The sequence below is a fragment of the Lathamus discolor genome, chromosome W, assembly GCF_037157495.1.
Source record: "Lathamus discolor isolate bLatDis1 chromosome W, bLatDis1.hap1, whole genome shotgun sequence".
Classification (NCBI taxonomy): Eukaryota; Metazoa; Chordata; class Aves; order Psittaciformes; family Psittacidae; genus Lathamus; species Lathamus discolor.
Window position 1 is genome coordinate 3446951 of NC_088908.1, and position 288358 is coordinate 3735308.

A 288358-nucleotide genomic window follows, 5' to 3' on the forward strand; every position below is an offset into this window, starting at 1 on the left:
ATTTGAGCTTTATTTGTCTTCATCTAGGAAGTATAAGAGCTAATCTGGTGTTGGATTTTTGTTTTCTTTGGTTTCAGGCTGGCTTTTCTGTTCACTTTTGAATAATAGCCTCTCTGCTCCAATACAGTGTGCAGTTTACTGACCTTTTGCAGTCCTAACAGTAGCCTAGAGTTAAAATGCTGTCTGTTCTGAGAGTACTGCAACAGCTCTTACAGTATTTTTAATGACCTAGCTTGCCTCAGGCAGAGAAAGAGCCAGTGCTTTTCCCTTGTCCAGTTCCTAGGCAGGAGACCAAATGTTGTATTTGAGCCCTGCTTATTCTTTCTGTTCCTTTTAGAGATTAAGGACTGAATGCTAGATTGCTGCAAATATAGTTATGTAGTAAGATGAAGGCTTAGGCAGGCTCTGTAACCAGCATGGAAGAACATACATACCTTGTACATAGAAGGAGAACATTGACTGTTGTTACAGATAAGACTGAAGTAGATTATGCTGGGTATTTAACACTGTAGAATAATCAAATCAGTATTAAACTGTCAAAATGTTTGTAAATGTCTGTATGGGTTTTCTCAGGACAATGTGATCTTTGTCCTAGGGTATGTCCTTGAATTTGGAGCCTGACAATGTTGGTGTTGTCGTATTTGGTAATGACAGACTGATCAAGGAAGGAGATGTTGTGAAGAGGACTGGTGCCATTGTGGATGTTCCAGTTGGGGAAGAGCTGCTGGGCCGGGGAAGAGCTGCTGGGCCGTGTTGTAGATGCCCTGGGCAATCCAATTGATGGGAAGGTAGGTGTAACTAGTTGTTTACTGCCTCTGCTTATATCTATGTGATAGACTGCAACAGTGATTTTCTTGTCTTTTAAGGGTCCTGTTACATCCAAGACACGTAGAAGAGTTGGGTTAAAGGCCCCTGGGATCATTCCCAGAATCTCTGTGCGTGAACCTATGCAGACCAGTATTAAGGCTGTGGACAGCTTGGTGCCAATTGGTCGTGGCCAGTGTGAGCTGATCATTGGTGACAGGCAGACTGGGTAAGTTAAATGCCTGAGCTAAAAATGTTTCCTTAAACAGAGACTAGAATACAGTGTGTGCTGATGTACAAAGCTGAACACAGAAGGTCATAGAGGTTGGGAGAACTGTAGGCAGCTTAACTTACCAACCTCTGTGTTACACAGGAAAACTTCAATTGCAATTGACACAATAATCAACCAGAAACAATTTAATGATGGAACAGATGAGAAAAAGAAGCTGTACTGTATCTATGTTGCAATTGGCCAGAAGAGATCTACTGTTGCTCAGCTGGTGAAGAGGCTCACTGATACAGGTACAGATTTTTGAAGATGGTTGAGCCTGGCAACTAGTGACATCCTGTTTTCTTTATTATGTTTAATACTACTATGACCTCTTCTAGCTGCAAGTATAGACAGAATTATTTCCTTATGAGTGAGATATTTGCTTTTGTGGACAAGAAATCTTCTAGATATCTTGGGAAAAGAAAACCCTTTTTGCTTTTTTTTGTTTGTTTTGTTTTGGGGTTTTGTTGTTGGTTTGTTGTGGGTTGGAGTTTTTTTGTTTGTTTGTTTGTTTTAGCAGAGTTGAGAGCTTCCTCTTGGCAGTCAGGCAGGCCTGATGACAAGCTGTGGCCTACAAGTACTTCTGGATTTGGCATTTCTTTTATATGTATGCAGGACAGTGTGAATGTCAGTTACAAATCTGGTAGAGAGATTTTACTGCCCAAATGTAAGGGACTAAATGATAGCATCTTTTCAGAACAGCTATCTCATTGATCAAGGCCGCATATGTAACAGAGCTTGCAAGAGATCAGGCACCTTACCTCTTGCTTGCTGGTCAAGCAGATTCATACCTCGCAGGGAAAGAAAAACAGCAAAACACTCAACATAATTTGTTTGGGACTATGAAAAAAAGGGTAGTATCACCTTGCAACAGCCAGGAAACCATGGATTTCTAGGCCAAGTTACTTCTAAACTAAAGTGTGTCTTAGTGAAAGTTTAAACTTGATTTTAAATGGGAAAGTCTGCAAGTGTTAGACATTAGCACATCTGTCAGCACAACTAATCTAGTACAGTGGTCTTTCCTGTAATAGTGTAGTGATGCTGCCTGGGCTTGCTTCAGCAGCTAGTATTTCACATGCATGTTGTGTTTGCTGATTACAGGCATGATGAGGTAATATACTCCATGTGTCTCAAACTCTTTCCAGATGCCATGAAGTACACTATTGTGGTGTCTGCCACAGCATCTGATGCAGCACCCCTGCAGTATCTGGCTCCTTATTCAGGCTGCTCCATGGGGGAATACTTCAGAGACAATGGAAAACATGCATTAATCATCTATGATGACTTATCCAAACAGGTCAGGAAACATTTTTTGTAGGCCTCATAGTCTAGTATGTGCATTTGTAGCTTTAAGAACACCTCTAGGTTTAGAAATTCAAAAATTTAAATGAGCTGAAGTCTGAAATCTTTCTTTATACCACACAGGCTGTTGCCTATCGTCAGATGTCTCTGCTGCTGCGTCGCCCACCCGGTCGGGAAGCCTACCCAGGTGATGTGTTCTACCTGCACTCCCGCCTGCTGGAGAGAGCAGCCAAGATGAATGATTCCTTTGGAGGTGGCTCTCTGACCGCCTTGCCTGTCATTGAAACTCAGGCTGGTGATGTGTCTGCTTACATTCCAACTAATGTCATCTCTATCACTGATGGACAGGTAGGACTTCTTCACATTCCAGTACTTCTGTGTAATTTACTGGCAGGTCTCTAAGGAGGTTTCCAGGGTTCTGACCAAGATAATAGAACAATTTTCTCCTACAGATTTTCTTGGAAACAGAATTGTTCTACAAAGGTGTCCGTCCAGCCATCAATGTTGGTCTATCTGTGTCCCGTGTAGGTTCTGCTGCTCAGACCAGGGCTATGAAGCAGGTAAGCATGAAACTGCTGCTCCTCTTAAGAGACAAGTTGTGTGTAGACTTTCCAACCCATTTCACTCTAAATAGCTGTGAATAGAGAGGGAATAAAGCTTTTAATTCCTTAGTGTTATGAAATTATAGAAGAGCAAACTTTGGGGATCTCTGATATTTCTGTTGCTTGCTGGGGGGGAGGAGAGAAGGAAAATAATATCTGCATAATGATGTAGGACTGTTAAGTTTCAGTATGGTAAACTGGGTACTGATCTAACTAGAAATGGCGAATGCTCTCCTAATCCCATGCTTTTAGTCTAGATATGGAATTAGGTTTAATATCAACTGTAACTATTTCAGGGAGGAATAGCATGTTTGCATTAAAAGGCCAAGCAGACGGTGGGATTTTTTAGAAATGCATATAATTGTCAGAATCTTGGGATTCATTTGACTGGTATGCCAAGCAAAGCTGACTTGTGACAGCTGTCAGCCAAAGATAACCTACAAACTACTAGACAAATTTAAAAGGTGGTCAAACTTAGCCTGATCTGTATCTTGTGTGGTAGGTGGCAGGTACCATGAAGCTGGAATTGGCTCAGTATTGTGAAGTAGCTGCTTTTGCTCAGTTTGGGTCTGATCTGGATGTTGCCACACAGCAGCTGCTGAACCGTGGTGTACGTCTGACAGAGCTTCTCAAACAAGGACAATACGGTGGGTGTTTTGGACATAACAAGTCTGCATTTCCTGTTAGTCTTGTGTTAACAAGGTTGTTTTTTGTGGCAGCATTGTGTCCATTCTGTGAATGCATGAATGCAGACTGTATTGAACCGTGTTGTAGATGTGCAGTTGATCTTCACAGAAGGACTCTATGTAGCACTGATGTGTCCTGATGTCAGTTACCAGTGGCATGAATGCTTTCTCTTCTGCAGTTCCCATGGCTACTGAAGAACAGGTTGCAGTCATTTATGCTGGTGTAAGAGGCCACTTGGACAAGCTTGAGCCCAGCAAGATCACTAAATTTGAGAGTGCTTTCCTAGCTCACATACTGAGCCAGCATCAGGTCCTCCTCTACACAATCAGGTATGATGATTTATTTTATGTCATTCCAAGTATATTAATGGTCACAGAACTGTTAATTTAGTGTCTCCTAGAACATCAGGCCTTGAGCTGCCTGTACCACAACTGGAAGTCAAATCAGCCTTTTTCTATTGTCCTTGCACTGCTGTAGCTCAGCTTCATGGCTCCAGCTTTTACTTAAGAAATCCAGCTGGTGTTTAAAATTGAACCTACTTGCATACCTGAAAACACTTAATTTAATCTAGTTAGTTCCTGTATTTTTGACTGCTTTAAACTGTTAGGGTGGTGTGGATTAAGTGCTGCTTGTTGCCTTCCCTGCTGCTGAGTGGACTGCTGTGGATTTTTTCTGTAGTCCTGTCCTAGTCCTAGCTTGTCTTGTCATGAGTCAAATCATGTGCCTTCCATCTCCAAGGCACTACTCTGTAGAAGGCAGAGCCTTGTGGCAGGGCCTTGTTGAACTATGTACAGCTGTTTTGAAAGTATTTGTAACAAACCTCAGTTCTTTAAACAGAGCTGGTTTAGGAGAAAGGGGTGTTAGTTTCAGTGGTATAGCTTTATGCATCAAACAAAAAGGTGTTAATTTATCTGCTAATGTTCTTAGAAGATTCATTGTAGGGTTTTTTCTTCATCTTAGTTAGGGATTGATTGTTATCTATTTCTGTCAGAAGTTTAACTCTTTCCACAGGACTGAAGGGAAGATCTCTGACCAGACAGAAACAAAGTTGAAGGAAGTAGTCACAAATTTTCTAGCTATTTTTGAGGCATAAACTCTTAAAACTGTTCAGACCAAGCTGTTGTGATCCTGTGCTCCAGCTCCATCAAAGACTTAAAAGTATGTGTGTCTTGAATGTACAGATCTCAGCGAGAATAAAAGATCCCATGTAAAAAGGCTTGTATGTTCTGTTCTGAATTACTGCCTTTCTGGCTGGCTGTGTGCACCACACATTCCTTTAAAACCACAGGGTTAAATTCCCCTGGACACATGGTTGTGAAAGGAACTCTGAAAATTCAAAACAGGGGGTTCAAATTTGGGTGGATCATACTCCTGTAGAAGATTGAATAGGAGTAGTGGCTGGATTCTATGGCCAAGACTGACAGAGCCGAGGTTTCTCTTGCAGGTTTCATCCTGTTTGCTGGGCAGCTGATCTCTGAGGAGAGCATACAGCTGGGGAAGTTGCTTTGCTGTCTTGTCATGGGTGGTAACTAATTGGACCCCACCTTATTCTTTGAGTTTGATGCTGTAATAGTATTTCTTAGACTTGCTGCCTTACCTCTCCTGGTGCCTGGCTTTTGGAAGGTGGGCTCTTTTAGAACTGACTGCTGAGGTTGCATGGGTACACTGGAGCTCAGTTCTTCATCCTTGGTGAGCCTCTGCACCGAAGTTGCTGGTGATCAGGACTTCCACTGAGGATATCTGCACTGTCCCCAGTTAACATCCTTCCCAGGAGCACCCTTACCTACAAGTTAAAACCCTGTATCACAGGCAGCTGGAAATGTTTCATCTAAACCTCTCTCATGGTTCCAGCCTAATAAGCTTCTCTATTAATAGAGTGCTTGGAGAGCATGAGCTCTTGCTTCTGCAGAACAGGGAAAAATAAACACTTTTAGTCCAAGAGTGTTAGGCATTTTTCTAAGAAGAGTTGGTGTGTTGGAATAGTGCAATGCTCTTGGAGGTTGGCATCCTTTTGCCTTTCAGAGTCTTGTTCCTTGCACCCATAGCTCCAGAACAGGTGGCTGAGTGGCTTCCCAGCCCTGAAGGAATGCTGTGGTGCAGCCTTTTTTTTTTGCTCTGCCTTCCTGACATTGCTTGTCCCCTCTAGGGCAGCTTTTACTTTGTTCTTGCACAGTGACTAAACCCCAGTTACTTGGTGTTGCTGTGTCATGTTTTACTTGCATCCTGCTGTAGTTAGGAAGCACTAAGTTTATGGGTGTCTTAATCCAAAATTGCAGAGGTATTCATTTCTAGTAATGTAAGAGATAAATATTCCAAAGTTTTGATTTCTGTCCTGTTGCTGCTGTTACTTGGGAAAATAATTTTCTCATTAACTTAATGCACTGTGTGGTGAATACCTCTGGTCTGGTTAGACAAGAGGGATGGTAGGACTGGTTTTGGAGGGTTGGTTGGCAGCCCTCAGATGTGCTGTGGGCTGCTGCCAGAAAGCTGAGAAGTAGTAAGTGGGTGGTGGCAGCATGGGTTTGCAGGGAAGGTCTGTGCCCTCTTCAGAGTGTGTGCAGGGTCTCTCTGAATCTGCTGAAGAGCTGATTTAGAAAATTGCAGAAAGATCCCAGAAATGCACTGTTAAAGCATGGTGTCCTGTGACAAATAACTGCCATTGCTACCATAACACCTACTTGTTGCTGCAGGGCTGATGATGCCCCTTGTGCCCACTGACCTCAGCTGCTTTGCCTTCATCTGTGCTGCTTCTGGCCTTGACCCCACTTGGGATTACTTGCCTTTCCTAAAGCCTGCCTTTCCAGTGCAGCCAGATCAGATGGAGAAAATGAGGAAATTTATTCCAGAATTCACTTTGGAGGTTTTTGCGTGTGCTTGCAGCTGGACAGGTTGTACCTCAGCTGATTGGTGTTCAAATGAGGTTGCTGAAACCTTTTCAGAGCTTTGACTGAAACATTTCAGATCTGAAACAGATGTGGCGTAACCTGCAGCTATGAACACTGGAAATGAAATCCATGCAAACTTGCTTTTGTTGGTATAAACTTTAGTAGTGGGTGATTTTTGGGTTTGTTTTTGGGTTTTTTTGGTGGGTTCTTTTTTTATTTGTTTTTTTTGGGGGTGTGTTTTTTGTTTGTTTTGGGTTTTTTTGTTTGGGTTTGTTGTTGTTGTTGTTGTTTGTGTGCTTTTGTTGTTTTGCTCTGTTTTTTTTTTTACGGTACTGGACTGTTGTATCTCTCCTTGTGTTAAAGCTCTCATAGCTTTGAAGAACGGCTCAGAAGTTGCTTGCCCAGGGCCTCATCCTAGGTGGTGACATGGGAACAGGGCATGTACTGTGAAACTTTCCCAAAACGAAGGTCATGCCAGGCAGGGAAGGTGCTGTGGGTTGCTGTGTAGCTGCCATGCTCACCCTCTGCTCTGTTTCCTTTGTGAAACTGTGTGAATCAATTGACTGCTGTCAGTAGTGGGATTCTCCCCAAGGCATGCCGATGTTGTGCCTTGCATCCCTGCCCACCTGCCACCCCCAACCCAGTCATCCACAGAGAAGCAGGAGTAAGTGGGGTAGATGTGACTGTGTTTCTTTGGGGGGACTGGGTAGGGACACAATGCCACAGGGTGGGGCCAGCAGGACAAAGTGGCAGTGGAGTGTGGTGGTGGTTGCAGTATGTGGGAGATACAGTTGAACCACTTATGGGTGAGTAAGGACAGGGCTGGACAGAGGGCAGTGGGGTAGGACCCAGCTGGAGCTAGGGGGGTGTCCTGGGTTTCCCAGGAGCCGTTTTGCTCCTTCTTAGTAACTGGTGCAAGCTCTGTGTTTTGACTTCCAGCCTGGGCAGAGAGCTGATAACACCGATTGTTTTTAATTGTTGTTAAGTAATGTTTATTCGGGCCAAGGACTTTGTGAGTCTCATGCTCTGCTGGGGACGAGGGGAGGCTGGGAGGAAGCAGAGACAGGACACCTGACCCAAAATAGCCAAAGAGGTATTCCATACCACAGCACGTCATGCACAGGGAGATAACTGGGAGTTACCCGGAAGGGCACACTCGCTCTTCGGGGGGGTCGAACTCGTTCGGCAGTGGTATCGTATTCTCTTGTTATTTTCTCTTATCATTATTATCATTGGTAGTAGCAGTAGTGATTTGTGTTATACCTTAGTTACTTCTTATCTAAACCCATGGGAGTTACATTCTCTTGATTGTCCTCCCCATCCCTCTGGGAGCGGGGAGGGTCGGGGGGGGTGGGGTGAGTGGACGAGCTGTGTGGGTCGGTTTAAACCACGACAGGGGGTGTCCTGATTCAGCTGTAATAGTTATTTTTCTCCTTCCTAGTGCAGTGCTGTGTTTCGGCTTTAATTTGAGGAAAAATGCTGATTAACGCACCAGTGTCTTAATTGTTGCTTAAGTAATGCTTATTCAAACCATGAGACTGAAAAGGCCTTGATCAGCCAGTGAGGAGGGGCACAAGAAGCCAGAAGTAAGGAGAGATAGGACACCTGACCTAAACTGGCCAAAAGGATATTCTATATCAAAGCAGGTCATGCCCAGTATATAAACTGGGGGCAGTCACCCAGAAGGGACTGTTAATTATAAAACCTGCGGGTTTTACGTTCTTTCAATTCTCCCCATCCTGCCTTGGGGGTGGGGGGTGAGGGAGCAACTACATGGTGCTGAGCTACCAGCTAGGTTGGGAAGGTGACCCCATTCTGGTCAGAGTTGGCTCCAAAGCTGCCTTCGTCAGCCTGGGGTGCTGTTGCTGAAGGCTTTGAGCATCTCTCAGCAAGTGCTGCCCCATCCATGTGTGTCCTCAGAGTTGAGGCTTTGCAACCTGCTCTGTCCAACCAAAATGTATCCCAGAAAGCTGCTACTGCTGTTCTGGAGGAAGTTGGTGCTGGGCTGAGGGTTTGATAACAATTGGGCCACTGGTGAACTACTTGGCCATGGTGTCTCCAAAACAGATTCTTTGATGTGAGCTAATCTCTGATTAGGAATAAGTCCTTCTGTCCTGCTGCCAAACTGCATAGGAAAAGCCACAGTTCAGGGAAAACTGGAATTTATTTTGAGTCTGAACTGTGCTTTTAGAAATGGAGAAGTGCTGAATCTTCACTTAGCTGTTGCAGAGCATTGGTGCTGTAGCTGCTTGGCTCCTCTTGGGGTGCAGGCCTTTTTTCCAGGTACTGGCAACCAGAAAATTAATTGCAAAATTTTGTCATTGGGGGCTGAAAATCCCCATCTGTGAATGGCCCTCAGCGGTTCCCAGATGATGCCTGGGAAACAGCTCCCATCTTAGAGTACAAGGGGGAAAGTACATGGGCCCTGGCAGGAGTGGGTGCTGAGGGTTGTGGGATGAGAGGGATAAGTGCAGACCACTGGACTTGAGAAGCATCATTAGTGTTACCTGCCACAGTGCTGTCAAATATGCGTAATGATACCCACATCACTATCAAACCTAGCTTGGAATTTAAAGCAAGCTTTGTACCTGGCAACATTTCTCAGCTATTTGTTGCCAAGATGTTTAAATAGTGCTTCTTTGCTTTGCAAATGTGCAGGAAGGGAGGGATGCAAGAGTGGTGGCAGCATCCACGGTGTGTGTGTGTGTGTGTGCAATAAGTGTGATGCCAAGAGTGCCAAGTAGAGGTGGTGGGCTTGTGATTTGGTGGTGCAGTGAATGAGGTCATTGCTGCAGGGCTGGCTTCTGTTTGTTCCTCTTCCACCGGGGTGTGATGCTTCTTAAAGGAGGATGTTGGAGGAGGGGTGTAATTGTTTAAGCCCAGCCGGTAACTCAGAACAACACAGCTGCTTGCTCACTCCACCCCTTTCCTCCCCCTGCTGCCAGAGGGACGGGGAGGAGAATCAAAAGAATGTAACTCCTAAGGGCTGAGATAAGAACAGTCCAGTAACTAAGGTATAACAAAACCACTACTACTACCACCAATGCTAATAATGATAAGGCAAATAACAAGGGGAGAGAATACAATTGCTCACCACCTGCTGACCCCTACCCAGCCGGACCCGAGCAGGGATCTGAGCCTTCCACTTAACTGCCCCCAGTTTCTATACTGGGCATGACGTATTGTGGTATAGAATCACCTTTTGGCTAGTTGGGGTCAGGAGTCCTGCTTCTGCTTCCTCCCAACTTCTTGTGTCCCTCCTCACTGGCAGAGCATGAGACTGAAAAGTCCTTGATCAGAGTAAACATTACTTAGCAACAACTAAACGCACCAATGTTTTATGAACATTATTCTCAGAAGTCAAAAACACAGCACTGCATTAGCTACTGTAGAGAAAAATGACTGCTACAGCTGAACCCAGGATGAAGGGGTGTGGTGTGAAAAAATACCAAGAAGGAGCTGGAACATTGCATGGGGTACTTCTGCCCCACCCCCTGTATTGCAAACAAACACAGCTATTTACTGAATAATCTCCAGTTCTTGCTGAGCCCAAAACCTGGTGCTGGCAGGGCTTTTGCTTGGCTTTTTCATTTCTGAATGCTGTGTGCCTCAACTCCACACCCTCACCAAGGAAATGTGCCTGGGCCAGGGAGCTGGGGCAGAGGTTGGATAAAAACATTTCTTTTCCCATACTAGAGCCTGGTTCAGGGCATGATGCTCATGATGCACTGTGTAAGCAAAGCACCTAGAGTCACAGAAGAGTTAGGGTTGGAAAGGACCTTAAGATCATCTAGTTCCAACCCTTGTGCCATGGGTAGAGATGCCTCCCACTAGACCAAGATGCCTAAAGCTCTGTCCAACCTGTCCTTGAACACTGCCAGGGATGGAGCATTTAGCAAGGCCTTGGGAAACCCATTCCAGTGCCTCACCACCCTCACAGTAAAGAACTTCTTTATATCCAACCTGGACTTCCCCTGTTTTAGTCTGAACCCATTACCCCTTGGTCCTACTGCTACAGTCCCTGATGGAGTCCCTCTCGGGCATCTTCATAGGCCCCCTTCAGATACTGGAAGGCTGCTATGAGGTCACTATGCAACCTTCTCCAAGCTGAACAGTCCCAATTTTCTTAGCCTGTCTTTGTACAGGAGGTGGTCTAGCCCCCTTATCATTGTGGTCTTCTCTGGACTTGTTCCAACAGCTCCATGTCCTCCTTACATTGAGGACACCAGAAGTGCACACTGTACAAGTGGGGCCTCATGAGAGCAGAGGGGCAGGATCACCTTCAACCTGCTGGTCAAGCTTCTTTTGATGCAGCCCAGTCTACAGTTGGCTTTTTTTTGGGCTGTGAGTGTATACTGTTGGCTCATGTTCAGTTTCTCATCAACCAGCACCCCAAAATCCTTCTCCATAGTGCTGCTCTGAATCATTTCTCTGCCCAACCTGTAGCTGTGCCTAGGATTGCCCTGACACAGGTGTAGGACCTTGCACTTGGCATGGTTAAACTTCATGAGGTTGGCATTGGCTCATCTCTCAAGTGGGTCAAGGTCCCTCTGGATGGCACCCCTTCCCTCCAGCATATCAACCGTGTGGGTGACCAGACAGAAATAGTTAACGAAATGGATCCAGGCATTATCGCCCTGGTCATGCTTAAGCCTTGGGAATGGTAAAGAGACAAGTATCAAGATCGGTTAGCAAAACAAAGCAGGCGGTTTGCAAGATAAAGCAGGATGTGCAACTTAAAGACAGACCAAACGATGTAAATATTTCTAACCCTTAGTAGTTTTGCTGAATCAGGATGACAAGAAGTAAGAGAGTGGAAAGTTACTGCTTAGCACTTAGTGGACTATAAAAGGGATGTGAGATGTGCAATAAAGATCTTCAGATTTCACCAGAACTGGAGTCCATCTTTGATACGCCACACAACTGAACCACACAGCTTGGCATCATCAGCAAATTTGCTGAGGGTGCACTCACTCCCACTGTCCATGTCACCAACAAAGATGTTGAACAGTGCCAGTCCCAATACCAACCCCTGAGGGACATCGCTCATTACTGGTCTCCAGCCAGACATTGATCCGTTGACCACAACTCTGCATGCAGCCATCCAGCCAGTTCTTTATGCATTGGGTGATTCATCAAATTGATGTCTTTCCAATTTAGAGAGAAGGATGTCATGTGGGACAGTGTCGAGCACTTTGCACAAGTCCAGGTAGATATCAATTGCTTTTCCCCTATCAGTTCTGTAGCCCCATCATAGAAGGCCACCAAGTTGGTCAGGCAGGATTTCCCCTTAGTGAAGCCATGCTGGCTGTCACCAACCACCTCGTTGTTTTTCATGTGCCTTAGCATGCCTTCCAGGAGAATCTGCTCCAAGATTTTGCCAGGCACAGAGATGAGACTGACTGGTCTGTAATTCCCTGGGTCCTCCATTTTCCCCTTCTTGAAAATGGGGGTTATATTTCCCTTTTTCAGTCATCGGGAACTTCACCTGACTGCCATGATTTTTCAAATATGATGGCCAGTGGCTTAGCAACTTCATTCGCCAGCTCCTTCAGGATCTGCAGATGGATTTCATCAGGTTCCATGGACTTGTGCACATCCATGTTCTTAAGATGATCTTGAACCTGATCCTCTCCTATAGCACTTCATTCTCACATTTCATGCATGTTTTTTGTAACTTGAGTGGCATGGTCAGAGCACTTGCCAGTAAAGACTTAGGCAAAGAAGTCATTGAGAACCTCAGCCTTCTCCAAATGCAGGATAGTCAGTTTTCCCATTTCCTTTCAGAGAGGGCCCACATTATCCTTAATCTGTCCTTTGCCACATACTTACAGAAGCTTTTCCTGTTATCCTTGACAGCCCTAACTGGACTCAATTTGAACTAGGCCTTAGCTTTCTTGGCCCAATCCCTAGCTTCCTGGACCATGTCCCTGTATTCCTCCCAGGCTGATCCAGTCTAATCCATTATGCTTTGCCTTTTATGGCTTGTGGTAAGGAATAAAAGTACAAAAATTAAATTAAAGGCATGTTTAAAACTAAGAATGAGATTCTCTTCAACAGTTATGATTGCATCTTATCGGTAATGGCCTGGTGGAGATGAATGCCATTTCAGTATCTTTACTGCCTCATATGTTCAGGTTACTCCTGCTGCGGAGCCCAATTTCTTGATTCCAATAAATTCATCTGACATTATTTTGTTGTTCTATTCTGAACATTTCTGGCCCTCTGACACCGTGGGTACCATTCACTGCAGGTAGAGACTCAAGACTTGAAAAACATCTGGAAAAAAACCTAGTTTTAACAGCTGAATTCTTTCAGATTGTAATATAGGGAAGAAGAACAGGCAGAAACAATCTTTCACCATTTTATCACAGTTTGGCACAATCAAGATCTAAGCAACCGGCACAGAAGGTTTTCTGTGAAGTATTGATATATGGATCAGTCAAAACCGCAAAGTTAAATGTAAGCTCATGGCCTTCTAATCAGTCTGCTATAAGCAATTGATCAATCAGAAGGTTAGACACTTCCTAAAAGCTAAGGCACCTGAAACCCTGTCATAAGAGCAGGGCAGGCAATTCAAAAAGGAGGTTGGCAAGGAGAACGTGCAGTCAGGCTTTTCATTTCTTCCCCCAAATCAAGTTTTCTGGTGTGGATGAAGCATAACTGAGCTGCTGGTTAATAAGCTTCTCTAGGGATGTCATCAGAAGCCTCAAATGAAAGTGCTCCTCAAGAACATGAAGCCTGCTTTTAGGACAAACTAGATCATTAGGAGAGTGTTGTGGTTTAAGCCCAGCCGGTAACTCAGAATTACATTCACTCCCCCTCCCAGAGGGATGGGAAGAAGAATCGAAAGAATGTAACTCACACGGGATGAGCTAAGAACAGTCCAGTAACTAAGGTAGCATACAAAACCATTACTACTACCACCAGTAATAATAATGATAGGGGAAATAACAAGGGGAGAGAATATAAAACTAAAAGGGGAAAAGCAAAAGAAAACAATGAACACAAGTGATGCACAATACAACTGCTCACCACCTGCTGATCAATACGCAGCCCAACCCGAGTAGCGATCTGGGCCTTCTGGGTAACTCCCCCCAGTTTACATACTGGGCATGACATGTTGTGGTATGGAATACCCCTTTGGCTAGTTTGAGTCAGGTGTCCCGTCTCTGCTTCCTCCTGGCTTCCCATGCCCCTCCTCACTGGCAGAGCATGAGAGACTGAAAAGTCCTTGATCAGGGTAAGCAATAATTAGCAACAGCTGAAAATATTGGTGTGTTATGAGCATTGTTCTCAGACTAAAGTCAAAAACACAGCACTGCACAAGCTACTAAGGAGAAAAACTGCTGAACTGAGGACAAAGGAAAATGAAAAAGGTTTTAAGCTAAAGGCCTTGAGATAAGCAAACACTATTTTTCCAAACATCAGGAAGTTGCCACATGAAAGGGGGGGGGGGGGGGGGGGAGTAATCTCATTAGGAGTTAGTCTGAGGAAGGCAACACTGTTAATGGAAATATAAAGAAAACTCATCCATCATTCTGGCCATCACCCTTAAGTCATCCAATCTTCCATGCCTAAGACGGAAACAGTGACTGCTGACTTCTTTCCTAAGAATGTCAGTGCATGGGGGGAAGCAACATCTAAGCACTTTGTGTCACAGCTCTCTGCAGATTCCTGAAGCTATACAAGAAACTTGGCAAAAGCTTCTGAATAATCTCTTTTAAGACTTCTACTTATGTTAACCACTACAGCTATGGTGCCAGGTCAGCTCAGAACAGCATGGTAGGCAGACCAAAGTGGCAGTGCTTGAAAGACTTAAGCTGGAGTCTACGTACTTCTAAGCCTGCTTAACTAAGCTTCAACTCCCTACACACATGCAGAAAAATAAGGAATTCCTGCTCCCCTCCTCATACCCCATCAAACAGCCAAAAGAGATATCCTCAGGACATGCATTTATGGAGAAACAGTGAAAGTAAGAAAAATTGGACTTGTTTCTTGGCAAGTTGAAAGCAACAGAAATTCCTACCCCTATTGGCTGTTGCTGTTGGTCTTGCAAAGGAATTTAATCCATTGCTCAAGATCAATGATTTCAAGGTGCAGAATTACATAACAGAAGCAAACTAAATTTATAAACAACAGGGTTTTCATAATTTTATTTATACTACTAACTAGAAAGAAAGCATACATATATTGTATCTGTCATACAGTCAACACATTTGAGGGCTTGTTTGGTTTTTTTTCTACTATAAATTCTCTATGCAAAGTCATTGCCAATTGATATGGTCATTGATGGCATAGAGCTTAAAATAACCACGAGGTATAAAAACAAGTTTGCCATCTTGCCCTGAGTGGAAATGGTGAACAGATACAAAAAAAAAAACCCTGGATCCTAAATATTCATGTAGTATCATACATGATTTAATGGTATAAGCAAACAAAAAGTCATGCAACTTTTTAAAATACCTGCCAAGTTTTACTTGAGTAAAACCATAGAAGTCAGTAGTAGTTATGAAAATATGTTCCTGCCATTCTTGCCTCATTATGCAATTTCAGTGGCAACCTTGCAGACTGGGTATTTCATGTTATATTTGAGTGCCAACACTGAAAGTATCCATTTCCTTTAATGTTTTAAAACTCATGTGTCTATATAAACAAAAATGTAAGTTATCTTTTTTAAAAAGCCACCTTTCCTTTTCTCACTATTTTAGATAAATGCCAACAACATGCCTCATCCCTCACTGTTTGGCAACTCCTTCTACATTTTAATCTGGAAAAATCATAAGATAGTCAACAAAATAAGTCTTTTATTAACTATTGTTGCCTAAAAAGATCATCACAAATCAGTTGGAATTGTAAAGTTGCTATAAGGTAAGAGTCTGTAACTATTAGAAGGAACTTTCAGATCTAAATATATATATATATAATATATATTCTACATACAAAAGGCTCTTGTGAGGCTTACCACCAAGATGCCATAATAGAGAAGGAAAGTTTCAAAGGGAACAAACCAAATACTGTAAAGTCTCCATAAGGCATTTACCTTTCACTTTAAGCCCTGCATTATGACAATTAAGTTCTAAAAGTAACTGAAATACAAATTCTGCATGTTCAGTTTCTTTCTGCTAAGAGCAAGGCAGCAAACACATTTTTAAAATCTGGTTTTAGAAGATTAAGCAGAACAGAAGTAAAATATATCTTCAGGTTATAAACAGAAATGTATTTTACAATCCACCATCCTCACAATGGTCCACAGCAGTGCAGCAGAGGGATCTTAGTCTAAAGGTTGTGGGTCTGCAATAGGCATGGTATGAAGTACTTCATCTAGAAGCTGGAGGGCACGGTGTAAGTGAATTTCAATCCAGCACGGTGTCTCTTTGATGCTCTGTCTTGGATAATCAGGTCCCCAACCTTTTACAAAACTCATCCTGAGTATGCATAAGCGGCGAAGGTCATCTACACCAATTCCAGCAGCAGCTGACAAACCTAAACAGGAGAGGTTTCAAGTAAGTGTTCACAGATGTGTTCTTTTATCTTTGTTTAGCCACTTCCATTTACTTGTCTCTTTCTTCCTATACAGTGCCCTCTACCACAGACAAAGCCAATCCACATTTCTAGATCTCTATTATTTTGTATTTCTTCCAATTAATTTTTTTTTGTCATCATTCTGCAATCTGGAAAGGCTGCTGAAATAGAAAACTCCATATAATAAAGCAGACATGATGAAACACAATGTCTTATGTGATACAAGGCATGTAAACATTATTTAGGAAATGCAGTCAGAAAATACTTAATCTTGAGGTTTGCAAATGCTGCATTTTCACCATAAGAATTCAGACTGACCACCTGCAGGAAGCTTGATTTACAAATGACACTACTTACGTGTAATAAAATTAAAATACTAACACAGCTAGCAAACTTCAAACACAAGTATGGTCAAGACAAACGTTAAATAGAAAAAGCAATTTGTAGGATAGCTGGAAAGAGCCACGAGGAATCCAGGAAACACTATAGCACATAAAGCAGCCCGAGATACGCAAGTACTTAAGCTTTTAAAAGTATTTAGGTACAATCTAGAATTTATTAACTATGAAAACTCTAGCCCAGAATGACTTAAAAAAAGAGAGAGAAGAGAAAGAGAAAAATAATCTCTTCTTCACACTCTGTTCTTCTTCTTCTCAAGAATCTTAATATTATGTTTTCCTAAACCTAGTCAAGGACTTTCTCACCCACTAATCCCATTGTTTTGAGTGACATTTTATGAGCTTAGATTTCAAAGATAATTTTTCAGGCTTGGGTCTAAGCAGCCAAAAGTATCTTTGTTTAAAGGAATAGGGTATGCTATTTGACCTTGTAAGTAATGTGCTTTCTGTGGTAGTGCAACGCTTCTTGCAGTACAGTAAGCAGCCAGTTCCCTATCTAATATTCCCTGAAGACTACAGAGTGAAAACTGATGTGAAACGGGTACAGAGTGAATTAATACAGTGACCAGGATGTGACCCATCCCAATACTGCTACCTGACTCCCAGTTTATTTGTACTGTTGCAAGGGCAGTGGGTGGGGATGTACGCTGTTATGAGAGATTGCTCTGTTATTTATTTTCAGGTAAAGAAAAAAAGGAGACCAAGCAGTTAATGTACTTACTAATGGCTGGGGCTATTCCACCTACTGATCCTGGTCCAGGGATGTTTCCTGCTACTGCTGCAGCTTGAGCAGCAGCAGCAGCTTGGGCAGTGGCAGCCTGCTGTTGCATCTGACGATGACACTGGCGTAAGTCAAACACCTTAAAAAAAAAAAAACAAACAAAAAACAAAACCAACCAACCAAACACCACAAAAAAAACCCAAAACCCAAACCAACCAAACCAACAAACAAAAAAAACCACAAACAAACACACACACACACACACCCCCGCCAAAAAAAAATTAACTATGTAGACTTACCAAAATCAATGAAGGAAAGAATCCCTCAACTCCCACCCCCAGTAATCTGAACCTCTCTGCTTTCCCAAAACAGACTTCTACAGTCTCACTATATACCTGGGTAAAAGCAAACCTGCCCTGACTACTTGAATTTCTAACAGAAATAATCCATTAAAGCTTTTTCTTAGAAACTCTTCTCATACAACATTACCACCACCGGCAAGTCCAGAACCTGGCTGAGCTGAGCAGGCTAAAGCAGTACCCTATGCGGGACTGACTACAGGATCAAAGCCTGAAGGATACTACAAGTTGATAAAATCCCAACTTTTTAGCTAAATTCCAAGATTTCCACAAAATAGGCATATAAATAAAAAGAAGCCAACAAATCCTGCTTAAATTTGTCAGACTATGTTCTTCTTTACTGCCTTACTGAAATGTGTTAGTCTATTTAGAAGAAGTACCAATTGATAGGCCTGAAGTTTCATTTCAGCAGCTAGGTTTGAGTTTGATGGCATTTTATATCTTTGTGATCAGGCTTGGCACTAATATATAAAGGAACACTGTTCTCATACTAGAAAGCTTGTGTGTAGAGGCTGTTGGGGTCTCTTTCACTTTCATTACATAACCTGCCTGCAAAACTGAAGATAAAAAACCTCAACCAACCAACCAAAAAAAAGAAAAAACCCACCCCAAAAAAGCAAAAAAACCCCCACCACCCACAAAATAAAACAACAAACTCCAAACAACAAAATAACCCAACACAAAACCCCCAAAACCCAAAAACGTAAAAAATGCCACACACTTCAAGCAGCTTCTCTCTAATCCAAGAATGATTTTTTTTTTTTTTTTTAACAAGTGTGACTTGTCTTAAAGTCCAACAGAGGCACGTCCAAATAAGATCTCCTGAAAATAATTTGTTTCCATGCAACTTGGTGCCCTCTGGATCACTTCAGGTTTGTAACACTTTAAAACACGCTTTATGTTTCTGCACTTATACAGACTTTCCCAACTTCTCTTGTTTTGGAGAGAGAGTAAAGTGATAATCTATGCTAAAAAAATTTAGTAGTAGTAGTTAATTTAAAACTGTAAGGTTAAAAGTATAAAAACTGATATCAAGACTGATGAAATACAAAATTAGTTACTTTTGTAGTAGCTAGATGATAGAATTTAGAATAATTTTAAAAAGTCATCTTAAGTGACTTGTAAATAAATTCTCCTTTTAAAAACCCTAAAAATTTCCATTTGACATTTATTTCAGTGTCTCATAGCTTCCCTAATGTTTACAAGAACCAAATGTATGCAATTTCCCCCACAATTTTCATCTAGGAAGATCAAACCAACCTTTATATATGCACTTGGGTAAATCTTGTGAACAGCATCCCCTGGTGCACGCCCTGCTTCTCTATCCAGGTAGTAACTCTGAACGAAGACTGCATGGTCACTGAGGCATCTAACCCACACATCACCTTCGCCTTTGCACTCCAGCTGCACGCCTTTACCTATGTGCAACCTTAAAAAGAAAAACAGTTCCAATACATCTCTGTATACATACTACATAACTCAGACCTTTACTAAATAAACATAAGTCTCCAGCACTTGGTCATCTGTGGTGCCTTAATTTATACTCCACTCACTCAAGGATTTCAAATTGTAGTTATTATCTTAAGTGCAAGTTAGTAGATAGTTACACAAAACCGTAAAGTAAAAAACCAACTGTAATATCACACAAAGATCTACATGAAACACTGAATGCAGAAGTAGTGATATTCGAGTAGCAACTACTGCACTCATTGACAGTACAGAAGTACAAAGCTGCAATACCAAACAACTTCAGTTCTGTTCAGAAGTGTAAAATCCCACAAGTACTCCAGTATAGAAAGTCACTCAAGTACATACACAAAGCCACATTTTAATGCAGTGTAGGCTTAAATTGTAGGTTTAAACTAACAATAGTGTGTGTGTAGCTTTAAGCTAACGTAGTAGAATAGAGCAAACTGTTCTAACTTGCTAACACATAGAGAGAAAGGAATGTGTGGCTGATGGGGGAAGGAACATCACGGGACTGATAACAAGGAAGGGAACAGTAAACAAGATCAAGGATGCCAGCCTTCAAGATAGCAGAGTGGTGCCCAACGTGGAGTGAGACTGGAACAGAACAGAAGCAAAGACATACCAACTGCCAACTCAGCACTAGGACTTTGCGAGCATGTGCATTGAGGTCATTCAGTAAACACAGTGAGGAAGACTATCAGTGACCACCAGAAACCCCCACTCAGCAAGGAAGTGCAAGCATAAATGGAATGCAGATATTATAATTAGTTCCTGGAAATCTCACGAATATGTAAATAATTTCCTGGAAAAGCTGTAAATATGCATGAGTATGCTAAATATATAGCTGCTGCAGGCAAGCAACAGGCGTGCTCACCTTTGTGAAACAATTTGTGTGTGTGCCCAGCGCTGCAATAAAGAATGCCTGCTTTCTAAAACTCCAAATTGAGTCTTAGAAAGTTTCTCTGACCAACTTTTACGGTAACAGAATAACTGTATGTTTGTTTGTATCACATTACAGCAATATAGCATTTTGCTTGTCACAGTGCAATGTTTCTGAAGATATGGAATAATTTTCTTCCTTTTTATTTCAAAGAGGAAAAAAAAAGTTGCAAGATTGCTCTGGTTCTCTGTGCTTCCACAAAGCCCAGCACATGCACAATGAGAATGAATGAAAATCCAACTAGCTCTCAATCAACCTTCCTTTGCTCCTTTGACAAATCTATATATTGCAGTTATTCTCACATTACTCTAGCATGGAGAGCTAATATTCATCTGCAGGGAATGCGCATTCCGCAGCAGAGCAGGGGTGGACAGATGGGTTTTCCTGAGCCAGGGAAACCCCAGGGGAGCACAAAGACCTGCCAGCAGCTTGCACCAGAGCAGCTTACGTGATGTGGGCAGGGCCAGAAGTAACGGTGGCCCATCCCCATCCTCCATGGGCAATTCTAGGGAGCACTGTGAACAGAGTGCGATAAGGGCATGTAGGGAGAGCATCTCTTCGAAGTAGAGATTCCACAGGCCACCTGTACAAGTTGTGGCATTCGTCCTACCTGACTCTCAAGGCAGAACGGTGGGCACTCATCGGAAAGCAAAGGCTGCAGGTCCAGCAGGGGGCTCTGCACCGTCTAGCAGGTGGAGACTAATGCCTTCACTCAGACGGAGTCCTCGAAGGGAGCAGCTGCAGTGCAGACCTCGGGCTACAGGACCTACAAGACCCTTCTCTTGGGGCAGGGACAGGCAGCAGACCTGCCCGCAGACGGTGTGCCCAGGTGGAGGACTTCCTGAAGAAGGTGGCTGAGCTGCAGGAGGCAGTGAGGAGGCTGAGAAGCATCAGGGAGGCTGAGGAGAAGTTAGACACTTGGTTCCAAGTGCAGTCAATAGTCAAGCTGCCGCCTGCTGCCAAGCAGCCAAAACCTCTCCCAGCAGCACACATAGAAGAAAGGGGGGCCAATAATGAAGGGGAATGGAAGCTTGCAACGGCAAGGACCTGAAGGAGGAAGAGACTTCCCCTGATGCCAGTGGTGCCCTTGCAGAAGCAATTCACTGCTCTGCTGGTCAATGATGAAAGACCCATCGCAGCAGGACAGACACTGGAGGTAAGTATGGCAGCCCAGTCTGCGCCACAGATAACAGGCACAATGAGAAAGGAAAAGGTGAAGGGTGATAGTAGTAGGTGACTCACTTCTGAGGGGTAGAGAGGCACCCATTTGTCAGCCTGATGCTGCTTACTGGGGGTTCACATCAGGGATGTCACAGAGAGACTACCAAGCCTCATACAGCCCACTATTACCCGCTGCTGCTGTTTCACATAGACGCCGCAGATAGAGCCAGGAGTAGTGTGAGGACTATCAAAGATTACAGAGCACTGGGAGCGGTGGCAAGGGATGCTGGAGCACAGGCAGTTTGTTGTTCTGTTGTTGGTTGTTTGTTGGGTTTTTTTTTTTTCATCAATCCCCCCAGTCAAAGGGAAGTGGCTCCAAAGGGTCAATTGAATCTGGCAATTGCCTGGGAGAAGGGTGTGAGGAGCTGAACAGTGTCTCCACCATCCATTGCCCCAGAGATGAGTGAGAAAGAACTGAGATAAGTCTCTTCTGTCCATTATCTCGGGGATTGGTGTGAGGAATTGCTGCCCATTATCCCAAGAATTGCTGCAGACAGGTGCAGCTGAAGAGCTGGCTGCAAGACCAGCAAAACTGGTCCACCAGTAATGTGCAATATGTCACATTAAGAACAGAGGTGCTCCCCCCCCCCCCACCCCAGCTCATTATAAAGGGGGAGGAAAGGTAATCATCAAAAGAAGAGATCACCACGAGGACAACTTCAGAAGTGCACCTTCAAAGAGACATCGCCATGTGGGCAACTCCATCAGGGCAACCACAGGAGCGTACCTTCAAGGGGACAACTCCAGAAGGACACCTCCTCGAGGACACCCACCTCCAACAACTACTACAGACTCTTGGAGACACTCTGCTCTGACACTGACTATGGACCCTGGAGGACTCCCACCACCTCAGATGACGATGGATCCCCAGGACACCGCTGGATCCACAGTGGTGACTACCTCCCTCTCTCTCTGCACCCTGAATCCTAGCTTCTTTTCTCTTTTTTTTCCCCAATCTGTCCTATTGCTATCCCCTTTATTACAATAATTTCCCTTTTTTATAATAATTGTCTTTTTGTAATAAACCAACTGATCAATTATGGTACTTGACCTCATTTGTGTCTTAATTTCACTCTTAGGATTATGAACAAAACAGGGTCCGACACTGGGGTTTTCTCCAGGGCTCAACACGGAACAGAACAGAAGCAAGGACATACCAATTGCTCAGTACTAGGACCTTCCGAGCATGCGCAAGCACTGAGGTCATTCAGTAAGCACAAGGAGGAAGACTATCAGCGACCACCAGAGACCCCCACTCAGCAAGAAAATGCACGTGTAATTAGAATGCATATATTATAATTAGTTCCCGGAAGTCTCATGAATATGTAAATATTTTCCATAGAAAAGCTGTAAATATGCATGAGTATGATAAATATATAGCTGCTGCTGGCTAGTAACGGGTGAACTCACCTTTGCAAAATGATTCATGTGTGCACCCAGAGCTGCAATAAAGAATGCTGCTTTCTAAAACTCCCAGTTGAGTCTTAGAGAGTTTCTCTGAATAACTTTTATGGTAACAGCACGACACCCTTGTCTCTAAACTGGAGAGACAAATTTGATGGATAGACCATCCCACGCACAAAGAACTGGCTGGATGGCCACATGTAGAAAGTTTTGGTCAACGACTCAATGTCCAAATGGAGACCAATTAACAAGTGATGTCCCTCAGGGACATCAGTATTGGGACTGGTGCTGTTCAACATCTTTGTCGGCAACATGGGCAGTGCGATTGAGTGCACCCTCAGCAAGTTTACTGATGACACCAAGCTGTGTGGTGCAGTCAACAAACTGGAGGGATGCCATCCAGAGGGACCTTGACAGGCTGGAGAGGTGGGCCAGTGCAAACGAAGTTCAAGAAGGCCAAATGCAAGGTCCTGCACCTGGGTCGGGACAATCCCAAGCACAGCTGCAGGCTGGGCAGAGACTGGATTGAGAGCAGCCCTGAGGAGAAGGACTTGGGGGTGTTGATTGACAAGCAGCTCAACATGAGCTAGCAGTGTGCACTTGCAGCCCAGAAAGCCAACTGCATTCAGGGCTGCTTCAAAAGGAGCATGGCCGGCAGGTCGAGGGAGGTGATTCTTCCCCTCTGCTCTCGTGAGACCCCAGCTCTGGGGCCCCCACAAGAGATATGTGGACCTGCTTCAGTGAGTACAGAGGAGGGCCATGAAGATGCTCTGAGGGCTGGAGAACCTCTCCTATGAAGACAGGCTGAGAGTTGGGCTTCCTCAGCCTGGAGAAGGCTGCATGGAGACCTTATAACATTCTTCCAATAGCTAAAGGGGGCCTATAAGAAATCTGGCGAGGGGCTTTTTATAAGGGCCAGTAGTGACAGGACAATGGGAAATGGCTTTTAACTGAAAGAGGGTAAATTTATATTAGACATTAGGAAGAAATTATTCCCTGTGAGGGTGGTGAGACACTGGCACAGGTTTCCCAGAGAAGCTGTGGCTGCCCCAACTCTGGCAGTGTTCAAGGCTGGGTTGGATGGGGCTTTGAGCAACCTGGTCTAGAGGAAGGTGCCCCTGCTCAGGACAGGAGGGTTGAATCTGGATGATCATTAAGGTCCCTTCCAACCCTAACTATTCTAGGATTCTATAATAATGGCACAAGTTGCTAATTTTTCCTGGGTGGCACAACCTTTGAGAGCAATGAAAAGCAACATGCTACGACAAAGCACTGAAGGTCTTTGTCACACAGGTCACATTTTGAATGTATTACAGTAGTGGCTTAAAAAGATATACTCTGTATAGCAGACTATACAGAGTATGTCTCTTTTTTATATCTATTAACTATTGGTTAATTCAGTTAAAAGAAACATACCAAATTCTAATTTTCAAAGGGAGGCACACACTGAAGGGAAAACAAGATGTTATCAAATACCACAGACAGCTGGAGCTTTTGGGCTCTGCAGTATACCTTGCTCTCTCAATAGCTTCTGTTCTATGCACGTTGGAAAGCTGGCCCAGGCAAAAACGGTCTCCTCCAGAAGGATCCACATATCCATCAACAGTAACAATTGGACAGCTTGAAGGGACCTTAAATGTTTCTCCAACTTGCACATCCATTTCGAAATATGCGACTGAACACCAATATTCTGGAGCTAAAGAATATATACTATTAACTCACTGAAAGGCAGAAAAAAACCCTGTAAACCCATTCCAGACAATCAATTAAGCCCTCTGCAACTGCATTTGTCATTCAGAGTAAGAGTGCACATTCACATAAGCAAATTCAGATAGACAAAGACATGTCTGCTAGCACAGAAAAACACAACATTCTACAACGAACACAGACTTATTGCTTTTATTTGAGCACATACCAATAAAAGAGGGTTTTGTAGTTATGACCTTATAGGTCTTTGTACAGTTTATTATTCCAGTTAGATTTTGCAAGTCATCTGCATTCCTACACCTTATGACTATTGCTTGATTTTGCCCTCCTTTAGTATAAGTAATACATATACAGGGTGCCCAAAGAAGCTGTGGCTTCCCCATCCCTGGAAGTGTTCAAGGACGGGTTGGATGGGGCTTTGAGCAACCTGGTCTAGTGGAAGGCATCCCTGCATATAGCAGGGGGTTGGAACTAGATGAGCTTTAAGGTCACTTCCAACCCAAATCATTAAATGATTCTACGGGTCTATTCATGGCCAGGCTGACAGATACGAACTCTGAAACAGACGCGGTTTAAGATGTAAGAGAAACTACCTTCTAGGTGAAGTCAGTTTTCTCTCTCACAAAATGGTTCCTTCTCCTTCCTTTCTCCCCTTCTGAATATGTATCTCACAAATTTCAGAGTACTTGATACAAAAAAAACAAAACAACAAAACCAACCAACCAAAATGACACAAAAAACCCCACCCCTCCAAAAAAAAGCAAACCCAAAACCAAAACCTACAAAAAAATAAACAACACCAAACCAACAAAAACACCCCAACCCAGACTTAAACCAGAAAGTTAGCAGTTTCCACAATATTGGCATTACATGCTAGATTCTACTTACCAGGATGATTTGATATAGGAGGCTGGAATGCAAGTTCATTGTGAACTGGCCCTTTAAAAGAAAAGGTGCAATTTGTTTTACATGAGGAATAATAAGGTTTTCTTTCTTGTTTTCCTACAAAAAAAAGACTTGTGAGGATGCCACATGTTAGAAAACTCATCAATTTCTGAATCACTTGGCAAAATCTGACGGGGAGAAAAACACTCACAGAAAATTACACTCATTAAGGTTTCCTAAAACCTCAAAAGTCAAGTAGAGCAAAGAGCTCTATTAGTATCCCAGAAAGAAAGGCTGCATGCTGCTCAAGCCAGACCCAGCACCAGGAGAGAGCAGAAACCAGATGTAGCAGAGACGTAACAGAAATAGGACTTAAACTTCACATCTGCCCCCAAATTGGGCAAGGAAAGAATCATTCTTGTCCTGGGTTCAGCTGTAACAGTTATTTTTCTCCTTAGTTACTAGTGCAGCGCTGTGGTTTTGACTTCAGTCTGACAACAACGCTGATAACACACCAGTGTTCTTAGTTGTTGCTAAGTAACTCTTACTCCAATCAAGGACATTTTCAGTCTCATGCTCTGCCAGTGAGGAGGGGCGCAAGAAGCTGGGAGGGAGCAGAGACAGGACACCTGACTCAAAATAGCCAAAGGGGTATTCCATACCACAGCACATCATGCCCAGTATATAAAGTGGGGGGAGTTACCAAGGAGGCCCAGATCACTGCTTGGGTCGGGCTGAGTATCAGTCAGCAGGTGGTGAGCAATTGCATTGTGCATCACTTGTGTTCATTGTTTTCTTTTCCTATTTCCCTTTTAGTTTTATATTCTCTCCCCTTGTTATTTCCCTTATTGTTATTATTATTGGTGGTAGCAGTAGTAGTTTTGTATTATACCTTAGTTACTGGACTGCTCTTAGCTCAACCCATGGGATTTACATTCTTTCGATTCTCCTCCCCATCACTCTGGGACCAGGGGGGGAAGAAGGCAGGAGTGATCGAGCAGCTGTGTGGTTCTGAGTTACTGGCTGAGCTTAAACCACAACACTAAAGCAGTGTTGTGTTTTGGCTTTCGCCTGAGAACAATGCTGTTAACACACCAACGTTTTAGTTGTTGCTAAGTAATGCTTACTCTGATCAAGGACTTTTCTGTCTTGTGCTCTGCCAGTGAGGAGAGGCACAAGAAGTCGTGAGGGAACAGAGACAGGACACCTGTCCCACACTAGCCAAAGGGGTATTCCACACCACAGCACATCATGCCCAGTATATAAAGTGGGGGGAGTTACCTGGAAGGGACCAATCGCTGTTTGGGTCAGGCTGGGTATTGGTGGGTGTATGGATTATGCATCACTTGTGTTTATTGGGTTTTTCCCCCCCTTTTTTATATTCTCTCCCCCTGTTACTTCCCTTATAATTATAATTATTAGTAGTTTTATATTATACTTTAGTTATTGGACTGTTTTCATCTCAACCCATAGGTTTTACCATCTTTCAATTCTCCTCCCTATCCCGCTGAGGGACTTGGGGTGGTGGGGGGAAGTGAGCAAGCAGCTTCGTGGTTCTTCCAAGTTACCGGCTGGGCTTAAAGCATGACAACTGTATGGAGGCATGTGATATACATCTGTCAGAAACCACACTTCATTTATTAATCACACAGTAAGTTGCCCAGCATGCTATGGACTTGACCATGAGAAACACTCCCTGAAGACTGAAAAAAGCCCTAGAGAACGCATTTTCTAAAAAAACCAAAACAAAAACAACCACAGAAAAACAACCAACCAAAAAACAAACAAACAAACAAACAAGCAAACAACAAAAACCACCCACAAGCAAACAAAAAAAAAAAACCCCAAAAACCAAAACTGAATACTGTCTTGGTATCAGTCAGCTTATCCTCTCCACTTTCATAAACTAACTAGGTCCTTTACAGACAGCAGAGAACAAAAACGTAAGATCTGAACACTGTATTATAACAGCGGCTTTTGCAATAAGATGTCCAAACAGGCACAACGTTGGTAGGTGTCAAAACATGCAACTATCTGAAGTGAAAAATGGCAGCAGCCAAGATAAGCTCTTTGTGGTATCACCAGGCAGTTACAAACATTAATTATGGAGACACATGCACTCAGAAGCATGTATAGAATATCTACAACACCACTAAAGTTTTACATCTTGGTACTTCCAAAATGTAAGATAAATTAAGTGGGATCCTAACAGAACAAAACAATGTAACTTAATAACCATATCTAAACTACAATTTTCTTGTGAAGAGACAAGGTGAAAAGTCATTCTAACATTAACTCACAGTGCGTTCTCCCCTCCGCTAACAAAGGTGGCTGCAAACAGGTGATCTGGTTAAATACTATATTAGGAAATAAAGAACTGTTTAGCCTTTTGCCACAAAATTTAGAAAAGCTTGTATTTGGGTGGGAGTTTTTTGCATAATACTCTTACTTAAAAGAAAAATATCCAAACAACATATTCTGAATCAACTTCATTTGCCACAAAGGAAATACAAGAAGATTGCAAAGCTTTAAAAACAGGTTTAGAAGGGAAATTATAATTTTGTTAGATAGTAAGACATCTATAATGTAGATGGTATCACTATAGCTACCTGGATTTCTAATCTCTGCTGCTTTAACAGAGGAAAGTAGTCTATTAAGCTCTGATATTTATTTGTCAGAATATACTAAACACAGTAATGGTAGTTCTGTAACAAAAAAGTATTTGGGGTTAAAGAATCATCACAAGGGATAATTCAACAAAATTGAAAACAAAGTAAGCGATGTGAAAATCTGTACTACTTACAGTAATGTCCAGGATGCATAGGTGGATGATGCTGAAGATGGCCATTCTGGTGGTGAGGCATGGTAGGTGTGTAGGCTGCCGTCCGACTCCCAGTCCAAGTTGTAGTACTATCTAGAAAGAGAAAGGAGCAGTTGGTTAAGGGAGTTTTTCCACTTCTCACTTCTAATCCTCTATTTCTCCTGAACATTTGGAAACTGGTTTTAGAAAACTAAGAGTGCACATATGTATATACTCACTGTGATGGTAAGTAGCTGGCTGAGCTGTAAACCCATTCTGCGGAGTTCCTGGCTGAGGCCCTGAAGCAATCTGTAAGAGTCCATCACTATGGCTACCTGTCAATATACTGATAGGTTGACCTGGTAAAAGAAGACTACCTATTTGTGAACATTCAACAATTTCAATTAAGAAGAGTGAGCTCAGCACTACTGGGTAGTAAAATGCACCCAACTAAGGGTGCTGCATGACACAGTTCCTACAAGTTCGGTTTCAGTATTTTTTTCCATCTACCAGAGTGTCTTAGGAAACTTGAAGCAACATGCTCTGCATCAGCTAATTTTGACTCTGACATCCTTAATATTTTACAAGTGTGCAGAGAACTCTGTTCATCAACCACATCTTTGTGTCATTCACATCTCTTTTCAGTTTAAAAGGAAAGAGATGTCACAGGTTTTATTGAATAACATAGCTGGAGTAGATTTGGTATGAATCCAAACAGGCCAACAGTAGGTCCATTACTTAATTGCTTATTTTCAGCATGTTGTAACTACTGTTCCTAAGGAAGACACTCACTTAAATTTACATTCCTTAAAATTATACTGAACGGTATTTTAAAATAGTGCTTGAACAGGGCTGCACACATCATTGGACTCCTTCCTGAGAAAGTTGCTGGGCTGTTAGGTTTTTTTTTCCTCCCAAATAAATATTTCAAGAATTGTCTAAGCTTTAAAGTAAAAGTACAGATATTTCAGAAAAGGTTAGCAGAATTTGATTTTCAAAGGCTTCAACTCAGCCATTAACACTAAACTGATCAGGAGTTTCACAAATACATTTGCACTCTCAGGCTGGTGTAGCTAGCAGAACTTCACACATTGAAAACTTGAACTAAAACCTAAAATCCAAGCTTTTTTTCCTGTCCACTGGGCTCCAACAATTATAGCACTGATGAGAAAAAGTTACTGACTATAAACTGTTGTACAAAGGCAATAAAATTAAAACACCTATCCTGTTCTCTCTGCTGGAGAGAGACGTCATATCTTAGCTTGGTGTCCTGGGTTCAGCTGTGGCAGGCATTTTTCTCCTTCTTAGTAGCTGGTGCAGTGCTGTGGTTTTGACTTTAGTCTGAGACCATTAGCGTATTATCACATTGGTGTATTATCATGTATTTTCAGTTGTTGCTAAGTAATGTTTACTTCGATCAAGGACTTTTTCAGTCTCGTGCTCCGCCAGTGAGGAGGGGAAGCCTTGAGGAAGCAGAGACAGGACACCTGACCCAAAATAGCCAAAGGGGTATTCCATACCACAGCAAATCATGCCCAGTATAGAAACTGGGGGGAGTTACCTGGAAGGCTCAGATCGCTGCTCCGGTCGGGCTGGGTATCAGTCAGGTGGTGAGCAACTGTATTCTCTCCCCTTGTTATTTCCCTTATCATTATTATTATTATTGGTGGTAGCAGTAGTAGTTTTGCATTATACCTTAGTTACTGGACCGTTCTTATCTCAGCCTGTGGGATTCACGTTCTTGTGATTCTCCTCCCCATCCCTCTGGGAGCAGGGAGGAAGAAGGGGGGGAGTGAAAGAGCAGCTGAGTTCTGAGTTACAGGATGGGCTTAAACCACAACACTTAGCAAAACCATCATTAGTTTCAGCAAAATAGTCAGCTAAACTTTAATAACATTCTCAAAACACCATGCTACCATAATTCAAATTTGCTAAGATGAAATCCATTATATTCACACATCTTCGACATTAAAGTAACAAAGTGTGTGTGAAACCCCTCTCCAAACTTCTTGGCTTCCCTACATTAGGGCTGCAGGACACTGTGTACGTAACTGCTTTAATGTCCTGCTGGAATGAAGAGTGAGGTTTGTTGTTGGTAAACCAGACTCTTCCACTTGTACCAAATACACACAGAAAATATTAATTAGAGCTGTCACTCTGGTAGTACAGTGGGCCATTATAAAAATCAAAGAATCACAGATTCATGAGTCTTGGAAGGGACCTCTGGAGATCATCTAGTGCAACCCCCTGGCCAAGGCAGGGCCACCTAGAACAGGTTACACAGGAAAGCATCCAAGCGGGTTTGGAATGCCTCCAGAGAGGGAGACTCCATGACCCTCCTGGGCAGCCTGTTCCAGTGCTCTGCCACCCTCAGTATAAAGAAGTTCTTCATGTTGAGGTGAAACTTCTTGTGTTTTAGTTCATGGCACTAATGAGATCCCCTCTGAGTCTTCTCTAGACTCAACAGGCCTAGCTCCCACAATTTCTCATCATAAGAGAGATGCTCCAAACCCCTAATCATCCTTGTGGCCTTCTACTGGACCCTCTCCAGTAGCTCCTTCTCTTTCTTGCACTGAAGAGCCCAGAAATGAACACAGTCCTCCAGATGTGACCTCACCAGGACTGAGTAGAGGGGGAGGATCACCTCCCTCGACCTGCTGGCCACACTTCTCCCAATGCACCCCAGGATACTATTGGCCCTCCTGGCCACAAGGCCACACTTACAGCTCTTAAGTCATCTTGTCATCTACCAATACTTCCAGGTCCTTCTCATCTGAACTGCTCTCTAGTAGGTCAGCCCCCAACCTGTACTGGTACTTGGGGCTCTTCCTCCCCAGGTGCAGTACCCTACGCTTGCCCTTGTTGAACCTCATTAGGTTTCTCTCTGCCAATTCTCCAGCCTATCAAGGTCCCACTAAAAGATAACACAGCCTTCAGGTTTATCAGCTACTCCCCCAGCTTCATGTCAGCATCAAGCTTGCTGAGGGTACACTCTAGCCCTTCATCCAGGTCACTGATAAACAAGTTGAATAAGACCAGACCCAATACTGATCCCTGGGGAACACCACTGACTACAGGCCTCCAACTGGATTCTACTCCATTGATCATGACCCACTGAACTCTGCCATTCAGCCAGTACTCAATCCACCTCACTGTCTATTCATCTAACCCACATTTCCTAAGCTTACCTAGGAGGATGTTATGGGAGACAGTGTCAAAAGCCTTGCTGAAGTCAAGGTAGATAATATCCACTGCTCTCCCCTCATCAACCTATCCTGCCACGTCATCATAAAAGGCTATTAGATTGTTCAAGCAAGATTTCCCCTTGGTGAACCCATGCTGACTACTACTGATGGCCACCGCCTTCTTCATGCTTGGTGATGACCTCCAGAATGACCTGTTTCATCACCTTTCCAGGGATGGAGGTGAAGCTCACTGGACGGTAGCTTCCCAGATCCTCCCCTTCTTACCATTTTTGAAGATGGGAGTGACACTGGCATTCCTCCAATCATTGGGCACCTCTCCCATTCTCCATGATTTTTCAAAGATGATGGAGAGAGGCAGAGCGACAACATCTGCCATCTCCCTCAACACCCGTGGGTGCATCCCATCAGGGCCCATGGATTTATGGGTGTTAAGTCTGTCTAGTCTCTCCCTAACCCAACTCTGTACAACCAGGGGGAAGTCTTCCAGGGGAAATTCTTCCTTTCTCTGGCCTCCATCTCTAACCTCCAAGGTCTGGGACTCCTGACGGCCGTTCTTAGCGGTGAAGACTGAGCCAAAGAAGGCATTCAGCAATTCCACCTGCTCCTTGTCTTCTGTTACCAGGACACCCACCTGATTCAGCAGCGGCCCCACATTTTCCCTTATCTTCCTTTTGCTGCTGATATTCTTGTAGAAGCCCTTAAAGTTAATACTCAAAGACTGATTTTGTTAGCTCTGGAACACTAAAGATTTGTCTGAAAACCTCTCGATACTGCCACCTAACAGTATACATGTTTGTTGTCCTGGTTGCTGTTGTAATAGAATAATAATTTTTTTTCCATTCCTACAGCAGTTGTTCAAATAATAGCCATAATGTTATGTCAGCAGTCAGTTGTTTTAACATGGCATCACTCAATCTTTGGCATATCTAAATAGGCTTGTAACACTCGTGCAGCGTCAGTCTCATTAAAAAAAGACCGGGTCACCAGGAAAAATTACTCAAATTTTGCTCCAAGACAAAACCTTATGTTAATGCTTACGAGACTGCCCAGATCATACTGACATACACTTTCTCTTTGATCCATCACATTTTCAGTTTACTACCTCATATAATCTTGACAGTCTTACTTGTTGAAGCCACAGGAATGTTGGGATAATTCGTGGTGCTGGTAGTGCTAGCCTCAGCAGGAGCTAACATGGCTGGGGCGCTATAAGGCTCAGCAGATGCCCTGTTACTTGGTGGATGCTGGATGGTTTGGACTGAATGGCTTTCGGCAGAAGACAGTGACAGCTGCCCCTCATAGTCATTAACGTATTCATCTTTCACCAGCATGCTTGATGGAGCTGTGAAGAAGCAAATGGTTAAACATGCGAGGCAAATCTATTTTCAGGATTTAACTACAAGTCGCACTACTACTTTTAAGGAACAGCAATGCTATTAAAACTATTGGGGGAGTATTTAACCTACCTAAACATTGCTACAGCACTCCTCTAAATTACAAATAAACACTTCAAGTCAGCAGCAAGAAATTTTGAAGTGTAACTGGATGGAAAAGCTAACTGTTTATTTTGCTGATTGCTATCAAACAAGCAGTTTAGACCCACAGTAGTAGACTCCAACCACATTTTGTTTTTCAGTCCATCATTCAGTGATTAGACATGGTTAATAAAAGGGAAAAACATGCTTTTCATCAAGCACCTAAATATATGTTAATGAAGTAGCTAACAAGCCAACTTCTAGTATAAGAGTAATAAAATAAAGCTCCTATGAAAAATGTAATTCATGGGCACAACACAAAAAACTTCATGCATTCCTTCAGTAATTTTAAGCAGCTCCCAAATTGACTAGAATAATCAAATTCACAAAGACACTATAACACTACCTTATATTTAACAGCGTAGCCATGCAGAATTACAATAGCAATTACAGAATTTCTATTATTTTCTTGTTAAACTACTTATTAAAACATAAGCATCTATTATTCCCAATCCAATTAATTAGTATATCATACAGGTGCACATATTATCATGTGTTTGTTAAATGCTGCTTATTAAATAAAAGAGTGAGGGTTTTGTTTTCCTTTTTTCTTGGTGTTTTTAAGTAGCAGGCAATGAAAAGAGAACATACCTACAAGCTAAGCTGAAGCCTCAATTTAAAGAATTTATCAATACTTGCCTCTCATATGCTACTTTTCTGGTTTTCCAAAACCAAAAAGACAAATGTATTTCCATCTGCTCTCTATACTCCCTCCCAAGGAGATACACAGGAGTAAACTGTATACATACTGAAGAGTTTAACGCAGTTTGTGCCCAGAGAAATGCAACAGTAAGCAGAACTACTTACCAGAACTCTGTAGTGTCAGTCCCGAGAGATCTTGAAAAAGAAAAAGAAAAGGGGGTGTGGAGGACTATATACACAGAGATCTTCAAATGTGTTTGAATATTAAGTTTATCAGCCTTTACAAATTAGTAATACAGACTCTACGTATTATACCCCTTCCATCACAAATCTCGATGCCAAGTTATTCCCAAGGTACACATTAACCGCAAGAACTGTGTGCAAACCAACAGGAAGGCTTAAACAAAAGCCACAAACTGTTCTTTCAAATTTAGAATAAAGGCAAAAGAAAAATTCCATTAAGAAGATGGACAAGAGCATGAGAGAGTAAATTATTATTAGATCATAAAAAAATTAATGTTTCTAATTTAGGCCTGCCTGTATTCTCTACACTCAAAAGGAAAACATTTTACAGTTTAGTCCCACCGTTCCATTTTAAATCAAGAGTCTACTTACCAATGCCAGGTGATACTACACGCTCATAATGGTAAGGATTTACACAGACACTGTCACATTTTAAGTCAAAAGCATATTGACAATATTTAACATGCTTGAGTTCATTTTTATGAAGATCAGGCCACCTCCAAAGACGAGCGTAAATCACATGAGGGAATCCCTTGCGACCAGCCACCTAAAGAGTTAGACACAGAAGTTGATTGGGACAGTTGAAAGGTATTTTACTTTTTTTAGTAAGGAGCAAAGCTGTAAGAAGCACATTTTACTTTATTTAGTAAGGAGCAAAGCTGTAAGAGGATAAACACCACCACAACCTTTCTCCATCAAAATATGGAGAGGAAAAAAAAAAAAAAAAAGGCATACAGTTTACCCAAGTTCTGTACTCAAGAGAAAAATTTCTATTACGATTTTGCTACAGTTAAGTCAACACTGTGATTCTTAAGAAAAAATACTGGATACAAAATGTCAGAAGCAGTATTTGTGCTTAATATAGTATGTAGGGTCACCTACCCCACTATGGATTATGATGGAGCTTTGCCCCAGAAGAGAAGGAACAAGGCAGTAAGCTACACTATAAGAAATTTACAAGTATAAGAACATCAATCCATTATACCGAAAATAAAAAATAATGCTTCTAGGGTAGACAGCTATCCAGCAAAAATGACATCTGTCATAGAACAAGGAAATTGCAAGCCAAGCTATACAGGTACTGAGTACCTATGATGCAAGGCTAACAAACCCTTAGTGCAGACTCCTTGGAGTACCTTAGCAAGGGATCATAGGTCTGTCTTCACGCTACTGACCAACACAGAGCTAACAGAAACTTGTAGTGAAAACACCAGAATAAGCAGACGAATTTGTTAAGTGACGCTGCATTTTACTTCCCCACACACACTTGTTTAGAACAGCTGATCCAACACCTTCTGCTCCTTTTGCGAATCCAGAGCTCCAGGCACAAAACATGCCTATGAATGGGGACAAAGGGAGAGGTAAGCGAAGAGCTGCTCTTCCTTAATACTCCAGAACCCTGTGTCACTTCTGCTCCATCTTCGCTAGGAGAAAAACATCTCATTTTCACTTGTACTAACCTGAAGCCTCCCATCCAGTGTTCTCTGTATTGTAACACACTTGCTGGGATGAGCTCCATTTGTGGTTATAGCTGTAATCAAAGAATCCAGTTCATCTTTTTTCTCCTTTAGCTTTTTAACTAAACTTTCAATTGCACGTTTCGCAAAAGTTTCACTCTCTCCACCTTGTCGATGGCACATCAAGCTGTGAACAATGCTCAGACAAGCATCATTACTTGTTGGTGTGTTAGTAATAGACATATTGTCCATTTGTCACAGCTTTTTCTTTCAGATCAAATGTCAGTTTTGAGGGCTGTTATGATTTTCAAGCTGACGAACAAGAGATGATCCAAGTTAAGTATTAGAGGTATTGTCTCTTGGTAAAACCTAGGAGGAAAAAATATCTACATCAGAATTGTTTTTAATAACTTGCAGATCATGTTTCTAAAGGAAGTCTGTGGCTTCTTCTTTTATTTTCAAGCTAAGTGTAGGATATTAAAAGCACATAAAAAAAACAAAACCAAACAAAACCACACAATCCTGCATTGCTTGTCCCATGATAGATAAAGCACATTTAAGACACTGCTTGCACAGTTTTAGATATGATTGGGGTTTCCCCCTAGTAAAAATATTTAAATAAAGATTATAGTTTATATACATGTACACATAGTATGTACATATAGAAAGGTAAAGATTATTAGAAGAACAGGCTCTAAATCAGGAAAAGGAGAATGGTGACAATGATTTCCTATGATTTATACTGGCAGGATGAAAACAAGTGAAAATACTGACTGGGTGTTGTGGTTTAAACCGATCCACACAGCTCGTCCACTCACACACACCCCCCACACCCCCCGGAGCCTCCCCACTCCCGGAGGGATGGGGAGGAGAATCAAGAGAATGTAACTCCCACGGGTTGAGATAAGAACAGCCCAGTAACTAAGGTATAACACAAATCACTACTGCTACCACCAATGATAATATTGATAAGAGAAAATAACAAGAGAATACGATACCACTGCCGAACGAGTTTGACGCCCCCCCGAAGAGAGACCGTGCCCTTCCGGGTAACTCCCAGTTACCTCCCTGGGCATGACGTGCTGTGATATGGAATAACTCTTTGGCTAGTTTGGGTTAGGTGTCCTGTCTCTGCTTCCTCCCAGCCTCCCCTCGTCCCCAGCAGAGCATGAGACTCACAAAGTCCTTGGCAAGAATAAACATTACTTAACAACAATTAAGAACAATCAGTGTTATCAGCTCTCTGCCCAGGCTGGAAGTCAAAACACAGAGCTTGCACCAGTTACTAAGAAGGAGCAAAACAGCTCCTGGGAAACCCAGGACTGTATCCACCCCTTATTCCATACCATTCATGTCACGCTCAGATCACACATTTTCAATATACCATCTCTCTTACATATATATATATATATATACACACACATCCACACACACACAGACAAAGAAATCATTTCTTAGTGCATGGACCAATCCCTATAATGCTGTCGGGTCCATTCGGTCCATGATGTCAGGTTCCATCCCTTGTAACAGTCTTTCAGGGCAGGAAAGGCTGTGTGCAGTGTTGGATCGTTGCCTGCTGATGCTGATTGTTCCTTCACTGCAGAACTTGTCTGGTTCTATCAGAATTCATTCTCTGTTGGGATGATGGTTGGAGGGAAGTCAGGGCCAGTCGCTGGTGACCTGAAGACATCTAATTGATGGGCTATAAAAGTATTACACAGCAGGCAACAGTATACAATTAAGTTCATTGACTGTTTTCCCCTAAAATCAAATCCCCTTGAGGTATAGATTGGACTTCCCCATCTTCCCACATTACCCACCAAGTATATCTGGGTCCCTGAGCAAAAGCAATCCCATGAGTGGGTTTGCCTTTACCTGAAGCAGGAATAACCCAAACGGTCTTCCCCAGCAAATTCTTCATGTGTACCACAGGAACTTTGTCCTCCTCTACAATATGTAAAAGTTCTGACTGGGCTGGGCCAGCTCTATTGCCCGATCCTCTAGTGTTAACCAAACAGGTGGCCTTTGTTAAGTGTTTATCCCAATGCTTGAAAGTTCCAACACCCATTGCTCTCAGTGTGGTTTTTAACAGCCCACTGTACCGTTCAATTTTCCCAGAGGCTGGTGCATGGTATGGGATGTGATATACCCACTCAATGCCATGCTCTTTGGCCCAAATGTCTATAAGGTTATTCCAGAAATGAGTCCCACTGTCTGACTCAATTCTCTCTAGGGTGCCGTGTCACCACAAAATCTGTTTCTCAAGGCCGAGGATAGTGTTCCGGGCAGTGGCGTGGGGCACGGTGTATGTTTCAAGCCATCCTGTGGTTGCTTCCACCATGGTAAGCACATGGCGCTTGCCTTGGCGGGTTGGTGGGAGTGTGATATAATCTATCTGCCAGGCCTCCCTGTATTTGTACTTCAGCCATCGTCCTCCATGCCAAAGAGGCTTTAACCATTTGGCTTGTTTAATTGCAGCACATGTTTCACACTCATGAATAACCTGGGCAATAGTGTCCATTGTTAAGTCCACCCCTCGGTCACGGGCCCATCTATATGTTGCATCTCTGCCTTGATGGCCTGAAGTGTCATGGGCCCACCGGGCCCAAAATAATTCACCCTTATGTTGCCAATCTAAGTCCATCTGAGCCACTTCAATCTTAGCAGCTTTATCCACTTGTTGGTTGTTCTGGTGTTCCTCAGTGGCCTGACTCTTGTGTACATGTGCATCTACATGGCGTACCTTCACCACCAGGTTCTGCACCCAGGCAGTGATATCTTGCCACAGTACAGCAGCCCAGATGGGTTTACCTCTGCGCTGCCAGTTGCTTCACTTCCATTGCTGCAACCACCCTCACAGGGCATTTGCCACCATCCATGAGTCAGTGTAGAGATGAAGTACTGGCCACTTTTCTCGTTCAGCAATGTCCAGGGCCATCTGGATGGCTTTCACCTCCACAAACTAATGACTCGATACACCCACTCCTTCAGCAGTTCCTGCAACTTGTCGTCGAGGACTCCATACGGCTGCCTTCCACAACCAATGCTTTCCCACAATACGGCAGGACCCATCAGTAAACAAGGCATACTGTTTTTCACTTTCTGACAGTTTGTTATATGGTCGGGCCTCTTCAGCATGCATCACCTCCTCCTCTGGTGACATTCCAAAATCTTTGCCCTCTGGCCAGTCCATGATGACTTCTAGAATGCCTGGATGACTGGGATTTCCTATTCGAGCTCGTTGTGTAATTAGTGCAGCCCATTTACTCCATGTAGCATCAGTTGCATGATGTGTAGAGGAGACCCTGCCTTTGAACATCCAGCCCAGTACGGGCAACCGGGGTGCCAGGAGGAGCTGTGCTTCAGTGCCAATCACTTCCGAAGCAGCTCGAACCCCTTCATAGGCTGCCAGGATCTCTTTCTCAGTTGGGGTATAGCTGGCCTCAGATCCTTTGTACCCCCGAGTCCAAAGGCCGAGGGGTCAACCTCGAGTCTCCCCTGGAGCTTTCTGCCAGAGGCTCCAGGTAGGACCATTTTCCCCAGCTGCGGTGTACAGTACATTTTTGACATCTGGCCAGGTCCAGACTGGTCCGAGGGCTACTGCATGAACTATCTCGCGTTTAATTTGCTCAAAGGCTTGTTGTTGCTCAGGACCCCATTTAAAATCATTCTTCTTCCGGGTCACATGATAGAGAGGGCTTACAATCAAACTGTAATTTGCGATGTGCATTCTCCAGAACCCCACAGCACCCAAGAAAGCTTGTGTTTCTTTCTTATTAGTTGGTAGAGACATTGCTGTTATCTTGTTGATCACATCTGTGGGGATCTGGCGACGTCCATCTTGCCACTTTATTCCCAAAAATTGAATCTCCTCCGCAGGTCCCTTGACCTTACTCCGTTTTATAGCAAAACCGTCTTTCAGCAGGATTTGGATTATTTTCCTCCCTTTCTCAAAGACTTCTTCTGCTGTATCGCCCCACACGATAATGTCATCAATGTATTGCAGGTGTTCTGGAGCTTGCCCCTGTTCCAGTGCAGTCTGGATCAATCCATGGCAAATGGTAGGGCTGTGTATCCACCCCAGTCGGTTCCAAGTGAACTGGACGCCCCTCCAAGTAAAAGCAAACTGCGGCCTGCACTCTGCTGCCAAAGGAATTGAGAAAAATGCATTGGCAATATCAAACATGACATACCACTTGGCTGCCTTTGACTCCAAATCATACTGAAGTTCTAGCATGTCTGGTACGGCAGCACTCAATGGCGGTGTGACTTCATTCAGGCCACGATAGTCTACTGTTAGTCTCCACTCTCCGTTAGACTTTCGCACTGGCCATATGGGGCTATTAAAGGGTGAGCGGGTCCTGCTGATCACTCCCTGACTCTCCAGTCTACGAATCAGCTCATGGATAGGAATCAGGGAGTCTCGGTTGGTGCGATATTGCCACCGGTGCACTGTTGTGGCCGCAATTGGCACTTGTTGTTCTTCGACTTTCAGCAACCCCACAACAGAAGGACCAGGCAAAGCGGACAGCTGCTCAATTTCCTCAGTCTCCAAAGCAGCAATATCAAAAGCCCATCGGCACCCTTTTGGGTCTTAGAAGCATCCTCTCCTGAGGTAGTCTATGCCGAGGATGCATGGAGCCTCTGGACCAGTCACAATGGCGTGTTTTTGCCATTTCCTCCCACTTAGGCTGATTTCAGCCTCCAGTACAGTCAACTCTTGGGATCCTCCTGTCACTCCAGAAATATAGACAGGTTCCACCCCTTGACAGCTTGACGGCATCAGGGTACACTGTGCACCGGTATCTATTAAAGCCTTATACTTCTGTGGGACTGATGTGCCAGGCCATCTGATCCACACAGTCCAGTAAATCAGATTATCCCCTACCTCCACCTGGCTGGAGGTGGGGCCCCTCTAATAGTTATCACAACTTTGAACACTTAAGTCATATTGAAAGGGATTATTCTTCGTTATCACAGGAGCTGGAGTAAAGTCAGATCTTCCACTCCATCTGGAGGCCTGCTCACCAGAGACTGAAGCTGCAGCTCTCATGGGATGATCAGTCTTGGCCCTTGCTCCCCTCTTCAATTCGCCCACCCGTTCCTCACAAGCTGAAGTAGGTTTTTCATCCCACTTCGTCATGTCTTCTCCATGATACCACAGATAAAACCATAGGGTGGCCCGTGGCGTATACCTCCTGTATCTTCTCTCTCAAAGAATAGGACGCCTTTTGTTAATAGCTGAGATGTGTGTTGGATCAAGTAGTGAGGTGGATCGAGAACTGGTTGAAAGGAAGAAGGCAGAGAGTTGTGGTCAATGGCGCAGAATCTAGCTGGAGGTCTGTGACTAGTGGAGTTCCTCAGGGGTCGGTGCTGGGACCGGTGCTGTTTAATATTTTCATCAATGACCTGGATGAGGGAACTGAGTGCACCCTCAGCAAGTTTGCTGATGACACAAAACTGGGAGGAGTGGCTGACACACCAGAGGACTGTGCTGCCATTCAGCGAGACCTGGACAGGCTGGAGAGTTGGGCGGGGAGAAACTTGATGACATTTAACAAGGGCAAGTGTAGAGTCTTGCATCTGGGGAAGAACAACCCCATGTACCAGTACAGGTTGGGGGTTGACCTGCTGGAAAGTAGCGAAGGGGAAAGGGACCTGGGGGTCCTGGTGGATAGGAGGATGACCATGAGCCAGCAATGTGCTCTTGTGGCCAAGAAGGCAAATGGCATCTTAGGGTGCATTAGAAAGGGAGTGGTTAGTAGGTCAAGAGAGGTTCTCCTCCCCCTCTACTCAGCCTTGGTGAGGCCGCATCTGGAATATTGCGTCCAGTTCTGGGCCCCTCTGTTCAAGAAGGACAGGGAATTGCTTGAAGGAGTCCAGCGCAGAGCCACAAAGATGATTAAGGGAGTGGAACATCTCCCTTATGAGGAGAGGCTGAGGGAGCTGGGTCTCTTTAGCTTGGAGAAGAGGAGACTGAGGGGTGACCTCATCAATGTTTACAAATATGTAAAGGGTAGGTGTCAGGATGATGGAGCTAGGCTTTTTTCAGTGATATCCAGTGATAGGACAAGGGGCAATGGGTGTAAACTGGAACATAGGAAGTTCCACGTTAACATCAGGAAGAACTTCTTTACTGTAAGAGTGACAGAGCACTGGAACAGGTTGCCCAGGGGGGTTGTGGAGTCTCCTACACTGGAGATATTCAAGGCCCGCCTGGACAAGTTCCTGTGTGATGTACTGTAGGTTACCCTGCTCTTGCAGGGGGGTTGGACTAGATGATCTTTTTAGGTCCCTTCCAACCCTTGGGATTCTGTGATTCTGTACACATGAGGAGCTGGATAAATCAGATAGATCATCCCTCAATTGTTTGAGATCCTGGGACAGTTTTTCCACAGCTGAGATGATGGAAGGGGTGAGGTTGTCTTCGAACTCTCGGAGTTTGTGAATCATTTCATCCACTGTTAGTGGTACTATATCATTCCAGGTTACTGTTGCCAATGAATGGCCATATGATGACGGTGCATTCCGTGTTAGTTTTCGCCACATGGGTCGTGTACATTCGACTTCATCTGGGTCTATGGGTACATCCCCATTATTTGGCTTGACGTGATAGATCATCTCTACAATGGCTGATTCTGTCAGAGACTGGATGCCTTTGCCTAAAGTAGTCCACTTGGCCGAACGACTCATAACATCGTCCTTGTATGGAAACCTTTCTTTCACAGCTGCCAAGAGCCGCCTCAAAGACTGAGGGACTTTTTCTCTCTTGCAATTGCTTTGTCAATTCCCCCTTCTCTAGCAAGTGATCCCAGCTGCTTGGCTTCACTACCTTCTAGTTTGTGACCATCGTCCCAGCATCGGAGCAACCAGGTGATGATGTGCTCCCCTGGTTGACGGGTAAAATCTTTTTGCATATTCCGCAGCTCGGTTGAGGTCCGAGGTTGAGAAGTCACCTCTTCTTCTTCGTCGTCATGTGATGATGACTCCTCCTCAGATACTGGACCAGGTGGTGAATACATTGTTTCTTCATCTTGCTTCACCCTTCTTGCATCCTTTTTGCTTTTTCTCTTGCGTACAGGGGCAACCGATATTGGTACAAATTGGTCCTCTGGTTTAGCTGCAGTGATTATCACTGTGGTTTGAGTAGCAATTGTACTTGTCACTGGGGGTGGTGTAGCTGCTGTGCTTGGAGCTGGGATAGCCATGCTGTCTGTTGCAGCCAAAGTTTGGGTAGCGACTGTACTTGTGGCTGGGGGTGGTGTAGCTGCTGTGCTTGGAGCTGGAGTAGCTGCACTGACTGTTGCTTTGCCCTCAGATGCAGGGGCATTTTTTTCCTTTTGAAGGTGCTGGATAGTGTTGAACAAGGCCCTGTAAGCATAGGCCAAGCCCCAGCACATTGCCATGATTTGCCCGTCTCTGCTAAGGCCAGACTGACCACACACCTCATTTAAGTGTCTTACTAATTGTTCTGGATTTTGCACTTGTTCGGTGGTGAAATTCCAAAGTACTGGAGGAGCCCACTGACCTAAATACTTGCCCATACTATCCCACACACCCTGCCACTCATGACTGTCCAGCCTCGGGGAAAATCTCTTGGTCCTCCTATATCGTCGTTTAACCCCAGACAAGGCCCAAAACTGACTCTGCTTAACTCTTGAAATCAGAAGAAATGGCCGTGGGCAAAACACACTCTGTATGTGTGCCAACAGTGTGATCCCCATCACAATCAGCAAACAGGTCTCAACAATATTAAAAGGCCATTCAAGAACTTCAAAACTCTCAAATGATGCTGTAAATGGTCTGAGAGGGGGGCTAGGAGGGTAAAAGAATGTCTCCTTCACAGGTTGACCACCCGAGAAGGAGAAAAAAGATGTGAAATTGCTAAGCACCTTTATTATATACCTCCCAAAGTATAAAGGTGGTGACCACACTGGGAACATAAGACCGATCAGTTTCATGATCAGTGATTCTATTGTATTACAAGTCATTATAATAAAGTACAACGAGACAAAAACCTTAGCCCAAGCCCCACACTTGAAAAACACCAACACAGCAAATACCGGCTGTATGTAATGTACAGAGTTCTGAACCTGTGAGATCAAGAGGAACAGCTCTGAGAGCCAATAAACCAGCATTGTGACGAGTGACTATTAATCCAGTGAGATCTGTCGTTATGTCAACACTTCGCACCCCACGTTGGGGGCCAAAAAGAACAGTCGTGGTTTAAACCGATCCACACAGCTCGTCCTCTCACCCCCCGCCCCTGACCCTCCCCACTCCCGGAGGGATGGGAAGGAGAATCAAGAGAATGTAACTCCCACGGGTTGAGATAAGAACAGCCCAGTAACTAAGGTATAACACAAATCACTACTGCTACCACCAATGATAATATTGATAAGAGAAAATAACAAGAGGATACGATACCACCGCCGAACGAGTTCGAATCCCCGAAGAGAGCCTGTGCCCTTCCGGGTAACTCCCAGTTCCCTCTCCGGGCATGACGTGCTGTGGTATGGAATACCTCTTTGGCTATTTTGGGTCAGGTGTCCTGTCTCTGCTTCCTCCCGGCTTCCTCCCGGCCTCCCCTCGTCCCCAGCAGAGCATGAGACTCACAAAGTCCTTAGCCAGAATAAACATTACTGAACAACAACTAAAAACAATCGGTGTTATCAGCTCTCTGCCCAGGCTGGAAGTCAAAACACAGAGCTTGCACCAGTTACTAAGAAGGAACAAAACGGCTCCTGGTAAACCCAGGACACTGGGAATCAAAGGGCATCGATTTAAATAAAATTTGAATAGTGAAGAAGCATGAACACACACCAAATCATCTGTCATCATTATTTAATAAACCTGTACAAATAGTTCAGCTACACTCTGACCTCAGACTAACTCTATCAGAATCATAGAATCATAGAATAGTTACGGTTGGAAAGGACCTCAAGATCATCTAGTGCCAACCCCCCTGCCATGGGCAGGGACACCTCACACTAAACCATCCCACCCAAGGCTTCATCCAACCTGGCCTTGAACGCTGCCAGGGATGGAGCACTCACAACCTCCCTGGGCAACCGATCCCAGTGCCTTACCACCCTAACAGGAAAGAATTTCCTCCTTATCTCCAATCTAAACTTCCCCTGTTTAAGTTTTAACCCATTACCCCTTGTCCTGTCACTACAGTCCCTGACAAAGAGTCCCTCCCCAGCATCCCTATAGGCCCCCTTCAGGTATTGGAAGGCTGCTATGAGGTCTCCACGCAGCCTTCTCTTCTCCAGGCTGAACAGCCCCAACTTTCTCAGCCTGTCTTCATACAGGAGGTGCTCCAGTCCCCTGATCATACTCGTGTTCCTCCTCTGGACTTGTTCCAGCAGTTCCATGTCCTTTTTATGTTGAGGACACCAGAACTGCACACAGTACTCCAGGTGAGGTCTCACAAGAGCAGAGCAGAGGGGCAGGATCACCTCCTTCGACCTGTTGGTCACGCTCCTTTTGATGCAGCCCAGGATATGGTTGGCTTTCTGGGCTGAGAGCACACACTGCCGGCCCATGTTCGTTTTCTCATCGACCAGCACCCCCAAGTCCTTCTTCACAGGGCCGCTCTGAATCTCTTCTTTGCCCAGTCTGTAGCTGTGCCTGGGATTGCTCCGACCCAGGTGTAGGACCTTGCACTTGGCATGGTTGAACTTTATGAGGTTGGCATCAGCCCACCTCACAAGACTGTCAAGGTCCCTCTGGATGGCATCCCTTCCCTCCAGCATATCAACCAGACCACACAGCTTGGTGTCATCAGCAAACTTGCTGAGGGCACACTCAATCCCACTCTCCATGTCAGTGATGAAGATGTTTAACAAGACCTGTCCCAACACCGATCCCTGAGGGACACCACTCGTTACTGGTCTCCAGCCGGACATCGAGCCATTGACCACAACTCTTTGTCTGCGGCCGTCCAGCCAGTTCTTTATCCACCGAGTGGTCCATCCATCAAATTGATATCACTCCAATTTAGAGAGAAGGATGTGGTGTGGGACAGTGTCAAACGCTTTGCACAAGTCCAGGTAGATGACATCAACTGCTTTACCCTTGTCCATCAATTCTGTAGCCCCATCAGAGAAGGCCACCAAATTGGTCAGGCAGGATTTCCCCTTAGTGAAGCCATGCTGGCTGTCACCAAGCACCTTGTTGTTTTTCATGTGCCTTAGCATGCCTTCCAGGAGAATGTGCTCCAAGATTTTACCAGGCACAGAGGTGAGACTGACTGGTCTGTAATTCCCCGGGTCTTCCATTTTCCCCTTCTTGAAAATTGGGGTTATAATTCCCTTTTTCCAGTCATCGGGAAGTTCACCTGACTGCCATGATTTTTCAAATATGATAGACAACGGCTTAGCAACTTCATTCGCCAGCTCCTTCAGGACCCGCGGATCGATTTTATCAGGTCCCATGGACTTGTGTATGTTCAGGTTTTTAAGATGGTCTCAAACCAGATCTTCTCCTGCAGTGGGCCTAGGGTCATCATTCTCACAGTCCCTGCGTCTGCCTTCCAAGACTTGGGTGGTGCGGTCAGAGCCTTTGCCAGTGAAGACTGAGGCAAAGTAGTCATTAACAACCTCAGCCTTCTCCAAATCCAGGGTAGGCAGTTCTGATAGCTTCCAGAGGGGGCCTACATTGTCCCTAGTCTGTGTTTTACTCCCTACATACCTATAGAATCCCTTTCTGTTATCCTTAACATCCCTGGCTAGGTTTAATTCTAACTGGGCCATAGGCTTCCTAACCTGGTCCCTAGCTTCCCGGGCAACATCCCTGTACTCTACCCAGGCCGCCTGTCCTTGCTTCCATTTTTTAGAAGCCTCTTTTTTTCCTTTGAATTTTCCTCAGCAGCTCCTTATCCATCCAGGGAGGTCTCCTGGCCCTCCTGCTGCACTTCCTTCTAGTTGGGATGCAAGACTTCTGAGCTTGCGGTAGGTGATCCTTGAATATCAACCAACAGTCTTGGGCCCCCCTGCCCTCCAGGGCTATATCCCATGGAACCTTACTAAGCAGGTTCCTGAAGAGGCCAAAGTCTGCTCTCTTGAAGTCCAGTGCAGTGAGCTTGCTGCACGCTCTTCTCGCTGTCTGACGGTAAACAGGTAATTGAGCAAAATAAACCTAGGTACTCTAAAGAATATATGAAACTAATTGAAGACTTGGAAAGACAGGAAAATGAAAAGGATTGGAGAAAAATACCTGATGGGCGAGCAGTGATCCCCTGTAATCAATTATGGAAGCTGATACAAGAAGAACATAACATAACTCATTGGGGAAGTAATGCCTTGTATAAACATTTAAACAAACATATCATAGGAAGAAATTTCTATACCATAGTGCAATTAGTGACAAAACAATGTCAACTATGTCTGAAAAATAACCCTAAGACTGAAAACAGGAATCAGGTAGGGACAATTGGAAAAGGGAATTATCCGGGATAACAGTGTCAAATAGATTTTTCTGAATTGCCTAGAAAAGGAGGTGATCGATATTTGTTGGTATTGACAGATACTTTTTCAGGGTGGCCAGAAGCATTCCCTTGCAGGGCAAATAATGCAAAACAAGTGATTAAGGTGCTACTAAATAAAATAATACCTCGTTTTGGGGTACCAGCAACTATCTCCTCTGACCACGGTACACATTTCAGTGCAAAATTATTACAAGAAATCGGCAAGAAATTGGAAATAGATTCGCAATTTCATGTTCCATACAGGCCTCAGGCCAGTGGGCAAGTGGAAAAAAATGAATCGGGTAATTAAACAACAGCTTGGGAAGATTTATCAAGAGACTAAGTTATATTGGTATCAAGCATTACCATTGGTCTTACTGAGAATCAGAACAAAACCTCGGTGAAAGGAAGGAATTAGCCCATTTGAGATTCTATATGGAAGGCCATATCAATCTCAATTTAAAGGAGCGAGCCTTCAAGAAGTAGGAGAAGGATATCTTCAACAGTTCTTGGTAAACTTGGGAAAACAGTTAGAAATAAATGTCAGAGTGTAAGGGACCAGGGCCAGAGGTTTAGATTATCCTATTCATCCTTTTAAGCCAGGAGACTGGGTTTTTATTAAGAATTTTACAGGTGATCCCCTAGAAGAGAAGTGGAGCGGACCGTACCAGGTATTACTGACTACCTTTACAGCAGTGAAGATAAAGGAACAGCCTGCTTGGATACATTACTCAAGAATCAAGAAGGTGCCAGAACCAGAAAAATATCAGAACCGAGAAAAAAGTATGGTGCGCCAAGTCTTCAGGACCCACACATGAGACTACATCGATCATAGTTTGGACTTTTATAATAATAGGTGTAGAAGCATGGAATCAAAATCTGTATCTGAAATTGATATAAAATGTTACTAGTGTCTTAAACAAGAGTGACTGTTGGATCTGTACTCAGCTACCTAAATCAGGAGAGAGACTGGGTATTTCTTTAATTGGCCTCCCTATCCCATTTAAGACATACTGGAATAGATTATGGAGAGATACCATTTATACCGACAAGAGCCATACAAATTTACAGGTTTTAAGGATACAAGCCTCAAATATGCCAGAAGTTACATGTGTAATCACTAACAAAACTCTTAATCAAGGCAACATGTCAGTAGGAAATTACCCATATTGCAGCTAGGCAATGCAACTTCACCTTCGAAAACCTTTAACTGGTTATTGGAATGTTCCTGAAGGGAAAGTGTGGTACTGGTTATGTGGAGAAAATGCCTATAAGGCTTTGCCTCCTGACTGGAAAGGGACATGCACACTAGGAGTAGTGGTTCCCAACTTTCAAGGACCTTAGGCTTTGTTAGCAACTATAGAGAAAAGGAAATTACTAAGATAAGCTTTGCCAGAACCCCCTGGTGGTTACTGATATGTTTGATATGACAACAATCCCAAAACAAAGTGATGAAGAAATAACCACCAGGGGTCCCAAAGCCCACTACCACATTTTTGTGCACATATGGGAGGCATTCTCTAAAAGTATGATGTAAGGTATGTAATCTAATGAATATGTATGTTCAAGGACAATATAATCACAGTCTGGTTGATGCCTGGAGGAGAGACACTAGGAGGAGCAATCCCTCGTGTCTCCCAGCGCCGCAATAAAGAATACCTGCTTGTCAACTTCAAAATTTGTTGGCGAGTTCCTGGAGATTTCTCCTAATCACAACATAAATCCAACACAATTCTAAAAGGAAACAACATCTTCCTTATTAAATATTTTCTCCAATTTCAACTTGAATACAGCATGCTTTGGTATACTTGGAAGATAAAAAAAAACACGAACAAAAACATCCAACACATTGCTAATCCTTCCTACCTCCTCTATTTTCAGTAGTTTTCTTCTTTTGTAAGGACACTTCTGGACCTAATTTCTCCCAAAAGAACCTTATTTCTCCCAAAGGAAAACAGTTACCTAAAAGCTTGAGAAAGATTTTACCTAGCTATTAAAGTTTCTCCCTCAGTGCTAGGTTTTTTTGCATTTCAACTTAATAAGACTCTTAAAAAAAAAAAACTAATAAAAAAAATAAAAAAATAAATCAAGCTTAACCTGCCAATCATTCTCCATGGCAACTCACACTCACATAAATCCGTAAAAACCTTGCCAACTAAAACAGAACATAATTTTCCTTATATATAAAACAGCATTCCAGGTAGATATACTTAACTAATCACAAATAAGTGACTTGATAAAGATATTAGTGAAAAGAGCTTTAAATAAAGAGATGTTTAAAATTAGACATGCAGCTCTCTCTCTTATACTCCTAAAACCACAAATAAGAATTTTGCTTGCTGACTTTCAGAAGACTAAGATCAAACAAATAAACCCTTATTTAAGTGGAATGATCTTCAGAAATGTTGAGTCACCCCTCAGCTGCCACTGTGCTCAATAGGAGCTTCTGACTGTTCAGCACTTTTGAAAGCTAGGCCACTTGTTTAGGAGTTTGAACGCTGTTACATGCTGCTGATGCATAACTGCACAGTAATTCAGAAGCCTCCCCCCTACAGAATTCCTGGATTTCATCTTGCAATTTTAATCCCCAGAAGGAGGGGGTGAGGTCAGTGGCTATCAATGTGGCACATACGGATAAATGCTGTGGCATATTTCTTCTGAAGCACCAGAAGCATTAGTCTATTTTGCAGACAAGTCAATTATTCACATTCCACAAATTTAGTTTCTCACGAAATAGCTCTATGAGCATATATTTGACTGAGTCACACATTCAAGAGGTGCTTTAACACCTTATTATATTACTTTCATGTGTGCAAATAAAAGCAAAATGCAGTCTTAATGTGCTACATATTTTTAGAAGCCAGCCTTTGAAGATAAGGTTCCACCATATCCTCAGACACAGAGTGTTAGATGCTCTGCAAAACAACAGCATGCATGTGCAATTTAACATTTATTTGGCGCGAGCATGAAACCTCAAATTCATTCCTTAGCAGGCCCCTTCCCCAAGTAGGCAATCCCACACTACAGCTCAATCTTAGATTTACAGGAATTTAATGGAAATGGCCAAAAAAGTGCTTTGGGGGAAAAGGGGCAGAGAGAAGAGACAGGGAACACAAGAAAAACAGCATCAGGAGACAGTTCTTGTAATGAAGCTCTCAGCTTTGCCTACTAAACAAGGTGTTTCTCTCCCTTTTGCTAGTGTGATGTGAGCAGAACACAGAAGGGTTAAAAAAAGAAAAAAAAAAAAGACAAGCTAATGTAAAATGATAAAAAGTTAGAGATGTACCTCCTTATAACTGTTAACAACTATGCTACAAAACAAGTGGACAATAACTAGTGTTCTGTGATAGTCTAATATTGGAACAAGACTAAGATCCCCTGAAGGGGAGTTAAATCTGAAAAACAAAAGAAGATTGCCAGGTAATTTAAAATACCTTTGATGATCTGTCACAAACACACTGCTATCTCGGAGAACTGATAAGTAGCAATTTAACTGAAGCTCTTCCTACAAGACCGATGCAGACTGGAACAAATACCGTAATTCTTCCCTTCATCTTACATCACCCTTCAGCAAGGCAGCCATGGGGGAAGTATCTTTTTAGCTTGTGCAGCGATATTCAAAACATGAAGCAGCTGTCTAGAAATGCAACACTGGTGCCACATGCCTCATTTTTATGTCTCTGGATAATTCTGACAGAAATGGTTACCTGAACAATATAAACAGATTCTAAAAACACAGGCATCTATAATAGTATGCTACCTCGTGTAACAAAAAACCAAATATATTATTGACTTATCTATGTGGAAGTAACATTACTAAGCTCCTGCACTAGTGCCCTCATTGCACTTACATTTATCTTATGGGCAGGAAAGCAAAAAAAAATTGTACCCGACTCAAACTATTCCAGTGTTCTCAGATCAACTGCTACATTCTCTCTTTCAAAACAGTGATCATTTTACTAGCATGACTAGAAAAGGAAGACCAGGTTTAATATTCAGCATCTTCTGCAAAAGCTAGCTCAGAGCTCCAGGAGAGCATTCCTGTTTGTGGAAGCAAGGTGCTCCTGATCAAAAAGCAAAAAAGCAGATGAGATCTCACCCAAAGGGATAATCAATGCATTTATGGAACAGAAAATTAATATTCTACCTTGTTTGCCAGTATCTCTTCAGCTCCACCAGCAAGACAATACTATAAGCTAGCACACCTTAAGAACAACACGCCAAAGCTCAAGTGTAACAAAAACATTGTGAGCCATGACTTCAAAATATTTGCAGCAGCTCTTCAGGCAGCATACTAGGTATTTAAGAAATAAGATCATTTGGACAGCCTCACACAAGGCCCAAGAGTTGCTGAGGTATATTTCAGTTTTAAATTCTTCACCCAAAAAAAGCATGCAGATGCATACAGATGTAGGCAGACACACACATAGTCTGAAGAAGGTACAAGAGGTTTTAGAAAGAAAAAAGTTTTTCTGCTTTTCATGATTAGGGGAAAAAAAACCAAAACAAAAAAAAACCAAAAACCAAACACAAAACACAAAACACACACATGGACTTGATTTCCTTGCTTTTACAGAGGAGTCACTGCAGCTGTACAGAAGCTCAACTGAGACATAAGGGCAGGGGCTGTTAAAAAAAAAAAAAAAATAAAAAATTAAGACTTCACCTAAACCACTGTCAATGTTCCCTAGCCATTCAGCCAAGCAAATTTTGAAACTTATCTGAAAAATCCCTTCCTCCAAACAATTCCCATTTCCAATACACTAATCTGGTTGCAATTTGCTGAGAAGTTAAAAATCCAGATTTCTTAAAAAGAACTCGTGTTCCCTTCTACATACTAACAACCACCTTAAATGAAGGCTTTTCATGCTCACAAGTTGCTTATCTTCCCTTTCTCCCACAAAAGCAACACTCTGAAATTTGTGGAGAACAGTCAACCCCAAACAAGAAAAGGAAATAATACGCTTACGCAAAACAGGCAGTTACAGATGAAGCTAGAAGTCAGGGATGTCACCCAAAGGACTATGATCCAGGAATCAGCACTCCAGCAGCTTGGGCAAGATAGTTAATCCAGGCCCAACGCTGATATGATACACGACCCTATTCATTTACAGTAGGGTTTAAGGCAATCCCAGCTGCAGAGGGATCAAACACACCAAGAAACTCAGTCTAAAATGCAACAGTCCAAATGCCACTGGATAATTACTTTAAGATATAAGCAAAAAGCCAAAACCCCCTCCATGTCCCTTTCTTAGCACATATTTTATTCATTAAAAATTTTAACATAAAAAGATAACATATGTTACCTAATATACATTATATATCGTAACATCAATTTTAACATAAAAAATACAGCTTGCAATTCTAGGGAGTCATATACTGGGGCAAGGAGGGAAATGAATTCATGCAAAAAATAACCTAATGACCAAAGAAAATGCATTTCCAAGTTGCTAATCTAAATGCTATTTTTGGAAAAACATATCTAAGAAAAAAATAAGAATTGTTTGCTTGAAGCTGCCACTGCTGCACTGGGAGCACAATTTACCAGTTACAGTCATCCCAGTACCAGACTTCCAGCATCTTGATACCAGGCGGTATGCCCTGGTTTCAGCAGTAGCAGTTGTTTTTTCTCCTTCTTAGAGGCTGGTGCAATGCTGTGTTTTTGAGTTTTGTGCTGGGAACAGTGCTGATAACACCGATGTTCTTAGTTGCTGCTCAAATGCTTGGTCTGGCCAAGGACTTTCTGAGCCTCATGCTCTGCCAGGGAGGAGGGGAAGCTGGGAGGAAGCAGAGACAGGACACCCGACCCAAACTAGCCAAAGAGGTATTCCATACCACAGCACATCATGCCCAGGATGTACTGGGAGTTACCCGGAAGGGTTAGTTGACTGCAGGGTTGGATAAGGTATCGGTCGGTGCTCGGCTGGGGGGAGTGGGGCGAGTTATCAGTCGGCTGGTGCTGAGGTGTATTTCCTTTAGCACTATTATTATTGGTGGTAGCAGTAGTGATTTGTGTTATACCTTAGTTACTAAACTGTTCTTATCTCAACCCGTGGGAGTTGCATTCTTTCCGATTCTCCTCTCCGTCCCTCCAGGAGCAGGGGGAGGACAAGAAGGTGGGGAGTGAGTGAATGAGGTTTGTGGTTGGGTTTAAACCACGACACAGTAACACAACACTAACTGGCTAGTTAGAATAGCATACAAACTGACATCGTGCTAGAACATTTCACATAAAGGACAAGAAAGGCTCTTCCATAAGCTCAGAAAGAAAGGCTGCTGCCTCCAAAATTAGACAAACACAAAGATGTCAGAAAAAGCAGTATGCACATTTGACAGCTTTTAACCACCAAAACATTACCACAGTTTTGCTGTTTAATAATGCAGTGGTAGAAGTTTTATGATAAACATGATAAAGTAAAATCCATAAACCAATAAAACAAAAGGTAGTTCACGATTTGACGAAGAAGTTATTAAACTGCAAATACTTCCCAGCACATTATTATTTACTTGCCCAAAGGGTGAGCAGGAACAAAATGTTTGTAGAACGAAGAACAATTAGCACTAAAGAGCAAGAGAAAGTGTACTAAGGAGGTACTGCACTCACACTGTTCCGTACAATAAGAGCTAACATTCCCGAGAATACTATTTTGTGCTCATATCAGAATCCTAAGTTTTAATTCTGCTCATCTCACTGTGAATAGCTACAAGTTTAAAACACACAGCAGCATAAAAGGAACTGGAGAAGAATTTAGAGACAGCTCTGAATGGCAACTCTTTCACCTCAGCATAAACACACAGTTAAAAAGTATGAGCAGCCATTTCTTTGTGGAAGAAACTGATCTAATGTAGCTGCCCAAGTGCAGCTCTCAGCATCTTCCCTCCCCTCAGCTTCTACCTGCGCACTCAAACGGCTTTCAAAAGCCCTTTACAAATGCAACAGACTGATCTTGTAAATGAAGCAAACATTTCTGCTGCACATGGTTCTATGTTTTATAATCTTGTTCAAGGAACTAGTACAACAGTAAAAAAAACACATTCAAATCCTTACCTTGTCTTTGGGGGGGGGGGGGGGGGGGGGGGGGGGGCAGCAAGACACAATGAAAAACATAGCCCTATGATGCTGATGTGACTACATAGAGACATTTTAAATCCTAGAAAGTTGCATTTTTCATTCTGGTCCCACCTCTCTCTCTCCCTCTCTACTTATTTTTGGCAAAACACATAGCTGAAAAAAACCCTCCTCTTTTCAATGTAGGCATCTGTACAGTCAGAGAAGGAAGACCACAGCAAGTTGCACCACCAGAGTGGGAAGGGCAGCAAACTCCTCTACAACTGGATCTATTGCCACAGCACAGATATAGGCATCCCACACCACCTCCAAGAGGGCACCCTTGGTGTCTTGACGAGGAAGAAGCCACCCCCAGGTGCTAGGATGAGGAGGGGATAAGAATAGGATGAAAAACCTAGGAACAGCAGGAGAGTCCACATTCAGAAAGCAGGTGGTAGAACTCCTTGCCTTAGAATGACAGAGTAAACCTGAACTGAATTCCTCAGAGTATCCTGCAAGACCCATCTTCTTGCACAAAGCTTCCTTCAACAAGGACAAATAGTAATTTGTCAAAACCTCACAGAGGAAACAATTGTGGCTATGCCAAGCAATAAAAAGGAAGAGTCAAACCTTGTTCAGGCAGAAGTGGTGTTGATTTTTCACTTGTACGTAATGTTTCACTACCCTAAAATAGGTGTATTAGAACATCTGTTCTTTATTGTAATCTGCATGGGGATAATGCTCTCTGCATTCACTTCAGCTTAAAAAAAAAAAAGAAAAAGAAAAAAAAAGAAAACAATCACCTCTGAGCAAAGCAAGCACGGAAAATTCAAGCCTCAACCAAAAGTAAAATATTTCCACAAGGATAGCAAAATAGGAAAAGAGAGTCCTAAAAATTCCAGCAGAGCTTTAACAATAGCATGACAAAGGCTGCTCCTCACCAGGATCCACAGATCTACTCTCAGCACCTTTGTTCTCCACTAAGTCTGTTGATACCTCTCAAAACTCATATCCCCTTATGTAAAGGGCTTAAAAAATATGTACCTACTTAAAAAAAAAAAAAAAAAAAAAAGGAATTTAATCAGCTTAATACATTGCTTCTCTTTAGGCTTCAGCTCTTTTGAAATAGTTTCTATATCAATATTAAACATGCATGCTTATGCAACAAGCAAATCAAAATAGGTTCATGAATGCAAAGCAGGGATAAACTCCTTCCAGTAACAATTTGGCCAACGAGGAGGGCCAAAAGGACAAGTTGCCTACGCTGGAGTACAAAAACATGCTTTATAGGGTAGTACAGCTATTTCAGCAACCTTGCATGGAATTACCTACATTAATGAATAAAAAAGCAAGAGTACAAGAGTCTTACGGTGTAGAAGATGACAGCTATCACAGGGTCTAAAATCACTCTTGCCTGTTGACAGTGGCATGCTGTTCTTAACCAAGATGTGGTTAAGAACAGTGGTAAAAGACACCACAATCCTACTCTGCCCATAAGCGTTCGAAAAGAATTGGTTTGCAGTGGTACAATTTGGGTTCTAAGTAATAACACACCTAACCCACAACTAGATTACACCATAAATTAACCAGCCTTCCGTGGTAAGAACCCAACTACACACTAAGTTACAAATCCCCCCAAAACCTCACCCGCCCCCCCCCCCCCCGAAACAAGAATGGGGAAGAAAAACAATAAAGAAGGAATCATTTTTAAGTAATATCCCTTGTACTGAGCAGTCCTGAGCTGCCTGAAAATCAGCTAAAAAGCACCGTTCTCTGGTATTGCAAAGAAGAGGGCAGATTTCAAAGAACTAAACGACAAGCCGCTCACGCAAAACCATCCAGGGCATTTTCCAGCGTGCGGGAAAAGGCACGAAGAGAGAGGCCTACACGAACGGCACCAGAGAAAAGTTCATCTGGAGCCGGGCCACCGGGAGAACCCTTCCGAGAGAGCACTAAGATTAAAAAAAAAAAAAAAACAAAAAAAAAACAACACCCCCCCCCCCCCCCCCAAAAAAAAAAAGAAAGCCAAAACCAAAAAAGCAACAAACTACTAAAAGTCCGGGGGCGGGCATCATATTTTTTTTCTCGCTCAGAGAAACACAGCCGGACGAAATGGAGCCCGAAGGCCCGAGGCGACGTGAGAAGCGGGCGGGAGTAGGATACACGCTGCGGGGGACCTCGATGGATGGGCAGGAACCGAGACCGGATGTTACCTGAGCTGTGGGCAGCGACGGCGGTGCAGCCCCTCTCTGAACACAGCCTATGGCTGTGGCGCGGCCAAAAAGACGGCTGAGAGGCGAGGAGAGCGGGGGGGGGCGAGGACGAGGAGGGAAAGAGAAAGTGGAAGCTTCCTTCTCCTTAGAAGGTCCCGGTACGGTGAGGCAGAGCGGGTAGGCCTCCACCCTACCCGGAGAGCGACCAAGTCAGCACTCACAAGCCCGAACCACGGGAGAAGAAAAGACCCAGGCGCACACGCTCCGCGACAGCGCCGAACACATCAAACCACTACTGCGCATGCGCGACATCCGGGTAAGCCGCATCTCTCCCTTTGTCGCTACTGTACTTGCTCGCTCGCCGCCTCGCGGTTACTGCGCCGCTGTCAGCCGAAGAGCAGGAGAGGGGTGGGCGCGGGTGCGTTGGAGGTTTCTTTTTCGTGTTTGGCGTCCACACGAGTTGAAAACTCTGCAAATGCAACTCTGTCAAATACACAGTCCTGCATGGTGCATAGCCCCACAAATCCAACCCCAACAAATGCACTGTTCCGCAAATGCAATTGCTTTCCCATTCTTCATCACCTCATCCAGCAAAGGCAAACTCTATAAAGGAATTCAGCTAAAAAGGAAAAGTTTTGTTAGGTCTTTTGTTTATTTGTTAGTTTGTTTTCTTTTTAAACTAGAAGCTGTGGAATACAAACTCACTCCTCTAAACAAGATAACAAGGTTTTATTGAGGGACAAAGTCAATAAAGCAAAAGCAACAGCGCTGGGCGCATGACTGTAGCCAGAGGCGCAAGTGATTAGTATTTGTTACAGGTTTATATACTTTCACTATTGCATTAGTCACATACATATTCATAATTCCCACGTATAGGTGGGGAATAGTATAACTAGCTCCAGGAACTTATTATCATAATTCTCCTCTTGGCATCTGCACACTTCTCTCAGGTAATTGTGGGCAGGGGTCTTGAGGATGAAGTAAGCAGTCTTCCTCTTGTGAGTAGGGGTCTTCAAGATGAAGTAAGCAGTCCTCCTCACAGTGTACTTTTCACCTTTGGCACAGTTAGACGCCCCAGTAATCACACAACTAGCTGAAACCAGCCATATCTGTAATTATTTTGATAACTAGCAAAGATTTAAAACAGTGTGACCTTCCTGCAAAATTTATTGCAGAACAGGCAGAAAAGGAGAATCCCAAGCTACCAGATGTTTGGGAGGCTCTGTTTCTAAACTAACTGATAAGTAGAAGGATGGTGTGAAATAATTCATTCATGTTTAGTGGGGTCACTAAATCCTGTTATCTCACCACAGACTTACAACACAAATATTGTTCTTTAAAGCTAAAGATACTTTAGAAGACGAGTGTGAAACAATTAACTCATGTTTAGTGGGGCCACTAAATTCCACAGACTTACAACATAAACATTGTTCTCTTTCTACAACCTAAGTTAAGCTAAAAGGTACTTTATATTTTCCAGGCACTAGCTTTTCTTATATCAAGCTCCCCCCCCCCCCCCCTTTCCTTTACCTTTACAGATTCTTTTACTATGTGACTCCGTTTCGCTCAAGAGTTATGCCCCTTTTTAACTTGTTGGCTAATCTTGTGTCTTTAGGGAGCTTTGTTTCTGTTACTGTAAACTCATACAGTTATATCCACATAACCACACCTATGATTTGCGAAAGCCAATACATTTATGTGTTTATCACAAAGCTGACATCTTTCTACCTTTGTAGTGTTGGGCCACCGTTAGAATCATAGAATAGTTAGGGTTGGAAAGGACCTTTCATCTAGTTCCAACCCCCCTGCCATGGGCAGAGACACTTCACACTGAGACAAGGGGGGCACAAAATCCTGGATTAGAAGTTTTGCTAAACGGATTAAGCGAAGGTTTAACCCTATTATTGAATGGCACACTGCATTTCATAGTTCTGTAACAGGGCTAATTCCATCTTTGGGAGTAAGTGAATTAAAGAAAGCAATTGTAAATATCTCAGCAACCATAGAGGAAATGGAAAGTAAAAACATTGATATAATCCAGGCAGAAAGGTGGTATTACAAAACCGAATGGCTCTAGATATGTTATTGGCATAACAAGGAGGGGTTTGTTCCATAATCAATGAAAGTTGTTTTTCCTATTGTCGTGGTTTAAACCGATCCACACAGGTCATCCACTCACCACACACACACCCCCCCCCCCAACCCTCCCCGCTCCCGGAGGGATGGGGAGGACAATCAAGAGAATGTAACTCCCACAGGTTGAGATAAGAACAGCCCAGTAACTAAGGTATAACTCAAATCATTACTGCTACCACCAATGATAATATTGATAAGAGAAAATAACAAGAGAATACGATACCACCGCTGAACGAGTTCGACCCCCCTGAAGAGCGAGTGTGCCCTTCCGGGTAACTCCCAGTTACCTCCCTGTGCATGACGTGCTGTGGTATGGAATACCTCTTTGGCTAGTTTGGGTCAGGTGTCCTGTCTCTGCTTCCTCCCGGCCTCCCCTCGTCCCCAGCAGAGCATGAGACTCACAAAGTCCTTGGTCAGAATAAACATTACTTAACAACAATTAAAAACAATCGGTGTTATCAGCTCTCTGCCCAGGCTGGAAGTCAAAACACAGAGCTTGCACCAGTTACTAAGAAGGAGCAAAACGGCTCCTGGGAAACCCAGGACACCTATATAGACCAAAGTGGCAGAATTGAAACAGATCTGGAGGAAATTTGGAAACAAACTAAGATATTTCATGTAATGGCCATGGATGTCACCTCCTGGGGTTTTGAAGAAATATGGAAAAAGTTAACTTCATGGTTACCTAATCTCTCCTGGTTGAGGCAACTGGTTGCAGGTATATTGGTGTTAATTATTTTAATATTGATTACTTGTGGTATGATACAATGTTCCCTCTGGTGTTGTAAATGACCTATGATAAATCATGAAGATTGGAAGAGGAATGAAATTAAGCACCAAGTAGAAACGGGAAATTATTTCAAAAAGACTTTTGATGGTAAGGGTAATACATAAAATGTTGCAAAAGAATTTGCAAAAGGACAGATTCTAAAGGTTTATATATTCCATTTTGTGATTTTGTGTCCCCCTTGTCTCAAACCCCCCCTTTTTCTGTCCTATGAAATAAAGTGTGCTGTTCAATAATAGGGTTAAACCCTTGCTTAATCTGTTTAGCAAAACTTCTAATTGAGGTCCCGGAAGGATACCTGTCGATAATAGTAAAATTGGGTATTACAGCACCTAAGGTGCATGCCCCCTTCTAGTTGGGGGCTAGAGTCTTATAAGCATTTTCTCCACATAACCAATAACATCCTTTCCCTTTAGGAATGGGCCACCACTGAACTATGATACGATCTATATTAATAGTATGATTGCAATTTGAATGGTGACCTACATCTGTGGCATTTAAACAAGCATGATTTCCTACCCTGGTCCTTGGTGTAATACATCTTTGTGCACAGGTGTAATATTTATTACCTGGATTAGGATTAACTACTCCAAATTTTAACCTTTCCTTCGAATACAGATTGCAAGTGTTCACCCACAAATTTGTCCATGAGACAGTGTTAGGAATTGGAACTCCAATTAATGGGAGATCCAGGCTTTCTCCTGATTTAGGCAACTGTGCACACACCCAACAGTCACTACGATTAAAAACCTTAGTGACATTCTGCACTAATTTCAGGTATAAGTTCTGGTCCCAAGCTTGTGCGCCAGTTATCATATGAGTCCAAATTATGAGATTTCATACGCAAGGGTCCTGAAGGTTTGACCTGCCATGTCTTCTCTGGCTCTGGTGCTTTCTTTATTCTTGGTCCTTTACAGACAGCAGAGAACAAAAACGTAAGATCTGAACATTGTATTATAACAGCGGCTTTTGCAATAAGATGTCCAAACAGGCACAACGTTGGTAGGTGTCAAAACATGCAACTATCTGAAGTGAAAAATGGCAGCAGCCAAGATAAGCTCTTTGTGGTATCACCAGGCAGTTACAAACATTAATTATGGAGACACATGCACTCAGAAGCATGTATAGAATATCTACAACACCACTAAAGTTTTACATCTTGGTACTTCCAAAATGTAAGATAAATTAAGTGGGATCCTAACAGAACAAAACAATGTAACTTAATAACCATATCTAAACTACAATTTTCTTGTGAAGAGACAAGGTGAAAAGTCATTCTAACATTAACTCACAGTGCGTTCTCCCCTCCGCTAACAAAGGTGGCTGCAAACAGGTGATCTGGTTAAATACTATATTAGGAAATAAAGAACTGTTTAGCCTTTTGCCACAAAATTTAGAAAAGCTTGTATTTGGGTGGGAGTTTTTTGCATAATACTCTTACTTAAAAGAAAAATATCCAAACAACATATTCTGAATCAACTTCATTTGCCACAAAGGAAATACAAGAAGATTGCAAAGCTTTAAAAACAGGTTTAGAAGGGAAATTATAATTTTGTTAGATAGTAAGACATCTATAATGTAGATGGTATCACTATAGCTACCTGGATTTCTAATCTCTGCTGCTTTAACAGAGGAAAGTAGTCTATTAAGCTCTGATATTTATTTGTCAGAATATACTAAACACAGTAATGGTAGTTCTGTAACAAAAAAGTATTTGGGGTTAAAGAATCATCACAAGGGATAATTCAACAAAATTGAAAACAAAGTAAGCGATGTGAAAATCTGTACTACTTACAGTAATGTCCAGGATGCATAGGTGGATGATGCTGAAGATGGCCATTCTGGTGGTGAGGCATGGTAGGTGTGTAGGCTGCCGTCCGACTCCCAGTCCAAGTTGTAGTACTATCTAGAAAGAGAAAGGAGCAGTTGGTTAAGGGAGTTTTTCCACTTCTCACTTCTAATCCTCTATTTCTCCTGAACATTTGGAAACTGGTTTTAGAAAACTAAGAGTGCACATATGTATATACTCACTGTGATGGTAAGTAGCTGGCTGAGCTGTAAACCCATTCTGCGGAGTTCCTGGCTGAGGCCCTGAAGCAATCTGTAAGAGTCCATCACTATGGCTACCTGTCAATATACTGATAGGTTGACCTGGTAAAAGAAGACTACCTATTTGTGAACATTCAACAATTTCAATTAAGAAGAGTGAGCTCAGCACTACTGGGTAGTAAAATGCACCCAACTAAGGGTGCTGCATGACACAGTTCCTACAAGTTCGGTTTCAGTATTTTTTTCCATCTACCAGAGTGTCTTAGGAAACTTGAAGCAACATGCTCTGCATCAGCTAATTTTGACTCTGACATCCTTAATATTTTACAAGTGTGCAGAGAACTCTGTTCATCAACCACATCTTTGTGTCATTCACATCTCTTTTCAGTTTAAAAGGAAAGAGATGTCACAGGTTTTATTGAATAACATAGCTGGAGTAGATTTGGTATGAATCCAAACAGGCCAACAGTAGGTCCATTACTTAATTGCTTATTTTCAGCATGTTGTAACTACTGTTCCTAAGGAAGACACTCACTTAAATTTACATTCCTTAAAATTATACTGAACGGTATTTTAAAATAGTGCTTGAACAGGGCTGCACACATCATTGGACTCCTTCCTGAGAAAGTTGCTGGGCTGTTAGGTTTTTTTTTCCTCCCAAATAAATATTTCAAGAATTGTCTAAGCTTTAAAGTAAAAGTACAGATATTTCAGAAAAGGTTAGCAGAATTTGATTTTCAAAGGCTTCAACTCAGCCATTAACACTAAACTGATCAGGAGTTTCACAAATACATTTGCACTCTCAGGCTGGTGTAGCTAGCAGAACTTCACACATTGAAAACTTGAACTAAAACCTAAAATCCAAGCTTTTTTTCCTGTCCACTGGGCTCCAACAATTATAGCACTGATGAGAAAAAGTTACTGACTATAAACTGTTGTACAAAGGCAATAAAATTAAAACACCTATCCTGTTCTCTCTGCTGGAGAGAGACGTCATATCTTAGCTTGGTGTCCTGGGTTCAGCTGTGGCAGGCATTTTTCTCCTTCTTAGTAGCTGGTGCAGTGCTGTGGTTTTGACTTTAGTCTGAGACCATTAGCGTATTATCACATTGGTGTATTATCATGTATTTTCAGTTGTTGCTAAGTAATGTTTACTTCGATCAAGGACTTTTTCAGTCTCGTGCTCCGCCAGTGAGGAGGGGAAGCCTTGAGGAAGCAGAGACAGGACACCTGACCCAAAATAGCCAAAGGGGTATTCCATACCACAGCAAATCATGCCCAGTATAGAAACTGGGGGGAGTTACCTGGAAGGCTCAGATCGCTGCTCCGGTCGGGCTGGGTATCAGTCAGGTGGTGAGCAACTGTATTCTCTCCCCTTGTTATTTCCCTTATCATTATTATTATTATTGGTGGTAGCAGTAGTAGTTTTGCATTATACCTTAGTTACTGGACCGTTCTTATCTCAGCCTGTGGGATTCACGTTCTTGTGATTCTCCTCCCCATCCCTCTGGGAGCAGGGAGGAAGAAGGGGGGGAGTGAAAGAGCAGCTGAGTTCTGAGTTACAGGATGGGCTTAAACCACAACACTTAGCAAAACCATCATTAGTTTCAGCAAAATAGTCAGCTAAACTTTAATAACATTCTCAAAACACCATGCTACCATAATTCAAATTTGCTAAGATGAAATCCATTATATTCACACATCTTCGACATTAAAGTAACAAAGTGTGTGTGAAACCCCTCTCCAAACTTCTTGGCTTCCCTACATTAGGGCTGCAGGACACTGTGTACGTAACTGCTTTAATGTCCTGCTGGAATGAAGAGTGAGGTTTGTTGTTGGTAAACCAGACTCTTCCACTTGTACCAAATACACACAGAAAATATTAATTAGAGCTGTCACTCTGGTAGTACAGTGGGCCATTATAAAAATCAAAGAATCACAGATTCATGAGTCTTGGAAGGGACCTCTGGAGATCATCTAGTGCAACCCCCTGGCCAAGGCAGGGCCACCTAGAACAGGTTACACAGGAAAGCATCCAAGCGGGTTTGGAATGCCTCCAGAGAGGGAGACTCCATGACCCTCCTGGGCAGCCTGTTCCAGTGCTCTGCCACCCTCAGTATAAAGAAGTTCTTCATGTTGAGGTGAAACTTCTTGTGTTTTAGTTCATGGCACTAATGAGATCCCCTCTGAGTCTTCTCTAGACTCAACAGGCCTAGCTCCCACAATTTCTCATCATAAGAGAGATGCTCCAAACCCCTAATCATCCTTGTGGCCTTCTACTGGACCCTCTCCAGTAGCTCCTTCTCTTTCTTGCACTGAAGAGCCCAGAAATGAACACAGTCCTCCAGATGTGACCTCACCAGGACTGAGTAGAGGGGGAGGATCACCTCCCTCGACCTGCTGGCCACACTTCTCCCAATGCACCCCAGGATACTATTGGCCCTCCTGGCCACAAGGCCACACTTACAGCTCTTAAGTCATCTTGTCATCTACCAATACTTCCAGGTCCTTCTCATCTGAACTGCTCTCTAGTAGGTCAGCCCCCAACCTGTACTGGTACTTGGGGCTCTTCCTCCCCAGGTGCAGTACCCTACGCTTGCCCTTGTTGAACCTCATTAGGTTTCTCTCTGCCAATTCTCCAGCCTATCAAGGTCCCACTAAAAGATAACACAGCCTTCAGGTTTATCAGCTACTCCCCCAGCTTCATGTCAGCATCAAGCTTGCTGAGGGTACACTCTAGCCCTTCATCCAGGTCACTGATAAACAAGTTGAATAAGACCAGACCCAATACTGATCCCTGGGGAACACCACTGACTACAGGCCTCCAACTGGATTCTACTCCATTGATCATGACCCACTGAACTCTGCCATTCAGCCAGTACTCAATCCACCTCACTGTCTATTCATCTAACCCACATTTCCTAAGCTTACCTAGGAGGATGTTATGGGAGACAGTGTCAAAAGCCTTGCTGAAGTCAAGGTAGATAATATCCACTGCTCTCCCCTCATCAACCTATCCTGCCACGTCATCATAAAAGGCTATTAGATTGTTCAAGCAAGATTTCCCCTTGGTGAACCCATGCTGACTACTACTGATGGCCACCGCCTTCTTCATGCTTGGTGATGACCTCCAGAATGACCTGTTTCATCACCTTTCCAGGGATGGAGGTGAAGCTCACTGGACGGTAGCTTCCCAGATCCTCCCCTTCTTACCATTTTTGAAGATGGGAGTGACACTGGCATTCCTCCAATCATTGGGCACCTCTCCCATTCTCCATGATTTTTCAAAGATGATGGAGAGAGGCAGAGCGACAACATCTGCCATCTCCCTCAACACCCGTGGGTGCATCCCATCAGGGCCCATGGATTTATGGGTGTTAAGTCTGTCTAGTCTCTCCCTAACCCAACTCTGTACAACCAGGGGGAAGTCTTCCAGGGGAAATTCTTCCTTTCTCTGGCCTCCATCTCTAACCTCCAAGGTCTGGGACTCCTGACGGCCGTTCTTAGCGGTGAAGACTGAGCCAAAGAAGGCATTCAGCAATTCCACCTGCTCCTTGTCTTCTGTTACCAGGACACCCACCTGATTCAGCAGCGGCCCCACATTTTCCCTTATCTTCCTTTTGCTGCTGATATTCTTGTAGAAGCCCTTAAAGTTAATACTCAAAGACTGATTTTGTTAGCTCTGGAACACTAAAGATTTGTCTGAAAACCTCTCGATACTGCCACCTAACAGTATACATGTTTGTTGTCCTGGTTGCTGTTGTAATAGAATAATAATTTTTTTTCCATTCCTACAGCAGTTGTTCAAATAATAGCCATAATGTTATGTCAGCAGTCAGTTGTTTTAACATGGCATCACTCAATCTTTGGCATATCTAAATAGGCTTGTAACACTCGTGCAGCGTCAGTCTCATTAAAAAAAGACCGGGTCACCAGGAAAAATTACTCAAATTTTGCTCCAAGACAAAACCTTATGTTAATGCTTACGAGACTGCCCAGATCATACTGACATACACTTTCTCTTTGATCCATCACATTTTCAGTTTACTACCTCATATAATCTTGACAGTCTTACTTGTTGAAGCCACAGGAATGTTGGGATAATTCGTGGTGCTGGTAGTGCTAGCCTCAGCAGGAGCTAACATGGCTGGGGCGCTATAAGGCTCAGCAGATGCCCTGTTACTTGGTGGATGCTGGATGGTTTGGACTGAATGGCTTTCGGCAGAAGACAGTGACAGCTGCCCCTCATAGTCATTAACGTATTCATCTTTCACCAGCATGCTTGATGGAGCTGTGAAGAAGCAAATGGTTAAACATGCGAGGCAAATCTATTTTCAGGATTTAACTACAAGTCGCACTACTACTTTTAAGGAACAGCAATGCTATTAAAACTATTGGGGGAGTATTTAACCTACCTAAACATTGCTACAGCACTCCTCTAAATTACAAATAAACACTTCAAGTCAGCAGCAAGAAATTTTGAAGTGTAACTGGATGGAAAAGCTAACTGTTTATTTTGCTGATTGCTATCAAACAAGCAGTTTAGACCCACAGTAGTAGACTCCAACCACATTTTGTTTTTCAGTCCATCATTCAGTGATTAGACATGGTTAATAAAAGGGAAAAACATGCTTTTCATCAAGCACCTAAATATATGTTAATGAAGTAGCTAACAAGCCAACTTCTAGTATAAGAGTAATAAAATAAAGCTCCTATGAAAAATGTAATTCATGGGCACAACACAAAAAACTTCATGCATTCCTTCAGTAATTTTAAGCAGCTCCCAAATTGACTAGAATAATCAAATTCACAAAGACACTATAACACTACCTTATATTTAACAGCGTAGCCATGCAGAATTACAATAGCAATTACAGAATTTCTATTATTTTCTTGTTAAACTACTTATTAAAACATAAGCATCTATTATTCCCAATCCAATTAATTAGTATATCATACAGGTGCACATATTATCATGTGTTTGTTAAATGCTGCTTATTAAATAAAAGAGTGAGGGTTTTGTTTTCCTTTTTTCTTGGTGTTTTTAAGTAGCAGGCAATGAAAAGAGAACATACCTACAAGCTAAGCTGAAGCCTCAATTTAAAGAATTTATCAATACTTGCCTCTCATATGCTACTTTTCTGGTTTTCCAAAACCAAAAAGACAAATGTATTTCCATCTGCTCTCTATACTCCCTCCCAAGGAGATACACAGGAGTAAACTGTATACATACTGAAGAGTTTAACGCAGTTTGTGCCCAGAGAAATGCAACAGTAAGCAGAACTACTTACCAGAACTCTGTAGTGTCAGTCCCGAGAGATCTTGAAAAAGAAAAAGAAAAGGGGGTGTGGAGGACTATATACACAGAGATCTTCAAATGTGTTTGAATATTAAGTTTATCAGCCTTTACAAATTAGTAATACAGACTCTACGTATTATACCCCTTCCATCACAAATCTCGATGCCAAGTTATTCCCAAGGTACACATTAACCGCAAGAACTGTGTGCAAACCAACAGGAAGGCTTAAACAAAAGCCACAAACTGTTCTTTCAAATTTAGAATAAAGGCAAAAGAAAAATTCCATTAAGAAGATGGACAAGAGCATGAGAGAGTAAATTATTATTAGATCATAAAAAAATTAATGTTTCTAATTTAGGCCTGCCTGTATTCTCTACACTCAAAAGGAAAACATTTTACAGTTTAGTCCCACCGTTCCATTTTAAATCAAGAGTCTACTTACCAATGCCAGGTGATACTACACGCTCATAATGGTAAGGATTTACACAGACACTGTCACATTTTAAGTCAAAAGCATATTGACAATATTTAACATGCTTGAGTTCATTTTTATGAAGATCAGGCCACCTCCAAAGACGAGCGTAAATCACATGAGGGAATCCCTTGCGACCAGCCACCTAAAGAGTTAGACACAGAAGTTGATTGGGACAGTTGAAAGGTATTTTACTTTTTTTAGTAAGGAGCAAAGCTGTAAGAAGCACATTTTACTTTATTTAGTAAGGAGCAAAGCTGTAAGAGGATAAACACCACCACAACCTTTCTCCATCAAAATATGGAGAGGAAAAAAAAAAAAAAAAGGCATACAGTTTACCCAAGTTCTGTACTCAAGAGAAAAATTTCTATTACGATTTTGCTACAGTTAAGTCAACACTGTGATTCTTAAGAAAAAATACTGGATACAAAATGTCAGAAGCAGTATTTGTGCTTAATATAGTATGTAGGGTCACCTACCCCACTATGGATTATGATGGAGCTTTGCCCCAGAAGAGAAGGAACAAGGCAGTAAGCTACACTATAAGAAATTTACAAGTATAAGAACATCAATCCATTATACCGAAAATAAAAAATAATGCTTCTAGGGTAGACAGCTAGCCCATGGATTTATGTGTATTAAGTCTGTCTAGCCCATCCCTAACCTAACCCTCTACAACCAGATGGAAGTCTTCCTTTCTATTGTGTTCATCTCTAACCTCTGAGGTTTGGGACTCCTGAGGGCCATTCTTAGCAATAAAGACTGAGGCAAAGAAGACATTCAGTAATTCTGCCTTCTCTATGTGTTGTTACCAGGACACTCATCTGATTCAGCAGCAGCCCCACACTTTCCCTTATCTTTCTTTTGCTGCTGATATACTTGTAGAAGCCGTTCCTGTTGTCCTTGATGCCCTTTGCCAGACTCAGCTCTAAGCAGGCCTTGGCCTTCCTCATCCGCATTCCTGCATACCCTGACAATATTCCTATTGTCCTCCCACTTGGCCTGTCCTGTTTTCTAACTCCCATAAATTTCCTTCTTGAGTTTAAGGTTTACTAGGAGCTCCCTTCTCAACCGTGTAGGTCTCCTGCCTGCTTTGCCTAATTTCTTCATCATGGGGATATACTGGTTTGGGGCTTGGAGGAAGTGGTACTTAAAAAATGACCAGCTTTCCTGTACTCCCTTGTCTTCTAGAGCCCTATCCCATGGGATTCCTTTAAGTAGGTCTTTGAAGAGGCTGAATTTAGCTCTCCAGATGTCCAGAGTTCTAGTCCTGCTTACTGTTTTGCTGCCCCCACGCAGGATCCTGAATTCTACCCTCTCATGATCGCTACAGCCAAGGCTGTCCCCCAATCTTTAGGTCATCAACCAGTCCTTCCTGGTTTGTTAGTACAAAGTCCAGCAACACACCTTTCTTCATTAGCTCCTCCACCACTTGTAACAAAAAGCTATTTATTTTCAGCGATCTGCAGGAGATGCCTGGACTGTGTGTGCTGGGCCCTGTTATCCCTCCAACAAATAACTGGGTGGTTGAAGTCCCCCAGGAGAACCAGACCCTGTGACCGCGAGGCTATTTCCATCTGCCCATAGAAGGCCTCATCAACTTCCTCCTCCTGATCAGGTGGCCTATAGTGAACACCCACAACAGTGTTCCCTATATTAGCCTGTCCCTTAATTCTCACCCATAAACTCTCAACTCATTCATCTGTCCCCAGGTAGAGCTTGATACATTCCAGTTGATCTTTCACATAAAGAGCAACTCCACCACCTCGTCTCCCTAACCTGTCCTTTCTAAGAAGTACATTGCCGTCCTTGAGAATTTCATTGTGTATAGAGACATAGTCATAGACAAGGCTACAAGGATTCTCAAGGTAATGACGGCATGCAACAAGAGGACCAGATGTCTTCTTTCAAATCGATGTGGGCCTTCCTCCTGTTGATAAGTCCTGAGAAATAGGTAAACAGCTGCAAAAGGAAACAGCTAGAGGAGCCTCTCAGGGGTGTTAATTAGCCCCCAGCTCTTTCAGCCTGTCTTCATTGGATACACTGCAAACCATGGCAGTTGAATATACTGTACTGCATCCTTACAACTAAAACTTCTATGCTGCTCTGATGCCTGCTTTCCCATGCTGTGAAAGACTAATAAAAGCCTTTTTCTATGTGAAATAGAAAAAAAAAAAAGGCATATTTGTCACCTGATACCAGATTAGCGAAGTGAAAAAAAATGCAGATTAGAAATATCTACACTCCCTGAATAATAACAGCCAAAGGAAAGACCAGTATCTCCAAGAAAAAAATAAAAACATGCCATGGAGAACAGAAGAGGCAAGAGGCATGGGAATGAACAGAAATTACATGAGGGGATCGAGCTGTGTTCTGTGCAAGGTAACAAAGCAAAAACCAATCTGACTTATGACATTGTAAAGTGGATTTTTCATAATCTTTGATCATATTAGAAATGAAGATTATAAAAGGTGATTGCTTTTAAGATGAGTTTGAAATATTATGGAAATTACTACCTGAAATTAGTGAGACAAGGGAGACACAAAATCACAAAATGGAATATATAAAGCTTTAGAATCAGTTTTAAGTAATGTTAAGTTTGATGGCTTTGTAACAGTAGCAATGGAAAATTACTAAAGTGCATGATACATAGAAAAAAATTAGAATGCAGCTAGAGAACACACTGAGCATTCTTGTACAAGATAAATTGTTATAGTTGACACAGTTTTAAGAAAAACAGTCTAGAAGAACAGGACACAGGGATAAGGAGTATCTGGGAATGGCAGGTGTCCAGGATGGGCTACAGTTAAACTAACTGATAAGTAGGAGGATAGGAGGATTATTATGCCTCTGGTGCTAACGAACCAATTAAAGTGGTATAAGCATCTACTGTGCGTGCTCCAAAGGCTGCCAGAAGTGATGAAGATTGTTGGAAGAAGTAAACGACCCTCAGAGACCACCACCACCACATTTCTGTAGGCATGCAGGGAACTTTCTGGAAAATGACGTAATGTATGTATGCCCAGGGACTGTATAAGGACGGCTTGTGTAGCAACAGGGAGACACACGTTAGGAGGAGCTATCCCTCGTGTTTTCCGGCGCCTCAATAAAGAATACCTGCTTGTCAGCTTGAAAACTTTGTTGTCAAGTTTGTTCCTGGAGTTTTCTCCGAATCATTAAGAAGAGCACTGTCAGCAGGTTGAGGGAGATGATCCCCTCTACTCAGCACTGGTAGGACACATCTGTAGTGCTGAGCCTAGTTCTGGGCTCTCCAGTACAAGAGAAAAGAAAGCTGGGGTATCATGGTTTAAACCCAGCCAACAACTAAGTACCATGCAGCTGCTTGCTCACTCCCCCCATACCGCCCCACACCCTCCCTGGGCAGGATGGGGAGGAAATTCGGAAGAAAGTAAAGCAGTTTAAAAATTGAAATAAAGTAAAATATAGTGATAATACAAAGAAGAGAGAGGACGCCTTTAACACCGGAGCGGGGGAGAGATCAGCGTCCAGGAGCCTCAACTCAGAGCAGCCAGAGCTACCGAGGGAGCTTCAAGTCCTCGACAGGACCTGCCCAGGAGCCGGCAGCTCCGCGGACGCGAGCCGCTGACTCAACAGGGGGCGGAGCCAGGAGCAGCAGCACCAACCCTGAGTGGTTAAAAACCTGCCCCAGGGAGCGCGAGCGACTAGGAGCGGGACGAGGCAGTTTGCGCGGCAGTTCATGCGGGTAGGCTGAGCGGGATGGTGAGCACCCGTCGTATGGCCAGGGCCCGCTCTGGGAGCTCTGCTCTGGCTGCCCCGGCGGTGGCCAGCGTAGGCACCCAGACAGAGCAGATGACAGGGGAGGCTGCAGTGCAGAGCTCGGAGTGTAGAGGGTGCCTGCACTGGTCTTGTGAGGGAAAGGTGCACGACGGGCAGGGCTGCACTCGGTGCTCCCTGGTGGAGGTCCTCCTGCAGCAGGTGGCAGAGCTGCGGAATGCTATTAGCGGGCTTCAAGATATCAGGGTAGCTGAGAGGAAGCAGAGCTGCTTGCTCCAGCCCCATACTGTGCGGGGGCCTCAAGCTTCCCCTCCAGCTCATGAAGGAAAGAAGGAGGCCACCAACCTGGGAAACTGGGAATTGGTGACAAAGAAAAATAACAAAAGAAGGAGGAAAAGGACAATTAAAAGCAAGGAGCTTCCTCCTAAATCTGTTGTCCCCACACAGAACCGCTTTGCTGTCCTGCAGGAGACTAACAAGGAAACGTACTTGCACCACAAACAGCCGGATTATGCACGGATAAAGATCTCTACTGGCGCTACAAAGAAAAAGTGGCGGGTCATAGTAATAGGGGACTCTACTTTGAAAGAGACAGAAGCACTCGTCTGTCGGCCTGACCCCGTCTCGAGGGAGGTGTGCTGCCTACCAGGGGCACGGATCAGGGATGGTACAGAGAGGCTACCTGCTCTAGTAAGTTCCACGGACTATTACCCGCTTCTGGTGATCCATGTGGGTGCTAGGGATATAGGTAGTAGTAGACTGGGGACCATAAAGAAAGACTACAGAGCCCTGGGAGAGGTGGTTAGGGGCTCCGGTGCTCAGATAGTCTTTTTGTCAATTCTCCAGGACACAAGGGAGGACCAAGAAAAAGCTAGGAGGATTGGCTAGGTCAATAAATGGTTAAAAGGGTGGTGTCATAGTCAGGGGTTTGGGTGTCTTGAACATAAGACTGAAGTTAGTAGGCCAGATCTACTGGGGACTGGTGGAGCTGCTCTGGTAAAGAAGGGGAAGAACAGTTTTGGTAGGAGGCTTGCCAGACTGGTCAAGGAGGCTTTAAACTAGATGTGTTGGGGGAGGGGGGCATCATTCCATCCCAACACACCCAGTCAGTTGCCAGCACCTATAATAAATGCTCGGAATAATGTAGATATATTCCAGCTGCTCCAGCCAACAAGCCGGCTTCAATTGGAGCTTGTCTCAGATACCTCTATACAAACGCCCGTAGCATGGGGAACAAACAAGAGGAATTAGAAATGTGTAAACATCTACGGGGGTATGATATAATAGGCATCACAGAAACATGGTGTGATGGCTCCTATGACTGGAGTGTTGGAATGGAAGGTTACAGGCTCTTTAGAAAGGACGGGCCTGGCAGGTGGGGAGGTGGAGTTGCCCTTTATGTTAGGGATAGGCTGGAGGGTATGGAACTCTGTCTGGGGGCAGGTGAGCAGTTTACAGAGAGTTTGTGGGTCAGGGTTAAAGGGAAAACAGCCATGGGAGACATTACTGTGGGAATCTGTTACAGGCCGCCTGATCAAGGAGAACCTGTGGATGAAGCACTCTACAGACAGATAGGAAAAGCCTCACGCTCGCAGGCCCTTGTTCTCATGGGGGATTTCAACCACCCTGACATCTGTTGGAACGATGGCACTGCACGGCACAAGCAATCCAGGAGGTTCCTCGATTGTGTGGAAGACAACTTCCTTCTGCAATTAATAGAGGAGCCGACAAGGAGAGGTGCCATGCTTGACCTTGTGCTCACCAACAGGGAAGGGCTTGTTGAGAATGTGGTACTCCAGGGCAGCCTTGGATGCAGCGATCACGAGATGGTCGAATTTGAGATCCCCAGGAGAGTGAGAAGAGCGTGTAGCAAGCTCACTGCCCTGGACTTCAAAAGAGCAGACTTTGGCCTCTTCAGGAGCCTGCTTAGTAAGGTTCCATGGGATATAGCCCTGGAGGGCAGGGGTGGCCAAGACTGTTGGTTGATATTCAAGGATCACCTGCTACAAGCTCAGGAGTGCTGCATCCCAACTAGAAGGAAGTGCAGCAGGAGGGCCAGGAGACCTCCTTGGATGGATAAGGAGCTGCTGAGGAAAATTCAAAGGAAAAAAGAGGCTTCTAAAAAATGGAAGCAAGGACAGGCGGCCTGGGTAGAGTACAGGGATGTTGTCCGGGAAGCTAGGGACCAGGTTAGGAAGGCTAAGGCCCAGTTACAATTAAACCTAGCCAGGGATGTTAAGGATAACAGGAAGGGGTTCTACAGGTACGTAGCAAACAAAAAACAGACTAGGGACAAAATAGGCGCCCTGAGGAAGCTTTCGGGAGAACTGGCTACACAGGATTTGGAGAAGGCTGAGGTTCTGAATGACTTCTTCACCTTGGTCTTCACTGGCAAAGGCTCGGACTGCACCACCCAGTTCTTAGAAGGTAGATGCATGGACTGTGAGAATGAAGACCTTGGGCCCACTGTAGGAGAGGATCTGGTTCGAGACCATCTTAAAAATCTGAACGCACACAAGTCCGTGGGACCTGATGGAATCCATCCACGGGTCCTGAAGGAGCTGGCGAATGAAGTTGCTAAGCCACTGGCCATCATATTTGAAAAATCATGGCAGTCAGGTGATGTTCCCGACTACTGGAAAAAGGGAATTATAACCCCCATTTTCAAGAAGGGGAAAATGGAAGACCTGGGGAATTACAGACCAGTCAGTCTCACCTCTGTGCCTGGCAAAATCTTGGAGCACATTCTCCTGGAAGGCATGCTAAGGCACATGAAAAACAACAAGGTGCTTGGTGACAGCCAGCATGGCTTCACTAAGGGGAAATCCTGACTGACCAATTTGGTGGCCTTCTCTGATGGGGCTACAGAATTGATGGACAAGGGTAAAGCAGTTGATGTCATCTACCTGGACTTGTGCAAAGCGTTTGACACTGTCCCACACCACATCCTTCTCTCTAAATTGGAGAGATATCAATTTGATGGATGGACCACTCGGTGGATAAAGAACTGGCTGGACGGCCGCAGACAAAGAGTTGTGGTCAATGGCTCGATGTCCGGCTGGAGACCGGTAACAAGTGGTGTCCCTCAGGGATCGGTGTTGGGACCTGTCTTGTTTAACATCTTCGTCGCTGACATGGACAGTGGGATTGAGTGTGCCCTCAGCAAGTTTGCCGATGACACCAAGCTGTGTGGTCTGGTTGATATGCTGGAGGGAAGGGATGCCATCCAGAGGGACCTTGACACGCTTGTAAGGTGGGCTGATGCCAACCTTATGAAGTTCAACCATGACAAGTGCGAGGTCCTACACCTGGGTCGGAGCAATCCCAGGCACAGCTACAGACTGGGCAAAGAAGAGATTCAGAGCAGCCCTGCAGAGAAGGACTTGGCGGTGCTGGTCGATGAGAAAATGAACATGAGCCGGCAGTGTGTGCTCACAGCCCAGAAAGCCAACTGTATCCTGGGCTGCATCAAAAGGAGCGTGACCAACAGGTCGAAGGAGGTGATCCTGCCCCTCTACTCTGCTCTTGTGAGACCTCGCCTGGAGTATTGTGTGCAGTTCTGGTGTCCTCAACATAAAAAGGAGATGGAACTGCTGGAACAAGTCCAGAGGAGGGACACGAGGATGATCAGGGGACTGGAGCACCTCCTGTATGAAGACAGGCTGAGGAAGTTGGGGCTGTTCAGCCTGGAGAATTGAAGGCTGCGTGGGGATCTAATAGCAGCCTTCCAGTACCTGAAGGGGGCCTATAGGGATGCTGGGGAGGGACTCTTTGTCAGGGACTGTAGTGACAGGACAAGGGGTGACGGGTTAAAACTTAAGCAGGGGAAGTTTAGATTGGATATAAGAAGGAAATTCTTTCCTGTTAGGGTGGTGAGACCCTGGAATAGGTTGCCCAGGGAGGTTGTGAGTGCTCCATTCCTGGCGGTGTTCAAGGCCAGGTTGGATGAAGCCTTGTGTGGGATGGTTTAGTGTGAGGTGTCCCTGTCCATGGCAGGGGGGTTGGAACTAGATGATCTTGAGGTCCTTTCCAACCCTAACTATTCTATGATTCTATGATTCTATAATAACAATACTGATAATTATAGGGAGGAAAAAAAAAGAGTAACAAAAATTCATTAAACCCAAGTGATGCACAATCCAATTGCTCACCCCCAGCCGAACAATACCCAGCCCGATCTGAGCAGTGATTGGTCCCCTCTGGTAACTCCCCCCAGTTTATATACTGGGCATGATGTGCTATGGTATGGAATATCCCTTTGGCTAGTTTGGGTCAGGTGTCCTGTCTCTTCTCCCTCCCAGCTTCTTGTGCCCCTCCTCACTGGCAGAGCATGAGAGACTGAAAAGTTCTTGTTCAGGGTAAGTGCTACTGAGCAACAACTAAAACATTGGTGTGTTATCAGCTTTGTTCTCAGACTAAAGACAAAACACAGCACTGCACCAGCTACTAAGATGAAGAAAAATGACTGCTACAGCTGAACCCAGGACAGTATCCACCCCTTATTCCATGCCATTCATGTCATGCTCAGATCCCTTTTTTTTTCAGTATAACATTTCTTCTTGTCTTATATATAAACCCCCCCACACACAAAGAGAGAGATCATTCCTTAGTCCATGGACCATCCCTATAAACACTGTACCAGCCACTAGGAAGAAAAATAACTGTCCCAGCCCACTGCTCGGGTTGGGCTGGGTATTGGTCAGCAGGTGGTGAAGAATTGTATTGTGCATCACTGCTGTTTATTGTTGTGTTGTTTTGTTGTTTCTCTTTTTTTTTTTTTCATTTAGCTTTATATTCTCCTCCCTTGTTATTTCCCTTACCATTAGTAGCAGTATTAGTATTGCATTGTACTTTTAATTATTGAACTGTTCTTATCTCAACCCACAGGTTTTACATTCTTTTAATTCTTCTTCCCATCCTGCCTGGGGAGGGAAAAAGGGTTGGGGTGAGCAAATGGCTGTATGGTACTTAGTTGCTGGATACATTTAAACGACAACAGCTACCCATTCTCTTTAGTCTGAGGACTACAAGTGTGAGAATAGTGACTTTCCATTTGTGGACACTGAAATTGTAGGAGACCAGTTGTATCAGCTAAATTTTCACAAGTCCATGGGGTCTGATGGGATTCATCCCAGAGCACTAAAGGAGCTAGCGGATGTTACGGGAAGACCCCTTTCGATCATCTACAAAAGGTCTTGCGAGTCTGGCTAGCTTCCAGTCAGCAAGGGCCTCCCCAATGTTATTCTGACTTACATGAAGGGTGTGAGGGTAGACCCAGGGCACTACAGGCCTGTTAGTCTAACTTCAGTTCCTGGAAAAATTATGGAGAAAATTATACTGGGTACTTGTCCTGGGTTCAGCAGTAGCAGTCATTTTTCTCCTTCTTAGTAGGTGGTGCAGTGCTGTGTTTTTGACTTTAGCCTGAGAACAACGCTGATAACACACCAATGTTTTGAGTCATTGCTAAGTAATCCTTACTCTGATCAAGGACTGAAAAGTCTCTCCTGCTCTGCCAGTGAGGAGGGGCATGGGAAGCCAGGAGGAAGCAGACAGGACACCTGACCCAAACTAGCCAATGGGGTATTCCATACCACAGCACATCATAGAATCATAGAATAGTTAGGGTTGGAAAGGACCTTAAGATCATCTAGTTCCAACCCCCCTGCCATGGGCAGGGACACCTCACACTAAACCATGTACACCCAAGATTTTGTCCAACCTGGACTTGAACACTGCCAGGGATGGAGCATTCACAACTTCCTTGGGCAACCTGTTCCAGTGCTTCACTACCCTCACAGTAAAGAACATCCTCCTTATACCTAACCTAACCTTCCCCTGTTTAAGTCTGAACCTGTTACCCCTTGTCCTATCACTACTGTCCCTAATGAAGAGTCCATCTCCAGCACCCTTATAGGCCCCCTTCAGATACTGGAAGGCTGCTATGAGGTCTCCACGCAGCCTTCTCTTCTCCAGGCTGAACAGCCCCAACTTCCTCAGCCTGTCTTCATACGGGAGGTGCTCCAGTCCCCTGGTCATCCTCGTGGCCCTTCTCTGGACTTGTTCCAACAGTTCCATGTCCTTTTTATGTTGAGGACACCAGAACATGCCCAGTATGTAAACTGGGGGGAGTTATGCAGAAGGCCCGGGTCGCTGCTTGGGTCAGGCTGGGTGAGAACATTTTTGAACCTCTGTGCCTGCTGGAATTGGAGGAAATAAAATGAGTATTTCTCTACGATAAATGTTTACTAGAACTCTGAGGCCAACAAGTCTGAAGAAGAGGTTGCCACACTAAAAACGTATTCAGGAAGGCTCAAATTTAAAAACCAAGACATGAAATTACATTCACTTAAAATTGGTTGATGGGTCTAGAAGAGCTTTTTAGTCACTGAGACATACTGACTTCCTTCCTCTATATCCTTATCTTTGTATCCATATATAATATGAATGCACATTAACTTGTTAAACATGGCATACACTTTTTCTAGATTGAAGAGGAAGCAAATGGAGATTTGCTTGATATGGAAGTCAATGTACCAGACTCAGAGAAAGTTGGTAAATTACTTGAACCTAATAAATCATATGTTACACTGTCTTACCTCTTAGAGACTATTTTGAGATTTTAGCATAATTCCTTATTCAGTTATCTTTTGATGGGTTTTAGTATGTAAATAAAAAGCTATTTATTGTATATTAAAAAAATGTGTGGAGGGATTAAGGGATTAAAGTAACTTGCCTTAGGATAAGTATTTTAATTTTCTCACAGGGGATGGCATGAATGCTTATATGGCATACAGAATAACAACAAAGGTAACTAGTGCAACAAATATATCTGTAAATAAATCATAGCTGAGTAGATGCATCAGTAGTCTTAACTAAAATGACTTTTTGATATACATATTCATCATAATTCCCACTACTCATTGCATATGGTAATTTGGGTAGATAAGGCCATGGCACAGGTGCTGTGAATTTGAGGAGTGGTCTCTGGGGGTCATGGTGTTCGTTTGGGGAGAAAAATATCTTTTTATGGAAATCCATTAGTTAAAGACATTGGAATGTGTGTTTAGTCTTGCCAATTAAGTACATGTTCTTGTTTGGGCTAATTTACATCCCTGCGAGGCTCCTTGAGTTGTTATTTTTTGCAGTTGTTTGCCTGTTTCTCAGGACTTATCCACAGGAGGAAGGCCCACATTGATTTGAGGGAAGACATCTGGTTCTCTTGTTGCATGTCTTCCTTATCTTGAGAGTCCTTGTAGCCTTGTGTCACATTAAAAAGGCAAGACAACTTGGCAGAAAATAAACCCCCTTGCGTTCCAGCTGGTCCTCAGATATTAGAGGGGCTGGGTGCAGCTAGGCTTAGATTCTGAGTGATGCCCAATTTACCACTATCAGTCCAGTCGCTTTTGATATATTGAACAATCACGATTCTGGATGCACTAATAGTGCACTGCACCTTCAGTCTAATCGTGATCATGAACTAACATGGCCACACTGAAGGATTTGGTCATGTGCAATGAGAAAACTATTATGATTAGCTACTTAAACAGTGCAGTTTATTAAAGCAACAGGTAGAGGTTTGTAAGGATTGCCGGTGATAAATACGCTGTCTGCAAAAGCACATTCAAATAATAGGCTATACAAAAATGCAATAAAGTTATGAATAACACAGCCTGGCTTTAAAATATAAAAGTAAAAAGTGAAAAGTAACTCTATATAGAGATTCCTGATTTTCCCTGGGAAGCACTTAATACAGTGCAAGTCTTACCCAAAGGTGTCCTGGGGGGGGGGGGGGGGGGGGGGGGGGGGAAGAAAGATCCAGCCCATCAACCGGTCCCAGGAGTCAAGGGTAATCTGCTGATGGAATTTTCCTCGACTCGTCCACAATTATGTCTTCCCTAATATTCCCCCTTTGCTGGGCCATTTTATACTATTTTTCACCTTCAAGGTGGAGCTTGAGTGACTCTAGTCATACATACCTTTATTATTATTGGTGTAAAATTCTCTCACTTTGCTTTTAAAGGTATATACCACAAAGAATTCAAAGAGCATGCTCAAAGAGGGGTGATCTCACTTTGAAGGTGGGTAGCATTAGAGATGGAGGTGTGTTTTTGTATTATAATGTATTAAAATGCATTATTATGAAGCAAAGTTTGAACAAAGGACAGCAGTTTGTCAGAAGATGACAGACTGTTGGCTCAAGGTAGCAATTATGCAGCTTATCAGTTTCTAGTACCACCTAGTTCCCATGTCTGCTGGTGTTAGGACAGATCATGACAGCAGAATCTCCACTCTGCTCCATACTCCGTCAATGTTGCCATGGGAACCGCTGTGGAGTGCACATTCCTGGCAGACCAGGTATAGCTGCATCTTCCCCTGAAAGTCCATTTTTCCTTTATGTGTGAACAATGCTACATTTCAAATATAAGTTTAATTTATAATTATTCCACACCTTGTCCATGAGTATGTCTTTATACACAATGAAATACTTGCTAATTTGGTTTCAGTAGGAGATGCCCAGAGACTGGAGAGGGATCACAGGTCAGCAAGGGTGCATCTGATGAGCAGCACAAAGGATGTCAGCATATGCAGGGATGTGATGAGGAAGGCCAAGGCCCACTTAGAGCTGAGTCTGGCAAAGGACATCAAGGATAACAGGAAGGGCTTCTACAAGTATTTCAGCAGCAAAAGGAAGATAAGGGAAAATGCAGGGCTGCTGCTGAATCAGATGGGTGTCCTGGTAACAGAAGACACAGAGACAGCATAATTACTTATTGTCTTCTTTGCCTCAGTCTTTATCGCTCACAACAGCCCTTGGGTGTCCCAGACCTTGGAGGTAAAAGAAAGCCAGAGAAAGGAAGACATCCCCCCTGGTTGTAGAGGGTTGGGTTAGTGATTGGCTAGACAGACTTAACACCCATAAATCCATGGGCCCTGATGGGATACACCCACGGGTGCTGAGGGAGCTGGCACATGTTTTTGCTCTGCCTCTCTTCATCATGTTCAAAAAATCATGGAGAACAGGTGAGGTGCCCAATGACTGGAGGAAGGCCAGTGTCACTCCCATCTACAAAAATGGTAAGAAGGAACACCCAAAAAACTACCATCCAGTCAGCCTAACCTCTATCCCTGGAAAGGTGATGGAACAGGCCTTTCTGGAGATCATCACCAAGCATGAAAAGAATGTCATCAGAAGTAGTCAGCACAAACTTACCAAAGGTTAAATCTTGCTTGAACAATCTGACAGCCTTTTATGATGACATGGCAAGATGGGTTGATGAGGGGAGAGGAGTGGATGTTATCTACCTTGACTTCAGCAAGACTTCTGACACTGTCTCCCATAGCATCCTCCTAGGTAAGCTTAGGAAGCATGGGTTAGAAAAATGGACAGTAAGGTTGGGGGAAAATGGGGTAAATTAGAGACCACCTCCCCCTAGTCCCCCAAAGTTATAATATAACACTAAGGAAAACTTAGGATAAAATGCAGCTGCTACTCCCAGGATGGGATGCAGTTGGATGCACGGAATCTACGCGGTGATAGTTCCCCAGACAACCCTTCAACCTTGGCATATGCTAATGTAGGCTTAAATTTTAAACTAACAATAGTGTGTGTGCCTTTAACATAGAAGAATAGACCAAACTGCTCTAACTTACTAACAGATAGAGAGATAGGAATGTTTGGCTGATGGGGGAAGGAACATCACAGGACGGATAACAACTAAAGAGACAGTAAATAAGACCAAGGATGCCAGCCTTTCAAGATAGCAGAGTGGTGCCCAATGTGGAGTGAGACTGGAAGAGAACAAAAGACCCTAAGCCCACTGTAGGAGAGGATCTGGTTCGAGACCATATTAAGAACCTGAATGTACACAAGTCCATGGGACCTGATGAAATCTATCCGCGGGTGCTGAAGGAGCTGGTGAATGAAGTTGCTAAGGCACTGTCCATTATATTTGAAAAATTATGGCAGACGGACGAAGTTCCCAACAACTGGAAAAAGGGAAATATAACCCCATTTTCAAGAAGGGGAAAATGTATGATCCAGGGAATTACAGACCAGTTAGTCTCACCTTTGAGCCTGGCAAAATCTTGGAGCAGATTCTCCTGGAAAGCATGCTAAGGCACATGAAAAACAGCAAGGTGCTTGGTGACAGCCAGCATGGCTTCACTAAGGGAAAATCCTGCCTGACCAATTTGGTGGCTTTCTATGATGGGGCTACAGAATTGATGGACAGGTGTAGAGCAGTTGATGTCATCTACCTGGACTTGTGCAAAGTGTTCAACACTGTCCCGCATGACATCCTTGTCTCTAAATTGGAGAGATTTAGTTTGACAGATGGACCACTCGGTGGATAAAGAACTGGCTGGATGGCCGCATGCAAAGAGTCGTGGTCAATGTCTCAGTGTCCAGCTGGAGACCAGTAACTAGTGGTGTCCCTCAGGGATCGGTGTTGGGACCGGTCTTGTTCAAGATCTTTGTTGGTGACATGGACAGTGGGATTGAGTGTGCCCTCAGCAAGTTTGCTGATGACACCAAGCTGTGTGGTTCAGTCGAAATGCTGGAGGGAAGGGATGCCATCCAGAGGGACCTTGACACGCTTGTGAGGTGGGCAGTTGCCAACCTTATGGAGTTTAACCATGCCAAGTGCAAGGTCCTACAACTGGGTTGGAGCAATCCCAGGCACAGCTACAGGTTGGGCAGAGAAGAGATTCAGAGCAGCCCTGTGGAGAAGGACTTGAGTTTGTTGGTAAATGAGAAAGTTAACATGAGCCGGCAGTGTGTGCTCATAGCCCAGAAAGCCAACCGTATCCTGGGCTGCATCAAAAGGAACGTGACCAGCAGGTTGAAGGAGGTGATTCTGCCCCTCTGCTCTTGTGAGACCTTACTTGGAGTACTGTGTACAGTTGTGGTGTCCTGAACATAAAAAGGACATGGGACTGTTGGAACAAGCCCAGAGGAGGGCCATGAGGATGACCAGGGGACTGGAGCACCTCCCATATGAAGACAGGCTGAGAAAGTTGGGGCTGTTCAGCCTGGAGAAGGCTGCGTGGAGACCTCATAGCAGCCTTCCAGTATCTGAAGGGGGCCTATAAGGATGCTGGGGAGGGACTCTTCACTAGGGACTATAGTGATAGGACAAGGGGTGACGGGTTAAAACTTAAACAGGGGAAGTTTAGATTGGATATAAGGAAGAAGTTCTTTCCTGTTAGGGTGGTGAGGCACTGGAATGGGTTGCCCAGGGAGGTTGTGAATGCTCCACCCCTGGCTGTTGCTTTTGCTTTATTGACTTTGTCCCTCAATAAAACTTTGTTATCTTGTTTAGAGGAGTGAGTTCGTATTTTACAGGGGGGTGGTGTAGATACAAACATACGCTTTTATACTATCAACTCTATAACCGATTCCATGCCACAAGCAGTGACTGTGGAGGAGTGGGATCCTCCGGGGTGCCTCTGCTCTGTTATGCACGTCAAACACTTGAATTTCGCAGGCATCTGTAGGCCCTGATCAGGATTTAGGGACTACACTGATTCTACTACCTGAAAGGAGCTTGTATCGAGGTGGGGATCAGTCTCTTCTCCTGCGGGTGTGTGCTCGTCACGGGGCGGCTCTCCCGCGGGTGTGTGCGCCTCACAGGGGGGCACACCTGGAGCGTGTGGGGGTGCGTGCCACCCGCAATGTGAAGGGATACATGTGTGACCGCTAGCCGCTCCGTTTAGGGGAGCGGGGAGACAGAGAGGATAGAACCTGCCGGCCCGGCACTGGCCCGCGCTGCGGGGTGACGCTGGTGGATGCGACGGCCACTCTTCCTGGCGCTCTGTTCTTCCGGCGGCAGAAGGAGGAAGTGACGTTGCGCAGCGGAACACTGCAGCCTTGGTGACATTCTCTCTTTCTAGTTTCCCATGGCCCAGCTGCTGACCTCAGGCTAGAGGCCAGGAGGGCTCCTGTGCTATCCAGGTGAGTGGGGTTGGGGCGGCTGGGGCTTGGCCGCCGGTGGGGCCAGGCCGCGCTGCCTCGCCGCAGCCGCGCTGGGCGGGCGGCAGAACCGTGGCTGTCAGCCTTGCTGTGTGCAGGCGGCGGGGCGCCACCGGGGTGTGGCTAACGGCCTCCCCTCTATTCCCCCTTCCCCGGGGCCGAAGGTGGCGGGAGCGTGCCCGCCCGGTCTCACCAGGGCTGGGGAGGTAGCCTTGCCTGTGCCGCGCATCCTCCGCGCCGGCCGAAGGGCTTCAGGAACGCGTGGGTGCCCGGTGGGGCTTAATCAGGTAAAATAAGATTGGATGAATAAAGAGTAGATATGGAGAATCATGAGGGGTTTGAAGGCTTAAGCATCAGAGATAAGCTGGTGTAACTTGGTCCGTGCAACAAGAAGTAATTGCCTTGGTTGTCCTGACCCTCCGTTTCCATGCTGTATATTTACCTTTAAAAAGCTTGCTTCTTTGCCTTGCCTTGCCTTTGTTCACTTTCTTTGCTTTCCCTTGTATGTTACGTCAACTCCCTGCTCCACCAAGGATGTATGTACCATCTATGACCCACCTGTATATCAACATCTCACTTAAACTTTTATTTGTTAATGAGATGGGGGTTTGTACCACATTACAAAAGCGACTGCAGACTGAGCATACACAACTGTCAGGTTACCCTCTGACCAAAATGTCACCACTGGATATGTTAAAGCTTTGGAAACTTTTCAAATGAGTAAATAGTCTCAAGCAACCTTCCTTTAATTTTCTATAACATTTCAAAGTTAGTGTGGTTGATGGTACTTTTTAACAGAATTGGGTCTATGGTCAATCTCAGCTTCTGTGGTTTTATCTGCAGTTGACTAAATGACTTAGAAAACTGTAAACATTGACAGAAACTGAGCAGCAGATTTCATAACACCTTTACTAGATCAGAGTGAAAAATTTAAATACCATAGTTGCAAGCATTTAACTCCCTCCTCTGAGCAAACGCTCTGGAAAAGAAATATTAAAACTTGAAATCCTTTGCTGGTTTGAATGCATTGTTACCAATAACGGTAGCAATGGGGAACCAAAAATGAATCTGCAGTGGGACAGGACAGGTGTAGTGCTGGGAGAGACCTCTGGGATAAAGCATGGTACAGTGAGAGTTGCTGCGCAGTTCCAGCTCTGAGATAACTTGAGGCTTGCATGGCAAGAAAACCACTTTTGTCTCATTTTTCCAGTACATTAATCAAATTTTAGCAGAGAAACGACACTTGTGCCTTTAACTTTAGTTCTGTAACTGGGGAGCAGCTAAACTATTATGACACCGGAATCTATGGCCACAAATATTATTGCAAGGAACAGTATAATTTTTCTGGTGATTTGTGTTGTCTTTCTGTTACATCTTTGTTCCAGGTTTTTAATGCATAATACAGTGCTGAGTCTGGGACTTGACGTATGGAATGCAACATCTACAAATGTGCAATTCTGAGTAAAAAGAAAACTGGTTGAAAGAGACTATAAATGAAAATGTGCATATAGTGTAAATACTAGTCTCTGCAGTTGCTTTCTCATAACATCTCTCAGACTGGAGTCATTGATGCCTTGTCACTTATCAGTGTTGCTGCTAAGCATTAGAATTTAAATTTGTGGTTGCCTATTCCCACTTGTTAGTGTTCCCTCTTCATGTGTCTGATCAGCATGAATAGAGCCTGTACAGTATAGCAATTTCTCCACGGATATGACTGCCTTTGTTCAGTTTGGGCACACACTGATTACTCATTCAGGACTGAAAATGGGATGCTGGTCAGACACCGAGGCTTTGCTGTTATACCATATCAGATATATTACATTATGTCAAGTAAATTGTCTGTGGTCATGGGGTGAGTCAGCTCTAGACTCGGAATCACAGAATCACAGAATCACAGAATCCCAAGGGTTGGAAGGGACCTAAAAAGATCATCTAGTCCAACCCCCCTGCAAGAGCAGGGTAACCTACAGTACATCACACAGGAACTTGTCCAGGCGGGCCTTGAATATCTCCAGTGTAGGAGACTCCACAACCCCCCTGGGCAACCTGTTCCAGTGCTCTGTCACTCTTACAGTAAAGAAGTTCTTCCTGATGTTAACGTGGAACTTCCTATGTTCCAGTTTACACCCATTGCCCCTTGTCCTATCACTGGATATCACTGAAAAAAGCCTAGCTCCATCATCCTGACACCTACCCTTTACATATTTGTAAACATTGATGAGGTCACCCCTCAGTCTCCTCTTCTCCAAGCTAAAGAGACCCAGCTCCCTCAGCCTCTCCTCATAAGGGAGATGTTCCACTCCCTTAATCATCTTTGTGGCTCTGCGCTGGACTCCTTCAAGCAATTCCCTGTCCTTCTTGAACAGAGGGGCCCAGAACTGGACGCAATATTCCAGATGCGGCCTCACCAAGGCTGAGTAGAGGGGGAGGAGAACCTCTCTTGACCTACTAACCACTCCCTTTCTAATGCACCCTAAGATGCCATTTGCCTTCTTGGCCACAAGAGCACATTGCTGGCTCATGGTCATCCTCCTATCCACCAGGACCCCCAGGTCCCTTTCCCCTTCACTACTTTCCAGCAGGTCAACCCCCAACCTGTACTGGTACATGGGGTTGTTCTTCCCCAGATGCAAGACTCTACACTTGCCCTTGTTAAATTTCATCAAGTTTCTCCCCGCCCAACTCTCCAGCCTGTCCAGGTCTCGCTGAATGGCAGCACAGTCCTCTGGTGTGAATGATCCAACATAATATCCCTTTTTATTTACGAAGGAATTTAGAGTTGTATATCAATTTGACCATGTAGTCTGTCTCTTGAATGCTCAGAAATTGATTTAAGTATCAAATAGTGTATAGGCTTCATCCAAGTTCTGCCTTGTGATATTTGGTCTCCAAGAATCATAGAATAGTCAGGGTTGGAAAGGACCTTAAGATCATACAGTTCTAACCCCCTGCCAGGGGTAAGGACACCTCACACTAAACCATGTACACCCAAGATTTTGTCCAACATGGACTTGAACACTGCCAGGGATGGAGCATTCACAACTTCCTTGGGCAACCTGTTCCAGTGCTTCACTACCCTCACAGTAAAGAACATCCTCCTTATATCTAACCTAACCTTCCCCTGTTTAAGTCTGAACCTGTTACCCCTTGTCCTATCACTACTGTCCCTAATGAAGAGTCCATCTCCAGCACCCTTATAGGCCCCCTTCAGATACTGGAAGGCTGCTATGAGGTCTCCACGCAGCCTTCTCTTCTCCAGGCTGAACAGCCCCAACTTCCTCAGCCTGTCTTCATACGGGAGGTGCTCCAGTCCCCTGATCATCCTTGTGGCCCTTCTCTGGACTTGTTCCAACAGTTCCATGCCCTTTTTATGTTGAGGACAGCAGAACTGTATGCAGTACTCCAAGTCAGGTCTCATGAGAGCAGAGTAGAGGGGCAGGATCACCTTCTTTGACCTGCTGGTCACGCTCCTTTTGATGCAGCCCAGGATGCGGTTGGCTTTCTGGGCTATGAGCACACACTGCTGGCTCATGTTGAGTTTCTCATCAACCAACACCCCCAAGTCCTTCTCCGCAGGGCTGCACTGGATCTCTTCTCTGCCCAACCTGTAGCTGTGCCTGGGATTGCCCTGACCCAGGTGTAGGACCTTGCACTTGGCTTGGTTGAACTTTATGAGGTTGGCATGGGCCCACCTCTCAAACGCATCAAGATCCCTCTGGATGGATCCCTTCCCTCCAGAGTGTCAACCGAACCATGTAACAGTGTCACTGGCAAATTTGCTGAGGGCTTATTCAATCCCACTGTCAATGTCACGGACAAAGATGTTGAACAATATCAGTCCCAACACCGACTCCTGAGGGACACCACTTGTTACTGGTTCTCATGATTTAAACCCAGCCGGTAACTCGGAACCATGCAACCACTTAAGTCCTGCCCCCCTTCCTTCTTCCTCCCCCTTCTCCTGAAGGTATGGGGAGGAGAATCAAAAGAATGTAACTCCCATGGGCTGAGATAAGAACAGTCCAGTAACTAAGGTACAACACAAAACCACTACTGCTACCACCAATAATGATAAGGGAAATAACAAGGGAAGAGAATACAACCGCTCACCACCCGCCAAGCGATACCCAGCCCGACCCGAGCAGAGTTCTCGTCCTTCCGGGTAACTGCCCCCAGTTTATATACTGGGCATGCCGTGATGTGGTATAGCATACTCCTTTGATTAGTTTGGGTCAGGTGTCCTGTCTCTGCTTCCTTCCGGCTTCTCCTCCTCCCTGGCAGAGCATGAGACTCAGAAAGTCCTTGATTGAAGTAAACATTACTTAGGAACAACTAAAAGCATTGGTGTTATCAGTGTTGTTCTCAGGCTGAAAGTCAAAACCGTAGCACTGCACCAGCTACTAAGAAGGAGAAAAATGGCTGCTACTGCTGAACCCAGGACAGTATCCACCCCTTATTCCATACTATTCACGTCATTCTCAGATCCCACTTTTTTCAATATACCATCACTCTTGTCCTATATATATATGTATATATATGCGTATCAACACGAACAACGAGAGATACCATTCCTTAGTGCATGGACCAATCCCTATAAAGCTGCTGAGTTCATCTGGTCCATGATGTTGGGCTCCATCTCTTGTAAGTCTTTCAGAGCAGGAGAGAGAGTGTGCAGTGTTAGATTGTTGCCTGCTGATAACACCACAGAACTCGTCTGGTCACTGCTGAGCTCGTCTGGTTTTTATCAAAGTTCATTCTTTATTGGGATGAACATCTCATGGAAGTCAGGGCTAGTGGCTGGTGACCCGAAAACATCTAGTTGGTGGGCTATAAAAGTGCTACATAGCAGGCAACAGCATACAATTGAGTTCATTGGCTGTTTTCCCCTAAAATCAAATCCCCTTGAGGTACACACCTGATTCGGAGAAAACTCCAGGAACAAACTTGCCAACAAAGTTTTCAAGCTGACAAGCAGGTATTCTTTATTGCGGCGCCAAGAGACATGGGGGATAGCTCCTTCTAACGTGTGTCTCTCTGTTGCTACACAAGCCGTCCTTTTATAGTCACTGGGCATAAATACATATTCATGAGGCTACGTATTGATTACATAATTTTCCAGAAAGCTCCCCGCATGCGTACAGAATTGTGGTGGTGGTCTCTGAGGGTCGTTTACTTCTTCCAACAATCTTCATCACTTCTGGCAGCCTTTGAAGCATGCACAGTAGATGCTCATACCAGTTTAATTGGTTCGTTAGCACCAGAGACTCCTATCCTCCTACTTATCAGTTAGTTTAACTGTAGCCCATCCTGGACACCTGCCGTTCCCAGATACTCCTTATCCCTGTGTCCTGTTCTTCTAGACTGTTTTTCTTAAAACTATGTCAACTATAACAATTTATCTCGTGTGAGAATTCTCAGTATGTTCTCTAGCTGTACTCTATTTCTTCTCTATGTATCCTTCACTTCAGTAATTTTCCACTGCTACTGTTACAAAGCCATCAAACTTAACATTACTTAAAACTAATTCTAAAGGTTTATATATTCCATTTTGTGATTTTGTGCCCCCCTTGTCTCATACTGGACTTCCCCATCTTCCCGCATTGCCCACTAATTATGTCCGGGTCCTTGAGCAAAAAGCAATCCCACGAGTGGGTTTGCCTTTACCTGAAGCAGGAATAACCCAGACTGTCTTCCCCAGCAAATTCTTCATGTGCACCACAGGAACTTTCTCTCCTTCTACAGTATATAAAAGTTCTGATTGGGCTGGGACAGCCCTGTTGGCAGATCCTCTTGTGTTGACCAACCGGGTGGCTTTTGGTAAATGTGTATCCCAATGTTTGAAAGTCCCACCACCCATTGCTCTCAGTGTAGTTTTTAACAGCCCATTGTACCGTTCGATTTTCCCAGGGGCTGGTGCATGGTAGGGGATGTGATATACCCACTCAATGCCATGCTCTTTGGCCCAAGTGTCTGTAAGGTTGTTCCAGAAAGTAATCCAGACGTCTGACTCAATTCTCTCTGGGGTGCTGTGTCGCCACAAAATCTGTTTCTCAAGGCCCAGGATAGTGTTCCGGGCAGTGGTGTGGGGCACAGCGTGGTGTGGGGCTTTAAATGCTTTAATGCTTGGCTTGTGTCGTAGTTTAAGCTCAGTCGTAAATTAGCCACGCAGTCTCACTCGCTCACTCCCCCCCTTCCGCCCCCCCTCTCCCGGAGGGATGAGGAGGAGAATCGAAAGAATGTAACTCCCAGTGGTTGAGATAAGAACAGCCCAGTAACTAAGGTATAACACAAATCACTACTGCTACCACCAATAATAATAATGATAAGGGAAATAACAAGGGAAGAGAATACAATACAACCCGCCAACCGATACCCAGCCCGACCCAAGCAGTGATCTAGCCCTTCTGGATAACTGCCCCTAGTTTACATCCTGAGCATGCTGTGGTATGAAATACCTCTTTGGCTAGTTTGGGTCAGGTGTCCTGTCTGTGCTTCCTCCCGGCTTCCCCTCCTCTGTGGCAGAGCATGTGACTGAGAATGTCCTTGGTCAGACGAAACATTTGAGCAGTATCTAAAAACATCGGTGTTATCACTGTTATTCCCAGGCCGAAAGTCAAAAACACAGCGCTGCACCAGCTACTAAGGAGAAAAAATGACTGCTACTGCTGAACCCAGGACAGCTTGCTTAATTGCAGCATATGTTTCACAGTCGTGAATAACCTGGGCAAAAGTGTCCATTGTTAAATCCACACCTCAGTCACAAGCCCATCTGTATGTTGCATCTCTGCCCTGGTGGCCTTAAGTGTCATGAGCCTAATGGTCCAAAAGTAATTCACCCTTATGTTGCCAACCTAAGTCCATCTGAGCCACTTCAATCTTAGCAGCTTGATGACTTGTTGGTCATTCTGGTGATCCTCAGTGGCCCAACTCTTGGGTTCATGAGCATCTACAGGATGTACCTTCACCACCAGGTTCTGCACCCAGGCAGCAATATCTTGCCACAGTGCACCAGCCCAGATGGGTTTCTCTCTGCATTGCCAGTTGCTCTGCTTCCATTGCTGCAACCACCCTCACAGGGCATTTGCCACCATCCATGAGTCAGTATAGAGATAAAGCACTGGCCACTTTTCTCGTTCAGCAATGTCCAAGGCCATCTGGATGGCTTTCACCTCGGCAAACTGACTCGATTCGCCCTCTCCTTCAGCAGTTTCTGCAACTTGTCATTGGGGACTCCATAGAGCTGCCTTCCATCTCCGATGCTTTCCCACAGTACAGCAGGACCCATCAGGAAACAAGGCATATTGCTTTTCACTTTCTGACAGTTTATTATATGGTGGGGCATCACCTCCTCCTCTGGTGACATTCCAAAGTCTTTGCCCTCTGGCCAGTCCATGATGACTTCTAGAATGCCCGTACGACTGGGATTTCCTATTCAAGCTCGTTGTGTAATTAGTGCGGCCCTCTTACTCCATGTATCATTGGTTGCATGATGTGTAGAGGAGACCCTGCCTTTGAACATCCAGCCCAGCATGGGCAACCATGGTGCCAGGAGGATCTGTGCTTCAGTGCCAGTAATTCTGAAGCAGCTTGACCCCCTTCATAGGCTGCCAATATCTCTTTCTCAGTTGGGGTATAGCTGGCCTCAGATCCTCTGTATCCCCGACTCCAAAAGCTGAGGGGTCAACCTCGAGTCTCCCCTGGAGCTTTCTGACAGAGGCTCCAGGTAGGACCATTTTCCCCGGCTGCAATGTTCATTTTTTACATCTGGCCCTGTCCGGACTGGTCCAAGGGCTACTGCATGAACTATCTCTTGTTTAATTTGTTCAAAGGCTTGTTGTTGCTCAGGACCCCATTTAAAATCATTCTTCTTCCGGGTCACATGATAGAGAGGGCTTACAATCAAACTGTAATTTGGGATGTGCATTCTCCAGACCTCCACAACACCTAAGAAAGCTTGTGTTTCTTTCTTATTAGTTGGTGGAGACATTGCTGTTATCTTGTTGATCACATCTGTAGGGATCTGGAAACGCTGATCTTGCCATTTCATTCCCAAAAATTGAATCTCCTGTGCAGGTCCCTTGAGCTTACTCCGTTTTATGGCAAAACCGGCTTTCAGCAAGATTTGGATTATTTTCCTCAATTTCTCAAAAACTTCTTCCACTGTATCACCCCACACGATAATGTCATCAATGTATTGCAGGTGTTCTGGAGCTTGCCCCTGTTCCAGTGCAGTCTGGATCAGTCCATGGCAGATGGTAGGGCTGTGTTTCCACCCCTGGGGCAGTCGGTTCCAAGTGTACTGGATGCCCCTCCAAGTAAAAGGTGTCTGTGGCCTGCACTCTGCTGCCAAAGGAATTTGGAAAAATGTATTGGCAATATCAATTGTAGCATCCCACTTGGCTGCTTTGACTTCAGTTCATACTGAAGTGCTGGCATGTCTGGTACGGCAGCACTCAATGGTGGTGTGTCTTCAGTTAGGCCACAATAGTCTACTGTTAGTCTCCACTCTCCATTAGACTTTCGCATTGGCCATATGGGGCTATTAAAGGGTGAGCGGGTCCTGCTGATCACTCCTTGGCTGTCCAGTCTACGGATCAGCCTATGGTTGGGAATCAGGGAGTTTTGGTTGTTGCGATATTGCCACTAGTGCACTGCTGTGGTCACAATTGGCACTTGTTGTTTTTCAACCTTCAGCAACCTCACAACAGAAGGATCTTCTGAGAGACCAGGCAAGGTGGACAGCTGCTCAATTTCCTCTATCTCCAAAGCAGCAATACCAAAAGCTCATTGGTACCCTTTTGGGTCTTTGAAGTACCCTCTCCTGAGGTAGTCTATGCCGAGGATGCATGGGGCCTCTGGACCAGTCACAGTGGTGTGCTTTTGCCACTTCCTCCTAGTCAGGCTGATTTCAGCCTCCAGTACAGTCAACACTTGGGATTTTCCTGTCACTCCAGAAATATAGATGGGTTCCACCCTGTCGTGAAAGGAAGACTTGGACGACTCAATATGAGTTAACAGCAAGCTTCGTTTATTGGGCTTCTACCTTCGGTTAATATAACAGTGAATATGCAAATACTAGGCACTTGATTGGTTCTGGCACAAATAAGGCATTGTGTAAGCTCTATATTTTTGCAGCTACACCGTGCACCCCCCCACCATCCTCCTTCTCATGCACTTATCACTTAGTGGCCTTGGCTGTGATTGGTCATAGTATGTTGCTGTTTGCCGGTGTCCTTCATTTCCTCATTATCTGGCGTGAGAGGTTTGCACCATGTTCTACACAGATGTCTTGTTTCAGCTCGTTGATGGGAACGTAACCTTTTGACCTTTTTTGACAAGCCAATCCTCCACACCACCCCTTGACAGCTTGACGGCATCAGGGTACACTGTGCACTGATATCTACTAGAGCCTTATACTTCTGTGGGACTGATGTGCCAGGCCATCTGATCCACACAGTCTAGTAAATCTAATTGTCCCTTACCTCCACCTGGCTGGAGGCAGGGCCCCTCCAATAGTCATCACTACGTTGGACACTTAAGTTGTGTTGAGAGGGATTATTCTTCGTTATCACGGGAGTTGGAGTAAAATCAGCTCTTCCACTCCCTCTGGGAACCTGCTCACCGAAGACTGAAGCCGCAGCTCTCATGGGATGATCAGTCTTGGCCCTTGGTCCCCTCTTCAATTCACGCACCCGTTCCTCCCACGCTGAGGTATGTTTTCCATCCCACTTCGTCATGTCTTCTCCGTGATCCTGCAGGTAAAAACATAGGGTGGCCCGTGGTATGTACCTCCTATATCTTCTCTCTCGAACAGTAGGACACCTTTTGTTAATAGCTGAGACGTGGATTGGTACACGTGGGAAGCTGGTTAGATTGGATAGATCATATCTCAATTGTTTGAACTCCTGGGACATTTTTTTCCACAGCTCAACTGATGGAAGGGGTAAGATTGTCTTCAAATTCTCGGAGTTGATGAATCACTTCATCCATTGTTGGTGGTGTGACGTTATGCCAGGTTACTGATGCCAGTGAGTGGGCATATGATGATGGTGCACTCCGTGTAAATTTCCGCCACATGGGTCATGTACATTCAATTTTATCTGGATCTACAGATGCATTCCCAGCATCCGGCTTGCGATAGACCATCTCTGCAATGGCTGATTCCCTCAGATACTGGATGCCTTTCTCTTGCGTAGTCCACTTGGCCCAGCGGCTCATGATATCATTCTTGTAGGGAAACCTTTCTTTCACAGCTGCCAAGAGCCACCTCCAAAGGTTAAGGGACTGTTTCTCTTTTGCAATTGCTTTGTCAATTCCCCCTTCCCTAGCAAGTGATCCCAGCTGCTTAGCTTCCCTACCTTTCTAGTTCATGACTAGTCCATTGTCCCAGCATCGGAGCAACCAGGTGATGATGTGCTCCCCTGGATGACAGGTAAAATCTTTTTGCATATTCCATAGCTTGGTTGAGGTACGGGGATGAGAAGTCACCTCTTCTTCTTCTTCTTCCTCTGGTCTACATAATAATAACAACTCTTGTTCAGATGCTGTCCCATTTAGTAAGTTCATTGGTAGTTCATCTTTCTTCACTGTACGGGTTGCTTTTTCTACCTTGTTTGCTTTTCCCGTTGTGTACAGAGGCAACCAGTATTGGCAAGAATTGGTCCTTTGGTTGAGCTGCAGTGATTATCACTGTGGCTGGAGTGTCTGCAGTATCTGTTGTTTGGGTTGGTGCAGCCGCTGTGCTTGGGGTTTGAGTAGCACCAGCAGCTGCACTGTCTGTTGTAGTCAGTTTGAGTAGCTGCTGTACTTGTCACTGGGGTACGTGTAGCTGGTGTTTTTGGAGTTGGATTAGCTATGTTGTCTGTGGTTGTCAGTTTTAGTAGCTGCTGTACTTGTCACTGGGGTTTGTTGTAGCTGCTGTATTTGAAGTTGGAGTAGCTGCGTTGTCTGTTGCTTTGCCATCAGATCCAGAGACATCTTTCTTTCTTTGAAGGTCCTGGACAGTGTTGAACAGGTCTCTGTAAGCATAGGCCAAGCCCCAGCACATTGCCATGATTTGTCTCTCTCTGGTATGACCAGGAAGACAACACACCTCATTTAAGTGTTTTACTAATTTTTCTGGATTTTGCACTTGTTCAGTGGTGAAGTTCCAAAGCACTGGAGGGGCCCACTGGCCTAGATACTTGCCAATACTATCCCACACACCCTGCCACTCATGACTGTCCAGCCTCGGGGAAAATCTCTTGGTCCTCCTATATTGTTGTCTAACCTGGGACAAGACCCAAACCCGACTCTGCTTAACTTTAGAGATCAGACAAAATGGTTGTGGGTAAAACACACTCTATATGTGTGCCAACATGCTGATCCCAATCACATTCAGCAGGCAGGTCTCAAGTGTACCAAAAGCTCACTGAAAACCTTCAGAACTCTCAAATGATGCTGTAAATAGCCTGGTGGGGCAGCTGGGAGCCTAAGGGAATGTCTCCTTCACAGGTTGACCACCTGAGGAGGGAAAAAAAGACCTGTAGTTGCTAAACACTTTTATTGTATACGTCCCAAAGGATAGAGGTGGTAACCACACTGAGAACAGAAGCCAGATCAGCTTCATGACCAATGAGTCTGTTGTATTAGAAGACATTGCCATAAAGTACACTGAAACAAGAACCTTATCGCAAGGCCCCCAGCTGATAAACACTACAACAGGAAATACTGGTTGTAAGTAATGTACAACTTGCTGAAACTCTGAGATCAAGAGCAGCAATTTTGAGAGCCAATAAATCAGCATTGTGACAAGTGACTATTAATCCAAAACAATAAATGCTCATCATAAATACGATTAGACACACAACTGTTTTTATCTCAACCCTTCGAACCCCACGTTGGACACCAAAAAGAACTGTTGTGGCTTAAACCCAGCTGGTAACTCAGAACTGCGCAGCTGCTCGCTCACTTCCCCCCCCCCATTCTTCCATTCTTCCTTCTCCCGTTTCCGAAGGGATGGGGAGGAGAATCAAAAGAATGTAACTACCATGGGTTGATATAAGAACAGTCCAGTAACTGAGGTATAATAAGAAACCACTATTGCTACCACCAATAATAATAATGATAAGGGAAATAACAAGGGAAGAGAATACAACTGCTCACCGCACACCAACCGATACCCAGCCCGACCCGAGCAGCGATCCAGCCCTTCTGGGTAACTGCCCCCACTTTATATCCTGGGCATGACATGCTGTGGTGTGGAATACCTCTTTGGTTAGTATGGATCAGGTATCCTGTTTCTTATTCCTTCCTTCTTCCCCTCCTCCCTGGCAGAGCATGAGACTGAAAATCCTTGGACGGAGTAAACATTACTTAGTAACAAGTAAAAACATCGGTGTTATCAGCACTGTTCCCAGGCTGAAAGTCAAAAACACAGCACTGCACCAGGTACTAAGAAGGAGAAAAATGACTGCTACTGCTGAACCCAGGACACTGGTCTCCAATTTTGTATTGAGCCACTGACAACAACTCTGAATGCTGCCATCCAGCTAGTTCTTTATTCACCAAGTGGTCCATCCATCATATTGATGTCTCTCCAATTTAGAGACAAGGATGTCATGTGGTACAGTGTCGAAAGCTTTGCGCAAGTCCTCGTAGATGAGGTCAACTGCTCTGCCCTATCTGTCAGTTCTGTAGCCCCATCATAAAAGGCCACCAAACAGGTCAGACAGGATTTCCCCTAAGTGAAGCCATGTTGTCTGTTACCAACCACCTCATTGTTTTTCATGTGCCTCAGCATGCTTTCCAGGAGAATCTCTTCCAAGATTTTGACAGGCACAGAGGTGAGAGTGACTGGTTTGTAGTTCCCAGGGTCATCCATTTTCCCCTTCTTGATAATGGGGGTTATAGTACCCTTTTTCCAGTCATCAGGAACTTCACCTGACTGCCGTGATTTCTCGAATATGACAGACAATGGCTTAGCAACTTCATTCTCCAGCTCCTTCAGGACCCACAAATGGATTTCATCAGGTCCCATGGACTTGCGTGTGTTCAGATTCTTAAGATGGTCTCAAACCTGATCCTCTGCTACAGTGGGCCTAAGGTCTTCATTCTTGCAGTCCCTGCGTCTGCCTTCCAAGACTTGGGTGGTGTGGTCAGAGCATTTGCCAGTGAAGACTGAGGCAAAGAAGTCATTAAGAACCTCAGCCTTCTCCAAATCCAGGGTAGCCAGTTCTCCCGATAGCTTCCAGAGAGGCCCCATGTTGTCCCTAGTCTGTCTTTTATTTGCTACCTGCCCATAGAATTCCTTCCTGTTATCTTTCACATCCCTTGCCAGATTTAATTCTAACTGGGCATTAGCTTTCCTGACCTGGTCTCTAATTTGCCGTACAATGTCCCAGTATATTTCCCAGGCCGCCTGTCCTTGATTCCACCTTTTATTAGCCTTTTTTTCCCCTCAAAGTTTCCTCAGCAGCTCCTTATCCATCCATGGATGTCTCCTGGCTATTCGGTCGGGACGCAGCACTCCTGAGCTTGTTGGAGGTGATCCTTGAATATCAGCCAGCAGTCTTGGGCCCCCTTGCCTTCTAGTGCGGAAGATCAGCGGACAGCATGCTGATTAATGTAATCAGAAGCTGACCTTTATTCACTTCAGAGCACTGCCTTTTATAGCTTTCAAGCTTGGTCGTGCACTTACGCTTTACAATGATTGGTTTCTACACATAATGCAAAGACAGCTGATTGGTTCCTTCTTCAGCATCCGGGAGCAACAATAACTGATTGGTTCCTTCTTCAGCATCTGGGAGTTGTTTCCATCCTGCAGAACTTCTGCATACATGGCCACAACTTTGCCCTGAAGTAACCTGTGAACTAGGCCATTAATACTTACTACAAACTCTAACCAATGGCAAGAGTCCTGGATCGCTCACATGCCCATTGTTTGTTAAAAAGCTCTCAACACTCTAGGGCTTTTTTCCATGGAACTTTACTAAGCAGGTTCCTGAAGAGGCCAAAGTCTGCTCCCTTGAAGTCCAGGGCAGTGAGCTTGCTGCACGCTCTTCTCACTGTCCTGAGGATCTCAAACTCCACCATCTCATGATCGCTACAGCCAAGGCTGGCCTGAAGCATCACATTTCCAACCAGCCCCTACCTGTTGGTGAATATGAGGTCAAGCATGGCACCTTTCCTTGTCTGCTCCTCTATTACTTGCAGAAGGTAGTTGTCTTCCATACAATTGAGGAACCTCCTGGATTGCTTGTGGCGAGCCTTACTGTCTCCACAACATATATCATGATGGTTTAAGTCCCCCATGAAGACAGGGGCCTGCGAGTGTGTGGCTGCTCCTATCTGTCTACGGAGCGGTTCATCCAGAGTCCTCTTGATCAGGTGGTCTCTAAGAGTTCCCCACAGTAATGTCCCCCATAGCTGTTCTCCCTTTGACCCTGACCCACAAACTCTCTGTTAACTGATCACCTGTCCCTAGAGTTCCATACTCTCCAGGCTACATAAGTAACAACTCCCCCTCTTTGTCTGCCAGGCCTGTCTTTTCTAAAGAGCCTGTAGCCTTCCATTCCAACACTCCAGTCATAGGAGTCACCCCACAATGTTTCTGTGATAACAGTTATCTCATATCCCCATAGACATGCACACATCTCTAATTCCTCTTGTTTATTCCCCATACTATGGGCGTTTGTATAGAATCTTCTGAGCCAAGCTCCAAATGAAGCTGGCTCATTGGCTTGAGCGGCTGAAATATCTCTGCATCACTCCAAGCATTTATTATAGGTGCTGGCAACTGACTGGGTGTGTTGGGATGGAATGATGCCCCCCTCCCCTAATTCATCTAGTTTAAATCTGCCTTAACTAGACTGGCAAGCCTCCTACCAAAGCAGCTCTTCCCGTTCTTTGTCAGACCAGCTCCACCAGCCTCCAGTAGAACTGGACTCCGAAATTGATCCCATGTTCTAAATACTCAAACCCCTGACTATGGCACCACTGTTCTAACCATTTATTAATATGCCAAATCTGCCTAGCCTTTTTAAGGTCCTCCCCTTTATCCTGGAGAATTGATGAAAAGACTCTCTGAGCTCCAGAGCCCCTAAACACCTCTCCCAGGGCTCTGTAGTTCTTCTTAATGTTCTCTGGGCTACTGCTATCTATATCACTAGCACCTACATGAACCACTAGAAGTGGGTAATAGTGGGACTTACTAGACCAGGCAGCCTCTCTACAACATCCCTGATCCAAGCCCCTGGTAGGCAACACACCTCCCTTGAGACTGGATCAGGCCCACAGATGGGTGCCTCTGTGCCTTTCAAAGTAGAGTCATCTACTACTATGACCCTCTGTTTTTTCCTGGTGGCACCACTAGTGATCCTCTTTACTGGTGTATCAGCAGGTTGTTCATGTGATGAGGTGCATGTTTCCTCGTTAGCCCCCTGCAGAACTGTGAAGTGGTTCTGGGTGGAGATGTCAGATTTAGGAGGAAGCCCCTTGCTGTTAATTGCCCTCTTCCTCCTTTTTTTTTTATTGGGTTTTTTTTTTATTTTGTTACTAATTCCCAGCTTCCTGGGTTAATGCCCTCCTTCTTTCCTGTATGCGCTATGATAGATGCTTGAGGGCCCTGCACAGTTTGGGCCTGGAGCAAGCAGTCCATCTTCGTCTCAGCTTCCCTGACATCTTTTAGCCTAACTATTGTATGATTCTATGATTGTCATTGTCTCGCAGCTCAGCCACCTGCTGCAGGAGGACCTCCACCAGGGTGCACTGAGTGCAGCCCTGCCCATTGTACACCATCTCCTCAAGAGAACAGTGGATGCACTTTCTGCACTCTGAGGTCTGCGCTGTAGCCTCCCCTCTCATTGGCTCTGTCTGGGTGCTTACACTGGCCACTGCCAGGGCAGCCAGAGCAGAGCTCCCAGACCGGGCCTTGGTCTTGAGGCGAGTGCTCACCATCCAGCTCGCTGCCTGCGGAAACTGCCGGGCCATGCACTGTTTGCCCACCCTGCTCCCTGTGCTCCTGGGCACTCCGGCTCTCTGGGGCAGGGTGTTACCCAGTCAGGGATTAAGCTGTTCCTCCTGGAGCCACCCCCTGTGAGTCAGCTGCTCATGTCAGCTGAGCTGCCGGCTCCTAGGCAACTCTTGTTTGAGGTCTTGAGGCTCCTGGACACTCAGCTTCCCCCTGCTCCGGTGCTGAAGGCTTCCTCTCTCAAGTTACTCACCTCAGCAATTCAAAAATCTTGCCAGAGTTAGCTAACTATTGAGGGCTTAGGAAGTTAGTGACCTCACCTCAAAGTAAAGTTGGTTTGATTACAGACACATGATTTCTCTTGTTTGTTTTACAACTGTATTTTTCTCCTCCTTCTTAGTAGCTGGTGCAGTGCTGCGTTTTCAACTTCAGTCTGAGAACAATGCTGATAATACACCAATGTTTTTAGTTATTGTTAAGTAATGCTTACTCCGGTTAAGGACTTTTCAGTCTCATGCTCTGCTAGTGAGGAGGGGCACAGGAAGCCAGGAGGAAGCAGAGACAGAACACCTGACCCAAACTAGCCAAAGGAGTATTCCATACCACAGCATGTCATGCCCAGTATATAAAGTGGGGGGAGTTACCTGGAAGGCCCAGATCGCTGCTTGGGTTGGGCTGGGCATCCATTGGCAGGTGGTAAGCAATTGTATTGTGCATCACTTGTGTTTATTGTTTTCTTTCCCTTTTCTCCTTTTAGTTTTATATTCTCTCCCCTTGTTATTTCCCTTATTGTTATTATCATTGGTGGTATCAGTAGTAGTTTTGTATTATACCTTAGTTAGTGGACTTATCTCAACCTGTGACATTTACATTCTTTTGATTCTCCTCCCTATCCCTCTGGGAGTGGGGGGAGGAAAAAGAGGGGGAGTAAGCAAGGGGCTGCATGGTTCTGAATTACCGACTGGCTTCAACAACAACAACATCAAAATGTTTTTTGCACTTTTTAACATCTGTAGTGGATTTCGCTGTTTGTATGGAACTTATCAAGCTACAGCAAGAATAAGTGTGTTGAATGAGGAGAATGGGAGAAAGGGTTTGAATTAATACTCCAGACTTGATGCTTTTTTCTGGTCTCCTCTTTTGCTGGGGAAGTTGTATATATTTTTTATGTCTCCTGTTTATAACCATTTATTTTATTCTTAAGGAGGCTCTGCCAGCTGAGACTCTTTTTCCTAAATCAAGATAAAATAATTTTGAGGTAAATGGTGCTTTGCATATTTTTTTTTTTGGGGGGGTGGGGTGGTGGTGGTGTGTGTTCGGTTTGGGTTTTTATTTTTGTTGGGGTTTTTTTGCTTTTTTGAGGGGTGGGGGTTTGTTTGTTGGTTGTTTTTTTTTCCCTCCTGTCAGTACTTGCACAGTACTGATGAAAATTGCCTTTTAATTTTCTTTTGCTCTTTTTATAGCTGGTAACTTGGTGTCTTCTTATATGGTGTTATTTAACTTCTGTAGTCAAATATATAAAAAGTCTTCTGTATGTTGTGGGAGAGAAATGTGTTTCCTGGTCTATTACTCTCTCAAAGTAGAGGTCAAATTTCTTCACCTCTGCCAACTGGGAGTAAATACTGTAGGAACTATCTGACAGTAAACCCCAAGTTAGAGGCATTTTATTCATTACACATATGTAACTGGCTTTTGACCCAGTCAGTTCTGTTTTTTCAAAATACTCAAAATAGCTTTTAATAATTTGTAGAGGCAACTTGTGTTTACTTCATACTGGTTTTTCTTCTGTTGTTTGTCAAAAGCATATTCTCAATTAATCCTCTCCTGCACTGTAATTTTTTTTATGTTTTCCTTCCATAACAGGCCATGCACAGTCCCTCTAGTTTTGCCAGTGTTCACAGACTTTGTCTATGGCTGTGATGTCCTACAAGAATTTACCTTTTTTGTTGCATTGGTTTCTTAGGAAAGCTCAACTGAGGAGGAGGGTGTTAGGATTTGTGAAGATAGATACAGACTTAAAGGTTAGTTATCTTGAGTTAGGTGAGCTCTTGAGAATGGTTCAGTGGCATGAGTGAGCTTTCTTGGTGAGAAGGTGGTGGGTTTTTTCTAGTGAAGCTATCTATGCATGTTTGCCTACTGAGTCCTTGTTAGGTCATGACAGACCAGTGTCACAAGTGCTTTCTTCTTCAGGTGCACTTAGCACATGAAAAGACTATGGTATCAATTGTTAGCAATATGGTGGATGTTGAAATCAATTGGCACCTCTTATTACTGGTCAAAAGTGGTGAAGGGTTTGGTGTCAAATGTCTTGGTTTCTGCTGGGATAGAGTTAATTTTCTTCGTAGTAGCTGATGCAGTGCTGTGTTTTGGCTTTAGTCTGAGAACAATGCTGATAACACACCGATGTTTTAGATGTTGCTCAGTATCACTGCATCAGGGACAATAGATAATGGTTGGTGGTGAAATACACAAAGATAGAAAAGTACTGTTTGTCCACTTTGGCTCCTCCCCGGAAGGTCCCGCTTTGGTTCCTTCCCAGAGAGTCCTGCTTTGGCTGCTCCCCGGAAAGTCCAGCTTTGGTTCCTTCCCAGAAAGTTCCACTTCAGAACTCCCCGGAAAAGTCCCGACCCTTGGAGACCTTTCTAGATATTGCTGGCCAATTCTTCTGACGTAGGCTGGCCCCCTTGGTCAGAATGAGCGTACATTTTTGTCAGTATAAAAGCCTGAGCCTCATGTGATGCAGGGAGGCAGAACCTCATGCCACCCAGGTCAACGTTGCCTCCACGGGGGCGCCCGCTAAGGTTGAACCTGCCATCTCGCACTGTGATGATGTTTCTCAGAGCTGGTTTCCTGATCGTCATTACATGGTCTTTGGGGTTGGTAAGATAACAAACCTCAGAAGTATCCTTTACTGTATCTGTTAGTATCTCTATATTTTCCTATATTAATAAACTAGGTGTGAGTTCTCTATTTGTGTCTCGTTTCTCTCACCTGGAATCCTCGAACTCTTGAACAAGCACTTACTCTTATCAAGGATTTTTCAGTCTCTCATGCCCTGCCAGTTAGGAGGGGCACAGGAAGCCAGGAGGAAGAGGAGACAGGACACCGGACCCAAACTAGCCAAAGGGGTATTCCATACCACAACATGTCATGCCCGGTATATAAAGTGGGGGGAGTTACCTGGAAGGCCCAGATCTCTGCTTGGTTGGGCTGGGTATCGGTCAGTGGGTGGTGAACAATTGTATTCTCTCCCCTTGTTATTTCCCTTATTGTTATTATTAGTGGTGTTAGCAGTAGTATTGTATTATACCTTATTTACTGGACTGTTCCCTTGTGAGTTACGTTGTTTCAGTTCTCCTCCCCATCCCTCTGGGAGCGGGGGGAGAAAGAAGAGGGGGGAGGAAGAAGAGGAGGGAGTGAGCGACCGGCTGTGTGGTTCTGAGTTACCAGCTGGGCTTAAGCCACGACACATTTTTCAGTATGTACCTACTGCTAATTCATGTTGCTATATTTAGATTTTTTGCTGATAGCTTAATAGCTAAGGAAGCAAATTAATATTATTTGCTTGTGGATGAGAAATAATTTGAGATTAGGGTTTGTTTGGTTTGCAGCTCCTTTCCAGCCTGTCTATAGAATTTGGGCATGTCACCTGATTTCTCATCTTCAGTTGGTCAGACCTTAAAATGGGTATGTTACTACCTTGTGCCAGGAAGGTACTGGCTTAAAGCAAAGACATACTACTGCTGTTGGCTTCAAGTATTTTAAGCTTTAAAGTTCTTGAGTGTAGGTTTTATTTATTTCCTGTGGCAAAGTTGTATGAAAACTTCTGATCATAAAATACATAGAAACTGTAGTCACTTAACATCCCTTAATTCATCTTTGTTAAATGGCTGTCATAAATCTATACCATTTGTAGTTCAGTGATGTGAGCTCATGATTGCTTTCAGGGTATTTCAGATAAATATTTTTAATAGAAAGAAAAGCTGTGTTCTGAAAATCAGGATTAATTTGTTGATGTTATGCTCAAGCAATTTGAAATGTAGCTTTTCTGTTAGCATTACTTTATTGACCATGGTAGAGCAATAGACTTATGTGAGGAGAGGGTACAAAATGAACAGGGCTGCATTCAGCGTGCCCTGGTGGAGGTCCTCCTGCAGCAGGTGGCTGAGCTGCGGGACACTGACAATAGTCAGGGAAGTCACTGACTGTCAGGGAAGCTGAGACGAAGGAAGACTGCTTGCTCCAGGCCCAAACTGTGCAGGGGCCTCAAGCATCTATCATAGCGCATACAGGAAAGAAGGAGGGCATTAACCCAGGAAGCTGGGAATTAGTAACAAAATAAAAAAAAAAACCAATTAAAAAAAAAGGAGGAAGAGGGCAATTAACAGCAAGGGGCTTCCTCCTAAATCTGACATCTCCACCCAGAACCACTTCACAGTTCTGCAGGGGGCTAACGAGGAAACATGCACCTCATCACATGAACAACCTGCTGATATACCAGTAAAGAGGATCACTAGTGGTGCCACCAGGAAAAAACAGAGGGTCATAGTAGTAGATGACTCTACTTTGAAAGGCACAGAGGCACCCATCTGTGGGCCTGATCCAGTCTCAAGGGAGGTGTGTTGCCTACCAGGGGCTTGGATCAGGGATGTTGTAGAGAGGCTGCCTGGTCTAGTGAGTCCCACTGACTATTACCCACTTCTAGTGGTTCATGAATTAAACCTGGCTAGGGATGTTAAGGATAACAGGAAGGGATTCTACAGGTATGTAGCAAACAAAAAACAGACTAGGGACAACATAGGCCCCCTGAGGAAGCTTTCGGGAGAACTGGCAACACAGGATTTGGAGAAGGCTGAGGTTCTGAATGACTTCTTTGTCTCAGTCTTCACTGGCAAAGGCTCTGACTGCACCACCCAAGTCTTAGAAGGTAGACGCAGGGACTGCGAGAATGAAGACCTTGGGCGCACTGTAGGAGAGGATCTGGTTCGAGACCATCTTAAAAATCTGAACGTGCACAAGTCCATGGGACCTGATGAAATCTATTTGCGGGTCCTGAAGGAGCTGGCGAATGAAGTTGCTAAGCCACTGGCCATCATATTTGAAAAATCATGGCAGTCAGGTGAAGTTCCTGATGACTGGGAAAGGGAAATATAACCCCCATTTTCAAGAAGGGGAAAATGGAAGACCCAGAGAATTACAGACCAGTCAGTCTCACCTCTGTGCCTGGCAAAATCTTGTGCCCTCGGCAAGTTTGCCCATGACACCAAGCTGTGTGGTCCGGTTGATATGCTGGAGGGGATGGATGCCATTCAGAGGGACCTCGACACGCTTGTGAGGTGGGCTGATGCCAACCTCATGAAGTTCAACCATGACAAATGCAAGGTCCTACACCTGGGTCGGAGCAATCCCAGGCACAGCTACAGATTGGGCAAAGAGGAGATTCAGAGCAGCCCTGCGGAGAAGGACTTGGGGGTGCTGGTCGATGAGAAAATGAACATGAGCCGGCAGTGTGCGCTCACAGCCCAGAAAGCCAACCGTATCCTGGGCTGCAGCAAAAGGAGTGTGACCAGCAGGTCAAAGGAGGTGATCCTGCCCCTCTGCTCTCATGAGACCTCACTTGGAGTACTGTGTACAGTTGTGGTGTCCTCAACATAAAAAGGACATGGAACTGCTGGAACAAGTCCAGAGGAGGGACACGAGGATGATAAGGGGACACCTCCAGTATGAAGACAGGCTGAGAGAGTTGGGGCTGTTCAGCTTGGAGGAAAGAAGGCTACGTGGAGACCTCAGCATCCTCCTTGTATCTGAAGGGGGCCTAGAGGGATGCTGGGGAGGGACTCTTCATCCGAGACTATAGTGATAGGGCAAGGGGTTATGTGTTAAAACTTAAACAGGGGAATTTTAGATTAGATATAAGGTGGAAGTTCTTTACTGTGAGGGTGCTGAGACGTTGGAATGGGTTGGCCAAGGAAGTGGAATGCTCCATCCCTGGCAGTGTTCAAGACCAGGTTGGATGAAGCCTTGGGTGATATCTTTGCTCGCAGCTCTGAAAGCCAACCGTACCCTGGGTTGCATCAAGAGGAGCATGACCAGGAGGTCGAAGGAGGTGATCCTGTCCCTGTACTCTGCTCTTGTGAGACGTCACTTAGAGTGTTGTGTGCAGTTCTTGTGTCCTCAACATAAATAGGTCATGGAACTGTTGGAACAAGTCCAGAAGAGGGCCACGAGGATGATCGGGGACTGGAGCACCTCCCGTATGAAGACAGGCTGAGAAAGTTGGGGCTGTTCAGCCTGGAGAAGAGAAGGCTGTGTGGAGACCTCATAGCAGCCTTCCAGTATCTGAAGGGGGTCTATAGGAATGCTGGGCATGGATTCTTCATTAGGAACTGTAGTGACAGGACAAGGTTTAATGGGTTAAAACTTAAACAGGGGAAGTTTAGACTGGATATAAGGAAGAAGTTCTTTACTGTTAGGGTGGTGAGGCACTGGAATGGGTTGCCCAGGGAGGTTGTGAATGCTCCATCCCTGGCAGTGTTCAAGGCTAGGTTGGACGAAGCCTTGTGTGGCATGGTTTAGTGTGAGGTGTCCCTGCCCATGGCAGGGGGGTTGGAACTAGATGATCTTGAGGTCCTTTCCAACCCTGACTATGCTATGATTCTTTGATTCTTGAGGAGGTATGTTTATATAGAATTGTACAGAATACGTTTCCTCTGAGTTATAGAAATATGTAGGTAAAGTGGGAGAATTTGTTAAACTCAAAATCTTAGAAAAACATGGTACATCCATATGACTATCCTCAGTAGGGTGATCTTCTGCAAGCTAATCTATGGTTGAGGGGAAAAAGAAATGAAGCATGAATATCCTATAATTTTTTTGTTCCACTGGTTATGTTGAAAGAATAATGAAAAGTCTGAGTGAGTCACTTAAATTATTAGGAACAGACAGTAACAAAAATATGCCTCCTCTAATTTTTAAATAGAGTTGTAGACTTTAAATTGTTGCACACTTAAGAAAAATGCTTTCTCTGTGAGAAAAAGATTTTTTTCTGTTTTGTAGAAGGCTAAGTGCAGCCAACTCTGTGTGCCTTTATCTGTATGATAATGAATTTATTTTTGAGGACTGTGATGATTTTGTGTGTGTGTGATTCCAGTGCAGCTGGTGAATGTTTCTAGAAGCCTGTGTGATGGCTTATGAACTAACCCATAGTTGGTACTTACCTTTCATTTGAAAGAGGCAGAATATATGCATTAAGAATTACAATGCAAAAACCTGTATTTAAATGTCAAGTCTTGCTTCTTATTTACAGTGAAAAAATGTTGCTTTTCTTATTGCAAAGGATATTTTGCAATCCTTTATCTTAATACATATACTTGTAAATTTTATTCAGTTATGGATAATTGTGTATGCAGCCTGTTGAGCACTAGGAACAGCCTATGTTTAACCATTGTTTGTTTATGCAAAACCTCTGAAACACAGCATTAGTTTAATCCTTTCTTTTGTTTCACACCAGTTCTCTTACCATGTTGGTTTTGAAGGGTCCTATTCTTTAGGATTGTTATCAGGCCTGATTTATGTATAATCTGATAAAGAGCCAGCTCCACTCCCAGAAATGTGCCTTAGGTAGATTTGTATGCCAGTGAGTGGTGAGGCACTGGAACAGGTTGCCTGAAGAAGTGTCAAATGCTCCATCCCTGGAAGTGTTCAAGGCCAGATTGCACAGGACCTTGAGCAACCTGATCTAGTGGGAGGCATCCCTGCCCATGTCAGGATATTTGGAACTAGATGATCTTAAGGTCCTTTCCAACCCAAACCATTGTATGATTCTATGTAATAGGGTGAGTTCACTAGGAAAAAGTAAATGAAGAAAACCATTAGAATCATAGAATAGTTAGGGTTGGAAAGGACCTTAAGATCATCTAGTTCCAACCCTCCTGCCATGGGCAGGGACACCTCCCACTACACCGTGTCACCCAAGGCTCTATCCAACCTGGCCTTGAACACCGCTAGGGTTCATTAAGATACTGAAACATACTGTCTGTCATTGAAAGCTTTGAGTTGTTTAGGTAATACTGTGAAGACCAGGATTGAGTGAGTTATTTGGGTAAATTATTCTTACTGTTCTCGTGCAGGCTGCTGTATTGCTGAAGTTCGTATATAGTTCACCCAGTCTTCCAGAAAGTGTGCTCCATACTTTGAGACCAGAAAGACCGTGGTGTTCTGAAATGAAGATGGAAGCAGTGGGAAAAGCAGAACAACTTGATTCAGAAGTTCCACCAAAGACTTCTGAAAAGCAGGAGACTGCTTCTGATGAAGACAGACCTATAGAACTCAAGACACAAACTCGGAAAGACAACATGCCCACTGCAGCAGGCTCTGTGGTGCTCTCTTCGATGCCTTGCTTACTGATGGAACTGAGGCGAGACTCCTTGGAGTCTCAGCTAGCATTTATGGAGAGCCATAAGCCAACGGATGGTCAAGTTTACGAGAGTGACTCTTCTATTCACTGCATGCTTTCTCCTTCTTCCAGCGGGCATTTGGCTGACTCGGATACGTTGTCTTCCACAGAAGAGAATGAGCACTGTCAGGCTGAAGCTGCTGTAGAGGGAGACTCTTCTGTGGTGTCTGGGGCTGCAGTTGGGAGGAAATCCAGGCGATCCAGGTCTGAAAGTGAAACTTCAACAATGGCTGCCAAGAAAAACCGACAGTCCAGTGATAAGCAGAATGGTCAAGTTACCAAGGTAAAAGGTTATCGAAGCAAAAAGCACAAAGAAAGAATCCGGCTCTTAAGACAGAAACGGGAGGCAGCTGCTCGCAGGAAGTACAACCTGCTGCAGGACAGCAGTACCAGTGATAGTGACCTGACGTGTGACTCGAGCATGAGCTCGTCAGATGATGATGAAGTTTCAGGGAGCAGCAAGACAATCACTGCAGAGATATCAGGTAGAGGATGTTTTTTAAACTGAACTGTAACACATCTGATGTTGTTTCTTGGCTGTCGTGCTAAATTAGATGAGTGACACTTGAGAAAGAACTGCAGCTCTGTAAATGTGAAGACTGCAGTATATTAACAAGACATGGGCAAATTTTAAAATCTGTTCTGAGATTTCAGTGCACTTTTGCACACCAACAAAGCATAGAAATGGTAAATTGGAGGAAGGGCTATCTTTGAATTCTGGAATTTTCAGATCTTTTCCTTTGTAAGCTTCTATGAAATCCTGTCAGTACTGTCAAATCCCATTAGAGTGTGATAATCTAGTAAATACATTCTTAAGATAAGTGGCAAGCTTTGCTTTAATACATTAAGACAACAGCTCAGCAGCTGTGTTAGAAATAACATGGCATATCTTTTGTTGTGTCACAGTAAGGCCCTGTTGATTATTGCACTTGCCATGTGCTTTCAGCTATACATTTCAGTGCATGACAAAGCTACTTAGCCTTATTGTAAGGTCTTGCAGATTGCAGCTGGTCACCTGTTTTAGGACTTAAATATGAGTTTGTTTACACAGGTGCCCAAGCTATATCCACCCCTAAATTTTCAGCATCTTAGACAAAGTTGTTACCATTTTCCTATATCATAAGGATCTATTATTTCTATACTTTTAATTTTCTGACACATCCATGTTAAGATTGGAGGCAGCAAATTAGAGGCCTTCTCATGATTTTATTAGCAAAAGAAAGATGAATTCAAGTTTTTTTTCTGCTGAGTCTGTTATTTTATTAGCTCAAGTGTCATGGACAGAATTTTGTGTGAATTATTCTTGCAGCATATTATTACATGGCAATCAAAAATAAAGTCACATAAAAATAAACTTTTTGGCTTGCCAATTTTTACTGGGTTATGTGGCTTTCTGCCTTTTGTGCTAGAAGGTTGGGGTTTTTTTGAGATATCAGCTTACATAGGGCAAGAACATTTAAAGGAAAACTGCAATAATTAGTCTTAAGTTGCTGAACTTTTTGCTAGATGAATTATTTAAAATATTTGCAGCAGATTTTACAAATAACTTTTAACTAACTTCATTATGGTGAATAATTCTGGCACCATGAGAAGTGGCATTTTCCCTACATTGCTAGAAAAGAAGTTAATGTGTATTATTAGTAAGTCTGGGAAAAACATAGTCCTGCTGTAATTATTGTGTAGTAAACTTTTAATAGAGATCTAAATTTATTTTTTTTTTTTTTTTTTACCAATTTAGTAGTTAGTCAAAGTTCTAGCTTTTGTAGTTTTGTGCCTTTCTATTTACTATATTTACACTTTGCTGGGCAATTAAAGCCTGATTTAAAGCCTGTCAAAGAAGACTTATTGAGTTCTGGGACAGGTTCCTCAGACCTTGAAAAACCCAAAACACACAATAAATCCCCCAGGTTATATTCTTTAAGTCATGAAATACCTTGTGACCCAGAAAGGCACCACATGGTATTTTCAGATCTTCTTAGATTTCTGACTTCCATTCTAGAGATCTGAAGCCACTCTAGGGTGCATTTTCTGTATCACTAGGCTTTTCTGTGTTTGAGCTCTTGGTCTTAACAGTGAGATGCTTGCAGTGAAAAGGTCCTATTGCAGTGTAGTGATGATTACACCAAGGCCCAATTTTACCTGTGATGGAGTGAAAAAAGCATCCTGAGGAACAATTACATTTATTCTTATTTCATAGCGCATATCATCTGCTTGATACTAAACTGCATTTAAAACATTAAAACTTTTGAGCTGTCCTTTTGGAATTAGGGGTAATATGTAACTGCCACATTGTCTTTTTCCTTTAAGTAAAAACGACTGTGGTTTGTGGGAAACAGTCTACAAGTAAAAAAGTAATCTCCATAGAGATAAGGACAAGGCTGGCCAAAAATGCATCCTGTGCTACTAGTGGGTTAATGAAATGTTGTGGTCTTAACAGATGCAGGGGAGCTGTGAATCTGAGTAAGACTCCCAGCTCTCTGTCACAGTGGTAGATTCACATACCGTCTGCGATCCCTCTTCTTGGAACTTGCAAAGTGCTTAACTTTTTTTTTTTTTTTTTTTATTACTAGAAAGCCATTTTAGAGCATAGAGCACTTAGCATTACACTATGAATATCCTCAAAATTTAGGGAATGAACACATAGTTAGGAAATAATACAGGGTATCAGAAAGCAAGAAGACTGTTGAGGTTTAAGCCCAGCTGATAACTCAGAACCACACAGCTGCTCACTCTCTCCCCCCCTTCTTCCCTCCCCCCACTCCCAGAGGGATGGGGAGGAGAATTGAAAGTATGTAAACCCCACGGGCTGAGATAAGAACAGCCCAATAAGTAAGGTACCATACAAAACTATTGCTACTACCACTAATAATAATATTTAAAAAGGAAATAACAAGGGGAGAGAATATAAAACTAAAAGAGGAAAAGAAAACAATAAACATATATGATGCACAATATAATTACTCACCACCTGCTGACAGATACCTATCCTGACCTGAGCAGCGAACTGGGCCTTGTGGGTGACTCCCCCCAGTTTATATACTGGGCATGATGTGCTGTCGTGTGAAATACCCCTTTGGCTAGTCTGGGTCAGGTGTCCTGTCTTTGCTTCCTCCTGGCTTCTTGTGCTTCTCCTCAGTGGCAGAGCATGAGACTGAAAAGTCCTTGATTGGGGTACACACTACTGAGCAACAACTAAAACATTGGTGTGTTATTAGTGTTGTTCTCAGGCTAAAGTCAAAATCACAGCACTGCACCAGCTACTAAGAAGGAGAAAAATGACTGCTACAGCTGAACCCAGGACATGATCCCTTTGCAAATTTCTTCACCCTTTAACTTGACATAACTTCCAAAACTATTGAGCTGTGAGTTTACAGATAAAGAGACAAATTAGGTAAATGCTAACATTTTTAGGCTTGATTTTCTTTTTAACCCTGAAGGCCACCAATAAAGATTGAATAAGGCTTGTTTTAAAAACTGCAAGGGAAACATTTGAAGCACTGATTTGCTGCTACTGTAAATTGTAAATATGCTATGAATGATGCCTTTTAAAAATAGTATTGCATGGTAACATATATTTCAATACACAGTTTCTTCAGTTTACAAAATTTGGTCAACTTTGAACATGCTAGTTCATTCTTAACTTTGAAAGCTTAGTTAGCTATCAGCATCAATAGTTTTTATTTAAATTGCAATTAAAGCTTACTCATTATTATAGAATCATAGAATAATTAGAGTTGGAATGGACCTTAAGATCATCTAGTTCCAACCCCCCTGCCATGGGCAGGGACACCTTGCACTAAACCATGTCACCAAAGGCTCCGTCCAACCTGGCTTTGAACACTGCTAGAGATGGAGCATTCACCACTTCCTTGGGCAGCCTGTTCCAGTGCCTCATCACCCTCACAGTTATTACTTAAAGGTGTTTGATTGTAAGCCTGTGGAAATCAGAAAGACTGTCATTTAAGTTACTTGATCTTAGGATAAGATCCCTGAATAAAGACAAATAAGCAGAATCATTGGATGTTCAGCACTAGGAGTATATGAACAGAAGAATTTTTTTTTTTTTTTCCAGGAAGGAAAATAGATTGAATATACAAAAGGAATCGCATTGTAGGAAAAAAGGTACAATTTTACTTAATTAATTTTAGTTAAAATGCCACTGGATATAAATTAGTTGCTGTAAAGTAATTTATTTTTGAGCAGAGGACCTGAATGCTGAATTTTTAGCCTGTCTCATAAGTAAACAGATGGGAGAGAAGACTTAAAAAGTAGGAGGTTTAATACAATGGTTTTAGCCCCTGACAGGCAGCATTGCTACTTCTCAGAAATAAGAGAATAACCCTGGACTTTGTTTAGCTGCTACTGAGGTATATGTATACCTCATTTAAATAGCTCCTACGAAGAATGTATTTTTTAATACTGTAATTTCATGTACACAGTGAGATCCCAATAAAGGTTTAGTGACTTATGGTTTTTATTAGTAAATATTTGCTTAGGATGTGCAATGATTTTTTCTCATTCTCAAGATAGTTTCTATTATTCTTAAACTAGAGGTTCCCACAGGTTTCACATTTATATATTAAATTGTCAGGTTCTGCAGTTGCTTTGTGTAGTTTAATGTGGTGCTTGTCTTGTTTCAGAATTGCTATAGGTAAAATTTGTGTGTTTGGACAGCATGCATATATTGTTTATTGCTCCTCAAATAGGTATAGAGCCTCTTTTTCTCGTTTTTTTTATTGCTTCCTAGAGGATTCCTGAGTGAACTCTAAACTTAAAAATATAGACACCGCTGCCTTTTCTTATTGATATGCAGAGTAAGAAAATGAGGATTTCCTTCTCTTCTTCCTGCTGAAGTTCTTCCTGATAATCCCAAAGCTGGTCATTTTAACTGTCTTTTTTTGATTGATAGAAGGAAGGAGAACAATTTCCTTCCAACTATATCCTGTTTTCTGCCTTGCCTAGAATTAGTGCTAGAAATGCTGCACAGCTGGTGGCTCATGCAATGAAGGGCATGCTTCCAGTTGGTGTGAGGTTGATCACTCCTATATGTCTTGTGGGCATCACCCGTGATGCAGCTGTGTCCATCACTCCTAGCAGAGGTTGCTTTCACCTTGTATACTAGGATAGCATTTGCATATCTTTTCATGTTCATGCATATGTTTGTGTTGTTTATTCTCTTCATTGGTGTTTAGTGTGTTTTCCAAAACTAGACCAAGAGCTTTGGGCTTGGCTACTTTAGATGCTGCAATCACTATATCAGCCTTTATCTCTCTTATATTATGTACAATTTTGTGTTTAACAGTCCATTATAAAAGGGTTCAAGTATGTAAGTAAAATAAGCATAATTATTAAGGTTTATTAGTTAAACAGTATTTTGTATCTCAGCGTAACAGAACTAAACATGTTATTGTGTAATGGTTTTGACACCTTCAGTTGAATTCAGAACAGAAATTTTAAGGGAATTGGACTAATTTGGTTTATTGGGGAAAAAAACACCCTACCTTTGTGACAGAATTGTCTGAGAATTCTAGAATAAAAATATTTTTGAAGTCAAAATTCCCATTATAACCTCAGTGAGTGTAATTTTTTTTCTTTTCTTTTATGATAATACTGTTGGTTAATATTTGCTAATTCCGTGACCCCCCCGTCATATCCAGGGGAAACAATTAGAAAAGTTGCTTTCCCGAGTTAACATGCCTTAATAAACATTATTATGTTCTTACTTAATGACGTTTTATCAAATGGCCTCAATGTCTTTAAAGCTGGCGTCAGTCGTGCTGGAGGAGCGACCAGGGAAATTCCAGGATCGCTCAACAGGGGTACCGTGTGGGATAGGAACTGCATAGGCAATGTCCTGGAAGAGGCCATGAACTGCTTTGCCAAGATGCAGAGGCAGAGGAGAAATTTCGCATGTGGATAGAAAAGCTAACTCGACTTGAAACGAACGAAGAAAGCAAGCAACAACTGGAGCTCAGGGAACCTAAAATTCAACTAGTTGACCAAAAAATCCCCCCTACCACAGTCAGGGGCTTTCATACAGAAGTCTGATAGCCAAGTACTTCCACAGCAGACATTTAATTCTTATGTGGGCTATCAAAATGTCGATGCTATGCTAGAGTTTCCAGTGACTTTTAATAACAGTTTTTCACCTATCTTTCCAGAGAATGGGAATATTGCAGAGCCTGATTTGAATCAATTATAAGCTTTAAAAAAAAAAATCATCTTTGCAATCCTGATGTTACTTCAGATTATGATAAAAACAAGGTTTGCTTTTATCTGTATTTGTTTTGTTTTTCTCTTTTGGGTTTTATTACCATGGTATTGTTTTGTTTACTTTATAGAGACTATATATGTAGTTAACCCTCCCCCCCAGTATACCCACATACATGTGCCAACACACACATGCCTTTAAGGGGGGGGGGAACAACCACCCTAAGCTTTCATCACCAAACTTGGGAAAACATAACTTAAAATCCTTGATTAGCTACCTCAAAATCAGTAGAGCTATGTTTGCTACAATAGGAGCATTCAGAGTATTCATCCAAATGCTCTTTTTGCATGTTAAAACATTTATATAAGGAAATAAGCTTTATATTTAGAGATGTAAAGTACCCTAGAGAACCAGACTAGATACAGACCTTGACTAGATACAGACATTTACTTAACTATCTGTTTACTCCCACGTTTTGCTGCTTGAACATGTCACGCATTAGTTTTTTCTTCTTCCTTTATAGGCAGAAGTAATAAATAAGCTCACCCTTAACTATATATAAAAAATGTGCACAACTGATTTTTGTCTCCCACTTAGTAGTTCATTTTCTGTCCAGAGTTTTTATTAATGTCATTGCTGTGTCACACGTGGCATATTTATGGAACTAGCTGTCTTATATTGTGAGTGCAAATATGGACATATATATGTGTTCAGTATGGATGGAAGTCATCTCTAATTTTAGGTGTCTAGTTTGCTGTTCTGTGGATCTCCTTCTGAGTCAATGGGAAGAAGTAAGCACCTAGAGAGGATACCTCCAGCAGTGTCTTTCTTTTCCGTTATTTGTCTAAACCTCGCTTACAGTTTAGGATAGATAACTTTTGGCTGAAGTGAGATGAATCACACCCAACTACATGTGCATGGATGAGCTGAGCACACAAGGCATAAAAATAGTCATGTCAGTCCTAAAATAAGCAGCTGTCGGTGGATGGATTGAGCCTTGGCACAGGAATTTAAAGTAAGGCTTGACAGTCGGATTAGTAAACACTGTGGTGGTCCAAAGGGATGGGTTGCTGTCATGGTTTAAGCCCAGCCAGTAACTCAGAACCACACAGGTGTCTTGTCTCTTGTTTCCTCTGGGCTTCCCATGCCACTCCTCACTGGCAGAGCATGAGAGAGTGGAAAGTCCTTGATCGGAGTAAACATTACTTAGCAATAACTAAAAACAAAGGTGTTATCAGTGTTCTCAGGCTAAAGTCAGAACCACAGCACTGCACCAGCTACTAAGAAGGAGAAAAATGACTGCTACAGCTGAACCCAGGACAGTTGCTGGTCTGGATCAGACAGCATGAACTTGTTCTGAACTATGTTTGAATGCCACTGAAACCATTATTTACTTGTGATGGGGAATGTCAGAACACTAGTTTCATTTAAATAATATTATTATTGTGTGGATTTTATTTTTTTTTTATATTGATTGGTGTTCTTAATAGGCCGACTTGAAACTGTGATGTTTAAAGTAGGATTAATTTAAAATGTATATCAGAAATCTCTATTTAATTCTTACTATTATCAGTACAAATGGATTTTTTTGGTCACTTCATTAAGGCCTTTCTTCATCAGCAGTTACAACTTGCTAAAAGTTTCTAATGCAAATGAAATAAAAATTCTAATAAAGTCAACTAAAATTCTGCATAGACATAATTTAAGTAGAGAGAACACCGTAGGTCTCTCTTAGCTCTGTTATTTTACTATTTAAACCACAGTCACATTTTCCCCCTGATTATTTTAGTGTAATTCCTTTTCTTCCTGTTGGAAGTAACCACTGTATGTTCTATACATCTGGGTTTGGGTTTTTTTTTGGGGGGGAGGGTTGTGTGTGTGTGGTTTGGGTTTTTTTGCTAGGTGGGCTTTGTTTGGGCTTTGTTTTTTTCTTTCTTTTGTGTTATTTTCCCCTCCCCCTTCCCTAAAGTTAGTGGGAGTTTTTCCATCAATTTATATGGGCGATTGGGTCAAACCTGTAACAGGAACTCAAGAAATGTTTTTTGTTATCAGTATAATACTAACACTGGTGTGTTAACATTATTCTTGGCCCAGACTTTTTTTTTTTAAGTATGTGATGTGGAAAAAAACAAACTGAAACAAAACAACAACAACAAAAAGCCCCAAACCAAACCAAAAAACCCTATGAGGTTAGAGAGCTGTTTTAATTTCAGAGTAACTGTTTGAAAGACTATGCAGGAGATAACTTTTAAGTACTGGAATAAATTCTTTACAGATTTTGATACAAAGATTTTGATATGAACTTGTAAGAAAACTTCCTCATCTGAAACTGAGCATTTCAGGTAAAAGTTAAATGAGTTATTTTATGTTCAATTGCAATTTAATAAACTTGTCCTCATATGTTTAAAATTTAAGATCCTTTAGGGAAGATTATGTGCTGATATTGAAAAATATTTGGATCCTTCTGGTGTTTATAGATTTATACACACACACACACACACACCTTTATGCCAATAGTAAGAACAGCATATTTTAAAGCATGACGATTTTACAATTCTTCCCATGCATGCAGAAGCAACTTTTTGCAGTGACTGGTTTCTTTTAATGTGTAAGAGTCACTGATCTCAGTATGTAAAATTATTCCAAGGCACCCAGAAGACTGAGGGAATAGTTCATATTACGTATAATTTTAATTTAATTTCCCCACAAAAGCTACCTAGTGTTAAGAACACCTGTGCAAGACCAATGGTTGGAAATGGTTTTGTAAATGGTAAATATTACTCTGTTGGGTTGCTCTTTTCACTTGCCTGAAAACTGGAGCCAGATCTTCAGCTGTCATAAATCACCTCCTTTGAAATGAAAATTGTGTGTTGATTTACACAACAAAGGTGGAACCCCACCTTTCTGTTATTCAGGTGTAGTATGACCTACTGGATGAAGGATTTGGCAGGCTGCACAATTAAACAGGAGCATCTCTCTTGCTTTGTAATGTGAATTTGAAAGATGCAGAGCATTGAAGAAACAAGCCTTCATATACCAATCCTAGTGCTGAATGTATTTTAAACCTGTGTGGCCACAGGCTTTGGCATCTCTGAGAAAACAGATTCCCAATATGTAATTTCAGATTTATTTTTTTTTCTGGAAATATTTTTGTTATATTATATGGCTGCAGTTAAGTTTGTCATGATTTCTATTATAAGCTCTTATTTTCAAAGGGCTTTGACTAGAAACTTTCAGGGAGTTAAAATTTCTTCAGCTGAAATTTTGAGATAAATTATAATGTCATCCATTCTGTATTTCATTAAAGTAGTCTGGCCTTATTTAAGACTATTTTTTGGTTATCAGAAGGAAACACTTCAAATTTCCAAACAAGAGTTACATTTTGAATGTATGCTCACATCTCAACAAGTTACTTCAATACCAGCAAATTTAACGAGTAGAGAAGAATACAGTAGGAGTTTTGCCACAGATGTGGAGAATCACAGATGATAATTTAGAGTTTCTCTAATTGTCCTAGCTTTTATACTTAAGGGTGGAGTACAGAAACTAGAAGGTTTTTTTAAAGGATTTCTCTTACTGCTTGAAGAAGTAAATGCCTCAAGTCAGATCATCTGGTGCAGGCTGGAAGATGGTGCCAGTTTAAACCCAACTGGCCTATCCAAGTTCATATATATATTGCTATTTTTAATATTGAATTATGTTTTCCATGCAGCAGCTGTTTTTGCATGGGGCAATTGAACACCCATATAACTGTGGAGTCAGGATTTAGTAGCAGGTAAAGCACAGCTACTTTGTTAGCTTTTCTTTTTTTTTGCAAATGCAAAAGAAATGTCTTCAAATATCAATAAATACAAACTGGCAATTCACTAAATGAAAAATTAAAGGATATGCTCCTAGAATTGGACCATATGTAGGAGTCCTTGGCAGTTCCAGGGGCTTTAGTGTGCAGTGTTTTTGCAGGCTTAGGCTGCAAGTTCTTCCTCAGGGATTTGTGCTGCTTCCCTCCCTCAAATGGGGTCTGCAGGAAATCCCACCCTTCACACATTGTTTTATCTGAAACATTTGAATTTTCAGGTTTTATGGGGGGGGGGGGGGGGAAGGTAACATACAACACATTCAAACAAAGGCAGTTAAACTTTATTTGGTGTTTCTATTGAAAAAAGAAAAAAAAAGATGGGGGGAGGAAAGGAAAAAATTCTTAAAACTTTAAGGTGTACTGCTCTTTGGTGTTATTTTTAACAGTATTAGGACAAAATAATTTGGTCAGAAATATACATCTCTTTTTAAGTCAACAGAATCTTTTAGTGTTTTTGTTGGATTGTTATGTTATTTTTTCTGAGCTGCTAGAGTTAAGACTGGAGAACCAATCTTCACTTCAATGAAACGGGATTATATTTGGCAGTTATTTTACAAATTGAAATATATTTATTATCACTGACTTCTCTTGTTAATATATTTTGTCTCTTCCTGTATCCACATACTGTAAATATTTTTTATTAAAAAAAAATATTTCAAGTGTATTAAGAAATTCAATCCTAGCTCCATTAAAACCAGTAGAAAATTTCTACTAATTTCAGTGGGCTTATCATTTCAACTCATTAGAATTTGAATTTATTCTGCAGGTTTTGGTTAGAGAATCCTTCAGCTGATTTTAAGGGGAGTCTGCCTCATGAGTGTGTGTAAATCAGGCCAGTTAAGTAGATGTTTTTAAAATAACTGAGGCCTGCACTGTGACTACTGCAGTCACATTTGGAAGTATTAGAACAAATGCACTGTGTAATTTGTACTGTAGAAGCTAAAATATTCAGGCTGATTGATAGAGATGGACAGTAGCTTGAAAAGCATAAAGCTAGAAATCAGTCTCACAAATTTTATTAGTCTCATAGTATTAGATCAGCAAAATGAAGACACATGGAAAATAGGCTTATTAAGTTATAAGTGAATTGATGTGCTTTGTGAAATCTCACAGACTGACCAAGCAAGGGGTTAGTCTGGACCATCACAAGTTTTGCATCAAAACTGTATTACTCATTCCATGAGAAGAGATGAAGTTCATACATGCAAAAACGTAATGCTTTCTGGAAGGGTGCACGTTTGCCTGCCTTTTCCTAATGTAAGCTGTATTTACATAGGAAATTGTTTTGGGGTTTTTTTGACTGTCATATATCTATGTCAGAGTAGGGTGTGATGGTTTCCAAAACCCTCCTGATACACTTTTGCAAGTAAAACTGTGGAAGAGATCTGGCTAATCTATCTGCTTCCATAATCAATAAATCATTAGGTGGCATCAGGGAAAATAAATCTTATCATGAGATATAAAGTGTATGCCACTTCCTGATATTTTCAATACACAGCCATGTTCCACATACCTTTGCTTAATGCACAATAAAACATACTTTATTATGTCTTTATATATAGTTAAAACAAATCCAAGATATTTTCCATCTAGCCATCAAAAAGCCTGAAAGAATGAATGTTGATCAGCAAGACTTGAATTTTTGAGATCTTTTTTGATGCAATAGATTAAAAATGATCCCATCTGAGAACAGATACTCATTTGATCATGTTGTTTTGATTTTATTATTATGATAAAAAAACAAGCACAAAAGCTTTACTGTATGAAATGAAGGAAAATGTGAGGAAAGTGGATTCATTGATAAAGTTCACTTTATGATTTTAGAGAGCATGTTGTTGCATTGCTATTGTTTTTATTGTATTTACAATGTATTCTTTGTCTAACCCTGTAAATTTTGAAATGTAACTACTGTAACTTGAAATAAATAAATATAAATAGTAATGAAGTGTTTCATGTTGCTAAACAGCATAAAAAAGCACAGATCTCTTTCACCCCCACCCACCTTTGAGAATTGTTTTAGGGTTCAGCTAGTTTATTCTGTTTGAACTGCACATACTTTATGAAACCGCAGCAGCTCTAGATCATGTTTTAACATCAGGTTTGTGGTGCTTATCTAAAAGAAAAAGACTGACACTTCAGCCTGGAGTCTTATATATGATGAAGCCTTTCTATTTGGATCAAAAGTTACTCAAGTGTCTACTGTAAAACTACTTTGGCAAGTCACTTAAGATGAATCATATTTTGTGTGCCAAAACCTAGAAATTATTTCAATTACTGTAGTGATCATCTGATTTTAAAATTGATATAGGTATTAAAGTGCATTCTATATTTTCTTAATTGTGAAGTAAATGGAGTTATCATATCTTAAATTTAAATGTCAGGTGTAATTGAGGGCATTCTTAGATCTTTTATTATTTTAAAATGTCTCAGTATTCTCTTTTGCTACATAAAAAATAATTGTTATTTAGTTTAGAGTACTGAGATTGAGACAAAGCAGTGCCTACATTCACAGTAAAGATGTAGAAGTGAGGCTGGAAGCAGTCATGTCTCCTTGGGCTTCCCAGGTGGCCTCAGTGCATTATCTTTTTAGCTTTTTCACGTTTCACAAAAGCGTTCCTAAACACTATTTCTAAACTCAATAATTTACCAGTTAAAAATAGCTCAGTAATTTGAGGGGAATATTGTTTTCAGCAAAGCTGAATTCCTTTGCTTGTTAGCGCTGAGCAAGCTGCAAATCTCTGCTTGCCTCAGTTTCCCCCATAGGCAAATCATAGAATAGTTAGAAATGGAGGTTAATAACTACCTTGGAGCTCTTTGAGATTCCCTAATGGAAAACTTTTTGTAAGAATAAAGTGCTTTAATTATTATTGTTATTATTATTATACCTGTTTTGTATATTTTAAAGCTTAGCTTATTCACACCTAAATAAAGCTCCACATCTCCTCATTACAAAGACACTGATGACCATCAAAGTTAGACTTTTAATTTGGAAATTTTTTCAATCAGGATAATTCTCTGGAGATTTTTCTACTGCTTGTAGAGAAAATATAGTGAAGTTTAAATCCCATCCTAGAATTCATCTTGCTGTACTTCAGCAGTGTAAAAGTCAGGTGCCTTGTCAGAAGTGGTTGTCTGAATTCTTTCTGTTTACTGGGGAAGGAGGAGAGATGATGATGCTCCAGGCTGCAGTTTCCAGGCTGGGATTACTTAACCCTGAAGTGCCTCTTTGGCTACAGTGGGAGGGAGTTTAAGTGATGAGCTTTGCACTACATGCCTAAATTTAAGAAAGCTAAAGAGAAATAATGACTTAACAGACTAGAATCCCCATTCAGGCTCTGCTAGCTAATATCTTTTTTTTTTCCTATGATAAAGTACTGCTGTGCATTGATACACAGCTGTTGCAGTGCAAAGGTATGGTGCTGGATCACTGCTTTTAACCTATAGCTGCAATTTTACAGTTGATTCCCCCTTTTTGCTTGTGCTGCCATTATAATGAATAAGGGTTAATAGGAGTGTGCATCTTACAACAGTTTAGACTGCTGAATATTGAGATGTGGCTCTATGAAAAGAATGAGAGTGGCTACCAGATAAGAAATAATTTAATTTTCTATGTTGCAAGCTTAAAATGAAAGTTGGTATGCGTAGACCTGGGGTTTTGTGCATGTGGCTTCTGATACAGTTGTCCTGAGAGGAATTAGTTTTGATGATCTGTGTAAATTAAGGGAGAATTGGAATTGGACACTTGGAAACACTGTCCCCATGATGACTTATGCCTCTGAATTATTAAAAAAAAAAAAAAGGCAAGCAAAGAAAGCAGTCTTTCTCTCCCCCTGTTAAAGCTGTATTTTGCTGATGATACTTATTAACTTTCAGCCTTGCATTTTCCAAGAATTTATTGTTTTAGGAATGAATTAAAGCTTATCACCAGGGAAATGTAAGCCTTCCAGCTACCTTGGCTTCTCAAAAGATGCAATTTTTCTTACATTGATTGTTTAAATTACTGACTAGAGAACCTCTTAATTTTGTTACATTAAATTTGGATTCTGGCATGGTTTGTTTTGTGTCTGTATTTTTTTTATCTGTTGAAATCATGTTAGTCAGTAATTATGAGGAGTGGCTCTATTGTAAAGAAAAGCTGATAAATTACAACTATGATCATAGTTAATCCATTAAACTTTTCAACCTGAAAGCATTTTTTCACTTATTTCCTAGCTGAATCCAGTTTTCCTTATTTCATGGTATCACACATTCACTTTGTATCACATCACATAGTTGGCTGGGGAAGTATTATTTATTTCCAAATTTAACCCCTCCTGTCCCATCCTTGTAGCAATGAAAAGGAAACAGGCTTTGGGGAATGGAGGAACTTAGAGGAGTTTTTAAAATATGCCTTCACTGTAACTTTCATCTAGTTGTAGTTGTCTACAACTTAATTATTGTTTATTTACCTTTTTTTTTAAGCATATGTAAGCATTTATTATTTCTTCTTTGATACATGCTGGAAATCCTAGGATTTGTTGCAGTGTTCTAGCCATTATCTTGGCCTCAGTCATTTACTGGTGACAGGTATGGATAACCCTGGTGTCGGGGGCCCTTCACTTCCAAATCTGTTCCTGAATGGCAAGGCTGAGAAAAGCAAAAATAGATCTCTGCTGTGATTGCTTTGTAAATAGGCAGCTTGTTTTTTCCAGATTGTTAAATTGGTGGCTATTACACTGATAAATATAAGTATAGTATGTAAATTATATTGAAAATATTTTAGTCTGATGTATACTATATTTAAGCTAAGTTATAAGGTGTGCTGTTTGGAAGTGTGGAAGATACAAGAGTGGAACTACAGATAACAAGTTTATGCTTGTATTTCCTACTGATGAAGATTTCCACACAAGTTATTGCTATGGGTAGGTGATGAGAATATCACTCTGCATGTATATACATTTATTAGATATTTTTGCATGATTATACATGTAGAAGTGGTACAATTTTGACTTGAGACTCTTGGTGCCTTTTGTCCAATTATAATTTTACTCGTGTAGACATTTCTGGAATCAAATTTCACTTCTGCTTTTGGAGATCTTGGTAAGAAGTGAGAGAAGCAAAGACCTGAAGGAACAGTGCATAGCTCCTGAAATTTTAGATAACCTACTGAAAAAATGGTCAAATAGTCAATATTGTACTTGACCCTCGTATCTTCTGCACTCAACTGTTTATTTTTATAGATCACATTATATGTTCATGCTGAACTCTGATGATAAGAATGAAAGAAAACATGCCTCTTGTGATTCATTCTAGTTGTAACTTCTGCATGTAATTTAATTATCAGCTGTCACACATGACACAAACTGAACTTCAGCCAGCTGAATTTTGAACTTGGTATTCCATTATTTTGTCTTTTAAAAAGACAAGGATTGCCTTTCAGTTAATTATCAGGACTTCTTTTTCAGTCATAATCATGTGTTTCATGTTGTGAACAGTTTGGTCTTTAATACATTGGCTTTTACCCATTTATTTTTGTTGGGTCTGGTTTAAGTTTGTAATATAACATTGGTTTGTGAAATTGTTTTGGAGGCAGGTCTGATGAGAAATATTTTGTGAATTTCTTCATACCTTTTTGCAAAACTGATCTTTAGTATGACTTAAGCAATATGCCCTAACATGATTTCACCAGGGTAATCTCAAGGGAACAACCTATTAGGGAAACACTGTAATGTTGCTCCATTTCTCTTTTGGTAAGGAAGACAGGTGTATAAGTCTAAATATTCTTTAGAAAGTTAAATTTCAATGTATCTTCTAGTAATTTAGTTTTCTTCTTCAGCCAGATTTGGCATACAAGGTTTTACTTAACTCAAAAAACTTAAAGCTAACGAAGTGCAGGCTCTGTGGTACCTTGGGCTCAAGCTATTTCATACTCTCCTGGAGCATGTGAATACATATGTCAAGGCAAATTTCACTTATCCCTAATAAAGCAAAGGTAATAAGGTAGAAAGACAGCTTGTATAACTACTCAATCAGTTGTTACCAAGTCTGTGGGATTATGGAATTAAAATTGCATTTCACAGGTATAAACCTATTTATCTTTCTAAAGACATACTTCAGAAGTTGAATTTTACTGTTTGAAAAAATGTAACTGAACCACCATCTCTGCAAGACTTTCAACCATTAATAGCAGCATTAATCTGTCACTGTTTAAAAATGTAGTTCTGGAAAGACAGCTTTCCATCTTTTTTTTTTTTTTTTGTGGAATACAAAAGGAACAGGAGAGAATTTTTTATCTGATAGTTTGAACAAGCAGGGCTTTGCAAGAAAAGAATTCTAAAGACCAAGAAGTCTTTTCATTTTATTCTTTGTGACTTTTAAATACTTCTTTAGTCATTCTGAAACTCTGAAGGTCCTATCTTACTAAGTGCGTTATTAGTTTATGATTATTTTATATTATCCCATGCAAATTATACCCTCTATGTATCATACCCATAACAATAATGTCCTGCAAACCCTCAACTGCCAGAACTTTCTTGGAGTTAAAGAATTGCAGTAGCAAAGATGTTTATCTATTTCATACTCATTTTTGTGGATGAAGTCTTGGCCCAAAGGAAGTTTTGATTCTCTCATATGGGGAGTGGAAACTCCGACCACTTTCATCCACCCTTAATTGGTAAGCTGTAGCTGAGACAAAGCATTTGAGTTAAAATATGCATTCTTTCAGAATTGCAATGTTTATCTGTTCTCTCTGCTGCTTTGTCTTGATTTTTTACTTTTTTCTGAGTCTTTTCTGTTTCTAGAATGCTTTCCAGTTAGAATTTTCATTCCTCACAAAGAAAATAGTCTGCCCTAACAAAATAGACCAAAAATATCTTTTTGTTATTCTTCAAGAATAGATTTCATGTAAGGCATTCTCTCCCTCTTTCCACCTTCACTTTGGTGGCCAAAAATGCATATGGTAATCATATAAAATTAAAAGCATATTTATCACTGCACATTATAGTTTTAGTTCTTGCTACTCTTGATCTTTAAAAAAACAACACCAAACAATGTTTCATCTTTAAAAATTCCCCTGCCCTTGATGGGTAAATGTTATGAAAGGGAAGTGGCCTGATGATAACTTAAACAGGGGAAGTTCAGGTTAGGTATAAGGAAGAAGTTCTTTATTGTGAGGGTGGTGAGGCACTGGAACAGGTTTTCCAAAGAAGTGGTAAATGCTCCATCCTTGGCAGCGTTCAAGGCCAGGTTGGACAGAGTCTTGGGCAACATGATCTAGTGTGAGGTGTCACTGCCCATAGCAGGGAGGTTGGAACTAGGTGATCTTCAGTTAGTTTCCAACCCTAACTATTCTATGATTCTATGTTAAATTTATTGTCACTGGATCAATTATATAAAAAAGTTTTATTCAGTCAACCACAATGTAAGATATCACTTGAGTTTTGTAAATTTTTCTAGATGTCTTGCCAAATTTTATGTCCTGTAACTTATTATTTTTTATTTTAAACTGAAGGTTTTATCCTTTTAAGATTGTAATTGTAACATTGTCAGATATGGAGATGTTTATGTGTTAATGCAAAAGATAATACACAAATAACTGATACATTGATAAACATGTTTTTCTTATATTTGTGTTTTCTGTGTATGCAAACGTTAAAATGTCTCTAATCTCAGACTATGTTCATTAACTGAAGTTTAAGAATTCATATAATTTATAGTTCTTTAAGGGCTTCGCATAGGAGATAGATAGTATTAATCCTTAAACAAATTATTTGTACTTATAAAGATGTCTTTCACAGTATGCTGACTTCTAATCCATGTTGCTTTACTCTCCTTCTGCAGATGGACCTCCAGTTGTAGCTCATTATGATATATCAGACACAAATTCAGACCCAGAAGTGGTAAATGTGGACAATCTGTTGGCTGCTGCAGTAGTTCAAAAGCACAGTAATTCTTTAGGAAATCAAGACTCGGGATCTGCCTGGAGAACCAGAGGGCTGCTAGATGAACTGGGCACTGATACAGGTTTGCTTAAATTCACTTCCTCTAACATTTGTTCCAGCATCTCAGCTGGTGTCTCTCCCTTTCTTCCTTTCAGCATTTTTGTAGTTTACACAGCTTGAAATGCTCCCTGTGTGGATTTTGCAATAAAACAGTACAGGTGCTTATTAAAAAGGCCTGACATTTATTCCAAGTTACAACTGATAAAAACTGACAAAGATTCCTGCAATGTATTTTTAACTCCAGTTTTCTTAATTATTTTTTTCTCCTTCTTTTCCCTCTAATTACTACTTGGAACTTAGGTCTGGGGTTTTGGTGGTGGGTTTTTTTTTAAATTAAAGTGAGATAAGCTTGTTACTGAATTGTTGATTATGACAACACATGCCACCAGCTAGTAAACCATTCATAATCTCATTTTAAGTAATGCAATTGTCTATTTCTTTTAAAAAGCATTAATTATTCCCGTATTCTATCTGCATTTTTAACATATCTTAGAAAATTGGACCATCAGATAAAGATGAAGGGTGAAAAGGTGATAAGGGTGGTAAGTAGGCTTAGCATCAGGAGACAGCAAAAAAAAATCCTTCAAGAAAGCAAGAACATGAATACTGTGGAAGAATTCAGAGTTCATGTAGCTTGTAAACGCTGTTCAGCTTCACTAAGTGCTTGCAACTCTTCAGTAACAAAAGAGTTAAACCACAATATGAAATGCTACTGTGTTCTGGATGCAGAGTTAACAGGGAATGTTTCCTATCAACTTCATCTCATAGCCTTCTATGCCAACATACTGCCTTCCTTTCCACTAATTTTTTTAATACCCATGTTAAGAATTTTAGCTCTGTAAAACAAGGAGTCTTGCCTTGCACAGCAGTTTTTTGTTTCATGTTGTGTTTTCCAAATGTAAGCCTGCCAAAGGCACCTGCATTGGAAGTGTCCTGGTGGCTCTGAGCTACTTTTCAATGTCTATAAAGCTTAAAGAAATGCAAATATGTGGCTGATTTTGAAAAAGGTGTTCCATTATTATAGAGTGGTGTCGTGGTTTAAACAAAGTCACCCATAAATCACGCAGTCGCTCTTTCACTCCCCCCCCTTTTTGCCCTCCCCCTACTCCCGGAGGGACGGAGAGGAGAATCAAAAAGAATGCAACTCCCACGGGTTGAGATAAGAACAGTTTAGTAACTAAGGTATAACACAAATCACTACTGCTACCACCAATAATAATAATGATGAAGGAAATAACAAGGGAAGAGAATACAACACCTAAGCACCAGCCGACCGATAACTCCCCCAACCCCACCCAACCGAGCACCGAACAATACCTACTCCAACCCCGCAGTGCCTTAGCCCTTCTGGGTAACTCCCCGTTGCCTCCTGGGCATGATGTGCTGTGGTATGGAATACTTCTTTGGCTAGTTTGGGTCAGGTGTCCTGTCTCTGCTTCCTCCCGGCTTTCCCTTCTCCCTGGCAGAGCATGAGGCTCAGAAAGTCCTTGGTCAGACTAAAACATTTGTGTTATCAGCTCTGTTCCCAGGCTGAAAGTCAAAACTACAGCGCTGCACCAGCTACTAAGAAGGAGAAAAATGACTGCTACTGCTGAACCCAGGACAAGTGGACAGGTCCATTTTGTTTGAATATGAGAATCTCTGTTGCATTATTTTCACAGTGGTCTATGGCTGGATGTTCTTCCAGCCTTTTTGAAGCTAGCCGGTATTTTCCAAGCTCACTGGGACTGTTTGCAGGAGATCAGCTGACTGATAGTTAGCTGTTTGACTTATAACAAGCCCAATCCTTTACTAAGTGATTTATTAAATTATTAGAACAGTTGAAATTGACTTTATTATATATATATAATGGATTGGTACTTCAAAGTAGTGTAAGGAAATAAAAAGTAATGTTTCTTGCCAAGCTTTCTTCCACTTTCTGCTTACGATTACATCATGCTTCAAGCCCACCCGGTGACTCAGAACCATGCAGCCACTCACTCACTCCCCCCCCTTCTTCCCTTCTGCTCCCGGAGGGATGGGGAGGAGAATCAAAAGAATGTAAATCCCATGGTGTCCTGGGTTCAGCAATAGCAGTCAAATGCTCTGGGTTGAGATAAGAACAGTCCAGTAACTAAGGTATAACACAAACCTACTACTACTACCACCAATAATAAAAATAGTAAGGGAAATAACAAGGGGAGAGAATATAAAACTAAAACGGAAAAAAAAAAGAAAACAATAAACACAAGTGATGTGCAATATAATTCACTCACTGAATACCTATATTCAGTATATACCTATATATACCTATACCATACCTAGCCCGACTACACTATACAAGTTGTTTTTCGTGCCTTTCATTTGCTTTTCTTCTTGCATATATGGGTGACTGATACCGGCATGGACTGATCTTTTAGTTCAGTTATATCTTTCACTGGAGTTGGAATGTCTGCAGTGTCTGTCACTGGGGTTGGTGCTGCTGCAGTGTCATTGGAGTTGTACTGGCTGCAGTGTCTTTCACTAGGGTTGAAGTGGCTGCAATGTCTGTTGCTGAGGTTTGAGTAGCTGCTTACTTGTCGCTAGAGTTGGGGTAAGTACTGTGCTTGGAGATGGAGTATCTGCAGTCTGTTGCTGTCAGGGTTTGAGTAGCTGCTGTTCTTGTAACTGGAGTTGGGGGAACTGCTGTGCTTAGGGTTTGAGTAGTTGTGTTGTCTGTTGCTTTGCCATGAGATCCAGAGGCATCTTTTTCCTGCTCTTTACAGAACAGGGCTCTGTAGGCGTAGGCCAAACCCCAGCACATTGCTGTAAGTTGTCCCTCTCTGATATTGCCAGGACAACAGCACACCTTGTCTAAGTGTTCTGCTAATTTTTCCAGATTCTGCATTTGCTTAGGAGTGAAATTCCAAAGCACTGGCCTAGGAGCTTGCCCATATGATCCCATACACTCTGCCACTCATGACTGTACAGCCTCAGGGAAGATCTCTTGGTGGTATTCTTAAATAGTTATTTATCCTTAGACAAGACCCAACCCAGACCCTGCTTAGCTTCTGAGACTGGTGAAGCTCAGGAGTAGCTGGTAACTCAAAACCACACAGACACTTGCTCACTCCCACACTTCTTCCTCCCCCCGCTCCTTCCTTCCTCCCCCTGCTCCCAGGCAGATGGGGAGGAGAACCGAAAGAATCTAAATCCCACGGGTTGATCTAAGAACAGTCCAGTAACTAAAGTATAATACAAAACTACTACTACTACCACCAATAATAATAATGATAAAGGAAATAACAAGGGGAGAGAATATAAAACCAAAAGGGGAAAAGGAAAAGAAAACAATAAACACAAGTGATGTACAATGCAATTGCTCACCACCTGCCAACTGATACCCAGCCCGACCCGAGCAGTGATCTGGGCTTTCCGGGAAACTCCCCCCAGTTTATATACTGGGCATAACATGCTGTGGTATGGAATACCCATTTGGCTAGTTTGGGTCAGGTGACCTGTCTCTGCTTCCTCCTGGCTTCCTGTGTCCCTCTTCACTGGCAGATCATGAGACTGAAAAGTCCTTAACCGGAGTAAGCATTACTTAACAATAACTAAAAACATTGGTGTATTATCAGCATTGTTCTCAGACTGAAGTTGAAAACACAGCACTGCACCAGCTACTAAGAAGGAGAAAAAATAACTGTTACAGCTGAACACAGGATAGAGTACAATGCTGCACTGCAGGTAGAAATTTGTGTTCTTTCTTCCGCCTTTATCCAAGGGGACTTGCAAGGAGGAGGTTGTCAAGTAAAAGAAAATTTCAGTAAGTTTCTTCATCCCTGATACTATGGGAACACGTCCATATGAACTTGATCCTGGTGATATAGCCATGTCACAATCTAAAAGGTTGAATCTCTCTTTCTTCCTGCATGCACCTTTCCCAGAGCCCTGCAGCCTTGGTACACTTCTGACTGCATGTTTGTCAGTACTGGCCTTTTCTGACAATGTGCAGGATTGCGCATTTGGAAAACATAGTTTTCAAATCTTGCATCTTATTCACAAATATAATATTCAGCTATTATCTATTTTAACAGACATTAACTGATGTGTTTCCATGGTAAAATAACAACATAAGCTAAGTGAAAAATCTTATTAGGACAAACTATCAAATCTTTGTGCATGGACAAATATTTTGGGCTTTTTTGCAAGCACTGTTGTAGGGCAACCAAAATATTTCCTTTGGGCATCATCCTAATGTTTGTGCAAAGAAATTAAAAGCAAAGGCATGTTATTAGGCATGAAATTTGTATTGCCAGAGTCTGTAAATCTATCTGTATGCTGTAATCCTGATATACACTCAGCTACTATTGCAGTATTTGCTCTGCTAATCATGGCTTCTCTACTGCTAATTATCTTTTTGTTCATAGAATCATAGAATCATAGAATAGTTAAGGTTGGAAAGGACCTTTAGATTGTCTAGTTCCAACCCCCCTGCCATGGGCAGGGACACCTCACACTAAACCATGTCACTCTGTCCAACCTGACCGCCAGGGGTGGAGCATTCACAACTTCCCTGGGCAACCCATTCCAGTCCATCACCACCCTCACAGTAAAGAACTTCTTCCATATATCTAATCTAAGCTTCACCTGTTTAAGTTTTAACCTATTATCCCGTGTCCTATTACTACAGTCCCTAGTGAAGAGTCCATCCACAGCATCCTTATAGCCCCCCTTCAGATACTGGAAGGCTGCTCTGAGGTCTCCACACAGCCTTCTCTTCTCCAGGCTGAACACCCCCAACTTTCTCAGCCTATCCTCATACGGGAGGTGCTCCAGCCCCCGATCATCCTCATGGCCCTCCTCTGGACTTGTTCCAGCAGTTCCATGTCCTTTTTATGTTGAGGACACCAGAACTGCACACAATACTCCAGGTGATGTCTCACAAGAGCAGAGTAGAGGGGCAGGATCACCTCCTTCAACCTGCTGGTCACGCTCCTCTTGGTGCAGCCCAGGATAAGGTTGGCTTTCTGGGCTACGAGCGCACACTGCTGGCCCATGTTCATTTTCTCATCGACCAGCACCCCCAAGTCCTTCTCTGCAGGGCCGCTCTGAATCTCTTCTTTGCCCAGTCTGTAGCTGTGCCTGGGATTGCTCTGACCCAGGTGTAGGACCTTGCACTTGTCGTGGTTGAACTTCATAAGGTTGGCATCAACCCACCTCACAAGCGTGTTGAGGCCCCTCTGGATGGCATTCCTTCTCTCCAGCATATCAACCAAACCACACAGCTTGGTGACATTGGCAAACTTGCTGAGGGCGCACTCAATCCCACTGTCCATGTCAGCGACGAAGATGTTAAACAAGACAGGTCCCAACACCGATCCCTGAGGGACACCATTCGTTACTGGTCTCCAGCCGGACACTGAGCCATTGATCACAACTGTTTGTGTGCGGCCATCCAGCCAGTTCCTTATCCACCGGGTGGTCCACCTATCAAAATGATGTCTCTCCAATTCAGAGAGAAGGATGTTGTGTGGGACAGTGTCGAATGCTTTCCACAAGTCCAGGTAGATGACATCAACTGCTCTACCCCGGTCCATCCGTTCTGTTCTCCATCATAGAAGGCCACCAAATTGGTCAGGCAGGATTTCCCCTTAGTGAAGCCATGCTGGCTGTCACCAAGCACCTTATTGTTATTCATGTGCCTTAGCATGCTGTCCAGGAGAATCTGCTCCAATATTTTGCCAAAGGTGAGACTGACTGGTCTGTAATTCCCCGGGTCATACATTTTTCCCTTCTTGAAAATGGGGTTATATTTCCCTTTTTCCAGTCGTAGGGAACTTCACCTGACTGCCGTGATCTTTCAAATGTGATGGCCAGTGGCTTAGCATCTTCATTTGCCAGCTCCTTCAGGACCCATGGATGGATTTCATCAGGTCCCATGGGCTTGTGTACGTTCAGGTTCTTAAGATGGTCTCGAGCCAAATCCTCTCCTACAGTGGGCCTAGGGCCTTCATTCTCACAGTCCCTGCATCTGCCTTCCAAGACTTGGGTGGTGGGGTCAGAGCCTTTGCCAGTAAAGACCAAGGTGAAGAAGTCATTCAGAACCTCAGCCTTCTCCAAATCCTGTGTAGCCAGTTCTCCCGATAGCTTCCTCAGCGGGGCCTACGTTGTCCCTAGTCTGTGTTTTATTTTCTTCGTACCTGTAAAATCTCTTCCTATTATCCTTAATATCTCTAGCCAAGTTTAATTCTAACTGGTCCTTATCTTTCTTAACCTGGTCCCTAGCTTCCCAGAGAACATCCCTGTATTCTTCCCGGGCTGCCTGTCCTTGCTTCTACCTTTTATAAGCCTCTTTTTTCCTTCAAATTTTCCTCAGCAGCTCCTTATCCATCCAAGGAGGTCTCCTGGCCCTCCTGCTGTATTTCCTTCTTGGGATGCAACACTCCTGAGCTTGTACCAGGTGATCCTTGAATATCATCCAAGAGTCTTGGCCCCCCCTGCCCTCCAGGGCTATATCCCATGGAACCTTACTAAGCAGGTTCCTGAAGAGGCCAAAGTCTGCTCTCCTGAAGTCCAGGGCAGTGAGCTTGCTGCACGGTCTTCTCACTATCTTGAGGATCTCAAATTCGAGCATCTCATGATCGCTGCAACCAAGGCTGCCCTGGAGCATCACATTTCCAACAGTCCCTTCCCTGTGGGTGAGCACGAGGTCAAGCATGGCACCTCTCCTTATCAGCTCCTCTATTACTTGCAGAAGGAAGTTGTCTTCCACACAATCGAACCTCCTGGATTGCTTGTGCTAGGCCGTACCGTCCCTCCAACAGATATCAGGGTGGTAAGTTCACTGAACTTAAAGCTATGGTAATATATGAAAGCTCTTTTGGGGCTTCCATTTATACCTCTGGGTATTTATTTTGGGGCTATTTCAGAGCTGGTCTTCTTTGCTCCTCTGTCAGACATTATCCTGTCTAGCAAAGCATGCAGAATTGTGGTATGTCATTAATACAGCATATTAAGGTAGGATGTTATCCATACCAGTTTGCATGAAACAGTGACCAAGGGCTGTTCTACTCTTCTGCTGCCTGTACTCTAGCAGGAGTGGCATTCAGGAGCAGTGCAATGTGAATCACTGGGGCAGTGATCACATAAAGAATGCTCCCTGTTTGCATCACTACCACATGAATCAAAGCCTCTGAGTGCTTCCATTTCATATTTCACAGTGTGCCCAGCCACTTCTATTAAAGAATTATCTGTGACCCATTTTGGGACTTTCTGGCAGTCAGTGATATTTGCCAAGAAATGTTCATCCAAACTGTAACATTAGAAAAAGTCAGACTGGGCTATTAATTCATTTTAAGTCCAGCTTACTGTCGTGGTATAAACCCAGTCAGCCACACGGTTTCTACCCCCCCCCCTTTCTTCCCTCCCCCCCCCCACCGGTTCCCAGAGGGATGAGGAGGAGAATCGAAAGAATGTAACTCCCACCGGCTGAGGTAAGAACAGTCCAGTAACTAAGGTATAACACAAATCACTACTGCTACCCTGTGATCCCACAGGTAACACCATAGGGTGGCCCATGGCGTATACCTTCCATATCTTCTCTCTCGAACAGGCGTATACCTTCCATATCTTCTCTCTCGAACAATAGGATGCCTTTTGTTAATAGCTGAGACGTGTTGGTGCACGTGAGGAACTGGATAAATCAGATAGATCGTCCCTCAATTGTTTGGGATCCTCGGACAGTTTTTCCACAGCTGAGATGATGGAAGGGGTGAGATTGTCTTCGAATTCTCGGAGTTTATGAATCATTTCATCCACTGTTAGTGGTACTATGTCATTCCGGGTTACTCTTGCCAATGAATGGGCATAGGATGATGGTGCATTCCGTGTAAGTTTTCGCCACATGGGTCGTGTACATTCGACTTCATCTGGGTCTATGGGTCCTTTCCAGGCATCCAGCCTGCGATAGATCATCTCTACAATGGCTGATTCCCTCAGAGACTGGATGCCTTTCTCTAAAGTAGTCCACTTTGCCGAATGACTCATAACATCGTCCTTGTATGGAAACCTTTCTTTCACAGATGCCAAGAGCCGCCTCCAAAGACTGAGGGACCTTTTCTCTCTTGCAATTGCTTTGTCTATTCCCCCTTCTCTAGCAAGTGATCCCAGCTGCTTGGCTTCTGTACCTTCTAGTTCATGACCATTGGCCCCATAGTCCCAGCATTGGAGCAACCAGGTGATGATGTGCTCCCCTGGTTGACGGGTAAAATCTTTTTGCATATTCCATAGCTTGGTTGAGGTACGAGGTCGAGAAGTCACCTCTTCTTCTTCTCTGTCATGTGATGATGACTCCTGATCAGATGCTGGACCGGGTGGTGAATACATTGTTTCTTCATCTTGCTTCACGCTTCTTGCCTCTTTTTTGCTTTTTCTCTTGTGTACAGGGGCAACCGATATTGGCACGAATTGGTCCTCTGGTTTAGCTGCAGTGATTTTCAGTGTGGTTTGAGTAGGGACTGTACTTGTTGCTGGGGGTGGTGTAGCTGCAGTGCTTGGAGCTGGGGTAGCTGTGCTGTCTGTTGCTTTGCCCTCAGATCCAGGGACATTTTTTTCCTTTTGAAGGTGTTGGATAGTGTTGAACAGGGCCCTGTAAGCATAGGCCAAGCCCCAGCACGTTGCCATGATTTGCCCGTCTCTGGTATGGCTAAAATGACAACACATCTCATTTAAGTGTTTTACTAATTTTTATGGATTTTGCACTTGTTCAGTGGTGAAATTCCAAAGCACTGGAGGGATCCACTGACTTAGATACTTGCCAATACTATCCCACATACCCTGCCACTCATGGCTGTCCAGCCTCTGGGAAAATCTCTTGGTCCTCCTATATCGTCGTCTAACCCCAGACAATACCCAAAACTTACTCTGCTTAACTCTTGAAATCAGATGAAATGGTCGTGAGCAAAACACACTCTGTATGAATGCCAACATGATGATCCCCATCACAATCAGCCAACAGGTCTCAACAGTATTAAAAGGCCATTGAAAAACTTCAAAACTCTCAAATGATGCTGTAAACGGTCTGGGGGGGGGACAGATGGGGACGGGACACAGGGACTGATAGGGTAAAAGAATGTCTCCTTCACAGGTTGACCACCCGAGAAGGAGAAAAAAGATGTGTAATTGCTAAGTACTTTTATTATATACCTCCCAAAGTATAAAGGTGGTGACCACACTGGGAACATAAGCCAGATAAGTTTCATGATCAATGATTCTATTGTATTACAAGTCATTACCGTAAAGTACAATGAGACAAGAACCTTAGCCCAAGCCCCACACTTGAAAAACACTAACACAGCAAATACACAGAAGAGAATACGATACCTCCCGCCGAAACGAGCCCGACCGAGAATAGAATTCCCTTCCAGGTAACTCCCAGTTGCCTCCCCTGGCATGACGTGCTGTGCTATGGAATACCTCTTTGGCTAGCTTGGGTCAGGTGTCCTGTCTCTGCTTCCTCCCAGCCTTCCCTCCTTCCTGGCAGAGCATGAGGCTCACAAAGTCCTTGGTCAGAGTAAACATTACTTAGCAACAACTAAAAAAAAAGTGTTATCAGCTCTGTTCCCAGGCTGAAAGTCAAAACACAGCACTGCACCAGCTACTAAGAAGGAGAAAAACTGACTGCTACTGCTAAACCCAGGACACTGACAAACAGTTTTTGTCTTGTGAGGTGGAAACTCTTCGTTCTGGTACATGGCAGCAAACAGGTTTACTTCCCTTTCTAGCCCTGATCAGATGTTGCACTAAGGGTCTTCACTTTCCAAAACTGGGACATACACTATGTTCTCTGTCCCTCTATTTGCTTGCATCTTTTCCAAGTACCTTAAACAGTCATTAGAAGGTTTCCCTGGCACTTGTTTTAAGTTTCATTTCTTCTCTCTGTGTCCTCTTGATCTACTTGGAAGTATAATCAGGTCTGCATGTTTGCACACCTTTGAAATTCTGTGGATTGTTATTACGTCCTCCTCCTCTCATCTTTGAAGAGGTGTCCAATCAAACTAGATTAACATATTAATCTAATTTCAAATTTCCTGTTCGACAAATCATTCTTCCCCTGTGTAATACAGTCAAGCGAGTGGTTTCCAAGAAGTAGGTAGTGTCATCTGCTTCAGGGCTGCCCAATGTCCCCCAGCTTATTGCTAGAGAGAAACAGTAGAAGTAATCTCTTTTTTAAAGAAAAAGAAAAGTAGGTATTATCTCTCTCTATTGAAATCTTATATAATTGATTTTAAAAAATAAATTATTTCCTGTAAAATAATAGTTTTAGCTGGTTTGTGTTTTCCATGCAAGTATTATTTATTATGTCACAACACAGCTTCACTAATTGTGGTGAAGAAACTTCTTAGCAGTACTTGGCAGAAAAGACAATCCTTTCAACACTAATTGTGAGTATTTAGGGGGAACTTGTTTGACAGACTGATGAACTGGGTAACACCGAGCAACAGTAATAATAAAACAACACTGCTATATATGGAACTTCTGAAAACCAGATTTTTATGAGTAATCTGTAATAATGTTAGAGCAGATGTGTGAAGCAGTGTGACCAAAAGCTGACAGGTTTGTTAGGTTTTTTTCATTAACTGGCTTCCCCTACTGATTGATTGATTTTAAGAAAATAAATACCTTTTCCTTGGTATGTGTGTTATAAAAATTCCGTCTTAGCCATGGTCTGATTTAATTATTTTATTACAATTGATTAATATTGAGAGGCAATAAGCAAGCAGTGCTGGGTGCATAGGGGAGTCTCTGCTCCACCAAGACGCACACCGGGGTCTTTGGGGTCCAGTCTCTTATACTTCTTGGTCTTGGGTCTCAGCCAATCCCTTCTTCATCTGCACCCGGATGCCGACGCGGCCCCTTTTCATTGTTCTTTTCTTGTTGCCGAGGTCTGCTTTTCGGTGAAGAAACTTCTTGGAAGAGGTACTGAACCCCTTGGTAATTTATTAATAAAGAATCGTTTATCACAAGCTTAATCACTGCCCTAGTTCTATCCTTATATGGTTATTTAGTCAAAGCATAGGTTTCACAAACCCCTTCCTTAAAGCACTCAAGCAGTAAAACAAAGCCTTATTATTTTAACAGTCAAACATGATTAAAGACTATTCTATTCCTTTGTTTCTTCTTCTCTCCCTTCATTATACTGACAGCAACATTTATTATAATCAGAGTTGTTTTTATACATCCCATACATGGTACACTGGTCACAGGTGCATTGGTAACAATGATACCCAAGTTCCTGACACGAATCATTCTCGTATTCTTTACATGTGTCGTGTTTCTTTTCAGCCTATAGGCTTTGCTTGCCACAGTATCGAGTTTGATTTATTGACAGTAGATTGTCTTAGTATTTTATTTCAGAGGTTTAGTTACAGTTTAACTTAGCACTGGATTTATGCAAGGCATTTGACACTGTCCCAAACAACATCCTTGATTCTAAAAGCAGCCCTGTGGAGGACTTGGGGGTGTTGGTTCATGAGAAGCTCAACATGAACCACAGTGTATGCTTGCAGCCCAGAAAGCCAGCCATATGTTGGGCTGCTGTGAGAGACTGATCTGAAATCAGACTCCACTGTCCATTGTTTCAGAGATGGGTGGGAGGAGTTGAAATAAGACTCCAAGGTCCATTGCCTAGAAGAAGTGTGTGAGAAGCTGAACTAGGACTCCACCATCCATTGCCTGAGAGATAAGTGGGAAAGAGCTGAGCTAAGACTCTTCTGTCCATTAATTCGAAGATTGGTGTGAGGAATTGCTGTCCATTATCCCAAGAATTGCTACAAACAGGTGCAGACTTTTTACAAGGGTATGTAGTATTAGGACAAGGGGGAATGGCTTTAAACTGAAAGAGGGGAGATTTATGTTAGATATTAGGAAGAAATTCTTCACTATGAGGATGGTGAGACACTGGAACAGGTTGCCCAGAGAAGCTGTGGCTGCCCTGTCCCTGGAAGTGTTGGATGTGTGTCCTGGGTTGAGCAGCAGCAGTCATTTTTCTCCTTCTTAGGAGCTAGTACAGTGCTGTGTTTTGATCTTTTGGCCTTGGAACAGTGGTGATAACGCCGATGTTTTCAGTTGCTGCTCGAATGTTTGGTCTGGCCAAGGACTTTCTGAGCCTCATGCTCTGCCAGGGAGGAGGGGAGGCTGGGAGGAAGCAGAGACAGGACACCAAACCCAAACTAACCAGAGGGGTATTCCATACCACAGCACGTCATGCCCAGGATGTAACTTGGAGGGACCCGGAAGGGGTAGAGGGACTACAGGGTTGGACGAGGTATCGGTCGGTGCTCGGCTGGGGGGAGTGGGGCGAGTTATTGGTCGGCTGGTGTTAAGGTGTTGTATTCTTTCCTCTTATTATTTCCTTTAGCATTATTATCCTTGGTGGTAGCAGTAGTGATTTGTGTTATACCTTAGTTACTGGGCTGTTCTTATCTCAACCCGTGGGAGTTGCATTCTTTTTGATTCTCCTCTCCGTCCCTCCAGAAGCAGGGGGAGGGCAAGAAGGGGGAGGAGTGAGTGGACGAGGTTTGTGGTTGGGTTCAAACCACGACAATGTGTCTTGGAGCAACATGGTCTAGCGGAAGGTGTCTTGGAGCAACATGGTCTAGCGGAAGGTGTCTTGGAGCAACATGGTCTAGCGGAAGGTGTCCCTCCTGCCCATGGCAGGAGGTTGGAACTAGATGATATTTAAGGTCCTTTTGAGACAAGGGGGACACAAAATCACAAAATGGAATATATAAACCTTTAGAATCAGTTTTAAGTAATGTTAAGTTTAATGGCTTTGTAACAGTAGCAATGGAAAATTACTAAAGCGCATGATACATAGAAAAAAAAATCGAATGCAGCTAGAGAACACACTGAGAATTCTTGTACAAGATAAACTGTTATAGTTGACACAGTTTTAAGAAAAACAGTCTAGAAGAGCAGGACACAGGGATAAGGAGTATCTGGGAATGGCAGGTGTCCAGGATGAGCTACGGTTAAACTAACTGATAAGTAGGAGGATAGGAGGATTATTATGTCTCTGGTGCTAACGAACCAATTAAACTGGTATAAGCATCTACTGCGCATGCTCCAAAGGCTGCCAGAAGTGATGAAGATTGTTGGAAGAAGTAAACGACCCTCAGAAACCACCACCACAATTCTGTAGGCATGCGGGCAACTTTCTGGAAAATGACGTAATGTATGTATGCCCAGGAACTATATAAGGACGGCTTGTGTAGCAACAGAGAGACACATGTTAGAAGGAGCTATCCCCCGTGTCTCCCGGCGCCGCAATAAAGAATACCTGCTTGTCAGCTTGAAAACTTTGTTGGCAAGTTTGTTCCCGGAGTTTTCTCGGAATCACTTTCCAACCCAAACCCCTTTGTGATTCTGTGATTGTCATAAAATAACAGCTGGAAAGACTAATTATGTGGAGTTCTTGATGCAGTAGTTGGGCTTTGTTCATATTTGTGTGACAATGCCATCACTAGAGCTACTGAGACTGGATAAATCCAGTGATCATCCTTCTGAAAGTCAGATAAGTTGATCTAATAAAATTTCTCAGTGTTTCACTTTTGGGTTTTGGCTTTTTTCCTCTTAGCTGGGGAAATTTCTGTTCCTGCTGATTTTTGAGTTGCGTAAGCTTTTACAAACTGGTTATATTTGCATTTTCCCAATCTGTAGGGTGTTTGGATACAGGCTATCTTGAAAGTAACAAAACCTCTTCTGGTAATGCCCAGATCTGTGACAAAATAAATATTGCTTCTTCTGATAGTGAAGTAGAGATTATTGGAGTTCAGGAACATGCCAGGTATGAATTCCTTTTTCTTGCTTCAATATTTCTTTCCTTTTATCAGAATATCTGTATTGCCAATATTAATAAAGAAAAAACCTGCTGACTTCCACTTCTGTAGTTATCCATCCATGACTGACGCCCCAAAGCTAGCAAACGTTGCACTTGTGTTTTCTATTCTGCTGGCTACGGTGATGTCAAAATGTGTTTTTCTGTAGAACATTACCAACGTGATAAGTATTCAGATTAAGCTTGTAATTGCTATCAAACATTAACAGGCTAAACATAAGTAGTATTAAAATGCCAAGTATTGATATACCAAATTTATATACATCAGGAATTGAGATTTTAAAGGCATAGTGTGGATATGCAAATACATAAACAAAAATATTTATGTGGGTTCTTGTTTGCTTTCCAAATATTCACTTTAAGCATTTAATCAGATTCCAGTTTCTTTAATTAATCAGTAGTTGTAAAAATCCTAGTGATCCATGTGGGTGCTAGGGATATAGATAGTAGTAGACTGGGGACCATAAAGAAAGACTACAGAGCCCTGGGAGAGGTGGTTAGGGGCTCTGGTGCTCAGATAGTATTTTCATCAATTCTCCAGGATACAGGGGAGGACCAAGAAAAAGCTAGGAGGATTGGCCAGGTCAATAAATGGTTAAAAGGGTGGTGTCATAGTCAGGGGTTTGGGTGTCTTGAACATAGGACTGAAGTTAGTACGCCAGGTCTATTGGGGGCTGGTGGAGCTGCTCTGGTAAAGAAGGGGAAGAACAGTTTTGGTAGGAGGCTTGCCAGACTGGTCAAGGAGGCTTTAAACTAGATGTACTGGGGGAGGGGGGCATCATTCCATCCCAACACACCCAGTCAGTTGCCAACACTTATAATAAATGCTTGGAACAATGTACATACATTCCGGCTGCTCCAGCCAACGAGTCGGCTTCAATTGGAGCTGGTCTCAGATGCCTCTATAAAAACGCCCGTAGCATGGGGAACAAACAAGAGGAATTAGAGATGTGTGCACGTCTACAGGGGTATGATATAATAGGCATCACAGAAACATGGTGGGATGGCTCCTATGACTGGAGTGTTGGAATGGAGGGTTACAGGCTCTTTAGAAAAGACAGGCCCAGCAGGCGGGGAAGAGGAGTTGCCCTTTATGTTAGGGATAGGCTGGAGAGTATGGAACTCTGTCTGGGGACAGGTGAGCAGTTTACAGAGAGTTTGTGGGTTAGGGTTAAAGGGAAAAAAGCTATGGGAGACATTACTGTGGGAATCTGTTACAGGCCGCCTGATCAAGGAGAACCTGCGGATGAAGTACTCTACAGACAGATAGGAAAAGCCTCACGCTCTCAGGCCCTTGTTCTCATGGGGGATTTCAACCACCCTGACATCTGTTGTAACAATGGCACTGCACGGCACAAGCAATCCAGGAGGTTCCTCGATTGTGTGGAAGACAACTTCCTTCTGCAAGTAATAGAGGAGCCGACAAGGAGAGGTGCCATGCTTGACCTTGTGCTCACCAACAGGGAAGGGCTTGTTGAGAATGTGATGCTCCAGGGCAGCCTTGGATGCAGCGATCACGAGATGGTCGAATTTGAGATCCCCAGGAGAGTGAGAAGAGCGTGTAGCAAGCTCACTGCCCTGGACTTCAAAAGAGCAGACTTTGGCCTCTTCAGGAGCCTGCTTAGTAAGGTTCCATGGGATATAGCCCTGGAGAGCAGGGGGGCCCAAGACTGTTGGTTGATATTCAAGGATCACCTGCTACAAGCTCAGGAGTGCTGCATCCCAACTAGAAGGAAATGTGGCAGGAGGGCCAGGAGACCTCCTTGGATGGATAAGGAGCTGCAGAGGAAAATTTGAAGGAAAAAAGAGGCTTATAAAAAATGGAAGCAAGGACAGGCAGCCTGGGTGGAGTACAGGGATGTTGTCCGGGAAGCTAGGGACCAGGTTAGGGAGTCTAAGTCCCAGTTAGAATTAAACCTAGCCAGGGATGTTAAGGATAGCAGGAAGGGATTCTACAGGTACATAGCAAACAAAAAAGAGTCTAGGGACAAAATAGGCGCCCTGAGGAAGCTTTCGGGAGAACTGGCTACACAGGATTTGGAGAAGGCTGAGGTTCTGAATGAATTCTTTGCCTCGGTCTTCACTGGCAAAGGCTCTGACTGCACCACCCAGTTCTTAGAAGGTAGATGCATGGACTGTGAGAATGAAGACCTTGGGCCCACTGTAGGAGAGGATCTGGTTCGAGACCATCTTAAAAATCTGAACGTGCACAAGTCCGTGGGACCTGATGGAATCCGTCCACGGGTCCTGAAGGAACTGGCGAATAAAGTTGCTAAGCCACTGGCTATCATATTTGAAAAATCATGGCAGTCAGGAGAAGTTCCCGACGACTGGAAAAAGGGAAATATAATCCCCATTTTCAAGAAGGGGAAAATGGAAGACCCCGGGGAATTACAGACCAGTCAGTGTCACCTCTGTGCCTGGTAAAATCTTGGAGCATATTCTCCTGGACAGCATGCTAAGGCACATGAATAACAACAAGGTGCTTGGTGACAGCCAGCATGGCTTCACTAAGGGGAAATCCTGCCTGACCAATTTGGTGGCCTTCTATGGTGGGGCTGCAGAACGGATGGACAGGGGTAGAGCAGTTGATGTCATCTACCTGGACTTGTGCAAAGCGTTCGACACTATCCCACACAACATCCTTCTCTCTAAATTGGAGAGATATCAATTTGATGGATGGACCACTCGGTGGATAAAGAACTGGCTGGATGGCCGCACACAAAGAGTTGTGATCAACGGCTCAACGTCCGGCTGGAGACCAGTAACGAATGGTGTCCCTCAGGGATCGGTGTTGGAACCGGTCTTGTTTAACGTCTTCGTCGCTGACATGGACAGTGGGATTGAGTGCGCCCTCAGCAAGTTTGCTGATGACACCAAGCTGTGTGGTCCGGTTGATATGCTGGAGTGAAGGGGTGCCATCCAGAGGGACCTCGACACGCTTGTGAGGTGGGCTGTTGCAAACTTCATGAATTTTAAGCAAGCCAAGTGCAAGGCCCTACACCTGCGTCAGAGCAATCCCAGGCACAGCTACAGACTGGGCAAAGAAGAGATTCAGAGCGGCCCTGGAGAGAAGGACTTGGGGGTGCTGGTCGATGAGAAAATGAACATGAGCCGGCAGTGTGCGCTCGCAGCCCAGAAAGCCAACCGCACCCTGGGCTGCATCAAAAGGAGCGTGAAGAGCAGGTCGAAAGAGGTGATCTCTACTCTGCTCTTGTGAGACCTCACCTGGAGTATTGTGTGCAGCTCTGGTGTCCTTAACATAAAAAGGACATGGAACTGCTGGAACAAGTCCAGAGGAGGGCCACGAGGATGATCATGGGACTGGTGCACCTCCCATCAAAGATAGGCTGAGAAAGTTGGGGCTGTTCAACCTGGAGAAGAGAAAGCTGCGTGGAGACGTAATAGCAGCCTTCCAGTATCTGAAGAGGGCCTATAGGGATACTGGGGAGGGACTCTTTGTCAGGGACTGTAGTGACAGGACAAGGGGTAACGGGTTAAAACTTAAACAGGGGAAGTTTAGATTGAATATAAGGAGGAAATTCTTTCCTGTTAGGGTGGTGATGGACTGGAATGGGTTGCCCAGGGAGGTTGTGGGTGCTCCATCCCTGGCAGTGTTCAAGGCCAGGAATTGCTTGAAGGAGTCCAGCGCAGAGCCACAAAGATGATTAAGGGAGTGGAACATCTCCCTTATGAGGAGAGGCTGAGGGAGCTGGGTCTCTTTAGCTTGCAAAAGAGGAGACTGAGGGGTGACCTCATCATTGTTTACAAATATGTGAAGGGTAGGTGTCAGGATGATGGAGCTAGGCTTTTTTCAGTGATATCCAGTGATAGGACAAGGGGCAATGGGTGTAAACTGGAACATAGGAAGTTCCACATTAACATCAGGAAGAACTTCTTTACTGTAAGAGTGACAGAGCACTGGAACAGGTTGCCCAGGGGGGTTGTGGAGTCTCCTACACTGGAGATATTCAAGGCCCGCCTGGACAAGTTCCTGTGTGATGTACTGTAGGTTACCCTGCTCTTGCAGGGGGGTTGGACTAGATTATCTTTTTAGGTCCCTTCCAACCCTTGGGATTCTGTGATTCTGTGATTCTGTGGATGAAGCCTTGGGTTGGGTGGTTTGGTGTGAGGTGTACCTGTCCATGGCAGGGGGGTTGGAACTAGATGATCTTGAGGTCCTTTCCAACCCTAACTATTCTATGATTCTATGATAAGGGGAATTACAAGGGAAGAGAATACAGCCGCTCACCACCCACCGAGAGATGCCCTGCCCGACCCGAGCAGTGATCAAGCTCTCCTCTGGTAACTGCCCCAGTTTATTCAGTGGGCGTGACGTGCTGTGTTATGGAATACCTCTTTGGCTAGTTTTGGTCAGATGTCCTGTCTCTGCTTCCTCCTGGCTTCCCCTCCTCCCTGGCATTGCATGAGACTCAGAAAGTCCTTGGTCGGAGTAAACATTACTGAGCAACAACTAAAACCATCAGTGTTATCAGCGTTGATGCCTGGCTGATAGTCAAAGCCACAGCACTGCACCAGCTACTAAGAAGGAGAAAAATGTCTGCTACTGCTGAACCCAGGACAGAATCCACCCCTTATTCCATACCTTTCACGTCATGTTCAGATCTCACATTTTTCAATATACCATCACTCTTGTGTCATATGTATATATATCCATCCATATAAACACAAGGAGAGAGAGAGAGAGAACATTACTTCTTGCATGGACCAATCCCTATAAAGCTGCTGAGTTCATCCGGTCCATGATGTTCGGCTCCATCTCTTGTCACAGTCTGTCAGAGAAGGAGAGATGGTGTGCAGTGTTGGATTGTTGCCTGGTGATGATACCGCAGAAGTCGTCTGGTTACATCAAAGTTCATTCTTTGATGGTCAGAAGGAAGTCAGGGCCTGTCGCTGGTGACCTGAAGACATCTACTTGGTGGGCTAAAAAAGTGCTACATAGAAAGCAGCCACATACAATTGAGTTCATTGGCTGTTTTCCCCTAAAATCAAATCCCCTTGATGTACACATCAGACTTCCCTACCTTCCCATATATCAGGGTGCCTGAGAAAAAGCAATCCCACAAGTGGGTTTGCCTTTACCAGAAGCAGGAATAACCCAGACTGTCTTCCCCAGCAAATTCTTTATGTGCACCAGTGAAACTTTATCCCCCTCTACAGTATGTAAAAGTTCTGACAGGGCTGGGACAGCCCTGTTGGCAGATCCTCTGATGTTGACCAATCGGGTGGCTTTTAGTGAATGTGTATCCCAGTGTTTGAAAGTCCCACCACCTATTGCTCTCAGTGTAGTTTTTAACAGCCTATTGTACTGTTCAATTTTCCCATAGGCTAGTGCATGGTAGGGGATGTGATATATCCACTCAATGCCATGCTCTTTGGCCCAAGTGTCTATAAGGTTGTTCGGGAAATGGGTCCCATTGCCTGACCCAGTTCTCTCTGGGGTGCCGTGTCGCCACAAAATCTGTTTCTCAAGGCCATAGGATAGTGTTCCAGACAGTGACGTGGGGCACAGCATATGTTTCCAGCCATCCGGTGGTTGCTTCCACCATAGTAAGCACATGGCGCTTGCCTTGACAGTTTGGTGGGAGTGTGATATAATCAGTCTACCAGACCTCCCCATATTTGTGCTTCAGCCATCGTCCTCCATACCAAAGAGGCTTTAACCGTTTGGATTGATTAACTGCAGAACATTTTTCACAGTCACGAATAATCTGGGCAGTAGTGTCCATTGTTAAGTCCACCCCTCGATCATGGGCCCATCTATATGTTGCATCTCTGCCCTGATGGCCTGAAGTGTCATGGGCCCACCAGGACAATAATAATTAGTTGTGAAAGGAAGACTTGGACGACTCAATATGAGTTAACAGCAAGCTTCGTTTATTGGGCTTCTACCTTCAGTTAATATAACAGTAAATATGCAAATACTAGGCACTTGATTGGTTCTGGCACAAATAAGGCATTGCGTAAGCTCTACATTTTTGCAGCTACACCGTGCACCCCCCCACCATCCTCCTTCTCATGCACTTATCGCTTAGTGTCCTTGGCTGTGATTGGTCATAGTATGTTGCTGTTTGCTGGTGTCCTTCAGTTCCTCATTATCTGGCGTGAGAAGTCTGCACCATGTTCTACACAGATGTCTTGTTTCAGCTCGTTGATGGGAACGTGACCTTTTTCGACAAGCCAATCCCCCACAATAATTCACCTTTATGTTGCCAATCTAAGTCCATCTGAGCCATACAGTTGCCTTCCATCTCCAATGCTTTCCCACAATACGGCAGGACCCATCAGGAAACAAGGCATATTGCTTTTCACTTTCTGACAATTTATTCTATGATGGGGCCTCTTCAGCATGCATCACCTCCTCCTCTGGTGACATTTCAAAATCTTTGCCCTCTGGCCAGTCCATGATGACTTGTAGAATGCCTGGATGAATGGGAATGACAATTCAATCTCATTCTGTAATTAGTGCAGTCCACTTACTCCATGTAGCTTTGGATGCATGATGTGTAGAGGAGACCCTGCCTTTTAATCCAGCCCAGCACGGGCAACTGGGGTGCCAGGAGGAGCTGTGCTTCAGTACCAATCACTTCTGAAGCAGCTTGACCCCCTTCATAGGCTGCCAGTATCTCTTTTTCATTTTGGGTATGGCTGGCCTCAGATCCTCTGTATCCCCGACTCCAAGTCCAAGGCATCATAGAATCATAGAATAGTTAGGGTTGGAAAGGACCTCAGGATCATTTAGTTCCAACACCCCTGCCAGGGGCAGGGACACGTCATACTAAACTGTGTCACCCAAGGCTCTGTCCAACCTGGCCTTGAACACCACCTGGGATGGAGCATTCACTACTTCCTTGGGCAACCCACTCCAGTGCCTCACCACCCTAACAGTAAAGAACTTCTTCCTTATATCCAATCTAAACTTCCCCTGTTTAAGTTTTAACCCGTTACCCCTTGTCCTGTCACTACAGTCCCTGATGAAGAGTCCCTCCCCTGCACCCTTATAGGCCCCCTTCAGATAGTGGAAGGCTGCTATGAGGTCTCCATGCAACCTTCTCCAAGCTGAACAGCCCCAACTTTCTCAGGCTATCTTCATAAGGGAGGTGCTCCAGGCCCTGATCATCCTCGTGGCCCTCGTCTGGACTTGTTCCAACAGTTCCATGTCCCTTTTATGTTGAGGACACGAGAAATGCACACAGTACCCCAAGAGAGGTCTCACGAAAGCAGCGTAGAGGGGCAGGATCATCTCCTTCAACCTGCTCGTCACACTCCTTTTGATGCAGCCCAGGGTATGATTGGCTTTCTGGGCTGTGAGCGCACACTGTCCGTTCATGTTCATTTGCTCATTGACGAACACCCCCAAGTCCTTCTCCACAGGACTGCTCTGAATCTCTTCTCTGCCCAACCTGTAGCTGCGCCTGGGATTGCTCCGACCCAGGTATAGGACCTTGCACTTGTCATGGTTAAACTTCATGAGGTTGGCATCAGCTCACCTCACAAGCATGTCAAGGTCCCTCTGGGTGTCATTCCTTCCCTCTAGCATATCAACCAAGCCACACAGCTTGGTGTCATTGGCAAACTTGCTGAGGGTGCACTCAATCCCACTGTCCATGTCACTGACAAAGTCTACCTCGATTCTTCCCAGGAGCTTTCTGCCAGAGGCTTCAGCTAGGACCATCCTCCCCAGCTGCAGTGTACATCACATTTACTGCATCTGGGCTGTTCCGGTCCAAGGGCTACTGCATGAACTGTCTCTCGTTTACTTTTCTCAAAGTCTTGTTGTTGCTCAGGGCCCCATTTAAAATCATTTTTCTTCCAGGTCACATGATAGAGAGAGCTTACAATCAAACTGTAATTTGGGATGTGAATTCTCCAGAACCCCACAGCACCCAAGAATGCTTGTGTTTCTTTCTTATTAGTTGGTGGAGACATTGCTGTTATCGTGTTGATCACATCTGTGGGGATCCAGCGACATCCATCTTGCCATTTTATTCCCAAAAATTTAATCTCCTGTTCAGGTCCCTTGACCTTACTCCATTTTATGGCAAAACCTACTTTCAGCAGGATTTGAATTATTTTCCTCAATTTCTCAAAGACTTCTTCCACTGTATCGCCCCACACGATAATGTCATCAATGTATTGCAGGTGTTCCGGAGCTTGCCCCTGTTCCAGTGCAGTCTGGATCAGTCCATGGCAGATGGTAGGGCTGTGTTTCAACCTCTGGGGCAATTGGTTCCAAGTGTACTGGTCTCCCCTCTAAGTAAAAGCACACTGTGTTCTGCACTCTGCTGCAAAAGGAATTGAGAAAAATGCTTTCGCGATATCAGTTGTGGCATACCATTTTGTTGCCTTTGACTCCAGTTCGGACTGAAGTTCTAGCATGTCCGGTACGGCAGCACTCAATGGTGGTGTGACTTCATTCTGGCCATGACAGTCTACTGTTAGTCTCCACTCTCTGTTAGACTTTCACACTGGCCATATGGGGCTATTAATGGGTTTTCGGGTTCTACTGATCACTCCTTGGCTCTCCAGTCTACAGATCAGCTTACGGATAGGAATCAGGGTGTCTGGGTTGGTGCGATATTGCTGCCAGTGCACTGTTGTGTTTGCTATTGGCACTTGTTCTTTGGCCTTTAGGAACCCCACAGCAGAAGGATCCTCTGAGAGACCAGGCAAGGTGAACAGCTGCTCAATTTCCTCTCTCTCCAAAGCAGCAATACCAAAAGCACATTGGTACCCTTTTGGGTCTTTGAAGTACCTCTCCTGAGGTAGTCTATGCCAAGGATGCATGGAGCCTCCGGACCACTCACAGTGGTGTGCTTTTGCCACTTCCTCTCAGTCAGGCTGATTTCAGCCTGTAGTACAGTCAACTCTTGGGATCCACATGTCACTCCAGAGATATACATGGGTTCCACCCCTTGACAGCTTGACGTCATCAGGGTACACTGTGCACCAGTGTCTACTAGAGCCTTAAACTTCTGTGGGACTGATGTGCCAGGCCATCTGATCCACACAGTCCAGTAAATCCAATTGTCCCCTACCTCCACCTGTCTGGAGGCAGGGCACCTCTAATAGTGATCATAAGATACTCCACTTACGTCTTGTAGAAAGGGATTAGAATTCCTTGTCTGATGGCACAACATTTATCACTTCTTGTTGACAGAGATTTGTCATTATCACGGGAGCTGGAGTAAAATCAGCTCTTCCACTCCGTCTGGGAACCTACCTGCTCACCAGAGACTGAAGCCTCAGCTTTCATGGGATGATCATCCTTGACCTTTTTTCTCCTCTTCAATTCACGCACCCATTCCTCCATAGCTGAGGTAGGTTTTCCACCCCGCTTCCTCATGTCTTCTCCGTGATCCTGCAGTTAAAACCATAGTGTGGCCTGTGGTGTATAAGTCCTATATCTTCTCTCTTGAGCAGTAGAACGACTTTTGTTAATAGCTGAGATGTGGGTTGGTACATGTGGGGAGCGTGATAGATCATACAGATCATCTCTCAATTGTTTGAACTCCTGAGACAGTTTTTCCACAGCTGAAATGATGGAAGGGGTGAGATTGCCTTCAAACTCCCGGAGTTTATGAATCACTTCGTCCACTCTTGATGGTGCTACATCATTCCAGGTTATTGCTGCCAATGATGATGGTGCATTCCGTGTAAATTTCCGCCACATGGGTCATGTACTTTTGACTTCATCTGGATCTGTGGGTCCTTTCCCAGCATCCGGCCTGCTTTAGATCATCTCTACAATGGCTGATTCCCTCAGAGACTGGATGCCTTTCTCTAGAGTATTCTGCTTGGCTGAGCAACCCAGAACATTGCCCTTGCATGGAAACCTTTTTTCACAGCTGCCAGGAGCTGCCTCCAAAGGCTGAGGGACTGTTTCTCTTTTGCAATTGCTTTGTCAATTCCTCTTTCCCTTCCAAGTGATCCCAGCTGCTTGGCTTCCCTACCTTCTAGTTCATGACCATCGGCCCCATTGCCCAGCATTGGAGTAACCAGGTGATGGTGATGATGTGCTTCCCTGGCTGACAGGTAAAATCTTTTCGCATATTGGTTGAGGTCCGAAGTCGAGAAGTCACCTCTTCTTCTTCCTCCTCTGATTCACGTAATAACTCCTGATCAGATGCTGTCCCGGGTAGTAAGTTTCTTCATCTTGCTTCTTCATCTTTCTTGCCTGCTTTTTTTGCTGGTGTAGCTGCTGTGCTTGGAGTTGGAATAGTTGCCTTGTCTGTTGTTTTGCCATCAAATACAGAGACATCTTTTTCCCTTTGAAGGTGCTGGATAGTGTTGAACAGGGCTCTGTAAGCATAGGCCAAGCCCCAGCACGTTGTCCATGATTTGTCCCTCTCTGGTATGACCAGGATGACAACACACCTCATTTAAATGTTTTACTATTTTTTTTTTATTTTGCACTTGTTCAGTGGTGAAATTCAAAAGCACTGGAGGGGCCCACTGGACTAGATACTTGCCTATACTATCCTACACACCCTTCCACTCATGACTCTCCAACCTCGGGGAAAATCTCTTGGTCCTCCTATATTGTCGCGTAAACCTAGACAAGACCCAAACCCGACTCTGCTTAACTTTCAAGATCAGAAGAAGTGGTTGTGGGTAAAGCACACTCTGTATGTGTGCCAACATGGTGTTCCCCATCACAGTCTGCAGGCAGGTCTCAAGGGTACCCAAAGGCCATTCAAAACCCTCATAACTCTCAAATGATGCTGTAAACTGTCTGGTGGGGGGGCTGGGAAGGTAAGGCAATGTCTCCTTCACAGGTTGGCCATTTGAGGAGTGGAAAAATGCTGTGTAATTGCTAAACACTTCTATTATATACCTCCTAAAGGACAGAGGTGGTGACCACACGGGGAACGCAAGCCAAATCAGTTTCATGATCAATGAGTCTATTGTATTACAAGTCATTTCCATGAAGTACAGTGAAACAAGAACCTTAGCCCAGGCCCCCCCAGCTGTTAGACACTAAACCAGTAAATACTGGCTTTAAGTAAGGTACGACATGTTGAAACTCTGAGATCAAGAGCAACAACTTTGAGAGCCAATAAATCATTATTGTGATGAGTGACTATTAATCTGAAACAATAACAGCTTATCACAAATACGATTAGACACACTCTAGTCAAATATATCGTTATCTCAACCCTTCTTGCCCCAAATTGGGCGCCAAAAAGAACTGTCGTGGTTTAATCCCAGCCGGCAACCCAGAACTGTGCAGCTGCTCGCTCACTCCCCCCACTTCTTCCCCCCGCTCCCAGAGGGATGGGGAGGAGAATCGAAAGAATGTAACTCCCACGGGTTGAGATAAGAACAGTCCTGCTACTGAGGTATAATAAGAAACCACTATTGCTGCCACCAATAATAATAACGATAAGGGAAATAACAAGGGAAGAGAATACAACCGCTCACCACCCACTGACCGATACCCAGCCCGACCCGATCAAGCCCTTCCAGGTAACTGCCCCCAGTTTATATACTGGGCTTGACATGCTGTGGTATGGGATACCTCTGTGGTTAGTTTGGATCACGTGTCCTGTTTCTTCTTCCTTCCTTCTTCCCCTCCTCCCTGCAGAACATGAGACTCCTAAATTCCTTGGTCAGAGTAAATATTACTTAGTAACAACTGAAAACATCGTCATTATCAGCGTTGATGCCTGGCTGAAATTCAAAACCACAGCACTGCACCAGCTACTAAGAAGGAGAAAAATGACTGCTACTGCTGAACCCAGGACACTGGTCTCCAATATTATATTGAGACACTGACCACAATTCTTTGCGTGCAGCCATCCAGCCAGTTCTTTATCAAACAAGTGGTCCATCTGTCAAACTGATGTCTCTCCAATTTAGAGAAAAGGTTATCATATGGGACAGCGTCGAACGCTTTGCACAAGCCCAAGTAGACGATGTTAAATGCTCTGCCCTGTCCATCAGTTCTGTAGCCCCATCAAAGAAGGCCACCAAACTGGTCAGGCAGGATTTCCCCTAAGTGAAGCCATGTTGGCTGTCACCAGCCACCTCATTCTTTTACATGTGCCTTTGCACACTTTCCAGGAAAATCTGCTCCAGAATTTTGCCAGGCACAGAGGTGAGAGTGACTGGTTTGTAGTTCCCTGGGACATCCATTTTCCCCTTCTTGAAAATGGTGTACGTGGACTAAGTGGGATGCACTAACTACAGAATGAGATTGTATAGCAATTTGCAGTCGTCCAGGAATTCTGGAAGTCATCATGGACTGGCCAGAGTTCAAAGATTTTGGAATGACACCATAGGCAGAGGTGATGCATTCTGAAGAGGCCCCACCATATAATAAACTATCAGAAAGTGAAAAGCAATATGTCTTGTTTCCTGATGGGTCCTGCCGTATTGTGGGAAAGCATCGGAGATGGAAGGCAACTGTATGGAGTCCTTGACAACAAGTTGCAGAAACTGCTGAAGGAGAGGGTGAATCGAGTCCATTTGCCGAGGTGAAAGCCATCCAGCTGGCCTTGGACATTGCTGAACAAGAAAAGTGGCCAGTACTTTATTTCTATACTGACTCATGGATGGTGGCAAATGCCCTGTGGGGGTGGTTGCAGCAATGGAAGCAGAGCAATTGGCAAAGCAGAGAGAACTGCACTGTGCAAGATATCGCTGTATCACTGCCCGAGTGCAGAACCTGGTGGTGAAGGTACGCTACATAGTTGTTCATGTACCCAAGAGTCGGGCCACTGAGGACCACCAGAACAACCAAAAAGTGGAAAAGGTTGCGAAGACTGAAGTGACTCAGATGGACATAGATTGTCAACATAAGAGTGAATTATTTTTGTCCCAATGTGCCCATGACTCTTCAGGCCATCAGGGCAGAGATGCAACATACAGATGGGCTCGTGATGGAGGGGTGGACTTAACATTGGACACTATTGCCCAGATTATTCATGACTGTGAAACGTGCTGCAACTAAGCAATCCAAATGGTTAAAGCCTCTATGGAGGACGATTGCTGAAACACAAATATGGGGAGGTCTGGTAGATTGATTATATCACACTCCCACCAACCTGCCAAGGCAAGCACTGTGTGCTTACCGTGGTGGAATGGATTCTTGGTGCATAATGTGGGAAGGTGGGAATATCCAATGTGTGCCTCAAGGGGATTTTATTTTAGGGGAAAACAGCCAATGAACTCAACTATATGCTCTTGCTTGCTATGTAGCATTTTTATAGCCCTCCAACTAGTTGTCTTCAGGTCACCATAGACTGGCCATGACTTCCCTCCAACCATCATCCCAACAAAGAATGAACTTTGATGAAACCAGACGAGCTCAGCAGTGACCAGACGAATTCTGCAGTATCATCAACAGGCAACAATCCAACACTGCACACCATCTCTCCTTCTCTGAAAGACTGTTAAAAGACCGACACTGTGGACCGGATGAACTCAGCAGCTTTATAGGGATTGGTCCATGCGGTAAGGAATGAGATCTCTCACTTTGTGTGTGTGTTGATGTATATATATATGAGACAAGAGTGATGGTATATTGAAAAATGTGTGATCTGAGCATGACATGAATGGTATGGAATAAGGGGTGGATACTGTCCTGGGGTCAGCAGTAGCCATCAATTTTCTCCTTCTTTGTAGCTGCTGAAGTGCTGTGGTTTTGAATTTCAGCCTGAGAACAGCTCTGATAACACCAGTGGTTTTAGTTGTTGCTCAGTAATGTTTACTCTGACCAAGGACTTTGTGAATCTCATGCTCTGCCAGAGAGGAGGGGAAGCCGGGAGGAAGCAGAGACAGGACACCTGACCCAAACTACCCAAAGAGGTATTCCATACCACAGCATGTCATGCCCACTATATAAACTGGGGTAGTTACCCGGAAGGGCATGATCACTGCTCGGGTGGGGCTGGGCATCGGTTGGTGGGTGGTGAGCGGTTGTATTCTCTTCCCTTGTTATTTCCCTTATCATTATTATTATTGGTGGCAGCAGTAGTGGTTTTGTGTTATACCTTAGTTACTGGGCTGTTCTCATTTCAACCTGTGGGAATTACATTCTTTTGATTCTCCTCCCCATCCCTCTGGGAGTGGGGGGAGGAAGGGGGGGGGAGTGAGTGAGAGGCTGTGATGTTTTGGGTTGCCAGCTGGGCTTAAACCACAACAATTACTTAGCAACAACTGAAAACATCATTGTTATCAGTGTTGTTCCCAGGCTGAAATTCAGAAACCCAGCACTGCGCTGACTACTGAGAAGGAGAAAATTGACTTCCACTGCTGAACCAAGGACAAGTATCTTTGTCCTAATGATAAGCAGAGTGGACTTATCCTCCAATACTAGTTTGTGTAAATCTTTCCAGCACTATGTATGCACAGCCCTCTGCTTGAGGTCTCCTACTGAAAACTGTTCATAGAATCATAGTATAGAATCACAGAATAGAATCACAGAATAGTTAGGGCTGGAAAGGACCTTAAGATCATCTAGTTCCAACCTCCCTGGCAGGGGCGGGTACACCTCACACTAAACCATGTCACCCGAGGCTCTGTCTAATCTGGCCTTGAACACCGCCAGGGATAGAGCATTCACAATTTCCCTGAGCAACCTATTCCAGTGCCTTACCACCCTTACAGTAAAGAACTTCTTCCTTATATCCAATCTAAACTTCCCCTGTTTAAGTTTTATTCTATTACCCATTGTCCTATCACTGCGGTCCCTAATGAAAAGTCCTCAATAATATTTGCCCTCTATGATAATGGAAATGTGAAGTAAATGTGAAGTTGCTATTTAAAATCAGTTTTAGTAGATATGGACTACGTTCAGCAACTGCAGACTGAAAGCACACTTTTGTGCTTTCCTTTGTTCATGTTACTATCTCCCTAAGACTAGTTTTTACTGGCTCCATTGAACACTCACCCGTTTCAGTTGCTCAAATCCTATTTAGAATTTTATTTCTCTTGCAGGTCTAGGCTTGCAGTTGTGAAGTATTGATGGGCATCTGACAGGGTTGACGTTTGGAAAAGGTTTAGGTTTCTTATCAGTATTTTTTGCATGCTTAGTTAGTATAGTGCTTGGATCCCGTTCTTTTGCTCACACAGGTTTTTATTGTGCTCCATATTCCATGTCATTGTTGGACTGGTACGAGTTGTAACACTAGAGTTTGTCCATCATTTGTAGTTTTTCAGATTGCTAGTGAATTGATTGTGCTTGTCATCATTGGAATATTACTTGGCATCTACTTAGGGACACCAAGTCACGTGTTTCAGTTTGTTTAAATTTTTCTCCAATAGTTTTTTTTTTTTAATCAATCATGCATGCGTATAAAGCAGTTTTCTCTTTTTTCCTAGTTGTCCCCCCCCTCCTTTTCTGGTTGCTTTTACTTGGTATCTTCCCTTAGCTACAGATTGGAAAGCATGCTCATGAAGCTAATGCTTGATTGAATGTGTTGCTATTGGCTACTTGTGTGACTTGTTTGAGGATAAACACTTTTGTTTTACCTAAGTTGTGAATAAAAGACAGACTAGGGACAATGTGGGCCCTCTCCAGAAGCTATTAGGAGAACTGGCTACACAGGATTTGGAGAAGGCTGAGGTTCTTAATGACTTCTTTGCCTCAGTCTTCACTGGCAAAGGCTCTGACCACAGCACCCAAGTCTTGGAAGGCAGATGCAGGGACTGTGAGAATGAAGACCTTAGGCCCACTGTAGGAGAGGATCTGGTTTAAGACCATCTTAAAAACCTGAACATACACAAGTCCATGGGACCTGATGGAATCCATCCACGGGTCCTGAAGGAGCTTGCGAATGAAGCTGCTAAGCCACTGGCCATCATATTTGAAAAATCATGGCAGTCAGGTGAAGTTCCCGACTACTGGAAAAAGGGAAATATAATCCCCATTTTCAAGAAGGGGAAAATGGAAGACCCGGGGAATTACAGACCAGTCACTCTCACCTCTGTGCCTGGTAAAATCTTGGAGCAGATTCTCCTGGAAGGCATGCTAAGGCACATGAAAAACAACAAGGTGCTTGGTGACAGCCAGCATGGCTTCACTAAGGGGAAATCCTGCCTGACCAATTTGGTGGCCTTCTATGATGGGGCTACAGAATTGATGGATAAGTGTAAAGCAGTTGATGTCATCTACCTGGACTTGTGGAAAGCGTTTGACACTGTCCCACACCACATCCTTCTCTCTGAATTGGAGAGACATCAATTTGATAGATGGACCATTCAGTGGATAAGGAACTGGCTGGATGGCCGCACACAAAGAGTTGTGGTCAATGGCTCGATGTCCGGCTGGAGACCGGTAACGAATGGTGTCCCTCAGGGATCGGTGTTGGGACCGGTCTTGTTTAACATCTTTGTCAGCAACATGGATAGTAGGATTGAGTGTGCCCTCAGCAATTTTGCCAGTGACACCAAACTGTGTGGTTAGGTTGATACACTGGAGGGAAGGAACGCCATCCAGAGGGACCTTGACACGTTTGTGAGGTGGGCCGATGCCAACCTTATGAAGTTTAACCATGCCAAGTGCAAGGTCCTACACCTGGGTTGTTGTTCATTCTGAACAATCACATCCAAAACTAAATAGCATATCTGAGAAGGAAATGATACATATATATTCAGAGAAGTTAGTACTCAGAGTGTGAGATTTTTAATACTATTTCATGAAACCACAGCCAAGAGAGATGGGCATAACCTAAGTAGATCTGGAGAAAATAAATTGCACTATCTTAAATTAAAACAAACAAAATGTAAATGTCTGGGATGTTTGACCATTACACAAAACCTGTGTTTCTGAAATACAGTCCGTGTGCCTTCACAAAGAAACAGGAAAGGTTACCCCAGCACCCAAACATCTATTTATGTATACAGCCAGTAGCAGCTACAGCTACCACCAGTGCTTACAAGAGCAAAATAATTTTTGGAGCACTAGGGTTTTACTATCACTTGTTTAAGATTTACCAGCTGGAAATGGAGTGATCATTTTAAAGACTCCAGTAAATTCTTATCACTAAATCATGTAAAAGATTAATCTATCTTTATTTTTTGTCTAGTTATTATTAGCTTGCAATTAAATTGTCTCATAGCTATTATGAACATAATAGGTAAAAATACTGTGCAAATAAATAGGTATGTACCTCAGTCCATCAAGGCACTTAAACGTGTGCTTATCTTTAAATACATGATTTGGTCTCATTGACTATAATCACTGAAAGCTGAAGTGGGGTTGTACTCATTATCAGTGAGCATTTCCCAGCATGTTTGTAAGTTTCAGTTAAGACTAAAGAAAAATCAAATGTAATGGCTATAATAATGTAATTACAAGAGCTCTTTTGTAATTATTGTAATGAAAGTATCATTGTGCCCTTATTTTAATAGTGGTTTAATTTCATATAGAAAGATAGCTTTTCTCTTTGTCTCATCAAGCCTCACTTAAAATTTTTCTCTTTTTTAAAGTCCAATGGGTAAAACTGCTAGCAGGAAACCATGCTTCTGAATAATGCATAGTGCTACATAAGATGGGGCAGACTTCTTCAAGATCCTTGGGATCCATGCACATATTTTGTGTGGGATATCACTTTACACCCACTGGTAGAATTCAGTTCTTAAAAATTAATTTAATCACCACCCCACCCCCAAGTTTAAGTTTAGTTTCAGCTTTGTTTACTGGGTATTTAAGATGTCATGGACTCTACAAATGGAAAATCCATGAAGATGACATTTTGGAGAGGGACATGTTAATAAGATGCATAACTGATAAAACACTGCAGCTAAGATTCTTGTGCCTGAATGTCGTGGTTTAAACCCAACCACAAACCTCGTTCACTCGCTCCCCCACACTTCTTGCCCTCCTCCTGCTCCTTGGAGGGACGGAGAGGAGAATCGAAAAGAATGCAACTCCCACGGGTTGAGATAAGCACAGTTTAGTAACTAAGGTATAACACAAACCACTACTGCTACCACCAATAATAATAATGATAAAAGAAATAACAAGAGGAAAGAATACAACACCTCAACACCAGCCGACTAATAGCTCGGCCCACTCCCCCCAGCAGAGCACCGACCGATACCTCATCCAACCCTGCTGTCCCAGCCCTTACGGGTCACTCCCGTTACATCCTGGGCATGACGTGCTGTGGTATGGAATACCCCTCTGGTTAGTTTGGGTCAGGTGTCCTGTCTCTGCTTCCTCCCTGCCTCCCCTCCTCCCTGGCAGAGCATGAGGCTCAGAAAGTCCTTGGCCAGACCTGACATTTGAGCAGCAACTGAAAACATCGGCGTTATCAACACTGTTCCCAGGCCAAAAAATCAAAACACAGCACTGCACTAGCTACTAAGAAGGAGAAAAATGACTGCTACTGATGACCCAGGACACTGAATTAAATCATAGCTTTAATCCTTTGTGCTGTTTTCCTTGCTACAGGTGTGTGCATCCCAGGGGAGGTGTGATTCAGAATGTGTCTTCCTGGAAGCATGGCTCAGGCTCGGAGTACATAAACACTCAGCAAACACAATCATGGACAGCTGTGACTTCCCAGCAGAACTGGTCTTCACCCCCAGAAGTAGTAGACCTCACTTCCGATGAGGATACCAGACACAAATATCTACTGTAATGCAGTGTCACTGTGTTTCTGTCTACTCCTTCTCTGCTTTGTGGCACAGTTGTTCACTGTTAAAGCTTCAGCTTCAGAAGCCCCGCTCCTAGTATTAAAAAATTCAAACTCATGAAGTTTTTCATTTCCATATGAATGTAGTATAATTTCAATATAATTTAAAATGTTTTTTCCTTCTCAAAGAGTGATTCCTCCTAGAATTTAAACCCAATAGCACCAAATTTTAAACACATCTACAGTTACTAACTTGTGCATGTTAATCTGTAGAAAATAACTGCAAATATATGTCTTCCCACCCTTTCTCACCTCCAACTTCAGAACATATTTATCAGTATTGAGTTTGTTGTTAGAAGTTAGTGTTTTGCTGTGTGAGCGTTTTGAGAAAAGCTGTGTCCTCACTGATTTCAGTGGAACTGGGTGTAATCCACTGTCCTGGGTTCAGCAGTAGCAGTCAGTTTTCTCCTTCTTAGTAGCTGGTGCAGCGCTGTGTTCTGACTTCCAGCCTGGGAACAGAGCTGATAACACCGATTGTTTTTAATTGTTGCTAAGTAATGTTTATTCTAGCTAAGGACTTTGTGAGTCTCATGCTCTACCAGGGAGGAGGGGAGGCCGGGAGGAAGCAGAGACAGGATACCTGATCCAAGCTAGCCAAAGAGGTATTCCATACCACGGCACATCATGCCCAGGATGTAACGGAGAGTTACCCCGGAAGGCCTAGTTCACTGCAGGGTTGGACAAGGTATTGGTCAGTGCTCGGTCAGGTGGGGTTGGGCAAGTTATTGGTCGACTGGTGCTGAGGTGTTGTATTCTTTCCTCTTGTTATTTCCTTTATCATTATTATTATTGGTGGTAGCAGTAGTGATTTGTGTTATACCTTAGTTACTAAATTGTTCTTATCTCAACCCGTGGGAGTTGCATTCTTTTCGATTCTCCTCTCCGTCCCTCCAGGAGTAGAGGGAGGGAAAGAAAGGGGGGAGTGAGTGAACAAGCTGTGTGACTTTGTTTAAACCACGACATCCACAGTTACAAAAATTGGGCCAAGAGTATCTATACCCAAGCTGATTTGGTTATGTTACCAGCAGGAGGAAATGTGTTTAATGCAAATGGTCCATAACATATGCACTGAGCAGCTTTTAATTAAAGGATTTTAATTTTCAATATAATTTATAGCTTACAGTCCTTCAGTGCTGAGTCTTCTGTCTACTTAACTACTGTGTTTCACTGATCATTTCCCAAAGCTTGTTATGGTTTAATATAGTAGTAGTGACTTAGTAGCAGATGATTATTGCAAAAACACAGGAAAATAATAAAAAGGCCTAACATCCCTCTCCTTTTTAAATATAGGTGAACTTTATCTATATCTGAGTCTTGCCCAGGGTAGGAGAATGAAAGAGAAAAAACATTTTGCTTGTAAAAAACAAAACAGAAAAACCCCCACAAAAACCAAACAAACTAAAAAAAACCACAAAAAAAAAAACACAAAAAAACAAACTGCCAAAGCCCCTGGCTGGCAAAGCACTTTAGCAGCTCTGTAGCTTGGGCTACAAAACTGATAGACAGGGGCAAAGCAATGTCATCTACCTGGACTTGTGCAAAGCATTTGACACTGTCCCGTATGACATCCTTGTCTATAAATTGGAGAGACATCAATTTGATGGATGGACTACTCGGTGGATATAGAATTAGCTGGATAGCCGCACCCAAAGAGTTGTGGTCAATGGCTCTATGTCCAGTTGGAGACCAGTGATGAGTTTTGTCCCTCAGGGATCAGTGTTGGGACCAGTCTTGTTCAACATCTTTGTCAGTGACATGGACAGTGGGATTGAGTGTGCCCTCAGCAAGTTTGCTGATGATGCTAAACTATGTGGTTCTGTTGATATGCTGGAGTGAAGGAATGCCATCCAGAGGGACCTTGACACCCTTGTGAGGTAGGCAGATGCCAACCTTATGAAGTTTAACCAAGCCAAGTGCAAGGTCCTGCACCTGGGTCGGAGCAATCCCAGGAACAGCTACAGGTTGGGCAGAGAAGAGATTCAGAGCAGCCCTGTGGAGAAGGACTTGGGGGTGTTGGTCGATGAGAAAATTGAACCTGAGCCAGCTTCGCTGTGTGCTCATAGCCCAGAAAGCCAACCGTGTCCTGGGCTGCATGAAAAAAAAAAGCATGACCAGCAGGTCGAAGGACGTGATTCTGCCCCTCTACCCTACTCTTGTGAGACCTCACTTGGAGTATTGTGTACAGTTGTAGCATCCCAAATATAAGAAGGACATGGAGCTGTTGATACAAGTCCAGAGAAGGCTGCAAGGATGATAAGGGTACTGGAGCAACTCCCATATGAAGACAGGCTGAGAAAGTTGGGCTTGTTCAGCCTGGAGAAGGGAAGGCTGTGTGGAGACCTCAGAGCAGCCTTCCAGTATCTGAAGGGGGACTATAAGGGTGCTGGGGAGGGACTCTTCATATGAGACTGTAGTGATAGGACATGGGGTAATGGGTCAAAACTTAAACAGGGGAAGTTTAGATTGGATATAAGGAGGAAATTCTTTCCTGTTAGGGTAGTGAGGCACTGGAATGGGTTTGCCAAGGAAGTTGTCAATGATCCATCCCTGGCGGTGTTCAAGGCCAGGTTGGACAGCGTCTTGGGTGACATGGTCTAGTGTGAGGTTTCCTGCCCATGGGAGGGGAACTGTAACTAGATGATCTTAAGGTCCTTTCCAACCCTAACCAGAACCCTAACCAGTCTGTGATTCAATGGCTGCACTTTAAAGAACAACTAGGTAAGGGATAAATATTCCTGTTTCAAGCTTTCTAAAACATGTAATTGCATGTAATTGCATGTAAATGTATTGCATGGCCAGAAAATGTATATTGTGCTTCTTGTGACAGATTTCTTTCTCTGGGGGTGGAGGGAGGGAGCGGCGTGTGGATGGAGCCCTGTCGTGGTTTAAACCGATCCACACAGCTCGTCCACTCACTCCCCCCCTTTCTTGCCCTCCCCCTGCTCCCAGAGGGACGGAGAGGAGAATCGAAAAGAATGCAACTCCCACGGGTTGAGATAAGAACAGTTTAGTAACGAAGGTATAACACAAACCACTACTGCTACCACCAACAATAATAATGATAAAGGAAATAACAAGAGGAAACAATACAACACCTCAGCACCAGTAGACCAATAACTCGCCCCATTCCCCCCAGCCAAGCACCGACCGATACCTCCTCCAACCCTGCAGTCCTCCAGCCCTTCCGGGTAACTCCCAGTTATATCCTGGGCATGACATGCTGTGGTATGGTATACCTCTTTGGCTAGTTTAGGTCAGGTGTCCCGTCTCTGCTTCCTCCCAGCTTCCCCTCCTCCCTGGCAGAGCATGAGGCTCAGAAAGTCCTTGGTCAGACCAAACATTTGAGCAGCAACTAAAAACATTGGCGTTATCAGCACTGTTCCCAGGCCAAAAAATGAAAACATAGCACTGCACTAGCTACTAAGTAGAAGAAAAATGACTGCTACTGCTGAACCCAGGACAAGTCCTGTACCCCTGAGGCACTGTATCAGTAGCAGCTGTTGATCTTTTCTCCTTGTATTTTAATTACACAGCTTGTTTTAGTGGGCTAGATCATATTCTGTATAGGTAACATTGGAACAATTACTTGGTGTGGCTGCTTTTTCCTGTTTCACAATTTCTGATGAAGATCATTTTTGAAGAAAGTTGCAGGGACCCATTTGTATTCCTCCTATGAAAAACTCTTTCAGTTTGTATATGATGTGACTTCTATGTATATATAAAAATGACTGCATTGTAACCAGACTTCCTCCAGTTGTGCACTGTGTTTGTTTAAAAAAATCACGTATTGTAGTCTGATGCAGGTTATTTTATTTAAAATGCTGCATATTGAGAGCAAAAGGTGCCTGGACACTTTTGCTCTTCTCAGCAAGAAAGAAATGTTAGCCATTGTATGGCTAAGAACCAATGCACTTGGCTGATCCAGAGCCCATAGATGTTGATGCAAGGCTTTCCCTTGGCTTCAGTGTGCATTGGCTCAAGCCCTTCACAGTTTAGCATTTCCTGAAATTGCTGGAGTGTGAACTTGGAATCTTCTGAAGGGAAGACAAATCACTGCTTAGAATGTGAATGTTTTAAAAGTGTTACTCTAGTTAAAAAATATGTTGCTTCTAGGCACTCTATTTAGTTCTTATTTTCCATTTAGTATTTAATGATCTTTGGAGAAAAAATAATAATAAAAGAGTGTTATATGAATATATTTTTTTTTTTGTGGTGTAAGATGAGAACTCTGTTTTGAAACAAGTCTGTAGCATAAACGTTAATCTATTTTAAGACAAAATAAAATAGTGTGTTATTTAAACAATAACAATATGTTTGGATTTTTTTTTTCCACTTTCTTTAAATGTGCTGGTTTTTGTCACATCTCCAAAATACAGCCTTAAGCTCTGGGAATGGGTTACAGCTGCCCAAATTCAGCACTGTTCTGTGCTGTAAATGTGTTTAATTATGAATGTCCAGAATGTTAATGTGATTTCCTAACCACAAAAGCTTGCTTTTATCTCCCAGACCAGGGCAGGAGCACCACTTCTCCCTGCAGCACTGGTAGGTGATATGAGGGGATGTGCAGGTCACAGCAATGAGTGGCCACTGCCTGTCATATTCTGCAGAATCCCTTCTAAGGATACAACTTTTGCACAGCATCCATCTCCCCACACACCACAGTCCTACAGGATTCTGAGCAACCTTCATATCTCGTCTGGTCACTGCTGAGCTCATCTGGTTTCATCAAAGTTCATTCTTTGTTGAGGTGATGATCAGAGGGAAATCAGGGTGAGTCAATGGTGACCTGAGGACAGTTCTGTTGCTGCTGCTGGATTTTCCCAGGAGTTTATTCTCCACTAATGATCATGACATCACATATTTTCTTTTCAAAGGCCAGAGTGGTGGAGATGGGCATCTAGCTGATGGGCTATAGAAGTGTTATATAGCAGGCAGCAGAATGTACTTGAGTTCACTGGCTGTTTTACCCCCAAATTAAAAACCCTTGATGTACACACGGGACTTCCCCATTTTCCTGCATTACTCACCAAGTATATCCAGGTCCCTGAGCAAAAGCAGTCCTATGAGTGGGTTTGCCTTTACCTGAAGCAGGAATAACCCAGACTGTCTTCCCCAACAAATTCTTTATGTGCACCACAGGAACTTTATCGTGGATGGTGGCAAATGCCCTGTAGGGGTGGTTGCAGCAATGGAAGCAGAGCAACTGGCAACGCAGAGGGAAACCCATCTGGGCTGCTGCACTGTGGCAAGATATCTCTGCTCGGGTGCAGAACCTGGTGGTGAGGGTACACCACATAGATGCTCATGTATACAAACTAATCAAGGAGAAAATGCGACATATAGATGGGCTCATGACCGAGGGGTGGACTTGACCATGGAAACTATTCCCCAGGTTATTCACAAATGTGAAGCGTGTGTTGCAATTAGGCAAGCCAAGCGGTTAAAGCCTCTCTGGTATGGAGGACAATGGCTGAAGTACAAATATGGGGAGGCTTGGCAGGTTGATCACCCTCTCACAGACCTGCAGAGGCAAGCACCATGTGCGTGGTGGAAGCAACCACTGGATGGCTGAAAACATATGATTTGCCCCACACCACTGCCCAGAGCACTATCCTGGGCCTTGAGAAACAAGACTTAAGCAACGTGACACCCCAGAAAGAATTTTTTCATTCAACAGTACTCATTTCTGGAATAACTTCATAGACACTTGGGCCAAAGAGCACGGCATTGAGTGGGTATATCATCACATCCCCTATCATGCACTAGCCTCTGGGAAAATCGAACGGTACAATTGGGCTGTTAAAAACTACACTGAGAGCAATGGGTGGTGGGACTTTCAAACACTGGGATACACATTTAGCAAAAGTTACCTGGCTAGTCAACACTAGGGGATCTGCCAACAGGGCTGGCCCAGCCCAATCAGAACTTTTACAAGATATAGAGGAGGATAAAGTTCCTGTGGTGCACATAAAAAATCTTCTGGGGAAAACAGTCTGGCTTATTCCTGCTTCAGGTAAAGTCCAATCCATTTGTGGGATTGCAAAATCTCAAGGTCCTGGGTAGCAATATCTTGCCACAGTGCAGCAGCCCAGATGGGTTTCCTTCTGCATTGCCAGTTACTCTGCTTCCATTGCTGCAACCACCACCACAGGGCATTTGCCACCATTCATGAGTCAGTATAAAGTACTGGCCACTTTCTCGTACAGCAATGTCCAAGGCCAGCTGGGTGGCTTTCACCTCGGCAAACTGATTTGAATCACCCTCTCCTTCAGCAGTTACTGTAACTTGTTGTTGAGGACTCCATACAGCTGCCTTCCATAGAATCATAGAATCATAGAATAGTTAGGGTTGGAAAGGACCTCAAGATCATCTAGTTTCAACCCCCCTGCCATGGGCAGGGACACCTCACACTAAACCATCCAACACAACGCTTCATCCAACCTGGCCTTGAACACCGCCAGGGATGGAGCACTCACAGCCTCCCTGGGCAACCGATTCCAGTGTCTCACCACCCTAACAGGAAAGAATTTCCTCCTTATATCCAGTTTAAACTTCCCCTGTTTAAGTTTTAACCCATTACCCCTTGTCCTGTCACTACAGTCCCTGATGAAGAGTCCCTCCCCAGCATCCCTATAGGCCCCCTTCAGGTACTGAAAGGCTGCTATTAAGTCTCCACACAGCCTTCTCTTCTCCAGGCTGAAAAGCCCCAACTTCCTCAGCCTGTCTTCATACGGGAGGCGCTCCAGTCCCCTGATCATCCTCGTGGCCCTCCTCTGGACTTGTTCCAGCAGTTCCATGTCCTTTTTATGTTGAGGATACCAGAACTGCACACAATACTCCAGGTGAGGTCTCACAAGAGCAGAGTAGAGGGGCAGGATCACCTCCTTCGACCTGTTGGTCACGCTCCTTTTGATGCAGCCCAGGATACAGTTGGCTTTCTGGGCTGCGAGCACACACTGCCGGCTCATGTTCATTTTCTCATCGACCAGCACCCCCAAGTCCTTCTCTCCAGGGCCGCTCTGAATCTCTTCTTTGCCCAGTCTGTAGCTGTGCCTGGGATTGCTCCGACCCAGGTGTAGGACCTTGCACTTGTCGTGGTTGAACTTCATAAGGTTGGCATCAGCCCACCTTACAAGCGTGTCAAGATCCCTCTGGATGGCATCCCTTCCCTCCAGCATATCAACCGGACCACACAGCTTGGTGTCATCGGCAAACTTGCTGAGGGCACACTCAATCCCACTGTCCATGTCAGCGACGAAGATGTTAAACAAGACCGGTCCCAACACCGATCCCTGAGGGACACCACTTGTTACCGGTTTCCAGCCGGACATCGAGCCATTGACCACAGCTCTTTGTGTGCAGCCATCCAGCCAGTTCTTTATCCACCGAGTGGTCCATCCATCAAATTGATATCTCTCCAATTTAGAGAGAAGGATGTGGTGTGGGACAGTGTCAAACGCTTTGCACAAGTCCAGGTAGATGACGCCAACTGCTTTACCCTTATCAATCAATTCTGTAGCCCCATCATAGAAGGCCACCAAATTGGTCAGGCAGGATTTCCCCTTAGTGAAGCCATGCTGGCTGTCACCAAGCACCTTGTTGTTTTTCATGTGCCTTAGCATGCCTTCCAAGAGAATCTGCTCCAAGATTTTGCCAGGCACAGAGGTGAGAGTGACTGGTCTATAATTCCCCAGGTCTTCCATTTTCCCCTTCTTGAAAATGGGGGTTATATTTCCCTTTTTCCAGTAGTCGGGAACTTCACCTGATTGCCATGATTTTTCAAATATGATGGCCAGTGGCTTAGCAACTTCATTCGCCAGCTCCTTCAGGACCCGTGGATGGATTCCATTAGGTCCCACGGACTTGTGTGCTTTCAGATTTTGAAGATGGTCTCGAGCCAGATCCTCTCCTACAGTGGGCCCAAGGTCTTCATTCTCACAGCCCCTGCATCTACTTTCTAAGAACTGGGTGGTGCAGTCAGAGCCTTTGCCAGTGAAGACCGAGGCAAAGAATTCATTCAGAACCTCAGCCTTCTCCAAATCCTGTGTAGCCAGTTCTCCCGAAAGCTTCCTCAGGGCGCCTATTTTGTCCCTAGTCTGTTTTTTGTTTGCTACGTACCTGTAGAATCCCTTCCTATTATCCTTAACATCCCTGGCTAGGTTTAATTGTAACTGGGCCTTAGCCTTCCTAACCTGGTCCCTAGCTTCCCGAACCACATCCCTGTACTCCACCCAGGCCGCCTGTCCTTGCTTCCATTTTTTATAAGCCTCTTTTTTCCTTCAAATTTTCCTCTGCAGCTCCTTATCCATCCAAGGAGGCCTCCTGGCCCTCCTGCTGCACTTCCTTCTAGTTGGGATGCAGCACTCCTGAGCTTGTAGCAGGTGATCCTTGAATATCAACCAAGAGTCTTGGCCCCCCCTGCCCTCCAGGGCTATATCCCATGGAACCTTACTAAGCAGGCTCCTGAAGAGGCCAAAGTCTGCTCTTTTGAAGTCCAGGGCAGTGAGCTTGCTACACGCTCTTCTCACTCTCCTGGGGATCTCAAATTCGACCATCTCGTGATCGCTGCATCCAAGGCTGCCCTGGAGTACCACATTCTCAACAAGCCCTTCCCTGTTGGTGAGCACAAGGTCAAGGATGGCACCTCTCCTTGTCGGCTCCTCTATTACTTCCAGAAGGAAGTTGTCTTCCACACAATCGAGGAACCTCCTGGATTGCTTGTGCCGGGCAGTGCCATCGTTCCAACAGATGTCAGGGTGGTTGAAATCCCCCATGAGAACAAGGGCCTGCGAGTGTGAGGCTTTTCCTATCTGTCTGTAGTGTACTTCATCCACAGGTTCTCCTTGATCAGGCGGCCTGTAACAGATTCCCACAGTAATGTCTCCCACGGCTGTTTTCCCTTTAACTCTGACCCACAAACTCTCTGTAAACTGCTCACCTGTCCCCAGACAGAGTTCCATACTCTCCAGCCTATCCCTAACATAAAGGGCAACTCCTCTTCCCCGCCTGCCAGGCCTGTCTTTTCTAAAGAGCCTGTAACCCTCCATTCCAACACTCCAGTCATAGGAGCCATCCCACCATGTTTCTGTGATGCCTATTATATCATACCCCCGTAGATGTGCACACATCTCTAATTCCTCTTGTTTGTTCCCCATGCTACGGGCGTTTGTATAGAGGCATCTGAGACAAGCTCCAATTGAAGCCGGCTCGTTGGCTGGAGCAGCTGGAATATATCTACATTGTTCCGAGCATTTATTATAGGTGCTGGCAACTGACTGGGTGTGTTGGGATGGAATGATGCCCCCCTCCCCCAACACATCTAGTTTAAAGCCTCCTTGACCAGTCTGGCTAGCCTCCTACCAAAACTGTTCTTCCCCTTCTTTACCAGAGCAGCTCCACCAGCCCCCAGTAGATCTGGCCTACTAACTTCAGTCCTGTGTTCAAGACACCCAAACCCCTGACTATGACACCACCCTTTTAACCATCTATTGACCTGGCCAATCCTCCTAGCTTTTTCTTGGTCCTCCCCTGTATCCTGGAGAATTGACGAAAAGACTATCTGAGCACCGGAGCCCCTAACCACCTCTCCCAGGGCTCTGTAGTCTTTCTTTATGGTCCCCAGTCTACTACTACCTATATCCCTAGCACCCACATGGATCACCAGGAGTGGGTAATAGTCTGTGGAACTTACTAGAGCAGGTAGCCTCTCTGTAACATCCCTAATCCGTGCCCCTGGTAGGCAGCACACCTCCCTCGAGACGGGGTCAGGCCGACAGACGAGTGCTTCCGTCCCTTTCAAAGTAGAGTCCCCTATTACTACGACCCGCCGCTTTTTCTTTGTCGCGCCATTTGAGATCTTAACCCGTGCATAATCCGGCTGTTTGTGGTGCAAGTGCGTTTCCTCGTTAGTCTCCTGCAGGACAGCAAAGCAGTTCTGCGTGGGGACAACAGATTTACAATACAGCAGGACCCACCCAATATCTCTTGGTGGTCCTCTTATATCATCGTTTAACCCTAGACGAGACCCGAGCCGGACACTGCTTAGCTTCCATTATCGGACAAGATCGGGCATTCTCAGGATGTCATGCCGTAGGGAAAACAGCAAGTATATGCAGCAACAAGCTGGCTTAGTGCAAGAGGAGCAGGGTGCTTTCAAGTGCATTGAAACATATTTGGGATCTTTAACTCTTCCAGAATCTACTCCCACTGTAAATAGCCTGGTAGGGGAGCAGAGGGTGTGAGGGAATGTCTCCTTCATAGGCTGACCACCCAAGGAGGGAAAAAAAGATGTGCAATTGCTAAACAATTCCGTTATATACCTCCCAAGTATAGAGGTGATGACAACACTGGTAACACAAGCCAGACCAGTTTCATGATCAATGAGTCTGTTGTACTACAAGTCATTACCATAATGTACAGCGAAACAAGAACCTTATCCCAGGCCCCCCAGCCAATAAACACTAACACAGCAAACACTGGCTGTACTTACAGGTATGACATGCTGAAACTCTGAGAGCAAACACAACAACTCTGAGAGCAAATAAATCAGCATTGTGAAGAGTGACTGTTATTCTGAAACAATGAATGCTTATCACAAATACGATTAAACACACTCTGGTTAGATCTGTCATTATCTCAACCCTTCGTGCCCCATGGCGAATTACCAGCTGGGCTTAAACCACAACAGTGGGTAATGCAGGATGGGGAAGTCCCATGTTTGCCTCAAGGGGATTTAATTTTGAGTGAAAACAGCCAAAGAACTCAATTATATGCTGTTGCCTGCTATATAACACTTCAATAGCCCATCAGCTATATGCCCATCTCCGCCACTCTGGGTTTGAAAAAAAAAAAAGCTTGCTGTCATGATCATCAGCAGAGAATTAAGTCATGGAAAAAAGCCAGTAGCAGCAGTGGGAGCCTCCTTGTACTGCCCTCATATCACCATTGATTAAACCCAACTTCCTTTTGAGAGTCACGCTATTATAGAACGAATTCTGATGAAACCAGACGAGCTCAGCAGTGATGAAATCAGAACTGATATCACCAGGCAACAATGCAACGGCACACACCATTTCTCCTGCCCTGAGGGACTGTTGCAATCCCAATGAAGCCCAACATCATGGGCTGAATTAATTAAAAAAATTCATAGGGATAGTCCACTGACTAATGAATGAAATCCACGTGTGTGTATATATATATATACACACACAGAAAACGTGACAGTATGTTGGAAAGTGTTGGACCTGAGCATGACGTAAATAGTATGGAATAAGGGGTGGATACTGTCCTGATTTCAGCTGTAACAGCTATTTCATAGAATCATAGAATCATAGAATAGTTAGGGTTGGAAAGGACCTCAAGATCATCTAGTTCCACCCCCCCTGCCATGAGCAGGGACACCTCACACCAAACCATCCCACCCAAGGCTTCATCCAACCTGGCCTTGAACACTGCCAGGGATGGAGCACTCACAGCCTCCCTGGGCAACCGATTCCAGTGTCTCACCACCCTAACAGGAAAGAATTTCCTCCTGATATACAATCTAAACTTCCCCTGTTTAAGTTTTAACCCATTACCTCTTGTCCTGTCACTACAGTCCCTGACAAAGAGTCCCTCCCCAGCACCCCTATAGGCCCCCTTCAGGTACTGGAAGGCTGCTATTAGGTCCCCACGCAGCCTCCTCTTCTCCAGGCTGAACAGCCCCAACTTCCTCAGCCTGTCTTCATATGGGAGGTGCTCCAGTCCCCTGATCATCCTCGTGGCCCTCCTCTGGACTTGTTCCCGCAGTTCCATGTCCTTTTTATGTTGAGGACACCAGAACTGCACACAATACTCCAGGTGAGGTCTCACAAGAGCAGAGTAGAGGGGCAGGATCACCTCCTTCGACCTGCTGGTCACGCTCCTTTTGATGCAGCCCAGGATACAGTTGGCTTTCTGGGCTGCGAGCGCACACTGCGGACTCATGTTCATTTTCTCATCGACCAGCACCCCCAAGTCCTTCTCTGCAGGGCCGCTCTGAATCTCTTCTTTGCCCAGTCTGTAGCTGTGCCTGGGATTGCTCCGACCCAGGTGTAGGACCTTGCACTTGTCATGGTTGAACTTCATGAGGTTGGCATCAGCCCACCTTACAAGCGTGTCAAGGTCCCTCTGGATGGCATCCCTTCCCTCCAGCATATCAACTGGACCACACAGTTTGGTGTCACTGGCAAACTTGCTGAGGGCGCACTCAATCCCACTGTCCATGTCAGCGACGAAGATATTAAACAAGACAGGTCCCAACACCGATCCCTGAGGGACACCACTTGTTACCGGTCTCCAGCCGGACATCGAGCCATTGACCACAGCTCTTTGTGTGCGGCCATCCAGCCAGTTCTTTATCCACCGAGTGGTCCATCCATCAAATTGATATCTCTCCAATTTAGAGAGAAGGATGTGGTGTGGGACAGTGTCAAACGCTTTGCACAAGTCCAGATAGATGACTTTAGATGAATTTTACTTCCTAGTACCTGTTACAGTGCTGTGTTTTGGCTTTAGTCTGTCAAAAATGCCCGAGAGTGGGGGGAAAGGGTGCGGGGTGAGCAAGTGGCTGAGTTGTATTCAGTTACCGGCTAGGTTTAAACCACGACAGTGCCCCACTGTCATGGGTTCAGCAGTAGCAGTCATTTTTCTCCTTCTTAGTAGCTGATGCAGTTCTGTGCTTTTGACTTTCAGGCTGGGAACAGTGATTATAACACTGATGTTTTCAGTTGTTGCTCAATAATGCTTACTCTGACCAAGGACTTTCTGAGTGCCATGCTCTGCCAGGGATGAGGAGAAGCTGGGAGGAAGTAGAGACAGGACACCTGACCCAAACTAGCCAAAGAGGTATTCCATACCACAGCACTTCATGCCCTGTATATAACCTGGGGGCAGTTACCCAAGAAGGCCCAGATCACTGCTCAGATCAGTGGTTATATTCTCTTCCCTTGTTATTTCCCTTATCGTTATTATTATTGGTGGTAGCAGTACTGGTTTGTGTTATATCTTTGTTACTGGGCTGTTCTTATCTCAACCCGTGGGAGTTACATTCTTTTGATTCTCCTCTGCATCCCTCCAGGAGCAGGGGGAGGAAGCTTTTGGAGTCGGGGTTATAGAGAATCTGAGGCCAGCTATACTCCAACAGCGAAAGTGATACTGGCAGCCTATGAAGAGGTTTGAGGTTCTTCACAAGTGACTGGCACTGAAGCACAGCTCCTCCTGGCATCCCGCTTGCCCGTTCTGGGCTGTATGTTCAAAGGCAGGGTCTCCTCAACACATCATGAAGCCGATGCTACATGGAGTAAATACACAACAAGCTCGAATAGGAAATCCCAGTCGTTTGGGCATTCTAGAAGTCATCATGGACTGGCCAGAGGGCCAAGATTTTGGAATGTCACCAGAGGAGGAGGTGATGCATGCTGAAGTGGCCCCTCCATATAAGAATATGTCAGGAAGTCGAAAGCAGTATTCATAGAATCATAGAATCATAGAATAGTTAGGGTTGGAAAGGACCTCAAGATCATCTAGTTCCAACCCCCCTGCCATAGGCAGGGACACCTCACACTAAACCATCCCACCCAAGGCTTCATCCAACCTGGCCTTGAACTCTGCCAGGGATGGAGCACTCACAGCCCCCCAGGGCAACCTATTCCAGTGCCTCACCACCCTAACAGGAAAGAATTTCCTCCTTATAGCCAATCTAAACTTCCCCTGTTTAAGTTTTATGAGTTCAGCCTGCTGTTCCATTTTGCTGTTCAGCCTGGAGAAGAGAAGGCTGCGTGGAGACCTCATAGCAGCCTTCCAGTATCTGAAGAGGGCCTATAGGGATGCTGAGGAAGGACTCTTCGTCAGGGACTGTAGTGTCAGGACAAGGGGTAACGGGTTAAATCTTAAAGTCAGCATCAGCAGGCAACGATCCAACACTGCACACAGCCTCTCCTGCTCTGAAAGACTGTTACAAGAGACGGAGCCCAGACATCTTGGACAGAATGGACTCAGCAGCTTTATAGGGATTGCTCCACGCATTATGGAATGATCTCTCTCGCTCTCTCTCTGCGTGTGTATATATATGAGATAAGAGTGATGGTATACTGATATATGTGGGATCTGAGCATGATGTGAATGGTATGGAATAAGTGGTGGATAGTGTCCTGGGTTCAGCAGTAGCAATCATTTTTCTCCTTCTTAGTAGCTGGTGCAGTGCTGCGGTTTTGACTTTCAGCCTGAGAACAATGCTGATAACACACATGCTTTTAGTTGTTGCTCAATAATGTTTACTCTGACCAAGGACTTTCTGAGTCTCATGCTCTGCCAGGGAGGAGGGGAAGTCAGGAGGAAGCAGAGACAGGACGCCTGACCCAGACTAGCCAAAGAGGTATTCCATACCACAGCGCGTCATGTCCCGTATATAAACTGGGGGCACTTATCCGGAAGGGTTAGGTCACTGCTCAGTTGGTCTGGGTATTGGTTGGCAGGTGGTGATCGATTGTATTCTCCTCCCTTGTTATTTCCCTTATCATTATTATTACTGTTGGTAGCAGTAGTGGTTTATGTGTTATACCTTAGTTACTGGACTGTTCTTATCTCAACCTGTGGGAGTTACATTCTTTCTATTCTCCTCCCCATCCCTCCAGAAGCAGGGGGGAGGAAGGGGGGGGGGGGGAGAGGGGGGGCGTGACAGAGTGGCTGCGTGCCCGACTGAGTTTAAACTACGACAAACGCAAAATCCAGAAAAATTAGAAGAACACTTAGACAAGGTGTACTGTCATCCTGGCAATACCAAAGAGGGACAAAACATGGCAATGTGCTGGGGCTTGGCCTACAGCTACAGAACCCTGCTCTGTAAGAAGCAGGAAAATGTTGTGTCTGGATCTGAACGGCAAAGCAACAGTCAACCTAGCTACTCAACCACCAAGCACAGCAACTACCCAAACCTCAATAACAGACACTGTAGCCACTCCAATCCCAGTGACAGACACTGCAGCTAAACCAAAGGAGCAATCCGTGCCAATATCAGACGCCCTGTTAAATAAGAGGAAAATCAAAGGATAGCCACAAATGGCAACCTGTGCAGTGAGGAAAGATAAAGACCCAATGCATGTACTAGAGGTTACAGAATTTGAATGAGAGTTATTAATACAGGAATCAGAGGAAGAGGAAGAAGAAGAAGAGGTAAGTTTTCGATCCTGGACCTCGACCGAGCTGTGTGTCCTGGGTTTACCAGGAGCCGTTTTGCTCCTTCTTAGTAACTAGTGCAAGCTCTGTGTTTTGTCTTCCAGCCTGGGCAGAGAGCTGATAACACCGATTGTTTTTAATTGTTGCTAAGTAATGTTTATTCTGGCCAAGGACTCTGTGAGTCTCATGCTCTGCTGGGAACGAGGGAGGCCGGGAGGAAGCAGAGACAGGACACCTGACCCAAACTAGCCAAAGAGGTATTCCATACCACAGCACGTCATGCCTGGAGAGGTAACTGGGAGTTACCTGGAAGGGCAGGCTCTCTCTCTTCGGGGGAGTCGAACTCGTTCGGCAGTGGTATCGTATTCTCTTGTTATTTTCTCTTATCAATATTATCATTGGTGGTAGCAGTAGTGATTTGTGTTATACCTTAGTTACTGGGCTGTTCTTATCTCAACCCGTGGGAGTTACATTCTCCTGATTCTCCTCCCCATCCCTCCGGGAGTGGGGAGGGTCGAGGGGGGGGTGGTGGTGAGTGGATGACCTGTGTGGATTGGTTTAAACCACGACACTGTGGAATATCCGAAGAGATTTCACCCATCTTCCAGGGGAGCACATCATCACCTGGTTGCTCCAATGGTAGGACAATGGGGCTGATGGTCATGAACTAGATGGTAGGGAAGCAAAGCAGCTGGGATCACTTGCTAGGGAAGGGGGAACTGAAAAAACAATTGCAAAAGGGAAATGAATACTCAGCCTCTAGAGGTGGCTTTTGGCAGCTGTGAAGGAAAGGTATCCCTGCAAGGAGAATGTTATGTGTCTCTCAGCCAAGTGGACCATGAGAGAGAGAGGCATTCAGTCTCTGAAGGAATCAGCCATTCTAGAGATGATATATCATAGGCCGGATGTGGGGAGTGCACCCCTGGATCCGGATGAAGTCGAATGTACACGACTCGTGGCTGAAATTTACAGGGAGTGCCATAATCATATGCCCACTCATTGGCATCAGTGACCTACTGAGTGAGGCAGTAGCACTAATGTTAGCGTAAGAATAAACACATAACCACCGGAATGGTTATATGAGGTGCTTTATTGCAGCGCTGGGAAACCAGGGGCGCTCGCCCAAATCTGGCTTCCACCTCGTCACATCGCGTTCGCAATTTATACACTAAAAATTTGGTTACTAATACATATTCAACACGGATTGCATCATTAACTAATACATATGTATCAAGGATTGCCACATCAGTCTATTACAACATCAGCCTCTTCTGCGCTTGCGCAGCCTCCTCTGGTGGTCGCATTGATGAAGTAAGGAGTCTTCCTCAGATGAAGTAAGGAGTCTTCCTTAGATGAAGTAAGAAGTCTTCCTCGCTCTGTCCTTCTTCACCTTTCTGTTCTTTGGATATATCCCAACCATTGTGTGGATGCCAGCATTGTCTTGTTCTCACTTGACTACCCTGGTGTGTCCATTAATTTCTACTTCGATAGACTTTCACAATACTTTTTAAAACCACCCATATGCTCTTTACCATATGTAATTATGTTAGCTCTTGCCACCTAGCCTACCATTGTTAACATTGGTTACTGAATAACTCTGGTACAAAACTACAAACAGTACTGAAAAATTACAGTATTTCCAAACCCACACTACTGATTTATAAATTTTCAAATATAATCATTTCTAATATTTAGTTATCATAAAATTTTGCCCTTTTCTCTAACACTAACAGTCTGAAATAAGTCATCAACTCTGAGAGTTCAAAAAGAATCTCATTTCTTCCATCATTTCAGTTGTGAAAAAACTGTCCCAGGAGGTCAAACACTTGAAAGACGATCTATTCAGCTCCCCGAGTGTACTAACCCGTGTCTCAGCTATTAACAGAAGGCGCCCTATTGCCCGAGAGGGTAGAAGAGGTACATGCCATGTGCCACCCTATGGTTTTTTCTGCGGTATTACTGAGAAGACATGAGGAAATGGGATGGACAACCTACATCAGTTCTGGAGGAACTGGTGTGTGAATTGAAGAAGAAAGCAATGATCAAATATGATCCTCCCAAGAAAGTTGCAGCTCTACTCTTTGGTGAGCATTTATCTTCCCAGATGGACTGGAAGAGCTGATTTTACTCCAACTCCTGTGATAAGGAATTCTAATCCCTTTCTACAAGATGTAAGTGGATTATCTTATGATCACTATTAGAGGTGCCCTGCCTCCAGACAGGTGGAGGTAGGGGACAATTGGGTTTACTGGACTGTGTGGGTCAGATGGCCTGGCGCATCAGTCCCACAGGAGTATAAGGCTCTAGTAGATACCGGTGCACAGTGTACCCTGATGCCATCAAACTATCAAGGGGTGGAACCCATTTGTATTTCTGGAGTGACAGGAGGACCCCAAGAGTTGACTGTACTACAGGCTGAAATCAGCCTAACTGGGAAAGTGTGGCAAAAGCACCCCATTGTGGCTGGTCCAGAGGCTCTCAGGAGAGGGTACTTTAAAGACCTAAAAGGGTACCGACAGGCTTTTGGTATTGCTACTTTGGAGACTGAGGAAATTGAGCAGCTGTCCACCTTGCCTGGTCTCTCAGAGGATCCTTCTGTTGTGGGGTTGCTGAATGTCGAAGAACAACAAGTGCCAATCGCAAACACAACAGTGCACTGGCAGCAATATCGCACCAAACAAGACTCCCTGATTCCCATCCATAAGCTGATTCATAGACTGGAGAGTCAAGGAGTGATCAGCAGAACCTGCTCACCCTTTAATAGCCCCATATGGCCAGTGTGAAAGTCAAACAGAGAGTGGAGACTAACAGTAGTCTGTCATGGCCTGAATGAAGTCACATCATCGAGTGCTGCATACCAGACATGCTAGAACTTCAGTATGAACTTGGAGTCAAAGGCTGCAAGTGGCATGCCACGATTGATATTGCCAATGCATTTTTCTCAATTCCTTTGGCAGCAGAGTGCAGAACACAGTTCGCTTTTACTTGAGAGGGGCATCCAGTGCAGTTAGAATCAACTGCCCCAGAGGTTGAAACATAGCCTTATCATCTGCCAATGACTGATCCAGACTGCACTGGAACAGTGGGAAGCTCCAGAACACCTGCAATACATTGATGACATTATTGTGTGGGGTGATACAGCTGAAGAATTCTTTGGGAAAAGGGAGTAAAAAATCCAAATCCTTCTGAAAGCAATTTTGTGATAAAATGGGGTAAGGTCAAGGGACCTGAACAGGAGATTCAATTTTTTGGGAATAAAATGGCACAATGGTGTAATGGATGGGAACCTAGCTGGGAAGTGATTCCCTCTCATGACTGATAGGCGTAACAAAGGATGCTGTTTGCCACAGTGTATTCGGCAGAATATATATGGTTATTATCATCGTGACTCTTTGTTATAAAGAGGCAGGAAAACAGGTGTGCAGCTGTTCTATGACCTTCATACTTGGCCGCACCAGGGGGCCTGGCCAATGCTCTCAGAGTGGATAAGGGTGAGATCATGAGAAACTGCACGATCACACAAATAAACAATTAGATATCTGTCATAAAGCCGGTTGTTTTGATAAGGGTATAAAAGCAGGACCCTCTTGTGGACATGAGAGAAGCCTCACCTATGGGTGGACACGTTGCATAGGAATTTTCCCAGTTACCTGAGACTCCTGGCATCGGCTGCAATGGGGCTTCCCAGCTTGAAGTGTGGGCCTGGATGATGATTCAGTGGTAACTGGTGATGTATTTCTTCTTTATCTCTGTTCTTTCTATGCAGTAATGATTTAATGCATTGCCAACTTTCTTTGGTACTTTACTTATATACCTATATCTCTGATTTGCCTTATTGTACTTATTTACTGTATAGAGATATTTACCTTATTCACATTAGTGTGCTCGCTTTAGTGCGCTTATTGGCTTTAGTGTGGTTGTTTAATAAACTGCATATTATACAGCTGGTGTGTGGTCACTTTGTAATGCACCCTGTCTGTCGGTAGACCAATTTGGCACAGTTGGCAGGATACAAAACAAAACAGCATTTTTTAAGATAAAGGTTCCTAAGATGGTGGAGCTGGATATCCCTGGCTGGGAACTATTATCATAACATAGCTGCTGAATGGTTGTGTCATTGTTTATGTGAGAATTGGGACTCCTGTTTGAATGAGGCAGAACCTCCTGATGTAGTTAAATGCTTGCAAAAAGTTTTAGTAGAAAAAGGAGAGGAATTAATTGCTCTGGGAAGACAGGGTGGATTCTGCTGCCTGCATACCAAAAGCAGTGTCAGCGGAGAAAGCAAATACAGAGGAAGAAGATGGATTTGGAAAAACAAGTTTGTGAATTGCAGGGAAAAATAGCTATATTACAATGCCAAAATCAATTGCTAACTGATAAATTGGACACTTATTAACAGTAGCAGAAAAAGCGGCTGTTCAGGTTGGCCAATATAAATATAAAAAGCAAAGAGGTCGAGTAAACCAGCAAGAAGTGCATGAAGTGATTGCGGAGGCAGGAAGGAATTGGGACCCTGAGAAATGGATGGATATGTGTGTGTCGTGGTTTAAACCGATCCACACAGCTCGTCCACTCACACCCCCACCCGACCCTCCCCGCTCCCAGAGGGATGGGGAGGAGAATCAAGAGAATGTAACTCCCACGGGTTGAGATAAGAACAGCCCAGTAACTAAGGTATAACACAAATCACTACTGCTACCACCAATGATAATATTGATAAGAGAAAATAACAAGAGAATACGATACCACTGCCGAATGAGTTTGACGCCCCCCCGAAGAGAGAGTGTCCCTTCCGGGTAACTCCCAGTTACCTCCCTGGGCATGACGTGCTGTGGTATGGAATACCTCTTTGGCTAGTTTGGATCAGGTGTCCTGTCTCTGCTTCCTCCCAGCCTCCCCTCGTCCCCAGCAGAGCATGAGACTCACAAAGTCCTTGGCCAGAATAAACATTACTTAACAACAATTACAAACAATCGGTGTTATCAGCTCTCTGCCCAGGCTGGAAGTCAAAACACAGAGCTTGCACCAGTTACTAAGAAGGAGCAAAATGGCTCCTAGTAAACCCAGGACAGTGTGGGATTCAACCAATTTGGATAGTAGTTCAGAGGGTGAGGTGCTTGTTGAAGCAAAGCCAATATTACAGAAAAAATTGGAACACGACCCTTTAGGTCCTCTGGTTAGGCGGGACGTTTCAGAAGATTTCACTCAACACAAAATTAATGACATTATGGACAGGTTCAAACAAAAGCCTGGAGAATCTTTGCTTTCTTGGATTGTCAGGTTACATGATTTAGAGGCTTTGGGAGTTAAATTGGATCGTGATGATGCTAAAAATTTGTAATGTTAAGCTCTGACTTGTTAGTTCAGGGCACCTTCCAAGGTGCTAATGATGAGACTAATTTAGTAGTAGTGGTGGCAGAAGGTTGTAACAGAAAATAGCCCACTGAAGGGGAATGGCCTGGTGCAGATTGACCTTAGTATACTTTATAGGGCTGTGTTCAGCATGTTAAGGAGGAGGGAATGAAGACTGCTATCTTTGTTGAAGATGCAGATGCTATGCTGCAGGCTCCACTATCAGTTCCAATTCGGAACAGGATTATTAGGACTGTACCACCGACATATAAAGGCATTATGATGACTTTATTGATAAATGAAACTGGAAACCCCATAGGACAAATCATAGAAAAAATCCAGCAGTTAAGAGATTTGGAGGAATGAGGCCCTGTACAAAATGCAGGAGGTGATAACCGGAGGGGCAAGGTGAAAGAGAATATACTCTCTCAGAGAGATGTTTGCTGCCTTGCTAGAAGATGGGATGGCTTGAGATAAGATTGGTGGGATTTCCATCAATGAAATGTGGAGATTGTACAAGTAACGTGGGTTTCATAAATCTGTGAAAAGAGTAAACAATTCAAGCTCAGACAAAGTTGATGACATGAAGAATTAAGTAATTCAACCTACTGCTCCCCTCTTAGAGCCTCAACAGGACAGTACACTTACCAATGGAGGCCCCCTACTGGCGAGTCGACAGTTCCGGGGGGTGAAAGGGGATGGGATCAGTATGTTCATCTTCATCTATGGCCAGATATTAAAGTGCTAAAAAAAAAATAAAAATTGAGAGAATTAAAAATGGACTGAGGTAAGGGCCAAGCTCCAACACAAGGATGAGTGAGGACAGACCACTGTCCTCATGTAGAGCTTCAAACTTATTGGAAAAATAGATCTTGTCAAATGGTTAAAGTCCTCATTGATACTGTAGCAGAGGCCTCTCTAATTTATGGTAATCCTAAAACTTTAAAGGGCAAAACATTTTGATTACAGGATTAGGTGGCAAACAAATAGAAGCAGTACAGACAAAAATTGAGATGAAAATTAGCACTCTGCCAAAACATACTTATTCAGTGGAGATTTCACAGACTGTTAAAAATTTATTAGATATGGGAGTGTTAAAATGAACTACTACTTCTTTAATAATCCTATACTGAATTATATGCTGTACACGTGGCAATTAAACAAGAAGCACTAGGACAATGTCATATTTTTACAGCTTTGTTGTCAGTTGCTAATGGTTTAGCTATCTGGCTCCCAACTTGGGCCAAACATGACTGGAAAATTCATTCCAATGAAGTACGGGGAAAGGAATTGCGGCAAGATATTCAGACATTTGTCCAATGAGTTTGAGTTACAGTGTTTCATTTAGATGCCTACTGTGGAAATGATGCCCTAGAACGATGGTATAATTCTGTTGCAGATGGACAAGCAAAAATATCCCAAGTCATGGTGGAAGACCCTCATCACAAACAACAGATGTGTTTCACCAAATGGGCACACCAGAAATGCGGTCATCTTGGAGAGAAGGCCACTTACAGGAGGGCCCAGGACTGCAGAATTGTTATAAATTTGGATATCATTAAAAGGGTGATAGCCCAGTGCCCCATCTGCCAACATACACTGCAAAGGACTGTACCACATATAGTGCCACTGGAAAAGACAATGCAGTATTAGTGATTAAATCCAGACAAGAAAAATAGGAGTATGCCCCTGAGAATGTTATTTGAGATAATAATATTATTATGTTTAAGTTTTGTGTTTTACAGGAACTACAGATCCTAGCCGTCCTCATATGTCTTATGGCCCCTTTGGGTGATGCCATTGCCCAAGGGAGATATCTGAAAAGGACTGACAACTCGCTTGTGCACTGGAGATGCAAGAGTGGCACCAGACCTTGGAGACAAGATAATTGCATCTGTAATGCGAATAAATCTTGCCATCGTCGCAAGTTCAACATTTTCCTCAGGAGTACATAGGTGGACAACCAGTTTGTCAGAAAAATGCTACTAATAATTGTTTATACAACATCAAGCGAATTAAGATGCAGTAACTACAGCTAATAGTAATGTTGCTATCAAATGTTGTAACCTTTCTAGTTATATATAGAGATATTTACCTAATTCACATTAGTGTGCCTATGATATTAGGGGCCTACAATATATCATCTCTAGAACGGCTGATTCCCTCAGAGACTGGATGACTTTCTCTATCATGGTCCAGTTGGCTGAACAACTCATACATCGTCCTTGTAGGGAAACCTTTCCTTCAATGCTGCCAAGAGCTGCCTCCAAAGGCTGAGGGACCATTTCTCTTTTGCAATTGCTTTCTCAGTTCCCCCTTCCCTAGCAAATGATCCAGGCTGCTTGGCTTCCCTACCTTTCTAGTTCATGACTATCTGATCCATTGTCCCAGCATTGGAGCAACCAGGTGACGATGTGCTCCCCTGGATGACGGGTGAAATAATTTTGCATATTCTGTAGCTCAGTCGAGGTCAAGGATTGAGAAGTTTCCTCTTCCTCTGATTCCTGTACTAATTCTTCTCATTCACATATCACCCTGTCTAGTACATGCATTAGTCCGGGGTCAAGAAGTCACTTCTTTCTCTTCCTCTGATTCACATAATAATAACTCTTGTTTAGATGCTGTCCTGTGTAGTAAGTGCATTGGTTCCTTCATCTTTCTTCACTGTACGTGTTGCTCTTTGTGACTCTTGTTTGTTTTTCCCTTTGCTTACAGGGGCAACCGATACTGGCACAAATTGGTCCTTTGTTTTAGCTTCAAAGATTATCACTGTAATTGGAGCTCAACCCAGGACACAGCAGTATCTGTTGTTGGGGTTGGTGCAGCCCCTATGCCTGGGGGATTGAGAAGCACCAGCAGCTGCACTGTCTGTTGCTGTTGGGGTTTGAGTAGTTGCTGTACTTGTCACTGAGGCTGGTGTAGCTGCTGTGCTTGGAGCTGGAGTATCTGCGTTGCCAGTTGTAGTCAGAGTTTGAGTAGCTGCTGTACTTGTCACTGGGGTTGGTATAGCTGCTGTGCTTGGATTTGGAGCAGCTGCATAGTTTATTGCTTTGCCATCATATCCAGAGACATCTTTTTCCCTTTGAAGGTGCTGGATGGTGTTGAACAGGGCTCTGTAAGCGTAAGCCAAGCCCCAGCACGTTGCCATGATTTGTCCCTCTCTGGTATGACCAGGAAGACAACACACAGCATTTAAGTACTTTACTAATTTTTCTGGATTTTGTACTTTTTCAGTGATGAAGTTCCAAAGCACTGGAGGGGCACACTGGCCTAGATACTTGCCCATACTATCCCAAACACCCTGCCACTCATGACTGACGAGCCTCGGGGAAGATCTCTTGGTCCTCCTATATCATCGTCTAACACTACACCAGACCCAAACCCAACACTGCTTTGGGATCAGATGAAATGGTTGTGGGTAAAACACACTCTGTATGTGTGCCAACATGCTGATCCCCATCACAATCAGCAGGCAGGTTTCAAGGGTATTCAAATGCCATCCAAAACATTTAGAACTCTCAAATAATGCTGTAAATAGTCTGGTGGGGATGCTGGGAGTGTAAGGGAATGTCTCCTTCATAGGTTGACCACCCGAGGAGATATAGATAAAAAAAGATGTGTAATTGTTAAACATTCCAGTTATATGCATCCAAAAGTATAGAGGTGATGACCACGCTGGGAACACAAGCCAAACCAGCTTCACGATCAGTGAGTCTATTGTATGACGAGTCATTACCATAAAGTACAGTGAAACGAACCTTAGCCCAGGCCCCCCAACCAATAAACATTAAAACAGCAAATACCAGTTGTAAGTAAGGTATGACATAATGAAATTGAAATCAAGAGCAACAACTCTGAGAGCCAATAAATCAGCATTGTGACGAGTGATTATTAATTCAAAACAATGAATGCTTATCACAAATATGATTAGACACACTCTGGTCAGATCTGTCATTATCTCAACCCTTTGTGCCCCATGTTGGACACCAAAAAGAACTGTTGTTTTGAGGCCAGCCGGTAACTCAGAACCATGCAGCAGTTCGCTCACTCTCCCAGTTCTTCCTCCACCTGCTCCTGGAAGGATGGAGAGGAGAATCGAAAGAATGCAATTCCCACATAAGAACAGTCTGGTCGTTAAGGTATAATATAAAAGTACTATTGCTACAACCAATTGTAATAATGATAAGGGAAATAACAAGGGGAGAGAATAGAGTTACTCACTACCTGCAGACAGATACCCAGCCTGATCTGAGCAGTGATCTGGGCCTTCTGGGGAGCTCCCCCCAGTTTATATACTGGGCATGGCGTGCTGTGGCATGGAGTACCCATTGGCTACGTTGGGTCAGGTGTCCTTTCTCTGCTTACTCACAGCTTCCCCTCCTCCCTGGCAGAGCATGAGACTCAGAATGTCCTTGATCAGAGTAAACATTACTTAGCAACAACTAAAAACATCGGTATTATCAGTGTTGTTCCCAGGCTGTAAGTCAAAAACAGCACTGCACCAGCTGCTAAGAAAGAGAAAAATGACTGCTATAGCTGAACCCAGACTACTTACCCCACTGTAAGGGTGGTGAGGCACTGGACTGGGTTGCCCAGGGAAGTTGTGAATGCTCCATCCCTGGTGGTGTTCTAGGCCAGGTTGGACAGAGCCTTGGGTGACATGGTTTAGTGTGAGGTGTCCCTGCCCATGGCAGGGGGGTTGGAACTAGATGGTCTTAAGATCTTTTCCAACCCTAAGTATTCTAGGATTCTAGATGACATCAACTGCTCTACCCATCTATCAATTCTGTAGCCCCATCATAGAAGGCCACCAAATTGGTCAGGCAGGATTTCCCCTTAGTGAAGCCATGCTGGCTGTCACCAAGCACCTTGTTGTTTTTCATGTGCCTTAGCATGCCTTCCAGGAGAATCTGCTCCAAGATTTTGCCAGGCACAGAGGTGAGACTGACTGGTCTGTAATTCCCTGGGTAGTCCATTTTCCTCTTCTTGAAAGTATGGGTTATATTTCCCTTTTTCCAGTTGTCAGGAACTTCACCTGACTGCCATGATTTTTCAAATATGATGGCCAGTGGCTTAGCAACTTCATTTGTCAGCTCCTTCAGGACCCGTGGATGGATTTCATCAGGTCCCATGGACTTGTGTACATTCAGGTTTTTAAGATTGTCTCGGATCTGATCCTCTCCTGCAGTGGGCCCAAGGTGTTCATTCTCACAGTCCCTGCATCTGCCTTCCAAGACTTGGGTGGTGTTGTCAGAGCATTTGCCAGTGAAGACTAAGTCAAAGAAGTCATTAAGAACCTCAGCCTTCTCCAAATAACACCAATGATATCACACCAATTTTTTTAGTTGTTGCTAAGTAATGTTTACCCAAGGACTTTTTAGTCTCATGCTCTGCCAGTAAGGAGGGGCACGAGAAGCCAGGAGGAAGTAGAGGCAGGACACCTGACCCAACGTAGCCTAAGTGGTATTCCATACCACAGTATGTCATGCCCAGTATATAAACTGGGGGGAGTTACCCAGAAGGCCCATATTGCTGCTCGGGTCGGACTGAGTATCATTTGGCAGGTGGTGAGCAATTGTATTTTGCATCACTTGTGTGTACTGTTTCTTTTCCTTTCCCATTTTAGTTTTATATTCTCTTCCCTTGTTATTTCCCTTATCATTATTATTATTTATGGTGGTAGTAGTGGTTTTGTATTATACCTTATTTACTGGACTGTTCTAATCTAAACCCGTGGGATTTACATTCTTTTGTTTCTCCTCCCCATCCATCTGGGAGCAGGGGAGAAGAAGGGGAGGAGGGGAGTGAGCGAGTGCCTGTGTGGTTCTGAGTTACTGACTGGGTTTAAACAGTAACAGTGACATGGACAGTTGGATAAAGCGTGCCCTCAGCAAGTTTGCCAATGACACCAATCTTTGTGGTGTGATTGACACACTGGAGGGAAGGGATACCGTCCAGAGGGACCTTGACACGCTTGAGAGATGGGCCAATGCCAACTTCATGATGTTCAAGGATGTGAATTGCAAGATCCTACACCTGGGTTGGGGCAATTCCAGGCACAGCTACAAGTTAGGTGAAGTAAATCAGAGCAGCCTTGTGGAGAAAATCGTTTGTTGATGAGAAACCAAACATGAGCCAGCAGTGTGCACTCGCAGCCTAGAAAGCCAACTGTATCCTGGGCTGCATCAAAAGAAGCATAACCAGCAGGTGAAGGAAGTGATCCCACCCCTCTACTCCCTTCTCATGAGAACAGAGTACTTTGAGAACTTAGAGTACTGTGTGCAGTTCTGATGTCCCCAATATAAGGACATGGAGCTGTTGGAGCAAGTTCAGAGGAGGGCCATGAGGATGGTCAGGGAGCTGGAGCACCTCCTTTGTGAAGACAGGCTAAGAAGGCTGGAGCTGTTCAGTTCTTTACTGTGAGAGTGGTGAGGCACTGGAACAGTTTGCCTAAACAAGTGGTGAATGCTCTGTCCTTGGCAGTGTTCAAGTCCTGGTTGGACAGAGCCTTGGGTGACATGGTGTCGGGCTCTGACTGGAGAAAACCCCGGTGCCGAACCCTGTTTCAGTTCATGATCCCCATAGTGAAATTAAGATGCAAACGAGGTCAGGTACCATAATTGATTAGTAAGTTTATTACAAATTGCAAAAAAGACAGTTATTATAGAAAAGTGAAATTATTGTAATAAAGGGGATAGCTATAGGACATATTGGAAAAAAGGTAGAAAATGAAGCAAGGATTCAGGGTGCAGAGAGAGATAGTCACTACCATGGATCCAGCAGTGTCCCAGGGATTCTTTGTCATCGTCATCAGTGGTGGGAGTTCTTCAGGGTTCATAGTCAGTATTGGAGCAGTGTGTCCCCCAAGAGTCCATTGGAGGTGGGTGTCCTCGTGGAGATGTCCTTCTGGAGTCGTCCCCTTGAAGGTACCCCATGGAGTGTGTCTTGTGGAGTTGCCCTCATGGCGATATCTCATGGAGGATGTGCGTCTTGGTGATTACCTTTTCCCCCTTTTATAATGAGTTGGAGGGAGTACCTCTGTTCTTTATGTCATGCATTACACGTTCCTGGTGGACCAGTTTCCCTGGTATTGCAGCCAGCTCTTTAACTGCACGTGTCTGCACACACAGGTGTCTGCTGCAATTCTTGGGATAATAGGTAGCAATTCCTCACACGGATCCTCTGAGGTACTGGACTGAAGAGTCTTATCTGAACTCTTCCCACCCATCTCTGAGACAAAAGATAGGTGGAATTTCATCTCAGTTTCTCAGACCAGTCTTTGAGACAACAGACAGTGGAATCTGATTTCAGATCAGTCTCTCACACATGGTCTAGCGTGAGGCATCCCTGCCGCTGGAAGGGAGGTTGGAACTAGATGATCTTAAGGTCCTTTCCAACCCTAATCATTCTATGATTCTATGATTCCTAGGAAGCAGGGCCTCAGTAAGTGTAGTGGTTGCTTTGGAAGACAAATGCCTGACTATCAGTTTAGAACCTGACACAGGGCTTTTGAAGAATTTAAGATAAGGACAGTAAGGGAAAGAGGCAATGGGCAAATTCTGGACCAGATATTCCCAGAAAGCAGAATAATTGCAAGTATTTTCTGTCGCTGTAATGTTGTAAAATGACAAGGGTGGAGCATGTGTAAACTGTTGATCTTTGTCAGTGTTGTGGTAATGATATTGTGACTTTGGTGTTGGGAATTTTTTTTAGAATAGTTCAGTTGGGACCTACAACAATCATCCAGTGCAACTGCCAATGCACTTCAGGGCTGACCAAAATTGGAATGGTTTTGGTAGAAGGGGGCTGTAGAGGTGGCTTCTGTGATAGAGGTCAGAAACTGCCCCCATGTCAAACAGAGCCAGTTCCAGCCAGCTCCAAAACTGACCCACCACAGGACAAAGCTGAGCCAACTCACTGGCTATTTTCACCCAAAGTCAAATCTCCTTGAGGTATACAACTGACTTCCCCATCCTCCCATATTGCCCACCAAGTACACCCCAGTCCTCGAGCAAAAGCAACCCTACAAGTGGGTTGAGATAAGAACAGTCCAGTAAGTAAGGTATAACACAAACCAGTACTGCTACCACCAATAATAATAAAGAAAAGGGAAATTAAGGGAAGAGAATATAACCAGGCACCACCTGCCGAATGATACCCAGCCTGACCTGAGCAGCAATCTAGCCCTTCTACGTAACTGCCCCCAGTTTATATGCTGGGCATAACGTGCTGTGGTATGGAATACCCCTTTGGCTTGTTTGGGTCAGGTGTCCTGTCTCTCCTTCCTCCCAGCTTCCCCTCCTCCCTGGCAGAGCTTGAGACTGAGGAAGTCCTTGATTGGAGTAATCATTACTTAGCAACAACTAAAAACATTGGTGTTATCAGTGTTGTTCCCAGGCTGAAAGTCAAAAACACAGTCCTGCACCATCTACTAAGAAGGAGAAAAATGACTGCTACTGCTGAACCCAGGACAACATCAAAAGCTGATACTGAATAGAAAAATCTATTCACTACAACTGAAGATAAAATGATATTTGTTTTAAAAATCTTGAGTTGAATATTTCAGAAGTTACCACTCCAGGTACAGGCTGTATCCAGAAGGTGCAGGCTGTATCCAGAAGGTACAAGCTGGATCAATGGGCTATAGCCAATGGTATGAGTTTCAACAAGGCGAAGTGCCAGGTTCTGCATTTGGGCCACAGCAGCCCCATGCAATGCTACAGGATTGGGGAAGAGTGGCTGGAAAGCTGCTCAGCAGAAAAGGACCTGAGGGTGCCGACTGGCAGCCAGCTGAACATGAGCCAGCAGTGCCCTGGCAACCAAGAAGGCCAATGGCATCCTGGTCTGTATCAGAAATAGTGTGGCCAACAGGGCCAGGGAAGTGATCATCCCCCTGTAATCAGCACTGGTGAGGCCACACCTTGAATACTGTGTTCAGTTCTGGGCCCCTCACTATAAGAGAGATATTGATTTGCTGGAACAGGTTCAGAGAAAGGCAACAAAGCTGGTGAAGGGCCTAGAGCACAAGTCTTAGGAGGAAGGGCTGAGGGAACTGGGGTTGTTTAGTCTGGAGAAGAGAAGGCTCAGAGGGGACCTTATCACTCTCTACGACTACCTGAAAGGAGGGTGGAGAGAGGAGGTGGCTGGTCTCTTCTCCCAAGTAATGAGTGATTGATACAAGAAGTAATGGCCTCAGGTGGTGCCAGGGGAGGTTTAGATTTGATATTAGGAAAATTTTGTTCACTGAAAGGGTGATCAAGTATTTGAACAGGCTCCCCAGGGAAGTGGTGGAATCACTGTCCCTGGAAGTGTTCAAAAAATGTATAGATGAGGCCCTCAGTGACATGGTTTAGTGGTGCTCTTGGCAGTCTGTAATAGTTGGACATGATGATCTCAAAGGTCTTTTCCAACCTAGTTGATTCTATGATTCTAAGACAAAATTCCTACTTCCTTAGTCCTGCTGGCCACACTGTTTCTGATACAGGCTAGGATGCCATTGGACTTCTTGCCTGCCTGGGCATACTGCTGGCTCATATTCAGATGGCCGTCAAGCATTCGCAGGGTAAAGCCAAAGCACAGCATTGTACCAGCTACTAGGAAAAAAATTATCTCAGCTGAAACCAAGACAGTATCCACTCCTTATTCCATACCATTCATGTCATGCCAGGTCTCGCACTTCCCACCATCACCTTTCCTGTCTTCCGATAGGTTTTATATATATATATATATATATATATATGTACACACAGATATCATACCCTTAGTCTGTGGACCATCCCTAGAAAAGTTAGTTTTCCTCATTCAGTTAATTACTTGGGGCTCTGTCATAACAGTCTCTCCGGGCAGGAAAGACGGATGGTGTGTGGTGTTGGATTGTTGCATGCTGAAGTTCATTCTGATTCTATCACCACTGCGCTTGTCCAGTTTTATCAAAGTTCATTCTTCATTAATGCGGTGATCAAAAGGGAGTCAGTTTCAGATCCTCATATCTGGAGCGGTGGAGATGGGTACCATGAGGCATCTAGCAGTGTTGGGTGTGTAGCTTCTGTGGAAGCGATAATAGCAAATGTTATGCAGCATCAGACAGTTCAACTCACTGGCTATTTTCACCCAAAGTCAAATCTCCTTGAGGTATACAACTGACTTCCCCATCCTCCCATATTGCTCACCAAGTACACCCCAGTCCTCGAGCAAAAGCAACCCTATGAGTGGGTTTGCCTTTACCTGAAGGAGGAATAACCCCAGCATATTCTTTATGTGCACCACAAGAGTTTTATCCCCCTCCATGGTATGCAAAAGTACGGTGTTCTGGGTAGTGGCATAGGGCACAGCATATGTTTCCAGCCGTCTGGTGGTTGCTTCCACCATGGCACCAGGCAAGCACACGGTGCTTGCCTTGGCGGGTCGGTGGGAGTGTGATAATTGGCCAGACCTGCCCATATTTATAGTTCATCCATCATGCTTCATACCAGAGAGACATTATAAATACTCTGCTTGCTTAATTACAGTGCGTGTTTTGCATTCATTAATAACCTGGGCAATAGTGTTCATGGACAAGGCCACCCTTTCATCACAAGCCCATCTATATGTTGCATTTATGCCTTGATGGCCAGAGGTGTCATGGGCCCACTGGGCTAAAAATAATTCACCCTTATGTTGCAAATCTGAGTCACCTCAGTCTGAACAGCTTGATCCACCTGTTGGTTGTTCTGATGTTCCTCAGTGGCCTGACTCTTGGGTACATGAGCATCTACATGGCGTACCTTCGCAACCAGGTTCTGCACTTGGGCAGTGACATCTTGCTACAGTGTGACAGCTCAGATGGGTTTACCTCTGCATTGCCAGTTGCTTTGCTTCGATTGCTGCAACCACCCCACAGGGCATTTGCTACCATCCATGAGTCAGTATAGAGATAAAGTACTGGCCATTTCTCTTGTTCAGCAATGTCCAAGGCCAGATGGATGGCTTTCACCTCTGCAAACTGACTAAATTCACCCTCTCCTTTAGCAGTTTCCACAATTTGTCATAGGGGACTCCATGCAGCTGCCTTCCATCTCCAATGCTTTCCCACAATACGTCAGGACCTATCAGTAAACAATGCATATTGCTTCTCATTTTCTGTTTGTTGGTTGTACAGTGGGGCCTCCTCAGCATGTGCCACCTCCTCCTCTGGTGACAATGCAAAATCTTTGCCCTCTGGCCAGTCCATGATGACTTCTAGGATTCCTGGACAACTGGGATTTCCTGTTCAAGCTTGTTGTGTGATCACTGCAACCCCGTTACTCCACATAGCATCGGTTGCATGATGTGTAGAGGGGACCTTCCCTTTGCACATCCAGCCCAGCACAGGCAACCAGGGTGTCAGGAGGAGCTGTGCTTCACTACCAATCATTTCTGAAGCAGCTTGAACCCCTACATAAGCTGCCAGCATCTCTCTTTCATTTGGAGTATAGCTGGCCTCAGATCCTCTGTATTCCTGACTCCAAAAGCCTACGCACTGACCTTGAGTTTCCCCTGGAGCTTTCTGTCCAGGGCATCGTGTAGGACCATTTTCCCCCAGCTGTAGTGTAGAGTACATTTTTCACATTTTGCCCTGTCCGGACTGGCCCAAGGGCTACTGTATGATCTTTCTCCTTTTTAATTTGTTCAAAGGCTTGTCAGTGCTCAGGGCCCCATTTGAAGGGATTCTACAGGTACGTAGCAAACAAAAAAGAGACTAGGGACAATATAGGCCCCCTGAGGAAGCTTTTGGGAGAACTGGCTACACAGGATTTGGAGAAGGCTGAGGTTCTGAATGACTACTTTGCCTCAGTCTTCACTGGCAAAGGCTCTGACTGCACCACCCAGTTCTTAGAAGGTAGACGCAGGGACTGTGAGAATGAAGACCTTGGGCCAACTGTAGGAGAGGATATGGTTCGAGATCGTCTTCAAAATCTGAACGCGCACAAGTCCGTGGGACCTGATGGAATCCGTCCACGGGTCCTGAAGGAGCTGGCGAATGAAGTTGCTAAGCCACTGGCCATCGTATTTGAAAAATCATGGCAGTCAGGTGAAGTTCCCGACGACTGGAAAAAGGGAAATATAACCCCCATTTTCAAGAAGGGGAAAATGGAAGACCCGGGGAATTACAGACCAGTCAGTCTCACCTCTGTGCCTGGCAAAATCTTGGAGCAGATTCTCCTGGAAGGCATGCTAAGGCACATGAAAAACAACAAGGTGCTTGGTGACAGCCAGCATGGCTTCACTAAGGGGAAATCCTGCCTGACCAATTTGGTGGCCTTCTATGATGGGGCTACAGAATTGATGGATAAGGGTAAAGCAGTTGATGTCATCTACCTGGACTTGTGCAAAGCGCTTGACACTGTCCCACACAACATCCTTCTCTCTAAATTGGAGAGATATCAATTTGATGGATGGACCACTCGGTGGATAAAGAACTGGCTGGACGGCCGCACACAAAGAGTTGTGGTCAATGGCTCAATATCCGGCTGGAGACCGGTAACGAGTGGTGTCCCTCAGGGATCGGTGTTGGGACCGGTCTTGTTTAACATCTTTGTCGCTGACATGGACAGTGGGAATGAGTGCGCCCTCAGCAAGTTTGCCGATGACACCAAGCTGTGTGGTCCGGTTGATATGCTGGAGGGACGGGATGCCATCCAGAGGGACCTTGACACGCTTGTAAGGTGGGCTGATGACAACCTCATGAAGTACAACCGTGACAAGTGCAAGGTCCTACACCTGGGTCGGAGCAATCCCAGGCACAGCTACAGACTGGGCAAAGAAGAGATTCAGAGCAGCCCTGCGGAGAAGGACTTGGGGGTGCTGGTCGATGAGAAAATGAACATGAGCCGGCAGTGTGTACTCGCAGCCCAGAAAGCCAACCGTATCCTGGGCTGCATCAAAAGGAGCGTGACCAGCAGGTCGAAGGAGGTGATCCTGCCCCTCTACTCTGCTCTTGTGAGACCTCACCTGGAGTATTGTGTGCAGTTCTGGTGTCCTCAACATAAATAGGACATGGAACTGCTGGAACAAGTCCAGAGGAGGGCCATGAGGATGATCAGGGGACTGGAGCACCTCCCGTATGAAGACAGGCTGAGAAAGTTGGGGCTTTTCAGCCTGGAGAAGAGAAGGCTGCGTGGGGACCTAATAGCAGCCTTCCAGTATCTGAAGAGGTCCTATAGGGATGCTGGGGAGGGACTCTTCGTCAGGGACTTTAGTGACAGGACAAGGGGTAACGGGTTAAAACTTAAACAGGGGAAGTTTAGATTGGATATAAGGAGGAAATTCTTTCCTGTTAGGGTGGTGAGGCACTGGAATCGGTTGCCCAGGGAGGTTGTGAGTGCTCCATCCCTGGCGGTGTTCAAGGCCAGGTTGGATGAAGCCTTGTGTGGGATGGTTTAGTGTGAGGTGTCCCTGCCCATGGCAGGGGGGTTGGAACTAGATGATCTTGAGGTCCTTTCCAACCCTAACCATTCTATGATTCTATGATTCTGTAAGTATCGTTTATGATCCCAAGAGTGAAATTAAGATGCAAATGAGGTCAAGTACCGTAATTGAACAGTTGATTTATTACAAGAAGACAATTATTATAAAAAGGAAAATTATTATAAAACAGGGGATAGCGATAGGACAGATGGGAAAAAAAGATAGAAAAGAAGCAATAATTTGTGGTGCAGAGAGAGATAGTCACCACCATGGATCCAGTGGTGTCCCAGGGATCCGTAGTCGGTATTGGAGCTGGTAGGAGTCCTCCGGGGTCCGTAGTCGGTATTGGAGCTGAGTGTCCCCAGGAATCCGTAGTAGTCGTCAGAGGTGGGTGGGTGTCCTTGTGGGAGTGTCCTTCTGGAGTAGTCTTCTTGAAGGTGTGCCTATGGAGTTGTCTCTCTTGCTGATTACCTTTTCCCCCTTTTATAATGAGTTGGGGGGGAGTACCTCTGTTCTTAACGTCACGTATTGCATATTCCTGGTGGACCAGTTTCCCTGGTCTTGCAGCCAGCTCTAGGTGACTGCAGTTCTTCCAGGGCAGCAACGGCCCTTTCACTTTGGGATGTTGCTTGTATCTTTGCCTGCAATTTTATCCCCACAGCTTTCAGGGAGTTGGAGAGACCCCAAATGACAGGAGTCATGCGTTTGGGATTGACCAGTATCATCATCGGGAACTCCTGTTTACGTTCCCGATCAGACATCATTTGCAGACGTGCTGCTTTCTGTACATTTTCTACCAACTGGTCGACTTGATACGCAGATAGACTCCACAACTCGTTAAGGTTGTAAAGTAGGCATGCTTTTATTCAGCGCTGAGATGCATGGGGGATAGCTCCTCCAAAGGCATGCGTGCCTCAGCATCGTTTCCCGTTACATTTATCCTCTAAAGTTATATATATGCATGAAGTTGCACAACACGTCTATTGTCGTGGTTTAAACCACCAGTTTAAACTGGTTTAAACAGTTTAACCAGGTTTAAACTGGTTACACCAGTTACTAAGAAGGAGCAAAACGGCTACTGGTAAACCCAGGACACCTATACATATTCATGTCTTATCCTCGCTTCGTATTATAATGAGCTAAGAAGTCCTTTGCGTCTGCGCAGTGCCTCCTAGTGGTCGTGGGCGAGGGTCTCAAGATGAAGTAAATGAGTCTTCCTCGAGCCTGAACTTTTCACCTCTAACCGTCACGCATGCTCTTTAGGAGTCTGGTCAATGTCCAAACCGCAAAGCTGTCTTGTTTCTCCCCCTTATCGGTCTGCGTCTCCTTATTGTCCTGGTACTGCATGGCAAGCATGATAGGCATTTGCAATCAATGCTTTCTGTTAAACAAGCAAAATTCCTCTACCCCCCTTGCACAACCCCCTTGTACAACCCCCTTGTACAACCCCCCCTGTACATTGGTGTCGTGGTTTAAACCGATCCACACAGCTCGTCCACTCACACCCCCACCCGACCCTCCCCGCTCCCAGAGGGATGGGGAGGAGAATCAAGAGAATGTAACTCCCACGGGTTGAGATAAGAACAGCCCAGTAACTAAGGTATAACACAAATCACTACTGCTACCACCAATGATAATATTGATAAGAGAAAATAACAAGAGAATACGATACCACCGCCGAACGAGTTCGACCCCCCCGAAGAGACAGCGTGCCCTTCCGGGTAACTCCCAGTTACCTCCCTGGGCATGACGTGCTGTGGTATGGAATACCTCTTTGGCTTGTTTGGGTCAGGTGTCCTGTCTCTGCTTCCTCCCGGCCTCCCCTTGTCGTTCCCACAAAGCTCCCCATGCTTTCCCACAATACGGCAGGACCCATCAGTAAACAAAGCATACTGTTTTTCACTTTCTGACAGTTTGTTATATGGTCGGGCCTCTTCAGCATGCATCACCTCCTCCTCTGGTGACATTCCAAAATCTTTGCCCTCTGGCCAGTCCATGATGACTTCTAGAGTGCCTGGACGACTGGGATTTCCTATTCAAGCACGTTGTGTAATTAGTGCAGCCCATTTACTCCATGTAGCATCAGTTGCATGATGTGTAGAGGAGACCCTGCCTTTGAACATCCAGCCCAGTACGGGCAACCGGGGTGCCAGGAGGAGCTGTGCTTCAGTGCCAATCACTTCCGAAGCAGCTCGAACCCCTTCATAGGCTGCCAGGATCTCTTTCTCAGTTGGGGTATAGCTGGCCTCAGATCCTTTGTACCCCCGACTCGAAAAGCCAAGGGGTCGACCTCGAGTCTCCCCTGGAGCTTTCTGCCAGAGGCTCCAGGTAGGACCATTTTCCCCAGCTGCGGTGTACAGTACATTTTTGACATCTGGCCCGGTCTGGACTGGTCCGAGGGCTACTGCATGAACTATCTCGCATTTAATTTGCTCAAAGGCTTGTTGTTGCACAGGACCCCATTTAAAATCATTCTTCTTCCGGGTCACATGATAGAGAGGGCTTACATTCGCACTGTAATTTGGGATGTGCATTCTCCAGAACCCCACAGCACCCAAGAAAGCTTGTGTTTCTTTCTTATTAGTTGGTGGAGACATTGCTGTTATCATGTTGATCACATCTGTGGGGAACTGTCTACGTCCATCTTGCCACTTTATTCCCAAAAATTGAATCTCCTGTGCAGGTCCCTTGACCTTACTTGGTTTTATGGCAAAACCGGCTTTCAGCAGGATTTGGATTATTTTCCTCCCTTTCTCAAAGACTTCTTCCGCTGTATCGCCCCACACGATAATGTCATCAATGTATTGCAGGTGTTCTGGAGCTTGCCCCTGTTCCAGTGCAGTCTTTATCAATCCATGGCAAATGGTAGGGCTGTGTTTCCACCCCTGGGGCAGTCGGTTCCAAGTGAACTGGACATCCCTCCAAGTAAAAGCAAACTGTGGCCTGCACTCTGCTGCCAAAGGAATTGAGAAAAATGCATTGGCAATATCAATCGTGGCATACCACTTGGCTGCCTTTGACTCTAATTCATACTGAAGTTCTAGCATGTCCGGTACGGCAGCACTCAATGGCGGTGTGACTTCATTCAGGCCATGATAGTCTACTGTTAGTCTCCACTCCCCGTTAGACTTTCGCACTGGCCATATGGGGCTATTAAAGGGTGAGTGGGTCCTGCTGATCACTCCCTGACTCTCCAGTCTACGAATCAGCTCATGGATAGGAATCAGGGAGTCTCGGTTGTTGCGATATTGCCGCCGGTGCGCTGTTGTGTTCGCGATTGGCACTTGTTGTTCTTCGACATTCAGCAACCCCACAACAGAAGGATCCTCTGAGAGACCAGGCAAGGTGGACAGCTGCTCAATTTCCTCAGTCTCCAAAGCAGCAATACCAAAAGCACATTGGTACCCTTTTGGGTCTTTGAAGTAACTTCTCCTGAGGTAGTCTATGCCGAGGATGCATGGAACCTCTGGACCAGTCACAATGGCGTGTTTTTGCCATTTCCTCCCACTTAGGCTGATTTCAGCCTCCAGTACAGTCAACTCTTGGGATCCTCCTGTCACTCCAGAAATATAGATGGGTTCCACCCCTTGACAGCTTGACGGCATCAGGGTACACTGTGCACCGGTATCTACTAAAGCCTTAAACTTCTGTGGGACTGATGTGCCAGGCCATTTGACCCACACAGTCCAGTAAATCCGATTATCCCCTACCTCCACCTGGCTGGAGGCGGGGCCCCTCTAATAGTTATCACAACTTTGAACACTTCTTAAGTCATATTGAAAGGGATTATTCTTCGTTATCACAGGAGCTGGAATAACTGCGCTGACTGTTGCTTTGCCCTCAGATGCAGGGGCATTTTTTTCCTTTTGAAGGTGCTGGATAGTGTTGAACAAATCCCTGTAAGCATAGGCCAAGCCCCAGCACGTTGCCATGATTTGTCCGTCTCTGGTATGGCCAGACTGACCACACACCTCATTTAAGTGTCTTACTAATTCTTCTGGATTTTGCACTTGTTCGGTGGTGAAATTCCAAAGTACTGGAGGAGCCCACTGACCTAGATACTTGCCCATACTATCCCACACACCCTGCCACTCATGGCTGTCCAGCCCCGAGGAAAATCTCTTGGTCCTCCTATATCGTCGTTTAACCCCAGACAAGGCCCAAACCTGACTCTGCTTAACTCTTGAAATCAGATGAAATGGTTGTGGGCAAAACACACTCTGTATGCGTGCCAACATAATAATCCCCATCACAATCAGCAAACAGGTCTCAACAATATTAAAAGGCCATTCAAGAACTTCAAAACTCTCAAATGATGCTGTAAATGGTCTGAGAGGGGGGCTAGGAGGGTAAAAGAATGTCTCCTTCACAGGTTGACCACTCGAGAAGGAAAAAAAAGATGTGAAATTGCTAAGCACCTTTATTATATACCTCCCAAAGTATAAAGGTGGTGACCACACTGGGAACATAAGCCAGATCAGTTTCATGATCAATGATTCTATTGTATTACAAGTCATTATAATAAAGTACAACGAGACAAAAACCTTAGCCCAAGCCCCACACTTGAAAAACACTACCACAGCAAATACCGGCTGTATGTAATGTACATAGGTTCTGAACCTGTGAGATCAAGAAGAACAGCTTTGAGAGCCAATAAATCAGCATTGTGACGAGTGACTATTAATCCGGTCAGATCTGTCGTTATCTCAACCCTTCATGCCCCACGCTGGGTGCCAAAAAGAACTGTCGTGGTTTAAACCCATCCACACAGCTCGTCCACTCACCCCACCACCCCCCCCCCCCCCGACCCTCCCCGCTCCCGGAGGGATGGGGAGGAGAATCAAGAGAATGTAACTCTCACGGGTTGAGATAAGAACAGCCCAGTAACTAAGGTATAACACGAATCACTACTGCTACCACCAATGATAATATTGATAAGAGAAAATAACAAGAGAATACAATACCACCGCCGAACGAGTTCGACCCCCCCGAAGAGACAGCATGCCCTTCCGGGTAACTCCCAGTTACCTCCCTGGGCATGACGTGCTGTGGTATGGAATACCTCTTTGGCTTGTTTGGGTCAGGTGTCCTGTCTCTGCTTCCTTCCGGCCTCCCCTCGTCCCCGGCAGAGCATGAGACTCACAAAGTCCTTGGCCAGAATAAATATGACTTAGCAACAATTAAAAACAATCGGTGTTATCAGCTCTCTGCCCAGGCTGGAAGTCAAAACAGAGCTTGCACCAGTTACTAAGAAGGAGCAAAACGGCTCCTGGTAAACCCAGGACAATTGGTCAACCCTCTGCATCAGACTGTCCCTGTGATGGTGAGGGGATTCCCCTTTCCAAAGGGTTAAGTCCTCCAGCCCAATAAGCTGTTCTTTGAGTTAAGGACCCGGGTGCATGGTGCTCACCGGTGGTTAAAAATGCTCCTGGCCCCCAGTATCTCTCAGCTTCCTTCTCACTTAGTAAAATCCGATCTCCCCCAGACAGAGGTACTCTCCAAACGTATTCGGTTTCTGTTTCCTTTGGAGAACCACCAAACTCCTTTTTAAGTTTAGCTAATTCCGTAGCAGTATATGGAACCTCCTTGATGGCAATTTGTGGGAACTCGTCCTCTCCCCCTTTGTAAGTATATTCTGGTTTTATCAAGGGTCAGAGAGAAGTGGCAGTGATACAGGGTTAGCAAATGTAGAAGGGGAATAATACAGGGAAATCCGACTAATATACAGGGGAAGTGTATAAAGGGGTTAGAAGAATTCTCTTGCTTAAACAAAAGTATTGTCAGCTGTAAACACCTATCATGCTTACTAAGCAGAATAAGGCACAAACTACTGATAAGGGGAGGAAGTGATACAGGGTTAATAAATGTACAAGGGAACAATACAGGGGATTGTATAAGAGAGTTAGAAGAATCCCTTGCTTAAACACAAGTATTGTCTGTTGTAAACACCTATCATGCTTACTAAGCAGAAAAAGGCACAGACTACTGATAAGGGGAGGAGATAGAGGCCTGACTCTACTGATAAGCAACTATTGACAAGGAAATGCAAATGTCTGGGTCTATTGATAAGGGGGAGAAGCTGATGACTTATGGATGAGGTACAGACTAAACCCTAAAGCCATGCATGAAGATTAAAAGGTGAAAAGTTTAAGAAGAGGAAGACTCATTTACTTCATCTTGAGGACCCCTGCCCACAGGAGGAAGACTCATTTACTTCATCTTGAGACCCCTGCCCATGACCAGAGGGGGCACTGCGCAGGCGCAAAGGACCTTCTAGCTCATTATAATACAAAGCGGGGACAGATACTAAATATGTATAGGCGTATCAGTAATCTAATGCATATGTATGCCTTAAGGGAATAAATGTAAAGGAAAAACGACCCTGGGTGTGCATACTTTGGAGGAACGATCCCCATGCACCTCAGCGCTGAATAAAGCATACCTACTTTACAACTTTAACGAGTTGTGGAGTCAATCTGCGTATCAATTTGGCGAGCCAGCCAGGAGACCTCTGTTCAGCTGCAGGATCGGCTGAGGAGCGGACATCCTAGGCGCCCCAGGCCGCTTGCCTGGAGGAGCTCCCCTTCTCATCCGCTCACTGCGGGAACAGACAACAACCTGCGCTGGCTGCGGAGAAACGGTATGCTTGGAATTTAGGTACTTTAGGGGGCCTGTAAGGTGTTCGCGTGGCCCGGGGCTGCTGGTAAGGCGGGCAGAGACGTCTGGCGCACAGCGGAGTTCCCCTTGGTAGGTAGGGCTTGCAAGCTGGGGGCTCGTCGACCGATAGCGCGGCTGCGAGCGATCCTGAAGGCGGATCGGGCAAGCCCGGGTTTTCGCTGCATCCCAGGTTTTGGGAGCCAGGACGGACCTGCTAAGGGAAGCAGGTGAAGGGTAGGCGAACCCACCAGGTCTCCGCTGCATCCCAGGTTTTGGGAGCCAGGACGGACCTGCTAATGACTGTGTAGGAAGCAGGAGAAGGGTAAGCGGAACCATAGTGTGAGTGTGTGGGATCCCATGTGTTTCTGTGTGACTGAGACGTAGCGTAGCTACGAAGCGAGTGTGGAGTCCTAATCCGCGGTTCCGTGTCTCCGCGAGGGGAGTGGCCGGAGACGGACGAAGCGTTTATGTTTTTCTGTCCTGTGTCTTGTCTGTGTATAACCATCAAGCAGCTCAGAAAGCGGGGGAAGGTCCGGCTACCCCTCCCGCAGTGGATAGCTTTACGAAATACAAGGGCAAGGGAATTCCCTATGTGCCTTGTGGGAGTGTAACTGTATGTGACGGGTGGCATTTCACGTGGATATTGTGGCAGTGCTTTTAGTGTGTATCCCACTTTTATAGCCACTCAGGGTAGTGGGGCAGATACTGCTCGGGGTGTCTTATGAAACGCTGGTGGGTTTGTGGAGAAAAGCCAGAAAATCCTGGAGGACTTCCAGGAAGTTAGAAAGGAAAACTGAGAAAGGGTTTATAAAAGGTATCAAAGAATCATGGTATCAAAGGTATCATGTCAGCGACGAAGATGTTAAACAATACTGGTCCCAACACCGATCCCTGAGGGACACCACTCGTTACCGGTCTCCAGCTGGACATTGAGCCATTGACCAGAAATCTTTGCATGTGGCCATCCAGCCAGTTCTTTATCCACCGAGTGGTCCATCCATCAAATTGATATCTCTCCAATTTAGAGAGAAGGATGTTGTGTGGAACAGTGTCAAACCCTTTGCACTAGTACTAGCAAAGGCACAAGGAAGCAGAGACAGGACACCTGACCCAAACTGACCAAAGGGGCATTCTATACCACAGCACGTCATGCCCAGTATATAAAATAGGGGGAGTTTCCCAGAAGGTGCACATTGCTGCTTGGGTTGGGCTGGGTATCAGCGGGTGGTGAGTAATTGTATTGTGCATCGCTTTTGCTTATTGTATTCCTTGCCCTTTTCCCCTTTGGGGTTTACATTCTTTCGATTCTCCTCCCCATCCCTTCAGGAGTGGGAGGGGGGGGGGTGGGGGGAAGAAGGGGGGGAGTGAACAAGCATCTGGGTGGTTCTGAGTTGCCAGATGGGCTTAAACCACAATGTGTGTGTATCCATAAAATCAGAAAGTCACACAAAAAAAGTAATTTTTTAAACTGAATATTGAGCTGTACAGTTTTAACAAATCTGAAGTTGTTATCCAAATGCTATAGAGCTGACACTGTTTAATCAGGGTTGCTATCCAAACTGATAGAAAGATCCTCTCCCTAGTTAGGATCAGTGTTTATTTAAGGTTATTTTTAATCTGCACTAATCTCAGAGTTGTCATATTTGTTTATGTTGATCTGAGGTAATTTACGGAAACAAGAGGAAAATGCATTGTGCTAGATATAGTCAAATTCAACTGATCCTATATTTTGCAACTAAAGAAATTACTAAAGCTGTGCTTTTTCCACAAATTCATAGCATTTAACCTATGGAATCTTCCATTACTTTCTTGAGTGTATTTTTCATTCACGACTATGGGCAGCTATTAAATATAGCCTGAAATATTGTAGAAACCAGGGAAATCACAGATAATATGACTGATGCAGCAGTTTTGGGGAGCTAAGTACAAAGATACATTTGGTGGTACTGTACAAGTTTGGCAGAGCTTAGTATGTTTGGGTTTCGATGGTCTGGCATTGACGCTATGTGTCTATATTGTACGGATAATAATGTGAAGTGCTGTCCTGTGATTGTGCATTTACTGCATGTCCTATCATCATTAAAACAAAAGGCAAATACAGCTTATCCAATCTTTGGAAAATGGTGTCCTGTTTTCAGTAGTAATTCAGTAGGAAATTTCTTTCTTAATATGCACTTTATTCAAAAAAACAATTCTTGAAGCTTTATGCACAATAAATGTGGAGTGATGATACAGTTATATTAATATTTTTGGATGAGTAAAATGCATAACTTCAACTGCAAGCAGTCTAGTGTCGTGGTTTAAGCCCAGCCAGTAACTCAGAACCACAAAACCACTTGCTCACTCCCTGCCTTCTTCCTCCCCCCACTCCTGGACGGATGAAGAGGAGAACTGAAAGAACATAACTCCCACAGGTTGAGATAAGAACAGTCCAGTAACTAAGGTATAACACAAAACCACTACTGCTACCACCAATAATAATCATGATGAGGGAAATAACAAGAGAAGAGAATACAACCGCTCACCACCCGCTGACCAATACCCAGCCCAACCTGAGCAGCGATCTAGCCCGTCCAGGTAACTGCCCCCAGTTTATATACTGGGCATAACGTTCTGTGGTATGGAATACCCCTCTAGCTAGTTTGGGTGAGGTGTCCTGTCTCTGCTTCCTTCCAGCTTCCCCTCCTCCCTGGCAGAGCATGAGACTCAGAAAGTCCTTGGTTGGAGTAAACATTACTTAGCAAGAACTAAAACCATTAGTGTTATCAGCTGTTCCCAGGCTGAAAGTCAAAACTACAGCACTGCACCAGCTACTAAGAAGGAGAAAAATGACTGCTACTGCTGAACCCAGGACATCTAGACATGATTAACAAGTATGCAGCTGATCATGTGACCCTCCCTACAACGTATCAGTCCATCTCTGGATGAGTCTGTTCTTGCTCTCTTCTTTTTGAATCTTAATTATTCAGGATTTCTATTACAACTACAGCTCAGTGAAAGCACTATAAAAATGCATTCCTTATGTTCAAATTTCTTGAAAATACTCACGGCAGAAAAACCTTACGCTTATGTTTTTCTCTAATATTTATTTTTTTCCACGTTCTTTCCTACGCTGTATTTTTGATGCAGTTGCTGAAGGTTAATTAGTTTAGCACAACCCTTTTGAGAATATGATGGGGCTACAGAATTTATGGACAAGGGTAAAGCAGTTGATGTCATCTACCTGGACTTGTGCAAAGCGTTTGACACTGTCCCACACAACATCCTGCTCTCTAAATTGGAGCGATATCAATTTGATGGATGGACCACTCGGTGGGTAAAGAACTGGCTGGATGGCCACACACAAAGAGCTGTGGTCAATGGCTCAATGTCCGGCTGGAGACCGGTAACGAGTGGTGTCCCTCAGGGATCGGTGTTGGGACCGGTCTTGTTTAACATCTTCGTCGCTGACATGGACAGTGGGATTGAGTGCGCCCTCAGCAAGTTTGCCGATGACACCAAGCTGTGTGGTCCGGTTGATATGCTGGAGGGAAGGGATGCCATCCAGAGGGACCTTGACACGCTTGCAAGGTGGGCTGATGCCAACCTCATGAAGTTCAACCATGACAAGTGCAAGGTCCTACACCTGGGTCGGAGCAATCCCAGGCACAACTAGAGACTGGGCAAAGAAGAGATTCAGAGCGGCCCTGCAGAGAAGGACTTGGGGGTGCTGGTCGATGAGAAAACGAACATGAGCCGGCAGTGTGTACTCGCAGCCCAGAAAGCCAATCGTATCCTGGGCTGCATCAAAAGGAGCGTGACCAGCAGGTCGAAGGAGGTGATCCTGCCCCTCTACTCTGCTCTTGTGAGACCTCACCTGAAGTATTGTGTGCAGTTCTGGTATCCTCAACAAAAAAAGGACATGGAACTGCTGGAACAAGTCCAGAGGAGGGCCACAAGGATGATCAGGGGACTGGAGCACCTCCCGTATGAAGATAGACTGAGAAAGTTGGGGCTGCTCAGTCTGGAGAAGAGAAGGCTGCGTCGGGACCTAATAGCAGCCTTTCAGTACCTGAAGGGGGCCTATAGCGATGCTGGGGAAGGACTCTGTATGTTGGATGCTGGGGACAGGATGCTGGGGACAGGAACTGTAGTGACAGGACAAGGGGTAATGGGTTAAAACTTAAACAGGGGAAGTTTAGATTGGATATAAGGAGGAAATTCTTTCCTGTTAGGGTGGTGAGGCACTGGAATCGGTTGCCCAGGGAGGTTGTGAGTGCTCCATCCCTGGCGGTGTTCAAGGCCAGGTTGGATGAAGCCTTGTGTGGGATGGTTTAGTGTGAGGTGTCCCTGCCCATGGCAGGGGGGTTGGAACTAGATGATCTTGAGGTCCTTTCCAGCCCTAACTATTCTATGATTCTAATATTTTTGCTAAATTTAATAAGCTGCTATTTTATATAGATCAATCAGTTTGACTCTACATTAAGCACAATGCTGATAACATATAGATGATTTAGCTGTTGCTAAGCAATGTTTACTTTGATCAAGAAATCTTCAGTCTGTCATGCTCTGCCAATGAGCAGGGGCACAAGAAGCCACGAGGAAGTAGAGACAGGACACCGGAACCAAACTAGCCCAAGGGGTATTCCATAACACAGCATGTCTTGCCCAGTATATAAACTGGGGGGGGTACTTGGAAAGCGCAGACTGCTGCTCGGGTCAGGCTGGGTATCGGTTAGCAGGTGGTGAGCAATTGTATAGCTCATCACTTGTGTTTACTGTTTTCATTTCCCCTTTTATTTTTGTATTCTCTCCCATTGTTATTTCCCTGATCATTATTATTATTCGTGGTAGCAGTAGTGGGTTTGCGTTATACAGAATCACAGAATCACAGAATCCCAAGGGTTGGAAGGGACCTAAAAAGATCATCTAGTCCAACCCCCCTGCAAGAGCAGGGTAACCTACAGTACATCACACAGGAACTTGTCCAGGCGGGCCTTGAATATCTCCAGTGTAGGAGACTCCACAACCCCCCTGGGCAACCTGTTCCAGTGCTCTGTCACTCTTACAGTAAAGAAGTTCTTCCTGATGTTAACGTGGAACTTCCTATGTTCCAGTTTACACCCATTGCCCCTTGTCCTATCACTGGATATCACTGAAAAAAGCCTAGCTCCATCATCCTGACACCTACCTTTTACATATTTGTAAACATTGATGAGGTCACCCCTCAGTCTCCTCTTCTGCAAGCTAAAGAGACCCAGCTCCCTCAGCCTCTCCTCATAAGGGAGATGTTCCACTCCCTTAATCATCTTTGTGGCTCTGCGCAGGACTCCTTCAAGCAATTCCCTGTCCTTCTTGAACAGAGGGGCCCAGAACTGGACGCAATATTCCAGATGCGGCCTCACCAAGGCTGAGTAGAGGGGGAGGAGAACCTCTCTTGACCTACTAACCACTCCCTTTCTAATGCACCCTAAGATGCCATTTGCCTTCTTGGTCACAAGAGCACATTGCTGGCTCATGGTCATCCTCCTATCCACCAGGACCCCCAGGTCCCTTTCCCGTTCACTACTTTCCAGCAGGTCAACCCCCAACCTGTACTGGTACATGGGGTTGTTCTTCCCCAGATGCAAGACTCTACACTTGCCCTTGTTAAATTTCATCAAGTTTCTCCCCGCCCAACTCTCCAGCCTGTCCAGGTCTCGCTGAATGGCAGCACAGTCCTCTGGTGTGTCAGCCACTCCTCCCAGTTTTGTGTCATCAGCAAACTTGCTGAGGGTGCACTCAGTTCCCTCATCCAGGTCATTGATGAAAATATTAAACAGCACCGGTCCCAGCACCGACCCCTGAGGAACTCCACTAGTCACAGACCTCCAGCTAGATTCTGCGCCATTGACCACAACTCTCTGCCTTCTTCCTTTCAACCAGTTCTCGATCCACCTCACTACTTGATCGTCAAGCCCACACTTCTTTAGCTTATCTATGAGGATGCTGTGGGAGACAGTATCAAATGCCTTACTGAAATCAAGAAAAACTACATCTACCGCTCTACCATCATCCCTCCACCTAGTCACTTCCTCATAGAAGGCTATAAGGTTGGTCATACATGACTTCCCCCTCATAAAACCATGTTGGCTGTTCTTAATGACCCCCTCATCCTTGATATGCCTAGTGATGGAGTCAAGAATAAGTTGTTCCATCATCTTTCCAGGGATGGAGGTAAGGCTGACCGGTCTATAATTACCCGGGTCCTCCTTCTTGCCCTTCTTATAGATTGGTGTGACCTTTGCCATCCGCCAATCCTCAGGCACCTCGCCCGTTTCCCACGACTTACCAAAGATGATGGAAAGTGGCCTAGCTATGACCTCCGCCAGCTCCCTCAGCACCCGTGGGTGCATTCCATCCGGACCCATCGATTTACAGATGTCCAGTTTGCATAGCTGATCCCTAACCCAATCCTCAGTAGGGTAATGCTTTATATGCATTTTTTTCACATAATCAATACCATCCTTTCCCTTCTGGGACAGGCCACCACCAGCCTGTAAACCAATCAACATCTATAGTATTGCTACAACTTGAAAAAATTCCTACAGAAGTTGTAGAGTTCAAACAATCAACTTTTCCCATCCCTTTTGGTGGGTTACATTTCTGTACACAAGTACAGTATTTTTTCTCTGAACGGGGATTTACTATTTTAAGCCCTTGGTCTGAGGTATGCTTTCCTGAAAATTTAGTATTTCTCCTTAGATTGCTCCAAGATATATTTTGGGGAATGGGAACTCCAATTAAAGGGATTTCAAACCCCTCTCCTGATTTAGGCAGTTGAGTACAAACCCAACATTCACTCCTGATAATGAAACTAGTTACATTTTGTACCAATGGCACATAATAATTATTGTTCCACACGTCTATGTTCATAGTCATATAAATTCAAATTATGATCAACACAGTTTCATACGTGTAGGTTCTGAAGACTTGATGTGCCATATTTTCTCTGGTTCTGGTGTCTTCTTGATTCTTGAGTAGTGTATCCAGACAGGCTATTCCTTTATCTTAATTGCAGTGAAAGTAGTCAGCAAAACTTGATAATGGTCCACTCCATTTTTCTTCAAGAGGGTCACCTGAAAAATTCTTAATATGAACACAATCTCCTGATTTAAAAGGATGAATAGGATGATCTAAACCCCTTGCTCTGGTCCCTAGTTGTCTTTTATTTCTTCCGGTTGTTTCCCTAAGCTTATCAAAAACTGAGATAGTCTTCTCCTACTTCCTGAAGATTTTCCCCTTTAAACTGGGATCGATATGGTCTTCCACATAGAATCTCAAAAGGGCTAACTCCTTCCTTTGACCAAGGTTTTGTTCTGATTCTTTATAAGGCCAACAGTAACTCCTGATACCAGTACAAATTTATCTCTTGACAAATCTTACCAATTTGTTGTTTCATTAGACGATTAATTTTTTTTTACTTGTCCATTGGCCTGAGGTCTATATGGAACATGCAGTTGCCAATCAATTTCTAATTTCTTACTGATTTCTTGAAACAATTTTGCACTGAAATGTGAGCCTTGGTCAGAAGAGATAGCCGCTGGCACCCCAAAATGAGGTATTATTTCATTTAATAATATTTTAATTACCTGCCTCACATTATTTACCCTACAAGGGAACGCTTCTGGCCAGCTTGAAAAAGTGTCTGTCAATACCAACAAATATCGATAACCTCCTTTCCTAGGTAATTCAGAAAAATCTATCTGCCATTGCTGTCCTGGATAATTTCCTTTTCCAATTGTCCCAATCTGATTCTTGCTTTCAGTCTTAAGATTATTTTTCAGACACAATTGACATTGTGTTGCTATCAGTTTGACCACGGTATATAAATTTCTCCCTACAATTTTGTCGGTCTACAATGAGTCAGTGCTCCAATGGGTCTTATTATGTTCTTCCCTCCTGGATGACCCTCTTATAACAGAGGGGGACGTCTCTCACATCAAGGTCTGGCATGGCATATGTTCCTACCACTCAACGCCTACTGGGTTGCAGCCAACAGCGGAGCTAAAGGTTCTTCTTGGTGGCAAACACAGAGGCCAACCCAGTCTTGCCCTTCACTATGGTAGGAGGCATTTGACCAACCTCAGTCCTTGCACCTTGTTGTCAATACAGAGTTTCATCTGCCTCATCCAGTAACAAGTCTCTGCCATGGCAAAGCACACGCAGATTTACATTAGCAGTATAACTACTACAGGGCACATTCCATGATTGAGTTCTCAGCCTAATATCCCCACAATTTTGTTGATTGCCCTTAAATCCTGAACTAACCTATAACTCTTTCCATCTGGTTTCTTTATTCAATTAGCATTCTATATTTTAAAAATCTATCAACGATTTCTTTAATTCCCTTCTGATCCTCTAATTTTAAGGGATACTGTTTTATCCAAACTGGGCGGGCCCCCCTTTTTATTTCTACTTTAACAGGCAAAGCATTTTTCGCCTTACCTGGAACTTCAGATGCCCATACTCCCAGATATACCTGATTAAAGATTTCTTCTATTTCAGGGAGGTACTCCTTTTCGCTTTTCTGTTGAATTAAAGATAAACTCAGGACTTCAATTAATTGTTTGTCTTTAACTCTTAATTCCGTTTCTCCTTCCTTAAACATTATTGCTTCTAAATGTTCTAATAAATCTCGCCCTAGTAAAGATTTTGGAGAATTCGGCATGTATAAATATTTATGCATTCCTATTTGATTTTCCAATTTGTACTTTAAGGGTTTCAGAAAAAATGCTTTTTCTTGGTGGCCAGTAGCTCCCACAACTCTAACAGATTCTTTTCCCAATAGAGTCAAACTCTGATTTAACACCGAATAGGTTCTTCCTGTATCCACTAAAAATTCCACCTCATTTTCTCTGGTCCCTAGCTTTAATTTAACCAGCAGATCCACTAGGGTAGATTCCCCAGGTCCCCATCAATCTAGCTCCAATCCAGTCACCAGAGCCATCTGGGGATCATTTAACTTGGGGCTTTCCCATTTCCAATATTTAATCTCCTTTACAATATGCACACTGGTCCTGTCTCATAGGGAATGGATTCATTTTCCACCCCTACCTAGCATTCCTCCTCTATTTCTGTTTGTATTTATCCAATAAATTCTTAATCTCCTCGAGACTATAGTCTGTCAAGACGTCTGTTCTTACTTGTCCATTTGCCCTGGTAATCATCTTACGTTTAAACACAGGAGCTGTGGAAGCTCCTTCTTTTTTTCTTTTTCTTTCAAATCTGCCTCGTCGTCGGTATTTGATTCTGACTCACTGGTACCCGAAATACCTCCATCCCATGTCTCCGGGTCCCAATCAGTATCAGACACAAGGGCACGGACTCGTGGCCCCACTGCCTTTGTGCCATTTTTTATTACTCCATTTTTTAGCGACGTGAACATCGTATTTTTCTGCTAGGGTGGTTCATGGTTTTTTTTTGTTTGTTTGTTTGGGGTTTTTTTTCAAGTTGCCCACCCTGCTCTGCAGAGGCTACAAATGCCTGCCTCTGCAACAGCACTTCTGCTTTAACCCTTTCTTCACTTTGAATGTAAATCTGCTACTTGTTGCTCCAACTCTGTGTTCTTATCTGCCTTTGTAAGCAAACAGCAAACAGCCTGCCATGCGTCCAGCATGACTCAGTTGCTCCTTCGAGCGGGTATGGGGGTTTATACAAACTCACACCAATACTATAGCACTCCCATGGAGTCCTTGGCTCCCCACGGTTCAGGTCCTACATTAGTGCAAGTTTCTATTTTATCCCACAACATGCTCCACAGTTCCTGCGTCCACCCCAGTTGTTCCAAAGGAGGAGCCACAGCTCGAGGCTCTTTCTCATGAAACATAGTGATCGCATATTACACAAAAACTTCAACACGACCCTGACAACAAAATTGCACACAGAACAGCGTCTCTTGGTGAAGCTACATGCCCCACTGACCAAGCCCTGCCCTCAACACACACGCACACACACACACACATAAGGGATCCCACAACCACACTCTACACAATTACAGTACTTAAGCCACAAATAAAATCCAACTAGACAAACGACTATAACGCGATCACAACATACAGTACAGCATTAACCATATCATATCGTCAATACCAAAATCGTTACTGTGATAATACGCAAAACTAGGTCAAACAACAATGAGGCACAGACAGATCCAAATGTATCCCAATTACATGCTAGCAGCTGGGTATATACCTTCCTACCAGAGCCCCGTATCTTGATTTACAGAAAGCTCCAAACAAAGGTTAACCCATGAAAAAACAAATGAGACCTCTATGTCTCGCCAAATTCCTGGGCAGGATGTCTCCTACGACTTACAGAACAACTTACAGAACCAAAACAAAATTATACTTACAAAATAATACCTTCTTAAAGATGGTCCTTGTCTGTTCCCGCAGTGATCTGAATGAGTCGAGGGGTCCCTCCGGGAAAAATTCCTGAGGGCCCTAGGGAGCCCCGTCCTCAGTGGGTCCTGCAGCCGAGCGGAGGGAGTCCCACTTGGGTCACTAAATTGATTTGTAGAACTCGCCATCAAAGTTTAAGTTGACAAGCAGGTATTCGTTATTGCAGCACTGAGAGATACAGGGAATATCTCCTCCTAACATGTCTTGTCCAAGCATCAAACAGGCTGTGATTATATTGTCACTTAACATACATGTTCATTACATTTCCAGTAAATGTCATACATATTCATAACATTTCCAAGAACCACTTTACATAACTCCATGCCCATTTCCGCATGCGCACAAGAACGTGGTAGTGGTCTTCGGGACCCCTGATGGTTGTTTCTTCATCATCTTTCTCTTCATCACTTTGTCCTTTGGCTGAACTTTAGGTTTGGAAAGTCCCATTGTCATGCCAGCAACTGCTAGTTCGGTTATTGTAAAACATTTACCTAAGATACTTCTTCACTGTCATCTACCACAAAGCTCTTACCCATTGCTAGTGTTGCAAAGCTACCAAGCTCAACGTTACTTAAACACAAAGTAGAACTGATTTTACCTATTTACAAAAGATTATGCTTCATTTTGTATTTCTTTGTTTCACCACTTTTCTCATTCAGCAAGGCCAGCTGGATGGCTTTCACCTCGGCAAACTGTCTCGATTCACCCTCTCCTTCAGCAGTTTCTGCAACTTGTCACAGGGGACTCCATACAGCTGCCTTCCATCTCCGACGCTTCCAAAGCACTGGAGGGGCCCACTGACCTAAACACTTGCCCATACTGTCCCACACACCTTGCCACTCATAACTGTCCAGCCTCAGGGAAAATCTCTTGGTGGTCCTCCTCTATCATTGTCTAACCCTAGAAAAGACCCAAACCCGACCCTGCTGCACTTTCAAGATCAGACAAAATAGGGCGTTCTCAGGGTGGTATGGCTGTGGGTAAAACAAACACTTTATGTGCGCCAACATGCTGATCCCCAGCACAGGCAACAGGCAGGCTTCAAGGGTATCCAAAGGCCATCCAAAACCTTCAGAATTCTCAAATGCTGCTGTAAATAGCCTGGTGGGGGAGCAGAGGGTGTGAGGGAATGTCTCCTTCGTTGGTTGACCCCCCGAGGAGGAAAAAAAAGATGTGTAATTGCTAAAAAAATTCCATTATATGCCTCCCAAAGTATAGAGGTGATGACCATGCTGAGAACGCATGCCAGACCAGCTTCATAATCAATGATTCTATTGTATTACAAGTCGTTACCATGAAGTACATGAAAACAATAACCTTAGCCCAGGCCCCCCAGCCGACAAACACTAAAACAGAAAATACTGGCTGCAAATAACGTAAGACATTCCAAAACTCTGAGATCAAGCGCAACAACGCCAAGAGGAAATAAATCAACATTGCAATGAGTGACTGTGTCAGGGACAATAGATAATACTCCGTGGTGAAACACACAAAGATAGAAAAGTACTGTTTGTCCGCTTTGGCTGCTCCCTGGAAAGTTTCGCTTTAGAACTCCTCAGAAAAGTCTTGACCCTTGGAGGCCTTTCTAAATATTGCTGGCCACTTCTTCCGATGTAGTCTGGCCCCTGCGTCAGAATGAGTGTGCATTTTTGTCAATATAAAAGCCCGAGCCTCATACCACCCGGGTCAACGCTGCCTCCACGGGGACGCCCGCTAAGGTTGAGCCTGCCACCTCGCACTGCGATGATGATTCTTGGAGCTGGTTTCCTGATCGTCTTCACAGGGTCCTTGGGGTTGGTAAGATAACCAAACATCAGAAGTATCCTTTACTGTATCCTTTACTATCTCTATATTTTCCTATATTAATAAACTAGTTGTGAGTTCTCTATTTGTCTCTCATTTTCGCTCACCTGGAATCCTCGAACTCTGGAACATAAATGGCGATGAGGATGGGATTCCGGGTCTGAGAGAGCGTGAGGGAAATAGCTGGGTATAACAAGAATTAGTGGGGCCAAGTAGCGGAATACACCGCTACCAGATTATGCCACGTACTACTATGAATTGGGGGTGCACAGCTATCGGATTGTGCCACGTTCTGTACGTGGGGCCATGTAGTAGGGGTGCACAGCTATCGGATTGCACCACATTCTGTACATGGGGCTGTGTAGTGAGGGTGCACAGCTACCGGATTTTGCCACGTTCTGTACATGGGGCCATGTAGTGGGGGTGCACAGGTATTGGATTGCGCCACGTTCTGTACGTGGGGCTGCATAGCGGGTAATGTTTGTCTGGATTTTGTGTTTCAGGTATTGTAGTTGTGTGGAGTGTGCTTGTGGGATCCCGTGTGTGTGTGTGTGTGTGTTGAGGGCAGGGCTTGGTCAGTGAAGTGTGTAGCTGCACCAAGAGATGGTGTTCTGTGTATTTTTTTGTTGTCAGGCTTGTGTAGAAGTTTTTAACAGGTAGCAGATGAACATTTCAGGCAAGAAAGGGTTAATGCAGAAGTTCGGTTGTCAGCGGGTATTTATGGCTGCTGCTGAGCAGGCAGGCATTTATAGGTGCTGCTGAGCAGGCAGGCGTTTGTAGCCGTCGTAGAGCAGGGTGGGCGACTTGAATTAAGGAAAAAAACCCAAACCCCAAAACCAAAACAAAACCGGTGGGGGAGTGGGGTGTAAAAAGGCAGTGAGGCCCTTTTAGTTATTCGATAGAGTTGGGTAACCATGTTCAAAAGAAGCTGCCCTCTGATTTGGCTCCCAGTGCTCCACCAGCGGAACGGCCAGGATGAACACCGGAGCCGTGGAGTACTTTGTGGGATAGGTGGAAAAACCTGTACACATGTGGGGCTGGAGCCATGAAGTGAAATAAAATGCCCTCTCGATCTACTGAAGAATTGGGGGCAGTTTGTAGAGACACCACAAAGTCTAAAGAGCATCTGCAACATGCTGGGCGCATGGGAGGAGCCCTGCTTAGTGTATTTAAAGTAACCTGGGGGTGAATCCAAGACTTGAAGAAACAGATAGATTGGTTGAAACAAGAACTACTAACTGAAAAAAGTGAGAGGGGTAGTGCAACAACAAGCTTTATTAGCACCACCCAAGCAGCATCAGGGTGGCAGGGGAAAAAAAAAAAAAAACAACCAGAAAAAAAAAAAAAAAGAAACAAAAAAGACTATAGTCCCAAGGAGATTAGTAACTTATTGGATAAAGCAGAGGCCAGGGGAGGAACCCCAGAACTGGCCAGTTTGCCTCATGGAGGAAGGAGCAGATACTGTATTGCTAGATGGGGTGGATGGGAAGAAAAAGAGAAAAAAAAAAAGCAAAACCAAAAACCAACCAACCAACCAAAAAACCCAAAAAACAAACTAAAAAAAACCCGACCATACTAGTATCAGAACAAGGAAACCCCATTGAACAAGTGATTGAAAAGCTCAACCAGTTAAGGGATTTACCAGGACTGGGCTTGGACAAAGCAGCTCAGGACCAGGGGAAAGTAGGAAAGGGGGAGATGTGGGAACTGCAAGCCATCCTGTTCCCACTATGCAGATAATTAAAGAAGAAGAATTGCTGATAGTGCATCTGGGTCTGGAGCAGGCCAGGGAGTGTTTCTGTACAGGGGTGCAAGGTCGGCCTGGGAAACAGCCTGAGGAGTGATTATTTAGATCCTATTACAGTCTTACTACATGCTGATTCGAGATCTGCTTCCTACCCCTATTCGAATGAATATCTGAAATGACTAATGAAGCAAGATCAAGAAAATGGATGAAAAGACTCTGATTACTGTCCATCATGATGCGGAAAAGATACACCAAATTCTGGAAAGAGTGAAGAAAGAGAACATCACTGGTGGGACACTCTCTTCAGATGGTCACCCACAGCTACAGGAAGTCTAAAGAGAGTGTTTCATCCTGTTGTTGTTTTATTGATATTAACCCTTTCACTTCTTTGTGTATTGCTTCAAGCTTGTTTTGCAGCCAGTGTGCTATCAACAGCACATAAGGGATTTGATTCAGTGATGCTGTCAGCGTGGGTCCTTGAATAGGTTAATCAAATCACCCTCCGATACAGTGGGCTGTCCAGTAGGGTTCCCACAATGGGACGCAGACAGGCTGAGCAAATATAAAGGGTTCAAGGAAACCCCCCTTATAATGTGACAATATGGTCTGAGCCATAGGGGTTAGTAAGTATTGCTTTTGATCCTGCATGTACATCAGTGAACATGAAGTGCCAGACACCTCTGCCCTCCAGCAGCACCCAAGCTCCGCTTCATCTACTGTTAAGATGTCGGAGCAAAGGCTCGTAGGGCTTCTGTATTGGCTGCTGCACTAATTATTCTGATTTTATTGGTCATATTAGGTCGCATTCCAACCTGCCTGGCCCTTTAACTGTGGGTAATGACATAGCGAACTCCTTGACTGTTAACACTGTGCAGTTTACTTCTGCAGCTGCTTCAGATTCCTTTTTCATCAGAATGCCTCTGCTTTAAAGAAACACTGTAACCTGTCTTCTTCTCAAGAACTGATAGCCTGGAGGAGGAGGTATATTTGTGTCCTCCTTCCTACAGGTCCATGGCAGCTGCCTGCAAAGTTTGTCAAGCCTTACCATGAGCTGGACAGACAAATTGAAGAACCCTATGCCCTAGCTGCAAGAATTGACCTTGAAGACCCCAAGCAGAATGAGACAGAGGAAGAGAAAAAGGAATGATTTGCAAAACATCACTTGGGGGCAACTGAAAAGTAACGACTTGAACGTGTGTGCTTGTAAAGTAGCTATTATTAGAGGCTATGATTTTGTGTATAACCCACCAGTATTTACTAGCCAGTTGCTAATAAGAAATGACACTTTGTTTTGTATGGATTTGTCACTTGTAAAAGAGATGTTAGAGCATGCAAATTTGCAGCAGCTGCTAGAAAATGCTAAGGCAGAATCTAGAAAGATTCTAATACGATGGTAGTGTTATAAAGCAGGTAATGGAACAAATTAAGAGAGTGGGAGAACCCCACTGGTGGGAAATTTGGCTGGTCCCCCACTGCCATCAGCATCTTCAATACGCTGCTGCACCCTGTAGTAGTTATACTAGTAATGTAAATGTGTGTGTGCTTTGCCATCATAGCGACTTGTTACTGCATGAGGCAGGTGAAACTCTGCATTGACAATGAGGTGCAAGGACTGAGGTTGGCCAAATGCCCGCTACCACAGTCAAGGGCAAGACTGGGTTGGCCTCTGCATTTGCTACCAAGAAGAACCTTCAGCTCTGCTGCTGGCTGAAACCCAGCAGGCGTTGAGCAGTGGGGACACATGCCATGCCATACCTTGATATGAGTGATGGCCTCCCCTGTTATAAGAGGGCCATCCAGGAGAGAAGGGCAGGCCAAGCAGCCTGTGGTTGGCACGAGATACGATCTAGTCCAAATTCCCTTCTCAAGTAGGGTCATCTGAAGCAGGTTTCATCATTAGCATAAGAAAGCCAAGGATTGTGTCTTTGGAAATAACAGCATCCATCTCCAGGTTCCCAAGACTCCCAGTATATCTGACTAACGCATTGGTGAAACCTTGTTTTTGGAGCCTGGACATCACTGCTTTGCTTTGCTTTCCCTCCATGTCATCTAGAGACTTGTTATCAATTTGCAAAAAACCAAAGCCAAAGTGCTCGCCACCTTGATTGTGCAAACCAAAATAGGACAGCATTTGTCTTTTTTTTTGCTTTTAGTACATTAGCATGGGTGTGAAGACTTTGACGGGTTATGTTGCATGAATTTAAGTGACAACTCCAGTTCAATACATGCATAAGTTGAAGACCCTTGCTAACCAGCTAGCAGAAAACACCAGGTGGAACCCCTTTCAAAGATGGACATGGTGGGTGGGACTAGCTGTGAAAAGCTGTTGTATTATTAGTGGTAATAGGTATTGGGGTTTTATGTGTTTTATGTTCCTTGTCTTTTAGAGCTAATCCGTTCCCTTATAGACATTATACTATATAAAACTGTAGCATGGATGGTAAAATATTTGTGTGTTCCAACCACGGCCCATGGGGTGGCATGTGTCAGGGACAATAGATAATGGTAGGTGGTGAAACACACAAAGATAGAAAAGTACTGTTTGTCCGCTTTGGCTGCTCCCCGGAAAGTCCAGCTTTGGCTCCTACCCAGAAAGTTCCGCTTTACAACTCCCCAGAAAAGTCTCGACCCTTGGAGACCTTTCTAGATATTGCTGGCCACTTCTTCTGATGTAGGCTGGCCCCCTGCGTCAGAATGAGTGTGCATTTTTGTCAATATAAAAGCCCGAGCCTCATGCAATGCGGGGGAGGCAGAACCTCATACCATCCGGGTCAACTTTGCTTCTGCAGGGACGCCTGCTAAGGTTGAGCCTGCCACCTCGCACTGCGATGATGATTCTTGGAGCTGGTTTCCTGATCGTCTTCACAGGGTCCTTGGGGTTGGTAAGATAACCAAACATCAGAAGTATCCTTTACTGTATCCTTTACTATCTCTATATTTTCCTATATCAATAAACTAGTTACGAGTTCTCTATTTGTCTCTCATTTTCTCTCACCTGGAAACCTCGAACTCTGGAACAGTGACTATTAATCCGAAACAATGAATGCATATCAGGAATACGATTAGACACACTCCGGACAGATCTGTCATTATCTCAATCCTTCAAGCCCCACGTTGGGCACCAAAAAGAACTGTTGCGGTTTAGGCCCAGCTGGTAACTCAGAACCAGGCAGCTGCTCGCTCGCTCCCCTCCCCTCCTCCTCCTCCCGCTCCCAGACGATGGGGAGGAGAATTGAAAGAATGTAACTCCCACAGGTTGAGATAAGAACAGTCCAGTAACCAAGGTATAATACAAACCCACTACTACTACCACCACCAATAACAATAATGGAAATAACAAGGGGAGCGAATACAGTTGCTCACCACCCACTAATACCCAGCCCGACCCGAGCAGCGATCTGGGCCTTCCGGGTAACTGCCCCCAGTTTATATACTAGGCATGAACTGCCATGTCATGGAATACCCCTTTGGCTAGTTTGGGTCAGGTGTCCTGTCTCTGCTTCCTCCCAGCTTCCTGTGCCCCTCCTCACTCGCAGAGCATGAGACTGAAAAGTCCTTGATTGCGGTAAACATTACTTAGCAACAACTAAAACCATCGGTGTTATCAGCGTTGCTCCCAGGCTGAAAGTCAAAATCACAGCACTGCATCAGCTACTAAGAAGGAGAAAATTGGCTGCTACAGCTGAACCCAGGACACCTAGTCACTTATTTTCACAGAACAAATACAGGAAGTGCTTGACATACTGGTGCAGTTTTAGAGCAATAGGTCTGCCTAAACTAGGAACAGAAAAAATTCAGGGTTTTGGCATGGGAATCTGATTGCCCATTTCCCTCACAGTCTGGACAAAATAAGATCCAGGCCCAGTAATGAGACCACCTGTGCATGTGCTTGTGCCCTGCCCATCTTTTTGTGTCCTTCCCTATAAGGCAGGACCATCACACAGGTGAGTCATGGCATGGCCACTCAGAGTACACTCTGTTTCTTCAGTTGCCGGGACAGCAACCCTTTCGGTCAGCTTTTCCACTCCCCTCCTATTCCAGCTGTCTTCTTTGCTCAGTCAAGCAACAGCAGGAGGGTCCCTGTTAGGGCGCCATTTGCGCAAGATCAACGGACAGCACGCTGATTAATGTAATCAGAAACTGACCTTTATTCACTTCAGACCACTGCCTTTTATAGCTTCCAAGCTTGGTCACGCGCTTAAGGTTTACAATGATTGGTTTCTACACATAATGAAAAGACAGCTGATTGGTTCCTTCTTCAGCATCTGGGAGCAACACTAGCTGATTGGTCCCTTCTTCAGCATCCGGGAGTTGTTTCCCTCCTGCAGAACTTCCGCATACGTGGCCACAACTGCCCTGAAGTAACCTGTGAACTAGGCCGTTAATCCTTACTACAAACTCTAACCAACGGCAAGAGTCCTGGATCGCTCACATGCCCGTTGTTTGTTAAAGAGCTCTCAACACCAGGTGTCGCCTCACCACTGCTGAGTAGAGGGAAGGATCACTTCCTTTGACTTTCTCGCTATACTTTGCCTAATCATAGAATAGTAAGGGTTGGAAAGGACCTTTAGATCATCTAGTTCCAACCCCCCTGCCATGGGCAGGGACACCTCTCACTAAACCATGACACTCAAGACTCCATCCAACCAGGCCTTGAATACTGCCAGGGATGAAGCATTCACAACTTCCCTGGGCAACCTATTCCAGTGCCTCACCAGCCTCACAGTAAAGAACTTCCTCCTTATATCTAACCTAAACTTTACCTTGAGTTTGGACCCATTACCCCTTGTCCTATCACTACAGTCCCTAATGAACAGTCCATCCCCAGCATCCTTGTAGGCTCCCCTTCAGATACTGGAAGGCTGCTATGAGGTTGCCACGCAGCCTTCTCTTTTCCAGGCTGAACAGCCCCAACTTTCTCAGCCTGTCTTCATACAGGAGGTGCTCCAGTCCCCTGATCATCCTCGTGGCCCTCGTCTGGACTTGTTCCAACAGTTCCATGTCCTTTTTATGTTGAGGACCCCAGAACTGCACACAATACTCCAGGTGAGGTCTCACGAGATAAGAGTAGAGGGGCAGGATCACCTCCTTTGTCCTGCTGGTCACGCTTCTTTTGATGCAGGCCAGGATACTGTTGGCTTTCCGGGCTAAGAGCGCACACTGCCGGCTCATGTTCATTTTCTCATTGACCAACACCCCCAAGTCCTTCTCCTCAGGGCTGCTCCGAATCTCTTCTCTGCCCAACCTGCAGCTGTGAAATTGAGTGCTCCTATGGTATTTTCCGTCCTAAATAATCCTGGAAATATCCTTTTACCTTTGATAACTACTGTTCTTATACATGAATAATTCAGCCATTAATTCAATAGGAAAAACAGTGACTTTTTAAACAGAAAAAAAAAAATTCAGTAAGGAGAACAGTATTTCTTTCTGAGATCTCAGCTTCTCCATTAATTTTGCAGAGGTTTATCTTAAAAAATTAAAATATGGAGTAGCAGGATATAAGAATCTAGTTAGTAGCTGCACATTATTCAGATACTGGTATGTTTATATAAAAGGACATAATGGATTTTTAAAGAGAATGGTCTGAACCAAAAGATGGAAGTCAATTAACTGCATAAAGCATTTTTTACCTCAAGTGCTTCTAAATTTATTGAAATTCACAACACATCAAACCAGACAAATTTCATAACAGTCTTGCACATCTTGTTTTCTTCTATTTTGATTACCAAAGTAAAGTGTATGCAATTTTAGCAGAGAAAAGAAACTTGGCAATACTTAATCACTAAATGCTATATATCAACTAAGGTGATATACCACACTGTTAAAATTTAAAGTAATTGGTTCAACTTAAACAGTGGGTTTTAATATTACCTACTTGCACTTAAATTTGTTCACACTTTATCAAGTAATATCAGTCACAATCTGTGATTAAGATCAATCTTATATTTCCACAATGAGTAAATGAGGCTTTGTACCACCTAGAAACTAATATACCTGTCAAACCACCTTTAACTTAGATGTTTGGTTTAGGATCTCTGGATTTTAGCAGCCTATGTCAAGTCCAAAGCTAAATACCAGTATGATGATTATTATTATGCAGATATATAGACTGAAACAGCTTTATGCTTCAACAAAAAACATGCCAGGTGTCATGGTTTAAAACCAGCTGGCAACTAAGTGCCACACAGCTGCTCGCTCACTCCACACACCCCCCCCACCCCCCCACCCCCCCGGGGTGGGATGGGGAGGACGACTGGAAATAAAAGGTAAAGCATGTGGGTTGTTGTAAGAACAGTTTAATAACTGAAAAAAGTAACATATAATAATAATTATATATATACGTATATATAGAGAGAGAGAGGAATAAAAAAAAAAAAAACAAAACTCACCAAAGGGATGAAAGTGATAATATACAGTATTATATAGCAATTAACATCATACAGTTTAATTCATTGGCTATTCTCACCCAAAATCAAATCCTCTTGAAGTACACGGATATCCCCATTCTTCCACATTACCCACCAAGTACACCCAGGTCCTTGAGAAAAAGCAATCCCATGAACGGGTTTGCCTTTGCCTGAGGCAAGAATAACCTAGAACGTTTCCCTAATATGTTCTTTATGTGCACTAAAGGAACTTTATCCCCTTCTAGAATATGTAAAAGTTTTGATTGGGTAGTCTTCCACAGTCCATTAAACCGTTTGATTTTCCCAGAGGCTGGTGCATGATAGGGGATGTGATATACCCACTTGTGGTCTAAGCTCAGCTGGTAACGCAGAACCATGCAGCTGCTTGCTCACTCCCCTCCTTCTTCCTCCCCCCTGCTCCTGGAGGGATGGGAAGGAGAATCGAAAGAATGTAACTCCCATGGGTTGAGATAAGAACAGTCCAGTAACTAAAGTATAATACAAAACTACTACTGCTACTACTGCTGTTAGGTAAAAGGTGGGAGGGTTAAGAGGAGTTACTAATCCAAATTAGATCATACCAATATGCAAAATTAAGGGGGGAAAATTGGGGAAGGCTACGTTGTAACTGCTGCGATCAGTCATCAGGCTGAACCTGTCTTCTCCCCTCTGTGGTGATGCCTATTGGGTAAGAGCTATACTCTATGTGCATTTAATGATTTATTTTTGTCTGGCCTTATATGTTATTTTCATGATTGTTCTCACAGTTAGTATATTATATATACTAACTGTATATTATATAGATTATACATGTATTTCCCCTGAGTTGGATGACAGAGATGGGGAGCTGATTGAAGTCCCCATAATCCAGGAAGAAATTTCTAGCGACCTCCTGCTCCACTTAGATATACACAAGTCTATGGGGCCAGATGGGTTACACCCAAGACTGCTGAAGAAGCTTGCAGAGGAGCTTGCCAAGCCACTCTCCATCAGTTGTCAGCAGCTCTGGTCTAGTGGGCAGATCCCAGGGGATTGGAGGTTGGACAACGTGATACCTCTGTACCAAAAGGGCAGGAAGGAGGACTCCAGAAATTACAGGCCTGTCAACCTGACCTCAGTGCCGGGGAAGGTTATGGAGCAGATCATCCTGAGTGAGATCACACAGCATGTGCAGGACAACAGGGGGATCAGGCCCAGACAACACCAGGTCATGAAGGGCAGGTCCTGTTTCACCAACCTGATCCCCTTCTGAGTCATGGCATGGCCATGTGTTTCCAGCCTCCCACAGGGCAAGGGGAGCAATGTACTACCTCTCAGGTCTGCAGCAATCCTGGACATGCAGAGCTGTCACACAACCCCAGTGACATCAACAACCCCTCTCCTTTCCCCCAGAGACCTGCCCACTTCAGTCACAGGGAGAACATTCCAGCTCTGCACTCCACTTTGAGGCACGCATGTTGATGAAACTCCCAGAGACAATTTATAACTTACAGTCACCTCTTCAGAAAGGCCAGAAGACCCTGGAGCCTTACTCAGGCTTCTTTGGGTTACTGCTTTCTCCAGTACCTGACCTTGTGTTCTGGGTTCAGCAGTAGCAGTCATTTTTCTCCTTCTTAGTAGCTGGTGCAGCACTGTATTTTGACTTTTGGCCTGGGAACAGAGCTGATGACACAAATGTTTTAGTCTGACCAAGGACTTTCTGAGCCTCATGCTCTGCCGGGGACGAGGGGAGGCCGGGAGGAAGCAGAGACAGGACACCTGACCCAAGCTAGCCAAAGAGGTATCCCATACCACAGCATGTCATGCCCAGGGAGGTAACTGGGAGTTACCCGGAAGGGTACGGGCTCTTTGGGGGGGTCGAACTCATTCAGCGGGTGGTTTTGTGTTCTCTTCCCTTGTTATTTTCTCTTATCATTATTATCATTGGTGGTAGCAGTAGTGATTTGCGTTATACCTTAGTTACTGGGCTGTTCTTATCTCAACCCGTGGGCGTTACATTCTCTCGATTCTCCTCCCCATCCCTCTGTGAGCGGGGGGGGGGGGAAGGAAAGAAAGAGGGAGAAAGGGGGGGGGAGTGAGTGAATGAGCTGTGTGGCTCGGTTTAAACCACGACACCTTGCCTTGTGGTGCAAGCACCAGAGAAGAAGATGCCCCATGAAGAGGATGACTGTGAAAGCAGAGACTGAAAGCACTTGTTTGTAGCAAACAGCATGGGACAGCTCACTGATGGGAAGAGAGAGCTTGCAGATGATAACCTCCTCCAGAGACAAACATAACTGATCCCACAAAGGTGGGCAGGGGGGAGGACCTGTGTGCCAAATCCACTGAGAGACTGACAGCAGCAGGGATGTGCTTTCAGGAAATGGAAGGCTCAGCCCCCCTACACTCACAGCCCAGGGAACAGGAGGCTCCCTGCAGCCTTGGGTCTGCACCTGCCCAGACGTGGACTCCTACTGCAGGTGCACAACCAGGTGCTCCTGCCTGGCAGAGTCATTTTCCCCACAGAGCCAGATGACAGAGGATCCTTGGTGGGTAGGAAGAACCCAAGCTCTGCCTTAGAAAAAGCACCCAAACCCCATGGGACAGCCAGGAACATCCCTCACAGAGTGCTTCAAAGACCTGCAAGATTCCACAAATCCTATATAAACTTTGTCTGCTGGTCTGCTCAGATCCATCCCTGATGAGATATTTTTCCCCTCTATGATTATGGCTTAAAAGACAGGGAGAGAAAAGAAAGAAAGAAGCCCTAAAAGATGTTCATTGTTAAAGTAATTGCAGGAAACAAAAATACATGGTTCTATTTCTTCACCCAGTAAATTACCATACTGCATGAATCTCATGAGTCCCATACTGTTAGAATCTCAACAGTAAGCTTTTGCTATTTCAGTTATCTTCACAATAATTATGATGGTTCCCTGTGGCATGGGCAAGGCAAATGAAGATGCTGGCTGTTTCCTTATGATTTATACAGAGAGACACCAGTTCAGTATCATTACATCTGCTTTCCATTGAAAAAACCTGTCCTTCTCATTGCTAAAAACAATCCACATTTTGTCTTTTGACTATAGCTCCAGTCGGTCAATTTAAAAATTCATCTTTAGGAAAAGACTTCCTTTCCGTGGACCCAGTGGTGAAACCAGAATTTTTCTCCTGTGAAGTTGCCTAGAAGCCACTGTTTGTGATCACAGAAACCCCATAACCCCCATAACTGCCTGGGGTTTAAATTCTTTCTTTTCTCCTCCCCATCCTGCCAGGTTCTGAGTTACCGGCTGGGCTTAAAACATGACAGGAGTGCAAGGAGAAACTACTCAACTGCAGTCAGAGCATCCAGTTTTGTCTTATTCTACTGGAAAAAACCCAGCAGCATAAAACTTCACATATGAGGGTAGAACAGCTGGATACCTCACATTCCATTGGCAAAACTGAACAACAGGAAATATTGCAACCAAAGCTGGAACAAGCAGATTTGCCATGTTCCCATGGAAAAACAGCACAAGAAGCTATACAGAAAGACTTAGAAGGTCCAGAGCCATCATCTTTCATTAGTGAAACAGAGCAACATGAATATGTATATCTAGCTTTCAGAAATCAGGGATTTCTCATTTACCCCTGGAGAAGTAATATAAGTAAGCGTGGAGTCAAGAACATTGGGCTCATCACATTTTGATTGACAGAGCAAAGCCCTGGGAAATGACACAACTGGAGCAGGAGCATTCACCTCTCTCCTATTCCACTGCTGATAATCAGCAACAGGAAGCCACACTGTTGGATTTGGCCCAGACAGATATATCATATTTCTTTGGCAGAATGGAACAACAATATATAGTACAAAGAGAGTTGGAACGGCAAGAAACAGCCCAACAAAAAGCTATGCAAATGGAACTGGAGTATTCAGATTGGTCATAAACCCAGGGGAAAGAAGAGCCACAAGGTATAGCCCAAATGAATTTGGCACAGCAAGAAACAGCTCAACCAGATTTTTTTTCTCCTGTCAAGTTGCCCAGAAACCACTATTCGTGAACACAGAAACCCCATAACCCTAATAACTGCAAAATTTATTATTATGCCAAATCTGAACAGAAGCTGTCTTAATGAACAAAACTTCTGGGGAAAAAAAAAAAAAGAAAAAGCTATAGCTCAAAATTAAATTGAGTAACACTGAAAAACATTTTATTTCTAATTTATTTTTGCATAATATGAAAAGAACTTCTGAAAGGAATTAATTTCAAACCAACAATACTTAAACAAACAAATTGTAGGAAGAAATCTATATACTATAGTTCAATTAGTGACAAAACAGTGTCAGCTATGTCTTAAGAATAATCCTAAAACTGAAAATAGAAATCAAACTGGGACTATTGTGAGAGGAAGTTATCCGGGACAGCAGTGGCAAACACATTTTTCTGAATTACCAAGAAAAGGAGGTTATCAATATTTGTTGGTGTTAAAGGATACTTTTTCAGGGTGGCCAGAAGCATTCCCTTGTAGGATAAATAATGCAAGACAAGTGATTAAAATATTATTTAACGAGATCATACCTCGCTTTGGAGTACCAGAGGCAATTTCTTCAGACCGAGGTTCACACTTTAGTGCAAAATTGTTACAAGAAATTAGCAAAAAATTTGAAATTGATTGGCAACTACGTGTTCCATACAGGCCTCAGGCCAGTGGGCAAGTAGAAAAGATGAACCATCTGATTAAACAACAGATTAGTAAAATATGTCAGGAAACAAATTTATATTGGTACCAAGCTTTACCACTGGCTCTATTAAGAATTCGAACTAAACCTTGGTCAAAAGAAGAGGTTAGGCCATTTGAGATTTTGTATGGAAGACCATGTCAGTCCCAGTTTAAAGGAGAAAGGCTATCTCCGACAGTTTCTGATCAATCTGGGAAAACAGTTGGAGGAGATAAATAAGGGAATAGTAGGGACAAGAGCAAGAGGTTTGGATTATCCGATTCACCCTTTCAGATCTGGAGACTGGGTTTATGTTAAGGATTTTTCAGGAGATCCTCTACAGGAGAAGTGGAGCGGACCGTACCAGAGATTACTGACCACCTTTACAGCAGTGAAGATAAAGGAACAACCTGCTTGAATACATTACTCAAGAATAAAGAAAGCACCAGAGCAAGAGAAGACATGGCAGGTCAAACCTCCAGGACCCTTGCGTATGAAATCTCATAATTTGGACTCATATGATAACTGGAGCACAAGCTTGGGACCATATGATAACTGGCGCACAAGCTTGGGACCAGAACTGATACCTGAAATTAGTGCAGAATGTCACTAAGGTTTTTAATCGTAGTGACTGTTGGGTGTGTGCACAGTTGCCTAAATCAGGGGAAAGCCTGGATCTCCCATTAATTGGAGTTCCAATTCCTAACAATGTCTCATGGAAAAATTTGTGGGTGAACACTAGCAATCTGTATTTGAAGGAAAGGTTAAAATTTGGAATAGTTAATCCTAATGCAGGTAATAAATATTACACCTGTGCACAAGGATGTATTACACCAGGAACCAGGGTAGGAGATCGTGCTTGTTTAAATGCCACAGATGTAGGTCACAATTCAAATTGCAATCATACTGTTAATATAGATCATATCGTAGTTCAGTGGTGGCCCATTCCTAAAGGGAGGGGATGGTATTGGTTATGTGGAGAAAATGCTTATAAGACTCTAGCCCTCAACTAGAAGGGGGCATGCACCTTAGGTGCTGTAATACCCAATTTTACTATTACCTACAGGTATCCTTCTGGGACCACAATTAGAAGTTTTGCTAAACAGATTAAGCAAGGGTTTAACCCTATTATTGAACAGCACACTGCATTTCATAGTTTTGTAAGAGGGCTAATTCCATCTTTGGGAGTAAGTGAATTAGAAAAGGCAATTGTAAATACCTCAGCAACCATAGAGGAAATGGAAAGTAAAAACATTGATGTAATCCAGGCAGAACGAGAGATAACTAGCCTATCTAAGGTGGTATTACAAAACCAAATGGCTCTAGACATGTTATTGACATCACAAGGAGGGGTTTGTTCCATAATCAGTGAAAGTTGTTGTTCCTATCTGGAGGAAATTTGGAAACAAACTAAGATATTTCATGAAATGGCCATGGATGACACCTCCTGGGGTTTTGAAAAAAATATTGAAAAAGTTAACTTCATGGTTACCTGATCTCTCCTGGTTGAGGCAACTGGTTGCAGGTATATTGGTGTTAATTATTTTAATATTGATTACTTGTGTTATGATATAATGTTCCCTCTGGTGTTGTAAATTATCTATGATAAATTATGAAGACTGGAGAAGGAATGAAATTAAGCACCAAGTAGAAACGGGAAATTATTTCAAAAGGACTTTTGATGGTAATGGTAATATATAAAATGTTGCAAAAGAACTTGCAAAAGGACAGAAAAAGGGGGGATTTGAGACAAGGGGGACACAAAATCACAAAATGGAATATATAAGCCTTTAGAATCAGTTTTAAGTAATGTTAAGTTTGATGGCTTTGTAACAGTAGCAATGGAAAATTACTAAAGTGCATGATACATAGAAAAAAAATAGAATGCAGCCAGAGAACACACTGAGCATTCTTGTACAAGATAAATTGTTATAGTTGACACAGTTTTAAGAAAAACAGTCTAGAAGAACAGGACACAGGGATAAGGAGTATCTGGGAATGGCAGGTGTCCAGGATGGGCTACAGTTAAACTAACTGATAAGTAGGAGGATAGGAGGATTATTATGTCTCTGGTGCTAACAAACCAATTAAACTGGTATGAGCATCTACTGTGCGTGCTCCAAAGGCTGCCAGAAGTGATGAAGATTGTTGGAAGAAGTAAACGACCCTCAGAGACCACCACCACAATTCTGTACGCATGCAGGGAACTTTCTGGAAAATGACGTAATGTATGTATGCCCAGGGACTATATAAGGACAGCTTGTGTAGCAACAGAGACACACGTTAGGAGGAGCTATCCCCCGTGTCTCCGGGCACCTCAATAAAGAATACCTGCTTGTCAGCTTGAAAACTTTGTTGGCAAGTTTGTTCCTGGAGTTTTCTCCGAATCAGGCCCTTGGGAGCCCTGTCCTCAGCGGGTCCTGCAGCTGAGCAGAGAGGGTCCCATCTGGGGTGCCAAATTGATTCGGAGAAAATTTTCCCACCCCACAAAAGAATTTCAGATTACAAAGGTTTCTTTTTGCCAAAGGACTGATCCAGTACCTTTTAAAGTTCAGGAAAATAAGATATATTTCTCACCCATACCAAAATAGCAAATATTCTATGGCATTCACTTGGTTACAGGATATTAAGTAATTAAGTAGCTTGGAACAGATGAAAAAGCCAGTTGTTGCTCCACCATGTCTATAACTGATGGTATATGGTCTGGGGGCTTGTACTTGGGAAGCTGTTTTATTTTACCTGAATGATCAGTCTTCAAACAGTAATTCAAAGTTTTCATTTCCTCAATCCCAGGATAGTTCCTGCAACTTCCAAACTACATGCTAATTCCATAATGGGAGATTATTGTCCCAGAAATCTCATCCCCTTCAAGACTGCCGTTAAGAGTTCTATGGAGGTGAAAGTGTCACAGCTGACTTATGGACAATTATTGCAGCACAAGAACAATCTGGGAGAACCCAGGCCATTAATGATTTACCTGCAAGACTCTCTGAAACCAGTTTACGACTGACTTATGACTGTATCAACCAGGTAACTAAAGTCATGTGGATTTACAAGGGGTGTTTCTTAAATCCAGAAAAGACAATTACAAACATGTATTTCACATGCACATTCCTAAATGTAGCCCATTTGGACATTTTTCAGCAGTAAACATTTATCACAGCCTCAGTAATTTGAGTGTGTAACTACTCTCAGTGTCTGCTTATTAAAAAAAGCCAAAACCAAAAACCACAAACCCAAACCACAAACCTAACCCAAAAACTCCAAACAAATCCCCAAAACCCAAAATCATAAAAAAACCCCAAACCCAAACAACAACTCTGCTTCCCATTTGGATAATTTTTGAATACACTTCCCTTTTTACTATAACATCTTACTCCTCACTGGATAACTAATTCTAGATATGTTATCAAGCTGTGTCTTAGACTTCAGGAAGCAAAACCATTTTAATGGCATAAAGCATGTTTTCATCCTATGCATCATCTTTGCAATGATCTCTGAGCATTCACATGACAAAAGCAAATGATCTAGCAGTTTCAGAGCGGAATAGCTGAGTTTCCAGGATTTCATAGAATCATAGAATAGTTAGGGTTGGAAAGGACCTCAAGATTCCAACCCCCCTGCCATGGGCAGGGACATCTCACACTAAACCATCCAACACAAGGCTTCATCCAACCTGGCCTTGAACACCGCCAGGGATGGAGTACTCACAACCTCCCTGGGCAACCCCTTCCAGTGCCTCACCACCCTAACAGTGGGTGTTGAAGGCGTCCTCTCTCCAGCTACTCATCTGTTCACACACTGGCCATGTGTATGCTGATGTTGCAGTTGGCAATTTTCCACTCCACTCCAACCCGAGGGGGTATATAAGGACCTATGCAGGGATGGACAGGTGAGAAGGCCAGATGCACACCTTGATTCGGGGGACACTGCCTACCACCCCTCTTACCAGGCAACATGTTCAGTCTCCTTCTCCTGCTTGGGGATATCCCATGCAACCAGGGGTTGGTATGTATGTAACCTGCTTCGCATTTGTATATATATATTTGCTTCGCACTAAAACCTCAGTAATTAGACTAGAGCATTTAATTATTTATATTGTGTTTGTTGTGCAGTCTTTGTACATGGGAATCCTGAAAACCTGGAACAGTCCTCAACATAAAAAGGACATGGAACTGTTGTAACAAGTCCAGAGGAGGGCCACGAGGATGATCAGGGGACTGGAGCACCTCTCGCATGAAGACAGGCTGAGGAAGTTGGGGCTGTTCAGCCTGGAGAAGAGAAGGCTGCGTGGGGACCTAATAGCAGCCTTCCAGTGTCTGAAGGGGGCCTATAAGGATTCTGGGGAGGGACTCCTCATTAGGGACTGTAGTGACAGGACAAGGGGTAACGGGTTAAAATTTAAACAGGGGAAGTTTAGATTGGATATAAGGAGGAAATTCTTTCCTGTTAGGGTGGTGAGGCACTGGAATAGGTTGCCCAGGGTGGTTGTGAGTGCTCCATCCCTGGCAGTGTTCAAGGCCAGGTTGGATGAAGCCTTGTGTGGGAAGGTTTAGTGTGAGGTGTCCCTGCCCATGGCAGGGGGGTTGGAACTAGATGATATTAAGGTCCTTTCCAACCCTAACTATTCTATGATTCTATGATTCTAAGAAACAAAAAATTATATTTCTAGCTTTCGTAGTTTAAGCCCAGCCAGTAAACTCAGAACCATGTACCTGCTTGCTCACTCCCCCCTTCTTCCCTCCCCCCCACTCCTGGAGTGATTGTGGGGAGAATCAAAAGAATGTAAATCCCACAGATTGAGGTAAGAACAGTCCAGTATCTAAGGTATACAGGGGGCGGAGCCAGGAGGCTCGGTGTCAGATTCAAACCGGCCATCAACGGCCACTCTCGATCAGTTGCTGAGGTGAGTAGCTTGAGAGAGGACGCCTGCAACACCGGAGCGGAGAGGGGAGAGATCAGCGTCCAGGAGCCTCAACTCAGAGCGACAAGAGCCACTGAGGAGGGAGCCTCAAGTCCTCAACAGGACTTGCCCAGGACTCGGAAGCTCAGCTCCCGCGAGGGGCTGACTCACAGGGGGCGGAGCCAGGAGGCTCGGTGTCAGATTCAAACCGGCCATCAACGGCCACTCTCGATCAGTTGCTGAGGTGAGTAGCTTGAGAGAGGACGCCTGCAACACCGGAGCGGAGAGGGGAGAGATCAGCGTCCAGGAGCCTCAACTCAGAGCGACAAGAGCCACTGAGGAGGGAGCCTCAAGTCCTCAACAGGACTTGCCCAGGACTCGGAAGCTGACTCACAGGGGGCGGAGCCAGGAGGCGTGGCACCAGCTGGGAGTGGCTAAAAAACCTTCCCAGGGAGCGCGGCGAACAGAGCCGGCAAACAGAGAGCGTCGAGGCAGAGGGTCGAGGCAGTTTGCGCGGGCAGGGGAGCGGGCAGGGGAGCGGGCAGGGAAGCGTTCCAACCGCCTCATCGAGAGGACTCGCCTGGAGTACAGGAGGGGGAAGGAGTGCTGAGGGACGTAGACAGATTGATTGACCAGATAGATCATGGTTACAACACGATCGAAAGCTATAGTGAGTACTAATGTGGGTATCCAGACTGAGCCTTCCTGCAGACATGCAGCTGTGCAGGTCTCTGGCTGCAGCGAATGCCTGAGCCTGACACTTGTATTGGAGGGAGCCACTGACACTGCTTGTGTTCGCTGTGAGCAAATAAATGACCGGCTCAGGCAGGTGGCTGAACTGAGGGAGGATATTGAAAGGTTGAGAGCCATTAGAGAGTGTGAAAGTGAAATAGATTGGTGGAACCACACCCTAAGGCAAGGGCAGAGGGAAGTGGTTCAACAAGCTATGGATCCCCTTCCCTCCTACCATCAGACAGAAGGAGAGAGCTTAATGGACAAGGATGGATGGAGTGAGGTTCCTCCTCGGAGAGGTAAGCGAAAACCCTCACAATCCCTTCCTCCCTCCCAATTGCCCTTGAATAACAGGTACGAGGTCTTGGAAATTCAGGGCCAGGTGAATGGAGATGGTGAGGCAAATCTATCTAGTGAGTCACCCAGGGCTAGTCACTCACCCCCATGCCTCAGAACTTCCCCAACCAAGAAGAAAAGAAGAGTAATTGTGGTGGGTGACTCCCTTCTGAGGGGAACAGAAGGGCCCATTTGTCGACCGGATCCACCCCACAGGGAGGTCTGCTGCCTGCCTGGGGCTCGGATTAGAGATGTTAAAAAGAAGCTCTCTGAACTGGTGCAGCCGTCTGACTACTACCCACTGCTGGTTTTTCAGGTTGGCAGTGACGAAATTATTACGAGGAACATAAGGGCGATGAAGAGAGACTACAGGGCCCTAGGACGGCTGGTTAAAGGGTCTGGAGCGCAAGTGGTGTTTGCCTCCATACCTGTTGCAAGCGAGGGTGAAGGGATATATAAGAAGACTCTGCAGGTTAATGTATGGCTACGTGACTGGTGCCAAAGGCAGGGGTTTGGGTTTTTCAGTCACGGGCTGCTGTATGGGACACCTGGTTTGCTGGTGACAGGCGGGATACACCAGTCCCAGAGAAGAAAAAGGGTTTTGGGGCAGGAGTTAGCAGGGCTTATTGACAGGGCTTTAAACTAGTTATGAAGGGGGGAGGGGATTTAACTGGGCCTGTTGGGGACAAGCCCAAGAGGAACATGCTAGGGATTGAAGGATGGCGGGCTAAGGAGGACTATCAATCTCTTGTTTCACTTGTGGGAAAGGATAGCTTTTTAGACCCTGTCCCGCAGGGGAAAAAGGGTACTAGGACTGGCTCCCTGAAATGCCTGTACACCAATGCACGCAGCATGGGGAATAAACAGGAGGAGTTAGAAGTCTGTGTGCGGGCTAAAGGTTATGATCTAGTGGCAATTACAGAGACATGGTGGGACAGTTCACATGACTGGAATGTGGTCATGGATGGCTCTGTCCTTTTTAGGAAAGATAGGTCAGCAAAGTGAGGTGGTGGAGTTGCTCTTTACGTGAGAGAGCAACTAGAATGTATTGAGTTCTGTCCGGGGTCGGATGGGGAGCAAGTGGAATGTCTGTGGGTACGAATCAAGGGGCTGACTGGCACGGGTGATACAGTTGTGGGGGTCTATTACAGACCTCCTGATCAGGACGAAGGAGTTGATGAGGCTTTCTACAGGCAACTGGAAGTAGCCTCGCGACTACATGCCTTAGTCGTCGTGGGGGACTTTAACTACCCCGATATTTGCTGGAAGACTCACACAGCCAGTCATTCACAGTCTAGGAGGTTCCTCGAGTGCATTGATGATAATTTCTTAATGCAAATGGTGGACGTACCAACTAGGGGAGCAGCGCTGCTAGATTTAGTGCTCGCCAACAAGGAGGGTTTGGTCTAAGTGGTGGCGGTCAATGGCAGCCTTGGCTGCTGTGACCATGAGATGGTGGAGTTTAGGATCCTGTGTGGGAGGAATAGAATACCTAGCAAAGCCACAGTTCTGGATTTCCGAAGGGCCAACTTTGGCCTCTTCAGTCAACTGCTAAGGGAAGTCTCATGGGAAAGTGTACTAGGCGGTAAAGGGGCTCAAGATAGTTGGTTAGCATTCAAGGACCGCTTCTTCCAAGCTCAGGATCGGAGCGTCCCAATGAGTAGGAAGTTAAGTAAGGGATCTAGGAGACCGGCGTGGTTAAACAAGGAGCTGCTGGGCAAACTCAAGTGGAAAAGGAGAATCTATGGATTATGTAAGGAGGGGCTGGCCGCTTGGGAGGAATATAGGACAGTTGTTAGAGGATGTAGGGAGGCAATTAGGACAGCTAAGGCCTCCTTGGAACTCAATCTTGCTAGTCGGGTTAAAGACAATAGAAAGGGCTTCTTCAAATACATAGCAAATAAAACTAACACAAGAGGCAATATAGGCCCACTGCTGAACGAAGTGGGTACCCTGGAGACAGAGGATATAAAGAAGGCAGAGGTGCTGAATGCCTTCTTTGCCTCTGTCTTTACTCCTGCAGACTCCCCCCGGGGGCCCCGGATTTCTATAGCCCCAGAAGGAGTCAGGACAAAGGAGGAGTTTGCTTTGGTAGATGAGGATTGGGTTAGGGATCAGCTATGCAATCTGGACATCTGTAAATCGATGGGTCCGGATGGAATGCACCCACGGGTGCTGAGGGAGCTGGCGGAGGTCATTGCTAGGCCACTTTCCATCATCTTTGGTAAGTTGTGGGAAACGGGCGAGGTGCCTGAGGATTGGCGGATGGCAAAGGTCACACCAATCTATAAGAAGGGCAAGAAGGAGGACCCGGGTAATTATAGACCGGTCAGCCTTACCTCCATCCCTGGAAAGATGATGGAACAACATATTCTTGACTCCATCACTAGGCATATCAAGGATGAGGGGGTCATTAAGAACAGCCAACATGGTTTTATGAGGGGGAAGTCATGTATGACCAACCTTATAGCCTTCTATGAGGAAGTGACTAGGTGGAGGGATGATGGTAGAGCGGTAGATGTAGTTTTTCTTGATTTCAGTAAGGCATTTGATACTGTCTCCCACAGCATCCTCATAGATAAGCTAAAGAAGTGTGGGCTTGACGATCAAGTAGTGAGGTGGATCGAGAACTGGTTGAAAGGAAGAAGGCAGAGAGTTGTGGTCAATGGCGCAGAATCTAGCTGGAGGTCTGTGACTAGTGGAGTTCCTCAGGGGTCGGTGCTGGGACCGGTGCTGTTTAATATTTTCATCAATGACCTGGATGAGGGAACTGAGTGCACCCTCAGCAAGTTTGCTGATGACACAAAACTGGGAGGAGTGGCTGACACACCAGAGGACTGTGCTGCCATTCAGCGAGACCTGGACAGGCTGGAGAGTTGGGCGGGGAGAAACTTGATGAAATTTAACAAGGGCAAGTGTAGAGTCTTGCATCTGGGGAAGAACAACCCCATGTACCAGTACAGGTTGGGGGTTGACCTGCTGGAAAGTAGTGAACGGGAAAGGGACCTGGGGGTCCTGGTGGATAGGAGGATGACCATGAGCCAGCAATGTGCTCTTGTGACCAAGAAGGCAAATGGCATCTTAGGGTGCATTAGAAAGGGAGTGGTTAGTAGGTCAAGAGAGGTTCTCCTCCCCCTCTACTCAGCCTTGGTGAGGCCGCATCTGGAATATTGCGTCCAGTTCTGGGCCCCTCTGTTCAAGAAGGACAGGGAATTGCTTGAAGGAGTCCTGCGCAGAGCCACAAAGATGATTAAGGGAGTGGAACATCTCCCTTATGAGGAGAGGCTGAGGGAGCTGGGTCTCTTTAGCTTGCAGAAGAGGAGACTGAGGGGTGACCTCATCAATGTTTACAAATATGTAAAAGGTAGGTGTCAGGATGATGGAGCTAGGCTTTTTTCAGTGATATCCAGTGATAGGACAAGGGGCAATGGGTGTAAACTGGAACATAGGAAGTTCCACGTTAACATCAGGAAGAACTTCTTTACTGTAAGAGTGACAGAGCACTGGAACAGGTTGCCCAGGGGGGTTGTGGAGTCTCCTACACTGGAGATATTCAAGGCCCGCCTGGACAAGTTCCTGTGTGATGTACTGTAGGTTACCCTGCTCTTGCAGGGGGGTTGGACTAGATGATCTTTTGAGGTCCCTTCCAACCCTTGGGATTCTGTGATTCTGTGATTCTGTATAACGCAAACCCACTACTGCTACCACGAATAATAATAATGATCAGGGAAATAACAATGGGAGAGAATACAAAAATAAAAGGGGAAATGAAAACAGTAAACACAAGTGATGAACTATACAATTGCTCACCACCTGCTAACCGATACCCAGCCTGACCCGAGCAGCAGTCTGCGCTTTCCAAGTACCCCCCCCAGTTTATATACTGGGCAAGACATGCTGTGTTATGGAATACCCCTTGGGCTAGTTTGGTTCCGGTGTCCTGTCTCTACTTCCTCGTGGCTTCTTGTGCCCCTGCTCATTGGCAGAGCATGACAGACTGAAGATTTCTTGATCAAAGTAAACATTGCTTAGCAACAGCTAAATCATCTATGTGTTATCAGCATTGTTCTTAATGTAGAGTCAAACTGATTGATCTATATAAAATAGCAGCTTATTAAATTTAGCAAAAATATTAGAATCATAGAATAGTTAGGGCTGGAAAGGACCTCAAGATCATCTAGTTCCAACCCCCCTGCCATGGGCAGGGACACCTCACACTAAACCATCCCACACAAGGCTTCATCCAACCTGGCCTTGAACACCGCCAGGGATGGAGCACTCACAACCTCCCTGGGCAACCGATTCCAGTGCCTCACCACCCTAACAGGAAAGAATTTCCTCCTTATATCCAATCTAAACTTCCCCTGTTTAAGTTTTAACCCATTACCCCTTGTCCTGTCACTACAGTTCCTGATGAAGAGTCCTTCCCCAGCATCGCTATAGGCCCCCTTCAGGTACTGAAAGGCTGCTATTAGGTCCCGACGCAGCCTTCTCTTCTCCAGACTGAGCAGCCCCAACTTTCTCAGTCTATCTTCATACGGGAGGTGCTCCAGTCCCCTGATCATCCTTGTGGCCCTCCTCTGGACTTGTTCCAGCAGTTCCATGTCCTTTTTTTGTTGAGGATACCAGAACTGCACACAATACTTCAGGTGAGGTCTCACAAGAGCAGAGTAGAGGGGCAGGATCACCTCCTTCGACCTGCTGGTCACGCTCCTTTTGATGCAGCCCAGGATACGGTTGGCTTTCTGGGCTGCGAGTACACACTGCCGGCTCATGTTCGTTTTCTCATCGACCAGCACCCCCAAGTCCTTCTCTGCAGGGCCGCTCTGAATCTCTTCTTTGCCCAGTCTCTAGTTGTGCCTGGGATTGCTCCGACCCAGGTGTAGGACCTTGCACTTGTCATGGTTGAACTTCATGAGGTTGGCATCAGCCCACCTTACAAGCGTGTCAAGGTCCCTCTGGATGGCATCCCTTCCCTCCAGCATATCAACCGGACCACACAGCTTGGTGTCATCGGCAAACTTGCTGAGGGCGCACTCAATCCCACTGTCCATGTCAGCGACGAAGATGTTAAACAAGACCGGTCCCAACACCGATCCCTGAGGGACACCACTCGTTACCGGTCTCCAGCCGGACATTGAGCCATTGACCACAGCTCTTTGTGTGTGGCCATCCAGCCAGTTCTTTACCCACCGAGTGGTCCATCCATCAAATTGATATCGCTCCAATTTAGAGAGCAGGATGTTGTGTGGGACAGTGTCAAACGCTTTGCACAAGTCCAGGTAGATGACATCAACTGCTTTACCCTTGTCCATAAATTCTGTAGCCCCATCATATTCTCAAAAGGGTTGTGCTAAACTAATTAACCTTCAGCAACTGCATCAAAAATACAGCGTAGGAAAGAACGTGGAAAAAAATAAATATTAGAGAAAAACATAAGCGTAAGGTTTTTCTGCCGTGAGTATTTTCAAGAAATTTGAACATAAGGAATGCATTTTTATAGTGCTTTCACTGAGCTGTAGTTGTAATAGAAATCCTGAATAATTAAGATTCAAAAAGAAGAGAGCAAGAACAGACTCATCCAGAGATGGACTGATACGTTGTAGGGAGGGTCACATGATCAGCTGCATACTTGTTAATCATGTCTAGATGTCCTGGGTTCAGCAGTAGCAGTCATTTTTCTCCTTCTTAGTAGCTGGTGCAGTGCTGTAGTTTTGACTTTCAGCCTGGGAACAGCTGATAACACTAATGGTTTTAGTTCTTGCTAAGTAATGTTTACTCCAACCAAGGACTTTCTGAGTCTCATGCTCTGCCAGGGAGGAGGGGAAGCTGGAAGGAAGCAGAGACAGGACACCTCACCCAAACTAGCTAGAGGGGTATTCCATACCACAGAACGTTATGCCCAGTATATAAACTGGGGGCAGTTACCTGGACGGGCTAGATCGCTGCTCAGGTTGGGCTGGGTATTGGTCAGCGGGTGGTGAGCGGTTGTATTCTCTTCTCTTGTTATTTCCCTCATCATGATTATTATTGGTGGTAGCAGTAGTGGTTTTGTGTTATACCTTAGTTACTGGACTGTTCTTATCTCAACCTGTGGGAGTTATGTTCTTTCAATTCTCCTCTTCATCCGTCCAGGAGTGGGGGGAGGAAGAAGGCAGGGAGTGAGCAAGTGGTTTTGTGGTTCTGAGTTACTGGCTGGGCTTAAACCACGACACTAGACTGCTTGCAGTTGAAGTTATGCATTTTACTCATCCAAAAATATTAATATAACTGTATCATCACTCCACATTTATTGTGCATAAAGCTTCAAGAATTGTTTTTTTGAATAAAGTGCATATTAAGAAAGAAATTTCCTACTGAATTACTGCTGAAAACAGGACACCATTTTCCAAAGATTGGATAAGCTGTATTTGCCTTTTGTTTTAATGATGATAGGACATGCAGTAAATGCACAATCACAGGACAGCACTTCACATTATTATCCGTACAATATAGACACATAGCGTCAATGCCAGACCATCGAAACCCAAACATACTAAGCTCTGCCAAACTCGTACAGTACCACCAAATGTATCTTTGTACTTAGCTCCCCAAAACTGCTGCATCAGTCATATTATCTGTGATTTCCCTGGTTTCTACAATATTTCAGGCTATATTTAATAGCTGCCCATAGTCGTGAATGAAAAATACACTCAAGAAAGTAATGGAAGATTCCATAGGTTAAATGCTATGAATTTGTGGAAAAAGCACAGCTTTAGTAATTTCTTTAGTTGCAAAATATAGGATCAGTTGAATTTGACTATATCTAGCACAATGCATTTTCCTCTTGTTTCCGTAAATTACCTCAGATCAACATAAACAAATATGACAACTCTGAGATTAGTGCAGATTAAAAATAACCTTAAATAAACACTGATCCTAACTAAGGAGAGGATCTTTCTATCAGTTTGGATAGCAACCCTGATTAAACAGTGTCAGCTCTATAGCATTTGGATAACAACTTCAGATTTGTTAAAACTGTACAGCTCAATATTCAGTTTAAAAAATTACTTTTTTTGTGTGACTTTCTGATTTTATGGATACACACACATTGTGGCTTAAGCCCATCTGGCAACTCAGAACCACCCAGATGCTTGTTCACTCCCCCCCTTCTTCCCCCCACCCCCCCCCTCCCACTCCTGAAGGGATGGGGAGGAGAATCGAAAGAATGTAAACCCCAAAGGGGAAAAGGGCAAGGAATACAATAAGCAAAAGCGATGCACAATACAATTACTCACCACCCGCTGATACCCAGCCCAACCCAAGCAGCAATGTGCACCTTCTGGGAAACTCCCCCAATTTTATATACTGGGCATGACGTGCTGTGGTATAGAATGCCCCTTTGGTCAGTTTGGGTCAGGTGTCCTGTCTCTGCTTCCTTGTGCCTTCTTGTGCCTCTCCTCACTGGCAGGGCATGAGAGACTGAAAAGGCCTTGATCAGAGTAAACATTACTTAGCAACGGCTAAAACATCTATGTGTTATCAGCGTTGTTCTCAGATTAAAGTAGAAAGCACAGCACTGCACCAGCTACTAAGAAGGGGAAAAATAACTGCTACAGTTGAAACCAGGACAACACATTTGGACAGATTTGACTTGAGGTAAGCCTTTATGTGGATTTGAATGCATGGTATGATACTAAGCAACACACAGATCAGAAAAAAAACGTTCAAAATTAAATAATCTTATTAATTTACTAATTTCAAAGGAAGAATACGACAAAACTCCAATCCACATTGACTAAACACACAATCTATTATAATTTACACAGATGTTCCCTCTTTGTACCTGCATGTGCATACCCATCCCTCTTCCAACATCCCAGAACATTCTGAACATGAAGCTATAAGGGACATAGAGCTCTCTGCTGTCTTACCTTTCGCTACCAAATTTAAATAAAAGATTCCCAAAAGATAGCCTATGGGTGAAAACTGTGGGTATCTACTGCAAGCTGTAGTGATTTAACTTTCATCACTATGACAATTCCTGAAGGGCTCTTGAGAAATTAACTGGACTCATTCTAGTGACAATCCACTTCTAAACACATCCTCGTCTGCAAGCTCATCCCAACGCTTCATGGGTACTTGTGCCAAATAATTTGGGTAAGGAAAACAAACAAAAAAATACATTGCAACATAGTTCCTGTCTGTTTCCCGAGGGTGAAAGAGAACAAAGAGGACATTAGAAAATCAGAATAGTTAGAGTTGGAAGGAACATTAAGGTTGGAAGGAACATTAAGGACTATAAGGATGAATTTCTTTACTGTAAGGGTGGTGAGGCAGAGGAATGGGGTGCCCAGGGAAGTTGTGAATGCTTACCTTGCGCTAAAGGGCGAGCCTCGGTCGGAAGAAATTGCCTCTGGTACTCCAAAACAAGGTATTATATCGTATAACAATGTTCCAATGACTTGTCTTGCATTATTTATTATACAAGGGAATGCTTCTGGCCACCCTGAAAAAGTACTCGTTAACACCAACAAATATTGGTAACCTCCTGTTCTCGATAATTCAGAAAAAATTATTTGCCAATGCTGTCCTGAATAACTTACTCCCCAGTTGTACCAATTTGATTTCTATTTTCAATTTTAGGATTATTCTTGAGATAGAGCTGACATTGTCACTAATTGAACTATGATATATAGATTCCTTCCTACAATTTGTTTGTCTAAGTATTTATAGGAAGAGTTGATACCCCAATGAGTTTTATTATGTTCCTCCTGAACTAGCTTCCAGAGTTGGTTATAGGAGATTACAATTCGCCCATCAGGTATCTGAGCCCAACCTTCTTTGTTTTCCTCTCCTTTGAGATCTCCAATCTGTATTCTATCCTCCTTTGAATATCTAGGTTTAGATTTCTCAATTGTTAGTTTGCCGTCAGCGATTAAGGGAATGATTTTAGGTTGTTCAGCCACTTGTTTGGCTTCAAAATTGGCCAAATAATTTCCAATTTCCTGATGAGAGTCACCTTGTTGATGCCCTCAACAATACATAATAGCTACTTCCTCAGGTAGCTGAACAGCTTCCAGTAGTCGTAGAATTTCTGTAGCATGTTTAATCTGTTTCCCCTGTATGTTCAAAAGTCCTCGTTCTTTCCAGATGGCACCATGTGCATGGACCACACCAAATGCATATTTAGAATCCGTCCATATATTTATCCTTTTGTCTTTAGCCAATTCCAGGGCTCTTGTTCAGCATGTTCCAGAGGTTTCTTTCAAATCTGGTTGGCTTGAATATACAGTTTCATATAGTGGCCAAGCAGTAATGTGTTAATAGTTCTGTTGGTTGTTCCTGCAAAAGGATGCTGGATTGACGACATTAGTGACCACAATTTCTATATCATCGTGTTGCACAAGGGTGGCCTGGTACTTTAAGAAAACATGAAGGAGATAACCAGTGGGCTTCTTTCTGTTGCAGGACTGCTGATACAACATGGGACACTAGTACAGTAATCTTTTGTCCCAAGGTAAATTTGCGGGCCTCTGCAATATGCATGACAACTGCTGCCGCAGCCCTTAGGCATCCAGGCCATCCTTTGCTCTCTTCATTCAGCTGTTTTGAAAAATACACCACTGCCCTCTTATAGGGTCCTAGTTTCTGAGCAAGGACCCCCAAAGCTATTCCCTGTTCTTCATAGGAATATAACCTAAAGGATTTAGTCACATCCAGAAGTCACAGAGCTGCAGTTCTCATTAGCTCTGTCTCTTAAATTTCTAGAGCCCTCCTCTGCTGAATCAGTCCATTCCAAAGAGAGAGGGGTTTCTTTTAACAGTTCGTATAGTGGTCTTACCAGAACACCATAATCATGCATCCGAAGTCTGCATCATCCAGTCATTCCCAGGAACGTCCAGAGCTCCTTGGCAGTCGACGGTCGTGGAGCTTGACAAATGGCTTCTTTTCTAGCAGTTCCGAGTTCTCTCTGTTCTCCTGTTATTTCATATCCTAGGTAGGAAACTCGGGTTTGGATTAGTTGGGCCTTTTGTCTGGATACCCAATAACCATTCAGTCCCAGAAAATTCAATAATCCCACTATTCACTGGATACATTCTTCCTTTGTTTCTCTGCAATTAATAGGTCATCCACATATTGTAACAGAGTCCCCGTCTGAGTGGGTGGTTTCCATGATTCTAGTGCCAGTGCTAACTGATTTTGAAAACTCGTTGGACTGTTTTTAAACCTTTGAGGTAATACTGTCCAAAACAATTGGTTTTTCCTTACTGTGTTAGGATTTTCCCATTGAAAAGCAAATAAATTTTGGCTTTCTTTGGCCAATGGTAAGCAAAAGAAAGCGTCCTTAAAATCCAGGATGGCAAACCATTTCTGATTATTATTCAATTTAGTCAATAAGGTATACGGATTAGCTATTACTGGATGAATATCCTCTACAAACTTATTGATTGCTCTGATATCTTGAACCAATCTGCAACTTTATTTCTTTACTGGCAAGATAGGAGTATTATATTTCAATTCACATTCAATTAATAGTTTATATTTTAAAATGTATTAATGAATTTTAATTCCCTTTCCCTGCAATTTTAAGGGGATATTGTTTTATTCTAATTGGGCAGGCCCCCCCCTTTTTATTTCTACTTGAACAGGCAAAGCTTTTTTTGCCTTACCTGGAACTTCAGACGCCCATACTCCCAGATATACCTGATTAAAGATTTCTTCTATTTCAGGGAGGTCCTCCTGTTTGCTTTTCTGATAACCTCAAAACTGCAATTAATTGATCATTTTTAACTCTTAATTCCATTTTGCCTTCTTTAAATGCTGCTTCTCACCCTAATAAAGATTTTGGAGAATTTAGCGTGCATAAAAATTTATGCATTCCTATTTGTTTTCAGAATTTGTACTTTAAGGGTTTCAGAAAGAATGCGTCTTTTTGCCTTTTTTTGGGGGGGGGTTTTGTTCGTTTTTTTTTTTTTTCCTTGGTGGCCAGTAGCTCCCACATCTGTAACAAATTCTTTTCCCTCTGATTTAACACTGAATAAGTTGCTCCTGTATCCACTAAAATTCCACTTTATTTCCTCTAGCCCCTAGTTTTAATTTAACCAATGGATCTGCTAGGGTAAATTCCCCAGGTCCCCGTCAGTCTAGTTCCAATTCAACCACAGGAGCTACCCCATGGCACTCCCCCAGGGCAGTCACACTTCCATCGTCCAAACTCCCCACAGCACACACGGATTCGGTCCCACAGGAGAAGAACCCACTCCCCCACCTCTGCCTGACATCCCTCCAGCTCTGCCTCCCCAGCACTCATCCCACACTCAAACACAGGAGCTGCCCGATCTCCCTTCCTTTCCCTCTTGGTTTTCCTTAACATCTTTCCTCAGTATCACAATCTGAACATCTCTCCAGCTTAGCTTTCAGTTTTCCCTGTCCTTTTCCAAAGCCAAAATTAAGGGATCTGAAGGAGGTATATTAATTTCTCATTCCGTCTGTCACTTGGGGTGGTTTCTTAAAGTGAAAAACATATTGCATACATTACTTCATCCCATTTTCTTGCCACCTCAAAACAACATTAATTGTAACAATGCATCATAATTCAAAGTTCCGTTTTTAGGCCATTTTTCCTGATCTTCCAAACTGTACAAAGGCCACCATTGGTTACAATATTTTATCAACGTTTTCTCATTTACTGAGCCTCCAGGAAACTCTCCCAGTTCTTTCCAGTGTGTCAAAATTCACCCTAAAGGACTCTTTTTCAAGATCTCTCCCTTCTGCTGATTTCCCATTATCAGTCTCGCATTCACACGCACACACGAGATCCAACTGACTCACTCCACACAGTTACAACACTTGAGACAGAGACTAAAACTGTATCAATTAACAGTTATAACAACCTGTCACCAATACCAAAATCACAAGACCAAAATCATAAGACCAAAATCATAACTATAACAAGCCACAACATAAGTCAAATACCAGTAAAATCCAAAACCTTTTCTACAAGACACCCACTGAGTCTTGCAGGACCCAAACCACAAGATGCCCTCTGCTTCTTGTGCGCATATACCAATAAAAGGCAAAACCTTTTGTACAAGACACCCACTGTGTGTTGCAGGACCCAAACCACAAGATGCCCCCTGCTTCTTGTGATTGTATACCGGTAAAATCCAAAACCTTTTCTACAAGACACCCACTGTGTCTTGCAGGACCCAAACCACAAGATGCCCTCTGCTTCTTGTGGGTGTATACCAGACACTAGCAGCCGGGTATATGCCTTTACCCACGAGATTTCTTATCTCGATTTATGGAAGGCTTCCAAACTATGCGTACGCTTACCAAACCAGTTTACCAAACCGAGATGCCCCCTGCATCTTACAGACTATATAAAAGAAAAGAATACCTTTTATGAGATGGTCCTCGTCTGCTCCCGCAGTGATCCGAATGAGTCGAGGGGTCCCTCAGGGAAAAGTTCCCGAGGGTCCTAGGGAGCCCTGTTCTCAGCAGGTCCTGCAGCTGAGCAGAGAGGGTCCCATCTGGGTTGCCAAATTGATTTGGAGAAAACTCCAGGAACAAACTCGCCAACAGAGTTTCAAGTTGACAAGCAGGTATTCTTTATTGCGGTGCCAGGAGATATGGGGGACAGCTCCTCCTAATGTGTGTCCCCGTATTGCTATACAGGCCACCCTTATATATGAGGCTACACATGAATTACATCATTTTCCAGAAAGTTTCCCACATGCATACAAAAGAATGTGATGGTGGTCTTTAAGGGTCGTTTACTTGTCCCAACAATCTTCATAATTTCTGGCAGAATTTGAAGCACCAGCTTAATTGACATTACAGACATAGCAATCATCCTGTCCTTCTACTTATCAGTTAGTTTAACTGCTCCCATCCTGGACATCTGCTAGTCCCAGATACTCCCCATCCCCAGGTCTGGTTTTTCTATTCTGCTTTTCATACACTTTTTGTACTAAGGTCCTAAGGACCTAAAATTACGTCAACTACCTTCAAGCACCTCAGTTATTTTCCATTACAAAGCCATCAAACTTAATGTTACTTAGTACTGATTACACTGTGCTTTTGTGCCTCCTTGTCTCACTGCATGTGGCCATGCAGGCAATTCTTTATCCACCAGGAGGTCCATCCATCAAATCCATGTCTCTCCAATTTAGAGACAAGGATGTCATGCTTGGCAGTGTCAAAACACTTCGCACAATCCAGGTAGATGACATCAACTGCTCTGCCCCTATCCATGAGTTCTGTAGCCCCATCATAGAAGGCCATCAAATTGGTCAGGCAAGATTTGCCCTTAGTGAAGCCATATTGCCTGTCACAAATCACCTTGTTTTTCATGTGCCTTAGCATGGTTTCCAGGAGAATTTGCTCCAAGATTTTGCCATGCATAGAGGTGAGACTGACTGGTCTGTAGTTCCCTGTGTCTTCATCTTTCCACTTTTTAAAAAGGGGGAAATATTTCCCTTTTTCCAGTGGTCATGAACTTCACCTAACTGCCATGACTTTTCAAATATGAGGGATAGTGGCTTAGCAACTTCATTCACCAGTTCCCTCAGGACCCGTGAATGAATTTTATCAGTTCCCATGGACTTGTGCACCTTCAGGTTCTTTAGATGATCTCAAACTTGATCTTCTCCTACAGCAGATGGTTCTTTATTCTCCCAGTCCCAGTCTCTGCAGTACTGTGTTCAGCTCTGAGGCCCTCAACACAAGAGGGACATGGACCTGCTCAAGTGAGTCCAGGATAGTGCCATGAAGATGCTCAAAGGGCTGGAGCACCTTTCCAATGAAGACAGTCTGAGAGAATTGGGCTTGTTCAGCCTGGAGAAGAGAAGGCTCCAGGGTGTGACAAGGGGGCATGAGACAAGGAGGCACAAAAGCACAAAATGTAATCAGTTCTAAGTAATGTTAAGTTTGATGGCTTTGTAATGGAAAATAACTGCGGTGCTTCAAGGTAGTTGACATAGTTTCAGGTCCTTAGGACCTTAATACAAAAGGTGTAAGAAAAGTAGAATAGAAAAGCAGGACCTGGGGATGGGGAGTGTCTGGGACTAGCAGATGTCCAGGATGGGAGCAGTTAAACTAACTGATAATCAGAAGGACAGGGTGACTGCTATGTCTGTAATGTTAATTAAGCTGGTTATGAAGATTGTTGAGAAAAACGACTCTTAAAGATCACCATCACATTTTTCTATGCATGCGGGAAACTTTCTGGAAAATGATGTAATATGCCTAGTGACCATATAAGGATAACCTGTATAGCAATACGGGGACACACGTTAGGAGGAGCTATCCCCCGTGTCTCCTGGTGCCGCAATGAAGAATACCTGCTTGTCAACTTGAAACTCTGTTGTCAAGTTTGTTCCTGGAGTTTTCTATGAATCAATACCAATATGGGGACACACGTTAGGAGGAGCTATCCCCCGTGTCTCCCGGCACCGCAATAAAGAATACCTGCTTGTCAACTTGAAACTCTGTTAGCGAGTTCTTGGAGTTTTCTCCGAATCAGCAGACAGTTGTGGTCAACTGCTCAATGTCCGTGTGGAGACCAGTGATGAGTAGTTGTCCCTCAGGTTATGGGAGTGATCCTGTTCACCATCTTGGCGAAATGGACAGTGGGATTGAGAGCACCCTCAGCAAGTTTGCTGATAACACCAAGCTGTGTGGTGTGGTTGACATCTAGAGGGACCTTGAGGTGGGCGAATGCAAATCCCATGAAGTTCAACAAAGCCAAGTGCAAAGTCCTATACCTGGGTTGGGGAAATCCAAGGCACAGCTACAGGTTGGGTGGGGAAGTGACCCAGAGCAGCCCTAATGAGAAGGACTTGGGGGTGTTGGTCAATGAGAAACTGAACATGACGCAGTAGTGTGTACTCACAGCCCAGAAACCAACCATGTCCTGGGCTGCCTCAAAAGGAGTGCGACCAGGAGGTCAGAGAAGGTGAGTCTGCTCTTGTGAGACCCCACCTGAAGTACTGCATACAGTTTGTCATGGTTTAAACCAAACCACACAGCTCATTCACTCACTCCCCCGCCCCTTCTCCCTCTTTCTTTCCTTCCCCCCCCCTGCTCCCGGAGGGATGTGGAGGAGAATCGAGAAAATGTAACTCCCACGGATTGAGATAAGAACAGCCCAGTAACTAAGGTATAACACAAATCACTACTGCTACCACCAATGATAATAATGATAAGAGAAAATAACAAGGGAAGAGAATACAGTACCACTGCCGAACGAGTTTGATCCCCCCCGAAGAGAGCCCGTACCCTTCTAGGTAACTCCCAGTTACCTCCCTGGGCATGACATGCTGTGGTATGGAACACCTCTTTGGCTAGTTTGGATCAGGTGTCCTGTCTCTGCTTCCTCCCTGCTTCCCCTGGTCCCTGGCAGAACATGAGACTCACAAAAGTCCATAGCCAGAATAAACATTACTTAGCAACAAATAAAACCAATTGGTGTTATCAGCTCTGTTCCCAGACTAAAAGTCAAAACACAGTGCTGCACCAGTTACTAAGAAGGCGAAAAACTGATTGCTACTGCAGAACCCAGGACAGTATCCACCCGTTATTCCGTACCATTCACGTCATGCTCAGATACCACATTTTCAATATACCATCTCTCTTACGTATATATATATATATATACATCCACACACACAGAGACAAAGAAATCATTTCTTAGTGCATGGACCAATCCCTATAATGCTGTCGGGTCCATTCGGTCCATGATGTCAGTTTCCATCTCTTGTAACAGTCTTTCAGGGCAGGAAAGGCTGTGTGCAGTGTTGGATCGTTGCCTGCTGATCCAGATCATTCCTTAACTGCAGAACTCGTCTGGTTCTATCAAAGTTCATTCTCTACTGGGATGATGGTTGGAGGGAAGTCAGGGCCAGTCGCTGGTGACTTGTAGACATCTAGTTGATGGGGTATAAAAGTATTACACAACAGGCAACAGCATACAATTAAGTTCATTGTTTGTTTTCCCCTAAAATCAAATCCCCTTGAGGTATACATTGGACTTCCCCATCTTCCCGCATTATCCACCAAGTATATCCGGGCCCCTGAGCAAAAGCAATCCCACGAGTGGGTTTGCCTTTACCTGAAGCAGGAATAACCCAAACTGTCTTCCCCTGCATATTCTTCATGTGCACCACAGGAACTTTGTCCCCCTCTACAATATGTAAAAGTTCTGACTGGGCTGGGCCAGCTCTGTTAGCAGATCCTTTAGTGTTAACCAACCAGGTGGCCTTTGGTAAGTGTGTATTCCAGTGCTTGAAAGTTCCCCCACCCATTGCTCTCAGTGTGGTTTTTAATAGCCCATTGTACCGTTAGATTTTCCCAGGGGCTGGTGCATGGTAGGGGATATGATATATACACTCAATGCCATGTTCTTTGGCCCAAGTGTCTATAAGGTTATTATGGAAATGAGTCCCATTGTCTGACTCAATTTTCTCTGGGGTGCCGTGTCGCCACAAAATCTGTTTCTCAAGGCCCAGGATAGTGTTCCGGGCGGTGACTTGGGGCACGGCGTATGTTTCCAGCCATCCTGTGGTTGCTTCCACCATGGTAAGCACATGTGTCCTGGGTTTACCAGGAACCGTTTTGCTCCTTCTTAGTAACTGGTGCAAGCTCTGTGTTTTGACTTCCAGCCTGGGCAGAGAGCTGATAACACCGATTTTTTTTTAAATGTTGTTAAGTAATGTTTATTCTGGCCAAGGACTTTGTGAGTCTCATGCTCTGCTGGGGAGGAGGGGAGGCCGGGAGGAAGCAGAGACAGGACACCTGACCCAAACTAGCCAAAGAGGTATTCCATACCACAGCATGTCATGCCCAGGGAGGTAACGGGGAGTTACCCGGAAGGGCTGAGGACTGCAGGGTGGGACGAGGTATCAGTTGGTGCTTGGCTGGGTGGAGTGGGGAGAGTTATTGGTCGGCTGGTGTTGAGGTGTTGTATTCTTTCCTCTTGTTATTTCCTTTACCATTATTATTACCTGTGGTAGCAGCAGTGATTTGCGTTATACCTTAGTTACTAAACTGTTCTTATCTCAACCTGTGGGAGTTGCATTCTTTTCGATTCTCCTTTCCTGCTCCCTCCAGGAGCAGGGGGAGGGCAAAAGGGGGGGAAGTGAGCAAGCGAGGTTTGTGGTTGGGTTTAAACCACGACAGCTTGCCTTGGCGGGTTGGTGGGAGTGTGATATAGTCAATCTGCTGGGCTTCCACATATTTATACTTCAGCCATCATCCTCCATACCAAAGAGGCTTTAACCGCTCGGCTTCTTATAAGTCCATCTGAGCCACTTCAATCCTAGCAGTTTTATCCACTTGTTGGTTGTTCTGGTGGTCCTCAGTTGCCCGACTTGGGTACATGTGCATCTACATGGCATACCTTCACCACCAGGTTCTGCACCCGGGCAGCGATATCTTGCCACAGTGCTGCAACCCAGATGGGTTTACCTCTGCGTTGCCAGTTGCTTCACTTCCATTGCTGCAACCACCCCCACAGGGCACTTGCCACCACACATGAGTCAGTGTAGAGATGAAGTACTGGCCACTTTTCTCGTTCAGCAATGTCCAGGGCCAGCCGGATGACTTTCACCTCGGCAAACTGACTCGATTCGCCCTCTCCTTCAGCAGTTTCTGCAACTTGCTGTCGAGGACTCCATACAGCTGCCTTCCATCTCCGATGGTTTCCCACAATACGGCAAGACCCATCAGTAAACAAAGCATATGGCTTTTCACTTCCTCACGGTTTATTATATGGTGAGGCCTCTTCAGCATGCATCACCTCCTCCTCTGGTGACATTCCAAAATCTTTGCCCTCTGGCCAGTCCATGATGACTTCTAGAATGCCCGAACTACTGGGATTTCCTATTCGAGCTCGTTGTGCAATTAATGCAGCCCATTTACTCCATGTAGCATTGTTTGCATGATGTGTAGAGGAGACCCTGCCTTTGAACATCCAGCCCAGAACGTGGTGCCAGGAGGAGCTGTGCTTCAGTACCAATCACTTCCGAAGCAGCTCGAACCCCTTCATAGGCTGCAAGGATCTCTTTCTCAGTTGGGGTATAGCTAGCCTCATATCCCTTGTAACCTCGACTCCAAAAGCCGAGGGGTCGACCTCGAGTCTCCCCTGGAGTTTTCTGCCAGAGGCTCCAGGTAGGACCATTCTCTCCGGCTGCGGTGTAGAGCACATTTTTCACATCTGGCCAGGTTTGGACTGGTCCAAGGGCTACTGCATGAACTATCTCGCATTTAATTTGCTCAAAGGCTTGTTGTTGCTCAGGGCTGCATTTAAAATCATTCTTCTTCCTGGTCACATGATAGGGAGGGCTTACAATTGAATTGTAATTTGGGATGTGCATTCTTCAGAACCCCACAGCACCCAAGAAAGCTTGTGTTTCTTTCTTATTAGTTGGTGGAGACATTGCTTTTGTCTTGTTGATCACATCTGTAGGGATCCAACAACGTCCATCTTGCCATTTTATTCCCAAAAACTGAATCTCCTGTGCAGGTCCCTTGACCTTACTCCGTTTTATGGCAAAACTGGCTTTCAGCAGGATTTGGATTATTTTCTTCCCTTTCTCAAACACTTCTTCCACTGTATTGCTCCACACAATAATGTCAGCAATGTATTGCAGGGGTTCTGGAGCTCGCCTCTGTTCCAGTGCCATCTGGATCAGTCCATGGCAAATGGTAGGGCTGTGTTTTACTAATTCTTCCAGATTTTGCACTTGTTCGGTGGTGAAATTCCAAAGTACTGGAGGAGCCCACTGACCTAGATACTTGCCCATACTATCCCACACACCCTGCCACTCATGGCTGTCCAGCCTCGGGGAAAATCTCTTGGTCCTCCTGTATTGTCGTTTAAACCCAGACAAGGCCCAAACCTGACTCTGCTTAACTCTTGAAATCAGACAAAATGGTCTTGGGCAAAACACACTCTGTATGCGTGCCAACGTGGTGATCCCCGTCACAATCAGCAAACAGGTCTCAGCAGTTTTAAAAGGCCATTCAAAAACTTCAAAACACTCAAATAATGCTGTAAATGGTCTGGGAGGGGGGCTGGGAGGGTAAAAGAATGTCTCCTTCACAGGCTGACCACCGGAGAAGGAGAAAAAAGATATGTAAATGCTAATCATTTTTATTATATACCACCGAAAGTATAAAGGTGGTGACCACACTGGGAACATAAGAATGATCAGTTTCATGATCAATGATTCTATTGTATTACAAGTCATAGAATCAGAATCATAGAATAGTTAGGGTTGGAAAGGACCTCAAGATCATCTAGTTCCAACCCCCCTGCCATGGGCAGGGACACCTCACACTAAACCATCCAACACAAGGCTTCATCCAACCTGGCCTTGAACACCGCCAGGGATGGAGCACTCACAACCTCCCTGGGCAAAAGTCATAACCATAAAGTACAGTGAGACAAGAACCTTAGCCCAAGGCCCCCAGCCGATAAACACTAACACAGCAAATACCGGCTCTAAGTAAGGTATGATATACTGAAACTGTGAGATCAAGAGGAACAACTTTGAGACCCAATAAATCAGCGTTGTGACAAGTGACTATTAATCTAAAACAATGAATGCTTATCACAAATACGATTAGACACACTCAGGTCAGGTCTGTCATTATCTCAACCCCTTGTGCCCCACGTTGGGCGCCAAAAAGAACTGTCGTGGTTTAAACCGAGCCACACAGGTCGTTCACTCACTCCCCCCCACCTTTCTCCCTCTTTCTTTCCTTCCTCCCCCCACCACCCCCCCTCCCCCCACTCCCGGAGGCATGGGGTGTAGAATCGAAAGAATGTAATTCCCACGGGTTGTGATAAGAACAGCCCAGTAACTAAGGTATAACACAAATCACTACTGCTACCACCAATGATAATAATGATAAGAGAAAATAACAAGGGAAGGGAATACAATACCACTCACCGAACGAGCTCGATCCATCCATCCCCCCCCCCCCCCCCCCCCCCCCAAAGAGAGCTCATACCCTTCCTGGTAGCTCCCAGTTACCTCCCTGGGCATGACGTGCTGTGGTATGGAATACCTCTTTCACTAGTTTGGATCAGGTGTCCTGTCTCTGCTTCCTCCCTGCCTCCCCTTGTCCCTGGCAGAGCATGAGACTCAAAAAGTCCTTAGCCAGAATAAACATTACTTAGCAACAACGAAAACCAATCGGTGTTATCAGATCTGTTCCCAGACTAGAAGTCAAAACACAGTGCTGCACCAGCTACTAAGGAGAAAAACTGACTGCTACTGCTGAACCCAGGACACAGTTCTGGTGTCCCCAACATAAGAAGGACATGGAACTTCTGGAACAAGTCCAAACTAGGGCCACAAGGATGAGAAGGTGACTAGAGCATCAACTAATCTCATCTTCACAGATAGCTGAATACCTGACATGATGTGAAGAACAGAGGTACTCCCTCCAAATCATTATAAAAAGTGGAAAGCGTAATCATGAAAATGAGCCATTGCCATGAGGATGACTCCTGGAGGACACATCCCTGAGGGCACTCTCCACTGATGATGGCTACAGACCATGAGGAACACCCTCCATAAGGGCAACTCCATCAGGACACCTTCAAGGGTACCTTCAAGGGGACAACTCCAGAAGGACACCTCCGTGAGGATGCCCACCTCCGATGACTACAATGGACTCTTGGGGGCACTCTGCTCTGATATCGACTACAAGACCTGAAGTTGCTAAGCCACTGGCCATCATATTTGAAAATTCATGGCAGTCAGGAGGAGTTCCCGACGACAGGAAAAAGGGAAATATAACCCCCATTTTCAAGAAAGGGGAAAATGGAAGACCCAGAGAATTACAGACCAGTCAGTCTCACCTCTGTGCCTGGTAAAATCCTGGAGCACATTCTCCTGGACAGCATGCTAAGGCACATGATAAACAACAAGGTGATTGGTGACAGCCAGCATGGCTTCACTAAGGGGAAATCCTGCCTGACCAATTTGGTGGCCTTCTATGATGGGGCTACAGAATTGATGGACAAGAGTAAAGCAGTTGATGTCATCTACCCGGACTTGTGCAAAGTGTTTGACACTGTCCCACACCACATCCTTGTCTCTAAATTGGAGAGATATCAATTTGATGGATGGACCACTCGGTGGATAAAGAACTGGCTGGATGGCCACACACAAAGAGTTGTGGTCAATGGCTCAATGTCCGGCTGGAGACCGGTAACGAGTGGTGTCCCTCAGGGATCGGTGTTGGGACCGGTCTTGTTTAACATCTTCGTCGCTGACATGGACAGTGGGATTGAGTGTGCCCTCAGCAAGTTTGCCGATGACACCAAGCTGTGTGGTCCGGTTGATATGCTGGAGGGAAGGGATGCCATCCAGAGGGATCTTGACACGCTTGTAAGGTGGGCTGATGCCAACCTTATGAAGTTCAACCATGACAAGTGCAAGGTCCTACACCTGGGTCAGAGCAATCCCAGGCACAGCTACAGACTGGGCAAAGAAGAGATTCAGAGCGGCCCTGCAGAGAAGGACTTGGGGGTGCTGGTCGATGAGAAAATGAGCACGAGCCGGCAGTGTGTGCTCGCAGCCCAGAAAGCCAACTGTATCCTGGGCTGCATCAAAAGGAGCATGACCAGGAGATCGAAGGAGGTGATCCTGCCCCTCTACTCTGCTCTTGTGAGACCTCACCTGGAGTATTGTGTGCAGTTCTGCTGTCCTCAACAAAAAAAGGACATGGAACTGCTGGAACAAGTCCAGAGGAGGGCCACGAGGATGATCAGGGGACTGGAGCACCTCTCGTATGAAGATAGGCTGAGGAAGTTGGGGCTGTTCAGCCTGGAGAAGAGAAGGCTGCGTGGAGACCTAATAGCAGCCTTCCAGTACCTGAAGGGGGCCTATAGGGATGCTGGGGAGGGACTCTTTGTCAGGGACTGTAGTGACAGGACAAGGGGTAACGGGTTAAAACTTAAACAGGGGAAGTTTAGATTGGATATAAGGAGGAAATTCTTTCCTGTTAGGGTGGTGAGACACTGGAATCGGTTGCCCAGGGAGGCTGTGAGTGCTCCATCCCTGTCAGTGTTCAAGGCCAGGTTGGATGAAGCCTTGTGTGGGATGGTTTAGTGTGAGGTTTCCCTGCCCATGGCAGGGGGGTTGGAACTAGATGATCTTGAGGTCCTTTCCAACCCTAATTATTCTATGATTCGATGATTCTAAGGACTCGCCTGGAGTACAGGAGGGGGAAGGAGTGCTGAGAGACGTAGACGGATTGATTGACCAGATAGATCATGGTTACAACACGATCGAAAGCTGTAGTGAGTACTAATGTGGGTATCCAGACTGAGCCTTCCTGCAGACATGCAGCTGTGCAGGTCTCTGGCTGCAGCGAATGCCTGAGCCTGGCACTTGTATTGGAGGGAGCCACTGACACTGCTTGTGTTCGCTGTGAGCAAATAAATGACCTGCTCAGGCAGGTGGCTGAACTGAGGGAGGATGTTGAAAGGTTGAGAGCCATTAGAGAGTGTGAAAGTGAAATAGATTGGTGGAACCACACCCTAAGGCAAGGGCAGAGGGAAGTGGTTCAACAAGTTATGGATCCCCTTCCTTCCTACCATCGGACAGAAGGAGAGAGCTTAATGGACAAGGATGGATGGAGGGAGGTTCCTCCTCAGAGAGGTAAGCGAAAACCCTCACAATCCCTTCCTCCCTCCCAATTGCCCTTGAATAACAGGTACGAGGTCTTGGAAATTCAGGGCCAGGTGATTGGAGATGGTGAGGCAAATCTATCTAGTGAGTCACCCAGGGCTAGTCACTCACCCCCATGCCTCAGAACTTCCCCAACCAAGAAGAAAAGAAGAGTAATTGTGGTGGGTGACTCCCTTCTGAGGGGAACAGAAGGGCCCATTTGTCGACCGGATCCACCCCACAGGGAGGTCTGCTGCCTGCCTGGGGCTCGGATTAGAGATGTTAAAATGAAGCTCTCTGAACTGGTGCAGCCGTCTGACTACTATCCGCTGCTGGTTTTTCAGGTTGGCAGTGACGAAATTATTACGAGGAACGTAAGGGCAATGAAGAGAGACTTCAGGGCCCTGGGACGGCTGGTTAAAGGGTCTGGAGCGCAAGTGGTGTTTGCCTCCATACCTGTTGCAAGCGAGGGTGAAGGGATATATAAGAAGACTCTGCAGGTTAATGTATGGCTACGTGACTGGTGCCAAAGGCAGGGGTTTGGGTTTTTCAGTCACGGGCTGCTGTATGGGACACCTGGTTTGCTGGTGACAGGCGGGATACACCAGTCCCAGAGAAGAAAAAGGGTTTTGGGGCAGGAGTTAGCAGGGCTTATTGACAGGGCTTTAAACTAGTTATGAAGGGGGGAGGGGATTTAACTGGGCCTGTTGGGGACAAGCCCAAGAGGAACATGCTAGGGATTGAAGGATGGCGGGCTAAGGAGGACTATCAATCTCTTGTTTCACTTGTGGGAAAGGATAGCTTTTTAGGCCCTGTCCCGCAGGGGAAAAAGGGTACTAGGACTGGCTCCCTGAAATGCCTGTACACCAATGCACGCAGCATGGGGAATAAACAGGAGGAGTTAGAAGTCTGTGTGCGGGCTAAAGGTTATGATCTAGTGGCAATTACAGAGACATGGTGGGACAGTTCACATGACTGGAATGTGGTCATGGATGGCTATGTCCTTTTTAGGAAAGATAGGTCAGCGAAGCGAGGTGGTGGAGTTGCTCTTTACGTGAGAGAGCAACTAGAATGTATTGAGTTCTGTCCGGGGTCGGATGAGGAGCAAGTGGAATGTCTGTGGGTACGAATCAAGGGGCAGACTGGCACGGGTGATACAGTTGTGGGGGTCTATTACAGACCTCCTGATCAGGACGAAGGAGTTGATGAGGCTTTCTACAGGCAACTGGAAGTAGCCTCGCGACTACATGCCTTAGTTGTCGTGGGGGACTTTAACTACCCCGATATTTGCTGGAAGACTCACACAGCCAGTCATTCACAGTCTAGGAGGTTCCTCGAGTGCATTGATGATAATTTCTTAATGCAAATGGTGGACGTACCAACTAGGAGAGCAGCGCTGCTAGATTTAGTGCTCGCCAACAAGGAGGGTTTGGTCGAAGTGGTGACGGTCAATGGCAGCCTTGGCTGCAGTGACCATGAGATGGTGGAGTTTAGGATCCTGTGTGGGAGGAATAGAATACCTAGCAAAGCCACAGTTCTGGATTTCCGAAGGGCCAACTTTGGCCTCTTCAGTCAACTGCTAAGGGAAGTCTCATGGGAAAGTGTACTAGGCGGTAAAGGGGCTCAAGATAGTTGGTTAGCATTCAAGGACCGCTTCTTCCAAGCTCAGGATCGGAGCGTCCCAATGAGTAGGAAATCAAGTAAGGGATCTAGGAGACCGGCGTGGTTAAACAAGGAGCTGCTGGGTAAACTCAAGTGGAAAAGGAGAATCTATGGATTATGTAAGGAGGGGCTGGCCGCTTGGGAGGAATATAGGACAGTTGTTAGAGGATGTAGGGAGGCAATTAGGACAGCTAAGGCCTCCTTGGAACTCAATCTTGCTAGTCGGGTTAAAGACAATAGAAAGGGCTTCTTCAAATACATAGCAAATAAAACTAACACAAGAGGCAATATAGGCCCACTGCTGAACGAAGTGGGTGCCCTGGAGACAGAGGATATAAAGAAGGCAGAGGTGCTGAATGCCTTCTTTGCCTCTGTCTTTACTCCTGCAGACTCTCCCCGAGGGCCCCGGATTTCTATAGCCCCAGAAGGAGTCAGGACAAAGGAGGAGTTTGCTTTGGTAGATGAGGATTGGGTTAGGGATCAGCTATGCAATCTGGACATCTGTAAATCGATGGGTCCGGATGGAATGCACCCACGGGTGCTGAGGGAGCTGGCGGAGGTCATTGCTAGGCCACTTTCCATCATCTTTGGTAAGTTGTGGGAAACGGGCGAGGTGCCTGAGGATTGGCGGATGGCAAAGGTCACACCAATCTATAAGAAGGGCAAGAAGGAGGACCCGGGTAATTATAGACCGGTCAGCCTTACCTCCATCCCTGGAAAGATGATGGAACAACTTATTCTTGACTCCATCACTAGGCATATCAAGGATGAGGGAGGCATTAAGAACAGCCAACATGGTTTTATGAGGGGGAAGTCATGTATGACCAACCTTATAGCCTTCTATGAGGAAGTGACTAGGTGGAGGGATGATGGTAGAGCGGTAGATGTAGTTTTTCTTGATTTCAGTAAGGCATTTGATACTGTCTCCCACAGCATCCTCATAGATAAGCTAAAGAAGTGTGGGCTTGACGATCAAGTAGTGAGGTGGATCGAGAACTGGTTGAAAGGAAGAAGGCAGAGAGTTGTGGTCAATGGCGCAGAATCTAGCTGGAGGTCTGTGACTAGTGGAGTCCCTCAGGGGTCGGTGCTGGGACCGGTGCTGTTTAATATTTTCATCAATGACCTGGATGAGGGAACTGAGTGCACCATCAGCAAGTTTGCTGATGACACAAAACTGGGAGGAGTGGCTGACACACCAGAAGGCTGTGCTGCCATTCAGCGAGACCTGGACAGGCTGGAGAGTTGGGCGGGGAGAAACTTGATGAAATTTAACAAGGGCAAGTGTAGAGTCTTGCATCTGGGGAAGAACAACCCCATGTACCAGTACAGGTTGGGGGTTGACCTGCTGGAAAGTAGCGAAGGGGAAAGGGACCTGGGGGTCCTGGTGGATAGGAGGATGACCATGAGCCAGCAATGTGCTCTTGCGGCCAAGAAGGCAAATGGCATCTTAGGGTGCATTAGAAAGGGAGTGGTTAGTAGGTCAAGAGAGGTTCTCCTCCCCCTCTACTCAGCCTTGGTGAGGCCGCATCTGGAATATTGCGTCCAGTTCTGGGCCCCTCTGTTCAAGAAGGACAGGGAATTGCTTGAAGGAGTCCAGCGCAGAGCCACAAAGATGATTAAGGGAGTGGAACATCTCCCTTATGAGGAGAGGCTGAGGGAGCTGGGTCTCTTTAGCTTGGAGAAGAGGAGACTGAGGGGTGACCTCATCAATGTTTACAAATATGTAAAGGGTAGGTGTCAGGATGATGGAGCTAGGCTTTTTTCAGTGATATCCAGTAATAGGACAAGGGGCAATGGGTGTAAACTGGAGCATAGGAAGTTCCACGTTAACATCAGGAAGAACTTCTTTACTGTAAGAGTGACAGAGCACTGGAACAGGTTGCCCAGGGGGGTTGTGGAGTCTCCTACACTGGAGATATTCAAGGCCCGCCTGGACAAGTTCCTGTGTGATGTACTGTAGGTTACCCTGCTCTTGCAGGGGGGTTGGACTAGATGATCTTTTGAGGTCCCTTCCAACCCTTGGGATTCTGTGATTCTGTGATTCTGTGACTCCCACCACCTCTGACAGTAGATGCCTGGGACGCTGCTGGATGGAAAATAACTTGAGGTAGTTGACATAGTTTTAGGTCCTTAGTACAAAAAGTGTATGAAAAGCAGAATAGAAAAACCGGACCCGGGGATGGGGGTGTCTGAGACTAGCAGATGTCCAGGATGGGCACAGTTAAACTAACTGATAAGTAGAAGGACAAGTTGATTGTTATGTTTGTGGTGTTAATGAACCCATTAAGCTGGTGTAAACTTCTACTGGGGAGTATTGGGGGACTAGCAGATGTCCAGTATGGGAGCAGTTAAACTAACTGATAAGTAGAAGGACAGGATGATTGCTATGTCTGTAATGTTTATTAAGCTGGTACTTCAAAGACTGCCAGAAATTATGAAGATTGTTGGGACAAGTAAACAACCCTCAAAGACCACCATCACATTTTTGAATGCATGTGGGAAACTTTATGGAAAATGATGTCATTCATGTGTAGCTTCATGAATATGTATGTCTGCCCAGTGGCTATGTAAGGATGGCCTGTGTAGCAATACAGTGATACATGTTAGGAGGAGCTATCCTCCATGTCTCCCGGCACCGCAGTAAAGAATACCTGCTTGTCAACTTGAAACTTTGTTAGTGAATTTGTTCCTGGAGTTTTCTCTGAATCACTCTGCACCCCGAATCATTGCTTCATTTCCATCCTTTTTCCAATCTGTCCTATTGCTATCCCCTTTATTACAATAATTTCCCTTTCTCATAATAAACCAACTGATTCATTATGGCACTTGACCTTGTTTGCATCATTATGTCACTCTTGGGATCATGAACGAAACAGGGTCCGGCACTGGGGTTGGACCCTGACAGACTGACAGCTGTGTCACTTTTTTAGAGGAACACCCATTAATTACTTTGATGTACTTCTCCACTGTTTCCCTGTTGGCTCCAGTGTTTCCAGTACATCTCAGAGCAACAGGCTGAGGGCCCTTGCCAGCACCCCTTTCCTCTAACCTTGGCATGTTGTCCCATGGCTTGTCACAGGTCTCAGGGTCTTAGCTCTTTCCCACTCATCCCTCAGGCAATAGGTGGTGGAGTCCCAGTTCAGCTCCTCACACCCTTGTCCCAGGCAATGGAAATTGGAGTCTTAACTCCTCCCACCCATCTCTGAGACAAAAAATAGGTGGAATTCCATATCAGCTTCTCAGGCTAATCTTTGAGACAATGGACAGTGGAGTCTGATTTCAGATCAATCTCTCACAACAGGTGAGCCTGATATTATCTCCTTTCCCCTTCAAGTCTAGTTTAAAGTTCTGTCAATGAGCCCCACTAGCTCATGAGTAAAGACCCTCTTCCCCCTTTGAGACATATGAATCCCATCCAACGCCAGCAGGCCTGGTGCCTTGTAAACCATTCCATTACCAAAAACCACAAAATTGTGCTGGTGACACCAGCCACAGAGCCATGTATTAATAGACTGGGTCCATCTGTTTCTTCCAGTATTGCTTCCACAACTGGAAAGACAGAGAAAAAATTACCTGTGTGGAATTGATCCTTTGGTTCTATTATAGATTGTAAATTTATTTAGCTTTTCATTCAGTTTGTTGCTGTTCCAATACATTTGTCTTACAAACTGTCCTACTACAATAAATATACCATTTTCATTCTAAAGCAATATTTCTTTGCAGCAGAAACACAAAACCAGTCTTAATCCTATTCTATTTTGGGGGATCAGGTGAAACCTCTAGTGCTAGTTCTCAAATGCCTTGTTATTCAGATGTTCTGCTGAGTATCTCTTGACCAGCAGTCTGATTCTTTGCACAAATGACTAAAACCAGAAGTATGGCTTTGTAGGTCTTTTCTGACACAAGAGATGCTACCCTATCTGTTAATTTTGTTAGATCACAGTCAGGGTCAGGAAGTAAGAAGGCACATATTAAAAAAAAAAAAAAAAAAGCAAAATAGCTCTCAGTATGTCAAAGCACAGAGATTTTTCCCTGAAGGCTGTTGGTGATTTCTAAAACATCAGGTTATTTCAGGTACCTCACTGAATACTGTAGGTATTTTGACAAATGGATGCAGGTAAAACATGGGGAAAATTCCTTAAGAGTTAACAGTCAGTAACAAAAAAAAAAAAAAAAAAAGAGAGATTTAATATCTAGATTAAGGTAAACACAAACTATCAGGGTGTGCAAAGAGGCAGAGGAAAAGGAGACATGGAAAAACATAACACAAGTTACTTCAATTAGATAAATGCATTTCTAAATTTTTTATTTTCCTTTTAGTTGTACAAAAAATGTTGATCCTAGAATCATAGAAGAGTTAGGGTTGGAAGGGAACGTAAAGACCATCTAGATCCAACCCCCCTGCCATAGGGTAGGACACTTTCCACTAGACCAGGTTGCTAAAAGCCCCATCCAACCTGGACTTGAACACTGCCATGGATGGGGCAACCACAGCTTCTCTGGCCAACCTGTGCCAGTGCCTCACCACACACACAGTACAGAATATTTTCCTAATGTCTAATCTAAATCTCCCATCTGTCATCTTAAACCCATTCCCCCTTGTTCCTATCACTTTCTAAGTGATCACCTTTGTAAGAAGTCCCTCTCCAGATTTCTTTTAGTCTCCCTTTAGGTACTGGAAGACTGTTACGAGGTATCCCTGGAGCCTTCTTTTCTCCAGGCTGAACAAGCCCAATTCTCTCAGACTGTCTTCATAGGAGAGGTGCTCCAGCCCTCTGAGCATCTTCATGGCCCTCTCCTGGACTCACTCGAGCAGGTCCACGTTCCTTTTGTGTTGAGGGCCTCAGAGCTGAATGCAGTACTGCAGGTGGGGTCTCACAAGAGCGGACTAGAGGGGGAGAATCACTGGTCATGCTCCTTTTAATGCAACCCAGCATACGGTTGGCTTTCTAGGTTGTAAGCGCACACTGCTGGCTCATGCTGAGATTCTGGTCAATCAACATCCCCAATTCCTATAAACATTGATTGTTACCAGGCATATTTATTGTATCAAGTTATAATTATTGTCTGCCCCATGGCAAGTGTGAGAAACATTGAAGAATGACATGTTATTGTTTAATGGATAGATTAAGGTGAGAAGAGTGTTGATATGGTCTGGAAAACACTGAATGGACTAAGTGGGGAACTCCTGCTATCAGAAGTAGTATCACTGACTTCAACAGTTAAGACACAAAAGTTTTGCTTGGTGAAGACTTGAGCAGGACTGGAAAGTTATGATTCTAAACAAATAAGCATATAAACAGGGCTGAGTTCTAGTGGCAAATCAAGGTTCTACATAACTGGGCATTGCTAGGATTCTCATGGAACTAAAGATCTATTACACTAGTCATACTCTATTTAAACTGTCTTGGGACTGACATCCTTCATGGGGGAGAATTCTTTTGATGCACAGATAGACTCCACAACTCGTTAAAGTTGTAAAGTAGGTATGCTTTTTATTCAGCACTGAGGCGCATGGGGGATAACTCCTCCAAAAACATGCGCACCTCAGCGTCGTTTCCCCTTTACATTTATCATCTAAAGGTATACATATGCATGAGGTTGCACAACACGCCTATACATATTCATGCCCTATCCCTGCTTCGCATTATAATGAGCTAAGAAGTCCTTTGTGCCTGCGCAGTGCCTCCTAGTGGTCGTGGATGAGGGTCTCAAGATGAAGTAAGTGAGTCTTCCTCGAGCCTGAACTTTTCACCTCTAGTCGTTATGCATGCTCCCTGGAGGCTTGGTCATTGTCCAAAGTGCAGAGCCAATTTCAGCCGGCCTAGGCATCCAAAGGACTGGAATCAAGTCACGGTCCCTACTTCTTAACAATAGCTATGTCCTTATATCTTGTCCTAGCATAATCATGAATGAGTAATGATATTGTTAAGCAAGTGGCCTGATCTACCCCCTTGTACATTGCAAGTGCGATAAGCATGAGCAAGCAGTAACATTGTTAAGTAAGTGACTTAACCCTATCCCCCCTGTACATTTGTTAACCCTTTGCATTAGTCCCCCCTTTTCTATAAAGTTAGTAAATTCTTTTACTAATACATAGATTTTTCTCCTAGTGAGCTTGTACGGAAGGTATCTCTTAGCGCTTTACTGTGTGCCTTTGACAACGAAGTCAGAGCTGTTACTCGTTGCAACATTCTCCAATTCCAAACAAATAACACAATAGAGAATATGAAGCTTACACCAACTAATATTAGAAGAACAATGATAGGGTGAAGTAACGTATTTAGAACACCAGTTGTGGTGGGTGACCATCCAAAAAGTACATCACACCAGTGATGATTTGTGTCTTGCCTTATCCTTAGAAAAACCCTATTTGTTTTCTCTGTATCATGATGAACAGTAATTAAGGTTTTCTTTCCACTTTCTTGGACCTCCTTTAAAATACCAATTAAGTCTTGGTGTTTTATCAGTTGTCTTATTAATGTGAGGTCCATCCCAATGGGTGTAGGTGATAATTTGCGATACACAGTATAATTAGATTTTAGTAACTGGTGGGATACAACTGGTGCTAAATACGTGAAGTCACATTCAGTGATTTTAACAAAGTTACATATGCAAATATTGGAATGATTTTTAGCAGTTATGTTATCATTATCTATCCTTATAAAAATACAAGCAGTTCTTAGGCATACGCAGCCTTGGCTAATATATATAAGTACAGTTTTTTGAGTAGTATCTGGATGAGCTTCAAAATGACAGATGCCTTGCTCCACGTCAAGGCATATGTCCTCAGCATCAATTGTGTTACTTTCGCAAATAAACCCTTGTTCTTGCGTAATGCAAGACTCTAAATTTACAGTCTGCCATTTCTTATCTACCATTCGAGCCCACATTCTATGCTTGAAGGGGTAAAGAACTGATCCTTCATGGTTTAATCCTAATGCAATAATGGGGTAAATAACATAAATAGTGGCATTTCGTATAGTGAGCACAAAAGCTGTAGCTATGTTTGTAGTGGAGTTATAGGTGAAATTTACCAGGGACCACCAAGATTGAAGCTTTCTTTCCAAATCATTAGCATTATCCCAGACAACTTTTCAAAATTCAACAGGAAAAATTCCTTCACTCCCTTCCCTGATAATTAAGGCAGCTATAGACTGCATCCACAGTTGTGCTTGTATATAACTAAGAGCTAAGGATATATTATCCTGAGCTATCCCAAGTGCATCTAGAATTAAGTTATGATCCTGTTCCTCAGTTCTTTTCCATTTCGGTAGTACTTCTGAGATCTGCCATTGGCTAGTTCCTAATGCCAATAAGGAAGACTGCAGGGGCTGCTTTAATTTTGTTAATTCGCTGGTTGCAGTGGGCAATTTATTCATTAGTATTTCTGAATCAATCCCATTTAGGACCCCTTAACCTGTTCCCAATATTCCAGTTAGATCTCTTCGTACTCTATCCTTGAAAGGTGCTTGCTTTTGTAGCCATGTTGTCCAGCCTTCAGAGGACATCTTTATGAAAGGCAAACAACCTGGTTGGATTTTGGAGATATTGATTTGCATTGTTAACTCAACACTCTTAAGGGACCATTCTGGGTTGAACAGTATTTGTTGTTGGCCTGTATTCCTTACTACATATGGGCCTATTTAATAGATTTTGGGTTCAAACTTAATTGGGACTTGGGTACTAATTTTTGGAGTTTGGATAGTAGTTATTTATTTGGTTACAAATCGCTACCTGTTTATTAGTTGGGGTAGTTATACTAATTTGAGTTGGTTTCCTATAGGTAACTTTATTCTTGCCTTTTAGTGTTTAATTTATGATCCTGTTTCTTACAATCTAATCGACATCCTACGTTGAACATCCTTCCCGAACAGGAACCCTTTAAACTTCCCCTGTTTAAGTTTTAACCCGTTAATGCTTGACCTATAGTCATAGCCATCATCCACCAACTTATAAATGAGGCTATTCTGAGGTTTCCTCGATCGGTGATTTCCAAGATTTTACCCATCGCGCTGGAATGCAACGAGGGCCTTCTTCTGTAATCAAACACATATAGCCTCGACCAGTCATACAGACCTCAACTGGCCCCTTCCATTCTCCTGGTTTGAGATCTTTGTATTGAACAAAAATCTTTTCCTTTTTTGATAACCCTGATTTTAAGGCACTACCATGAATTACCATGGGAGGTTCTTCCCTTTCTCCTGCCAGGCGTAAGTAATTTAACACATATAATGCTTTTGCCAAGCGTTCGCTAAGCGCTACACCGCTCTCCCCCGTTTTTTGTTTAAGTAACAGGTTTTTAAGGGACTGGTGAGCCCACTCAACATTGCTTGTCCAGTGGGTGAATTAGGGATTCCGGTGAGATGTTTCACACCCCAAAGTGAGCAAAAGCGCTGAAACCTAGAAGTATAGTCTGGAGCATTGTCTGTTTTAAGAGATAGGGGTACACCTAAGACGGCAAAAGAGGCATGAAGGTGTTTCACAACATGGTGAGAAGTTTCTCCAGTTTGAGCGGTGGCCCAAATTGCCATGGCAAAGGTGTCGACCAAGACATGAACGTATTTTTGGCGTCCAAATTCTGGAACATGATTGACATCCATTTGCCAAATTTGTAGCGGTAAAATGCCTCGAGGATTTACTCCAACACCAAGGCCGAAGCCTGTGTGTTGACATGCAGGACAAGAGTTTACAATTCCCTGGGCATCAGTTTGAGTGAGGGAAAATTGGCATGCCAAGACTTTAGCAGTCTGGTGAAAAAAGTCGTGCGAAAGATGAGCTTGTTCAAAATTATTTACTGGAGGTCCTGTCCAAGCAGGAGTTACAAGTTGATCTGCACGGTTGTTACCGATAGACAAGCCCACTATGCCTTGATGACTGCGGATATGAGTAATAAAATATGGTTGTTGCCATGTATTTAGGCTTTGTAAAAGGTGGATTAATAAAGTATACAATTTAGTGTTAGACACTTCCTTTATCATTGATCATTCAATACGTTTAACAACTCCTACAGCATATAGAGAGTCTGAAACTATATTAAGTGGAGTTTGACACCAGTTTTACAGGGCCCATAGAACCGCAGTCAGCTCAAGGGTTTGTAAAGAATCATCCCTCGATCCTTCTAGAATTTTCTCATGCCAAATATTAGACTGTTGCCATGTTATGGCAGCCTTTTTTGATGTTTTCCCTGCATCTGTAAAGACTGTAGGTCCTTTAACAGGATTTTCAGAGTTATAAGGTTTAGATTCAATCTGTTGATTGTGAAAGATAGTGAGTAACTTGTGTGCTGGATATTTGTTGGAAATTATTCCAGGAAATCCTGCTAGAGCTGTTTGCAGTTCTAATGACACCTGCATCAACCATTCCAAGTATTCTTATACAATTGGTATAAAAATTGTGCTTGGTTCATTTCCAGAAAGCTCTACAATTCTGTTACGGCCTTTAATAATTAATTGAGAGAATAATTCTACTCTGGTTGTAATAGTTTTCTTGGGTCTAATGGACAAAAATATCAATTCCAAAATTTTTAATGTATTGATGATCTGTTATCCATTGTATGATTAATGCAAAAGGATGCCTTTGTTGTTGTCCTGAATTGGTAATCATAAGCATAAGTGGGTGATCTGAAATTATTCGACTAGCATGACTATCTGTGATTTTTTGCATTATTTTACAGAGGCTGATTTCTTGTTCTTTTCCTAAGTGACGTGTGTTATCTGCTTGGGTGGATGTTCCTAAGAGCTGGATCAAAGGGGTTAAATCATCATTAGTGATTCCACAGATGGTTCTCACCCACTGAAATCTCCAACTAATTTCTGTACATCATTAAGGTTGTGAATTTTCGTTGTTAAAGTCAATTTTTGTGGTTTCATGGTGCTACCTGTAATAATCCAACCCAGGTAGCGCCATGGGAAGTCTGAATTTTTTCTGGGGCAATTTGTAGTCCTCTAGATTCCAATATGTTGCTTAGTTCTCTCAGAAGTTTTTCTTATCCATCTGATGTCCAGCTATTAGTATATCATACATATAGTGATAAATTAACAAGTTCTTATAAAGTTTTCTCACTGGTTCTAGTGCCCAGGCGACGAATATCTGACACATCATCGGCGAATTGTTCATACGTTGTGGTAAGACCACCCAATGGTATCTTTTTGCCGGCTCTGCTTTGTTTACAGAGGGAACTGTGAAGGCAAAACATTCTGTATCTGTTGGATGCAAGGGAATCGTGAAAAAGCAATCCTTCAAATCAATTATTAATAGGTCCCATTGCTCTGGCAACATTACAGGGGAGGGTAACCCAGGCTGAAGGGTTCCCATATCATTCATAGCTTCATTGATAGCTCGCAAAACATGCAATAGTCGCCCTTTTCCACTTTTCTTAGGAAGGGTGAAAATGGGCGTATTCCATGGACTGGTAGAGGGTACAATATGGCCTGCATCCAATTGTTCCTAATTCTTGAATTTGCTGCAGCCAATCTTGTTTTAGCGGCCACTGATTTATCCAAATTGGTTTATCAATTTTCCACGAAATTTTTAACACCGACTACCCTGAATCAATGGCCGCTCCTAAAAAGGTTGTGTAATAAATTTGGCACTCATTTGACTAAGTAAATCTCTGCCAATAAGGGCAATGGGTACGTGTAACACGTATGGGCGGGTTGGGACTGCCGATCCATCCCTGAAGTTAAAGGTGATTACTTCTTTACTCATTTGAGTATCCTGAACTCCGCTGATACCAAAAATCCCTGATGGTGGATTGACCACAGGCCAGTTAGCAGGCCATTTCATAGCTGGAATAATAGTGACATCTGCTCCTGTGTCTATAATCATAAATAATATCAATTGCTCTCCATTTGGGTGCTCAAGTCTTATTTCCTCTTCTGGCTTCCTGTTTTGGATGTCTAGAGCAAACAATACTTGAGGATTCCCAGTGGAGCCAAATTCTTTTTCTCCTCGAACAACATCGAGCAAACGAGGAACCTGTGACTTAAACGGAATTAATTGGGCAATTTTTCTCCCAGCTGGAATTAATGCTGGAGGTGTTATTATATAGAGCATGATCTTAATAACGTCTGTATAATCAGCATCAATTACTGCTGGTAATACAAAAATTCCTTGTCTTGTAGTAGAAGATCTTCCTAACACTAATGCACTGAGGCCATAGCCTATAGGACCTTTTTTATCAGAATCTATCACTTTAAGTTCTTGAGAGGTAAGTGTGATATCTATTGCTGCTGCCACATCCAATTCGGCATTCCCTGAGGTGGTGGTGCAGCAGCCGTCCAGGCACCCTGTACTTGTGTCGTAGCGCGTAGGGGCGACGTGCTAGATTTCCCGTTTCCCTTATTTCTACATTCTGTTGTGTTGTGATTATCTTTTTTGCAATTATCGCACCATTTCACCAATAATTCTTTTTGCTGTTTTATGGGAATTTTACAGTGAGTCTTAAAATGACCCCTCTTTCCACAATTGAAACATTTTTTGTCCTTTTTTCTGATTTTTCTGGTTTATCCTGAACAATGGGGTGAACAGCAGCCCCCACTGCAGCAGCTACATATGCAGCTTTTTCTATTTCTAGCATTCTTTCTACTGCTTCTAGCATTTGTGCAGCAGCAGCTCCTCTAGGCAACATTCCTATTGCCTTTTTTGTTTATTCGTTAGCATTTTCGAATGCTAACATATCAAATAGTTTTGTTTTCATTTCTGGGTTAAGGTCAGGATGCCCCGCAATTGCTTCATGTAGTCGATCGATAAATTTGCTAAAAAGTTCTGTATTGCTTTGTTTTACTGTGTTAAAAGTTGGCACGGCTTGTCTGGGCAAATGTATGCTTTGAAATGCCTGAAAGGCTAATTGTTGAGATGAGATAACTGTAAAACTTCTACCTGAAATTTTGCCTGAAGATCACTTCGCACGAAGTGTCCTGTACCCATTAACACTTGAGCTTGAACCCCATATAAGGGGTCTGTTTGCTGCCTGGGCGCAGCAACCGCTCCATCACATAAAATCTGCCATTTGTGATAAAATTGCAATTGCGCTGATGGAGGCACTAATGCCTGAACTATCATGCAGGTATCATAAGGAGTTAAAAGGTTAGCCGTAAAGATATGCTGTAAAATAGATGTCGTAAATTGTGCATGTAAACTGTATTGTGCTACTGCAGTTTTTGCTTCTTGTAAAAGTTTCCAATCTAACGCAGCCCATTGCCCCCCTCCCCCTGGCTGTATTGAAACTGGAAAAGCTGACAAAAAATCACCATCTGCTACCGCATCTCGAATAATCCCTTTCCAGCGGACCACCGGATTATCATTTCCCCCTCCTCCTCCCCCCAAAAATGACATCGGAGGGTTAATAGGAGGTGTAGATGATGGTGGGGGCAGCTGATTAACAGGCATAGTAGATGGATACGCTGGTGGGGGATAGGGTCCTGAAAGAGAAAACGGATTAGAGTTGATCTGCGACAATTGGGCTTTTTTCTCGGACTCAAGATGTTCCAGGCGCTTGATTAATTCCTGGAGCTGTTTGCCGCCCTGTCCCTTAAAGGATCTCGTGGCAGTTGCTATGTCAGCTTCTTGTGGAATCTCTAAGGTGGATCCTGGGGCGGACGGAGGAAGAGGCGGGTATAAGGTGGGGGGGGGGGGGGGGGGGAGGGGGGGGGCGGAGGGAACTTCGTTTCCTCCTCCTCCCCTGATTCCTCGGTATCTTCGGTATTAGGTTGGGGAATTTTTACTGCCACCTCGTGGTTGTTCCCCGAATCAGACTTGCCTTTCACTTTTACTTCAGGAGCTGCTGATTGTGATGGCAGAAGGGGGTTTACGATTAAGGTTTGTACCGGCCCCGGGACTGGGGCTTGTATCGGCGCCGGTCCAGGCACTGATATCGGGGAAAATAGTTCATTTGAAGCACATTCTGTCCCAGAGGAACTCGGCGAAAGCGCAGCGAACGCAGACGCAGCGGCTGCCCTTTCACTTTTCATTCCTTCTAAAGTTTCTTTAATCAGTCTCCACAAGGTAGCTAATTTATGAACCTCCTTGGATCCCTTGCTAATTTCTTCCCATAAAGCAGATCCAATCTGATCCCAGGTGTGTAGCTCAAAAGCTGCACCCATTCCCGAAATTAGCTCCCGGTCCTTTGCTCATTTTAAAAGGGCTTTTAAGGTACCATCATCATATGTTAGTCCTCTCTTAGAAAGGATATGTTGGAGGAGCTTTACTACTGCCGCCTCTTCTTTTGACAGTGAGACTCCCATCTTCTCCCTGACCGCTCACCTCTCTTAGATGAGATTCCCTCTCTCGTCACGCTTCCCTTTCCGCGTGGATACCTCAGAGTGCACTCTGCTTTTTTCAGTTGCCAGGACAGCAACCCCTTCGGTCGGCTTTTCTGCTCCCCTCCTATTCCAGCTGTCTTCTTCGCTCAGTCAAGCAACAGCAAGAGGGTTCCTGTTCGGGCGCCATTTGAGGAAAATCAACAGACAGCACGCTGATTAATGTAATCAGAAACTGACCTTTATTCACTTCAGAGCACTGCCTTTTATAGCTTCCAAGCTTGGTCACACGCTTAAGGTTTACAATGATTGGTTTCTACACATGATGCAAAGACAGCTGATTGGTTCCTTCTTCAGCATCCGGGAGTTGTTTTCCTCCTGCAGAACTTCCGCATATGTGGCCACGACTTTGCCCTGAAGTAACCTGAACTAGGCCGCTAATCCTCACTACAAACTAACCAATGGCAAGAGCCCTGGATCACTCACATGCCCATTGTTTGTTAAAAAGCCCTCAACAGTCTTCCATATTGAATTTCGAAGGGACTCAACCCTTCTCGTGTTTTTGGTTTAGTTCTAATCCTTAATAAGGCCAGTGGGAGATGGGGCCAGGGTTCCTGGCTTCCTGGCCTAATTTTACAATTTGTTTTTTAACTAGATGATTCATTTTCTCCACTTGACCACCTGATTGGGGGTGGTAAGGAGTATGAAGTTGTCAATCAATACCCAAATGCTTACTAGTTTGTTGTACCACATTTGAAATGAAGTGTGGTCCCCTGTCAGAAGACATAGTGGCTGTGACTCTAAAGTGTGGTATTATTTCCTGTAATAGTGCTTTTGTTACTTCCCGGGCCTTTGCAGTTCTAGTTGGAAAGGCTTCTGGCCAACCTGAAAAGGTATCTGTTAACACCAATAAATATCTATACCCCTCTTTTCTTGGCAGTTCTGTGAAATCAGTCTACCATTGTTGTCCTGGTCCATTACCTCTCCCAGTTTGGCCTATTTTTGGCCTATGGCTGTTTTTGAAATTTTTTTGGAGGCAAAGATCACATTGCTGAGTTACTTTTTGGATAGTGGTATACAGGTTTCTAGCCATAATTTTTCTTATTAGATATTTATGTAGGGCATCCACCCCCAATGTGGTTTTTGATGTTCACTCCTTATGAGGGACCATAACAGGAAAGAGGGAACTATTATTTTTCCCTGTGCTGTGCTAGCCCACCCTTCCTCATTGAAGGTTCCGCCTTGGTCTGTAATTAATTTCTGATCTTCTTTATCATAATTTGGCTTACCTTCCAGGGAAATTTTGCCCTCTGGAATTAGGGCCCCTTCTATTGTCATCTCACCTTTTGCCACTTCTTTTGCCTCTCTGTCTGCCAGCTCATTTCCCTCCTCCAGTTCTGAGCTCACCTTCTGGTGTGCCTTGATGTGCATAACTGCTACCTTCTCAGGCAGTTGGACCGCTTCCAACAGTCACACTATTTCTTGTGCATGCTTGATGCTTTTTCCTTGCGAGTTCAACAGTCCTTTTTCTTTCTAAATGGCTCCATGTGCGTGTACAACCCCAAATGCATATCTCGAGTCTGTATAGATGTTTATATTTTTTCCTCTTGCTATTTCTAAGGCTCTAGTCAGAGCAATTAGTTCCGCTTTTTGTGCAGAGGTGTTTATTGGCAAAGGTCCAGATTCTATTACCTCTCTGCAAGTGGTAACTGCATATCCAGCATGTTGTCTTCCACTGATGACATAGCTGCTCCCATCAGTGAACCAGGTTTCTGCGTTGTCCAAAGGGGTATCCTTCAGGTCTGGACGGCTGGAGTATGTGGCCTCAATGGTTTCTAGGCAATCGTGGTGTACCAGTTCTCCTTTGTTTCCACTGAGGAAAGAAGCTGGGTTGACAGTGTTAGTCACCACTATCTCTACATCATCTTGTTCCACTATGACGGCTTGATATTTCAGGAATCTCTGAGGGGAAAGCCAGTGTCCACCTTTCATTTCCAGCACTGCAGATATTGTATGGGATACTAGCACAGTTATTTTCTGGCCCAAGGTGAATTTGCGTGATTCTTGGATATTTAGCATGACTGCTGTGATGGCTCTAAGGCATCCGGGGCACCCTTTGGCTGCTGCATCTAACTGCTTAGAAAAATAAGCAACTGCTCATTGGTATGGACCCGAGTTCTGTGCCAGTATCCCCAAAGCAATCCCTTGTTTCTCATGGGAGAATAGAAAGAATGGTTTGCTCATGTCTGGAAGTCCTAGAGCTGGAGCTGACATGAGAGCATTCTTCAGCTGGTCCTCCATGTGGCCTCCTTTGTCCACTGGACGTTTCTGTTTCCATTGGCAATGAGTGCATACAGAGGCTTTACAAGCAATCCATAGTTGTAAATCCACAACCTGCACCATCCCGTCATACCCAGGAAGGTCCGTAGTTCTTTTATTGTCTGGGGTTTTGGGGTTTGGCATATTGCTTCCTTATGATCTTGTCCCAAAGTTCGGTGTCCAGCGCTAACCTCATAGTCCAGGTAAATCACTTTCTGTTTCACTACCTGAGCCTTTTTCTTAGATACCCTGTATCCCTGAAGTCCCAGAAAATTTAAGAGGCTTACTGTCCAGGTTATGCAAGCCTTTTCTGTCTGGGTGGCTATTAGGATGTCGTCTACATACTGCAGTAGCTTCCCTTCTCCCAGCGGAGTTTCCCAGGATTCCAAATCCTTGGCAAGTTGTTCTCAAAATAGCATAGGACTGTTTTTAAATCCCTGAGGCAACACCATCCACGTGAGCTGGGTTTTGCACCCACTCTTAGGGTTTTCCCATTTAAATGCAAAGATTTTCTGGCTGGCTTCGTGGAGAAGGAGGCAAAAGAAGGCATCTTTCAGATCTAAAACAGTAAACCAAGTTAACTCCGGTGTCAAGCATGTTAATAGGGTATATGGATTTGCTACCACAGGGTAAAGATCCTCAGTTATTTTATTAACAGCTCATAAGTCCTGTACCACTCGGTATGACCCATCAGGTTTACGAACAAGTAAAATAGGGGTGTTAAAATCAGACTGGCACTCCTTTAACAGTCCTAATTGTAGAAAATTTTCAATCATTGGGCTAATTCCTTCCCTATCTTCCTTCTTCAGGGGGTATTGTTTAATCCTGACTGGCTGTTTTCCCTCCTTGAGTTTAATCTGTATTGGGGGTGCATTTTTGGCCCTTCCAGTTATGTTCATATCCCATACCCCTGGGAATACCTGTTCCAGTATATCCTCTCCAACTTTTTCCTCTGCCTGATGCATGATTAAGACTAAACTTAACATCTCTATATATTGTTGGTCATTTACTTTTAGAGTGATCTCGCCTCCTTTGAAGGTAATGGTTGCTCCCAAATGTTCAAATAAGTCTCTCCTCAGGAGAGCTTTTGGGGAGTTAGGCATATACAAGAATTTATGAATGCCCCATTGCTTTCCCAGTTGATATTTCAGTGGTTTACAAAAATATGCCTTTTCACTTTGATCAGTTGTCCCTTTTACCATAATATAATCATCCCCTACAGGCATTAATGCTTTGTTCAACACTGAATATGTCGCGCCCGTGTCAACTAAAAATTCTACTTCTTTTCCTGTTTCCCCTAGCTTCATTATAACCAGTGGGTCTGCTAGGGAAGAATCCCCCGGTCCCCTTCATTCTTGTTTCACATGTGCGACTGTCCCTCTTTTAGTTACAGCTGTTCTTTCTGGATGATGATTTTTTTTGTTCTCTGGGCACTCCTTCTTCCAGTGTCCAAATTTCTTACATAGTGCACACTGATCTTTACCCAACCGGGGTCCCTGTCTCCATCCTCCTCCTTTCTCTTCTACTGCCACCAATCTCCGCATTCCCTGCTTATAGTCTTCCTCCCAATTACTAAATACTCGCCACGCCTTGTCTAATAGGAACTCTAGGTTCTTTCCCTCTGTCGGCCGTAACTTTTGAAGCTTTCTTCTAGTGTCCCCAGTAGATTGTCCCAGAAAGAGGGATATTAACTGTTGTACCTCTACTTCCGATCCTGGATCTAACAGCGTTTTGCGACGCATGGTTTCTCTTAATCTGTCTAAAAATTCTGATGGCGATTTCGAAGGGCCTTGTTTTACTGCATATAATGCTGACCAATTTATAGTTTTTGGTATAGCCCTCTCAAGTCCTTTAACAATCCATTCCCGATAAGCCTGTAGTCTCTCAAGTTCTGCTGATCGGTTCAGATCCCATTTTGGATCCTGGAGGGGGAAAAATTCCCCCACATCTTCCTGTTTCGTCTTATAATAATCCTCGGCTAAATCTCCTGCTGTTTTTATTATTAGCTGTCTCTCTGTCTCAGTCATTGCCTCCAGTAGTAGTTGCATATCATTCCAATCCGGATTATGCTGTTTCACAATAAACTGTGTTTAGTAACCTTCACAGGGTCGTTACGATAATCCTTCACCACCTTTTTCCATGCTTCCAGATCCAGAGTGGAAAAAGGCACCTTAATCAACATCGTAGTCCCCTCAGACCCTACTGCTTCCCTAAGAGGTGCTTGCAATATGTGTCCCTGCTGTTTTAGCTGAGTTCGTGAGGAGACCGGACTCCCAGGGGGGGTGACAGTGTCCTCCGAATCTGTATCCGCCCGTCCTCTTGGTGGGGGCTTGAATAGATCCACTAACTCTTGGTTCACATCATGATGAATTTCATCTTGTTTTGTGCAGCTCTGACCTATATCACATGATGAACAGCACCGTTTTGGCCTACTCTTATTTTCCTTATTGTCTCTCTCTAATGCTAATACCAAGGAATCTTGGGGTGGTATTCCACAATCCCTTTGCCACTTGGGATGATTCCGAAGGGTAAAAAACATGTCTGCGTATGATACTTCATCCCATTTCCCTTCCCTCCTTAAAAATAACCTTAATTGTAACATAGTGTTAGGGTCTAGGGTCTAGACTAGGGTCCCGTTAAGTGGCCACTTTACCCCATCTTCCAGCTTATAAAATGGCCACCACTGATTGCAATATTTCATTAGAGTCCTCTTATCCTCCATTCCTCCCGGCCCTGCAATTTCTTTCCAGTATGCTATAATGCATCCCAAGGGACTTTTTTTCAGGATTTCCTTACTTTGATCTGCCCCCATTCCTTTTCTTGAATTTTCTTTGATATTTCTTATAGACTACTTTCCAATTCTCTGTTCTTGTATCTTGATAGATCTTAGGAACTCTACAGATCAACCCACTTATTTTTGGTCCCAACAGATAGCCAGATATTTCTGATTATTTTAACACATCCAGCCCCTCTGGATGTTTAAAAGCCTATTCTGCGTGCTGCACCAGGAATTCAGGGTGTGCTATCAGGCTAACCACTGTGGGAGGGGCAGCTGCACTCTCCCTCAGTTCCTAAATTGCCTAATGATTGCAGACAAACAAACGCTTCATCCGTCTCTGGCCACTATCCTCGCAGAGAACACAGAACCGCGGATCAGGACTCCACACTCGCTTCATAGCTATGCCACGTCTCAGTCACACAAAACACTCACACATGGGATCCCACAGACACACAGTGGTTCCGCTTACCCTTCTCCTGCTTCTGACACAGTCAGTGGCAGGTCCGTCCTGCCTCCCAAAATCTGGGATGCAGGGGAGACCTGGGTCCGCCTACCCTTCAGCTGCTTCCTTCCCAGTCATTAGCAGGTCCATCCTGGCTCACAAACCTGGGATGCGGCAAAAATCCGGACTCACCCGATCCGCCCTCAGGATTGCTAGCAGCCTCTCTATTGGTCGGCGAGTCCCCTGCTTGCAAGCCCTACCTGCCAAGGGGAACTACGTTGTGCGCCAGACGTCTCTGTGCATCTTACCAGCAGCCCCGGGCCACGCGTATGCCTTATAGGCACCCTAAACTACTTAAATTCCAAACATACCGTTTTTCTGCAGTCAGCACAGGTTGTTGTCTGCCCCCACAGTCAGCGGACAAGAAGCGGAGCTCCTCCAGGCAAGCGGCCTGGGGCGCCTAGGATATCCACCTCTCAGCCGATCCTGCAGCTGAACAGGCGCCTCCTGCCTGGCTCGCCAAATTGATACACAGATAGACTCCACAACTCGTTAAAGTTGTAAAGTAGGTATGCTTTTTATTCAGCACTGAGGCGCATGGGGGATAACTCCTCCAAAAACATGCGCACCTCAGCGTCGTTTCCCCTTTACATTTATCATCTAAAGGTATACATATGCATGAGGTTGCACAACACGCCTATACATATTCATGCCCTATCCCCGCTTTGTATTATAATGAGCTAAGAAGTCCTTTGCGCCTGCGCAGTGCCTCCTAGTGGTCGTGGGTGAGGGTCTCAAGATGAAGTAAATGAGTCTTCCTCGAGCCTGAACTTTTCACCTCTAGTCGTTATGCATGCTCCCTGGAGGCTTGGTCATTGTCCAAAGTGCAGAGCCAATTTCAGCCGGCCTAGGCATCCAAAAGACTGGAATCAAGTCACGGTCCCTACTTCTTAACAATAGCTATGTCCTTATATCTTGTCCTAGCATAATCATGAATGAGTAATGATATTGTTAAGCAAGCGGCCTGATCTACCCCCTTGTACATTGCAAGTACGATAAGCATGAGCAAGCAGTAACATTGTTAAGTAAGCGGTTTGACCTATCCCCTTGTACATTGCAAGTACGATAAGCATGAGCAAGCAGTAACATTGTTAAGCAAGTGACTTAACCCTATCCCCCAGTACATTTATTAACCCTTCACATCACCTCCTTCATCCTCATACTTCCCATTTCAAATCCTTATCACATCCCCCCAACAGCAACTCATACCAGGGCTTTGTAACACTTATAAACCATATACCTTACTGTGGTGGGTTTGTTAGCGTATGAACAAACACATAACCACCGGAATGGTTATATGAGGTGCTTTATTGCAGCGCTGGGAAACCAGGGGTACGCACCCAAATCTGGTTCCGACCTCGTCACATCGCGTCCGCAATTTATATCCTAAAAGTTTCACAGTTAATACATATTCAACATGGGTTACAACATTGAACTAATACATATGCATTAAGGATTGCCACATCAATCTATTATGACATCAGCCTCTTCTGCGCTTGCGCAGCCCCCTCTGGTCGTCGCCTGGTGGTCGTTCCGATGAAGTAAGAGTCTTCCTCAGATGAAGTAAGAAGTCTTCCTCAGGTTGTCCTCTTCACCTTTCCCTTACTTGAGTATATTCCAATCCTTGTGTGGACGTTAGCATTTTCTTATCTTCCTTTAACTGCTTCTGGTATGTCGCAAAGTGCTGGGAGACACGAGCATAACTTGCTTTAGAAGTCTCATTTATTGCTAAGCAGCTGGATGCTTATATACCTTGCTTGCATGTTTATAGTTTGATTACAGAGATATTATTGGCTTATAGCTTTTGCATGTTACAAGATCATTGGTTTATAGCTTTTACATGTTACAAGATTATTGGTTAAAGATACAGTAAAGGAATTCAGCAAAACAGAATACAAAATAGGATCAGGGATAAAGAGTCTGGTCAGTAAGATAAACATTAAGCAACTTGAAGGTCACAAACTTAATTATTGTTCTGCTTCTGCCGCAGTTTACCTCCAGGGCACGCTCATCTTGCTCCCTTGTACTTTTCCATCTGAGATTTGCACCAGCTGCAGCGTATCACCATCTGCATGGCCTCTGCCACGCAGCCAGTCCTCTGCAAAGCTCTCCACATTTCCCCTTTCTTTCTTAAGAACAATAAGCGACGTATTGAGATTGTTCATAGCTTTGTTAATCTGTATTTGGATACATTGAAGCAAGCAAGGTAGACAGGTTATTAGTAATATAATGACTAAAACTATGATTATTCCATGCTTAACGACATCTAGTAACCATCCAGTGATTCCCCAAGAAGACAGCCAAGAATCTAACCAACTAGAAGCGAAAGTATTATCCTTAAATTGACTGCGTAGTTTTTCTATTTAAGAGTGTATACTACTTGAGTGATCAGAAAGATTTAAACAACACATACCTTCAAATTCGTTACATCCGTGACCTTGTGCTAAAAGTAAAAAATCTATGGCAGCCCGATTTTGTAACACAGCATGTCGGATACTGTCAACATCATATAAGAGGTCATCTAATATGGTTGATGTGATATTAAATTCTTGGATAGCAAAGCATGCTAGGCTTTTAATATTTCTCCAATTAGTGGCAGCCATCACACCAGGGGTAAAAAAGGCCATTGAGACACCTTCAAGCATGCATGTGACTATTTACAGACCTTCTTCTCAGCAAGCCTTGCATTTTCCCAGCCGCCACATAGTCTGTTTTGTTCTTGTTAACATAAAACAGACTCCCTCTTGACCTTCGGAGTCTTGGCCCTAAATCAGATACGTTTTACCTACAATTCCCCTTTTTTCTGTTTGGGCAAACGAAACTGACTGTGTTAGGCGCTCAGCCGTCCTTTGTAGCATAGATTGAATACAGGAACAAAAACAGGGAAGACACAATAAAATCAATAAAAATACAACAACGATGATTAATCCAGATTTCAATAAGGATATCATCCATTCAGTAAGACCTAATGATCGAAGCCATCTTTCAAATCCCCAATCTTGTTCAACCCATAATTTATCTGTAAGCTGTCGTAGGGTATCTATTTGTGAGTAAATGGATTTTGAATGATCAGAAAAATTCATACAACACATTCCTTCAAATTCTGCACAGCCATGACCTTGGGCTGACCACATCCAAAACATCGAGGACCCTTGACCATACCGGTGGCTTGCAAAGGTGCCAAGGCCGCTAATACTTGCGAATACTTGAGTTGCTGAGGTGAGTAGCTTGAGAGAGGACGCCTGCAACACCGGAGTGGAGGGGGGAGAGATCAGCGTCCAGGAGCCTCAACTCAGAGAGACAAGAGCCACTGAGGAGGGAGCCTCAAGTCCTCAACAGGACTTGCCCAGGACTCGGAAGCTCAGCTCCCACGAGGGGCTGACTCACAGGGGGCAGAGCCAGGAGGAGTGGCACCAGCTGGGAGTGGCTAAAAAACCTTCCCAGGAAGCTCGGCGACCAGAGCCGGCCAACAGAGAGCGTCGAGGCAGTGGGTCGAGGCAGTTCGCGCGGGCAGGCGAGCGGGCAGGGGAGTGGGCAGGGAAGCGTTCCAACCGCCTCATCGAGAGGACTCGCCTGGAGTACAGGAGGGGGAAGGAGTGCTGAGGGACGTAGATGGATTGATTGACCAGATAGATCATGGTTACAACACGATCGAAAGCTATAGTGAGTACTAATGTGGGTATCCAGACTGAGCCTTCCTGCAGACATGCAGCTGTGCAGGTCTCTGGCTGCAGCGAATGCCTGAGCCTGGCACTTGTATTGGAGGGAGCCACTGACACTGCTTGTGTTCGCTGTGAGCAAATAAATGACCTGCTCAGGCAGGTGGCTGAACTGAGGGAGGATATTGAAAGGTTGAGAGCCATTACAGAGTGTGAAAGTGAAATAGATTGGTGGAACCACACCCTAAGGCAAGGGCAGAGGGAAGTGGTTCAACAAGTTATGGATCCCCTTCCCTCCTACCATCAGACAGAAGGAGAGAGCTTAATGGACAAGGATGTATGGAGGGAGGTTCCTCCTCAGAGAGGTAAGCGAAAACCCTCACAATCCCTTCCTCCCTCCCAATTGCCCTTGAATAACAGGTACGAGGTCTTGGAAATTCAGGGCCAGGTGAATGGAGATGGTGAGGCAAATCTATCTAGTGAGTCACCCAGGGCTAGTCACTCACCCCCATGCCTCAGAACTTCCCCAACCAAGAAGAAAAGAAGAGTAATTGTGGTGGGTGACTCCCTTCTGAGGGGAACAGAAGGGCCCATTTGTCGACCGGATCCACCCCACAGGGAGGTCTGCTGCCTGCCTGGGGCTCGGATTAGAGATGTTAAAAAGAAACTCTCTGAACTGGTGCAGCTGTCTGACTACTATCCGCTGCTGGTTTTTCAGGTTGGCAGTGACGAAATTATTACGAGGAACGTAAGGGCAATGAAGAGAGACTTCAGGGCCCTGGGACGGCTGGTTAAAGGGTCTGGAGCGCAAGTGGTGTTTGCCTCCATACCTGTTGCAAGCGAGGATGAAGGGATATATAAGAAGACTCTGCAGGTTAATGTATGGCTACGTGACTGGTGCCAAAGGCAGGGGTTTGGGTTTTTCAGTCACGGGCTGCTGTATGGGACACCTGGTTTGCTGGTGACAGGCGGGATACACCAGTCCCAGAGAAGAAAAAGGGTTTTGGGGCAGGAGTTAGCAGGGCTTATTGACAGGGCTTTAAACTAGTTATGAAGGGGGGAGGGGATTTAACTGGGCCTGTTGGGGACAAGCCCAAGAGGAACATGCTAGGGATTGAAGGATGGCGGGCTAAGGAGGACTATCAATCTCTTGTTTCACTTGTGGGAAAGGATAGCTTTTTAGACCCTGTCCCGCAGGGGAAAAAGGGTACTAGGACTGGCTCCCTGAAATGCCTGTACACCAATGCACGCAGCATGGGGAATAAACAGGAGGAGTTAGAAGTCTGTGTGCGGGCTAAAGGTTATGATCTAGTGGCAATTACAGAGACATGGTGGGACAGTTCACATGACTGGAATGTGGTCATGGATGGCTATGTCCTTTTTAGGAAAGATAGGTCAGCGAAGCGAGGTGGTGGAGTTGCTCTTTACGTGAGAGAGCAACTAGAATGTATTGAGTTCTGTCCGGGGTCGGATGAGGAGCAAGTGGAATGTCTGTGGGTACGAATCAAGGGGCAGACTGGCACGGGTGATACAGTTGTGGGGGTCTATTACAGACCTCCTGATCAGGACGAAGGAGTTGATGAGGCTTTCTACAGGCAACTGGAAGTAGCCTCGCGACTACATGCCTTAGTTGTCGTGGGGGACTTTAACTACCCCGATATTTGCTGGAAGACTCACACAGCCAGTCATTCACAGTCTAGGAGGTTCCTCGAGTGCATTGATGATAATTTCTTAATGCAAATGGTGGACGTACCAACTAGGAGAGCAGCGCTGCTAGATTTAGTACTCGCCAACAAGGAGGGTTTGGTCGAAGTGGTGACGGTCAATGGCAGCCTTGGCTGCAGTGACCATGAGATGGTGGAGTTTAGGATCCTGTGTGGGAGGAATAGAATACCTAGCAAAGCCACAGTTCTGGATTTCCGAAGGGCCAACTTTGGCCTCTTCAGTCAACTGCTAAGGGAAGTCTCATGGGAAAGTGTACTAGGCGGTAAAGGGGCTCAAGATAGTTGGTTAGCATTCAAGGACCGCTTCTTCTAAGCTCAGGATCGGAGCGTCCCAATGAGTAGGAAATCAAGTAAGGGATCTAGGAGACCGGCGTGGTTAAACAAGGAGCTGCTGGGTAAACTCAAGTGGAAAAGGAGAATCTATGGATTATGTAAGGAGGGGCTGGCCGCTTGGGAGGAATATAGGACAGTTGTTAGAGGATGTAGGGAGGCAATTAGGACAGCTAAGGCCTCCTTGGAACTCAATCTTGCTAGTCGGGTTAAAGACAATAGAAAGGGCTTCTTCAAATACATAGCAAATAAAACTAACACAAGAGGCAATATAGGCCCACTGCTGAACGAAGTGGGTGCCCTGGAGACAGAGGATATAAAGAAGGCAGAGGTGCTGAATGCCTTCTTTGCCTCTGTCTTTACTCCTGCAGACTCCCCCCGAGGGCCCCGGATTTCTATAGCCCCAGAAGGAGTCAGGACAAAGGAGGAGTTTGCTTTGGTAGATGAGGATTGGGTTAGGGATCAGCTATGCAATCTGGACATCTGTAAATCGATGGGTCCGGATGGAATGCACCCACGGGTGCTGAGGGAGCTGGCGGAGGTCATTGCTAGGCCACTTTCCATCATCTTTGGTAAGACGTGGGAAACGGGCGAGGTGCCTGAGGATTGGCGGATGGCAAAGGTCACACCAATCTATAAGAAGGGCAAGAAGGAGGACCCGGGTAATTATAGACCGGTCAGCCTTACCTCCATCCCTGGAAAGGTGATGGAACAACTTATTCTTGACTCCATCACTAGGCATATCAAGGATGAGGGGGTCATTAAGAACAGCCAACATGGTTTTATGAGGGGGAAGTCATGTATGACCAACCTTATAGCCTTCTATGAGGAAGTGACTAGGTGGAGGGATGATGGTAGAGCAGTAGATGTAGTTTTTCTTGATTTCAGTAAGGCATTTGATACTGTCTCCCACAGCATCCTCATAGATAAGCTAAAGAAGTGTGGGCTTGACGATCAAGTAGTGAGGTGGATCGAGAACTGGTTGAAAGGAAGAAGGCAGAGAGTTGTGGTCAATGGCGCAGAATCTAGCTGGAGGTCTGTGACTAGTGGAGTCCCTCAGGGGTCAGTGCTGGGACCGGTGCTGTTTAATATTTTCATCAATGACCTGGATGAGGGAACTGAGTGCACCATCAGCAAGTTTGCTGATGACACAAAACTGGGAGGAGTGGCTGACACACCAGAAGGCTGTGCTGCCATTCAGCGAGACCTGGACAGGCTGGAGAGTTGGGCGGGGAGAAACTTGATGACATTTAACAAGGGCAAGTGTAGAGTCTTGCATCTGGGGAAGAACAACCCCATGTACCAGTACAGGTTGGGGGTTGACCTGCTGGAAAGTAGCGAAGGGGAAAGGGACCTGGGGGTCCTGGTGGATAGGAGGATGACCATGAGCCAGCAATGTGCTCTTGCGGCCAAGAAGGCAAATGGCATCTTAGGGTGCATTAGAAAGGGAGTGGTTAGTAGGTCAAGAGAGGTTCTCCTCCCCCTCTACTCAGCCTTGGTGAGGCCGCATCTGGAATATTGCGTCCAGTTCTGGGCCCCTCTGTTCAAGAAGGACAGGGAATTGCTTGAAGGAGTCCAGCGCAGAGCCACAAAGATGATTAAGGGAGTGGAACATCTCCCTTATGAGGAGAGGCTGAGGGAGCTGGGTCTCTTTAGCTTGGAGAAGAGGAGACTGAGGGGTGACCTCATCAATGTTTACAAATATGTAAAGGGTAGGTGTCAGGATGATGGAGCTAGGCTTTTTTCAGTGATATCCAGTAATAGGACAAGGGGCAATGGGTGTAAACTGGAGCATAGGAAGTTCCACGTTAACATCAGGAAGAACTTCTTTACTGTAAGAGTGACAGAGCACTGGAACAGGTTGCCCAGGGGGGTTGTGGAGTCTCCTACACTGGAGATATTCAAGGCCCGCCTGGACAAGTTCCTGTGTGATGTACTGTAGGTTACCCTGCTCTTGCAGGGGGGTTGGACTAGATGATCTTTTGAGGTCCCTTCCAACCCTTGGGATTCTGTGATTCTGTGATTCTGTGAATGACTTTTTTGAATTGCCTCTCCCACTGCTTTTACTGCCTCAGCCAACATTGTCTGATGCCCCATAGGTACCCGTGCCATTCGTTCTAACATCTCTTCTACAGTAGCATTTGCAGGTAACTGAACAAGTATCTGCCTTACAGCATCATTACAGTTCTGTATTGTACACTGACACAGTAAAATACCATGCATGTATTCTGGAGTACCTGACTTCCTTATAGCATCAGCTACCCTATTCACAAAGGTACTGAAGGGCTTGTCCTTTTTCTGTATCACTTTCATGTAGGCAGGAGCTGCAGTAGTATCTTTAATCTGTGATAGAGCTCGCAAGGCTAGTCTCATAGATTCTTTTAACAATTCTGGACCTAGCTGGACTTGAGCCTCCTTAGTGGAGAACTGTCCAATTCCTATCAGGTGGTGTAATTGCACCCCAATCAGGGGATCTCCCTGGCCTCGCTGAACTGCAACCGCCTCTTGACAGGCTTCCTGCCAATACATGTTCCATAACAACAACTGCGAAGGGGTGAGGATTAATTTCACAATACCTTTAATATCCTCAATTAACAGCAAATCTGTTCCCCAAATATATGACAACATTTGCCTAGTGGGTTCAGACTGAATGCCTGTAGAAGAAACAGTTTGCCTTAACTGAGATAGCAATTTCCAATTTAAGGGACACATTTCAGCGTTTACTGCCTGACCTTGAGCGTTAATCTGATACTTAACAGGAAAGGCGAGAATCTTTTCCTGCAACGCCTGCAAAAAATCAAAATCATTGTTTGACAGAGCCTCTCTCTGAATAGATTTCCAGTCTATCACCTGGATTCGCATTTGTCTATCCATGCTCTGCAAGTTTACTTTTTTTTTTCTTTTTTTTCTTTTTTCTAATGTTCTTCACCCTGCTTTGTACGGCTACAAACAGCGGCCTGCTCGGCAGCAGCTACAGCTGCCTGCCTGCTTCAGCAGCAGCCATAAATACCTGTCAGCAACCGCACTTTTGCATTAACCCTTTCTTGCCTGAAATGTTAAACTGCTACCTGTTAAAAACTTTTACATGAACACGATAACAACAACAAAAAAAAATACATAGAACACCATCTGCCCTCATCACACACACGCATACGTATGCATATGGGATCCCACAAGCACACTTCACACATCTTTTGGAACAATATTTGAAACACAAAATCCAGACAATCATTACTCCCACTACAAAGTCCCATGTGCAAAACGTGGCACAAGGACCCTGTGAAGACTATCAGGAAACCAGCTCCAACAAGCATCATCGCAGTGTGAGGTGGCAGGCTCAACCTTAGCAAGCGTCCCCGCAGAGGCTCTGCCTCCCTCACATCGTATGAGGTTTGGGCTTTTATACTGATCAAAATGCACACTCATTCTGACACAGGTGGCCAGCCTATGTCAGAAGAAGTGGCCAGCAATATCTATAAAGGTTTCCAAGCGTCAATAGAAACATAGACATATTTGCCAACTTCTAGTACATGAGTATCACAGAGAGACTGTATCAAATGAGTTGTATATGGGACCTCAAGTTCATGGTCCACCACAGTCCACCCGATACCCCTGATAAGGGTATACGAGAGACCTTCCCACTGCGGGTCTTGATCCAGCACATACATCACAGGGAAAGCACACAATACATCTGCATCCCACACCCATCTTGCTTCTCCCTTTACAGCTGCCCATTTATCATGAGGATCTGGGGGATGTAAATCAGGTTTCTTTTCCGGCTCCATGTCAAAAGGATCATCCAGGTCAGCATCAGATTTAACAGGCGTCAGAACTTCAGACGTAGCAACAGCAGTCTGATGAGCACGCACAAGCTCCTTCTTGGGGTCAATAGGGTCCGGGTCAAAAAGAGTGTCTTCATCTCTGTCTTCAGTCTTTGCAGCCACGGCGGCAACTGGCAGAGGCTCAAGGGTGGCCAGGGGTGGGGGGGACGGGACACTGGGTTCCATGATCTCACTTTTTGACTTTAACATCTCTAAAATAGTTCTCCAAATGACCAACAAATGTTTCACAGTGTCACTGCCCTCCGTGGCTGCGTCCCACAACTCAACTTGTGCACCACTCCACAAAGAGACCTCAGATACGGTAGACTCATCAGTCTCTGGACAACGCGTCTTCGACCATTTCAACATACCGTATCGTCAGCGCTGTTGCAGCTTTTCCAAGGTTTCGGCGGCACGTAACAGCCTGATTCACTGTTGTGACATCAGGAGCCTCGAGACAAATCTTCTTGTCTCTTTTTTAGGCCACCCCTGCTGCGACGAGGTCTGTCCACTTCAGCTCCTTGTTCTGTACGAAGTCCCTGGGTCCCTGTTCGGGTGCCAAATGTCGCAAAGAGCTGGGAGACACGAGCATAACTTGCTTTAGAAGTCTCATTTATTGCTAAGCAGCTGGATGCTTATATACCTTGCTTGCATGTTTACAGTTTGATTACAGAGATATTATTGGCTTATAGCTTTTGCATGTTACAAGATCATTGGTTTATAGCTTTTACATGTTACAAGATTATTGGTTAAAGATACAGTAAAGGAATTCAGCAAAACAGGATACAGAATAGGATCAGGGATAAAGAATCTGGTCAGTAAGATAAACATTAAGCAACTTGAAGGTCACAAACTTAATTATTGTTCTGCTTCTGCCACGGTTTATCTCCAGGGCACGCTCATCTTGCTCCCTTGTACTTTTCCATCTGAGATTTGCACCAGCTGCAGTATGTCACCATCTGCATGGCCTCTGCCATGCAGCCAGTCCTTTGCAAAGCTCTCCACACTGGTATGCTCTTTTGGCTACCTTATGCATAGGTTCTACAGGCTTTTACCAGACCTTGCCAAAGGTCAATACACCGTACCGTTACTAGAAATCAGTACAGTAACTTAGATAAAAGCAACTTTCTTACCATGTCAGAGGTCCGTCGTGAGCAGCAGAGGTCGGTCGCGGTCGATGGCTCCCTGAGAATCTCTTGGTGCCGGCTGGAGTGGGATCGAAACGCGATCTGCCTCAGCAATGCTGCGAGGTCCCATCTGGGTCGCCAAAATGTTAGCGTATGAACAAACACATAACCACCGGAATGGTTATATGAGGTGCTTTATTGCAGCGCTGGGAAACCAGGGGTACGCACCCAAATCTGGTTCCGACCTTGTCACATCGCGTCCGCAATTTATATCCTAAAAGTTTCACAGTTAATACATATTCAACATGGGTTACAACATTGAACTAATACATATGCATTAAGGATTGCCACATCAATCTATTACGACATCAGCCTCTTCTGCGCTTGCGCAGCCCCCTCTGGTCGTCGCCTGGTGGTCGTTCCGATGAAGTAAGAGTCTTCCTCAGATGAAGTAAGAAGTCTTCCTCAGGTTGTCCTCTTCACCTTTCCCTTACTTGAGTATATTCCAATCCTTGTGTGGACGTTAGCATTTTCTTATCTTCCTTTAACTGCTTCTGGTATGCTCTTTTGGCTACCTTATGCATAGGTTCTACTTGGGTATAGTCTCCAGTACATACTTTTCTAAATTCACCCATACACCTTTCACCATATATGGTTATGGACTATCATTGCAACATGGGTTACAAAACGGCCATGATACAAAACTATAAAGTTATAACATTTTCTAATATATATAAAATCTCACTATTGATTTATAAATTTCTTAAACATAATCATTTCTACTATTTTATACAATACAAAATTTTGCTCTTTTCCAACAGGTTGACTTTGGCTGGATGCTAGGTGCCCACCAAGCTGCTCTATCACTCCCCTTCCTCAACTGGATGGGAGGGAAAAAAATGCGATAAAAGGCTCATGCATCAACATAAGGTCAGGGAGATCAGTCAACAATTACCATCACAGGCAAAATAGACTCAACTTGCACAGACCTGCCCTTAGTAGCCTCTTTTCAGCCCCACCACAACAGTATCCTTAAGCTTTGTCTCTTAAACCTAAAAGTGGCCAGGTAGCAAGTAAACCCAGAAAAGCAAACTGTGGCACAGTTGGAAAAAGTTCTCAGGGAAGAACTGGTTTGGCAGCCCACACCTTCCCTTGGCAGCCTATCTGCAGCCCCACTTCATCTAGATCCATAGGCTTTGTCTCTTTTAAAATCATAATGCTAGAAGTGCATAGCTTTAACCCCATACAGCCCCAAACATGGCCCAGATGAAAAAATCCTCAGATAATTCCTTTTGCAGCCCCACTCAGTCTAGCTCCCTAGAAACTGTCTCTCTCCTCACCCTAAATATGCCCAGGGCCTTAACCCCAGGTAAACCCAAACATGATGATGAAAGTCTTCCAAAGTTATTTTTCTGCAGACCAAACCTTCCCTAGGCAGCCCCTTTGCAGATCCACCACAACTCTACCCCTAGGAACTGTCTCTCTTCTAACCCTAAAATTGCCTGGAGTCCACAAATTTCTTCCTGCAGGCCAAACCTTCCCTTGGCAGATTCTTTACAGCCCCACTCCGATAAGACCCCTAGACTTTGTCTCTCTCTGAACTCAAAACCTAGCTTTAACCCAAGCCATGCATTGAACCTTAGCCCAAGACTTCAAGCAATGGCCCAAGTAAAATATTGTTAAGGGGCATTTATTTGTGTAGCTAAACATTCCTTTGTCACCACCTTTGCAGCTTCACTCTATCTATGCCACTAGGGTTTGTCTCTTGTAAGTCTAATGCTAACTCTAGACATGGGCTGACACTTAAACAAGGATCCCAAGTCATGGACAAGATGAAAAAGTCACAGAATCACAGAATGTTTGACGATGGAAGGGACCACCAGAGGTCATCTAGTCCAACATCCCTGCTCAAGCAGGTTTAAGCCCAGATGGTAACTAAAAACCACCCTGATGTTCTCTCACTCCCACACTTCTGCCCCCCCCCCACTCCTGGAGAGATGGGGAGGATAATCAAAAGAATGTAAATCCCACTGGTTGAGATAAGAACAATCCAGTAACTAAGGTATAATATAAAACTACTACTACTGCCAATAATAATGATAATTATAAGGGAAATAACAAGGGGAGAGAATATAAAACTAAAGGGGAATAGGGGAAAAAACCCCAATAAACACAAGTGATGCACAATACAGTTGCTCACCAGCCACCAACCAGTACCCAGCCTGACCCAAGCAGCCTTCATGGGCTTCCTTTCTAGGCTTTCTGTGTGACTCCCCCCAGTTTCTATACTGGACATGACGTGCTGTGGTATGGAATACCCCTTGGGCTAGTCTGGGTCAGGTGTCCTGTCTCTGCTTCCTCTCGGCTTCTTGTGCCCATCCTCACTGGCAGAGGAGGAGGGACTGTAAAGTCCTAGGTAAGCATTACCTAGCAACAACTAAAACCTTGTGTTATCAGCATTGTTCTCAAAGTCAAAAACAGCACTGTACCAGCTACTAAGAAGGAGAAAAATAACTGCTGCAGCTGAACCAGGGATACACCTAGAGCACATCATTACTGGGTATTGTGTCCAGACAGCTCTTGAATATCTCCAGGGAAGGAGACTTCTCAACCTCTCTGGGCAACCTATTCTGTAGGGAGTGAAGGCGATAAGATTTGCATGAAGAACAGTTTGGGAAAGAGCTCTGAGGCCTTGGTGCTTTGACAAGCCCTAGGGCAATGAGTTGGGGCATGTAAGGCCAGAGGATGTGGGGGCTGTGAGAGGGTTTGTAACATTGTGATTGGACTATTTACCTGGAGAGTTTTACAGGGGCCAATGAGATTGAACATAGCATGCTTGTGCAGGTTGGGAAAGTGCCGAACAAAGGGATAAAAAGGGCTTGGTGGTAATAAACGAGGATTTGAGTCTCTGCATCAAATTGAGTCCATGTCGTGAAATGCCACAAATGGTGCCCACCACATGGGGCATGAAAACCGACTAGCTGTCGATCCGGTGGCATGGCTCAGCCGAACTGCTTGCTGAAAGTAAGCAAAGGTGTACGCTGAAAGGAAGCGAATTCAAACTGTACAGATTGCCTCTCGCAGGACGGGGTAAGTGGCTGAGAATTATGGGGTCTGCTTTAACAAAAGATCAGGGAAATGTTCTAGAAGTTTTTGCTATGATTCTTAAGCAGTATGGGAAAAAAGTTGATGAGGAAGAATTGAAACATATCCTTCTCTGGGCATCAAAAGTCGATCCATCTATTAATTCCACTAATATTTATACCCTGGAGATTTGGGACAAAATTGGTGTTAATTTGTGGGACTGTGCTACAAACAATTATAAAGTTGCCACCACTTTGAGCCCTTGGTGAGTTATTTCTGAAACTTTAAAACTTCATGCCATTTCACAAGCACAGGGGGCAGAAGTGCACCTTCGGCTCTCTTACCACCACCCTCTTTGCTGGACTCTGCTGTGAGATCAAAAAATCAGTCTGCTGTTGTTTGTTGCTCCTGTAATTCTGCCACCTGATAATTCTGATGATGACCTGGATGGTCCTTTTGACCCGGGGCCTATGGATCCGGAAAAGGAGCCTGATTTATATCCCCCGGATCCTTATGACAAATGGGCAGCTGTAAAGGGAGAAGCGAGACGGGTGGGGGATGCAGATGTATTGAGTACTTTCCTGGTGGTGTATGTGCCGGATCAAGACCCGCAGTGGGAAGGTCTCTTGTATGTTCTTATCAAAGATACCAGGCGAACGGTGATGGACCACGGACTTGGGGCCCCATATACAACTCATTTGATAGTCTGTCTGTGATACTCATGTATTTATCCCAAATTATTTCAAAATGTTGTTTCATTTGATAATGATGGACATGCAATATACTATGTGGGAATTGAAAATGAGGCAGCTCGCAGGTGCCCAGGCTGCTGAAAACTTAGCATTGAGGGCACGTGACCCACTGCGAGTGGTTATTGCTGATGTATTACTGGGTCAAGCTGATTTTGGCACCAATGCTGAACAAGCTAAGATTTGCCAGGGAGGCTTGCAGCAAGTTAAACAATTGGCACTGTGGGCTTTGAAAACTGCCCCTGATGCTGGTAAACAGAGACAGCCTTTTCTCCAATTCAAACAAGAGGCAAACAAGCAGTTTATGAAGTTTTTAGAATGACTTAATGAGGCTCTGGAGAAACAGATTGATAATGAGAAAGCACGTGAATGTATTTTCAAACAACTTGCTACTGTGAATGCTAACCCTGACTGTCAGAAAGTACTGCGGCCGCTACGAGATCCGAGCATTGATGATATGTTAAATGCTTGTACAAATGTCGGGTCTAGAAAACACGATCTGTCTCTGACTGCGGAAGCATTTGCGGCATTGCTGGCTAAGTCACAGCAGTGCTTTTTGTGCGGTCAGTACAGCCATTTGAAAAAAACTGTCTGAAAATAAAAGCAAATAATAAAAGGGTAGCACCTGGAATTTGCTTGTGCTGTCGTAAAGGGCGTCATTATGTAAGTCAATGGCGATTGAAATTTGACCAGGATGACCAGCCTTTAACTTTACCAGGAAACCCCAAGCAGAGCATGGCGAGGGGCCACACCATGACAACAAATTACCCCTCCTAATGTCCCCCTCGGGGAGCTGCCGCAGTTTGCACGCCAGCACAAGCGGCGGCGCTGGAGTGGACCTGGCCACCTCAGGAGAGACAATAATTCACGACACATTAGTTGTGCTTATTCCAACAGGCACATATGGCCCATTCAGGCATGGAAAGGCAGCATTGTTAATTGGACGATCCTCTACAGCAGTAAGGGGTCTTTTTGTGCTACCAAGGGTCATAGATGCTGACTTTGAAGGAGAAATTAAAATAATGACGTGGACTCGAATGCCACCATGTTGTCCTGGGTTCAGCAGTAGCAGTCATTTTTTTCTCCTTAGTAGCTGGTGCAGTGCTGTGTTTCTGACTTTCAGCCTGGGAACAGCGCTGATAACACCAATGTTTTAGGTTACTGCTCAAATGTTTAGTCTGACCAAGGACTTTCTGAGTCTCATGCTCTGCCAGGGAGGAGGGGAAGCCAGGAGGAAGCAGAGACAGGACACCTGATCCAAACTAGCCAAAGAGGTATTCCATACCACAGCATGTCATGCCCAGGATGTAGAACTGGGGGCAGTTACCCAGAAGGGTGAGTTCACTGCTCGGTCGGGCTGGGTATCGGCAGGTGATATTGCATTCTCTTCCCTTGTTATTTCCATTATCATTATTATTATTGGTGGTAGCAGTAGTGGTTTGTTATACCTTAGTTACTGGACTGTTCTTATCTCAGACCATGGGAGTTACATTCTTTCGATTCTTCTCCCCATCCCTCCAGGAGCAGGAGGCGGGGGGAAGGAAGGGGGAGAGTGAGCGAGAGAGACTGCGTGGCTGAGTTTAAACCATGACACATGTACTATACCAGTGGGAAGCCGAATCACACAATTAATATATTTTTCACCCCAGTTACCGGATGCTGTCCTCACTGTGCTGGGCTCAGGATGTTTTAACTCTACAGGGATACATGAAATTTATTGGAGTCAACGATTAACTATGGACCAACACCAGTTGTCCTGTACTTTAAAATCAC

At 44.4% G+C, this 288358-nt stretch overlaps 4 protein-coding genes and 2 long non-coding RNA genes across 17 annotated transcripts in view; 2 read left to right on the forward strand and 4 right to left on the reverse strand.

Annotated features, from left to right (window-relative positions):
• Window positions 1–4883, forward strand: part of LOC136004254 (ATP synthase subunit alpha, mitochondrial-like) — a 7540-nt gene extending 2657 nt beyond the window's left edge. Inside the window, 10 exon segments of the mRNA XM_065660593.1 lie at window positions 596–712; window positions 714–788; window positions 867–1033; window positions 1178–1326; window positions 2221–2372; window positions 2501–2725; window positions 2830–2937; window positions 3482–3626; window positions 3845–3995; window positions 4678–4883. Of these exon segments, the coding sequence (XP_065516665.1) occupies window positions 596–712; window positions 714–788; window positions 867–1033; window positions 1178–1326; window positions 2221–2372; window positions 2501–2725; window positions 2830–2937; window positions 3482–3626; window positions 3845–3995; window positions 4678–4759 (1371 nt within the window). The 3' untranslated portion in view covers window positions 4760–4883.
• A 9796-nt stretch (window positions 4884–14679) lies between these two features.
• On the reverse strand, window positions 14680–56079 carry LOC136004191 (mothers against decapentaplegic homolog 4-like). Of its 5 annotated transcripts, none has more exons than XM_065660466.1 (12): window positions 55796–56079; window positions 35068–35433; window positions 33980–34154; window positions 33530–33559; window positions 32314–32529; window positions 28221–28316; window positions 27985–28095; window positions 25185–25235; window positions 24102–24285; window positions 18815–18983; window positions 17196–17334; window positions 14680–16037 (listed from the first exon to the last, which is right to left on the reverse strand). In XM_065660466.1, exons 2-12 carry the CDS (start codon window positions 35314–35316, stop codon window positions 15826–15828), a joined length of 1632 nt encoding a protein of 543 aa, XP_065516538.1. In that variant the 5' UTR covers window positions 35317–35433; window positions 55796–56079; the 3' UTR covers window positions 14680–15825. The 5 variants fall into 5 exon arrangements, with proteins under 5 accessions (XP_065516538.1, XP_065516539.1, XP_065516537.1 ...); XM_065660467.1 differs by having other exon boundaries at window positions 17196–17304; window positions 28221–28340; XM_065660465.1 differs by having other exon boundaries at window positions 28221–28340.
• A 3529-nt stretch (window positions 56080–59608) lies between these two features.
• LOC136004431 (uncharacterized) lies at window positions 59609–95283 on the reverse strand. Its single transcript, XM_065660923.1, has 10 exons — window positions 95013–95283; window positions 92354–92518; window positions 82210–82318; window positions 81830–82112; window positions 66509–66683; window positions 66059–66088; window positions 64843–65058; window positions 60750–60869; window positions 60514–60624; window positions 59609–59627 (listed from the first exon to the last, which is right to left on the reverse strand). Coding segments are annotated over exons 1-10 (1482 nt in total). The 3' UTR covers window positions 59609–59625.
• Window positions 82140–179461, forward strand: LOC136004181 (protein ARK2N-like). Of its 8 annotated transcripts, XM_065660454.1 has the most exons (7): window positions 98895–98910; window positions 99419–99472; window positions 100178–100235; window positions 106344–107154; window positions 124555–124737; window positions 138396–138522; window positions 156998–157299. In XM_065660454.1, exons 4-7 carry the CDS (start codon window positions 106437–106439, stop codon window positions 157185–157187), a joined length of 1218 nt encoding a protein of 405 aa, XP_065516526.1. In that variant the 5' UTR covers window positions 98895–98910; window positions 99419–99472; window positions 100178–100235; window positions 106344–106436; the 3' UTR covers window positions 157188–157299. The 8 variants fall into 8 exon arrangements, 7 of the variants coding, with proteins under 7 accessions (XP_065516523.1, XP_065516524.1, XP_065516519.1 ...); XR_010608256.1 differs by lacking the exons at window positions 98895–98910; window positions 99419–99472; window positions 100178–100235; window positions 138396–138522; window positions 156998–157299 and adding exons at window positions 82140–82247; window positions 147755–150063; window positions 150182–150267; XM_065660451.1 differs by lacking the exons at window positions 98895–98910; window positions 99419–99472; window positions 100178–100235; window positions 138396–138522; window positions 156998–157299 and adding exons at window positions 82140–82247; window positions 147755–147914; window positions 148129–150264.
• LOC136004283 (uncharacterized) lies at window positions 173577–177217 on the reverse strand. Its single transcript, XR_010608358.1, has 3 exons — window positions 177180–177217; window positions 176084–176191; window positions 173577–175534 (listed from the first exon to the last, which is right to left on the reverse strand). It is a non-coding gene; the product is annotated as an uncharacterized LOC136004283 (long non-coding RNA).
• A 79237-nt stretch (window positions 179462–258698) lies between the features above and the next one.
• Window positions 258699–266714, reverse strand: LOC136004397 (uncharacterized). Its single transcript, XR_010608440.1, has 2 exons — window positions 266496–266714; window positions 258699–263410 (listed from the first exon to the last, which is right to left on the reverse strand). It is a non-coding gene; the product is annotated as an uncharacterized LOC136004397 (long non-coding RNA).
• Between the last annotated feature and the right edge of the window lie 21644 nt (window positions 266715–288358).

Bases quoted from the DNA above. Each gene is read 5' to 3' on its own strand.
- LOC136004431 (XM_065660923.1), bottom strand. From the start codon at position 95,283: ATGGGACCTGATGAAATCCATTTGTGGGTCCTGAAGGAGCTGGAGAAT. The intron at 82,319-92,353 runs GTACATGACCCA...CCGCCCGCCCAG, and splicing joins AGATCCAGATAAAATTGAAT to CGCGGCTGCGGCGAGGCAGC. The intron at 82,113-82,209 runs GTCAGCAGCTGG...TGCCGCCGGAAG, and splicing joins CTCCTGGCCTCTAGCCTGAG to AACAGAGCGCCAGGAAGAGT.
- LOC136004181 (XM_065660454.1), top strand. From the start codon at position 106,437: ATGAAGATGGAAGCAGTGGGAAAAGCAGAACAACTTGATTCAGAAGTT. The intron at 124,738-138,395 runs GTTTGCTTAAAT...CCCAATCTGTAG, and splicing joins TGAACTGGGCACTGATACAG to GGTGTTTGGATACAGGCTAT. The intron at 138,523-156,997 runs GTATGAATTCCT...TCCTTGCTACAG, and splicing joins GGAGTTCAGGAACATGCCAG to GTGTGTGCATCCCAGGGGAG.
- LOC136004191 (XM_065660465.1), bottom strand. From the start codon at position 35,316: ATGGACAATATGTCTATTACTAACACACCAACAAGTAATGATGCTTGT. The intron at 33,560-33,979 runs GTAAGTAGACTC...TTCTTTTTCAAG, and splicing joins TGTAGTATCACCTGGCATTG to ATCTCTCGGGACTGACACTA. The intron at 24,286-25,184 runs GTAAGTAGAATC...TATATTCTTTAG, and splicing joins TCCTATATCAAATCATCCTG to CTCCAGAATATTGGTGTTCA.